The sequence below is a fragment of the Tamandua tetradactyla genome, chromosome 21 (assembly GCF_023851605.1).
Source record: "Tamandua tetradactyla isolate mTamTet1 chromosome 21, mTamTet1.pri, whole genome shotgun sequence".
NCBI classification, from domain to species: Eukaryota; Metazoa; Chordata; class Mammalia; order Pilosa; family Myrmecophagidae; genus Tamandua; species Tamandua tetradactyla.
This window is the reverse complement of record NC_135347.1, coordinates 60,141,509-60,394,804: the sequence shown is the minus strand read 5'-3', so window position 1 is coordinate 60,394,804 and position 253,296 is coordinate 60,141,509. Positions and strand designations below refer to the sequence as shown.

At 44.1% G+C, this 253,296-nt stretch overlaps 1 protein-coding gene and 4 long non-coding RNA genes across 10 annotated transcripts; 3 read left to right on the top strand and 2 right to left on the bottom strand.

The window, feature by feature from the left end:
• The first annotated feature begins 116,141 nt into the window (after positions 1–116,141).
• Positions 116,142–117,994, top strand: LOC143665726 (uncharacterized). Its single transcript, XR_013167208.1, has 3 exons — positions 116,142–116,202; positions 116,456–116,599; positions 116,927–117,994. It is a non-coding gene; the product is annotated as an uncharacterized LOC143665726 (long non-coding RNA).
• A 1,462-nt stretch (positions 117,995–119,456) lies between these two features.
• On the top strand, positions 119,457–131,082 carry LOC143665728 (uncharacterized). The gene is made up of 3 exons (XR_013167210.1): positions 119,457–120,620; positions 129,668–129,956; positions 131,021–131,082. It is a non-coding gene; the product is annotated as an uncharacterized LOC143665728 (long non-coding RNA).
• ZNF366 (zinc finger protein 366) lies at positions 127,946–222,023 on the bottom strand. 2 transcript variants are annotated; one of them, XM_077139498.1, is made up of 7 exons: positions 221,590–222,023; positions 204,342–204,576; positions 197,205–197,382; positions 195,571–196,815; positions 147,839–149,184; positions 143,974–144,165; positions 136,756–137,076 (listed from the first exon to the last, which is right to left on the bottom strand). In XM_077139498.1, exons 5-7 carry the CDS (start codon positions 149,168–149,170, stop codon positions 136,792–136,794), a joined length of 1,809 nt encoding a protein of 602 aa, XP_076995613.1. In that variant the 5' UTR covers positions 149,171–149,184; positions 195,571–196,815; positions 197,205–197,382; positions 204,342–204,576; positions 221,590–222,023; the 3' UTR covers positions 136,756–136,791. The 2 variants fall into 2 exon arrangements, with proteins under 2 accessions (XP_076995614.1, XP_076995613.1); XM_077139499.1 differs by lacking the exons at positions 195,571–196,815; positions 197,205–197,382; positions 204,342–204,576; positions 221,590–222,023 and adding exons at positions 127,946–133,832; positions 174,700–175,494 and having other exon boundaries at positions 136,902–137,076.
• A 294-nt stretch (positions 222,024–222,317) lies between these two features.
• On the top strand, positions 222,318–243,704 carry LOC143665725 (uncharacterized). 5 transcript variants are annotated; one of them, XR_013167206.1, is made up of 4 exons: positions 222,318–223,114; positions 223,560–223,675; positions 224,728–224,860; positions 242,922–243,704. It is a non-coding gene; the product is annotated as an uncharacterized LOC143665725 (long non-coding RNA). The 5 variants fall into 5 exon arrangements; XR_013167207.1 differs by lacking the exon at positions 224,728–224,860 and having other exon boundaries at positions 223,563–223,675; XR_013167205.1 differs by lacking the exon at positions 224,728–224,860.
• On the bottom strand, positions 223,326–243,613 carry LOC143665727 (uncharacterized). The gene is made up of 3 exons (XR_013167209.1): positions 243,488–243,613; positions 224,685–224,806; positions 223,326–223,731 (listed from the first exon to the last, which is right to left on the bottom strand). It is a non-coding gene; the product is annotated as an uncharacterized LOC143665727 (long non-coding RNA).
• Positions 243,705–253,296: the final 9,592 nt, after the last annotated feature.

Below are 253,296 nucleotides of genomic sequence, written 5' to 3'. Positions count from 1 at the left end.
CTAAAGAAAAGGTGGTGCTACCGAGCTGTCTTGTGCGCCCAGCTGCGATCAGTGACTTCTGAAGTACTTTGAGGTCACCTCGTCTTACAGACGACAAACTGAATTCCCGAGGTTGCCCTGTAACTACACTGGCTTTCTTTTAGCTTCAAGAAGACTGTGATTCTATGCTATATACCTTTATAATGTGTGGAAGTTCATCATGCCTCAAACTGTCCTATCATTCTTTCATTCCTCCATTTAACAGATATTTATTGAGCATCGTATGTGTGCCGGACATGGGGTAAGTTGGCCTTGGAAATGTAGCAGTGAGCAAAGACGTGGTCCAGCTGGGGAGGTCAGTTTAGAAAAGTAATCACATATATAAATATGTAAATAAACGTTAAGTCGCAACAGCAGTGAATGCTGTGAAGGAGGGGCACTGGACCTGGAAAGAAAGGGAAGATTCCTCAGTTGAACTGAAAGGTGAAGGATGAGTGGAACATAACTAGGTAAAAGGAAAGGAGGGAGGAGCATTCCAGGTTGACAGAATGACTTGTGCAAAGAAGTCAGGGAAGGAGAGGGGTCAGCTTAAGATCAAATATGAGTTGATGGCAAGGCTTGGTGCTGGTGAGGGACTGGGAGGACATGCCAGAGGGAGGGAGAGCAGGAGGGCAGAGACGGGCCAGGTTGCCCAGGAGTCCCTGGTAAGGATACTTTGGTCTTCATCCCAGAGCCATGGAGGCCATGGAAGGGCCACCCAGGGAATCGAGGGCAAAAGGCATGTTATGATCTGATTTGAATGTCCAAGAAAATCAGTGTGGCTGCTCCAGGTGGGCATGCATAAGATGGAGACACACATGCAGGTCTAAATGAGAGATGAGATTGCTTGGCTTCAGGAGGTAGAAGAAAGCGAAGGGTGTCAAGAGAAGTGTGCTAGTTTGCTAGCTGCCAGAGTGCACTATACCAGAAATGAAATGGCTTTTAAAAAGGGTAATTTAATGAGTTGCTACAGTTCTAAGGCCGAGGAAATGTCCCAATTGAAACAAGCCTATAGAAATGTCCAATCAAAGGCATCCAGGGAAAGATAGCTTGGTTCAGGAAGGCTGATGAAGTTCAGGGTCTCTCTCAAGTGAGAAGGCACGTGTCGAACACAGTCAGGGATTCTCTCTCATCTGAAAGGACACATCGTGAACACGGCGTCATCTGCTAGCTTCTCCTGGATTCCTGTTTCATGAAACTTCCCAGGAGGCGTTTTCCTTTATCTCCAAAGTTCACTGCTGGCTGGTGGGCTCTGCTCATGACTTTGTCATTCTCTGCTCTCTCAGAATCTCTCTCATTCTCCAAAATGTTCCCCTTTATAGGATTCCAGTAAACCAATCAAGACCCACTCACATGGGTGGAGACACGCCTCCACCTAATCCATTTTAACAACCACTCTTGATCACTCAAGATCAAGTCAAGATCACATCAAGATGTGACGCCCTGAGTCACATCTCCAGGGAAATGGTCTAATTACAGATTCAAACACACAGTACTGAATAGGGATTAGAAGAAATGGCTGCCTTTACAAAATAGGGTTAGGATTAAAATATGGCTTTTCTAGCGTACATACATCCTTTCAAACCAGCACAAGAGGTATGAGAGGTAAAACCACAGGACTTGGTTATGGGTTGGAATGGGGAGTGAGGAAGTGGTGGGGAAGGATCTCAGTGCACGTAACTGACTGAACGCTGATATCCTCCAAAACGGAATAACGAGGAAGAGGAAGTTTGAGGGCAAAATCCTGAATTTGGTTTTCTAATATGGAGTTTGCAGGGCCTTTGAAACATCCAAGAGATGATGCCAGGTGAGCCATCACACTTGAGTGGAGTGTAGAGGAAAGTTCTCGTCTTGTCACCCATGGGGCGTGTGTGAGAGCACCTCAGAGGGCCTAGCCTGAGACTGAAGAGACCCTACAACTGGGCCTTGGAGGGCAAACCTTTGAGGGCAGGGCGTGGCTCAGTCACTCGGCCTGAATGACTGAGTCTGAGCAAGAGCAGTGTTTGTGAAATTCATATGGGAAGTGTGTTGAACGGGAAGCACATGGAGATAAGGGGAGACAGCCCTTTCCGCAAATGTCTAGGAAGTGGAAGAGAGCTTAAGGAGAAGTTGGGGTTGAAAAATAGAGGATTTTACTTGTTTGTTTAATGCTAGGGGTTGAGAACAATGTGGGAAAGATCCGTTTGAGGAGGAGATACCTCATTGATAGATCTTTGCTGGGAAATCTGGAGGGGACAACCTGAGGCATAATCAATGCAGTTATTAGTAAAGAGAGACCCAACCCCCTTTTGTAGCAGGAGGGATACAGGTAGGTGTGTGTATTTGGTAGCAGGAAGAAGAGGGCATTCCTGGAATTTCGGCTTCTCTTTCTTTGAAAAGTAAGATAGTTGCTGAAAATGAGAGGAGAAGAGGTGTGGTCAGAGGTTTGAGAAGAGTGAAAAGGAAATGCCAGAGAAAAGCAGTAGGACCGCCTGTAGCATGGAGAGGCTGCCAAGATGAGAATTTCTAACACTCAGTGTGCATTGTCACGCTCTCTTGGGGTTAGAACATTTATTGAGGCTGGTTCCCTGTGCTCAGTGTCTAGCCTGGTAGATGCACATGCATCAGAAGCTGAGGGCAGGAAAGCATCAGTATATACGTCAGTTAGTTAGATCCACTCAACCCAACTTGGTTATTTGCTAAGTATCCGATAATCAAAATGACTTTTTTTCCCTTTAATTTTTAGCTAAAAGATATCTACTTACAGATAATGTTGTGAAATTAAAAAAAAATTCAGCATAAGAAGATGGTTATTGCATATAATCTCCTTGGCACCAAGGTAATAGCATCTGTTTCATTAATTCTTTCATTGTTCTGTCTTTCAGGTTCCCTCTGTGTTTATCCTATGCAGTCTTTCCCTCAGTGATCGTATGTCTCGTGGAAAAAAATTGGCACCATTTTTTCTGAGTTTCCCAATCTAACCTTATTCATTTTTCATCCCACTCCATTAACTGCAGAGTCTACAGCTTCACTCTTTTTCCCTCCCCCAAGATCTCAGGGAAAAATACTAAAATTTAATGCCATATAACCAATCCTCTCTAGGTGCCGTTGGCTTTACTTGGGGTGTTGACAGAAATGCAAAACTTCTGACCCCAGATGATTCTTGTGCACAATAAAGTTTGAGAAGAACTGCTCCATTTGTCTGGCTTTCAAATTTTTTTAGTGGAACCTTCAGAAAAAATGTTTTTACATTGCAATCCTAGTCCACACATATATATCTATATAAATGAAATAAAATAAACCAAGATAGTTGTCATGGTCAGGTTCATGTGTCAACTTGGCCAAACAAGTTACCTGTTTGTCTGGTTGGGCAAGTGCTGGCCTGTCTGTTGCAATGAGGACATTTCGTAGAATTAGGTCATGATCATGTCAGCTGCATCCACAGCTGATTCCATTTGTAATCAGCCAAGGGGAGTATCTTCTGCAATGAATGATGCTTAATCTAATAATGGGAAGCCTTTTAAGGAGGATTCAGAAGAGACAGGTGCTTTTTCCTGCTTTGGCGGGTGAACCTCTCCTGTGGAGTTCGTCCAGACCCTCCATCGGAGTCGTCGGCTTCACAGCCTGCCCTGCGGATTTTGGACTCTTCATTCCCAGGGTCATGTGAGACACTTTTATACATTTTATATTTGTGAGTGTTCTCTCTTGATTCTGTTTTCCTAGAGAACCCTAATACAATAGTACTATGTATGATGATGCATTTTAATATTTTCTATTCTGTGCTGGAAAAACCAATAGAAGCAGACAGATTTCTTTACAACAAGGACAAACTTGATTGACATGAAGTCTGGGATTTGCTTTGAAAAGTCCACTAGAGTTGGAGAGGGTAGAGGAAAGAAAATGAGCCATATATTGACAATTGTTGAGGCTGGGTGATGGGCATATGGGGATTCTTTATACTGTTCTTTCTATTTGGGATGTGTTTGAAAACTTTTATTATGAAAAACTAAAAAAAAAAAAGAAAAAAACACCATGACCCAACGACCCATTTCCTTCTAGCATCTGAGAAATCGTGTCACAGTGATATCTTCCCTCCGGCACATTGAGTTTTTCTAGCACTTTAAACTCCTTTATAAACACAGCCAAGTCTCTCCTCTCTTTTAAGAACTCTTTTCTTGGTTCCTATGGATGTTCTCACTGTAGGCCCCCCTTCCTTCCTCTCACTGAGATGCCTCTGAGCACTGACCAACCCTGCTGCCTCCGTTCCCTCAGCCTCCACCCTTCCAGAAATCAGTCTTTCCCCGCCACTCCACTCATCTTTCTGTTATGTAATACTGCCCATAGGACAGGAAAAAAAGCTTTAGATATAGGGAGAATATATTCCTCTCAAAATTCAGTAAAATCAACCTAGATTTCACTTCAGTCTTCTCTTTTTACCCCAGGTCTTCCAGTATCTGTGAGGTTTGCAGTTGGGCTTCTGTGCCGCTGTCTCGTTATTTCCAGTTGTCACAGTCTGGGTGAAGGTTGTGTGCGTGCTCTGAACGGCAGTCGTTATCTGTCAGTGCCAATCCATTCCACTGCCAGACCGATCTTTACAAAATCCTGTCAAAATGTTGTCATGGTAAGAGCCTGCAGTGGGGGTGTGAGGGTGGTCCAGTGGTAATTTCTCCCCTGCCATGCGGGAGGCCCAGGTTTGATTCCCAGCCCATGCACTTCACAAAACAAACAAACAAATGAAAACCAAACCAAAGAAGAAAAAGTCAACAAATGGCGCTGTAATAAGGGGATGCTCACGTGAAAAGAGAATGAAGTGTGACCCCTGCCATACAGCATACGAAAGGAAAGAAGAGCCCACAGTGGCCCTCTGTTGAATACCACATCATGAACCGACTCACTCCCTGGCCTTCTAACTCTTGGTAAATGGCCCTCCCCTGCCCAGAGTCCAGTATGCTTTCCTGGTGATCTAGTTCTGATTCTCTCCTCACCACCCTTCACACTTGCCAAGTTCCCACTGCTCATGTTGATTCCCACATCTGCAATGCCCTCTCCTCTCCTCATTGTCCAGCCATGTTCTGTCCCCTTCCTTGCTGCTGCTCCCTCCACAGCCACCGAGCCTTGCCTGTCCCTCCCACTCTGTCTTCTCCTCTCCCACCATGTCTGTAGTCCACCGCATGCCACCTGCTCCATCGCTGTTTTCTAGTAGTTCCCTATAAATACCTCATCTTCCCAAATACACTCTAGCTCTTTGGGGTGAGGCCATACCATATCCCTTTCTGTGCCTTTCACATAGAATTCCTTGGAATATGACTATATGATAAGCATGTTAAAACACGAATTAAGGTTGTTAAAGTTTTGAACTCTTAAGGCTTATTAAGAAAGAGGAAAGGAGACAAAATGTCCCATCACCCCTTTGAAATCTTTCAGTTTGGAAATTATTTAGAAATATTTAATAGAATGTATCCTCTTAAATCTCACCGATGACAGAAGGACTGAGGATGGAGCAGTGTTGTGGCTTAGTGACACTGTGCTAGGCCCTGTGTAAACTGGACGCGATCCCATGAGGTGGAGTCGATGTCCTCACTTCACACAGTGTGGGATCTCACAGACGGTAAGACTCCAGTGGAGCATGCAGGTGGCAGAGCCTGGAATTTCAGCCGAAGCCTGTCCAGCTGTAACACTCCTAACCATTACGTGGTTCTGCAAACATGGATTGGACGCTCCACAGCATTATCTCAAACCTAGCAGACCTTTTTTTTTTTACTTTTTATTGTATAACATAACATATATACAAAGCAAAGAAGAAAAAAAGCAATAGTTTTCAAAGCACTCGTCAGCAGGAAGTTAGCAGGCCTTCTTTTAAATCAAGAGCTGTGTGTGTCTCAGCCACCAGGTGCTGTGTTTTCAGTGTATACTGGGCAACCCCTTTCAGCAGCATTCTTTCAAAGCTCTGAGCCTTGAAACAATCCGTGTGGCCTCTTCTTGGCAGCTTCTCAGGCTGACGACAGCTACCTCCTGGGAAGAGGTGCATGGTTTCTGCCCTACACTTCTAGCAAGGATGCAGGTCCCTCCTGAAGGCCAGAAGCTGTGTTTCCTTCCAGTGTTTGTCCCCACAGCTGATTGTACACACAGAAAGTCTCTGCAGAAGACAAGTGTCAAGGATGGACTGCAGACACCTTGAAATGATTGTTTTGCTAAAAATGGAAGGTTTGCAGCTGTCTAGAGGACTGTTTTCTGCCCCCTGTGCATTATTCAGTGACGCAGTAGAAAGCCATTTTATGCTTTGCAACACCTGGGTAAAGAGAGGTGAAGAGGAACGAAAGAGGTAAATCTGAATCAAATGAAAGAAAAGAAAAGTATTCCTGAATCTTGTGAGTCAAACATTCACATTTTCCTTGCAGTTTTCCTGCCTGGTGTTCTGCCATTCGATGGCATGGGTATCTGGGTTATGTTTCCCTTTTTCTTTGTCTTTCTCATGAGTTACCTGTAAGCCTCTGGGACAGTAGTTCTCAAACTTTAATAGGCATGTTCATTTGTCCCTTTCCCTGGAGGGTCTGTTTAGAAAGAGTTGAGTGGTGTCTGAACTGTGTCCTGGTGGCAGGTGCCTGGTCCATGGGGGTGGACCGGTTGACATTCGCTGCCTGCCGTCACGGCCCTTTCAGAGCACGCGTCCCCTTCTCTCAGACTAGCCTCCTCACAGGCCCTGTCAGCCGGGTGATTGACACCATACTCTGCTTCCTTCCAGAAAACGATTTTCAAAACTTGGAAGAGAAATTGAGCCGGAATGGGCTCATCTTGAAGGAAGAGTTGAAAACTTTGCTTTATTTGTTTCCCAAAATGATGTGAACTGGCTAAAAATGTAATTTACAGGTGAGACATTTCCCTAGAATTCTGCCAGCCTTTATCTCTTCTGACTCTATTCCTTTTCCTGAGCAATCTCATCCACTCAGATTTCACTTATCACCTGTACACTGCTGGCTTCCAAATCTCATGTCCAGATGCCCGGTGAGTTTCAGACAGATTAATGAAATTGAGAATGAATTTGTTCCGTCATCCAGCAAACACTTCTTGGGTGTCTACAATGTGCTAAGTGCGGTTTTAGGAAACCGATAAATCATGCTCAAAGAAATCCCCAGCCAATCCACCGTCTCTGCTTGCATGTCCCCTAGGCCTGCAGAGGGAGCATGCACAGATGTGTTCTCTTCCCGTTTCCTGTCTCACTGGCGGTCACTCGGGACGGATCGCTGAGAGCCTTTCGCCCGGTGGCTGAGTCACACCTCAACATTTCTCGTCCCCCTCCTCCAGTTTTATGCCTGTTCCACCTCTCTGACCCGTTATCAGCGTTTCCCGTGTCGGGAAGCAGGCACATGTAACTTCCTTCTGTTAGGAAACCCAGCAAAGGCTTAGCTTGCCAGGGAGAGGTTACGGTGACAACAGACTTGATTTCTGAAATTAAGTGCATGCTGCTTTTCTCCAGTCCTTAGACATATGTTTGTATACGTGAACCTGCATTTATATTGAGCACTTACACAGAGAGAAATATAAAATATTCATATATAAGTAACTGGGAGGATATATATATCAGAAGTTAACTGTGTTTTTATGTAGGAATTATAGATTATATTTTTTGGTTTGTTAAATGTATACTTTTCTGATTTCCCAAACTTGTGTACTGTGGGCATTATTAATGTGATAACACAAAAAATTAATGTTATTTTTAAAGTAAAGGAAAATAATGCACAGTTCATAAATATTTGAAAAATACTAACAGTAGAGGAAAGTATTGTCACAAACCCTCTGTTCCAGTTGCCTGTTGCTGCCTGACAGACCACACCCAAACATCATGGCTTAAAGCAATGACTGTCATTTCTCAAAATTTTGTGGGTCAGGAATTCAGACGCATGTCAGCTGACAGTTCCTTAGTGGCTTACCTGAGGTCATTCGGGCATCCGCAGCCGGCTGAGAAGGGTTGAGAGCCTCCACTGACCTTCCGATGCCTGGTGCTCCCCCATCGGTTTTCTCCGCGTGGAGACTCACCTTTCTCAGTCTCACCTGAGCGCACGAGCCACAGCCAGAGAGGAGGCTGCCGGGCCCGGAATTAGCTGGCAGAGCACAGCTCTACTCCTGCGCCTTCCAGTTCAGGCACAGTCAAGGGCAGGGCCCCGAGTCTCTGCCTCCGGGTGACGGCGCCGCTTGTCCAGGAGGAAGGGACCCGTGCTGACCGCCTGTCGGGCCGCTCCCACTTACAGGCGGTGGCTGCTGGTGCTGCCTTGACGCAGTGCTTCACAGTTTTTCTCTATGCAAATATTTCTGTGTTTTGATAATATTTGTTTTACATGCTTGTAATTATTGCTAAATATGTAATGATATTTCCTGGCTTTCTAAATTAGGATTATAGCCTAAAAATATTTCTTCTCTAATCAAATACTTAGGAATCATTTTTTAAATGAGTATATACTTTCTCATTGTAGGTTAGGTAATTAATCATGCCCCTATTGTCAAGCCTCTAAATTATTTCCAATTTTTCACCAGTATAACTAATGCCATGATGAGCATATTCAGGTCTGAAGCTCATTCTTTATTTTCTTTTCAGAACTGGAGGGTAAAGGTGGCCAATACCAACTGCCAGATTATTTTCCAAAAGGGCTATGTTTATTTACGGTCACACTGTCAGCTAATCTAATTCTGTTATTTTAGTTTCCCAAAGTTGCATCATTTGAGATCCTTTCCTTTCTTCCTTTCATCCATCTCTACCACCCAAAGTTTTCCACTCTTTATAACAAAAAAGGTTAGAAATTCTGAACCCTCTTTCTACTCTTAATTTATCATGAACATTCAAAGTATGACTCATAATCCCCTATTGATGCTAATTACTCACTACTCTGCTGCCATCCTTTCCCACTCCTTGGGGACAGCTACTGGTCTACCCAACCTGTCCATCTCCTGAATAGGCAGCCTGGCTGGAAAGGAAGTTTACCAAGCCAAAATATAAGCTGCTTAATGAGCAAAAACCAGGAGAAACTTAATCCCGCCATTTTCTTGACCAAATACTGATAATTGGTTTATAGGGGGATTTTCACCCTTTTACTTGAATGAATCTTGTCAGAAAGGTCATATGTTAGCTCAGTGTCATTCTAGCACTTTTATTAATGTAAATGGCATTTAAAGTATGAAATGATACTTATTTTGCTTTTAATTTTGCTTGATTTTTAATTTTAATTTCCCTTAAATTTTATAAGAGCTAACACATATTGAAGACTTGCTGTGTGCCAGCACATCATTTAATTTAGTCCTTCCCAAAACTTTCAGAGTTGGGTGCTCTTCTTGTCTCCATTTTATAGGTGGGAAAACTGAGGTACACAAGTTTTGCTCAAGGTACACAGTGACTAGAAGAGATGGGGTTTGAACCCAGTCCATTTGGAGTCAGAGTCTAAATCCGTAGCCGCACTGCCCTCTGCTACCTTTTAGTAGTGAAGCAATGCACATTATCTGTGATTCCTGTAATTACATTGTGAACTTAATATATATCTTAAAAAGAATACTTCATCATTCTATTGACAATGTAGTTGTGTAGAGTAGGCTAGCTGTAGGTGCTCAGTGATTTCAACTGAAAGTAAAAAGTATTCTGTTTTTTAGAATAAGGCTTTTTACCATGGTATTTAAGATTCATTCACATAATGAGTGAATCTTCCTAAAACTGATTTATATGTAATCATGAAGTGCTTCTTGTGTCACCAGAAGAATGTCTTCTTGGTTTCTAAAGCAGAAAGACTTGGTTATTGAAAGTAAATTTCCTCTAGTGATTTACATTTCTACAATTCTGTCAAACTAATCTACTTGTAAAAATCTCAAACTCCATATAAGCCAACACTTTGACTTTGCAATTAGCCTTTACCCAAAACTTAAAATTATACAACTGCATTTAAGCTGTTTAGCTAAGTGATTGTAGCACTATTATGCCATTTCCTTAGCTTAGAAAAAAACTAAGCTAAGCAGACATTGCTGTAAATTACACGATGCATGCCGGTTGTCTGCCATCCTACCTGGGGAGGGAGCCAGCTGGGAGGACAAGGCATCAGCCCACTGCTTCCCACTGTTTCCCTCAGCGCCATTCTGATCCCCTTTAGACACCAGACCCCAGCTATTTCCCTACCCTATGTCCACACCCAGTCTTCTCTTAAATGCCTGCTGCACTCTGTGTTCGGAGGTTCTCCTTTTCTCTTCAGATCTGCTCTTCTTCCTGTTGAGATTGAGTCCTTCACTCCTTGTCATGTCCCCAGCACCTAAGCAGAGTGCCCATCATGGCATGTGTCTGTGCTTCTCTCTGCCTCCTGCTTTTGCTTCATTGAGTCGTTTTCACTATCAGGTATCACGCAGAGAACAGGAGTGTCACTTTGGGGGAGTGCAAGTTTGGGCCACTTTTCATGAGGCTCTGTTGAGTTGGATCTTGAAGAATCTGCGCGGGAGCTCGTCACAGACCAGGTAGGTCATTTACTGTTTGCTGATTGCTTTCCCTGCTGGGGTGATTTCCTTGCGCTAAGGGTGGGGTTTTTTTGGGTGATGATATGAAAGGCATCTCTCCCATACGAATTATTCCTGAATTAGTATTTCCGAGAAAGGACACTGGGCTGAATGAATCAGCTCTTCCTTGCATTTTAAAAGCTTCCTTAGGGTAATTCCTATGAAGAGTGCATATAGGAATCTGTTACATCAGTTCTGCAGGTTATAGTACAGCCCCTGGTTGTGGGTCGACCTGATTGGTGCTGACGTCCTCTGTTTAGGAGCTTTTTTTTTTTTGTAACTTTTTTAAATTAAAAAAATTTTAATTGTATGATAAAACATATATACAAAGCGAAGAAATAAAAAAGCAATAGTTTTCAAAGCACTCTTTTACACATAGTTACAGGACAGATCCCGAAGTTTGTCATGTCATCAGCTCAGATGTTTCCTTCTAGCTGCTTCAGAACATAGGAGGCTAAAAGGAATAAATATTTTTTTCTCATAACCATCAACTTTTTCTTTTCTTTTTTGTGTAAACTAACACATATACAAAAAAAAAACAATAAATTTCAAGGCACAGCACCAAATTAGTTGTAGAACAGATTGCAGAGTTTCACATGGGTTACAATTCCACAATTTTAGGTTTTTACTTCTAGCTGCTCTTAGATACTGGAGACTAAAATAAATACCAATTTAAAGATTCAGCATTCATATTCATTTGTTAAACCCTATCCTCTCCATATAACTCCACCATCAACTTTGATCTTTCCACCCCTGTCTTTTTTGGTATTTGGGCTATGGCCATTCTAACTTTTTCATGTCAGAAGGGTCTGTCACTAATACAGGGTAGGGAGATGAACTAGCTGATGTTCTGGAGAGGCTGGGCCCTCTAGGTTTCAGGACTTATCTGGTCCAGGAACCCATCTGGAGGTTGTAGGTTTCTGGAAAGTTACTGTAGTGCATGGAACCCTTGTGGAACCTTATATATTGCCCTAGGTGTTCTCTAGGATTGGCTGGAATGGTCCTGGTTGTGGTTTGGCAGGTTATGATAGGTCGCAAGGTCTGCCTGAAGCTTGCATAAGAGCAACCTCTAGAGTAGCCTCTCAACTCTGTTTGAACTCTCTCTGCCACTGATACTTTATTAGTTATACTTCTTTTCCCGCTTTTGGTCAGGATGGAATTGTTGATCCCACAGTGCCAGGGCCGGATCCATCCCTGGGAGTCCTCTCCCACGTCACCAGGGAGACTTTCACCCCTGGATGTCATGTCCCATGTAGTGGAGAGGGCAAAGATTTCACTTGCAGAGTTGAGCTTTCAGAGAGTGAGGTCATATCTGAGCAATAATAGATGTTTAGGAGCTTTTAGTGGGCAATAGTTTAATACCAGCTGCCATTTTACAACTGCTTCTTCTATCCTTCACCTGTTTTTGTGTCTTTTCATCTGGTTGACGCTGTTACTTTTTTTTTTTTTTTTTTTTTGCATGGGTGGGCACCAGGAATTGAACCCGAGTCTCCGGCATGGCAGGTGAGAACTCTGCCACTGAGCCACCGTTGCCTGCCCTGAAGCTATTACATTTGTAAAATGTTTTTCAGTTTTCAAAATATGTTCATATATTCTGATTTCCTTTTCACAAAAACAAAAATAACAGTGATTATAAGTAGCATTTATTGAACTTATTTCTGTGTCCTCAACATTGGGCTTAAACATGTGACGTATTTCATTATATTTGTTTTTCACAAAATGCCTGGTGAGTTATCTACATTTTACAGATGGGGAAACTGGAACTTAGAGATACTATAAACTCATCCAAAGGCAGAAACATTTGGTAAGTTTTGGAGTCAGGACTGACCACCCTGTATATTTTATTATTTTTTAGGAACCTCTGTAACTAAACTAAGCTGTCCTTATAAAGTGGAGTACATGGTGAAACTAAACTGTAAGCTTACCCCTCTTTAAGGATGCTCATGTATTAGAAAGGTGAACACAATACATATACATTTGCATTTTTATATATGTATTAAAAATCTGGAAGTATTTATACCAAACTGCTAGCAATCTTTAAAGGAATAGAATGATAGGAAATGCTATACATTTTTGTATTATTTGACTGTAATAAGCATATACTAATTTTGTAATCAAAAGATAGAAGCTAAAGTTTTATTTTTAACAGCCTGTGTATGAAAAGTCATGTAAAAATACTTTTCCTGGAGTAGTAGAACAAACTGCAGTGGAGTCATGGGCTGAATTCTGCTTCTGCCTGGTTACTCTCCTACTCAGAACCAGAACCCTTGAAAATGTGGCTGGTCTCAGTGTAACCCATAATGGATTCCAAATACCTTCTATGAAAAGACAATGTAAAGTTATCTCATTAGTAATTTTTTGTCTCAATAACATATGAAATTATAATAGTTTGGATATAGTGGGTGTCCTGGTTTGAAAGGATGTATATACCCTAGAAAAGCCATGTTTTGATCCTAATTCCATTTTCCAAAGGCAGCCACTTCTTCTAATCCCTTTTCAGTACTGTATGCTTGAAACTGCAATAATATCATCTCCCTGGAGATGCGATTTAATCAAGAGTGGTTAAACTGGATTAGGTGGAAACATGTCTACACCCATTTGGGTGGGTCTTGATTAGTTTATAGGATTACTGAAATCCTATAAAAAAGGAAACATTTTGGAGAATGAAGGAGCTTCAGAGAGAGAAGAATGACATAGCCACGAGAAGCAGAGAGTCCACCAGCTAGCAACCTTTGGAGATGAAGAAGGAAAATGCCTCCCAGGAAGCTTCATGAAACAGGAAGCCAGGAAAGAAAGCTAGCAGATGATGCCACGTTCACCATGTGCCCTTCCAGATAAGAGAGGAACCCTGACTGTGTTTATCATGTACCTTTCCACCCTAGAGAGAAACTGTGACTGTGTTCGCCATGTGCCCTTCCACTTGAGAGAGAAACTCTGAACCTCATCAGCCTTCTTGAACCAAGGTATCTTTTCCTGGATTCCTTAGATTGGACATTTCTATAGACTTGTTTTAATTGGGACATTTTCTTGGCCTCAGAACTGTAAACTAGCAACTGATTAAATTCCCCCTTTTAAAAGCTATTCTATTTCTGGTATATTGCATTCTGGTAGCTAGCAAACCAAAACAGTGGGTTAGATAAAATATATGATTAAAACAAATTTCATCTTTTTTAAAAGCTTTTTAAATATGGTTACTGGAAATTTTGGAATTACATATGTGGCTCACATTCCTGGTTCACAGGATCTTTCTCTTGGCGAGTTCTGCACTGGTAGCTTCTGTCACAATTAAAATGAAATGCAGACCCTTCACCATGACCTGTGTCGCCATGTGTGCTAGGTCGTCTCCAGCCCCTCACCCCTTGCTTACTGCACTCTAGGCCGCCTCTGGGCCATGCCAGGCTTTCGCCCAGCCTCAGCCCTTTGCATCTCTTATGCCCTCAGGCGGGAATGCTCTGGCCTTCCTCATTCAGGTCTCGTCTGCTCAGAGACCCTTCCCTGACCACCTGCCATCTATCTTCTCTCTACCTTTAGCCTGCTTCCTTGTTCTTCAGAACCCTTTTTGATACCTGAAGTTCTATTTTTATTTCTTTAGTTTGCTGTATTCACTGGCTCATTGTCTCTCTCCAGCACAAGAATATAAGCCCCACTAAATCATAAACCCTGCAGAGTTAAGGACAGGGTGAATGGCTTGTCCGTTATTTCTTTATTCTCAGTGCCTAGAACTCAGTTAACATAGTGGGGTCTTAAAAAAGAACAAATTGAGCAAGACATTTAATGGCATATTTGAATATCATGTGTCATGCTCTCGTGGCATAAGAAATGCTGAGAAAAAGTTGAGTACTATTTTCGAAAACTGAGTAACCAACTCTGTATCATCCTTTTGACCGAAGAGAGTCACAGTCACGTGAGACCCTCTGTCTTAGTCTTCAAACGAGCTTGCAGCTGCCATTTCATATTAAGCTATTGGAACCCAGGTTTCATGACTAGTCCTGCCAGGATGAATTGACTTATCTCTTTTCCCCTAGGCATGGAAGAGCCATATTTTATGAAAACGCTCCCCACTACATTTCTGACCCCTCATCATCCCCTTTCCCAAAAGCATGACTGCCAAAAGAGTTGACAGCATTTAAATTTTTTGTGAAAAATAAACCCTTGGTGTATCAAAGATTTATTAGGCATTCTAGAGACCACATTAGTAAAGGGTACATAAAAATAAATCCTGGATAGATAAGATGCCGTTTAAGAACAAGTGCTACCTTAATAGTTTTAACTTTTAGCCAAACTATTGTTTTCCTTCCTTAGCATTTGTGAGGCTTCTTTTCAGACTCCACATCATTCAGTATTTTGATGGGTATATAATTTATCAATATGAAAGTAAGTACTATAATTCATGTTTGCTGAAAAATTATTTTGTCTTTGTTGGGGTAGCTATTAGAAATTTTTAAAAGGACCATGCAAAAATGATCCTTATGTCCCTGATGAGGGGGCTGAATTATGGAGACTTCATTCCTTAAGTCTGGGAACATTGCATTGCCTGTCATACATTCAACTAAACATCCTAGATTTTACTTATGCTGAAATTGTAGTAGGTTTTAAAATATTAGTTCTTCCTGAATAGTCTGATTATTTATTTTGAATTTTTGAAATTTGGTGAATTGTGCTAGATGGCTTTGAGAAATGGCTTTTATTGTGTTGAAATATACTTTTTTTAGATAGCATTGAACAGATAAGAGCCTGGGTCAAAAGTAGAGAACTCTGAATTCACCTAATGCATTTAATACTGCTGGCCCATTCCTAACTTTTGGCAGGTGCATCGAAAGTATTGAGGGAGATGAAAAACCAAGATATGAAATTCAGCAAAGATACCTGTGTCCTTGCTTTTGCAATTTGCTGCCAACTGGTTAGAATATCTCCCCCTTAAGTTTCAGAGCATTTTGAGTAGTAGTTTTGAGAAAGGGTTTCTTTTTCTGCAAATAAAATTCAGTTTCTCTGACAGTCTGTTTTCCATCTAGTGCAAACTTTAGATTTTAAAAATATTCATTTTTAGAAAACTCAGGGTAGCCACATCAGCAGTTTTATCATGGGAAAAGCAATTTTATTATTGTTCACTCTTCTCTGCAAATTATAGAGGTAGTGAGAGCAAGAGAGTATGCTGGCTTCAAGGTGTGGTTTAGAATTGTCTCGCTCCTGTGTCCTTGCTGGATTCTGCTAGACCAGTCTTCCCTGTTGCTTTCATCCCATGGAAATCTTCTGTTCTTCAGTGGCAAACTCAGAGGCTTTTCCTCCTCTGTGAAGTTTTCCGTGATCGCCTAAGCTGGAAGTGTTTTCTCTCTCCTCAGGTATCTCTTGAGTGTGCTGTGTTAGTATGGCAAATGCCACGCTGATAACACTGCCTGGTGTTGGATATTTCCATCTGCACTGCCAGTGCCGGAGCCTGAGGGGCCCACCCTGCCTCCTGTGTGGTAAGTCTTTGATGAATCCTTGTTACATGGAAATGAACTCTTTAAAGACAGGGTTCTTTAAACCGTGACCTGTGACTCCTTATTTCGTTAATGTGCCAGGATTGCTTCTTGTGCATGGAACCTATGTGCAAGAATAGAAAGTATTCTTTTGTTTTTCATTTGTGTTTTTGCAAGCTTATAAAGACAAACAGAACATTCTTAGATATGGGCTTTACTTTATTATTTAATATGCTAGCAGGCAGGCTTTTTACACTTTTGCATTATGGTACAAAGAGACCTTTGTGCTTGTTGGTGAAAACTGTCCCAAATCAGAGTACTGATAAAGAGCATTTAGATAAAACTAATTTAGATTTTAAAGAATCTAATATTTAGCTAATATGTAGATAGCCTGATCTTTTGCAAATAGTTTCTATCTAGAACTTAATCTTTTAAGAGGTTCAGGACAGGCTCTGGGAAGTTTTTGCAAAAGGAAGTCTGAAATACTGAGCACTATTAATCATTTAAACTTAGAGGTTCCTGCCATTCATTGAGCCATCCTGTCTCCTCACAGACTAGCCCTGAGTCTTTTACAGTCTGTGCGACATCAGGAACAGAAGCCCTCATCAAAGGAGACGTTCTCTCTAGGAGAGCATCCTGTTCTGCTGTCCATTAGCTCTGATCAGGTAAGGATGTGAGGTGTGCATGAATGAACTGGGAATGCACAAGGCTTTACTACTTTTATTTCTTACTCTTATTTTTTTTCCCTCTGACTGTATCTTAAAGAGCCTATGTATATCCATACTTAAGCCGCCAAAGAATGTTTTCGTTTAACTTGAGGACCTAGTCTGCATTCCTGCTTAGAGGGGACACGATTCTGTGGAGAATCAAGGAGGGAAGCTGCACTGGGAGAGAAAGTTCTCAAGTAACTAAAATACAAATTGCAAATGATCAGTTTACCATTTAATTTTCTCAGAGAGCAATTTAATTTGAAAGCTCGCCAAAACGGAGTCCCCCCTAAGATGCCTGAGGACTCCTGGATCAGCCTGTTGTAGAAGTGGGGTCCCCTGCATCCTAGAGGTAGAACCAGATACTGTGATTTGGAGAGACATTAGCCTGCCCTCTCCCTGGGCAGACAAGGTGGCTGAGGCGTGGAGATGACACAGGGTTTCCCTGAGACCATGTGTCAGGTAAGGGCACTCAGAGCTGGAGCAGGAGCTCCCCCTCTCCTGGAGATAAGTCCTGTTCCAAAGCTTAAGGAAATGTGAAATATTTTATGTATTTATTACATAGTGAAACAAAATTTTTTGGTAGCAAAGATAATAACCAAGTCAGATATTTATCTTGCTAGTAAAATGTGGCCAGAGAACTCTTGTCTATAATTAGAAATCAAAACATTGGGGCAATCCACTCCATTTCATGTACTACTGGGCAAGGTCACTGAAGGACAAAGGCTCAGAGAGGACGCATGCCTCCCAGGCTCTAACTGCTCTTCGTTTGCTCCCTCCCCATGGCCATGACCATTTCTTTTACTTTCTAAGGATGTTTCTCTGGCCGCAGAATTGTTTTGGCCAAGAAAAGCAAAAAGAGGTTTTATTCTCTGGATCTGAGCTGAGGGGAGGGAATCGGAGTCTCTTTTTAGGAATATATTCCTGTTTCTTTTGTAGCTCTTGTAGTTTTCCTTTATAAGTGTTTAAACTCTGCTGCTTGGTCCTGATACATCATTATTGTTACGTCATAATTATGTTATCATAGTGGAATGCTCACGTTAGCATTACTAAGTCCCTTTCTTGCTATATAATGCTTTCCCCCTGAATTCCACCTTGTCTGATATCCACATTGCCACCCCTGTTTTTGTTTGTTGTAAACAAAGGATTTAGGTTTTGCATTTCAGGTTGAACCTCTCACCTTTACAAGCTGTGTTCTGTGCGCTCTTTCTGGGGTATGCAGCCGTACCTCCTCTTCCTTCTCTCTGCTACACCTCTCGTTCTCCCACCTCTGATGTGGTTTGAGGGGTCTGCTATCTCCTAGTCATGACAAAGTTGGGGTTTGTATTTTTGCTTCTCGTTCTTTTTTTTTTTTTTCTTTTTCTGATTCCAGTAAGAGAAAGGGAAATGCCAACTTTATGTCTACCTTAAAAACTGGACTCAGGTTAATAAAGCATTCAATCATATGCAACTAGATGAAACATCTTATGGAATAACATTTTGTATTATATATATTTTTTCTTTTGTGGATTTAAAAACCCTGGAGCCCTGTGAACAGGGATACCCTGACTTCTTTTAAATCTCTTTATAATAGCCCAATAATGTTTGCATGACTTGGAGTACGCCTCTTTTTTCCTTCCTTCCAGAACCAAGTTGCAAAAGCTATACCCATTTTTCTCAAATTATGAGGCTAGAAAGCAAAACCTGCATGAATTTAAATGTAAGTAACTTCTTTTTTTAATTTTTTATTAATTAAAAAAAATTACAAGAAGCACAAACATTCCCAACACATACACTCAGCAGTTCACAATATCATCACATAGTTGCATATTCATCATCATGATCATTTCCCACACATTTCCCACATCAATTCAGAAAAAGACATAAAAAGACAACATAAAAATAAAACAAAAACAGAAAAAAAAATTTTACATACCATACCCCTTACCCCTCGCTTTCATTGATCGCTAGCATTTCAAACTAAATTTATTTTAACATTTGTTCCCCCTATTATTTATTTTTATTCCATATATTCTACTCATCTGTTGACAAGGTAGATAAAAGGAGCATCAGACACAAGGTTTTCACAATCACACAGTCAGATCATGGAAACTATATCATTATACAATCATCAAGAAACATGGCTACTGGAACACAGCTGTACATTTTCAGGCAGTTCCCTCCAGCCTCTCCATTACATCTTGAATAACAAGATGATATCTACTTGATGCATAAGAATAACCTTCAGGATAACCTCTCGTTTGGAATCTCTCAGCCATTGACACTTTGTCTCATTTCCCTCTTCCCCCTTTTGGTCGAGAAGGTTTTCTCAATCCCTTGATGCTGAGTTTCAGCTCATTCTAGGGTTTTTCTCAATCCCTTGATGCTGAGTCTCCGCTCATTCCAAGATCTCTGTCCCACGTTGCCAGGAAGGTCCACACCCCTGGGAGTCATGTCCCATGTAGAGAGGGGTAGGGTGGTGAGACTGCTCGTTGTGTTGGCTGGAGAGAGGGGCCACATCTGAGCAACAAAAGAGGGGGTGACTCTTAGGCCTAAATTTTAAGTAGACTTGATCTATCCTTTGCAGGGTTAAGTTTCATATGAACAAACCCCAAGACTGGGGGCTCTGCCTATAGCTTTGGTTGTCCACACTGCTTGTGAGAATATCAAGAATTCAACTTGGGGAAGTTGAATTTCTCCCCATTCTCACCACTCCCCGAAGGGGGCTTTGCAGATACTCACTGATCGAATCACTCTGGGATTCATCGGGGCATCACTCTGGACAAACCAACAAAATCTCATGTCCGACCTGAGATTCCAAGTACTTATGGCATTCAATCAAACTATCTACATAAGTTATATTAGGAAATGCACTAGTCAAAATATTAATTTTGTAACAAATAAACATTTTTTGCTTTAGTCTCACACAGAAGGTGACATTTTAAAATATTAATTACCATCTATTTTCAGCACCCTGCAATAATGACATTCCTTTGTTCTTCCTCATGCAAAAACATTTTTTAAATTGTACCTTATACATTTCACTGTTATTATACACTCTAGGCATTTCTAGATTATACCATCTCAATCTTTAATATCTATCTTTCTGATTTCAATATGTCCCCAGCCCTCCTCCCTCTATCATTCTCACATGCAGCTTCATTCAGTGTTTTAACATAATTATATTACAGTTAGGTAGTATTGTGCTGTCCATTTCTGAATTTTTGTATCCAGTTCTGTTGCACAGTCTGTATCTCTTCAGCTCCAATTACCCAATATCTTATCCTATTTCTATCTCCTGATGGTCTCTGTTATGAACAAAATATTCCAAGTTTATTCACTAATGTCAGTTCATATCAATAAGACCATACAGTATTTGTCCTTTAGTTTTTGGCTAGTCTCAATCAGCATAATGTTCTTAAGGTCCATCCATGTTGTTACATACTTCATAAGTTTATTCTGTCTTAAAGCTGCATAATATTCCATTGTATGTATATACCACAGTTTGTTTAGCCACTCTTCTGTTGATGGACATTTTGGCTGTTTCCATCTCCTTGCAATTGTAAATAATGCTGCTATAAACAATGGTGTGCAAATGTTCGTTTGTGTCTTTGCCCTTATGTCCTCAGAGTAGATACCTAGCAATGGTATTGCTGGGTCATATGGCAATTCTATATTCAGCTTTTTGAGGAACCGCCAAACTGCCTTCCACAGCAGTTGTACCATTTGACATTCCCACCAACAGTGGATAAGTGTGCCTCTTTCTCCACATCCTCTCCAGCACTTGTCATTTTCTGTTTTGTTGATAATGGCCATTCTGGTGGGTATGAGATGATATCTCATTGTGGTTTTGATTTGCATTTCTCTAATGGCCAGGGACATTGAGCATCTCTTCATGTGCCTTTTGGCCATTTGTATTTCCTCTTCTGAGAAGTGTCTGTTCAAGTCTTTTTCCCATTTTGTAGTTGGATTGGCTGTCTTTTTGTTGTTGAGTTGAACAATCTCTTTATAAATTCTGGATACTAGACCTTTATCTGATATGTCGTTTCCAAATATTGTCTCCCATTGTGTAAGCTGTCTTTTTACTTTCTTGATGAATTTCTTTGATGCACAAAAGTGTTTAATTTTGAGGAGTTCCCATTTATTTCTTTCTTTCTTCAGTGCTCTTGCTTTAGGTGTAAGGTCTATAAAACCGCCTCCAATTATAAGATTTATAAGATATTTCCCTACATTTTCCTCTAACTGTTTTATGGTCTTACCTGATGTTTAGATCTTTGATCCATTTTGAGTTAACTGTTGTATAGGGTGTGAGATACAGGTCCTCTTTCATTCTTTTGCATATGGATATCCAGTTCTCTAGGCACCATTTATTGAAGAGACTGTTCTGTCCCAGGTGAGTTGGCTTGACTGCCTTATCAAAGATCAAATGTCCATAGATGAGAGGGTCTATGTCTGAACACTCTATTATTCCATTGGTCAATATATCTATCTTTATGCCAGTACCATGCTGTTTTGACCACTGTGGCTTCATAATATGCCTTAAAGTCAGGCAGCATGAGACCTCCAGCTTCGTTTTTTTTCCTCAAGATACTTTTAGCAATTCGGGGCACCCTGCCCTTCCAGATAAATTTGCTTATTGGTTTTTCAATTTCTGAAAAGTAAGTTGTTGGGATTTTGATTGGTATTGCATTGAATCTGTAAATCAATTTAGGTAGAATTGACATCTTAACTATATTTAGTCTTCCAATCCATGAACACGGTATGCCCTTCCATCTATTTAGGTCTTCTGTGATTTCTTTTAACAGTTTCTTGTAGTTTTCTTTGTATAGGTCTTTTGTCTCTCTAGTTAAATTTATTCCTAAATATTTTATTCTTTCAGTTGCAATTGTAAATGGAATTTGTTTCTTGATTTCCCCCTCAGATTGTTCATTACTAGTGTATAGAAACACTACAGATTTTTGAATGTTAATCTTGTACCCTGCCACTTTGCTGTACTCATTTATTAGCTCTAGTAGTTTTGCTGTGGATTTTCAGGGTTTTTGACATATAATATCATATCATCTGCAAACAGTGATAGTTGTACTTCTTCATTTCCAATTTTGATGCCTTGTATTTCTTTTTCTTGTCTAATTGCTCTGGCTAGAACTTCCAACACAATGTTGAATAACAGTGGTGATAGTGGACATCCTTGTCTTGTTCCTGATCTTAGGGGGAAAGTTTTCAGTTTTTCCCCATTGAGGACGATATTAGTTGTGGGTTTTTCATATATTCCCTTTATCATTTTAAGGAAATTCCCTTGTATTCCTATCCTTTGAAGTGTTTTCAACAGGAAAGGATGTTGAATTTTGTCAAATGCTTTCTCTGCATCAATTGAGATGATCATGTGATTTTTCTGCTTTGATTTGTTGATATGGTGTATTACATTAATTGATTTTCTTATGTTGAATCATCCTTGCATACCTGGGATGAATCCTACTTGGTCATGATGTATAATTCTTTTAATGTGTTGCTGGATTCGATTTGCTAGAATTTTATTGAGGATTTTTGCATCTATATTCATTAGAGAGATTGGTCTGTAGTTTTCTTTTTTTGTAATATCTTTGCCTGGTTTTGGTATGAGGGTGATGTTGGCTTCATAGAATGAATTAGGTAGCTTTCCCTCTACTTCAATTTTTTTGAAGAGTTTGAGGAGAGTTGGTACTAATTCTTTCTGGAATGTTTGGTAGAATTCACATGTGAAGCCATCTGGTCCTGGACTTCTCTCTTTGGGAAGCTTTTTAATGACTGATTCAGTTTCTTTACTTGTGATTGGTTTGTTGAGGTCATGTATTTCTTCTTGAGTCAAAGTTGGTTGTTCATGCCTTTCTAGGAAGTTGTCCATTTCATCTACATTGTTGTATTTATTTGCATAAAGTTGTTCATAGTATCCTGTTATTACCTCCTTTATTTCTGTGGGGTCAGTGATTATGTCTCCTATTCCATTTCTGATCTTATTTATTTGCATCCTCTCTCTTCTTCTTTTTGTCAATCTTGATAAGGGCCCATCAATCTTATTGATTTTCTCATAGAACCAACTTCTGGTTTTATTGATTTTCTCAATTGTTTTCATGTTCTCAATTTCATTTATTTCTGCTCTAATCTTTGTTATTTCTTTCCTTTTGCTTGCTTTGGGGTTAGTTTGCTGTTCTTTCTCCAGTTCTTCCAAGTGGACAGTTAATTCCTGTATTTTTGCCCTTTCTTCTTTTTTGCTATAGGCATTTAGGGCAATAAATTTCCCTTTTAGCACTGCCTTTGCTGCATCCCATAAGTTTTGATATGTTGTGTTTTCATTTTCATTTGCCTCGAGATATTTACTGATTTCTCTTGTAATTTTCCTTGACCCACTGGTTGTTTAAGAGTGTGTTGTTGAGCCTCCACATATTTGTGAATTTTCTGGTGCTTTGCCTATTATTGATTTCCAACTTCATTCCCTTATGATCTGAGAAAGTGTTTTGTATGATTTCAATCTTTTTAAATTTATTGAGACTTGCTTTGTGACCCAGCATATGGTGTATCTTTGAGAATGATCCATGAGCACTTGAGAAAAAGGTGTATCCTGCTGTTGTGGGATGTAATGTCCTATAAATGTCTGTTAAGTCTAGCTCATTTATAGTAATATTCAGATTCTCTATTTCTTTATTGATCCTCTGTCTAGATGTTCTGTCCATTGATGAGAGTGGGGAATTGAAGTCTCCAACTATTATGGTATATGTGTCTATTTCCCTTTTCTGTGTTTGCAGTGTATTCCTCACGTATTTTGGGGCATTCTGGTTCGGTGCATAAATATTTATGATTGTTATGTCTTCTTGTTTAATTGTTCCTTTTATTAGTATATAGTGTCCTTCTTTGTCTCTTTTAACTGTTTTACATTTGAAGTCTAATTTGTTGGGTATTAGTATAGCCACTCCTGCTCTTTTCTGGTTGTTATTTGCATGAAATATCTTTTCCCAACCTTTCACTTTCAACCTATGTTTATCTTTGGGTCTAAGATGTGTTTCCTGTAGACAGCATATAGAAGGATCCTGTCTTTTAATCCATTCTGCCAGTCTATGTCTTTTGATTGGGGAGTTCAATTCATTAACATTTAATGTTATTATTGTTTGGGTAGTACTTTCCTCTACCATTTTGCCTTTTGTATTTTGTATGTCATATCTAATTTTCCTTCTTTCTACACTCTTCTCCACACCTCTCTCTTCTGTCTTTTTGTATCTGTCTCTAGTGCTCCCTTTAGTATTTCTTGCAGAGCTGGTCTCTTGGTCACAAATTCTCTCAGTGATTTTTTGTCTGAGAATGTTTTAATTTCTCCCTCATTTTTGAAGGACAATTTTGCTGGGTATAGGAGTCTTGGTTGGCAGTTTTTTTCTTTTAGTAATTTAAATATGTCATCCCACTGTCTTCTCGCCTTCATGGTTTCTGCTGAGAAATCTACACATAGTCTTATTGTGTTTCCCTTCTATGTGATGGATTGCTTTTCTATTGCTGCTTTCAAGATCCTCTCTTTCTCTTTAACCTCTGACATTCTGACTAGTAAGTGTCTTTGAGAATGTCTATTTGGATCTATTCTCTTTGGGGTACGCTGCACTTCTTGGATCTGTAATTTAAGGTCTTTCATAAGAGTTGGGAAATTTTCAGTGATAATTTCTTCCATTAGTTTTTCTCCTCCTTTTACCTTCTCTTCTCCTTCTGGGACACCCATAACACGTATATTTGTGCGCTTCATATTATCATTCGATTCCCTGAGTCCCTGCTCATATTTTTCCATTTTTTTCCCTATAGTTTCTGTATCTTGTCTGATTTCATATGTTCCATCCTCCAGTTCACTAATCCTAACCTCTGTCTCTTGAAATCTACCATTGTAGGTTTCCATTGTTTTTTTCATCTCTTCTACTGCATCTTTCATCCCTGTAAGTTCCATGATTTGTTTTTTCAGACTTTCCATTTCTTCTTTTTGTTCGTTCCTTGCCTTCTTCATATCCTCCCTCAATTCATTGATTTGGTTTTTGATGAGGTTTTCCATGTCTGTTCGTATATTCTGAATTAGTTGTTTCAGCTCTTGTTTGAACTATTGGTTTGTTCCTTTGACTGGGCCATATCTTCAATTTTCCTGTTGTGATTTGTTATTTTTTGCTGGCGTCTAGACATTTAATTACCTTAATATGTTTATTCTGGTGATTGCTTTCACTTCTCTTACCTAGGGTTTTCTTGCTAGATGAATTTGTTTTCTATCTGTTCTTTGACCTTCAGTTCAGCTTTTTCTGGACCTCTAGCTTAGGTTTTGTTTAACAGAGGATAATTTTTCAGTTCTTGTTTTCTTGTTTCTTGCCCTGCTTGTAATGTGCCTTTTCCCTCCCCACCCTTAGGAGGGTCTGCATAGGTATTATAGACTCAAGCCGGGTTTTCCCAGACTAAACTGGCCTCCTATCAGAGGGAAGGAGTCACCTGCGTCAGTTTTCCCTGAGGGTGAGACCCAGCAGGTTAAAAGACTTTCCTGTGAAGTCTCTGGGCTCTGTTTTTCTTATCCTGCCTGGTACGTGGCACATGTGCCTGCGGGTCGCACCAGGAAAAGATGTTGCAGCACTTTTAACTTTGGAAGACTCTCCCTTCTGGGGGTGTGGTGGAGATGGAGGAGAAGCTGTAGGCTGGTTTTAATGGCTTCAGATTGCCAAGCCCTGGGGTCTGAATTCCTTGAGGGAGGGATTCCACCTGAGTTGGGCTTCACCTCTCCCCTGGGGAAGGCACAGGTGGGAGACAGCCCTGAAAGCAGCCTGTTTCTGCCTATGCCTGGGGCAGTTGCAGCCTGAGAAGTCCCACTGCTGAATCCAGAGGCAGCCAAGTCTCCGTAGAGACACAGCCACTAAAGCCTCCGTTTCCTCACCTTTCCTCTTTTTCCATGAGCCCAATGAGCGACCTCTGCCTTGACCAGGTTTAGAGTCTCTTTCCTTTCCCTCTGGGAAACCGCCTGTGGGGGAGGGGTGCCAGCCGCCGCGGCTTGGGGAACTCACGGTTTTGGGGAGGCTCGCAGCCGGTCCACCTGGTCCTGACTGGGGTACGTTGTGTGTCCGGTCACTGACGTGGCTCTGGGAGCTGTTCGGTACTCTTTCTGGTTATTTAGTAGTTGTTCTGGAAGATGAACTAAAATGCGCACATTGCTAAGCCGCCATCTTGGCCCCTCTGTAAGTAACTTCTTTATACTTTAAGGGTTAGAATGTAATAAAATGATTTCTAGTTTTTTTGACGGTGCTCAAGGACTTGGTATCCCCAGGTCTGCAGTCATTTCTAGTGAACACTCATTCTTCGAGCTCCTCTATGTGAAAGCTACAGTTTAGGCCCTAGGAGAGAGGGCAATCCAGCCCATGCTTCCAGGAGTTTATAAATTTGTAGGAAGCATAGATATGTTCAGATATAAGACATGACTAAATATGTGTTAAAATAGAGATACAGAATGCTGTAGGTTAGAGACAGTAAAGAGATTGGAGATGGGCTCTCCTTGGGAGAAGCCTGCATGCTGATTGTGTCCTCTCACAGTACCTAATTCGTGGGGTCATCAGGTCCATGAGCGATGGCTGACACGTGGTGTGCTCTCACTCTATGTTAACTGATTTATTCTTATTACCTTGCCAGTCTGCCATGGCTCAGCTTCCCCATTGGCTGAGGGTTTTTTGGGACCACTTGGATCATTTGTTTGGGGTCTTGTTGGGTGGGTCAGCAGAGGGAGGCATCCACAGTCAAGCTATGCAAGACCTTAGCTGCGAAACTAAAAGGAAAGGAAAGGAAACAAAACATTTCCCACAGATTCACAGGAGTCACTCAAATATTAAAATAAAGTTCAAAGCATATCCTGTAACCACTCCGTGTTTTTAAGCAGTGAGTCACATAATCCTTCCAGGACCAATGAGAAAGAGATTATCTTATTTAGAAACTTCACGGGCCCCACTTCCTCAGCCTCTAATGGAGCCTGTCTGAGTACTGAACACTGTGAACTGTATGGAGTTGAAAAAGAAAAGACTAACTTTCAAAAGCTTATAGAGTCTCCGAAAACATACAAGGGGTTGAGATGAAGACACTGCTTTCAGAAAAGCAGGAATGTGTAAGCAAGTGCCTGCTGTGAATCAGGCTAGCAGATCACAGCCGATCGGTATTCCGAGGTTGGGAAGCGAAGGGAGAGCCAGGGCGGGCAGCGCTAGTGAACTGGGGAGACCTGGTGGAGGAAATCATTTCTGAGCAACGTTCTGGGGCTATGAGGCCGGTGGCATGGAGGTGGCAGGGCATCCTTATTGAGCATGCTTTTTAAAAGAATGCCGACTGCTGTTCTTCATCGTCTCTTATCAGCTCTGTGTCTTTAGGTGAGTTAATTAACCTCTTTGGACCCCAAGTTCCTTTTGTATGAAAAGAATAATTGCTGTCCTTTTGTTGTGAGAGCTGGAAGAAGTAATACATATGAAGTAGTTAGCACAATGCTGGTATATAGTTAGTGTTCAGTAAATGTTTGCTAATACTAAAAGTAATTGTATGAAATGAGGTATGTTAATAAAAAGGAAAATTCATTTGTAACAAACCCTAGAATTCAATGACTAAGGATTGGGCATAACTCCAAGCTCCTGAAAAGTAATAGGAATACTTAAAGACAATGTTTATTTTCAGTTCTGCCCATAGTGGTTAGGTTATCTTCAAATGTCACCCCAAACCTGTGCCCAAATGACAGTGAGGGAAAAAAATTGTGAACCTAGAGATTTTCAAGACACAGCTAGCCTTTCTGGTAAACTTTGGAGGGCAAAGTCAGGCAAAAAGTCTGAAATAAGAATACCTTATTTTTGACTTTATGTTTACTTTTCACAATCCTTTTACATGAGGAAGAGATGAGCCTGGGGAGACAATGATACAGAGCCTAAAACAAACAAACAAACAGAGATCAGTTTGGAGGGGAAGATTCTAAACTTTTTTATATACTCATAGTGAATTTCCCGGATCTCTTCCAGAAGGAGATTTGTAGTTTGCAAAGGGGTGTGAGCCTGGAGGAGTATCAGAGCTGTCAGTTAAGAACTCCTCTGGTATGGAAATGTTAGCAGTCAGTGGGGGGGGGGGGGGTGAGTAAGGGGTATGGTATGTATGAGTTTTTTTTTTTTAATTTTTTTATTAATCAAAAAAAAGAAAAGAAATTAACACAACATTTAGAAATCATTCCATTCTACAAATGCACTCAGTAATTCTTAGTATCATCACATAGATGTATGATCATCATTTCTTAGTACATTTGCATCGATTTAGGAAAAGAACTAGCAAAAGAGCAGAAAAAGATATAGAATGTTAATATAGAGAAGAGAATTAAAATAATAATACTAATAATATATATATATATATAAAGGAAAAAGAAAAAAAACAAAAACAAAAGATACAAACACACAAACAAACAAACAAAAAACCATATTTCAGGTGTAGCTTCATTCAGTGTTCCAACCTAGTTACATTACACTTAGGTATTATTGTGCTGTCCATTTTTGAGTTTTTGTATCTAGTCCTGTTGCACAGTCTGTATCCCTTCAGCTCCAATTACCCATTATCTTACCCTGTTTCTAACTCCTGCTGGTCTCTGTTACCAATGATATATTCCAAGCTGATTCTTGAATGTCGGTTCACATCAGTGGGACCTTACAGTATTTGTCCTTTAGTTTTGGGCTAGACTCACTCAGCATAATGTTCTCTAGGTCCATCCATGTTATTACATGCTTCATAAGTTTAGTCTGTCTTAAAGCTGCATAATATTCCATCGTAGGTATACGGCACAGTTGGTTTAGCCACTCGTCTGTTGATGAACATTTTGGCTGTTTCCATCTCTTTGCAATTGTAGATAATGCTGCTATAAACACTGGTGTGCAAATGTCCGTCTATGTCTTTGCCCTTAAGTCCTTTGAGTAGATACCTAGCAGTGGTATTGCTGGGTCGTAATCCATTCTGCCATTCTATGTCTTTTGATTGGGAAATTCAGTCCATTAACTTTTAGTATTATTACTGTTTGGATAATATTTTCCTCTACCATTTTGGCTTTTGTATTATATATATCATATCTGATTTTCCTTCTTTCTACACTTTACTCCATACCTCTCTCTTCTGTCTTTTCGTATCTGACTCTAGTGCTCCCTTTAGTATTTCTTGCAGAGCTGGTCTCTTGGTCACAAATTCTCTCAGTGACTTTTTGTCTATAAATGTTTTAATTTCTCCTTCATTTTTGAAGGACAATTTTGCTGGATATAGGAGTCTTGGTTGGCAGTTTTTCTCTTTTAGTAATTTAAATATATCATCCCACTGTCTTCTAGCTTCCATAGTTTCTGCTGAGAAATCTACACATAGTCTTATTGGGTTTCCCTTGTATGTGACAGATTGTTTTTCTCTTGCTGCTTTCAAGATCCTCTCTTTCTCTTTGACCTCTGACATTCTAACTAGTAAGTGTCTTGGAGAACGCCTATTTGGGTCTATTCTCTTTGGGGTGCACTGCACTTCTTGGATCTGCAAATTTAGGTCTTTCATAAGAGTTGGGAAATTTTCAGTGATAATTTCTTCCATTAGTTTTTCTCCTCCTTTTCCCTTCTCTTCTCCTTCTGGGACACCCACAACACGTATATTTGTGCGCTTCATATTGTCATTCAGTTCCCTGATCCCCTGCTCAAGTTTTTCCATTCTTTTCCCTATAGTTTCTGTTTCTTTTTGGAATTCAGATGTTCCATCCTCCAGTTCACTAATTGTAGCTTCTGTCTCTTTAGATCTACCATTGTAGGTATCCATTGTTTTTTCCATTTTTTCTTCTCTGTCCTTCACTCCCATAAGTTCTGTGATTTGTTTTTTCAGATTTTCTATTTCTTCTTTTTGTTCAGCCCATGTCTTCTTCATGTCCTCTCTCAATTTATTGATTTGGTTTTTGAAGAGTTTTTCCATTTCTGTTCGTATATTCAGCATTAGTTGTCTCAGCTCCTGTATCTCATTTGAACTATTGGTTTGTTCCTTTGACTGGGCCATATCTTCAATTTTCCGAGCGTCATCCATTATTTTCTGCTGGTGTCTGGGCATTTGATCAGATTTCCCTGGGTGTGGGACCCAGCTGGTTGAAAGCTTTTTCTGTGAAATCTCTGGGCTCTGTTTTTCTTTTCCTGCCCAGTAGGTGGCGCTCGTGGCGCTCGTCTGTCTGCACGGCAGTCGGCCCGGGAAACCACGCGTGGAGGCGGGGGTCGCTGGCCACCGCGGCTTGGGGGAGTGCCGGTCCTAATTGCCCAGCTGGCCCAAAACGCCAAGCGTGACGGGAGGGCCCCGCTATCCAACGTTCCCAGTCAGACCGGGGAGCCACGTGCGTGGAGGGGACCCCAGTCGCCAGCCGCCCCAGCTAGGAAAACGCGTGCCCCTCGGGTATCTCACCGCAGAAGATTCTCCCTGCCCGTTCAGCTGTTCCAGAATGGGGTACGCTGTCTTTTTGGTCTCTGTCGTGACTCCGGGAGCTGTTTCGTATTGTTTCTATTTCTTTAGTTGCTTTTCTGGAGGAGGAACTAAGACCCGCGCGTCTTACTAAGCCGCCATCTTCTCTGGAAGTCCGAGTTTTTTTTCTTTTTATTTCTATTTCTGAATTGATGCAAATGTTCTAAGAAATGATCATGGTGATGATATTGTGAGTTTTTTTATTATATACCAAGAATGGAATGATTCTATGGTAGGAATGTTCGTGTTTATATGTAGTTATGTTTAAAAAAAATAAAAAATAAAAAGAAAGCACTCATCTGTATAAAGCCTGTGATGGACCTCATAAGCTGTTGAATGCCACAAAGAAAGGAAGTCGGAGGACCTGGGAATGGGTTTGCAAGGTGTTAATGGTGAGGGAGATGAAGCATCAGAAAAGCAGACAGGGACGAAACAGCCCCAGACCTGGATCTCCAGGAGAGCTGGTGTCCAGCGGCCGTGATCTGCTGCAGATCACCCACTGTGTAGGGCTCACAGGGTTGGGGGTGGGAGGGAGTGGGGTGGGGCTGAGACCAGGTGGGCTATGGGAGTACGCAGGAGCTACAGGCCAGAGCAGATGGGTCAGCCTGCAAGGCTCATAGGCTAAAGCAGGTCTGGTAGGCCAGTCCCGACAAAGGTTCAGAGTCCAGAACTTCAGGTCATCGGAACCAGCAAGATCAGTAAACCAACCAGAGTGGTCATCTTGGTATTGCAGCAGACGCCATGTACCTTTTGTCTTCTCTGCTTCCTTCTAAAGAAGGAACAGCTCTCAATATCCAAATATATAACAACTGCTTCCAAGAGAGAGGGTAGCCTGCAGATGCACTAGTTTCATGAGTGGACAAGAGTAGAATTGCTAGGATTAGCAGAGATTCTTCCATTAATGCTAGAGCTGTTCCAATGGTTCATAGCATTAGGTAGGAAAGAAAAACGTGAGAGTGAAGAGAGATGTTTTATGTGGATAATTAGTACCTTTTCCCATAGGATCTGGTTTACTATTTTCCCAGCAAATAGCTGCTACATTGCATTCATTTACCAGATGATCTTATTGAGACACATGTACTTAGACTCAGCTCTTTCAGTCTAAATTTAAACACATCGATCTTGAAAAAGCTATAGCCCCTCTTTAGCAATGCTGCTCAATATCAGAATATTAATTTCCACTTTCATGTATGTCTGGAAGTAGCAAAGACTGAAGTTTCCACTGATTCTATTTGGATTCTAACCATTACTGTAGAATTCTGGCTTATCTCCAAAGGGGGACCCATTTTGGAATTAAATTTACCTTCCTCTTTCAAGGAAATTGTTAATTGTATCTTTTAGTTTTTTGCTACTTTTATCATTTGTTGGTTATACAGGTAACTATTTTAACGCTTTTTTTCTCTTGCTCACAGAGGTCACCCTGAAGTTCTAGCTGGGCTAGAAGTCTGCTGGGCTGTACAGGTAGGAAAGGAGACAGGGACTCATTTGTTAAAACTCCCTTTTTGGCAGTACCTCCCACCCATATGTAGAAGGTAGGAGTTGCATTCAGTTGGGAGCAAATGCAAAAAGGAAAAAAAAGCCTATACAAATTAGAGGGCTTATTTTTTCTCCATGTAAAAAACCAGGTCCATCCAGATCTGATGTGGCATTCCAGGATACCACTAGGGACCCAGCCCTCTTCTGTTATTCCACCCTGTAAAGCTGAGCATGTGACTTCCTTCCGCCATATCTCTGCTTTAGCAAGAAACAAGCAGAGTAGGGGAGGACAAGAAGTTGGTCCCTTTCAAGGATGCTTTCCCGAGTACCTTGCCCAGTAACTTGTACTTGCATATAATTGGCTAGAACTTAGTACCATGACACATAACCAGTTTTAAAGGTCCTGGGTTTGTAGTTATTGAGTTCTGCATGTGGCCGCGTTAATTAAGCTAATGAGTTCTCTTATCAAAAAAGAAGGGGAAAATGGATACTGATTAGGAAATTAGCCAGTGTCTAATGATCCCGAACTATCTGATCGTTCCCTTTTCCCTGGTGCACAATCACCCGGTAAAAGGCCGTTGGTCTCCTTGGGCAGGGCTGGGAGGAAGGTTAGCAGTGTAAATTTTGGGCGGCGTAACAGGGTCCTCCCCGAGGACACCCAGCCCCTGATGGTCAGGATCCGTCACCCCAGACAGAGCAGTGATCTCCTTTCTGTTGATTCAGTGGCACGAGAAGAGTGGCCAGGTGGCAGATTTAACTCCCAGTTCAATGGAATCATGTATCTCCTGGCAGGAGCACTCCTCCTTTGGATCTAAGACCTGTGGACCAGCAGAGCTTAAGGTTGCAGGGACAGGAAACAGATATTTTCCTGGTGGATCTGTAGGGGTGATGGTGAGTGGTGCCGTCCCCATTTCCACCCCTTGGTTCCTGTACCCGTGGTTCCTGGCTGTGGGAGAAACAGCACCATACAGTGGACGCTGATTTAGAGCATGCACAGCCCCCTGGAGGACGCTGTCCCAGGCCTGCAAGATATTGCCACCTAGTTGGCACCGTAATTGAGTCTCCCAAAGGCCATTCCACCGTTCTGTCAGCCCAGCTGCCTCTGGATGATGGGGAGCATGGTAAGACAGGCACCCCTTTCCTTCCAGACCTGTAGCTAGACCAAAGTCTCAGCAGACCCTGAAAGGTGAGGTACTACGAAGTGTCACCCATGAGGAGGTCTGCTGTACTCCAACAGAACTGCACGAGTTTTCCGATCTATACAGACAGAAACCAGGGGGAAATGTGTGGAAATGGATATGAGGGTGTGAGATAACGGTGGAAGGAATATAAAGTTGGATCAAGCTGAATTTATCGCAGTGGGCCCACTAAGCAGAGATTCTGCATTCAGTGCTTAGCTTGAGAGGTTAGAAAGGGCATCGCAGTTTGTCTGGATGGTTGACTAAAACATGGATTAAAAGGTGGCCGACATGACCGGAGGCTGAAATGCCGGAACTGCCCTGGTGTAATGTAGATTGATCTTGAAGGAAAGGGGTGGTGGGGGTGGGTCATGAAAAGAAGTAGAGTGCTTGTCAAGCCAAGTACCTCAGGGCATTCCATTGCAGTTTCATCTGAGGAAACAGGATTAATCAATCCAGATAGAGGTGTGAGTACATCAGACTCCAAAATCCACGTTCCTTCCATTTTCCCTGCTTCCTCTTATTTAGTTCATAAGCAAATTTTGAAGTTGTGGTCTTTTGATTAACTGTTGGAAAGCAGATTTTGGCTGCTGGTCACACATTTGAAGCATTCATTGAATTCATGCACACACGTGTTTGGGAAAGAGTGTCAAGGATAGGCACTGATAAGCGCGGGCTAACCCGCAGGACACATTTCTCAACATTGAAACCACTGCCTCGGTCTTGTTTTCGCTTGTTCCTTCTTTTTGTTCAGATTATTATCCTTCTCCACTCGATATGTTGGAAACCCTGATGGACATACTAAAGGATACTGCAGAAGGGAATTTATCAAGCTTTGTGAAAAGAAGTGGTAAGTATGCAAATGCTGCAGAAATCATTTAAAAATGAAAGGGAACTCTTACAAATGTCCAGTTAGCTCACCTTCAAGAGATTGTCAAGTACAGAAACTTCTCTATTATTCTTGTTTAAGACATTCACATGTTGATGCGAAGGTATTCTTTCTTCCAACATTAAATATTTTCTGTAAATGAAAAAAATCATCTGTAAAAGAGCTTTTTGTTTTCATTTTACCTTGTTCTTTTTCCCCACACTGTTTTTATGAGTCCCAACTCTCTTTTCTTCGTGGCAGTTTTATATCTTTTCTCTTTCTCCTCAAACCTCTAACACCGTCTCTCCCTACTCCTTACTCTCACCAAGTTTCACCAGGAAAATAGAGCTGCTACCACACCAACACTTCCTTTGTTCCATCCCTCACCCTCAGACGCCCCTCCTGAAACCACTGTGACGGGGCAGGCACCTCTCTGAAGCCAGCTCTCCTGCAGCACGCCAGATCCCACTCAGGTCATCTACAAGTTGTCACGTTCTCTTTTGTGCGTCCTCAGCATCCCTCCCCCGCAGACCATTCCCATCACCAAACAGGAACAATGAAAAGAGATGCTAGACCTATCACATACTAAATTATATTAAAGCATCAGTAACTAAAAATAAATTTTAGCTCATCACTATGCTTGCTGATCCTACAGAAGAGAACTAGGGTAAGTAGATAGACAAATGGAAAAAGATAAAAGGTTATGTTTTTAGTACTGTAAGTCAGAATAAATTTGAATGGATGAGTTATTTAAATTTAGTAAATGAAACCACATAGGTATTAGATATAAACATTAACGAATTCCTTTATATCTTGGAAGTGGAGAAACTTCTATCTATGAGTCAAAATCCACATCAGTAAAATAAAATATTGATTAATTTAACTACATAAAAATTAAAAATAATTTGGTTTTTTTTTGCATTACAAAAAACATCATAAGCAAAGTTAAAAGGTGATGACAAATTGGAAATAAATATTTGCAACTTTTGTCATATATATACAAAGGGCTAACTAACCCTACTATATAAAGAACTCTTTTTAAAAATGGGGAAGGATCAACAACCCTAAAGAAAAATGGGTGAAAGTTGGAAGCAGAGTTCACCAAGAAAAGTACTGTGAATGGCACTTAAAAACGATTCCTTATGAGCAGGTGAGGTTGAAGAAAGAAGTCCTACTTCTCTCACTATGCCTTGTTTGTAGATTTGCTCTCAGCCATGTGAATGCTTTGCAAAATTATAAAATAGCTTAAATAAAGGTGAGAAAAATGAAATTCCTAAAAATTTAAAGTAAAATGAAATAAATGAGTCCATGTCACATTGATGGTTTAACCACACAAAAAGTAATTGTTGCAAGTCATTCAAAATATAATTATTTGTACATCTCTAGCAAAATATAGCCTAAGGAAAAAAGAAGCTGTAAAGAAATCTCAAATTACTGACAGTGATGGAGTTCTTAATGATATTAGTATTGTTATATTGACTAATGAAGTGATCTGTTAGTTCTTTTTCTTTTTCTCCCTTCTTTCTCGTGCCTTTTCTGGAACTGGTCCAGGCTGTTGTCTGAGACGCAGGATTGGCCTGGAGGACAGGTGGCTGCTTGGTTCTCCTCTGCTACACTGCTGCTTTCCCAGCCTTGACCCATCTCCTTACTTCCACCAGAAGACTCCGTCCTGCTAATAAAAGGAATTTGTCAGGAAACTGACTAACTCTAGAATATGGTTAAATTTAAAGATTTTTACTCTTTAACATCTTTGTGTGGGTTGTGATGCACCGATACCCTTTTGGAGGAATTTTAGGTAAACGGGGGAACTAGAAGTATAAACATTTTTACTTTAAAGTACACAGTGTGCGTGTGTGCTTGTGCATGTGTGTGCTTCAACTACACATCTTCAATTGTATGATGGTATTGGTGTTAGTCAGTCATTTCTTTGACCTATCCTATCAGTATGTCATCCATTTATATGACTGAAGCATCCAAACAAACCCTACATTGAAAGGTAGTGATTTCTTTTTATCTGAATTTTCCCTCCAAAGCGCATAAGGCTGATTTTCCTTAAAAAACTCACTCTGTAGTTCAGTGTATTTTCCCCTGGTTATTGTGAGACCACTCAAGTAATAGCTCCATAAAAAATGAATTGATTCAGACAACTCCAGTAGCTTTTGAGCTAATCTAAATGTATGTCTGTGAGATTGCGTGTGGAGTCTTTTGTTGTAAAATGCAGTTTTTAAATGCTCTAAATAGTGGAATGTATAGTATAGTGTTTATACCAACAGTTATACAAAATATGTGTGTGAAGATAATATGATGTGTCATAGGTGCTGTTATAGCACCAGAGGAGCACTGAAAAGAATTTTCCATAATAGTTTTACTGAAACTTCAGTTATTTCTTCTTTTTTTTTTTTTCAAACTACAAGCAAGTGAGGTACAGTTTCTTTCCTGCTTAAATTGTAGAATGGCTCTAGTCATTCCATTCTGTAGTAATATAAGAAAAATGATGCAATATATGCAATTAGATCAGTTCATCTCCAGCTTGGCATGTTTGCTTTGCTTCTTTTGGAAAAGTTTGCTGCACACTAGGTCATTTCACCTTGAACATGAGGATTAAACAAACTGTTCTTTTTGAGAAGATTAAGAAGTACCTAAGCTTCTTGTCTAAAGGTTCAGTGGGGAGCCCTTGTTTGAAAGAAGATATACAGGTAGCAAAGAGGTTGATGATATATTTAGGTGATCAAAGCGTTTGTTAGGAAGGTTGAGCTCAGTTAAATTTCATCAAGAAATGTTATGTTAGATCCTTAATAAGGATTGAACTAAGTAAAATCTTGATTTTGTTCACCTTTTAATTTTGATATCATTCATTTTTGTGGAAATAAATATATCCATCCTGCACTAGATCTCTCCTCTTCCATACCCCAGACTTGTATATCTAACAGTCTTTTTTTAAAAAATATTTTTATTGAGATGTCTTCCACACCAAAGTCCATCCAGTGTATGCAATCAGTGGCTCACAATATCATCACTTAGTAGTATTCATCACCGTGATCATTTTTAGAACATTTGTATCACTCCAGAAAAATAAAAAAACAGAAAACCCATACACCCCATACCCTTTTCTCTATGTCATTGACCACTAGAATTGCAACCTACCCAATTTTTTTTTTACTCCTTATCCCACCCCCCCTACTATTTATTTATTTTTTTCCTTATGTTTTTACTCCTTTGTCCATACCCTGGAGAGAGGTTTTGCTATCCACAGGGTTTTCACAATCACACAGTCACATTGTAAAAGCTGTATAGTTAATACAGTCCTCTTCAAGAATCAAGGCTACTGGCAGTGTCATCTTCAACGCTATGTTCAGCAGGAGAATGGCCACAATGTCTACAGAGATTGAGCTGCCCGATGTGGAACCCGCCACCTTCCTGGCCCTGCTCAAACCTATTGTTGGTTGGGACTCTTTGATTAGGTTGTTCCCATGGAGATGAGACCCCCACCCATTCAAGATGGGTCTTAATCTGGAGTCCTTTAAGAGGAGATATTTTGGAGAAAACATAGATGCTTGGTGACAGAAAATGCCCTGGGAGATGCTAAACTAAGAGATGAAATCCAGAGTTTGCCTGAGAGAAGATGAATGAGGACCTACCATCACTTAAAGGAGGAAAATGTCCCAGGAGAAACCAGAAGGCCCTCTCACAGGAGCTAAGAGAGACATTTTGAAACCTACCCAGGAGAGAAGGGCCAGCAGAGGTCACCACATGCCTTCCCATGCAACAGAGAAACCCTGGACATGATCAGCCCATCTTGAGTGAAAGTATGCTCTCGTTGTTGCCTTAATTTGGACATTTTCATTGCCTTAGAACTGTTAAGTTTGTAACCTAATAAATCCCCTTTGTAAAAACAATTCATTTATGGTATAATATATTCTGGCAGCTTTAGCAAACCAAAACAGATTTTGGTACCAGAGAAGTGGAGTGCTACAATTTGCAAATATAATACCAGAAGTGCTAGAACTGCTTTATAAATGGAAAAGGGGAAGATTCTGGAAGAATTGTGAGATGCTTGATAGAGAAGGCCTAGATTGTTTCAAAGAGACTGTTGACAGAAATGTAGACTCTAAAGATATCTCCGACGAAGCTTTAGGCAGAAATGAGGAATGTGCCTTTGCCAATTGGAAGGAAAGTGATCCTTGTTTCAAAGCGGAAAATTGAGTCCTGATGCTGGATGGAAGGTAGAATTTGAAAGCAATAAGCTGGGATTTCTAACTGAGGGAATTTCCAAACTAAATGTGAAAAATTCAGCCTGGCTTCTTTCAGCTTATAATAAAATGTGGCAGAAAAGAACTGAATTTACAGGTACAAAGAAACCAGAAATTGATGGTCTGGAAAACTCTGGGCTTCCAGAAATTGAGACCCCAGAGAACTGTGCCCCATGTGAGGATTTAACCAAACATAGAACCAGTCAACCATTTCAGAAAAAGCTGGATTGGAGGTGGAGTTAGCCAGGAAGGAATTGTGGAAAGTCCTTCTGTCTGTTGATTTCGACCCCTATATGCTACATGCCAAGCCAGCAATTTTTTTTGCATGATCTGTATGGATAGAACCACTGCCAGTTTGGACTAAAATGGACAGAAAAGGAACATATTGAAGGAAAAGTGATTTCAAGGAAATGGAAGCTAAGGTCTGGAGCCAGGAAATCTCGGGCCAGGGGAGTGGACCCATGATTCATGGGAGAGGGTGAGTTTGCCCTGAAGGCAGAGGGCAGATGGAAGAGCATTGCTTCTTCAGGCCTCTGAGAGGGTACAGAGCACCCTCCCCAGAGACTGGGGGAGCCTGAATGCCACCCCACTGTTCTGAAGAGGTTGAGTGTATCCCCCAGAGACAGCAGAGTCCAGGAACCACCTGGATACTTGAGGAGGGTGGGGCCAAGAACAAGGTGGTCTGCCAGTGCTCCCCACTGATGTGGCTCTCACCCCAGTGTTTGGAGAGGGCAGGGCCACTGTGTAAGCCCTTGGAGAAGGTGGGACTGCTGTTCTCTCAGGCCCCAAGGATAAAATGTCATTCTCTAATTGGCTGTCAGCCTGTGAAATACAATGGCGCTGCCCCTCAGGCTTTCGGAACTGTTTGGGTCCAGTGACCCCTATTTTCCTTCCAATTTCTCCCTATGGAAATGAAAATATTTATCCTATGACTGTCCCTCCTTTGTATATGGGAAGTAGATAACTTGTTCTAAGGTTCACAGGTCCACAACCAGAGGAGAATTTTGCCTTAGGAGAGACTATGCTTATAGCTGACTTTGATGAGATTTTGTACTTTCTGACTTTGTATTGTATTTGTATTGTTACTGAAAGGTTTAAGGCTTTTGTGATATTGTGATGGAATGAATGTATTTTGTATGGAAAGAAGATGTCTTTTGGGAAAGAACCAGGTGAAGTGTGCTGTTTCAAAACTGTATGTATCCCAGAAAAGCCATGTTCTTCTAACCCATGCTTGTGGGTGCAGACTGACTACTGGGAGGGACCTGTGGTTAGGTTGTTTCCATGCACATCTGTTCAAGGTGGATCTTCATCTGCTTACTGGAGTCCTGTAAGAGGGGCTATTTCAGAGGAAACATAGATGCCTGGAGGCAGAAAATGCCCTGGGAGATGTTAAGCTAAGAGATGAAACCCAGAGTTTGCCCTGGAGAAGCTGAGAGAGGACCCACCATTGCTTGAAGGAGGAAAGCTCCGCAGGAGAGGCTGGAAGAAGCCCAAGGAGCTGAGAGAGCCATTTTGAAATCAGCCCAGGAGAGAAAGGACAGCAGACCTCACCACGTGCCTCCCATGTGTCAGAGAAAATCTGCATTGGTCTTTTTGAGTGAAGGTGTCCTCTTGTTAATGCCTTAATTTGGACATTTTCATTGCCTCAGAACTGTACATTTGTAACGTAATAAATCTCCTTTGTAAAAGTCAAAAAAACAAGGCTACCGAAATACAGTTCTATGGTTTCAGGTACTTCCTTCTAGCCACTCCAATACACTATAAACTAAAAAAGGATATCTGTATAATGCGTAAGAATAACCTCCAGTTTAACCTCTTGACAGTTTGAAATCTCTCAGCCACTGACACTTTGTCTCATTTCTGTCTTCCCCTTTTTGGTCAAGAAGCTTTCTCAAGTCCATATTGCTGGGTCCTGGTTCATCCCGGGAGTCCTGTCCCACGTTGCCAGGGAGATTTACCCCCTGGGAGTCATGTCCCACATAGGACACCTGTAGAGTTGGCTTAGAGAGAGAAGCCACATCTGAGCAACAAAAGAGGTTCTCGGGGGTGACTGCTAGGCATAACTATGTAGGCTCAGCCTCTCTTTTGCAGGAGTAAACTTCATAGGGGCAAACACCACGAGCAAGGGCTCCATCTATTGAATTGGTTGTCCCCACTGCTTGTGAGAATATCAGGAATTTCCCAGATGGGGAAGTTTAATATTTTATTCTTTCTCCCCAGTCCCGTAAGGGGACTTTACAAATATTTTTCATTCTCTGCCCAAATTACTCTGGGATGTATCGGGGCATCACATAACCTATACAAACCAACGAGATCTCACTCCCTATTCAAGATTCCATGTAACTATGGTGTTTGAATAAACTGACCATCCAAGTTAAATGAGATAATATGCTACCAAAAATATGAATTTTGCACCAAATAAACATCTGTTCCTTTGGTCTCACAGAGGAGTTGAAGTTTTAAAATATGGACCATATCATCCTTTACCCTCTATTCTGATTTACCTTAGTCCTGTCCAGATCAGCTTCATCCGCACATCTAGTTGAAGTCTGATCCTTTTTCAGTCTTTTTAACTGTTGCTGTGTGAGATAACGCTAACTTACATGACATTAGTGCTCAAACTCTGAGTCTCAGGTACCATAAAACACCCGAAGTTCCAGGGAAATACCAATTGAATAACCTTGTTGACATACCCACTCAGATGCTGCACAGGTGTCTCAGCCAGTCTGAAAGAGAACTCTCGATTGTCCCTTTCTTTGGGGCCCACCTTCCTCATTTCAGTAAATGACACCCCAGCTCCGAGCTGCTGAGCCCAAATTGGGACACTAACTGCCTCTTCCCTCCTTCACTCCTTCAACAATAAATCCCTTACGTTTAACCCCTAACTACACCTTTCATACATCTGCTTCTCTGTCTTTACTCTGTATTTCCCCAGTCAGACTTCCGTCACCTCTCATCTGGGCTATGACGGGGCCTGCTGATTAGTCTCTGCATTCTGCACCTACCATTCATTCTCAGCTTCTTAAACCTAATTCAGATCATGTCCCACTTGAGGCCCCCCAACGGTTTTAGATAAATTCCAAAACCTTACCACAGGCTACAAAGTCCTTTATAATTTGACTCTACCTTCTATTCTAATCATTAATACATTTGATTTCACTGGTATTTGACACCCATTTCCTTGTAGTTTTCATTGTATATTATGCATGATTTGAATCTGTCTTTTATAAAATACAAGGTGTGTTTTTCAGGTACCAATTATGAATCTGAGTGTAGCTTCTGTGTGCCCTAGTACCCTGTTTTTCACCACTTGGAGTCTACACTATACATTTTTGTGTATGTATCTCTGCTTCTTGAAGGTCAGAAAGAACAAGGAAGGAATCACACGGAAATATAATGATCTGCTCTTGCTTTTTCCCAGTTGGCTACAGTGAGGAAAAAGTGAAGGATTTCCCTGACCTTCTGGCTGGATTTGATGAGGTCTGAGGAACACTGCACCTGTGGTCAGGTGCGCGCGGACACTTTGGGTGTGCTGCTCTGCCCCGCCCCCAGCGGCAGGAGTCCAGGTGGCACTATTGGAAAAGAGGGCAGCCAACCACTGGACCGCCGGCCACTCAGCCGGTGCCTGTTGGCGGAGTGACCCGTGGGGCCGAGGTGGAGGGGCTGCTGTCAGCGCGTCATCGGCTTCCTGAGAAGTCGGGCGTTCCACTTGAGTGGACACTGTGCTAGCGCTTGGTCCCTGCTCTAAATTCCTGACCCAGGGGTGCTGGCACTCTGCTCTGAGAAGTCCGTGTGGTGTGCCCCTGCGAAGACTCCAGGTCCAAGCAGCAGCAGCTCGTCTTCTGAGGAAGGAGGCCGTGTGGTCTGCCGAGGCCTCCTGGAGGAACGCGGCGCTGTCCGGTTCCAGTTCTCGTGCTGAGCAGAACTCGCAGCACTGCAGGGTGAGTTTCACTTTCACTGAGCGTGGCTGCTCCTGACTGATTTTCAAGGGAATGGTTGCCTAAATCCTGCCTTTGCTGAGTTCAGAGGACTGAAATCCTGTTCTACCGCTTTGGGGAAACAGCCCAGGATTTTCTCACTGTTTCTGCCGTTATTTGTCTCGGTGACCCTAAAGTAGATGTCCAAGCCTCATTTTTCCGTCTGCAGAGTGATGGTGCCTCCGTACATCTGCGTGTTGAGTTGAGATTTCCGTTTAGTGTTCAGTAGGGTCAGGTTTTCTCAAAATTATGAGAAATAAAACCCCTAAGAAGGCTTCTTGGGTTTGTGTTTGTTTTGTTTTCTCAGCAATACAAATAAAATCCACATTTATTTTTTAGAATTGGTAAGTAAACCAAATTTAAGTGATTTCTGCTTTCTTCATGGGCAAACCATGTCCTTTTCAAAATAGTTGCCAATAAAAACCACATAATGCTTTCTGTATTATCTATTTTTCTATTTGGGCCATAAATGTTTGGTCCTGTACTCCATCTCATTTTTTAATGGTTTCTCATCTTTCTTTGGATATCTTAATTTTCATAAAAAGATGCTTCTTGAGAGCAGGGCAATGCTTTCTGTCACTGATCTATCACTTGATAGTTTGAAGCTCAGCATCTGGTAAGTTGCTACGTTGTTTCACGAGTGTGCCCAAGAAAAGTGCCCAGTGACTCCACCCCAGGTGTGCTTTCTCTTTCTGAAGGCCCAGTGTTGATCAGAGCCTTTGCAGCTCTCTGCTTAGTGCTTCAGACTCTTTTTTTAGTACTATTTCCAGAACAAATACTATTATTTAAACTTTGTTATTCTGAGGCAAGAACTCTTCCTAGAATCTGAAATTTTAGATTAGGAGGAATCTTCTTAGTCTCCTGATTTAACCCCCTTAGCTTTCAAGTTGAGGAAATGACTTGTCCAAGTTGATACAACTAATTTGAGGTGGAATTGATAACATTCAGATTCTTAATCTGGTACCATTACCACTGGAACATTATGTCTCTTGAGGGGGGGATAAAAGAGACTCTACAGCAATCCTTTACTAAAGGCTCCTACCACCTGCAGGATGGTCATGGGCCAATGACCTGGCTGTTTGAGCCTCGCTTTCTTCACTATTAAGGAAGGAGACTGGAAGTACCCAACTCAGGACTGGCGAGAGGATGGAATGAGATTGTAAATGTAAAGCAGCCAGAACGGTGCATGGGACACCGTAGGTGCGATGGGAGCTCTGACTGCCTTCGTTGTCAGCAGCATCTGCAATGTTGGACCTGTTGAGGAGTCATGTAAACAGATGGGTTCTTCCTCTAGCTTAGAATGAGTGGAATAGTTCGTTTGCTTGTAGTCGTAGTTGCCAGGGCTTCTGTCACCAAGTACCAGACTAGTTGACTTAAGGAATAGGATTTATAGTCTCACATTTTGGAGGCTAGAAGTCCCACAAATCCGGGTGTGGGCAGGGTCGGCTTTCTCTGAAGTTGGAAGCGTTCCATGGGTGGCTTGCTGGCAGTCCCTGACTCCGTCTGCCCCCATCACCTGGCCGTCGCTGCCTGTCTGCACCCACTGTACCCACACTTCCTCTAATAGGACTCCAGTCCCTGACTCTGTCTGCCCTCATCACATGGCCGTGGGACTCCAGTCAGATTGGGTTAAGGCCCATCCGATTCAGTGTGGACTCGCCTTAACTAATAACACATTTAAGGTCTTAATTACAAATGCGTTCACATCCACAGGACATTGAACATGTCTTTGTGTGGACATGGGTCAATTCATAATCCCTGTACTCTGAAGCATTATAACGTCCCGTTTAAACCAACTCTGTGCCTTCATAGAACCTTAGTTGATTCTGTGTGTGCCTGGTGTTTGTCAGGAAAAACAAAAATTGAATTCTCTTTCAAAGTTTTAGGGAATAATAAGGCAAGTCTCCTGTGCCCTGAATTTATCCTTTCTCATCTCCAGCATTCACAGAGAGCATTCAAATGGCTATTACACCCTACATGCCTGTGGCTTTGGTTGTTGGCTTACACTTATTCATTAGTAAAATAAAAATACAGATTGCACAAGCAGTAAATAGCAGTGACCCTCGCAAGCCCTGCTGTCCTGAGTGGTTGGTGCAGCGATCCTCTGCCAGGTGGGGACGTTGGACCCTTTGCCCTGTCCTCACAAGGCTCACTGCAAAGCAGTTCAGTACAAAGACAGCCTATGCACAGAGGAGACAGCCTCTCCACAGGGTGAGCGAGCACTCTGGAGGCTGAAATGTCATTAAGGAAAAGTGCCCCGTATAGACTATGGTGGGCTTTTTTAATTCTTTAAAATTTGGTACTGTCTTTGAAAATTAATATTTCTTTGAAATCTTTATATATCCTGTTAATGAAAATATTTGCTTACCTGAATATCTCATTCTCCAAGTCTGTTTTGTACTTTTGTACATTCCCACTTAGTGTAAATGTCCATTCCCCAGAATCTAAAAATTGGGCTAGTGAGTACCATAAAGTTATGAGAAAGAGACAGAGAGAGTTCCTTATTTAGGTGACACCAAATATGGTGATCTGGTTATCCTCTGCTATGTAAAAAAAAAAAAAGCACTCCAAGATTAGTGGCTTAAAACAATAATCATTTCACTATTATTTCTTATTTTCTTAAGAATTGACTTAGCCAGGCAGTTCTTGACTCGGGACCTCGTGCCTGTCATAGTCCATTGAAGGCTGGGATCGGATTCATCTCAAAGGCTTCCTCAGTTAATACGTTTGGCAAAACTAAGACAGAGCTGGGGCTGCAGCATGTACAGGTAGCCGCCCCGTGTGGCACGGGCTCACGCACAGCGCGGTGCGGCCCCATACCGGGGGCGAGGAGAGTGCGGTGCGGCCCCAGGAGCGAGTGCCCCGGAGAGCGCGGTGCGGCCCCATACCGGTGGCGAGTGCCCCGGAGAGCGCGGTGCGGCCCCATACCGGTGGCGAGTGCCCCGGAGAGTGAGGTGCGGCCCCATACCGGTGGCGAGTGCCCCGGAGAGTGAGGTGTGGCCCTGGGGGCGAGTGCCCCGGAGAGCGGGGTGCGGCCCCATACCCGGGGCGAGCGCCCCGGAGAGCCAGGCAGAAGCTGTTGCCACCTTTTATGACTTGGTCTTAGAAGCCACATGGCGTCACCTTAGCCACAGTCACAGGCCCACCCAGATTCAAGGGGAGGGGTCATATGCGCCCTCGGTTTTCAGTGGTAGGAATGTATGGGAGAATTTATGGACATGTTTTAAACTTCCACTTACGGTTTTCTGCAGCAAGCTCCTTGAACTTTTCTCCTTTCCCATTGCTACTTCTCAAACTTAGACCACTATAATTACTCATCCGTCTTTCAGCCATCTGCTATACTGTGGCCAGAGTGAAGTTTCCGATACGTAAGTTTTCGTTTCCTGCTGAAAGCTTCCTGAGGGCTCCTCGCTTTGCTCTAGATAGAGCCTAAGACCCTAGCATCGTTTAGGAGCCCTTCATGTGTGGTCCAGGGGCTCCCTCCAGCCATCCACACTGTTGTCTCTTCCACACCCTTCCTGGTTGGCTGGGAAACTCCACTTGCTGTACGTCGCATCTTAGACGTTTTCTCATCTGGAAAGCTTTCCAGATTCACCTGCCCTCTCATGTCCAGGTTAGGTGGACCACCTGTGTTCCCTGCACCACACTTATCAGAGCGCTTACACCACTGTTATTGCCTGTTCTGTATTTGTAACTAGATTTCAGGTGTTGTTACAGGTTGAATTGTGTTGCCCCAAAATATACGTTGAATTTTTAATTCCTGCTAGCTTGAACATGACCTTGCTTGGAAATAGTCTGGTAGGTGGAAGTAGTTAAGATGAGATTGTCCTGGAGTAGGGGCCCCTAATCCAGTATGACTCCCCTTAGAAGGAGGGGAGAAGAGACACACAGACAGGAGAGGTGCCTCATGACAGCTGAGGCAGAGACTGAAGGGCTGCAGCTGCAAGCCAAGGAATGCCAAGGATTGCTGGCAAATGCCAGAAGCTAAAAAGGCAGAAAAGTGTTCTTCCCCACAGGTTTCAGAAGGGAAGGTGACCCTGCCACCAGCTTGACGTTGAATTTCGATGTCCAGAACTGTGAGAAAAAATGTCTGTTGTTGTGAGCCACCAAGTTTGTGTATTTTGTTTCACCAGCCCTAGGGAACTAAGACAGGTAGCACATGTGCCTTCTCCATTATTTGCTGGGTGCCCAGAAGACAGTGAGTGCTCATGTAACGCGCTGAGGGGTGGGTCTGAATTATGCAATGACGTGGCGGCCGCCCTGACCCCTATGGACGGCTTTTGCTGTCCAGCACTACATTTACCCAGTCCTGAGCACTCCACTGTTGGAAGTGACCCCTAGCTTCCCAGTCCTGAGCACTCCACTGTTGGAAGTGACCCCTAGCTTTTGCTCACTCATTAGACATTGTTTCCCCTCCCATCTAAAATGCCCTTATTTTTTCTCCACACATCCTGACCTGCTTATTTTTCAGCGTCCAACTCATGTATTGCCTGATCCAACTTACATGGATTCTCCATTCATTCATTCACCAAATTTATATTGAGCCTCTCCAAAGGATAAGACACTGTGACAGGCTCCAGAAATGCCACAGGGAAAAGACAATTATGGACCCTTTTCCTAAACAGAACATTTTTACCTTGCATTTTGACCCCAAGGACCTCTTGGTCTAGTCATTTGCTCCTCACTTCTGTAAATAGTATTCATTACAGAGTGATCAAAACTCTATCCAAGAACAGTCTTGGTATTGAAATAGACAACACTTGATAATTTTTGCTGACAGTTTTGTTGAGGATGTCCCAAGAAATAAGTGCAGATATTTAAACAATTCATAATAAATGTTACCGGGAAACTAGTGGGGAGATAAAAATTTACCTCCTACAATCCAAATAGGCAAAATTGTAGACTTCTCTATTTCTTTGCAAGTGAAGTCAAGTTTCTTATGAAGTCTCTAGTTATATTGAGAACCCGAAAGAGGGGATCAAGGCGAGACTCGATCTTCTTAAAAGATATTTCAATCTTTGATTTATTTTAGGTAAATGTTCGATATTTCTGGATATCTTCCTCCTAGCCAAGATGACAGCCAAATATAAGGGTGGGGTTCTCAAACTCTAGCAGCATCACCTGGAGAGCTTGTTGAAACACAGATGGCTGGGCTGCACCCTCACAGTTTTTAATTCAGTAGATCTCAGGTGGGGTCTAAGAATTTGCATTTTTAATAAATCCTTAATAGCTGCTACTGCTGCTGCTAGTCTGAGTACTGCACCTTAAGAACCACTGGTGCAAGAGTAAGCCTGTGTGCATGTCCGGCTTCAGCTTCAGGTCTGTTCTGTGGTCCTCTGGTCTCTGCTGTGAGGAGGAGTGAGGGTGAACAGTCTGGTCTTGTCCTGCATTCCTGCAAGCATCTGCTGAGGTGGGGTCATCCCAACAGGCCTTTTAGGGGGTCCTGTGGGCACCCACTGCTGAAGTCTGTGGCATCTGTTTACCTCTGCTCACCAGTACCTTCGCTCTGCTGTTGCCTCACCCTGGCCCGTTCTACTGAATTCACTGAATCAGAAGTCCCAGGGCATCGTGGTTTAAAGATAACGGAAAATATATCCATTTGTTGTTTTCACATATGTATCACAAGAAGAAATCCGTGCAAACTAAGGCAACAAGAGGCTAAAACTGCACAGGGCTTGACTTAAATAACCCAAGATTCAAGTTTACTATATAAAATTGCTGTTTACAAATTTAACTTGGGCAAGTTGAACTCAGCGGACAACAGCCAATAAAAAAATCACAATGTCAGAAGCTATGCTTAATAAGATTCAAAACGCATTAAAAATGTGTGTTGAATGCTATTGTGAGCCAATGATTGTACACCATGTATGGAAGGTATGTGTGTGAAGATTTTTCAATACAAATTTTTTTTAAATGTGTGTTGAATCAAATCTTCATTGTAAAATTGATCCCAAAGAAGTTAATTTCAGTAAAGTAAAAATGAAATATTTTCAAAAATGAAGTAGTTTGACTTTCACATAGAAAACAGAGCAAAGAGTTAAATTGGCTTGAATAGCATTAGCTTAAAAATATCTTCTCAATAAAAATGACTGATGGTGTAATTCTGATTAAAATTTTTTTAAAATTCATTAATATGGAATCAAAACAAGGGGATAAACAAATCCCAGTACTCTCGTGGGGCTTCTGATCTACATGAGAAATAAACATTATGTGAGTAACTAGGCACATGACCACATAATTACAATTGGTATAAGTGCTAAAATGTAATAGTCCAGGGTGAGGTGAGGGCACATAGCAGCAAGAGGACCTTTTCTGGTCTTTGGTAGCACCTTCTGGGTGTCTCTCTTTTTGACACTGAAAGTACACTGGTCTTGAGTTGTCACTAAACTTCCACTTCTTAAATATAGCTAGCCTCTCCTGAAGGACAAAGTACCTTACATTTCTTTTATAGTACCCAGTGTACCTGTATAATACTATACATAAAATAGGCTCTTACAATTGTGAAAGAGTGAATTGATTAATACGTGTAGTCTGTTATGATACGCTGTAGGTATTTCACAACTTGCTCATTAACTGGTTGCTCTTTCTATCCCAGTTTTACATATGGAAGCGTCAAGACCAAGAATGGAACGCTTGGACTGCCAAGCCCTGGAGCCTGGGTGGACTAATGCATTAACATATGGACCAGAACCCCCCTTTCTTCCAGTTCTGCGTCCATGGGTCCCCCCCGCCCCCCGCCACCTCCAGTATTTCCAGGTACTCAGCTAATCTGGGAAGCAAATTGGGAGGAGTAGGTGGTAGGTACAAAGGTTCCACACTGCTAATGAAAAAGGATCAAAATGCTGCTGAACTGCTCACCCTACCCACTTGTCTGCCTCGCTCAGCTCACCCTTCTCCCAAGGGCAGCAGCCTCCAAGGACTTGGAGGCGACCTTGCACAGAGATTAACAGTGGGACTGGAGAAAGGAGGCCTAGAAGGAAAGAAAAGAACTGACACTCCTAGCTGCTAATTACTGCCCTGCCAATGACACACCAAGGTGGCTGCTCAGGGTAGGAGAGGAAGGCCACGTGGATGGGCTCTGGGCTAACGGGAACAAGAGCTTCTGGTCTACCTGCAAGGAACGTGTGAGCTGCAGGTCTGTCTCGGAGGCGCCTGCCTGGGCTCCAGTGCAGCACAAAGCTCTCCTGTTTCCTAATTCCTTTCTCTTGCTCAAGTCAAGCCAAACTGCTCACCCAGAAGAGCCCGGAGTCACCTGGCACTTAATCCTTGAAATCTCTAGCATTCCCAGACAGCAAGATCGTCCTGTCAGTGATGAGAGACGTCACAACCGAAGGCAGGGACTGCCCTGCAGCGCTATTGAGTTTGAATCCACAAATGCAAGTCTCATTCCTAGCAGCTAAGCCACAGAACCTTGTGGGGTTTCCCACTCTACCCCAGGGTGACACATTATGTAGCTATTAAGGTTCAGAGAATTAAGACAACCTTCAGTCTCACGGCTGGGAATTACAGGATTAATGACAGAATTTGAAGAGTTGTAGCAGGTGCCAAGATGGACATGTGTCCGTCCAAAAATGGTTCAACACAAATGCTACCCGCTGAGAAGTCAGGAGAGGACTAACTCAGCATGCGGCTTTGGGACCAAAGGTTTGTCTCTATGAAACCACAGAGAGCAGAAGAAATTGCATTTCCAAGTTAGATTAGCATAATCATTTCTTCAATGCATTGGAATTCAGGTGATAGAACAATTGACAACAACCATAAAGGAGCTTTTAATGCTAGGGGGTTCATAAAATAAAAGAAGTTAAAAAAAGCTAGCGAATAACAAGACACCATCTGGCAGGGCCTGTGCAGAGCCCTGTACATGCGGGGTCTCATTTCAGCCCCAGGAAAACCCCACGAGGTGCCATGACCTCAATTTACAGATGAAGAATTTTGGAGCTCAGAGAAGTTACTTAGAGGATAAAACACTAGCAAGTGGGAAAGAAAAGTGTTTGAGCCCAGGCAATCTGACGCCAGATGTTGAGTTTTAACTCCTTCTCTGTGTGTGTGTGTGTTTGCACACAAGGGCATGCGTGTGGCACCTGCAGGGGAAGCAGTTCATAGTATCTATTTAGGAAAACAAAGGGACCCCTGAGCCAAAAACAAGGTTTTGAATATAAAATATAAAATTAAATGTGCATTTTTAGTGACCCTGGTGGAGCTTGTGCTTTGCCCTGTCGCGAGCACACCGCTGCAGAACCTCAAGGAAACGGCAGAGGGCGACCAGAGTCACTACTCTTAGAAGGTTCTGGTTTCCCGTGGCATCTTTCATTCCTGGAATTGAGGGAACAGAGGTCCACAGGCTAGAGGAAGATAGTCATCGCTAGACTCCAGGGAAATGTCGAATATCGCCTGCACTCAGACTGAGAATCATCCAGTGCTGAAAGGATGTTTTTAGAAGAGAGAGAAAACAGTGAGCTTACGTCTTTGCAGAAATTATGCTAACGCAAGTGTGTCTGTGTACACACAGATATTTCATGGAAAAGCATCCAACTCAGTTACTTGTGAAAGAAAGGGGTGATCATTTGCCTCACTTGGAAAGGATTGCCTCATAAATTAAGAAGGAAAAAAGCCACAAATAAGGCCTATTTGTCTTATTCCCTAAAATCACATTGGCAGTGAGAGAAGTGAAGAATTAGTCTTTTTGTTATTTGATTTTCTCTCTACCCTATTCACATTCATCAAGGGACGTCCAGCCTGTCTCTTCTTCAGTACCAGGAAGTGCCAACCCTTGGAACGTCCACTGATTTAAGAGAGGGACAATTTGGTATCCCGTGTCACTGTCCATTCCTAGGAACAGGCCGAAGATGAAGTTCCCAGTATCACAAGCCTTCACTATATATATGAAACTCCATAGGGTAGGAATTGGAGTGGAATTGGGGTTCTACTGGGAAACATCCCTGATAGAGCCGAGCCAGGAAGCAGGAAAGTGGCAGAGGCCTTTGGTAGTGGAGACAACTTCCTTATGGATCTAACCCTTGGAAACCACCAGACATACCCAGATGAGTCCCTGTTACTGACTATCCTACAATAGTTGGTGGGTAAAGAGAAGAAACAAACTGTTAATTACTCTAAATCTGGCCCACTGCATTGGTATGACACAGGGGTAAAAGTACTGAAAGAAAGGCTTGGGGGAAATCCTACAGTAGGTGCCATTCTCCACGTATTTTCTAGGATTTACCTCTCTTACAAGATGAAAAACAAACATCTGGTTCATGGCCATTTGGTCAAACTCCTCTGTGGGTTTGGAGTGGACTGGCCAGAGCCAAGTGCCACTTTCTGTGCTGTGTTAGCAGGTTCTCACCCATCTGGATGTCAGCTTGGAGGGAGAGCCGTTCTTGGAGGGTACTCTGCTGCACTGCATGGAGAAAGGGAGGTCAGCGGGATCTACTAACACCTGCCCTGCAGGAAAGGAACCGGTGGCATGAAGCACTCTCTTCAGCTCTGTCCTGACAAGGTGGAGAGCCGAGCTGGCAGCACTAGGGTGCCCAGTGAAGCTGTCGGCATGGGGGCAGCTCTGGACCCCTCCACCCCTGGCATCCCATAGCCTTTCATCCCCGTGGAGAATCAGAATTTGAGCTCAGTATACCAAGGGTCTGGCCCCGGAGTAAAAATCTTTTATTTATATGGACTGTTCGGGTATTTTTTTAAATCTCTTTTTCTCCAAACTACCCCAATTGCACACTTCATCCTGCACGTGCAGACCTGATGCGTGAGTTATTTAACGCCACTGAAATCCGTATGAGTGTGCAGAACCCTTGACTGCCTGCAGGGGGAGATACAAAGGTCACCCTCACACCCCGCGCTCTCCAGCCGTCAGCTTCTTGTCTCGATTTTAAAGGTTCTGAAACAAAAGCCCCCTTGTCTTTGAGTTGACACCTCATCAAGCAGGCCTGGCCAGACTGAGTTGGGTGCAATTTTGCCTTCTGTTCACATTTCAATAAGCTAATGTCTTGAGATTTTCCTGCCTGAATTCTACTTCCCCTTTCTTCTTTCTCTGTTCTTCTATTTTGTTTCTTCCCCATCATTTTGTCAATGCTTCTCCCTTTGAAAAAAGCATTTGAGGTCCCTTTTTCGGGTTCGTTGGTGAGGAGGTTTGGCTTCCTGTGTCCTCACTCTTTCACTCACTGACTCAGAGTGGAGAATGTTTTACTGGAACTTAGGAGAAACTATAGGTTTACTTTCAGTCCTGTCTTCCCTCTAGCATAGTACTCTGGGTTTCCTCTTATTTCAGTGGAAAAGATATGAATAGACCAAGTTGTAAAAAGCAAGCACCAACCCGCAAAACACTTTTACTCACTGGATGCTCTTAGTTGATGTCCTATAGTAGGGAAATAAGGCCATCTAGAGCTTCCCATTTGTTCCCTGCACATAGCTCATATGCCCAGCGTCTTGTGCCTTTGACATACCCTCAAAGTAAGCCATGGCTGAGATTAATCCAACTAAAGCTATCTTTTATTGCAGCCCAAGGTGAATTTCAACTTTCTCAGTTATTCAACAGAGAGTATTTAGCAAGCATTCATTTTACCTGGAAACCAGAGAGGACAGGCAAAAAAATAACAAAATGTGTTTGCCAGTTAAACATTTCCAGGTCCGATATTCAGATACCTCCTAACAACTGTTGACATCGAAGTAGGTTTAAAGCCCAACTCTTTCTCTCACCCTTTACTTGTAGATGTTTATTACCATAATATTCATATTATCATCCCATCACTTTCATCTTTATTGTTTTCAGTTGAGGCAACCAAATTGCATTTATCTGTAGCAACCAGGAGAGGAATTTTCAGTTTTAAGTTGATCCCATTCTCTCATTCTTGGAATCAGTAAATGAGTAGAAGGTGTTTGTTTAATCAAACTGTTGGCAAAGAAGTAAAAGATCATGTACATGTGAGATCAGGGAAGACTGTCCAGCTGATTAAGACAGCAGTGGGAAAGGAATTAACCGCAATGCTCATTGTGACTCAATGGACAACAATTTTAGGTAAAGTCCTCACTGTTTGGAAACCGCTGCTGTATCCCTGGTGTCAAGACCTTAAAAGTACAATAGAAATGGAAAGGATGTTGGTCTGTGATGAGTGTGTTTAGAGTTATTATGGAAGTCCCTAGAGTCACCTCTTTTCATTGGTATTCAATGATGAGGATGATGTCTTTCAGCTCTTCCCCTATCATACACCCAATCCAAAATAACGGAAAGGAAGACCAGCCAACAAGCGGTAAGCTATGGCTGGATTTGTGCCACTCACATCTGATAGATTATGTTAAGTTGCTAAAGAAATTTACTCTCTGACTGTAACAGTGTAGCAGCAAAGCTCAAATCTCTGTTTCACATTCCCCACTGTTACTAGGCAGTGGAAGTTCAGATGTTTGAGAAATTTATCCTGTCTGCAAATGTGTAACAGTGCTTTCCCGGCAACCTGTAGTTTAACAAAGAATGGGAAATGAAAAACATCATTTTTTGCCACAGGTTCCTTTTATAAAAGTTTCCTTAGCTTACCTAGGCTACGTAGTCCCTGCCCCATTTCCCTCATCTATACTGCATTACACCAAAAAGAAGAAAAGGAAGTGCCGGTCCTTCTGCTGAAAGCTCTCAGGAGTTGGCCAAGATATTCCAGGAGAAATAGGGGGAAGGGGGCACCCTAAGATTAGACACCCTGCCATTTGTCCTAAATCCCTGAACTGGGACACCAGAAATCACTGCCTTAAGGACAATTATTTGCATACCAATGTATCAAAGTCCTAGAAAGTCTCAACAATACAATTTTATCTGCGATTTTTTATGGACCCTCAGCAGCACTTAAGACCAAGGAACTTGATTTCAGTCACATTATACTCCAACTGAGGGCTTTGGCCTGGGGAGGACTGCAGGCTGAAATCCAAGACTACTTCCTGTGGGATTGGGCACCTTTCACTAATTCACCATAGGAGTAGGGGTTGTAAAAAGTCACCCTGAGCCCTTCTACTTGATGATAAACACTCACAACATGTCCTCTGTCAAAGCCCTCCAATGGCATCCCATCACACAGCACGGCCTGGCCCCTCGACTGGGCCATCCACAGCTCTCACCACTCTTCCTTCACTTACATGGTTCCGGCCGTTCAGCTCCTCTTTCTGTTCCTCCAAGACCCCAGCTCACTCCTGTTCGGGACCTTTGCATTTGCTGCTTCCTCTAGCTTGCTTCTTCCCTTCATCCAAGCAACTGATCAAATGTCATTTCAGACAGTCCTTCCCTGGCCACCCCGTCTCTCCCTCTCCCCTCCTCTCTATCCAGTATCCTGATCACCCGTCTCTCCCTCTCCCCTCCTCTCTATCCAGTATCCTGACCACCCGTCTCTCCCTCTCCCCTCCTCCCTATCCAGTATCCTGACCACCCCGTCTCTCCCTCTCCCCTCCTCTCTATCCAGTATCCTGCCTTAAAAAAAATCCTTCTTACAAGTTGAATTTTTTATTTGTTTATTGCTTGTCTTCTCTTTACAATAGGGATTGGCAAACTATATCCTAAGGGCCAAATTACACTTGCCTCATGGTTTTGTTGTAATACAGCTATGCGCGCTTGAATCATCTTTGCTGATTTCACGCTATAACTGTGTAGTTAAGTGGTTGCAATACAAACGGTATGGCCTGCAAAGCCAAAAATATTTACTGTCCGGGCTTTTACAGAAAACCTTTGCCAACCCCCCTTCTAGAATGCAAGCCCTAAGAGGGCGGGGACTTTGTCTCTTATGTTCACTCCTGTATTTCCAGTACTCAGAATATTGCCTGGTAGGAACTCATTAAACATTTATTAAATGGTTGAACATATAGATGAATGAATAATCTACCCACCTGTATCTGAAAAATGTTTTTATTAAGTCAACAAATATACATTGTTCACCATCTTGTGTCAGATGATGGGCTGTGTGCTGAGGATGCTACAGTGAGTAGAACCAAAAAAATTCAAATAAGGATGAAAAATTCTCAAAGTAAAGGGCAGTGGGCAAGATGCTAGAGGCCCAGGGGTCCAGTGGTGGCAGCCACAGGTCTCTGCGGAAACAACAGGTTTGGGATGTGGGGGATTGAACAATTTTTTCGTGGGCTTGAATAATCATGCTTATTTTTGACTCTTACCATCTTTTTGCTGTCATTTGAAATCTGGCGGAAAATAATGATTCTTCACGAAAAGCCTACCCCTTCCTGCTGAGGTCTTTGGGCTGCGCACAAAACCCCGAAGTGCATGTTTTGAAGGGCTGCCACGACACGGAGCTCAGGGCCTGGCGGTGCCAGCATTTGGGCTGGCTAATGGGCAGTGTCTGTCCCGGCTGCTCTGTGCGTCACAGGATTTCTGCAGCGGTCCCGGCCTCGGCCGGCTCGGATGCAGTCACGGCCCCCGTTGTAACTGCCCGAAGCGTCCCCGGACATGCTGAGTGTCCTCTGAGGCGAAGGGCAAATCCAGCCCCTGGGCAAATCCAGCCCCTGTTGAGAATGCCCTTTGGAGTGTGTCAGTAAAATACACAGCAAGACCGGCAGGCGCGGTAAGTTAACAACTTGTGAATACTGGATGGAGGGGACTTTTGAAAGTGTCCCAACCTCAGCTTTCTCGGTATCTTTCGTTCTAGAACAAAAACAGCTTATTTGTGGTCATCTCCAGATGACCACCCAACGTGATCATGACAAGCAGCATCGAGTTTGAAGAACAAACCTTAGCCTTAGCTACTTCTCCGCTTGGCTGCCGAAGTGCTGCTTCTTCCCTGGACTCATGAAAAGAAAACATGATGCGAAGAAAATGCTAAGTTAGATAAGCACCCGGACAAGAGACGCTGCTCAGTAACAGGAGAGAATAGACTGCTGATGACACAACAGCAGGTGACTAAAGGTGCGATGCTGAGACAAAGAAGACAAACTCCAAAGGTTGTATGCTATCTGATTCCATTTCTAGGGCTTTCCAGAAAAGGCAGAACTATAGTGACAAGCAGATTAACAGTTAGGAGGGGTTGGGTTAGGGGCGGCATGGGAGAGTTTTGGGGTGAAGGGGCTGTGAAGCACCCCGATTGTGGTGATAGTTACATGGTCTGTACACACGTCAAAAGTCAGAAAAACGTACACGAGTAAGCGGGTTAATTTTACTCTATGTTAATTTAAAAAATAGTGCCTGAGAATATGATGGGCTTTTTACTTGACTTGCCTGTCTCCCTCTAACCATAGGACAGCATTTAAGGCCGTATTTTAGAAGACGCACTAGGCCTGGAGGCCGTGACCACTCACGGGAACTGGCCCAGGGAGAGGAGAAAGTGGATGTCCTGGACGCACATGGAGAGCTCGGCCTCCTGGCCTCAGTTCTCCTTTCACATTCCACAGAACAAACCAGTCTTCACTTCCCAGTCCAAAGCTGCCGGGCTCACCCCGGAGCCGCCTCCTCAAGCCAGACAGAGAAACTGTTCTCAGGACCCAGCGGAGTTCGGGGCAGACGGGACAGGGCACTGAGGTGTCGCCACGTCCGGCGGCGTGGCCGGCATTTTCGTGTGGGTGCAAAGGGTCCATGAGGGTGTGAAGGAGAAACTGCACGTGCTGTGGGGCCTTCCCAGTGCCAGGAAAGGTCACAATAGGCGTGACCTGGTTCTAAACACATCGATGTCTTGTGTGTGGTGTACGCAGATGGTGTCACTAGATTCACATTTCCGTGAAATAATTGATATTGCTGTGGAAGCTCTCACTGCCGTTAAGAACCCGGCTGGTCTGTGACGGCGAGGCCATGCCAGGGTAAGGTGAGGGGACAGTGGTGACCCCTCCCGAGAATTGCACCCTGCAAACGCCCACTGCAGGAAGAGCATTAGGCGCCGCTCCCGATTTGGTGGCGGGAGTCTGTGGGCCGTGTTTCCACATAGGTGCAAGGGCTGCTCCCAGGGGAAATAGTGCACATCTTTCCTTATGTGACAATAATAATATCGCCATTTAATTATAATCAATCACAAGAGTGTTACATGACCAGAAAAGAATGAGCTTGACTTCTCAGAGAATGAAATGTATGGCCACAGCGAGAATCATCAGGTTTCACTCATCTGACATCTGTGCTGAAAGAGCAGCACAGAACACACATGGTGACGCAATCTCTTTCCTTCTCTTTTGCGCCATCATCCACCTTTCTCAGCAATACAATGGCACAGGGACAGTTGAAACATCTCTTCATTCTTTCAAAGGCAGCCTGCTACACCAGGCAACCCAGGAGCTGTAAGGTTGTTTACCCCTCTGCTGGTGTAGACTGGAACATGGAGAACGGATGGCGCTCCCTGGGCCTGCACTCAGGGGCCGGCTGGGGGGAGGGAGGAAACACACTGTGAGGAACCAGCTGGTGACTTCAGATAATTTTGAAAACAGAGATTTGAAATTTTCATAGGCATTTGACATATTTTACCTTATTTGATCCTCACAACCACTTCTCCCTGTAATGTTGTATGGAAAAAAGCTTTTATCCCAATTTAACTGAAGGTAGAATGGAGATATACGTAAATTAAGAATTTTCCAGAAGTCACACAGGGGTGTGGAAAGACAGGATAAGACACTTGAGTCTCCTGATTCTAAGGCACATGGCTCTACTCGACAGGCCAGATGGTAAAGGGTCATCTGGTTTCCCCACACCCAGACTGACCAAAACCTGCAGGTGAAAAGGGTCGCGCTCTGCAGGACGCCGGTGGGACCCCCTCGCCCACACCTAAGTCCTACGGTGGTCGTGCGTTCACAGTTGAGAATGGGCCTGACCCTTTCTAAGACTCAACTTAAGCGTTACCCTCTCTAAGAGCGTGTCCCGACTCACTCCTATTCTTACGAGAACTGCTTACTCCCTCCGTTGAGCCCCACTTTACCTTAAATACAGCGCTCTCCCTGCGCCTCTAATTTTTTCACATGCCTTGCTGGCTTTCTCACTCACACAAGCCGACTGCTTCTCTAGACTGTAGGGCCCTGAGATCAGGGTCTGGGCTTCCCAGTGCCCTGCACAGGGCCCGTCTCACGGCAGGCACTCAGTGTGCATCTGCAGAATGAAAGCATGATCTGAAAAAGTGCAAATCCATAGCAAGCCAGGCATGGAAAAACCCTGGGAAAGTCATTTACCCTCTCTATGCCTCAATCTCCTCCTCTGTAAAGTGGGGATAATACGGGAAAAAAATCCCTGAGGATTTAATAATCCTTGATGTAATGTGCATGGGAAGGTCCCGTCTCACCATAAGCTTCTAATCCACGATCGCTGTTTGGCAGCAACTTCCCAGCGGCCCCGATGAGCCTTGTCTCCTGGTCTCCGTGCTCTTGGGCAGTTTCTTCCCACACTGAGTTGGGCGGATTTATGCTACCGATAGGACATCAGGAAAGTGATGGAGTGTGGCCTCCATGACTAGGTGATAAAATTACTGAGGCTTCCATCCTGCTCCCTCTTAGATCATTTGCTTTGGAGCAAGCGAGACGCTATATCACGAGGAAGCTCAGTAGGCCCCAAGGAGAAGTCTGCAGGGTGGGGAGATAATCTACCTGTCCACGGCCGCCGTCTGTTTTGGTGTCCTGGAGACTGACCCTCTAGCCCCAGCCAAGCTTTCAGATCTCTGCGACCCTGACAACATCCATTGCTATTTCTAAATATTTTATATAACTGGAATCAGAGAATATCTGTCCTTGTGTACCTTGCTTATTTCACTCAGCATAGTATTTTCAAGGTTCATGCACGTTGTCGCATGTATCAGAACTCCATCTATTGATGGACACTTAGATTGTTTCCACCTTTTGCTATTGTGACCAATACTGCCGTGAACACCGGTGTGCAAGTGCCCGTTTGAGTCTGTTTTCAGTTCCTTTGAGTATAAACCCAGGAGTGGAATTTTATTGTTGTTTTAGCTGCTAAGTTTTGGGGTCATGGGTTACAGAGCATTAAGTAATTAATACATCATTACGGTAAAAATGGTTGTATGAGTATTAACAAAGAGGAGATACTTCCCACATGGTCAATTCTTGTTCTTGACTGATCTCAGTTCAAGGAGCTTTTGGGAAGGAAAGCTAGTTTTGACTAGATTAGGAAGTCCTCTCCCCCAAAGCAGAGGCAGTAGCTGAGGTGGACGCTCTCAGCTCTAAAGGATCTTGAGATCCACCTCTGCGCTGAGGAAGGTGAGAAGGTCCCGTTGGCTCTGTTTGCCACGTTAGGCGAACTTTTGGAGAATATCACTAGACATGAGTCACATACCTAATGTGATTTAACTGTGTCAAGCCTGTAAATCATCTCTCAAAATAGCAGAGAATCTCTGACCCCACGAGCTCATCTTGGGCTCCTCTCTCCTCGCCCTTCCCCAGCAGCGAGTGCACAACCCAGACCAGCTCATCTTGGGCTCCTCTCTCCTCATTCTCCCCCAGCAGCGAGAACACTGCCCAGACCAAGCCTTGTGTTTCCCTTCCTTGCTTACTTGGAGCACTCCTTTCTTCTGAGGTGGCCATAGGCCTAACATGGCCTCCATTGTCTTTCCAGCACCCTCAGCGCATAGCTGGTGCCATCATCCTGGCTCCTGAGCTGGCTGCTGCTGCACCCTGTGCCCCAGCAAGGCACGCCGGCCCCCAGGAACCACCTGAACATGGGTCTGTCTTGGGTCGCTATCCTTTGCCCACAGCTGTTTCAGAGCCTGGGAACCTGCCCCAGGGCGCACCTGATGCCACCTGCCTGAGACGGAAGCACCACCACTGGGGGAGCAGGACAGCCAGCCCAGAGAGCTTGGGCACCTCAGGAATGCTAACGGTCTCCGCTCAGGGCAGGGCAAGGCGAGCCTCTGGCCCTGCTGTATCGCCGGCTGTTTAGCTCCTATGCTGGGGACAAAGTCTGCCGGGAGGCTCGATGGGGACAGCCAAGGCTCCCTGGTGTTGGAGACTTTCTGGGAGGGAGACAACTCCGGTGCGTCCTCGGCAACTACTTCTAGTTGATGAGCAGGGAGAAGAGCCACCCAGGCACCTATGGCCAACCGCTTGTCAGGCAAGAGCTATGCTAGTTCGTCAGGGAAAGCTGGAGTAAAGAGTGTAACATGTGGGGGATAAACAGATGATGCAACCTTAAAAAACCCACAAAACTCGGGGATTTGAGAATCCCAGAGTTCCCATGGTTTTTTTTCCAGGGAGCTTGCTCAGCCTGCCCTGGCTCTCAGAATCCCCACATGAGACACACTCTGAATTTGAGCTAGATGCCTCACGGGGCTGTGCACAAAGGTTGCGTGGCCAACTAAATTCTGTTGGATGTGCCCAATTTTCCACAACTCCAATCTAAAATTTGAATAGCTCTTATGTTCACCCAACCTAGTTGTTGATGGGGCACAAAAGAAAACAGGTGGTCCTACCTGCCAGGCCACTCTAAGGCGCTGTTTTGAGGACCACCCAACACCTTCAACATTCACACAGTCTCTGAGAGCACGGCCTCGGCGGTGGTGGGTCATTGTAACATCTCACAGCCTGTGCTGTAGGGCCTGGAGAAGGCAGGGAGTTGGTTTTCGCCTTCAGCAGAAAAATCGCCATGGAAAGAGTGGGCCTTTGGAGTTGTTAAATGGAATTTGAAATTTTCAACAACTGCTCACTTCCATTTCAATGCAGCTATTACTATTACAGTATATCATTTCCCTGCCACTACACTTTTAAGAAAAACGAATTCACAGTATTTACACTTAGTGTCTAACACATTGAGGGCAGCCCATTAAGGATTTTACTTTCATTTATCAGTATTTCATTGGGTGGGGATCAGCAGTTTCAATTTTGCACAGAGTACTTTTTTCTCTAGTTGTAGGTTTGTTTTGTTACTTCAGGAATGCCAAGGAAGAGAGGCTTCAAATTTAGCCTAGAGCAAAAGGGAAGACTGTCAACCTGTCGCTGTTTTTATCCACTGGTTTCCAGCTATATCACTACTCACCCCCTTGGGGTGCAGGCGTTAAACTCTCTCCCCTCTGGTTTTCTCACCAATAAAACTGACAAACTAATTCACTTCCAAACTGGATACTTCATTTCTGGTGGCAGGAAGATGTGTCTCAAGGCCAACAGTGTGTTATTGGCATGCCTGAATTATTAAACACCCTCACAAGCTGCAAAATGCAGGAGAGAAAATAAAATTGGTCAATTTTCACTCTTCCTGAGACAAATCCAAAATTACCTTAACCAAATTGCCTGCAGTTTCTTACAAGTAGTTTCATGATAATTTTACTATGGAAAAGAAAAAGGAGAAGTAGAAGGTAAAGTCCTAGAACTTCTCCTTTATTTAATAGCCCATCTCTTCTCACACTTGGAGTGACAGGAACAGAGAACAAGGATGGAAATGGTGTGATTGATCCACATACAAAATCTCACCAGCGGTTAAGGCTTTCAGGGGAAATTCCGACCACAGCTGCAGCTTCCCAGGGTCACTACCCTTCAGAGCGGTTCTGTTTTTAAAAATCAAATAAGACGCAACATTTGGAAACATCAAATAGGACATGGTATAAGACATTACCGGCATTTCTCTCCATCAATAGTGATGGTTTTACAGCAGAACTCAGTTACTGTAGAAAGGACTGACCATTCCCAGCTTGATACTGTCACAGAGAAGAGGAAGTGACGGACTAAAAAAGGATGACCGCTTAAGCAGATGCAGTCGACTGGGCAACATTCCCCAGATTACAGGCCCACCAGAGCCGTGCATGCCTGAAACTTCTCTAGTGTCTTCCTGCTCTGGTCTCCTGGCACCTGTCTCTGGACTAACCCTTCTAATCTGCACAGCTGCCTTGGCCACGGCTGGCCTCAGCGACTCCTTAGGGCCTCCGAAAACATCAGTGACCCTGTAGCTTAGACTCTGTATTGCTCAAGGATCTGGGTGCCCCCTGACACTCAGTCTCTCTCTTTTCATGACAGGGATCTGCCACTCCAGTTGACAGTCCCTGTCCACTTCCTGTCAGTCACCTCTGGACCCTTCCCCGGACAGGCTCTCTGTCCTCCTCACCTGCTGTATCCTCCTTCCCATCACCAACTCCAAGGTACATATGAAGCGTGCGACCTGGAATTTGCTAGATCTGGGTGGAAATCTAGCACAACTACCTTCTCCCTTGTGTATTGCTGGGCCTCACCATCCCCATCTCTAAAATGGGAGTGTCCACACCAGGCTCATGGTGGATGCTCAGAACAGTCAATTATTGCATCAAACCCAACTACCATACACCTTGCCAGCTCCTAAATTAGTTCATTTCTATACGACAGGGCTTTACCAATGAGAACAAGGTTTAGGTACCATACTGAAAGACCTATAATCATGACAACTGTCTTCAAGGAATGTAGAGAGCACAAGACCTTTTCAGAACAAAACTCAGAGACCATGGCTCTCTGCCAGTGGTCAACTCTGCCAGTGACAGGCTGAAATTTCAGCCTCAAGGGAGTAGAACCCAATACAAGTACTAGGAAAAGAGCCAGTGAGTCTATAGACAGGAAATTATAACATTGCCATGACTCGCCATTGGATAGTCAGAGGAGTTCCTGAATACCTTATTTTTACAAGACCCAAGAAATTAACAAAAGACACCATGAGCTGCATCAACTCCATGATACTCGAAGCTTAAGTTTCAAAGACGCTGAGGATGTATTGGGCATGTTTCTTGTGCCCTCTTTAAAGGGATGGCCCCTCCCACAGGCCCTCAGACTGGTGCAGGGCGGCGCCTGACTGAAGCAGCCAACCCCACCGGCTGGACATCGGTGCAGAAGATGAGCTGAGCAAACCAGGGCCCCAGGCTTTCAGGAGCCAGAGCCAGGGCACGCGGTCAGAAGGCGCCTGTAGAAGAAAAGGGAAGAGCTTTGAGGAGGACCTGGGGGGAGTCAGGACCACAGCGAGCAAAAGCCAGGAGCAAATCAGAGGCAAGAAAGCACAAAAATTCCTAATCAGCCGAATCAACCATTTAGCAAGGAGAAGAGAACTGAGCAGAAGCAGCAGGAGGAGGCAGAAGCCAAGAGCAAGTAATGGGACGAGTCGTGGGTCCCGTACCCAGGTCCCTAGAGCTATCTCTGTTGCTACAATAACTGCCCCCTTCCCTTGTCTCCTTAAAGTTTTCCTTAAAAACAGTATTCCTTACAACCAAACAGTATTTGTTAAAAACAAACAACAAAAAAATTAGCTTAAATGGTAGGAAAACAGTGAAATATTATGTTAGTAGCACTAGTAGACAAATAAAATGCATCTGCTCTGAATACGCATAACATTACGTAAGCTGCAAACTCAGTAGGACCGCAAATTATTTATTTTCAGTAAGACACACGGTGCAGCATTAGAGCACCTTCAAGGACAAACTAGCATCTTCTCCGAGCACTGCCAGGACCTCTTCTTACCTCCCTTCTCAGAACGTCAGAGTCACCACAGTATGACACTCCCAAATGCTTCCCCTGCCTGGAGGACTGAGGGCGGCCATGGCGAGCCACAGCCTGGCTGGGCAGAGCCAGACCTTCCGGCCACCGAAGACGTGCCTCAGACCAGCCCTGGACCTGGAGCGGGTCACTCCTCCTCTTTGAGACTCAGTTTCCTTCTGGTGACAGATGATTGCTAAACTGACCTTCAGGATTAATAACCCATGAATCTTTATTAATTAATTAATTTATTTTTTGTTAGGGACAGAAGGAGGGAAGAAAAAGAGAAACAGAGAAGGATAGGGAAAGAGAGAAAGAAAAAGAGAGGAGAGGAGAAGGGAGAGAAGGGGAGAGGGTTATGTGGGCAGGAGAGCACCGCATCCCCCAGTCCCCCCAAATCCTCATCCAGATGATACCAGAGGCAGATGTTGGAGGAAGTGGTGCTACTGCTGTCCCAGCACAGAGCTGACCACTTGGCACAGCGTCCAGAACCACTCATTCGGCTCGCCTGAGTCTTGACATTGTCGTCTTTACCAGAGTCGCAATATCGAGATCTACCGTACCTGTCCTTCTGTGTGTGTTTAGTTCACTAAGGCTCGTGCCCTCAAGAGTCCCACATTGTCATGTGCTTCAGGACCTCATTTTGTCTTATTGCTGCATAATAGTCCATCATATGGATATGCCACATTCTGTTTATCCGCATAAGACTCTTAAGCAAATCTCTCCTTCCAATTGGATTAAAGAAGAGGCCACCCGGAAGGGAGAGCCTGATCTTGGAGTCGAGAAGCTGCATTTCAGTCCATCACTCGCTGCAGTGTAGCCTCGGGCAGCTCCCTCAACCCTTCCAGGTCTTGCCCAGAGAACAAGGGAGTTGGTTTTCTCTCATCTAATGGACACTGTCACTCCAAATTCCATGGTTCTAAAACCTCTGAAGACCCCCATCTGTGATTCCAATAGCTCTTAACATCTGTATTTAAAATTCCTTACACTTTTTTCTTTCCCACCTGAAACGCGATGAACAAGAGTTTCCTAGGAGAGCTTACCTCTTCCAGCCTAAGTACAAAGAATGCTGTGGGCAAATCTGGTGTGGGTTTCAGCCCAACTCTAGTTGAAACAGATGTGAACTGTTCAGAATTCCCAGCGGCACGAGATCAGGATTGTCAATGGAGAAATGTGCTGTCCAAATAGGATGGCAGGCCACATTCAGAAGAAAATGTGCCCCCTCCCCCCAAAAATCACAAATCCATAAACAGGAAATGAAGGTGTGATGTCCATGGGGACACCTTAAAAGGACTGAACTGATTGTAAATTAGGAGTTCGAGGTCTATGGACTGAGGCAGCACAGATCAATAGAAAAAGGTCAAGAACATGTATGGCTAATTATGGAAGAAAGTTTGTACCCTGCAATTTCAGTCTAAACTCAAAGGCACAAGGACTCCAAGATACAGAAAGCTCTGTTTCGTTTTTGTTTGGTGGGGTGGGGTGGGGGGTGACACATGGTCTGGGAATGGAACCCGGGTCTCCTGCATGGCAGGCGGGCATTCTACCACGGACCCACCGTGCGCCCCAGAAGGCTAAGTCTTAATTTCCTAGGCTGCTCAGAGAAAAAACATGAAATGGGTCCGGTTAAACAATGGGAATTATTCACTCACGATTTTGAGGCCAGGAAAATGTCCAAATCAAGGCATCCGCGAGGTGCTGCTTTCTTCTGGAAGACTGGCAGCCAGCCCCCCTCAGCGCCTCAGCCCCATGGCAGGCATGTGGCGGCACCTGCTCCTCTCACCCTCCTCAACTAGCCTCCATGCTTTTCAGCCTCTTCCTTCTATGGCTTTCTCTCTCTGTTTGAATTTCATTCTCTTATAAAGGACGATAAACAGGGTGAAGGCCCATCCTGAATGAGGTGGGTCACAGCTTAACTGAAGGAGCCTCATCAAAATGCCCTATTTCAGAGGGTTCACACCCACAGGAATGGATTAAATTTAAGAACATGTTTTTCTGGGGTACATACAGTTCCAAGCCACCACACTCCACCCTCTGGACCCCCAAAAGACATGTTCTTTCTACATGAAAAGTGCTCCATTCCATCACAATCTCAAGTCATGTCAGTAACGACTCACATTGTTTCAGTAACAGCACTGAGTGCAAAGTCTCATTAAAACTGGTTATGGGTGTGGTCTGTTCGGGGCACAATTCCCCTCCCTCTGTGGAGTTGTAAAACCTAGAGAGCAAGCTGTCTGCTTCTAATTGCAATGGAGGGACAGCATAGGCTAAACATTTCCATTCCTACAGGTAGAAATTTGAAGGAAAACAGGGGTCATAGGTACAAAACAATTTCGAAACCCTGTATGGCATACTCCATTAGACTTCAAGGTCTGAGAATCATCTATGGAATAATGTTTTATCCTCCAGTCCTGTGCTGGTTTTAAACTGTCATGTATCCCAGAAAAGCCATATTCTTTTACTCCAGTTGTGTTTAGGCAGACCTATTGTTGAATGGGGCCTTTTCATTAGGTTATAGCCATGACGATGTGACCCCACCCATTCAAGGGGAGTCTTATTGGCTTACTGGAGTCCTTTAAGAGGGATATATTTTGGACAAAACATAGACACTTGGGGACAGAAAACACCCCAGGAGATGCTAAGAGTTGCAATCCAGAGTTTGCCCCAGAGAAGCTAAGAGAGGACCCTGGAATTAGAAGCTGAAAGCAACGAACTGGGAGCAAGGACCAGTAGATGCCAGCCACATGCCTTCCCAGCTGACAGAAATGTTCCAGATGCCAGCAGCCTTTCTTTAGAGTCCAGGTATCATCTTGTTGATGCCTTAATTTGGCTATTTTCATAGTCTCAGAACTGCAAATTTGTAACTTAATAAACCTCCTTTGTAAAAGCCTATCCATTTCTGGTATATTGCATTCCAGCAGCTTTAGTAAATTGAAACAAGGCCTGATACAGTGCTACCCCACCCCTTCCTAGCACTTTTGCAGCCACTGTGCTCTCCCTGAAAACTGGGGTGGAAGGCTCACCCTCTCCAATGCTGGGGCAGACTCACCCTTCCAACAGACATACATGGGGTGGGCCATCTCTCTTGGCCTGAGAAGGGGTCTTAGGCTCAGATCTCAACATCCATGATTCTGCCCTTGAAGTGACATTTCCTTCAATCTGTCCCTTTTCTGTCCCTTTAGTTCAGGTTGGCAGTGGCTCTGTCTATACAGATCTTGCAAAAAAAAAAAAAAAACGTTGTCAGTTTTTCATGTAGCGCACAGGGATCCAAACCATCAGACGGTAGAATTTCCCACAGACCCTTCCTGGGTAACTGCACTGCCTGACGTGCGCTGAAGTGGCTGCCTGCACTCGTGCAGTTAAACCCTCAGATGGAGCACTGTTCTCTGGGGCAGGGGTTTCTAGAAGGTCAGCATTTTCCAAACCATCAATTTTCAGTTTCTCTGTGTCCAGGAGTTCAGCTCTCAGCTTACCCTTTTTCTCTCACATTTTACTATAAGCTGCAAGGAAGAAATAGGATGCACTATCCATATTTAGCTTGACAATCTCTTCAGCTAAATATGCAAACTCATCACTCTCAAATTCTGCCTTCCGTCTAATATCAGAACTCAAATTTTTTTGGTATGATGTATGGTGGTGTTCATATTTCATTCTTTTCCTATGTGAGTATCCTGTTATTGTTTTTGTTTGTTTTTCTTTCTTTCTTTCTTTCTTTCTTTTTTTTTTGCTTGTTTGTTTGTTTTTGGGAAGTGCATGGGCCAGGAATCAAACCCCAGTCTTCCACATGGCAGGTGATAATTCTACCATTGAACTACCCTTGCATCCTGCCCCCCCCAGAAATCAATTTGCCAAGTACTCTGCCACCTTTAAATAAGGATCACATTTCCTTCAGTTTCCAATAACACATTCATCATTTTCTTCTAAGCCTCATATGTTAAAGTGCCTTTAGCATCCATATTTCTACCAAAAGTTTCTTCAAAATAATATAAGCTTTTTCTATCAAGCACCTCACAGTTCTTTCACCCTCCACCTATTACCCAATTCCAAACTCAGGGTATCTCTAAGTATGGTCCTGCTCTGTGATTAAAGTCAGTGGGAGTCTGTAATAGCCCAAACCAGGCCTGGCTCATCCCACCAGGCAGAGAACCACAGCCAGCTGAGGTACTTGCTGAGAGTAAGGGCAGTGGGGACGGGTAATGGAAGAAGGTAGTTATAAATATGAGCTGCAACCATATGGCTAGTTACAGAAATGAGGACAATAATGATTAGGAATATTTCTTCCTTGTTGTATTATGAGTATGTTTGTCTACATACATTAAAGTAAATACCTTTGAATTCTTCCTTATCTTATCCCCTTGCCATAAGATATAAGTATTTAAGTTATAGGATATCAACTTTAAAAGTGAACATTGCCCAAGTACTTGCACCCTATTCTTGGGAGAGTTAGTACATTTCCAGTTGTACACATGACAGTTGAGTATTGTTAGGCAAATAAGTGACTGTTACTGTTTTTATTTAGAGATTAAGCATGGATTAAAGTGATGCGTGCAGCTGCAATTGACAAGGGGCAGACTGTGATGGTTGCGTTTACAGGTCAACCTGGCCAGGTTGTGGTGCCCAATGGTTCGTTCAAGCCCAGTTGTTTGGCCAGATGGCTCCTGTGGGGATATTTCATGGACTTATATCATCAGTAAATTGATTGGATCTGTGGTTGATTAAATTTACAATCAACCGAAGGATTGCCTTCAACAATGAGAGATATCTAATCCAATTAGTTGAAGACCTTAAAATTGATCATTTCAGCAGCCAGAAGAGAGAATTTCCATCTCTACTTCAGCCAGCCAGCTTCTCCTGGGGAATCATCAAAAATGTTCAGCAAGGTTCCCAGCCTGTGGCCTGCGTTATGGAATTTGGACTTGCCTGTCCCCACAGTCACGTGAGACAGTTCCCATAAAAACATAACATTTATAGATAACTCCCGTTGGTTCTGGTCCCCAGAGAACCCTTTCTAACACAGGCACTGACTTTCATTGTTTCTCCACACAACAAATGTTTCAGTGAAATATAGGCACGAAATTCTACAGTTATATTTTTATTGGCCTGGAGAGACAACTGGACTAAAGTAATCAGGCACAAGAGGGATGGTGATTCACAGAAGAAATACCTGTAGGCCACAAATATCAATATGGAAAGATGCTCACTCTCAAAAATAACTAAAGTGAAATTTTAAAAGAAAGTTTTTGCCCATCAAATCAGTAACAAATAAATAGCATCCAGTATTGATAGGGTATAAGTGAATAGGCAGTTCTGTGCACAGGAGGTAGTGCAACATTTTAAATGTGCTTTCCACTGACCTAGCAATATCTGCCCTAGAAAGGCATCCTTCAGCTATCCTTTCATGTGTATTTATTTACTAATGCTCATTTGCTATTAATAGCAAACATTGGAAACGACCCACATCAATAGTGGATTGGTTAAGACGATTTGGTACATCCAAATAATAGAACATAATATAGCTGTTTTTAAAAGCAGGAGCTATATCTAAATATTGATGTGGGAAGAGATCCATGTGGAAAAAAAGCAAGTATTGGAAGAGAATACATAGCATGATCTAAATGTCTTTCAAAGGTGCGTAAGTGTGCACACACGCACACACGCACACCCTCTGAAAGGTGTCTGTCTGCCTGTACCCCCTGGCCTCTCCAGGCCCACCTACTGTCAGGATGAATCTACAACCTCTCCAATGTGTCCTGCATTCTCTATCTCCAACCTTGGTCACATGTTGTCCCTTTGCCTGGAGCCCCAGCGCCTGCTCATGGCCTGACAATTTCCACCTCGATCTTAGATCAGCGCCCAAATATGCCAAAGCCCACCACCCTGCTAACGTGGGCTTTTCTGAGGCTGAGACGACAGAACATTCTCTTTTTCTGTATTACACATTCCCATATTGCTTGAAGTTTTAATAATAAAAAGTTTTCTACTATTTTGCAGCTGGGTAAAAAAAGAACACCGTGACTATGGAGAATAGAACTGAAAAATAAAGTGGCCAAATTTTACTTCCTGTCTTTGATGGCAACCGGTGGTGCCTCCTGGTTCCGTTCCTCCAGTCCAGCTAGATGCCGCACATCTGTGGGCTAGAAATCTCCAAGTAAAGCCTCCAAGAGAAATCTAGAGTAAGGGAGTAACAGAGAAGAAAGGGGGAGCTGCTTCACTGCTGCTGAAAGCCAGTGCTTACTCCCGAATTTCAGGTGGGAAGACCTAAATGTCTTCAGTCTGTCCTCTGGAATAAAAGCTGACGCTTTGGTTCGACACCCAGCCTCTCAGAGAACCTAAAGGGAGAAATAATTTCAGTAGGAGCTTAAATAGTGGGTGTTTGAAAACCCAGAAAGTATCACGTTTTAATTTAGCTTGCATTATCAATCCCTCCCCTGGCCAGACAAAATAAAATTCAAATAAGGCCCTTTTGTTCATTATGAAATAAAGCAAACCAGCAAAACCCCATCACATAATTAACTGATTTTATACAAATCAAGGAAATACAGTGTATTTGAAAAGCCTTGGGTATCAGAACAGCTGTGCTACAGTTCCATGCGGGGCTTGTGTTGGTGCCCCCACCCCAACGTGGAGGCTGGTCCTCCACGTCACCTGCGGGCCCCCCCGCCACCGCCACGGCCCGTCCAGTGATGCTCCAGGTGCTGCCAATCCTGTCCCAGTTCCTTTCAGGTCCAGCACTCAGGCCAGTACCTGCCCTCACCTGACCACTGCCAGTCACCCAACCTTCCTGTTGCCGGCTGTCCATCCTCCGCATGGCAGCTGGACCAATCTGTTAAAATGCAAAATGTGATCATGTCTTTTTTCTGCTTTAATCCTTTTGGTGCTGACCCAGAGTACATAAGAGAAAGTCCAAACTCCAGCCAAGTCTAATATGAGGCATAAAGCAGTTTCTTACTAGGCCTTGCCTCAGTTAGAGCAACAGTTCTCAGCCCTGAGGTTTTGGGTGGCTGATGTTTGTTTTTCAGTGCTGGTGCTTATGTACCATCTCTGAGTAATTGGATCAGAATTGCCAGGAGTGGAGTCTCTGCATCAGTATTTTTCAGAAGCTCCCCAAGTCGTTGATTCTAGTGTAACTTCTGTGGTGGCCTAATTTTAGGCTAACTTTGAAATGCAATTTTCCTTTGGGAATTACAATCCTACCTGCAGCTCTGAGATGACTCTCAGTGCCAACAGCTTCTGTCTAGTTTGAGCTAGTGTTCATTCCACCATCAATAAGCTGTGGACCTGCAATTAAGATGATTGCAGTGCTCTCCCTCCTTGAGCCTCAGTTTCCACTCCTGTTAAAAGGGCTAAAACACTCAACTCACAGGGTCGTTGTGATGATTCGGTGCCTCTAAAGGGCTTATCCCAGCATGCTTGGTGCAGATAGATGAGAGCCAGTAGATTGTTGCTATAGCAATGCCTAACATTTATGTAGCCTCTTACCAACAGTCTCTTGCTTATTACTCATTCGATTCTCAGAACAACCCCAAGACTTAAGTAAGGCAGATCTTAAGTGGTTTTCCCAAGGCCACAAGACTAGGAAGAAATGGTGGGTGGGGCTGGAACCCAGGATTCCTGGCACCCGATGGATCCGCTCCATCCTGCCAGCTCTCAATCCTTCCCTGCCATTCATCTTTCTGTAGTTCCTCTGGAAGGCTTTTTCCAATCATTTCTTCATTTTACAGTCCTCAAGAAGTGGGAGCTTTCTCTTCACAGGCCAAGGAATTGACACGGTCCCAGCCAGATTCCAGCTGAGAGCTGTGGAGGAAGCCTGGGCATCAGGGCAGGAAAGAGGAGGGACAACTTGCATGTTACTCCACTTGAAAGGGAGCTTCCGGCAGGACAATTCTACAAGTCAAGGACTTACTTACTTAATCAACTTGGACATTGGGTTTGAGGCCCAAGACTTCCTAAGATGTTAGGGGAGAAATAGTCTCCACTAGGCGCACTGAGTTCCTATAGACGGTGAATCTTCCCCAAAAGCACCGCCGCACCCATAGCGGTCATTCCACGCCCTCCTCCCTTAGCCCTAAGCAGCCACTCCCAGTCTCTGTGGATTTACAGAGTCTGGACATTTCATACAAGTAGAATCATACAGTATGTGGCTTCTTGTGTCTGGCTTCTTTCACTCAGCATAAGGTTTTCAAGGTTCATCCGTGTTGTAGCATGAACCCATACGTCATTCCTTTTATACATTCCCATATACATATGCGCCACGTTTTATTTATCCACTCATCTGTTGATAGACATTTGGATTTTCCCACTTTTTCTCTATTTTGAATAATGCTGCTACGGACATTCATGTAAGAGCTTTTGTGAGGACGTGTTTTAATTTCTCTTCGGTGTTCACCTAGGGGTGTGATTGATGGGTCACTTGGAAACTCTATGGTTAACCTTTTGGGGAACTTACCCAAGCTCCTTCCAAAGTGGCTCCAGCATTTCACATTCCCATCAGCAGTACATAAGGGTCCCAACGTCTCCAAAGATCTTTTAAGTGTTGCTGAATTTAGAGAAATTCATAGTCCAGATTTCTAATCATTTTTCCATGAAAGTAGGAAAAACTATGACTTAATTTTGAATTTCTTCTCCCCCGACTTGTATGAACCAGATTCGTATTGGTCAAATTTGTTGTATCATTTTCTTTCTCAGGGTCCCCTGCATCTTGCTTCTAGGAACAGGAAGTTTATTGAATTTGTTAAGAGGGGCTATAAACTGACTTCCTACGATAAAGAACTTGGCTCCATGATCTTCCGGAGTATGAAAAAATTAAAGCACAGCTTTCAAACTTTTAGAAGAATCAGAAAAGTATCTGGGGAATTGGCTAAAAATACAGATTTCAAAGGCAAGGGATTCTGATTCACTGGGTTGGACAGAAAATAGGAACCTGTGGTTTGAAATCCCAGATGAGATGCCCAACCGTGCTTCGGAGGGCACCGATGAGGGGTAAGAGGGTGTGAGAGGCCAAGAGAAGGCAGGTCAGGAGGCCACGTGTGGATGCGATATGGGGTCCGTGTTTATCTGACGGTGGTTTCCTAACTCAGGTCAGGTTTCTGTTCTCAGGATTTGCCTTTCTAAAAGACTCATTTCATCGTGTGCCCTGGTCCAGGAAGATGAAGCTGGTTTCCAACTCCAGCCCGGGACCCTTTAGAAGAAATGTAAATATTTTATCTGCCCTGCTGTAAATAATGCATCTAATTATTTATAAAACTTTTATATTTAATAACTGCCGTGCAGCAATTTGGATTTGGAACTTAACCTGCTTACGAAATCCAAGTCCGAGTTTCTACAAGGAAAAGACCATTTCATATAAACACTGAGTCTCTCTCACTTTTCCAAGCATTTCTACATGCTGATTGTTCAAACACAATCCCGGGTAAGGAATTATACTCTATGTACTCTGTTTATCCCAGACTCTCTCATTTAGCCTATTTTTTCTTACCTTCAGGCAAAACTGGAAAATGATTCCAAACAGTATAAATTTATTGTGTATTTTTTAACTTTATAGAGCCAACTCTCTTAGGTGACTGTGCCTTAGTTTCTGCCTTATTACAACAGCATTTTAATACGTTTTTATGGTGACTTTCTCCTGTTGCTGTTGCTCACTGGCCTACACTAGCCGGGTTGGAATGCCATCCCTGGGGGGAGTAAGCTGGGCCACCCTGCTCAGGTGACTTAACCTCTCCAGGCCTCTAGTTCTCTGGTTAATCCTATCATTTAAGATAAGCGTGCAGTAGCTGAGGAAAACAACAGGGTGCCCAGGGAATGCTGCTTCTCCACCTTTCCCCTCTCTCCACGGTGCATCACGAGCTGTAGTGTAACCTCTGTATCATATTTGTGTAGTTGAACATTTTGTAGTGCGGTGCTGCTATTTATTTCCCCGCAGGTCTGCACCCTTCAATAATAGTCCAAAAGGCGAAGCTCATGGCCCTCCCTCTCCATGCTCTGGGGCAGCTCTCCTGGCGCGGGGAGGCCGAGGCAGCCTCGTCTTCTCGCTCTCCCCCGTGACCGGGGCGCACACGTGTGAGGTGCCTGCAAGGGTGCAGGTACGAGCCGTGTGACTGTGGGGGGCAAGGACCCTCCCCGGCCTCCTGTGACCCTGGTCCCCATCTGATTTTGCTCTCAAGTCCTGTGTTTTCCCAAGCGGGGAGCAGGTCCCCGGCAGCTGTGCTGGGCAGGCCACAGAGGCAAAGGAAGAAGCTATTAGAACTTCTATAGATCTGGATGGAAAAAACCTCATCCTTTAAGTTTTTTTTGTTTTGTTGTGTACTCTATAATGTACACAATGTGTTGGTTTTATAAAGAAAGAAATATACGTCGATTGAGGGTGAGAATGAAAAAAGAAGAAGAGGAAAAGCTGCCGTTTCCAAGGGGCACAGCCCGCATGGAAAGCTGCTGGTGGCGGGCGTCGGTCCCACAGCGGTCACAGCCGGCCACAGCTTCTCTTCGTCCAGGCGGAGGGGTTGACTTCTTCAGTGTCCCAGCAGAGGCCTCGCCAAGGCCACAGAGACCGACCGGCACAGACCAGAACGCTGGCTCTTTAGTGAAAATGGAAAAGATACCCTAGATGGAGGTGGGTATCAGAGGGTGACCGGATGGGTAAGGAATTAAATCCGGGGAAGTGGGCTCCCCAGAGTCCGTGGTTAGGACTCGGACAGGCCCTCTGCTCTTTCCCCATGGGTGGAGCTTGCGGGCGGAGGCATGGCCAGCTTCTCTCTCCTGCACACGCATCTTCTATGTTCTAATCAAACTTCTCCTGGCCGTCCGTCTTTCCCCACACAGCCCAGGACACACTGGCGAAGATTCTGCCCACTCGAGGACAGCTGCATTCTAGACCTGCGCCTTCAGTGCCCCGTGCCCGGCGGCCTGAGGTGCCCCGTCTCTCAGGTCTCCTTCCCACGCCGTGGTTTACCCCGGCTGCCCGGGGGTACCCCTTCCACTATGCCCCTCGGAAGGTCTCTTCACCGTCACTCACACTGCCCCTCTCCCAGGCCCCAAGGAGATAAAATGGCTTCTCTACTCAGTGGAAAATTTTGAAAAAATAAACTGAATGTTCGAAGATCGGCTCCTTTTTCCTTTCTGTGGCAGATTTGCTCCCAGAACGAGATTCCCCCTGCCTACACCAGAGGAAAGCTGTGCATGTGGGGCTGTCCAGACACACCCATGGCCACTTCATTGGGGCCCAGCCTTAGGGAGACCCCTGCCCATGGATAGAAGTCTTGTCTCCACTCTAGCTTTATCAGAGCCAGACCTGACAGGGGCGCCTGTCTGTCTTTCTTGTTTTATTATTCAAATGTTTCAAAAGTGGAGCAGGCGATGCGTGAGCTTATCAATCAGGCCTTATTAACACGCTGTGGCTGTTGGATGGATGCTCACCAAGGCCAGTCCCAAGTCTCCCGACGCTGGGGGATGAATCATCCCAGTCTGCAGGGGTGGCGGGTTCCCTGGGACCTTAGACTTTCGGTGCAAAAGCTAGGACAGTGTCAGACAAGCAAGCCTGGGTGGGCAACCTACCGGGTACACGCGACCTCCTTTGTTGGTCAAGACACATGACTGAGGCCCGGCTGATGGACTCTGTGGAGGCCGTCCCAAACGCCCTCCTTGACCCCCGTATCCTTCCTCACCTGCCGGAACATGAAAGACTCCAAGGTGCTAGAGCCACGCAGCGGAGGAAGCCAGTGTAGCCGCATCGATGCGGCAGTGTAGCCGCATGTGGGGGCAAGCTGCTGCGTTAGACGGGATGAGAGCCGCAAACAAAGCTTTAATTGTGATGAGCAGCTGAGATTTTGAGATTGTTTCAGCAGGGAGGGGAGGGAGGAGGGAGGAGGAGGAGGGAGGGGGTTGGGAGAGGGAGGAGGGAGGAGGAGGGAGGGGGTTGGAGGAGGGAGGAAGGAGGAGGAGGGGAGGGGGAGGAGGGTGGAGGAGTAGGGAGGGAGTTGGGGGAGGAGGGAGGAGGAGGAGGAGGAGGAGGGAGAGGGTTGGAAGAGGGAGGAGGAGGGAGGAGGGAGGGGGTTGGAGGAGGGAGGAGGAGGGAGGAGGAGGAGGGAGGGGGTTGGAGGAGGGAGGAGGGAAGAGGAGGAGGAGGAGGGAGGGGGTTGGAGGAGGGAGGAGGGAGGAGGAGGAGAGAGGGGGTTGGGGGAGGGAGGAGGGAGGAGGAGGAGGGAGGAGGAGGAGGAGGGACGGGGTTGGAGGAGGGAGGAGGAGGGAGGAGGAGGATTGTTCCAAGGGCAGCAGGAAGCCACCAGAGGGTTTGTACACAGGTGAGCCTGGACCCGATTTGCGTGTGAAAATGATCGATCTGCCGTGTGCGTGCGTGTGCTTGGATGCGTGTGGGCGTGTGTGCAGCAGGACAGACTTAACCTGGCAGACTCACTGTCCAAGGGCTGCAGTCCCCGAGGGGGAGAGACGGGGCCTGTCCTCGGGCAGGGAGTGAATCTCATCCAACGGTGGATCTGGTCTGAATTAGATGAGGAAGAGGAAATCTCGGCACCTCCATTTTACCTCTGACTTTATCCCCGTTTCCTCTCTCTAGCCCTGAAATCTTTGGCTCGGAAGGATTTTGGGGAAGAAGCCAATCTTGTCAGGAAATTGGAATGTTTGCGGTGGAGGGAAGTCAGAAGACTTGAAGGGGTCTGCCACTTGAAGACAGAAACAAAAGCTGGGTCAGCTCACGTCTTAGAGGACAAAGTCAACAAATAATTGATTAATTTTTTGTGTGTGTGAAAAGGGGCCAAAGGAGAAAACTTATGTGCGATCATTTATTTTAAAAGATCTTAAACATACCAACAAATCATTAATCTAAACTATGGAAGGTCCTTCCCCCATATTACTCAAAATCAGTGTTGTTTAATTATTGAAGAAATGCTTGTAAAAATTTCAAATATACAAAATCATAGGAGAGAAACTAAAGTGCCCTTCCTCCTTTCTAACACCTCATGCCCCACCCAAAACAACCACTGCTAGTGTGACCTGCATTCCCCGGACTTTCCCTAATCACAGGCGTGATAGGGAATCAGACTCGTACGTGATATAGAGCATACAGCCAGCGTATAACACATGGCATACATTTTTAAATGTGGATTTTACTACACATATTAATCTGGAAGTTGCTTTCTTCATCTCTAAACATTGTCCCACGTCAGGACATCAGTAACCACCTTATGCCTTTTCATGAACGCAGCATCACCCTTTGAATGGACTTATTTATTTACCATATCTTGTCAGTGATTATTTAGAAAGTCACTTTCAAATATAGAAACTTCTTATGTAGGAATCTGCCATGACAGGAGATCGATCTGCACACCCTTAAACCCGCCGTGGGCAGGAGCTGAGACCTGGGCTTCCGGAGTCCGGGGCCTGTGATGTGAGACTCATCCAGGTCGCCCACCCCTGGGCCGTCTGCCAGGCCCTCGGCCCTGTGTCTCTCCTTGTGACTCAGCGAATGCCACGGTCCCTGGGGATCAGAAGGAGCCAGGAGGGGAAGAAGCCTTAGTGGAGAAAATAATGCAAGGAAAGGAAGCAGGAAAGTGACACATGGGCAAGGGAAGAGGGAAGGACAGACAGCAGCGGGACGGCTCCTTGGCCTTTCCTGGGCACTCAGCAGAGACCAGGGAGGCCACAGGGGGGTGGGGAGCTGTATGGAGAGCCTGAGTACAGGAGAGGCCAGAGCCATTTTTTTCAAAGGATAATTTGCTGCCAGTATGTACATTAAAAGAACCTAGAAAGTGGTCACAGAGGAAGGACATTGTGGAGCCTTGATTAAGTGCTGGCAGGTAATTCAGAGACCAGTGCCGTGATCCATATCAGAATAAAGAAGCATGATGTAAGCGCTGGGAGAGGAGTGATTTCTCGCGTAGTTATTTGGGCTTCGTAGCATGCCAGTGATGAAGGCTAGAGAAATGAAGCAGGTTGCCCCCATGCAAAATCGCAAAGTGGCCCAACCTTGTCAGGTCACAGACTTTCCCAGCGTCACCTTCCCCCTACCTTGGAGGGACCCTTCTACCTGCTCCCCACTCTCTAATACCCTGAGTCACAAGAGCAGAGCCCACGCTTCTATATTGTAGGGATTTAGGGGCAGCAAGGCAGTTAGAAGGAGGCACTATTTTTCACTTGGAGTATGCCATAAATCAAGAGAAATACCAAAGATTTTGAAAAAATGCTCAGTTGTCCACCTCAAGCCTCATTTCTTCCATTTCATACATGGTGGCTTTGGGGAGGAGAAGCAGCTAGGTTTTCCCTAGGCTGCTACACTGCCTCGTGTTCTCTCTGCCTTCCTCTCGTCGGTGCCTTCTCTCGGGACAGGGGACCACGAGCTCGGCTAAGGCACCTGTGGGCACCAGGTCTCACTGGCAGCGACAGAGCCACCTGCCTTGTGTCAAGGAACAAAGCCTGGGGACCGGTCTCTGGGGGATGCGTGCAAGCTGATGAAATGAGTATTTGGAAAGAAAAATTGCTCTTCCCGTTCTCCTGAGGTTTTTCTGCCCCACCCCCCCACCCCTCCGCCTGACCCTGAGCCCAGATCAAATAAAAGTCAAGGAGGGGAAAAGTGTGTTATTAGCCAAATAAAAAGTCCTTTATAGATTTGTGAGTATGTAATGTAAAGGTGTGTAAGTGAAGATATTGTCATCGTGAGCAAAGACACTGTCATAAATCTCATCAGTCCCCTTCCCATGATTAAAGCATGATAAGGACATAGGAGCTCTGGAAAATAAGTCCTCAGGGGCACAAAACAAAGCCTGCCCTCAGGGACTTGGTAAAAAATATTAAAATTGAAGTTTCAGAGGTGGCATGAAGATCCAGAGAGGGTGGCAAACCGAGATGCAAAACTGGTTAAATGGTCCCTAGAAACTGGTTTATTCTTTAAGGATTTGTGAAGAGGATTTGAGGAAAGAGTTGTAGGAATGCTGTAAACTTCATTCCCCCCTCCTCCCCCAAGGAAGTAACGTTAGCCAGGGTTCCACTGTGGGAAACACCCCCCGCCCCCGCGAGGCGCTTTAATCAGAGAGAGATGCAAAAACAGAAATTTGTGCTTAGAAAATGTTAGAAGAAATGGAGGCGTGGATTTCAAGCTGGGCCTACAGAAATGACCCTCGGATCAGGGCCATGGACCCCAGCAGAGCGGCTACTTTGCCACCATCCAGAGGCCACCACCAGAACGGTTGGTGCCAAGGTCGGCTACCACAGCTGCTATCCAGGGGTAAAGACCTTTGTCGCCACTGATGCAGCTGCCTCCTAACGTCCATGAAGATAACGTTTGGACACCAGATCACCGACGCAGAAAAATACTACCGCCACCTCCATGAGTTTCATGCAGTAGGAAAAGCCCTCCGTCAGCTCCATTGTGCCTTCCAAGTCTTGTTCAATTGACAGAAACTACTTTCCACCCAGAACTCCAGCTACAAAGCAATCTGAAAATGGTCATTTTCAATCACTGCGGTGTGGGAAGGTACATGAAAAAGATTGAAATCTGTGCTGAGGACCCATTCACTCAATCTGTTTTTGGGGAGGAACAGGGGTGAGGGGTGATTCCCTGTCCCTTCAGGCCAGGAGAGACAGGCTTCAGGGTCAACACTAAGAAAACTAGAAATGTGTCCTCTGCATTTAGGGAGAACCTAAAAGTGAGAGATGCTGACTGTAGAAACCAGGAAAGTTTTGGAGCTGCATTATGCTTGCCCTATTCTCCAAGAGTCTGAGATTCAGAAGGTAGAAAGCAAAATGAAGTAGGAGTGTCTCCAGTGAACACAATGGTCCTCACTCGAGAGAGACCCGGTGAGGAATTGACTCATGTCTATTCAAGCGGATTGTCTCAAGGGGAGATAGGCCTTCCCAGGAAGTGGCTGAAGGAAAGCCATGGAATTCTCTGGGAGTCAGGAAAGAATTTTATAGCGTGGAGTGGGAGGAGAGTGCAGCTAACATGTCAGTACAGCCTCCCAGGGTTTCACAAGCATTCTCCCTGAGAGGGGTCACACGTACGGCTCCACCAGGCCTGCGGAGTGGGCTCCCACCAGGTTCACCCAAGTACAGTTGGTCCTGCTTCCTCTGTCCCCATGCTTCTCAGGTCAGAAACCACAAGTGCAAGAGGGGAAAGTAGAGTAGGTTCAAGGTGAAGAAGGTGAGAAGCCAAGTGAGCCCCCTCCTCATCTGCTTGCAGCTGGCAAGCTAGAGAGAAGATCAGGTCTCAACTTTAAAGCAGGCTTAGAATTTCAGTGATTATATAGAACTGGGCATTCTACTTACTGTCTTGAGATCATAATTTGTTACTCTGTATTCTTAGAGAGTTACCAGATATGTCATGAAATGGTCTGAGATTTCTTCTAGGGACCAGAGAAATGCTAGCCCTAGAGAGAGGTTTCACATGGGGCAGAGGATAAGCTGCTTGATGATTACATCCTAAGAATTGTTCTTTTTCAACGTATTGATTACAAATTAACCTCTAAAATCAAGATACCATGCTTCCTAGTAGAGTTACCTAAATATCCTTAAAAAGATGGAATCACTCCAGGCCCCTTAGAAATGGCTGTACCTGATTGTGCCAGTCAGAATGGGATTGGCCAACCATGTAAACAAGGACAGAGGTGAGTATGAGAGCAGACTGAAGTTGGAGACGGCTCCAAACCCGGCACGGACAATGGGACTCCTGGCCCCCAGCCAGAAGCCTTCCCTTTCTATGGCTAATTGATCTGATGGGTTCAGACACTTCTTAGGATTAATTAACTGCCCTTGTGATTTGATCCTCGCTTTGGTACAATGTTTCCAGGTGTTAACAAGGCTATAGGGAGACAGAGAGAGTGGAGAGAGGGAGAGACATTGTTTCCGCCCTGTTATAAAAGCTCACTCAGCTTCACAGTTGTGTTTCTCCTTGAAAGCTAACACAAGGACACAGTGGACACACTGTTAATTCCAATTATAACCGGGCTTCCTCCGGTGAACGGTGGGTTGGAGGAGGAGGCACTATTTTGCTAATACAATTCTTCTGGACAACCTGCAATTCATGATAAATTCATGGTCTACATTCCAGTTTGTGTCCGTCCGTTCTTACAAGTTTTGTTAATGTGAGTCTACCCCTGAAGAGGAGTCTACTCTCAGCAGCTCTCAATTATCAGTCCATTAATTAATTGATTAATTGATCTATCAGATTTCTAGTGTAAGATTGATCTTGTAGTCCAAGTAATTATCAAGGTAAACACTTTATGTGAGTCTCTTGGCGATTGGTTGGCTGCCCTTCTGGAGACATGCGTTATCAGACGCCTTTCCATTTCAAATGCACCGGTGGCCTGTACAGACATGGCAGAATTCAAGTGATGGGCACCAAGGGAGCCCGTGCAGATCACAGCATTTCACGTGCAGTTGTTTAATGAACCGCAGACTGATTTCCTTCATTGCTCATGGCTATTTCGTTGTTGCATAAAATGTTTGCTGAGCAGAGGGGTCAAACAAGTTCCTGCCCCACCACATTACAGTGCGTTTGGTGGGTGATGGGTAGACTGCCTCAGTGTGCAGCTCAGGGTCCAGGTATGATCTGTGGGGAAATAACCAGTGCATAAAAATTCTGTCAAGGACATGCAATTTCATGTCATTTCGTTCCTGTTACTTTACAGCCCGAACAGGGTGATTCTGTCTATCAGCCATTTCTACTCTGGTTTCTCCAGCCACTTGGTCCCCTTTCCCAGGTGGGACAGTTCTCAGTTACTAAAATAGCACTGTCATACCCCTTTTCCACATGAAGAAGTTAGAATGGTCATTGCCCAAATATCCCTAAAGACTGGGAGAAGCTCAAATCAGATGGAGAAGCTGTAACAGAGAAGACAGGATTTAACAATGAGTATGACTGCTGAATTGTCACATTGATATTTCCTTTTAGTTTCCAATGTATTAGAACTGTTAGAAGGAAATAACTGAAACTGTGGAACTGTAACCCTTACCATACTTTGAAATTTACTCTATAACTACTTGTTAAAATATACTTTGAAATTTACTACCTGTCTGTATATATGTTATATTTCACAGTAAAAAAATGTTTTTAAAAAGCAGCACTGTCACTTAGGTCTAAAACAGGCCGCATGATATTTGAATGAGAAGGCAGATGGCAAATATTCTACCTTCTTCTACCAATATGACACCAGCAGTGATTTCTTTGTGGGAAAAGGACACATCTGGTAACAAAAGACCCAGGTTTTGATGAAAAAAAGTTTACCTTGAAAAAGGCAAAATATGGGGTCTCTTTTTGCTACTTATTTGTCTTTAAATCTTTTAATTGCCTGCACAAAATGAAACCATGCTTTCAGAGTTAACAGGTTAACATTTCAACAGTGCTGTTTATTTGATGTCAGATTTTGAAGTTGACTAACCTTATCAAAATTTGGTGTGCTGCTAACATAAATCAACATATACTTTTTTAGATTTCATGTTGCCCAGTTGCCAGACAAGTATAAATGTTGCCATGGGACAGTGTCATGTATTTGGACTCTCTTATGCTAGGATTTTATCAGAAATAAATAAAGGGATAGCAACCTAAAGTGTGTTCATACATTCAAAGCTGAATAAGGCCAAAGATAAAAACTTAGCAGAGTTGAAATTTAAAAAAACTTTAACTGAATTTTTAAGCTTTATTGAAGTTTAATTTACATATGATGAAATTCACTCATTGTTAGTATATATTTTTACCCAGTTGGGAGCACTGTCACTACATCATCACTACAACTGTTTTAGAACTTTTCTGGTGCCCATTTGCAGTATATCTCCACCTCCATCCACAGCCCGAGGCAATCACTAATCTAATTTCTGGCATCATGTTTGGATGTTATGAATAATGCTGTTATGAATGTAATACTGTACACAATTCTTTGTGTAGATATATCATTTCATTTCACATGAAGGCAGCTTCAGAGCGGAGGTGCTGGGTTGTATGGTAAGTTTATGTTTAATTTTAAGAGCTACAAAACCATTTCCCAGAGTGGCTGTACCATTTCACGTTCCCACTAACCGTGTGTGAGTTCCAGTTTCTCTGCAGGGCTCCTCTGCAGCTGGAATCTCCTTTAAGTGGCAACCCAGAGAAGGAGGCGGTGTGGGACGTGAGGCTGTGAGCGGGCAGCGCTCCGACCGCAAGCTTGGACAGAATGATTCCATCTGGAAAGGCCTGGAGAGCTGCAAATGCCATGTGGGAATTATGACTGAGAGACAGAGCACTTGAAGGCTGGACCTGCAGCTGAATGTGGAGTACCGTGACCCACAGGGAAGCAGATGGGCACTGGAAAGAGTCTTTCCAGAGAACAGCCCTTTCCTGCCGGTTCTGGACCTTCAGATCTTCCCAGCAGCGTGAGCTCCCAGCAGCCTTTCTCACAGTCTATGCAACAGCCATGACTAGGTTTTAAAATATATTCCTCAATACTTGAATATTTTTAATAAAAATGTAACTTCTGAGATAACTTAGCCATCCATGCCTGCTGGCTATTTGGCTTGTCCTTCTGTCTTCTCTCCCCCTTCGCATCCTGGGAGACCTGGCATGCGCCTCCACCCAGGATCCGGCAGAGGCTGCGCCCTGGTGCTCCGTGCTGGGACAGGCGTCTGGGGAAACTGGTCAGCCTCAGGAGGACTTAGGACAGGGGTGTGTGCATGTGTGCATGTGTGAGTGCGTCCTGTGGGACAGCACTGGGCTCACTCGGAGGCCAAACTGGTGAGGGGAAGAAGGTAGAGAGCAGGTGGCTGAGCCTTCATTTCCAGGCAATGGGAATGCAAAAAACATGGCAAAAAGTCCAAACAATAGCAAGTTTAAAGTACCTAGATAAAGTAAAAGCAACCCATTATTCCACAGCCTGAGTGCATGTTTTAGAGTTTGTCCTTTCAGACTTTGTCACCCACCACTCGCTTCTCTCCCATTTATTGGAGTGTGTTTAATTACAACAGAAATATATGCTTACTTTGAAAAATTTTTGATGATATCAAATTATATAGGGGATATACGGAGAGCCAGGTTGCTTTGTTTGTTTGTTTTTTGACTTAGAAGTTTCTAGAGAGACATCTAGAAGATGAACCTAAATAGGTTTATCTCCTAATAATAATAGATAAACCTAAATAGGTTTATCTCCTAATAATCAAAACTTTCTATACTCGATCTTCTTCACATGATGCTCGCAGGACTTGGTCATACTCGGACAGCTTGAAAACACATTGACTGAATGCTGACTTTGAACAATGTTCCCTCCCCCAGTTTTGCTGACTCTATCTCTGTTCCTTTCTCTTTTTCAATGTGCAACTATTTAGTTACAGAGATCTCGTTACCATGAACTTAGAGGAATTTAGAAAGCATTGGATAGAAATGCTTTTCCTTTCTGAACAATTTAAAGATGTTTTGGGATAATAGAAATATTTTTCATTACAAAAGTAATGTAACCAAGAAACCAGAAGTTAAGGGAAGATTTTGATTATTGAAGCATTATACAGATATTCCTTTTTGCTTTCTGGTACATTGGAGTAGATAGAGGAAAATTCCTGAAATCTCTAACTTGTAATCCAGCTGCCTTGGTCTCTGATAATGATTGTACAGCCCTTACCATCTGCCCCTATGATTGTCAAAACCTCGTGACTAACCTTCATCTGTAGCCAATTTTCCAACTTTAGAGTCTTGTGGTCACTAAAGACAGCCCCTAATGTTTATTAATAAGGGTCTTGGGTTGCCTCAGAAATAACAAATCCAAAGTAATCTTGATAACTGAGACGGGAATCTAACCAAGATGGGCCTGACATGTGCAGTAGCTTAGACTCTAACCTACAAATCACCTGGAACTCATTCCACCATCTTCTCACACGCGTGCTGTGACGAAGCGTGGAATCAATCTGTGCATGCTCAATGCTGAGACCACCTCTAATCACGTCACCTGGGGCCACTGTGCTCCTCATCCTAAACCTACCCACCTTTTCTCTAATAAAACTGTCCGAATTACTGGAGTTGGGGAGACAGAGTTTGGGCCGCTAGACCATCTGCTCTCCTACTACATGCCAAGTAATAAACTCTTTCTCCTTTTGAAACCCGGGGTCTTGGGAATTGGTTTTTGAGTGCATCAGACAAAAGAATCCGTGCCCTTTGTGTGGTAACAGTCATACCTTGTGGTTATAAAAACTTTAAGCAGTAGATAAATAATAAGTTGTCAAGAGGCCCATTCCCCTCTCACCCTCCTCCTAACCTCCAAATCACACTCTTTTGGGCTAAACATTGCTTAACAGTTTCGTTTCAATGGAACTTGAATAGAATTAACTAAACAGGACATATTTTTCGCAGGTGTTTCAAGATAAACAAAGAAAGCTGGGGAAAGAGAATTAGCCTGTGAATTGGCAGGAATGGACAAGACCCACACAAAACAGATTCAAGGTTAGAAAGGAGGCAACGAGCAAAGCGGGTAGCAAAAACAATTAGAGAAAAGGTTAAAAAAAATTCTGAGAAAAACGCATACCCTTAGAGAGGAATTCAGTTTGTTGGGGGGAAATTAAGAAGAGATTCAGTATTACTAAGTTTTAAGAATTGAAACTTCCAGAGAGAAGTAGAGATACAATGTGGCTCTCACCCCACAGCAACGGCTCCTTAAAGGAAACTCATTAAAGGAAACCCGAAGGGTTTGCGCAGGATGGTGCCAAATGCCTCCCAGGGCAGGTGTGCAAGCGAAGGAGGGGTCGGTGACATTCGATGGCTGGGTGTTCAAAGCCCTTGGTCGTAGCCCATTTAGAGCATAGACAGAGGAGTGGCGGGATGGAGGACAAACTGTTGATAAACTCTCGAACAGACAATAAAAAGCATGCTATGCGTAGAGGGACTTTAATAATGCCAGTGGCATATTACTTGTTTTTAATAGCCGAGGGTGTGGCTAAGAACATTAAAAACAGTGGTCAAGTAGTGCATGTGTGAAAAATTTTCTGTTTTTGTTTGTGGCAACGACCACTTGCAGAAACTTTCAACAATTCGTAACCAGACTTCTTAGAATTTCCTTCAAAGATAGCCACTGTATTTTTGGAAGTCCCTGGGTTGGGATTAAAGCACTTAAGACATTTTGCATGAGAAAATATTTGAAAATAAGATTCTACACAAGCTTTCACAGGACTAATTATGGGCTCGAGCCCATTTAGGAAAGAGAGAAAGATTCTCATTAGGGGGAAGTGGGATGAAAAATGAGGAACAAAACATTAAGAAAGTAGTAGAGATATCTATGTTCTGTTACTTTGTGTTACTGGTTTCAAAGTGTGGTGTGAGAAAAAATTAATAAATGATGATTGAATAGGAAGTGGTAAAGTGAAGAAAAATGAATTATCCAAAATACAGTCAAGCTATTTCGGCTATTATTGTTGTTAGGCATGAATTATTGGTTGAACTAGGTTTTTTTTTTTAAATATATGGATATGAAGTTAAAAGAGGAGCTTTCCGAGAAGACATAAAGTTGTTTTGTTATTGATTTATTTAACAATTTTTTTGTGTGTGAAATATAAAATATACACAGAAAAGCGGCTAATTTCAAAGTGTATTTTACATGTAGTTATAGAGCATATTTCAAAGTTGCATATGGGTTACAGTTCCACAATTTCAGGCATATCCTTCTAGCTGCTCTAAAACACTGGGAACTAAAAAGAAACATCAATATAATGATTCAGTAGTTTTACTCATTTATTAAATCCTCTCTTCTCTATTACAACTCCTCCTTGTCCTTTGATCTGTCTCCCAATCTGTAGGGATATTTGGGCAATGACTATTCTAACTTTTTCCATGTTGAAAAGGGGTGTCAACATTATGAGGTGGGGTGCAAATGGTTGATGCTCTTGGTGAGACTGGGTCTCAGGGTTTATCTGTCCTAGGAAACATTTGGAGGTTTCAGATTTCTCAAAAACAAACTTAGTGAGAAAATTGTTATAGATTCTCAGATAGAGCCCTGGGTTCTTTTTTTTTTTTTATCGTGAAATATAACATACATGTATGAAAAAGCAATAAATTTCAAAGTACATGGTAACAAGTTTATAGACCAGATTTCAGAGTTTGGTATGGGTTACAGTTCCACAATTTTAGGTTTTTCCTTCTAGCTGCTCCAAGACCTGGAGACTAAAAGAAATATTGATATAATGATTCAGCCATCATACTCATTTGTTAAATCCTTTCTTCTCGTTGTAACTCTTCCTTCTCCTTTGATCCTACTCCTGGGGTATTTGGGTTATGGCATTCTAACTTCTTCATGTTGGAAAGGGCTGTCCATAATATGGGATGGGGGGTGGAACTAGCTGATGTTCTGGAGAGGCTGGCCCTTCTGGGTTTCAGGACTTATCTGGCCTAGGAACCATGTGAAGGTTGTAGGTTTCTGGAAAGTAATCACAGTGCATGAAACCTTTGTAGAATCTCAGATAGAGCCCTAGGTGTTCTTTAGGGTTTGTAGGAATGGTTTTGGTTGGGGTTTGCCAAACCATATAAATAACAACGTTTTGCTGAAGCTTGCATAGGAGTTGTTTCCAGAATAGCCTCTTGACTCAATTTGAACGCTCTCAGCCACTGATACCTTATTTTCTTACAATTCTTCTCCCCCTTTTGGTCAGGAGGGCATTGTCGATCCCATGGTGTCATGGCCAGGTTCATCCTTTGGCGTCATCTCCCACGTTGCCAGGGAGACTTTCACCCCTGCATGTCATGTCCCATGCAAGAGGGACAGTAATGACTTTATTTGCAGAGTTAAGAGCTCTGGGAATTCTTTAGGGTTTCCAGAAGTCCTGTTGGTTGGGGCTTGGCATACCGGGCAATGAGCAATATTTAGTTGAAACTTCTATAAGAGTAACCTCCAGAGTAGCCTCTCGACTCTATTTAATATCTCTTCGCCACTGATACCTTATTTTGCACAACTATTTTTCCCCTTTTGGACAGGATGGTACTGTTGATTCCATGGTGCCAGGACCAGGCTCATAGCTGGGAGTCATCTCCCATGTTGCCAGAGAGAAGTTACACCCCTGGACGTCATGTCTCACATAGTGGGGAGGGCAATGATTTTCCTTGCAGAGTTGGGCTTACAGAGAGGCCACATCTGAGCAACGAAAGAGGTCCCCTGGAAGTAACTCTTAGTCATAACTTAGGTAAGCTTAGTTTCTCCATTACAGAAATAAGTTTCATAAGAGCAAGCCTCAAAATCAAGGGTTTGGTTTATTAACTTGGGAATCCCCACTGTTTGAGAGAGTTTCAGGGATTCCCCCAGTGGAAAAGTTCCATATATTTTTCTCTAGACCCTCAAGGGATTTTGCCAATGCTTTTTAATTATCTGCCCAACATACCTTGCAATGTATCCAGATATTACATTAAGCTATACCCAATTGCAAGACCTTGGTCCCAATTCTAGGCTCCATGTGTTTAATGTTGTTTTACTAAACTTGCCAGACAGTTTAAGTAAGATTTTGTACTACAGGAAATTTAGGTTTGGGACAAAATACACCTCTCTTCTTTGGTCTCATACAGTAAGTGAAGTTCTAAAATACAGACAATGTCATCCTTTGCCCTGTATTCTGATTTACCTTAGTCCCAACCAGATCGGCTTCATTCTTACCTCTAATTGAAGACATATCTCTTTTTTGGCTTCTTTAATAGTTGTTGTATATAGCAATGCTGACTTTCAGAGCTGCAGAATTCCAACTCTGAGTCTTAGGTGTCACACAGGTAGGTACCCAAGTTCCAGGAAGATACCAGGTTATACACATATAGCACAGCATCTCAGAATTTAGAAAAACACTTAAATCTCAGGAATAAATAAGATTACTGTAAGAGCTTGCAATCTAGGCCCCAATTTTTTTTACACACATTTTCTATAACAGACCATACAGTATTTGTCCTTTTGTTTCTGGCTTATTTTGCTCAACATAAAGTCCTCCTGGTTCATTCACCTTGTCGTATGCATCACGACTTCATCCCTTTGTGCGACCACACACTGCTCCATCACAGGCACATGCCACAGTTCCTCCTCAGCTTCCCAGCCAATGCACCCCTCTGCCATCATTGGCATTACAAATAACGTCGCCACAAACATCAGTGTGCAAATGTCTATTAGAGTCCCTGCTTTCAGTTCTTTCTAATATATTCCCACTAACGGGATTGCCCAGTCCCCCTGTTAGCCACGGCAGCCCTTTGTGGCTCCACTACGTCTGCCCCCCTCTGCCACCCCCAGCATTGAGGAGTCGTGGTATCTTCACTTTGTTGTTCAATCATCACTACTCTCAATTTTAGTCAATTTTTATTGCTGCAAAGACCAGAAGTTGGGATTTGAACACATATGTCTTCTACAGGGCAGATGGAAACCAGTAAGCAGTAGAAGGAGTACTTAATGCATAAAGTGGCAAAACTTGATGTTTCCACTTCCATTCCTGAGTAGATTTGTACTTAGACTATCAAAGTGGCGAAGTTTAATTAAACCAATCTTTGCAAACCACTTATTAGCTGCAAGTTAAAAAAAAAAAAACCTGATTGCGTTTCTTTCTGTTGAGTATTGAGAACCCTTGTTTGGTTATAACTCTTTTGATTGTAAGGAGCTACGTGGTCACATGCTAGTGCGGGGACCACACACCAAACCCCAAGAGAATCTGGTCTAGGCTATGGGAAGGGTGAAACCCAAGGCAGCTTGGGGCTTTGACTACATTTTATTCAAATTGTACTGAAACCCATAAAGCAGGCCCCTTCCTGGCCTCTTTTCTTGGATTTCCTGACTGAATTCTGGTGGCTAGTGTAACTCACCTGGCTAAAAAGCATCACACCTTCAGGTAGGAAGCTGAAGGTGAGTGGCTGTGTTCGTATTTGGAGACAAGGTACACGTTGGCCATACAATGACTTAACTGGTTGGTTTTCCTATTGAAAACTTTCATTCCTACCTGAAGAAACTGACAATTGGGTCTTCAGCTAGACTTCAGAAATTGGTTTTAATGTTTCTGATTCAATTTCATCACGATCTGTGAACACCACAAATTAGCCATGTCTACATTGTTAAAACAGTCTGCTTTATGGTTCTGGTTCCTACAAAATTCCATCATTACCCACTTCAATATAGGCTCATGTTTACCTGATAAAGGAGGGTGAAAAAGTACTTGGAACCCTGAAGTATTTCACAATCTGGGATAGGCAACCCTATTTAAGGTCCTTTCCATTAGCACAGGCTCTTACTTCTAAGGTCTCGGTGCCATATTGTCATTGGGTCTTATTGTGAGCTCTTGGGAACCAAAATTAAGAAATATCATGTTTCTATCTCCATTTGGAAATAGAAAAAGATAAACTTCCTTTCTTTGCTGAGAACATGGGGTTTCCCTCCCAAAGTTCATGGGGAAAATTTGGGCTTACATGATTTTGCTGCCACAACTATACATCTCAGAATGTCCTTATTTCTGAGAACCCTATTTCCGGTTGTTGAACTCTGTACCAACTCTGGGATTAATTTCTCCCTTGGATAGTTTATCTGCTGTTGCCCATAATTATTTCTCTCTGAAGCATCCTGTTCTTAGAATAAATAAGTACAAGATATTTCCATAGAGACAAGAGAGACATTCCTTATACACATGCTTAAGAAGAGTTTCCAAGAAGCAAATAAGGTTCTGGGATTGGGAGTTCAGTCGTAATTAAAATGGCCACTTGAACAAGTGAGTCTCTATAGAAGGTAACTGCAAGGAATTTTGTATTTATGAAAGAAAGCCATGTGGATGTCCACTAAATACTTTGTTTTGCTTCATTTCAACAAAAAAGCTCTTGGTTTCTGGAACAATATTTTGGATTAGACAGTAGCTGTAAGGAGGTAGCTTGTAAGTAAATTATTTCCTTTTGCAATATAAATAACACAACTGGTGGTGTGTTGGCTGTTGGCCATGACCACTTGTAAAAGTCCAAGCCAAGATTTGTCCTTTTCTGGGGTAAGATTTTTCCAGAACCACATTTAGGAGCAACTGCATCCTTCCCTTGTTAAGGCTCAGACTGAGGAAGGAGGAATGGAAAAGGGGGGAGATTGTCCATCAGCAGGCTCACTGATATTCCATTCCAGAGAGCCAACTGGCACTTGGTCAGCCATTTGGAGTTGAAAGGCCACAGGACACCTGGGTCAGGTGCATCCTTTCTTAAATTAAGAGCACAGGAGCCACATACATAGCCAATGTCCAATGGGCACTGACCACTGAACCTTCCAATTTCCCATGCAAATCACCCATCAGGCATCAGATGGTGCCAAGAATTGTCCTCTAGGCAAAAATATCTGCCTCACTTTCCTGTTTCTGATGCCGAAAATATCACCATTAAAGATTTTTATCTTTGTATTGAGCAAACTGGTCTCTGAAGGCAGAGGTTTGGGCCATAGCTGTGCTATTGTGGCAAGTCACTCAACCAACCTCTCTCACCCCAGTTTCCTCATCTACAAAATCTGATTAATAATGGCTTCTTCCAGTGTTGTCGTGAGAATGAAATGAAATATTAGGTGCTTTCAAACTTTCACGTATATGAAAATTATCTTGAGTGTTTGTTAAAAATAGAGATTCTCAGGATTCTTTCAGAAGATATTGTATATGAAGTTACTTTTTAAATGTGAGTCATACAACTGTGAGTAATTGCTGTTGTCACCTTCAGCATTCCTGGGTGGGTTAACAGTTTGACCAGCACCTCTGTCTCCTGATGTGTAAACGGAGCTAAAAGGCTGGTGACTTTTACACTAGCCTTTCATTTACTTTTACCTCTCAGGAAAGAGCATGGGGTTAAATAAACTGACAGCCATTGAATATCTAATTTAGTCTAGACCCATGACACAATTTATATTATTTAATGACACGAGGTGGGCATTACAAGTGAGGAAATTGAGGCTGAGAGAAGTTAAGACTTCCACTCAGCATCACTCAGCTAACAGAGATGGTACGTGTCTCTGTACCGGTCTCCAAACCCCAAGTTCTCCTGATGCCACTAGAAATTAATTCATTAATTAGTTATGGATTGTTTTTAAGGCACCGTAAGCTGAGAGGACAGTTTTGGAAGGAGAGAAAGTTTATAAAAAAGTGATTCTCAAATTGTGGTTTCTAGACTCGCAGCACATCAGCTGGGAGCCTGTTAGAAATGCTTATTCTCACACTGGAAGCTCAGAAGGCGGGTCTGTAACACGGGGCTCTGACCAGCCTGCCAGGTGGGCTGATGCCTGCCAGCGGTGGGCGCTGGGGTGTCGCCACGCAGCACGAGTATGAGCGCATGCCTGGGCATGCGCGTGCCTGGATGTGTGTGCCTGGGTGCGTGCTGGGTGTGTGTGTGTGTGTGTGCGCACCTGGGTGTGTGCCTGGGTGCGTGTGCCTGGGTGTGTGCTGGTATGTGTATGCCTGAGTGCGTGTGTGCCGGGTGCGTGTGCCTGGGTGTGTGTGCTGAGTGTGTGTATGCTGGAGGTGCGTGTGCTGGGTCCGGCGGCCTGGGTGTGTGTGTGCCTGGTATGTGTATGCCTGAGTGCGTGTGTGCCTGGTGCGTGTGCCTGGGTATGTGTGTGCCTGAGTGCGTGTGTGCTGGGTGCATGTGCCTGGGTGTGTGTGCCTGGGTATGTGTATGCTGGGTGCGTGTGTGCCTGGGTGCGTGTGCCTGAGTGCGTGTATGCCTGGAGTGCGTGTGCCTGGGTGTGTGCACGCCTGGGTGTGTGTGTGCTGGGTATGTGCTGCCTGAGTGCGTGTGTGCCTGGGTGCGTGTGCCTGGGTGTGTGTGCCTGGGTATGTGTATGCCTGAGTGTGTGTGCCTGGGTATGTGTATGCCTGGGTGCGTGTGTGCCTGGGTGCATGTGGATGTGTGTGCCTGTATGTGTATGCCTGGGATGCGTGTGCCTGGGTGCGTGTGTGCCTGGGTATGTTATACCTGGTGCCGTGTGCCAGGGTGCGTGTGCCTGGGTGTGTGTATGCCTGAGTGCGTGTGTGCCTGGGTGCATGTGCCTGGGTGTGTGTGCCTGGGATGATGTATGCCTGGGTGCGTGTGTGCCTGGGTGCGTGTGCCTGAGTGTGTGTGCCTGGTATGTGTAGCCTGGTGAGTGCGTGTGCCTGGGTATGTGTGCGCCTGGGTGTGTGTGTGCCTGTGTGTGTGTGTGCCTGGGTGCGTGTGTGCCTGGGTATGTGTGTGCCTGGGTATGTGTATACCTGGGTGCGCGTGTGCCAGGGTGCGTGTGCCTGGGTGTGTGTGCCTGGGTATGTGTATGCCTGGGTGTGTGTGTGCCTGGGTGTGTGCGCGCCTGGGTGTGTGTGTGCCTGGTGTGTGCCTGGGTGTATGCCTGGGTGCGTGTGTGCCTGGTGTGCGTGTGTGCCTGGGTATGTGTATACCTGGGTGCGCGTTTGCCAGGGTGCGTGTGCCTGGGTGTGTGTGTCTGGGTATGTGTATGCCTGGGTGCATGTGTGCCTGGGTGCGTGTGCCTGGGTGTGCGTGTGTGCCTGGGTGCGTGTGTGCCTGGGTGCATGTGCCTGGATGTGTGTGTGTATGCCTGGGTGCGTGTGCCTGTGTGCGTGTGTGCCTGGGTGTGTGTGTGTGCCTGTGTGCGTGCCTGTGTGTGTGTGTGCCTGGGTGCGTGTGCCTGTGTGTGTGTGTGCCTGGGTGCGCGTGCCTGTGTGTGTGTGTATGCCTGGGTGTGTGTGCCTGGGTATGTGTATGCCTGGGTGCGTGTGTGCCTGTGTGTGTGTGCCTGTGTGTGTGTGCCTGTGTGTGTGTGTGTGCCTGGGTGCGCGTGCCTGGGCATGCATGTGCCTGGGCGTGTGTTTGGGGGTGTATCTGTGTTGGGGTCCCGCATGGCGGGGGTGAAGGGCAGCATGCAGGGGCACCGTGAGGTGGGGCGGCCCAGGGTGGAGGGGAGGGGCCGGCAGCAAACCCCCCACTGTCAGCTGGCCCTGCTTGGCTCAGCCTCAGCACGTGGCGCACAGCCCGGCCGGAGGCAGCAGCGCTGGGACAGGCCCTTTGGCCCGCGAAGGGGCTGCTGGACCTTGGGGCTCGCCTGTCATTAACTCTACGTCGGCCGAGGGTGAGTCAGGGCAAGTTCACCAAGGACACTTCAACCGGACATCAGAACACCTCGCGAGTGGGATCAGGAAACGTGCTCTAAAAGGCAGTCCCCTCTTCTTTTAGCTTTTGCCTTCCCTCCCCCCACTCCCTCCCCCAGGAAACGATATCTCGTTGGAACTATTGCCCCTTTCCACTGAAGAATTTTCCCCTCAAAACGTTTAAGATGCCCTATTACTTGAAATGTCCTTTATTCATAGACAACCAGGAAGAAATGAACCAAGCTTTGATTGATTGTCATATATGTGTCTTGATTTCAGAACTTATTTTAGAAAGTAATTTTGTGTGAATAAAATTGCTTTGAATCAGTTAAAAAAAAAAGATGAGAAAACAACAGCAGAACACGTGAGAGCGGACATCAATGAGAGGCAGCAAGAGGCTTCAAGAGCGTTAGAAAATACACACCGTGAAGAACGGAGTGACTCCAGTGAGACTTCGGAACTGATCAGCCGTGTTTTGTGCCTGTGCACGGGCATGCAGGCGCAGTTTTCCATGTTGCTTCCCAGCCTGAGGACACGCCCGGCTCAAGCACCCACCCGGCGCCCACGGCGCTCTCGGGCGAGGGGCATGTGAGGGAGCCCCCACCCAGCACTCCCAGGGGCAGGGGAGGCAGCACGTAGAGCAGTATTCACAGCACAGCGTGCTCTGTGGAGAGAAGTTCACCAAACGTTTCCCAAGGGTGCCAGAGAATGGTTAGGTTGGCCAACGCTGCGTGTGGAACACGTGCCAGGAGCTGCGCTTCATGTTTTTTTAACACTTATTTAGTCTCGCAACAATTTCCTGAGGGAGTGACCACTAGCCCATCTCACTGATGTGGAAACTAAGGACCGGAGAGGTTAAGTGCCTGGTTAAACATCTGCTGCTAAGGTTTTTTTCTTCATTCAATTCAGAGGAGAACATCTGAATTTTGTGGCACTTAATCATCATTCTTAAGCACTAACTTTGTAGTTACAATTAATGTTTGATGATGTGACAACAAAACTAGTTTCTGTGGAGAAGGAATAAAGTGTGGAGGCACCTGAAGGAAATAGCTTTGATTTTAAGGGTGGCCACATCACCTGGGAAGAAGAGATTGGGAGAAAAAGAGAATTGAGTTGATACAGATTTAAGTGATTTTCAACGCTGATAACCTGTTCCATGTAGGGTGTAGTGATATTGTACCTAAATTAACTTTTCTCTCCCCATACACAGCACTCGTCCTTTCCTCTGGAGACACCTCTGTTTCGAGGTTAGCTGAAAACTGCCCCCATAGCCGGTTCACTCTCCAGCATCTCATGTGGTCACGAGGGGAGCCGGGCACAAGAACGGATGGCACAGCACGACCCTCGCTACCAGGAGGGGAAGCACCGGAGCCAGGACGTACTGACTCGACTCACGCAGAGAGAAGCTCAGGTCACTGGTCCTCCAGGCCCCAGAGAGGGCGTCACAGCGGCTCACAAACACACAGGGTGGAGAAGGGTCTGCACGTTCCGTGGCACGGAAGGCGTTTGAGAAGTGGGGTGGCCTGGAATGGAGTGGGGGACTGCGAAGAGGAGACAGGGTACTCGGTATCCTCGGAGAAGGTTCAAGAGATGTCCTCAGAGCAGAGACGGAGGCTGAGGATAGCAAACAGGCCAGTTTGTGCAGCCGACAGGTCAGTCTGGGGAGGGAGTTGGGAGCGCAGGGGTTCCTGGGGCAGTTGCCCTTCTCTGAGGCTGGTGGCTGTCCAGGTGGACTGCCCCTAACGGACATGGCTGAGTCACAAACCGCCTCCTTTCTCATCCGTCACCGCTTGGTCCGGGAACCCCCTTGTCCAGGGGCCCCTCCCCCGCATAGGGCCAGTCAGATATTGTCTCTGAGGAATTGGGGATTTTGTACCAAGACGTGCAGAGACCAGAAGCCCAAGCTGAGAGTGAGGGCAGGGCCTGCAGCCATCCTGCCCCCAGGCCTAAAGGCTCCCACCTTCCTGGGACTCTGTGTGCTCACCTATTATTTATTCACTTACCTACTTACGCTAAGCTATCCAGGGTTAGTTTCTGTCATTTGGAACCAGAAGACACTCAGCTAGGGCAGTCAGAAAGCTGGCGAGCACCTCCTCAGGTTTCAATGCATCTCTCCAACCCTGGTTGAAGGAAACCAACGTCTTCTAAATAAGATGAACAGGTCAATTAGCTGGAAATTAAGGCCCTATTGGAGTTGTAGACTACCTGAGATTGGAAACCAAGAAAAGTCACCTTTCTCCCTCTCTATCTGCATGTATGGATACAAATAAATGTGCTTATATATGTATCTGTGCATATATAGTGTACATATGTCTGTGTATACGTGCGTTATAGACGTACATGTAACGGCTTGGAGCCCAGAAAGGCACGCTTTTCTCCAGAACCCATTCCTGCAGGCGTGAGCCCTGGCACACGGGACATTGCGCTGTGGTTCCTTCAGTGACGGGTGGCCCCGCTGAGTCAGGGTGAGTCTGAGTCCTGTTGCTGAAGGTCTCCGCGGGGACAGCAGGAGGCAGGGAGTGGCCGGAGGCTGGGCACCCACAGGCGGGAAGAGAAGGAAGTCGCCACACGCATTTTACATTTCACAAAAGCCAAGGACCGAGGGGCCCCGGCGGCCCCGCCTGGAACACCTGCATCTTTGGGAGAAAGCATCGCCTTGTGACACCTGATGAGGACATTTGCTGTCCTCGAAATGTAAGCCAATAAATTCTTGTCTAAGCCAACACATTGCCCAGTATTTGCTTTAGGTGCCAGGAAACTGAAACAATATATCTCTCTCTCAAAATAAATATGTATACATATTTCTTTGATGATGTTGTAGATATTCTGGGTATACCATTTGATAGCTTCATTTTTAATCTTCACAATGTATTGATAAAAATAAAAAATTGTTCTGATATTATATTATATTTGATGATTATGTAGCATTCCATCATGCAGATATATAATAATTTTAACTGACCTCTGTTTTAATACATTTCAGTTCAGATATTTAAAACCTAAAACACGAAGGCAGATGGTTCCAGATGGCATTACGTACCGTAAAGGAAAAGCATGGTACTGGGAAAAGGGGAGTCTGCTCTTGAGCCGGCGGGCAGCAGAGGGGAAGGCAGGCGGCCGAAGCTCTCTGTGCATCTTAACACGAGGATGTAGGTGCTGACATTAGCTCCATGTTCCAGGCGGAGAAACTGAGGCACAGGCATGCCATGGCAGCTGCCTAAAGGCATGTTGTGGTTTGTTGTGGTGAAGCTGAGATGTGAAGGCCATTCCTGTGTCCTCCCCGCTGCCCCAGCTCCTCCCTGCCAGCTGACCTGGGGGCAGGCGCACCCCTAAGTCATGTGAGGCCCCCAGGGCCGCGCTTCTCAAATGGACATGCTGGAACCCACTGTTGTGGGTCAGGGGAATTCAAAGCCAAAACATAAACGTCTATTTGGAGCATCAATTTAATTTAAGCCTTTGGAGAAAAGCAGTATTTTCTATTAAAGCAGGCTCTAATGTATTATGGAAGAGAATGAAAAACTGATATGAATTTTTAAGGTAAAAACAGAAGACTTCAGGGAAATCATACACTTGCAGCAGAGACTGTCAGCTGAACCCACTCCCGAATCTGGAGGAAGCCTGTTTACTTTTCTGCACCTTAGGGACACTTCCCGGGAAAGTTCGATTTGAGCAGTATCACAGGACTGCAGAGTGCCTCATGCACTTTGTTTATTAAGTGGGGGCTTAATAAAATGCTGGGAACTGAGTGGAATTATATATTAATTTTATGCAAAGAGAGTATCACAATCACAAGAGTTTCTGTTTTATTTCTGAATGTCGGTGCTTTTCTAGACTTGGCATTTGCTCTTCTGAATCTGTAGAGTAACATCACTTTAAAAATATACATTAAAAATATGTGTCATGATACAGTTCAAGGATCGAGTCAGGAAATACCACATATTCTGTCTCAGATCCTCTTGTTAGTGATCCGGCTTGCTGGGTGCAAGCTCTCCAGATGATCCTTTCTTCTCAGTTTCATATCCCCGAGCCTGGCTCACTGTTGTGCTTTGTAGGTTCTCAATCTCTCTCTCTCTCTCTCATTAACCACACTGGCACGACCAGCTTCACATAAACTCAGAAATAAGATTGGGACTAGTAGGAACAGTACAATAAAATTACTGCCCCGGTAGTGTCCTGAGAAATGCAGGAGACTTGTCATTTTCCTGGGGGAGGGGCTGGCAGCATCCCTATATCCACACAGAATTCAAATAAGGCAATCCATGAACACATCCAAGATTCCATCCAAACGTCTCGCCTTAAATAAATAAAAGCCTATAGGATCCTGCAAAAAGGAGCAGCAGCACATGGTTGCTTACATGCATTGCAGACAGTGCTCCCTTAGGCACGGAATCACGCCCAGGTAGGTCAGTAACAGAGATTGCCTTTAGTTCCCGCCCCTGGACTCCTGATTCCTGGTTTACTTTAGGTGATAACAGAGAGGCCCTGTGGTTGCTTTGAGGGGTATGAAGTATTTTGTGACTTTGTCAAGTCTTTGGAATAATTCCCAGATGCTTGTTTTCTAAGAAAGTGAGAACATAGCCTGCCAACAACACCTGCTGTCGGTGAGTCCAGGTTGCCAGCTGTGAAGGAGTCAGGGGAAGGAAGCTTTCTAGCATTAGGTCTAATCCAGGTATTTCCAAGGTAGACAGGGTTCCCCAGTTGTCCTAGGGGAGTAAAGATGGGCAAAGGGACCTGGACTCAAGACAGGGGTTGCACACGTGTGGCTTCCCAAAAGTGAGCATCGAGGAGCAACGGCCACTGACCCAGATGCCTCAGCTAGCCTTGTCCGGTTGTCTGAGGACTAAGCTCAGCTTCCTTAAATGTCTGCTTGGCTGCTCAGGAGCACCTGTAACTTCCTTCCAGCTAAACCGCAGGATCGATCGGTGCCTCGGCTGGGGCCCCCACCCACAGGTGGGAAGGCTGGGGCCGTTCCAAGCTAGCAGCTGCTGTTCCATGCCTCTCTTTGCCATGCCAGCATCTCTCTAGTTGATTGAGATTCCTGTGGAGAGGGGATTCAGTTCATTTGCCTGCTCTACATACCTTTATCTAATCACTATTAACTTCATCTCACTACTTGAAGGTTGCAAAAATTAGGAAATGTAAGGAGAATTTTTGCCAAAAAAAAAAAAAGGCCTCAGCTAAGAAAGTCCTTCATTCCACAAATATTTATTGGCCACTTATTCTGTCCCAGGTTTTGTTTTAGGGGCTAGAGGTACAACAGCAAATCAAACAAATTCCTGCACTCATGGGGCCTGCAATCTAGTAGGAGAGACGGACAATAAGCAAACACATACCTAGTGTGTTAGATGGTGATACGTACTATGGGTGAACTAAAGCAGGGTAAGGACAGGTAAAAGGGGATGGAGGTAGGACGGGAGTGTGATATTTTAAGTAGAGTGGTCAGGGTAGGCGTCTCCGATTGGTGACACTTGAGCAAAAACCAGAAGAAAGTAAGAGCAAATTGTAAACCATGCGGACACCTGGGAAAGAACATTCCAGGTGGGGGAAAAGCAAGTTCAAAGGCCCGTAGGTCCAGAGCGAATGGTGGCATGTTCACAGAGTAGCCAGGGGGACAGGGTAGCAGGACACACCGAACATGAGAGGGCCTTGCAAAACGTCCACCCAGAAATAGGTGCTATGGCTTGGATTCCGACAGTGGGAGAGGGAGTTGAAACATGGCAACTTGGTGATTTTTAATTTTTTTAAATGTATTTTTATTGAGATATCTTCACACCTCACACAATCCATCTAAAGTATATAATCAGTGGCTCACAATCTCATTACATAGCTGTGTATTCATCACTGTAATCATTTTTAGAACATTTGCATGACTCCAGAAAACAAAATTAAAAGAAAAAAGAAAACCCCAAACGTCCCATGCCCTTTACCCTTCCCTCTTACTGACCACTGGTATTGCACTCTACCCAACTTTAATACTTACAATCGAGGTAGGTTAACTAAGACCATACGTGTGTCTATCAGTGGAACAAAACAAAACACCCAGAAGTTGATCCACACAAACTTGGGCAACTGATTTTATTTTCAATATGACTATACAATCATTTTCAAATATCAGGCCTACTGGGTCAACAACTTCAGTTACTTCTTTCTGGTTATTCTAAGACACTAGACCTTAAAAAGAAATATCTAGGGTGCATGGGTAGTTCGGTGGTAGAATGCTCGCTTTTCATGCAGGAGACCTGAGTTCGATTCCCGGACCATGCACCCCCCCCCCCCAAAATATATCTGTACAATGTGTCAATAGTCACAGTTATTTGTTAAATCCTAATTTCTCAGTTACAACTCCTTCCTCTCATTTAATCTTTCTCTCAATCTTCAGGGACATTTGGGCCATGGTGATTTTAACTTCTTCATGCTGAAAAGGAGTGTTAACTTTCTAGAGTAGAGGAGTGAATCTGGTTTGTGGTTCTTGGAGAGACTGGGACCTCTGGGTTTCAGGACTCATCTGGCCTAGGATTAATGTGGAGGCCTTAAGTTTCTGAGAAAATAAACTTACTAAGAAAAACTGTTATAGAGACTTAGAGAGAGCCCAGAACACTCCCTAGGGTTTTCAGGAACACTGTTGGTTGGGGCATGGCATACTGTGGTAGTTTGAAATATCTGGCTAAAGCTTGCAAAAGAGTGACTTCCAGAATGGCCTCTTGACTCTGCTTGAACTCTCTTAGCCACTAAACTTTGTTTCGTGCCATTTCTTTCCCCCCTTTTAGTCAAGAAAGCTTTCTCAATCCCATGATGCCAGGGCTAGGCTCGCCCTTGGGAGTGATGCCCCACATGGCCAGGGAGATTTATAACCCTGGGAGTCATGTCCTATATATGAGGGAGGGCAATGAGTTTATTTGCAGAGTTGGCTTAGAGAGAAAGGTCACATCTGAGCAACAAAAGAGGCTCTCTGGGAGTACATGCAGGTCTAGCTTTGTCACTGCATAATTACATGCAGGTCTAGCTTTGTCACTGCAGAAATAAGTTGCAAAAGGGCAAGCCTCAAGAGTGAGGGCTTGGCTTATTAAATTGGGAGTCCCTAATGCCTGAGAGAATTATCAGCATTTCCCCAAGTGGGGAGTTAAAATAGTTCCACATTTTTCCCCAACTTCATGATGTTTTGAAGGTAAAGCTTTCAAGATTTGCTAATGAATGTGAGAAATGTAGATGATGGAGAGATTTGGGGATATCCTAGTTTGAGGTGCCTTACAGATATTCAAGAGGAAATATGGGTAAGGCAATTGACTATGTACGTCTGGAATTTGGGGGAGACACAAATTTGGGGATTGTAGGTTTATAAAAATCCCTGAGGCTTGATGAAGTTAAGAAAGTGAGAATGGATAGAGAAGAGGATGTAGGGCTGAGACCCTGTTATTCAACATGAAGAGGTAAGGCAGAGGAGACTGTGAAGGAGCTGTGAGTGGAGACAGAAGAAGAAAAAAAAAAGAGAGAAATGTCCAGAAGCCAGGTGAGGAACGGATTAAGAGGAAGCTGTGGCCAGTTGAGTCCTATGCTGAGGAACGAGTAAGATGAGGTCAGAGGTGAGGCAATGAAGAGGTGATGGTGATGGTGACAGTGGCACTTTGGATGGAATGGTAAGGAGACAGCTCAAGAGAAAAGGGGAGGGAAGGATGGAGATAGCAGGAAAAGTTTTGCTATAAATGGAGCAGAGAAATGGGGCAGAAGCAGGAAAAGACATGGAACCAAGGAAGGGTTTCTTCATGATGAGAAGTAGTAGTAATTGTTCTTTTACCCAGTGTTCATTTATTTATTTGTTGCACAAAGAAGACATGTTTGTTGTAGCCATATTAGGAAATACAAGTAAGAGAAAAAGGAAGAGGAATTGATTTTAAATATTCTTGGTCATGCCATGAAGATACATAACCTCTGTAAACATTTTGGTGTGAAACTTTCTGGACTTTTTCCCATGCTGTGTGAATCATTTAGTAATCTACTTTTTAAATGCAATTTTATTGAGATATATCCATATACCATGTAGTCATTTAAAGTAAACATCATCAGCACAGTACCAGCATATATTTGTGCACTCATCATCACAATTGATTTTTGAACATTTTCATCACTCCATAAGCAATAAAAATAGAAGCAAAAATAGAAAAGAACACCCAAACATCCCATGCTGTTATTCCCCCTGAGATTTATTTATTATTGTCTTAATTTCCTTACTCATCTGTCTATACATTGGATAAAAGTAACGTCAGTCACAAGGTCTTCAAAACCACACAATCGTACCATAAAAGCGCTATAGTTATACCGTCATCTCCAAGAATCAAGGCTACTGAGTTGACTCCCAGGGATGAATCCAGACCTGGCACCGTGGGATCAACAATTCCATCCTGACCAAAAGGGGCAAAGAAGTGTAATGAATAAAGTATCAGTGGCAGAGAGAGTTCAAACAGAGTCGAGAAGCTACTCTGGATGTTGCTCTTACACAAACCTTGCAACTTGTCATAACCTGCAAACGCCCAACCTGGACCATTCCAGCCAATCCTAGAGAACATCTAGGGCAATATATAAGATTCCACAAGGGTTCCAGACACTAGAGTAACTTTTCAGAAACCTACAACCTCCAGATGGGTCCCTGGACCAGATAAGTCCTGAAACCTAGCCCAGCTTCTCCAGATCATCAGCTAGTTCCGTCTCCCTACCCTATGTTAGTGACAGCCCCTTCCAAAATGAAAAAATTAGAATGGCCATAGCCCAAACACCCCTAAAGAGAGGGGCTGAAATATCAAAGGTGATGGTGGAGTTATACAGAGAAGGTTGGATTTAACAAATGAATATGAATGCTGAATCATTAAATCGATATCTCTTCTAGTTTCCAGTATCTTAGAGCAGCTGGAAGTAAAACCTTAAAGTTGTTGAATTGTAATTCATGGAAAACTCTGAAATATGCTCTACAACTAATTGTGGTGCTGTGCTTTGAAATGTATTACTGTTTTGTGTATGTGTTATTTTCCACACACAAGAAACTCGATGGTGGGGATAAAAGAATGTTTAAGTCTTTTAGCCTCTTATATTCTGGAGCAGCTAGAAGGAAAAAACTGAGAGGATGGTATGGCAGCTCATGACAAACTCTGGGATCTGTCCCGTAACCACTTGTTGAGGGGTCCTTTGGGAACGATTGCTTTTTTATTTCTTTGCTTTGTACATGTGATATATTATACAATAAGAAAGCTATTTTTTAAAAAAAGAATCAAGGCTACAGGAAAACAGTTCAACGGTTTCAGGCACTTCCTTCTAACTTCTCCAATACACCAAAAACTGAAAAGGGATATCTCTACACTGCATAAGAATAACCTCCAGAACGACCTCTCTACTCTTTTTGAAATCTCTCAGCCACTGAAACTTTATTTTATTTCATTTCTCATCTCCCTTTCAGTCAAGAAGGGTTTCTCACCTCCACGATGTCAGGGCCAGGCTGTCCCCAGGTGCTTACTCCCTAAAGGCTAAGGGCCTTTAATTTTCCTAACCTTTATTTGTGGGAAAAGGGTCTATAATCATTTTTGTTTCTTTTGAAACATCAAGAGTAAAGAAGATAAAAAAAACAACCAAAAGGCAACAATTATTTTAATAATTCACCCTAATTCATATTAATTCATTCCAGTCTCAAAATCAGGTCACATCTGGATTCCAAAGTTGAAATAGGGGTGAGCCAAAAGAAATCAGCGGTTGAGGGGACACTTCTGCTGTTCGAAATGGATTCGCAGGGGGAAAAGACGGGGCTGTGTTTCCTATCTTAGAATATGGAGCTCAGGAAACAGCTCCTCATGAAGTCAGGCCACAGTCCACCTGGGCAGTCAGTTGCCTTCTTCAGGGGTTGATGCCCACTTAATACCGACTGCTTTAGTCTACCTTTTCAGCACATGGTATTGGCTTTGGGACAGCTAAGGCTCTCAAATATTTTTCATGCAGACTGTTCCTAAACCCATCTTTCTTCCATTTTATGAATATGTAATTACTTCTGTTTACCTTGACACAGGACTTTTTGGTTATTCATGTAGCTTTCATCTGGTTTGTTTGTACATTGTTCTAATCAATGGAAAATTATTTTCTTTTTGAAAGTCTTTTTTATTAGTTTTTTCTTATTATGAAAATAATACTTGCCCATTACAAAAAAAGTCATAAATATAGATAAACAAAAGAAACACATTAAAGCCTTTATTATGCCACCCACCAAGAGTTAATCATTGTGACTACTTTGGCATATATATTTACGGAATCTTAATAAACATCTTTACAAATTATTTGTCTATATATTTCTATATATAAATGACCCATAGAGATCATTTCTAGACTTGTTCTTATTTCCAATAAATTAACTATTCTTAATAGCTCTGAGTCAGCCACAAAGTGGCTTCTGTGTTTTTGTATGAGTTGTTGAGAAAATATTGAATAAGGAGTCAACAGAATCTTGTGGCAGAGTCCAAGAAACCCATTCTCCAGAAAGCTACTAACTCATCACTCGACATTCTTTGGGTAGCATTTTCACCCAGTTAGAAACCCACAATTTGAATTCTTAGCCATTTCCACCCTGTTCTGATGGTGAGCATGGAGCCTTCACTGTTTAGGTGGGACAGTCTCTGTGCCGCCCATCAGTGCTCCATATTAAGTGACTGTTTGCAAATTCCAAGCCTCCGTATTGCACTACTGTGCTTCCTTTCAGAAATAAAGTCCTTTGTCCATCATCAGTTTTCAGGTACCTTTTCCAATCTTTGTGATTTTCCAAACTTACCAGCAGCAATTCTGCAATTACTTTGTTTAGTTCTCTCAGCACCTTGGGAGAGAATTCTTCCAGGTTTAAAGAACTGAAGTCTTTTATAGAAGCTTCCTGTTCTCCTACTGTCTTGAGCCCATCTCAGACTTCAATAACTTTTTAACCATATTTGTTCCACACTTTAAGGTTTGAAGATCTTTCGGCTTCATGGAGAAGATGGAAGCAAAATAAGACATGTGAAGTTCTACTCCCTCCCTTCATTCGTTAGCCATAGGATGTCAGCCTCAGAACACAATCCTGGCCATTTTTGCTCTGGTCATAGCTAATAAAAGACCATTTTGATGCCTCTAGAATTTTCATAAGCTTTGATTCATTTTATTCTGGGCTTCAGCCTTACAGCTATGATTTCTGCTCTTCAGTGCTAGCTCTCTATTTACCCTTGCCACTGTACTGCCTTCTCATCTGGTGTGCCTGTGATGGTTTACAGATAGCTTTCACTGAAGTGGCCCATTAGTTTCTTGTTGATCTCTTACACCTACATGATTTTTTAATCATATTTTCAGATTTTTGGGGGGAGGGGGGTAGAGTTTTAGACCACTTCCTCTTTCATAGCCTGTATCCATATCAACATATCTATCTCTTCTTTGAAATTTCTAAATCTCAGGTAGACGTCTGGTTATGCCGTCTTCAATCAGGGCTGACACAGTAAGGCTTTATGTTGGTAGTGGCAGAGGCAGACTATGGCTGTGGGACGTACTGCCAGGAAGCTCACAGACTGATCAGAAGGTTCAGAACAAGGCTCCATAACAGACAGAAACAGTTTAGCTCAAGGGTCGTCTCCGCAAGAATCGCTCTGTCCTGGAGTCAATCTACTTAACACCAAAGTCCTATGAGAAAGAGCAAACCCAGTCGGTCTCGCTAAGGCCAGATGCCTGCCCCGTGACTAGAGGTCAGCAGGGGTGGTGGCTTACAGGCGCACTGTGCCAGCACGTGGACGGGGAGGGGTCACATCCTAGCGCTAACTGGCCTGCCGCCATCTGTAGTGGGGTGAACGCTTGATGCTAACAACAGGTGCCTACTGTTGGCACTGCCTCCCAGGGTCAGGGTCCATCTTCTGCTCAGAATTAAATACAGACCCGTCTGCCTTCTGAGTAAAAATTTGTTAACAGGGAACTTTAGGAATTTATGAGATGCTCTGCTTTTAGCAGAATGAGTCTTCCTGCAGGTATCTGAATAGTGGAAGTCCCTGACCCACCAGTAATCTCTGTCGGTTTTAACAATACCTCTGAGAGTCTATTTGCTCTGTGGCCCCAAATCCTTTGCATTTACATCATATTAAAATCTCAAGTTACTTTAGCAATCTTACATATATATATACATATATTATTAACAGAGTCATAGGTTTATAGAAAAATCATGCATAAAATGCAGAGTTCCCATATACCCCTTATTATTAACTTCTTGCATTAGGCTGGTATATTTATTACAATTCAGGAAAGAACATTTTTATAATTGAACTATTAAATGTAGTCCATTATTTACAATAGGTTCACTGTTGGGTTTTATAGTCTTATGTTTTAAAATTTTTATTCTAGTAATATATATACAACCTAAAATTTCCTCTTTTAATCACATTCACATATATAATTCAGTTTACAACATTGTGGTGTCATCACAATCATCCATTACCAAAAACTTTTCCATCAAGCCAAATAGAAACTCTACAATTTAAGTGTTAACTCCCCATTCCCTACCCCAACCAGCCTGGTAACCATATTCTATTTTCTGACTCTACGAATTCGCTTATTCTAAACATTTCACATCGGTGAGATCACACAATATTTGTCCTTTTGTGTCTGGCTTATCTCACCCAACGGGAGGCCTTCAAGGCTCATCCATGTTGCATGTATCAGAACTTCATTCCTTTTTATGCCTGAATGACATTCCTCTGTGCGCATAGACTACGTTTTGTTTATCCACTCACCTGTTGATAGACACTCGGGTTTCTCCCACCTTTTGGCTGCTCTAAGCATCACTGCGCAAGTATCTGTTGGTGTCTGCTTTCAACACTTTGGGGCATATACCTAAAAGTGGGATTGCCACATCATACAGTAATTCTATACTTAACTTTTTGAGAAATTTCCAAACTGTTTTCCACAATGACTGTAGCGTTTTACATTTCCACCAATAATGAATGAGTGTTCCTATTTCCCCATATCCTCTCCAAAACTTGTAATTTGCCATTTTTTAATAGTAGCCATTGTCTAGTGGGTATAAAATGATATCTCATGACTTTGATTTGCCTTTCTCTAGTGGTTAATGATGTTGAGCCTCTTTTCACATGCTTTTTTGACCATTTGTATATCTTTTTTGGAGAAATGTCTATTCATGTCTTGTGCCCATTTTTAAAATTGGGTCGTTTATCTTTTGGTTGTTGAGTTGTAGGATTTCTTTATATATTCTGGATATTAAACACTTATCAGATATGTGGTTTCCAAATATTTTCTCACATTGAGTAAGTTGTTTTCTACTTTCTTGATAAAGTCCTTTGATGCCCAAAAGTTTTAAATATTGATGCTATTGCACTTATCTATCTTTTTTCCTGTTTTTGCTAAAGTGGTTGGAATGCAATATACCAGAAATGGAATGGCTTTTTTGTGAAAAAATAACTTATATATAAAAAAGCAATAAATTTCAAAGCACATCACAACAATTAGTTGTAGAGCAGATTTCAGAGTTTGGTAGGTGTTATAATCCCAAAATTTCAGGTTTTTGCTTTTAGCTGCTCTAAGACACTAGAGGCTGAAAGAAATATGATTCAGCCATCATGCTCATTTGTTAAACCTACCTTCTCTGTGTAACTCCACCATCGCCTTTGATCTTTCTTCCACTCTTTAGGGGTATTTGGATTTGCCCATTCTGACTTTCTCATGTTGGAAGGGGCTGATGATAATATGAGATAGAGGGGTGGAACTAGCTGATGTTCTGGAAGGGCTGGCCCCTCTGCACTTCAGAACATATCTGGTCCAGGAAACCATCTGGAAGCTGTAAGTTTCTGGGAAGCTACCCTAGTGCATAGAATCTTTGTAGAATCTTATATAACACCCTAGGTGTTCTTTAAGACTGGTAGGAATGGTTTTGGTTGGGGTTTGGCAAGTTATGATAGGTAGCAATGTCTAACTGAAGCTTGCGTAAGAGTGACCTCCAGAGTAGCTTCTCGACTCTATTTGAACTCTCCTATTTGCTACACTTCTTTCCCTGCTTTTGGTCAGGATGGCGTTGTTGATCCTATTGTGCAGAATGGCTTTTAAAAAGGGAAATGTATTAAGTTGCAAATATGCAGTTCTAAGGTTGTGAAAATGTCCAAACTAAGGCATCCTTATTCCTGAAAGGCCGATGGGTCCAAATCACCTCTGTCCGCTGGAAAGGCACATGGTTATGTCTGTTAGCCTTCTCAGCTCATTTCATAAGCTTTCCCCAGGGTGGGGAGGGGTTACCTTCTGCATCTCCAAAGACCTCGGGCTTTGTGGGCTCTGTCCGCACTAAATGTTTTCCAAAATGCTTCTGTCTTAAAGGACTCCACTAAGAAGCCCCACCTTGAGTGGGCAGAGACACATCTCCGTAGAAGCCATCTAATCAAAAGGTACCACCCACAACTGGATGGTTCCATCTCCATAGAGACAATAAAAAAGATCACACCTAGCAATACTGAGTGAGGATTAAAGAATGTGGCTTTTCTGGGGTACAAGATAATCTCAAACCGGCACATTTCTTTCATTGCTTGTGTGTAGGGTATAAAGTCTAAGAAAACTTTGCCTGGCAAGGTCCTAATGATGCTCCTTATGTTTTCTTCTAGGAGTTTGATCGTTTTGTTTCTTATATTTAGGTCTTTGATCCATTTTGAGTTAAATTTTGTACATGGTGTGAGGTAGGGGTTCACCTTCATTCTCTTGCAAATGAACATCCAGTTTTCTCAGCACCTTTATTGAAGAGACTATTCTTCCCCAATAGTCTCACTTGGTACCCTTGTCAGAAATCAGTTGGCCATAGGTGTGAGGGTTGACTTCTGAATTCTCAATTCAATTGGATTTGTCTTGTATGTCTGTCTCACGCTATTATGATTACTGTGCATTTGTAATGTTTTAAGATCAAGATGTGTGAGAGTTCCAACTTTGTTGTTCTTTTTCAGTATGGACTCGGTTATTTGGGATTCCATACCCTTCCACATAATCTTATGCCTGGCCTTTCCATTTCTGCAAAGATGCTTTAGAATTTTATTGAGTCTGTAAATCACTTTGGGTAGAATTGGCATTTTAAAAAATATCTTTATTGATATATCTTCACACATATACAGTACATCCAAAGTATACAACCAGTGACTCACAATATCACCATATAGTTGTGCATTCATCATTTTTAGAATATTTGCATTACTCCAGAAAAAGAAACAAAAAGAAAAACTCATGCATCCATACCCCTTATGCCACCCTCTCATTGACCACTAGTATTTCAATCTACCCAATATTTTTTACTGCTTATCCCTCCCCTATTATTTATTCATTTTTTCTTATTTTTTTTATTTATTCATTTTACTCATCTGTCCATATCCTGGATAAAAGGAGCATTAGACACAGGTTTTCACAGTTACATAGTCACATTGTAAAAGCTATATAGTTATACAATCATCTTCAAGTATCAAGGCTACTGGAATACTATCCTACAATTTCGGATACATCCCTCTAGCTACTCCAATATGCCATAAACTGAAAAGAGTTATCTATATAATTCATAAGAATAATCTCCAGGATAACCCCTTAACTCTGAAATCTCTCAAACATGGAAACTTTTTGTCTTATTTCTTTCTTCCCTCTTTTGGTTAAGAAGGTGTGTCAGTTTGAAAGGATGATGTACTCTAGGAAAGCCAGGTTTTAATCCTGGTCTACCTGGTGGAGGAGTTGTTTCTTTTAATCCTTGTTCAGCACTGTAGGTTGGAAACTTGATTAGATTATGTTCACCGAGATGTGACACACCCAATTGTGGGTATTAGCCTTTGATTAGAGGGAGATGTGACTCCACCCATTCCAGGCAGATCTTGATTAGTTTACCAGAGTCCTTTGAAAGTGGGAACATTTTGGAGAGAGCCGCGAGAACTGCAGAGCCCACGCAGCCAGGGACCTTTGGAGATGAAGAAGGTAAACACCCCTCGGGGAACTTCATGAAACAAGAAGCCTTGAGAAAAAGCTAGCAGATGTTACAATATTTGCCATGTGCCTTTCCAGCCGAGAGAGAAACCCTGAAAGTCATCAGCCTATCAGCCTTCTTGAACCAAGGTATCTTTTCCTGAATGCCTCAGATTGGACATTTCTATAGCCTTACTTTAATTTGGACATTTTCACAGTCTAGAATTGTAAACTAGCAACTTAATAAATTCCGCCTCTTAAAAGCCACTCTGTTTCTGGTGTATTGCATTCTGGCAGCTTGCAAACTTGAACAGAAGACTTACTCATTCCCAAGATGCTTGGTCTTGGCTCATCCCTGGGAGTCCTGTCCCACTTTGCCAGGGAGATTTATACCTGGGAGTTATGTCCTACCTAGCAAGGAGGGCAGTGAGTTCACCTGCTGAGTTGGCTTAGAGAGAGAGGCCATATCCGAGCAACAAAAGGGGGTGACTCTTAGGCATAATTATAAGTAGGTTTAGCTTCTCTTTTGGAGAATTTAACCCATTCTTTTAGAGAATTTAATCCATTTCCATTTAGAATTATTACTGGTAATACAGGAATTTCTTCTGCCATTTTGCTATTTGTTCCTTGTAAGTTTTAAATCTTTTTGTCACTTAATTCTTCCATTAGTGCCTATTTTGGCATTTATTTATTTTTGTATTGTACCATTTTAAGTCTCTTCTCATTTCTTTCTGAAATGTATATTTTTCATGTATTTTCTTTGTGGTTATGATGGGGTTAAAATTTAAAATCCTTAATCTAGAACAGTCACATTTAATTTGATATTAACTTATTTTCAATATCATAAGCATACACTGTTCTTCTGCCCCTTCACCCCTGACTTTTTTGTACTTATTACAAGTGATATCTTTATACATTGTATGTCCCAAACCATCCATTTATCATTACTTTTTATTCATTTGCATTTTAACACTTGTAAGAACTAAGAAGCAGAGTTACATAACAAAAAATATAATATGCTGGTACTGTTGTTTAAAATTACCCATATGGATACCTTCACCAGAGGTCTTTATTTCTTTATATACCGTTTTCCTCAACTGTTTCATGTTCTTTCCTTTCAGTCTCAGGAACTCTCTTTAGTGTTGCTTTTATGGCAGGTCTAGAGGTGACGAACTCCCTCAGGTTTTGTTTATCTGGGAATGTCTTAATGTCACTCTCATTTTTGAAAGAAAGTCTTGCCAGTGTACAATTCCTGGTTGGGAATTGTTTTCTTTTGGCACATTAAATATTTCATACCACTGCCTTTTCTCTTCCATGACTTCTGATGTGAATCTAGTTGGGATTCCCTTCTACATAACTCATTTCTTTTCTCTTGTAGCTTTCAGAACTTTCTCCTTGTTCTTGGCATTGGACAATTTGATTACTATGTGTCTGGGTATGGTTCTCTTTGAGTTTCTCCTCTGTGGGGTTCATTGGGATGCCTGAATGTACATACTCATGTATTTCATTAAGTTTGGGAAGTTTTCTGCCATTATTTCTTTGAATATCCCTTCTACCCCTTTCTCTGTTTCTTCTTCTTGGCGTCCCAAAGTGCATGCATTAGTACACTTGTTGGTAGATGACAGTTCTCTTAAGCTCTGTTTATTCTTTTTTTTTCCTGTTTCTAATTCATTTCATTTGTCTTGTGTTTGAGATCACTGATTCTTTCTTCTGCCACCTCCAATCTGCTGTTGAAATTATGGAGGAAATTTGTTGGTTATTGTGTTCTTCAACTCCAGCTTCTCTGAAGAGATTCCTGTGTTGTTCATTCCTTAGATGTTTTCCTCATATTTTTTAGTTCTTTCTCTGTGTTTTTTTTCAACATTGTTTTAAAGTCTCTGTCTAGTAAGTCTAAAGTCTAGTCCTCTTCATTGATGGTTTCTGGCTTTTTATCTTGTTCCCTTGGCTGGACCATCATTTCCTGCTTCTTTATTTGTCTTATAATCTTTTGTTGCACATTATAAATTTTAATATTTTAAATATTTAGAGTTAACTCTGGGATTTAGTCCCTGAGCTGTCTATTCCTTAAGTTTTTATCCAAATGATAATATGACAGAGATTTTCTTAAGTGTCAAGAGCTAATCAAGACAAACAAACCAAAACAAAAAGCACCTTTCATTGTCTTTGCCAGTTGGCTCTGCTTTGGCTGGTGACCTATTTCAGAGCTTTGCCTTCCAATCAAGAAGTTTAGCCTGAAACAAATAGAAGTGCAGGGTCCTTTCTGTCTTACCCAAGCCTGCATGGAGATGAAGCTATGGAGTGTGCTTCTTTTCCTGGGCACATACTTCCTAGAGGCCTTAGGAGTTCCCTGTTTCCAGCTTACAGGAGTGAGAGTGAATGTCACCTTTGCTCCTTTTGAAATACAGTCACCCCCCTCCCACTCAAGTCCTGGAAGCTTTCTCGAGTGATTTAATACAGCTAGTCCTTTGTCCCAGGCTGCTTCAGCATAATTGTTTCTTACTGTGCTAGCTGTCTGTGAGCTGCTTCTTTGCTCTTATGGCAAACTGTTTGTAGGTGAACCTGTGACACACTCGGTCTCTCAGACTTCCACTCTCAGGACTGACATAGGCGTGCACACACCCCTCTGTGCACACACGGCCCCTCTGCTCCTTCTGGAACAGGCCAGAGATCCCCAGTGGAAGCACATGCTGACTTCAACCTGCATTGTGGAGTGGTCAGGGAGGGGCCAGCAAGGACTCCAGGAGTTTCTCCTATGGCTTTTGAAGCTGTGTTTTCTTGATTCCACACCTGCTTCATTAACACAGCCCTTTAACTATTTTCCTTAGTGTTGAAATATTTATGATTTCTCTGCTGCCTTTGTCCAAGGTGGGTTGGAATAAGAGCGCTGGTTCCAGTGATCTAAAGTAACTGTTCAAAGGTAGAGATCTGTTATCAGAACCCCCACCCCCCAGAGACTGGAGGACTAGGTTGTAGGGCCCTGCCTGGCACCAGCTGTGCCAGGGGCCAGAGCTCTCATCCCCACAACTGCTGGCCATGAGCTAAGGGGCAGGGTAGCTGTGGCTGAGAGGGGGACACCCACCAGTCTCATAATTTACCAGCCTCTTCTTTCTGCTCTTCTCAGTGTACTGCACAGTATCTCTCTAGACTCCAGAGATTCAAAGTGGTTGATTCAGATAGTTCCTGCCAGTTCAGTTTCAGTGGAGGGACTGATGCCTGGAGCTTACTATGCTTAGTATAAACTAGCCTAGTAAACTTAGTATAAACTAGCATTTACTATGCTATGTACAAACTAGCAATCATATTTTAGAGTTTGGTATATAGACACTGGAAATTATAAATATTGTTTCTGAAACTTTCCCATTATTTCCTCCTGAAATTATTAATTACCCCCTCAGTAACACTGATAATACCTCCTGTAAGACCATGTACCATCTTGAACTCTTGTTGTATCTTTCTTCCATACCTGGCATCCTTCAAAATGTTTGATTTTCTATTTTTTCTCTTCCTATCATTGCAGGACTGTGGTTTCTCCTTCTGTCCCCCCTGGGGAATCACCAACTCCACAAAACTCATCTTCGGCCTGGAAAATCAGTGGGCATACAGATACTGGAGGAGTAAGGAAAGTTGTTAGAACCACTGATTCAAAGACAAATAGTTAAGAGTGCTGAAAGTGGGTGGAAGGCTGAGATGAAGGGAGTAACATGATAATAGAAAAGAATAAAACTCCTTGATAAGCTTTCCTGCTGATGAGTTTTCTCATCATAGCCCAGAGATCTCCTCTCTCTAACACGTCAGAATGGCAGTTAAATTGGAGGTGATTTTTTGAGTCTTCTGATCTGCAGACACTGAAAGTGAAGCATCCCACAAATTGTCCTAAATGTCACACGCATCACCCACAGGGAGGCTTGGGCTTTGTTAGAGAAGTTGGTTACTCCTGAGAGACCACAGCTGCCAGGATGAAGAGAGAGGCCCATTAGGATTCCATTATTGGAATCTGCTGTTGGGATGCCCTTTTAGTTTCAGAGACACATTTTCATGGAAATTTGAAACTTACCTGTGACTCACTTTTCCTTTCCACTGTATTTAATGAAGTCACTTATCTGGTAATGGCCAAGCAAGCAGCCACGGTGTGGCTTCAGGCTCTGACACCTCCAGCCAAGGTCGTCATCTGGGGCACTTAGATGTAAGGCAGCTAAGAGTGAAACATCATCTAAGAGAGTGCAAGGGGTTGAAGTGGAGGAACAACATCCAGGGTCCAGGGATATCAGAATCATAGAAAGAGAGAGTAGAAAAGGCAGGAAGGAGGATGGAATTTTTTATTTTTTGCCATGAATGGGGCTGGAGACTGGGCTCTTTATGTGGGCGGCTCTGGGCCAAGGTTGGGCAGTGTGGGCTCAGGCAGTGGGCAGGCTGAGCGAGAGCCGTATGTCCTAAGAGAACTTCATCCTCTTCACCAAGCAGCAGAAGTGAAAACCAAGAGGTTTTCTCCTAGAATTGCAGCCAGAAGCTGCTCCCCGTGGTCAGCAGCCATTAAAGAGTCAAAGTCTGGTTGTCCCACAGGGCATCCCAGCCAGCAGCTGCCGCTGGGGGTCTAGAGAGGACGGGCTTTGGGCTGATGTGGGAAGAAGCAGTGAAGGGTCAACTGGAGCTAGAGCTGTTGAGATTGTGCATTTCTTCGATGAGGATGAGGCAGGTGGCTGTGAAGTGGCCAGAGCCCTCCACCCACCTCCCGGCATTGCTGCCCTTCACAATGAATTTGCTCTACTGGGGAAGGACGTTTGTGTAGAGTCATGGGGGATGACGCACAGAGATGCTGCTTCACTACAGCAACGGAATGTGGACAAATTAATTCAAATGAATATGATTCAGATGCCCAGACTACATGTCCATTTTCCTCCATGTAAAGAGGTGAAGATTGATGAGGGAAAAAGATATAAAAGGAATGAGATTATTTAACCTTATCAAAGAAAAGTGTGAGAAGGAGTTAATCAGTAAGTATAAAAGGAATATTGGGCAAATAATGATGAGCATGTGCTTTGTAGGGTAGACGTTCTGAAAGAAGAAAGATGGCAGCAGGAGACTGATCTGGGTGGTAGAATTTCTTCCTCTGGGGAATTCTGGAGCAGAAGAGATGCTCCTTTTCTAACACGGCTTCCCAGCAGCCTCTGACACAGCGGGGCTCCCTTGCACCATCGTCTCCCAGACATCCTGAGCTTTCATAGTCAGCGCAGCCCAGCACCCTCCCTGCCCTCTCCGCTGACTATGGAGGACCCGGTTTCCAGGTTTACCAGATTCGGGCTGGTGTCTCAGCTCTGCCACTTGGCAGTCATGTGACCTTATTCATCATGTGAACATCTACTTTTTTTAAAAAAGTGAGATCAGAGAGCAGGGCTGTTTTGAAGGGCCAGGACAGGGAGCTGAGGCCTTAGTGAAGATCCAGCAATGGGCATCGTGTCTTCTGGAAACAACGCACACAAACTCACCAGTTCGTATGGGTAGGGGAGGGTGGGTAATTAGGTTCGATTCTCCAGTACCAAGCCAAGAAGTCTGTGAGGAGTCCGTGAAGTTTTCCCTCTGAAACGGTTTGAACATCCTATAGAAAGTAGGCCTCAAACTATCCCCATCCTTCCTTTTGGGGCAAAGCTGGTGATACTTTGTCACATAATGATTTAGGCAACACGGCATAGGATGAATTGCAACTTGGAGAGGCAAGAACAGCAGTTAGAAAACTACCCCGATGAGAAGAAGCAGGTTCTAACACAGACTGGGAAGGACTAGCAGTAGGAATGCAAAGAAAGGGGCCCATGCGAGAGAGATAGGGGCCAGGCGGAGGCCAGAGAAAGAGAGATGTGGAGAGTAGGAGCGATGGATCCGATGTTGTGATGGAAATGTAGGAAGGTAGAAATACACAGCAAGTAGCTAGAAATTCCAAAGGGAAGTCAAAGCTAGGGGGGACAAGAGGTAAACAAGAGGGGAGGACCAGAGACTGAGCTTTAACAGTTCCTTGGAGGTAGGTACCTAATCTTGTTAACCACTGAATCTCTAGTGCCATCAGCATGCTGAACTAGCAGGGGCTGTAAGTACCTGCAGAACAGCTATCGAATCAGCAGGGTGTGGGAGGAGAGGACAGAAGGGCCAAAGCCGCAGTAGGAACGAGGACAGTGCCCCGGAAGGGAGTCGGAGGGAAGTTTGGCGGCTGCTGGGGTGACAGCAGCGTACAGCAGGGCTGTTTATCTCACATATTTGGGCATCTAGTATGTGCTAGCCATTTTGAACTGAAGCAGTGTTTTGATGCATGTGGATAATGTCTAGAAGTTTATTATAGTTACAACATGGTACAAAGGGAGGAAAAGGGAGGTGGGTAAAGCCACAAAATCATTTGAGGCTAAATTAAAAAGAAGCTTAAATGCCATAACAGATTTGAGCTTTATCCTGAAGGCCAATGTTGAAGGCCACTTACTTTTTCTCCTTAGACTTTCAAATGAGTAATTATCCATTTACTGTCATTGGCACTGCAGGGGAGTACTAAAGATCTAGGGGTCTGTGACCTCAGGACCTAAACATCGGTCACACCCTCCCAGTCTCAGCACACATAAGAACGATAGCATGCTGGAGGAGAGGCAGAATCCATCTTCCAGGATTTACAAAATTCAAGGCAACTTCCATCTTACTCTCTCTCGGGTCGCTTGTCCTGAGGGAGCCAGCCGCCAGGTCACGGGACTTGGCAGCATTATGGGCAGGTCCATGCAGCATGGAACTGAGGCCCCTGTCCACACCCAGCATCGACCTGCCCTCATGAGAGTGGACCTTCTTGGGAGTGGGTCCGTGGGCGGGTCAGACCCTCAGGGGACTGCAGCTCCTGCCAGGTCTGTGACCTCATAAAAGACCATGAGCCGTAGCAACCCAGCTGAGCCTCCTGAATTTCTGACCTGTAGGTTGATGATGCTTATTGCTGTTTTAGGCTGCAGAGTTTTGGGGGTGATTCCTTACCCAGCAGTCACTGATGCAAAACAGGGGGAAAGAAGGGAAGGAGGCAGACGTGGGGCGAGGAGAAGTTGAGCCCTGAAAGAATCTCAATGAAGCCCTCGGCTGACCCTACGAGAATTTTGGAATTGTGATAACTATTTAGAGTCATATAGATTCTTTTGTTTAACCTGTAGTAATTTTAGTTTCTTGTCTATTAGAGATCATTCCATATCAGTACATATATAACTTCATCATTCTTTTCCACGGCTGCATATTGTTCCATTGTGTGGAGGGAGGAGTCATAACTTATTTAGACAATCCCCTACCGATGAACACTTCCCTACTTCCGGACATGATTCAAGGTACGTATGTGTGTAAACATTTTGTATGTAGGTGCACATGAAAGCATACAACAAATCTCTAGAATTGGAATCGCTGAAACCTCGGCATCGAAATGGTTGTTCAGCTCTGATCTCTAGGAATTGCCTGGCTCTTTATGCAGTTGGCCTACACCTGGTTCTCCCCTAATTAGGGGAAGCTTTCTCTACTATTAACTGCCTGGAGACCCCATGTAATCATCAAACAAGGAACATTTTATGTAGCCTCAGAGAAAATGTTTGAAAACTTCATGGGTGATATGAAGACGCTGAAAGAAAACTATCTCAAATCTTTCACTGTGTCCTTCTCAGACTTTCAGGTCACAAAATAGTTGTCAAAACACTGCAAGAGAGTCCTAAGACAGAGGAGACTTGTCTCTAGGCTTCAGGAGCTGGAAGTCAAGTCTATGTACCAGTTGGCCCACAAGAGCTGAATTCAGGCAGCTGGGCCTGCTTCACCGACAGCCCAGCTACCCGGGAGAAACTGCCCTGCTATCACCGACAGCCCAGCCACCTGGGAGAAACTGCCCTGCTGTCACCGACAGCCCAGCTACCCGGGAGAAACTGCCCTGCTTCACCGACAGCCCAGCTACCCGGGAGAAACTGCCCTGCTGTCACTGACAGCCCAGCTACCTGGGAGAAACTGCCCTGCTGTCACCGACAGCCCAGCTACCCGGGAGAAACTGCCCTGCTGTCACCGACAGCCCAGCTACCCGGGAGAAACTGCCCTGCTTCACCGACAGCCCAGCTACCCGGGAGAAACTGCCCTGCTGTCACTGACAGCCCAGCTACCTGGGAGAAACTGCCCTGCTGTCACCGACAGCCCAGCTACCCGGGAGAAACTGCCCTGCTTCACCGACAGCCCAGCTACCTGGGAGAAACTGCCCTGCTATCACTAACAGCCCAGCTACCCGGGAGAAACTGCCCTGCTATCACTGAGAATATGAACACGTTCTTTCGTGTTCTCTCTCTTTTCTCATTTTCCATGATTAAGTGAAGTTACATCATTAGGAACAGAAGGCATTAACTTGGGCTTCCCGTTCTGTTCATGTAATTCTTTCATTCTTAAATCTATGTGGCTGTTTGTATTTGTATGGGAAAAATGTGCATAGGTGTTTCTATATATTTAGTTTATCAGTGCCTTTTAAACTATTTTGACCATGATCAATAGTAAGAAAAAGACTGCAATCCATCCATCTATCCATCTATCATCCGTCCATCCATCCATCCATCCACCATCCATCTATCCATCCATCCACCATCCATCCATCCATCCATCCATCCATCCATCATCCATCCATCCATTATCCATCCATCCATCCACCATCTATCTATCCAACCACCTATCCATCCATCCACCCATCCGTCTGCCATCCATCCATTCATCCATCCATCCATCCATCTATCCATCCATCTATCCACCATCCATCCATCCATCCACCTATCCGTCATCCACCCATCCATCCATCCATCCATCTATCCATCCATCCATTTATCCATCCATCTATCCATCCATCCATCTATCCATCCATCTATCCACCATCCATCCATCCATCTATCCATCCATCTGCCATCCTCCCATTCATCCATCCATCCATCTATCCATCCATCCATCCATCCATCCATCCATCCATCTATTCACCATCTATCCATCCATCCATCTATCCACCATCCATTCATGCATCTATCCACCATCCATCCATCCATCATCCATCCATCCATCTATCCATCCATCCATCCATCCATCCATCCATCCATCCATCCATCCATATACATCTTTTAAAAATGTATCACCAGAACCACTTAGCCTTATTACACATAATGCTCTCCGATATTTTCTAGTTTATTCTCTTCCATTTTGTAAAAAGTCTCAACTCCTTTGATTTCATGACCCACTAATAGGTTCGGACCCATAGTTTTAGAAGCTCCACTGTCTGTGACACACCACAGACCTAGGGTAAAATTTAGGTGTTTGCCTTCTGTAATGAAAAACTTAAAAACCTATACTTTCTGCATAATTGTACTTCATTTAGAAGTTAAGTTATCTCTGCTAAATGTACTGGAGGCAGCAGAAACCTGAGACTTTCTCAGAAGTCATTAATGGGCTGTCATTTAGTGCTGGAGATGGGAATATCATAAATGCATCCGGCTGTGTCGTTCTGCCTGATTGTCACAGTTGGAGAGGTCCTTTCCCTCCAGATGCCTTTCCCGTAGCTCTCAGGAAGAAAGCAGATGCTGGCCCAGCCTGCTGAGAGGATGCCTCTGCAGCTGCCGGGTTACACTAGCCAGGAGAAGCGCAGCGTCTCTATCCCCTGTGAAGGGCTCTGTCTTATGGGGAAGCCGAGGGAGTGAAATAAAACGGGAAGGCAAGAAAAGCGGCGTGGGTGTGGGAGGAATTCTCGCTAACTTTATGCCATCACCTCCAAAGCAGTATCGATGTTCTCACATTTGTGTTCAGGTCAGCCCAGGAGGGTGGGGAGAGAAATGGACAGTTTGTAAGTCAGGCCCTGCTCTAGGCACATTCCCATGTGCTCACTCTAGTAACAGGAGCTAACACGTATTGCATGCTTAATTTGCTTCAGGCATTTAAAGCATTATGCCACTTAAATCTCACAATTCTGTGAGGTACATACTATCTAAGTCTCAATTTTGCAACTGGGAAAACGGAGGTTTAGAGAGGGAGGACAGCTTCCCAAGGTTACAGAGTTGGTGTCAGATAGAGTCAGGGCCAGAGCCTGTGCTTGTCACCACTACACTGCATTATCTCTATTTTGAAAATAGGGAACCTGGCTCAGAAAGGTTAGGTAGTTTGCCCAAGGTTACAGAGCCAGAAGGTGGCAGAGCCAGGGTTCGTGTGGTGTCTCGTGACCCCAGAGCCCGTGCTCTTTTCATAGAGCCCCTCAGCTTCACTCCATTCTAGGCCCCTGGCAACCTGGAATAATTTAAAGGGAAATACGGTTCTTTGACAAATCCAAGGTTGAATGCAGTTGGGTGGAAAGATCCCAGACTCTATTGAGGAAGAGATACCCTAGTGTTGATGCTTCCATGAACTTACTGGGGGTAGAAAGCAAGGGGATTGGGGCTCAGATAAATCATTTTACATCTTCAGGCAAATAATAATGCTCTTGGGTATTTCTAAGTATCCTAAGGATCAAATATAAAGGTGGGAGGGTTTTGAAGAGTTTTAGGTTCAATATAAATGTAAATTTTACTTCTTAAAGGATGTACAATATGACAGGCCAAAAGAAATGCTACACTTCATTGCTTAGATAAATAAAAATAAACTGCTGCTCAGGGCAGGACATGCATTACTTGGTTCTAAGATGACTTAACACTCAAGTTCTCCTCCACTCGTACCTTGTAAACTTCAGAGAAGCAATTCCTAGAGCCAGGGAAGACATTTAAAATTTGGGGGAGAAAGGGAGGTGTCTAGACCAGCAACCTCTACTAATACCACTGAGGCAATTTAAGAAATAATTTTAATAATTGTTAATATTACATTTAGTTGATTTGCATGAGCAGAATTCTAGAATCACTGCCTCAACAGGAACTTAATTGTTCTGCTGATCATTTGGGAACTTTATATCTTAAGCATTGTTCTCATACAAGACCTTTCTAGAGAATAGGCTATTGATAATGGCCTGTGTGTTAGTTAGAGTCAGTTGTCAACTTGGCCAGGTGAGCATACCTAGTTCTGTTGCTGCGGACACAAGCCAATGGTACGTGAACCTCATCTGTTGCTAATTACATCTGCAGTCGGCTAGGAGGCGTGTCTGCTGCAATGAGTGACGTTTGACTTAATTGGCTAGTGCTTAAATGAGAGAACGCAAAGTAGCACAGCCTAGCAGTTCAGCATTCCTCATCTCAGCACTAGCAGCTCAGCCCAGGCCTTTGGAGAGGCAGAAAGAAGTCACCCTGGGGAAAGTTGTTGGAACCCAGGGGCCTGGAGAGAAGACCAGCAGAGACCATCCTGTGCCTTCCACGTAAGAAAGAACCTCAGTGGAAGGTAGGCTGCCTTTCCTCTGAAGAACTAACAAAATAAATCCCCTTTTATTAAAAGCCAATCCATCTCTGGTATGTTGCATTCTGGCAGCTAGCAAACTAGAACAGCCTGTTTCTGGACGGTGACTACGCCTGTCATGCTTTTCCTAGCTCCAGCCCCTCCTTAGCACAGAGCCTGTCACCCAGCAAGCACAGAATAAATATTCACTGCATGGTAACTGAGGTAGTGATCTTTTACTGATTTCAAGTGGGAAAATAAAGTTTGGCAAATACCACAGACACATTCTCAACTTCGAACGTAAGTGACAAGGCTTTGGTGAATGGGTGCTGTTTCGTATTCCTAGTGACAGAGTATAGGGTTCGACCGCTAAATGACTCATATTTGTACTAGGTTAGTCATGCTGGTTTTTCTCTCTAAATAAACAAACAAAAGCCCCCACAGAAGGGTTTTTTTTTTTGATGTGGTAGTGTTTGCTTTCTGTGTGTGTGGGTGTGAAGGTTCTGCAGTTTACTATTTGCCAGCTTGGAAAAGAGGTAGGCGATTCCCAGCAACTTGAATCCTAGTCAGATGCAAGTTCTCCTGCTTCCGTGTGTGCATGTCCCACCTCCCACCCCGAAGAAGACGCAGTGCTTGTCTACTATTTGCAGACAAGTCCTAGGGAAAAACAAAGCCCCAATTTGGTGCACATCTTTTACAAGAGCCAACCAAGGAACTGCCAGCTTGCTATACCTATTAGGTTACTTTGCAATGTAGGGTCAAGGGTCACAAAAGAAGATGAAGTGGCAAAACAGAAAAAAATATTCTAAGTGGAATAAAGGCTTCAATTCAAAACCCAAGCAGGATAGCAGGTACGAAACAGCAGTAAAACCACAGGCATAAAACCCACATGAATCACTGTGGCAGGAGTTTTTATTCACAAGGAAACATGTCTAGTCCATCTTAAACATTTTTGGTGGGTGAAAAATTCCTGATATTACAGAAGTAAACTGAAGTGCATTAATAGCCAACTTTTAATTTCCATGATAATCAAAAACAAAATGCATTCATAAGGAAATAATCAGAGTAAAACTTATAAAACTAAAAATGGATCTTAGCATTAACAGCTGAATGGATAAAAGAACCGAGATGCCGTAATGAAAAAATCATGAGTGGATGGTAGCATATGTAGAAACTGATAATTCATGAGTGATTTAAAACTTGGAATTGTTGGCTGTTCAGAAACTATGCAGATGGATCTTGGGGTCAGTGAACAGCAGAAATTGGAACATGGATGAATCTGCCTTCTTCTCGCTGCTTCTCATGCCACCAGTCTCCAAGAAAAGCCTGATTTTGGTTAGATAGTGAGCTAGGCTAACGCTGGCTGCAGACCAGTCACGGCGTCCAGACTACCAGCTGACCATTCCACTGGACTTGCCAGTTTGATCTGTGCTTCAGATATCCGATGGGTCTCATTGATTTTAGCACTGTGAGGCCCAGTTATGCAGCCAATTAAGTTGTCTAGACTGGTGAGTTCATGAGAAGTGATCTGAGCAGGTGTACTCAAACCCCATCCTCCTTTCACCTTGGAAAACTGAACTCAGTGACGATGAACTGGGGGTCGCCGTGCATCACAGGGAAAACGAGACTGCTGCATTGCCACTGACACAAGCTGGTCAAATCTGGCTGTAGAATGGTATATTGTTATTTAAAAAAAACATTCTAACTTGGTTTGTTTTTTAAAAAACAGATTATTGAGATATAATCCACATACCATTTACCCACTGAATCATACAATTCAAAGACCTTTAGTGTATTCACAGTATTGTATAAATATCATCATCATCAATTTAGAACACTTCATCACCCACAAAAAAAATCCTAGACATACTAACAGTTAGTTTCCATTTCTCTAGGCAGCCACTGACCTATTTTCTCTCCTTGCATTGGCCTATTCTGGACACGTAAGTGGAATGGTACAATATGCGGGCCTTTTTGTAACTGGCTTATTTTACTTAGAATACTGTTTTCAAGTTCATCCATGTTGTCACATATATCAATGCTTCATCTTTGCTTATTGCCAAAAAACATTTCATTTTATGGATTTATTGCATTTTACTTATCCATTCATCCATTAATGGACATTTGACATTTGGGTTGTTTCTACTTTTTGGCTGTTATGAATAACGCTGCTAGGAACATTCACGTACAACTTTTTGTGCAGATATACACTGTCACTTCTCTTCCATATACAGCTAGGACTGGAACTGCTGAGTCATATGCTTAGCTTTCAGGGAAGTTCCAGACTGTTCACCACACCAGCTGTTCCTTTTGACATTTGTACAGCACTATATGAAAGTTCTAATGTTTGCACATCCTCACAACACTTGTTACTATCTTTTTTATTATAGTGGTTCTAGTGGGTATTAGTTGGTATCTCATTAGAGTTTTCATTCACATTCCCTAATGGCTGGTAATGTGCATCTTTTCTTGTACTTATTGGCCATTTGTGTAAGTTCCTTAGAAAAATGAATATTCAGATCCTTTGCCCTTTTTTTGTTGTTGTATGTTATATGACAGGGTCACATTTCATTATTTTTCCATATGAGTATCCTATTATTGTAGCATGATTTATTGAATTTTTATTTGTTTGTTTTGCTTGCTTGTTTGTTTTTTGGGGAAGTGCATGGACTGGGACTCGAACCAGGTCTTCTGTATGGCAGTCGAGAATTCTACCACTGAACCCTCCTCACCCCCTGCTTTGCTCTTTTGAAGCTGGGTTCTCTTGTGTTGCTTGTGCTTTGGGCGTCATATCTAAGAAATCACTGCCAAATCCAACATTGTGAAGACTTAGTCCTATCCACCCTTTTAAGAGTTTTATAGTTTTAACTCTTATGTTTAAGTCTTTGATCCATTTTGAGTTAATTTTTCAATTAACCCCTGTGTGAGTCAGGGGTCCATCTTCATCCCTTTGCATGCGGATATTAGTTGTGCCAGCACCGTTTGTTGAAAAGACTATTCTCTCCCCATTGAGTTGTCTTGGCACTCTTGTCAGAAAGAAGTTGACTATAGGTGAATAGGTTTATTTTTGGACTTTTAATTCTATTCCATTGATCTGTATTCTTATTTCAGTACCACATTTTCATACTTACTGTTGTTTTGTAATAAGTTTTAAAATCAGGAAATGTGAGTTCTCCAACTGTTCTTTCTTACGACGGCCTTGCCCACCCTGGGTTCCTGGCATTTCCATGTGAATTGTAGGATCTGCATGTCAGTCTGCAAGGGTTAGTTAGTCTGCAAGTCTGGGAGTTTGTTAGGAATTGCATTGAAGCTAATCAATTTGGGATGTATTGCCATCTTAACAATAGTCAATGCTCTGATTCACAAAGATAGGATGTTTTTTCCATTTATTTAGGTCTCCTTTAATTTCTTTTGACAATGTTTTGTACTTTTCAGAGTATATTTTATATTTTTGTTACGTTTATTTCTAAGTATTTTATTATTTTTTGATGTTATTGTAAATAGTTGTTTTAATTACATTTTTTTTCCATTAATGCTGTACAGAAATACAAGTGATTTTGTTTATGTTGAGCTTGTATCCTGCAACCCTGCTAAGGTTGCATTCAAACCTGCTAAGCTCATTCATTCACTTTAATAGTTTCTTTGCTGGACTTTTTAGGATTCTATCTACATAACAGCATGTCATTTGTGAACAGAGGTCATTTTACTTTTCCTTTCTAACCTGGATATCTTCTGTGTCAGTTTCTTGTTTTTTCGTCCTGGCCAAGACGCCCAGTACAATGTTGAATACAAGTGGTGAGAATGGACGTCCGCCTCTTTTTCCTGCTCTTAGGAGTAAAATATTTAGTCCTTCACCATTAAGTATGATGTTAGCTGTTGGTTCCTTATATGCAGTATATTTATAATTTTTTATCTCCTTATTGTTGTTCTTTATTCTCTGAGTCGTTTTCCTCATATCTCCCTTATTTTTTAAACATGGTTTCCTTTAGTTCTTTGAGCACACTTACAATTGCTGCCTTGAGGTCCTCATGTAGTAAATCCCACATGTGGGCGCCTACAGACACTTTCTACCTCCTGCATCCCAGCATGTAGGACACACGTTCCTGGTTCTTTGCATATTGCATATGTTTTTTTTTTTGTCTAAAACTGGACATTATAGAAATATATTATAGCAACTCTCTATATTGATGCTTACCGCTGGAGCTTGTTGTTTGTTTGCTTGTTTATCTATTTAGTGACTTGGCTGAGCTATTTGTATGAAATTGATGTCCCAGCTTAATTTTTTCCTTTTTTGTGTTTTTTTGTTTGTTTTTTATCTTGTTTTTTTTTGTTTTTCCTTTTTTTTTATTATTTAATGTAAGCCTATCTTCTTAGGCGAAAGATAAACATGTGCTGATTGGTCGGATATTGCGCGTAAATCCTCTAGGCCAATAAAGATTTTGCTCTTCAATATTGGATCAGTATAGTCCTGGAACCTCTGTCATGGATCAAGGAATTCGTTACTTTGCCTGCATCTATCCAGGGACCAGTGTCCAGAAGTTTTCTCTGCTGGCCCGTGAGAGGGCAGCCTGCACGTGGCCCTCTGGAACACCAGGGGTGAATGTGATTTTAGCAGGGCGCTCGCTGTTCCTTTCCCTGAACTTCTGCTCCGCTTCTGAGTGGTCCACCTGCATCAGGAACACTCCAAGATGATGGCCTCCACTGATTGCTGGACGCTTGCTAGGTGTCCGTTCTGTGAACACAAATTGCTCTTCAGTCTATGCAGATGAAGCTGAGTATCTTAGCCAGGGCCAAAACTTGAGACTTGCTCCAGTCTCTGTTTTCCCACATAGAACGTCTGCACTGCGGAGATGGGCCTGGGGGAAGATAGGGACTTGATTTAAATTGGCTGCGCCCACCCCCCCCAGGTCCTCCCTACAGAGTGGGAACTGTGTGCTTGGGAGAAGGGCATTCGCCCAGCTGCTGCCATGTCCCCAGTAAAGGTCTTCCATGCCACAGGCCCAGGGGACATGCAATCCGCTGATGGTCACCAGCTGCTGGACTACTCTTCCACTCCAGGATGCTGGGTAGACTGGAGATGCCATTGGAACAGTTTTCCACTGTATGGAACTGGGAATGGCAATGCAGCTGGATTGTTTTGTCCTTCTATTGGTTTTACTATAGATTTTCTTGAAGAAAGACTTCTTAATTTGTTGTAAGCCCTTTGGTCAATCTCCATTTCCACTCTCCAGAAATGGTGAATGATTACCTTTGCTAATTTTTACCCGTGCAATAGATGCCTCCCTGGAGGGGATTTTCCTGAGCGCCTCACACTACTCTTCTGGAACCCACCCCCTTTCCCTGCACAGTTTTAATCAGCCATCGTGGAATGATGCATATTTTTGAGTAGCCGATTATATACAGTCTCCTTGAGATTCTTTTCCTGGTAGGCTCATGAGTTAATCTTGTGCAGATTTTCTAGTATCCCAAGGAGAAGCAGAGGTAGTGGTTGACTTCAGTCTCTCGCGTGTCTGGAGACTTGTTGGGGATGTTGCAGTGTTGGCCAAGCCCTTTGGTTCTGAGGGCTGACAGCCTGAATAAAGCAAAGCCTTTGAGAACAGGAACCTAAGATCAAAAGTAAAATGCCCCTGCAGGAAGGGAAGGGATTAACAGTGTGCAGCATACTGAACTTTTGGAAATACGGAACCTTTGAAATCCACAAAATAACCCGTGTCTTCAGAAAGGAGCTTAGAGTGCCTGCTTAGGGGGCTGGGCTCTGACAGCAGCGGGCAGCTGCGTGGCTGTGCTCGATGGGTGCTAACGGGATGGCCCTCGGGTGCTGACATTGTGACTATCTGTTTCTAAAGCTCCCTATCACCTTGCTTTGATTCTTCTCTTCCTCGCAATAAAGACTTTGCCGTTGCTGGGGATTTCATATTTCTCTTAATTTCAATTGGTTTTTAAGGAGTTGACTCAATGCTGGACATATGCTTGCAAAACCACAGCTGAGGATTTTAAATATTATTTTGACTTGTATAACTTGACATTCTAAGTGAAGCTGTTTTTGTTTTTTTTTTTTTTGCTAGACTTGGTACAGGTTGGAAGGGGAGCTGCCCTTCAACAATGATAAAATGACACAGCTATTGTCTCTGCAAGTTCAGAATGATTAATAGATTGGACCTCATCCAGCCCTCATCTGACACAAAGCTGGAGACCAGTCTCATGATTGCTACCTTCTGGAAGAAGACACAAAGTGACTCACCAGCAGACATGTATGAATAATTGTTTCATGGATGTGGAAACAAGTATCCGTGAAATCCTCTTAGGTGTCTCTTACTGCAGTTAGGTTTCTTCCTTCCAAAGACCATTTGCTCATTAAGACCCATCAGTGAAAAGACTTGCAGTGCATATTTCAAAGGTCAGTTTAAAATGCTTATCCAGGCCGGACGCCAGGACCGTTCCCATCCCTCTGTCCCCACGCCGCTGTCATCTCCCATGTGTCCTTCCCACGCGCTCGGCCTCGCAGCCTCCCTGCCCAAGCATGTCAGCAGCAAAGACTTGGGGCTGGTCTCCGCGCTCTGCCAAGTTCAGAGAGGCACTGACGTCTCTGCGCCACCTGGCGAAGGCCGGGCAGGAGGTGACAGGCAGGAGGCGTCGGACATGAGGGGCTGCCATCTCTGATTCAGGGGCGGTGACTCCATCGCTTTCTTGCACATAAAAACTGTATTCACTCCCCGTTTCCCACCGCAAGTCGTTCGGGAACAGCATGACAACGCGGCAGATACACAAGGACGTTTCCCACGTCGCATGCCAAATGCAGCCACCCTCTCTGGGGAACCTCAGAGAAACTTTTTGGCTTCCACTTCCCCTCCATTTGTTTGAAGGATCAAGAGAGCACAGTTCCATTTTCAACAAAAATTAAAGGGGAAAATCATGAAAAGAGCCAGCCTTCCCTTTTTTTTCCCTTACTATATTGTTGTGTCCAGGGAAGCGGAAACGGTGAGCGCCACTGATACTGAGCCCCCAGGGGCCCCAGAAGGCCCCGCCCAGCCCTTGGTGGGCGTTTTACCCTCACTCGGAGAACCAGTTTGCAATGGGATTAGAAGTTACTCTTGGCTCAGCTCTGCGGTGAAAAAAAGAAAAAAAAAAGGAAAGAAACATCATAGCACTTCAGGGAACCGGGCTGTAGTCACACCTGGGTTTTCATAGGCAAGAGAGGTTTTAGCTTGAAAGCTTTAGAGATTTGGGGAAAGGAAATGAGAAAAATCATTAGCCGTGTTGCTGCCAGACTCTGTGCCGGCTGAGAACGTGTGCTCTTTAAGGACAGGGAAAATTCCTGCCACGTTTTGGTTGTTTTTGTTTCTTCACAAGGTGCTACTGGTTGTGTCATAGGCCAACTGACTTTGTGACTTGAAATATAACAACATTTCATTTATTGTGCATTATTGCAAATTAGGGTGTATATTAGATAAATTTTCTTAAAAAAAAGAGGAATGTCACCCTTTGAAAACTGAGATTGAAAAATGGAAATGGGGCGGGCCACGGTGGCTCAGCAGGTAAGAGTGCTTGCCTGCCATGCCTGAGGACTCGGGCTCGTCTCCCGGTGCCTGCCCATGTAAAAAAAAAAAGAAAAATGGAAATGTATTTGGAATGCGTTTAGTTAATGAAATAGTGAAAACAATACTCTTCTTTAACTATACCAGTCCATTATCATGAACACATGTTATTTTACCAGGTGGGTCAGAGAGAGATGTGTCTGTGGGACCAGGGAGATGAGAGAACACTGCAGCTGCACCCTATGATCTTGAAGTTGCAGACTCTTTCCATAGGTGCTTCTGATTTTCTAACTCTCTGGTCATTTTTATTCACTTTTTTACTTTCCCATTTCTTTCTGTCTGAGAAGTTTCATTGCCTTCTTCAGTCCTGCACAAGTTATGACCCAGGATGAAACTGGGAGAAATCAGATGGATATAATTCTGTAGCTATTGCTTGGTAAATATGGTCTCTTGTCAACCAAGTAAATAGGGTGTGTTTTGTGGCTTCCATAAAAATCTAATTCATTCCTTCTGTCATAATGTGAGGAAATGGACTTTATATCAAAAGGTTTTTTATTTTGTACTTAAAAATTTGCATCTATCTTATTACTAAAATTTGTCTTGAGTAGAACAAGTCAACTGGACTTCCAAAGCGGGTTTTGAATCATCCATTTCTAATCTTTTCACTGCTACCTCCTTAGTCCTGGCCAACATTACCACTCATGGAATACAACAACTGCTTCTTCATGGTCTTCTGGCAACCTCCTGGTTTCCTTCAAGTGCATTCTCCACCTCACCTCTCCTAGTGCATTCTGCCATACCGTCTTCTCTCCTTGGCCGTGCTTCCTCATACTACAGGACATTTGCATGTGCTGTCTTTTTCCCTTTGCCTAGAATATTTTCCCCCGATGGATAACTTCCAGGTCTCAACTTAAAAGTCTGTTCCTCCGAGAGACAATTCTTGACCAATATAGCTAAAGTAGGACTTTTCTTTTAGAGGTATGTGCACACACACGTGGGAGTAAGCACACAGTGTGAGCATCTTTACAACACGTTAACAAATATGCATCCACCCTGGAAGAGACATTAAATAACCAGGATGATAAAGTGACCCAATCATTGACTTCAGCCAGCCTCTCTCAGCCACCAGTCCAGCACTGGCGCATCGCACGTGAACTAAGAGGCCGTGTGGTGGAGAAGGAGGCTGCACGTAGGCCCCACCTTCTGAGCTGCACTTACCAGGCTGAACTAGCAACTGCCCCTGCTAAATAGCCAGCATTGCAGCAATAGGGACCAATACCGAGCTTCCAATAAGGCATAGCTTGTCAATACAAAACCAGGGCCATTTGGTGGGGTATTGATTACATCAAGCTCCTTTCTTACTGGAAGAGCCTGCAGTTCATTCTCACAGGAATGAGTGCATATTCTGGTTCTGGCTTGCTTTTTCCATCTGCAGAAAGCCAGTCTGCATCACTGGTTTTGCTCTGCCAGCTCTGAATACCCAATAACATCGCATCGAGCCATGGGGCTCACTTACAGCAAACGAGTGCAGAGGTGGGGCCCACTGATCCCAGCACACAGACAACCCCACGTTGCACCTTCCCAGAATGAGTTTTCCAAAGAGGAAAGAGGATGAAGAGGGTGTCACCTGCCTGCAGAAGGGCTTAGGTTCATTCATTATTTCTGAAACCCTGAGGGAAGAGAAGCCAACGCCTGCAAGCCTCCCGACCTCCTGGGACTGAGGACCCAGCCAATGGGTGTCATCCTGGCAGAGGGCATGAGCACAGGGGTGAGATGCTAAAATGACCGCTTCTTTATAGAATTCCAGGTATTTGCAAATAATTAAGCTGGCTTTTTCAACATGTCTTTATTTGCTTAAATTAACAAAATGTAGGCTACAGGCTATTTCAGGTAAACTGCTTTTTCACTGAAGCAGCAAGCAATATTCACAACTCGGGGTGCTACACATTTGGAGTTGTAGTTTTTAAATAGCAAGCCAGAATTCTGTACAAAATCAACATTTGGTATAATGTTGTAAAAATATGCAAAAGATTTTAAACATTAGCTCTGTTACATTTTGTTTCAGCAAAGCAGATAAAGATCAGAATTCAAAATGCGATGTTAATAGTTCACTAAATTCCTTTAGGGCTTAATAAATACAGTATGCAGGTTGCGCTTTTATGCACCTACTCCTATACAAGTATACCAGTCACCCTCGGGGGGTTACGAAAGGTCAGCTCCAGTGTCATGGCCACCGGTGAGTCAATTTGTTAAGAGAGAGAATGAAAGAGGAATTGAAAGGCAACAAGAAGCTTAATTACCGTCTTGAATAAAAAGGATAAAAGAAAAACATGCCAGTTGGCTGGCGAGTAAGTTGGTTCCAAGCGACTGCGTTCGAAAGCCTGGAGAACATCTGGCAATGACCATTTTTAGGCTGTCGCGACGTGATGGATGCCACGCCACCCTGGCCCGACGTGCTGGTCATCTTTGATGGCTTCACCTCTTACTTCTCTGAGGATGGGCTGACGCCCTCCCCTGCAGGTCTGTATTCTGGCTCGTCAGCCCGTTAGGCAAGGCTGGCCAGTCCATTCTTTAGCTCTGCACTCATGCACAATTCATCATTCGAAGCTTGGTATTTTTGAGAGTTAAGGTGACACTATCAACCATATAGTTAAGGCTTCTTGTCCCGGGTACAGCAGGATGTTGGTTATTCCAAAACATACAAAACCAACGTGTGAGCCGTGTTTCTCAGATCAGTGCTATTTTCACCACCAAGTAACATCTAATTGAGTCTCTCATATCCAGAGTCAAGATCGGAAAACAGACCCTGGAATACACTGCATAACAAATTGCTGTTATTATTTACCTTAGACCTTTGTTTTCTCCCTCCAGATGAAATTTTACTTAGGATTATAACATATCAAGCAGATTAACTTTGGGCCGAGAGTTTCTCCTTCTCCAGCAGTTCTGGAGGGACCTGTGAGGAACTTCTAAAACCCTCCCTTCCAGACCACAGTCTCCCCATCTCAACATGAACTAGTTCGTCAAACATTCCCACACGCATTTTTTGTTTGGAAGGGACTGAGTCTGTTACTCTAGGTCTCTTGGCTCCTGTTCTAGCTGGGCATGCCCAGAACAAGCTGGACCTCTGCAGGCTCTGGTCAGGCACGGCCCAGGCACGGTCCTCAATTCACGGCTGCAGGACAAAGGGGCTTATAGCAGGACTCACAGAGCTGGACGTCTCACAGACCAGCCTTCGGGGTGGTTTCATCAGAGGCAGCTCTATTAGTAAATAATGGAAGGAAAGTTGTCCCTCTGAAGACTTGGAACAGGTTTTCAGACAAGAGTTGTGTTTGTTACAGCAAAGACTCTTAGTACTCTTTCCCCATACTCTTCGCCGGCGGTCTCATCTCAGGAGGTTGGCCCCAGCGGAAACCCAAGCAGTGGCGCTCACAGGTGATGCTGAAGGGCAGAAGGAATGCAAGGTGGGAGAAGAAATGCATCAGGGACTGACAACACACACGGCTGGACGGCGAGGACTAGGTGACAGGCAAGCATCTTAGCCAACAGAAAGAGCCAGGGTCCAGCAGCCGGAGACGGAACAGGCCTTCCAAAGAAACGCACTACCAACTCTCGGAGGAGAGAAGCAAAATGATAAACAGTACCTAGGTCTGCAAATGAGAGCTGAAACTGCCAACCAAGAGGCAGTGTTTACCTAAATGAAGACACAGTGCCAGAAGGGTCACTGCTTATGGTTGCATGGCTTCAGGCAGCTTCAGCGCCTGAGGAAGGCCCACCTGCTGGGCCCAACAGACACGGTAATGGCACTGCCACCCCCTGGAATCACAGCTCAAGGTCTGGGAGGAAGGAATTCGTCAGCACAGGCCAGTTTTGCATTTCAAAGGGAAGTGACCATGAACAGAATGGGCATTATCAACTAGTCGGAGAAGTGTGTGTCTGCACAGAGTGTGTGTGTGTGCACGCGTGCATGCGTGCGTGTGTGTGTGCGTGCAGGTCCTAAGTCAGCAATGCTGTCATGAACTCTTCTGTTCCTTTCCTAAAGGGACAGGAACATTCACAGAGTCCCTGGAAGGGGTCCCGGAGACCACCAAAATGGGCCATGTTCTAGCCCAGCGATCCTCCTCAACCCCTGGCAATTTGGCGGCTACTGATGCTGCGGCTCCAGTCTAGACCAATTAAATCAGACTCCGTGGGGGTGAGTCCAGGCATTGTTTTTTTTTTTTAAAGCTCCCCAGATGATTCTAATATGCAACCAGGATTGAGAACACAGCCCAGTGTCTCACTTATTCATCATCTGCTGATTATTCGAGCGCCCCAGATAAGCCAGAGCTCGTACTTCAGGGAGAATCCTCTTTGAGCCCTAGCTCTGAAATCCATTGTTCCCGTGAGGGCACCTCTTCCTGCAGCTGCTTTATGGGGTCTTTATGCAGCTTCAGTGGTCTCCAGGTCTCCAGGGAGCTCTGCCTGAGTCACGAGGGGCTGGTGGGAAGCAACAGGACTGCAGAGCACTTTCGGGTGGTCTGAGCATGTGTCCCAAATGCCCCATCTGATGATGCCATGGAGCAGAGCAAGGCGGACACCGGCAGAAACTAAACATTGCTGGTTTCTCCTTAGCTGAAATCACCCATGTCCTCTTGTAGCAATTACCCAAGCACACCTGCTTTCAATAACTCACCCTTCTTTGTCATTTCTGGTATTTTTGATTATTAAAATCAAGGCTATTTTTATATATACGACTACTAATGTATTCCTCTATTAGGAAAAAATACAGCTACCATGAATTTAACAACTAACTGTCACTAAATAGTGAGTGATAAAGTAACATCAAGCACCATATTTTTGCAAGTAGGAAGAAATTTACCACGTATTGCATGTTAGCCGAAGGGAACTAGAATCCTGAGAGCACCTCAGAGTCAGCTTACAGTGAGATACCCTGATGTGTATGTACAGTCTCTGTCACCCTGGAGTGAGGAGAGAGAACGCTGCAGCTCCAGAGCAGAGCCGGCAGGTGTGTGACCCGTGCTGACGGCGCAGGGAGTGGCCTGTGGGCGTGTGGCCCATGTGGCCCGTGGCCAGGCCCTGCCCGCTCGCCTGCGTGGGTCACCAGGGTGTCTGCATCAGCCGCCTGCCCCCGGCAAGGCACAGTTGAGGGAGAAGGCTGTGCTTGAACTGCCTGGTTCTCATTTTCCAGACGTCACCTTAAAACCGTCCACTCAGATACCTAAAAGCACAGCTTGCTTCTCCACTTTCCTCTCCAGCAATTCCTTTAAACCCTCGTCCCTGTGCCTGAAGTATAAGTAATCGGGGAAGGCGGGACCTAGAGGGGTGCTGTGCAGCGCAGTCCGGCGCGGGGGCTCCTCCGGGCAGGCAGGGCCCCTGTCGCGGCCACCCCCTGCGCCCGCACTGTCTCTGCTCGCCTCCTCTGGCTCTTCTTTCAGCCCTTCCTCCTCCTCCTCCTCCTCCTTCTCCTCGTGGGGCTCCCCCACCTCATCTGAGGCCGGCTCGGGTTTGCCAGACAGATCCTGGGGGGCGCGGGCCGGGCTGCGCGGCTGGACCTCGCCAGTGGCCTGGAATGCCAGCCCCCTGCTCCGCGGCTTCTGCGACAGGTCGAAGGGCTCGTCCTGCTCCAGACTCCTCAGGACGCCGGTCGTGGGAGCCAGGGCAGCTCTTCCCCGGCCCAAACCTATGGGGGCAAAGGGAGAATCATGTGGAAAAGCACAAGCAGGGGTCCCCGGGTGGCTCCCAGGGTCGTTCTTATGTTTTGATTTTCCTTTTTAAAAATAAACAATTTGTACTGCAGGGAGCTGGGCCTCGTGGCAGAGGCGCCCAAAGAACGGCAACCTCTTCAAGGGAGTGTGGCAGCACGCACGAGTTAGTTTAAAATATGCATGCTCTTAGCAACTACACTTCCGAGCATTTAACCTGTGCAAACAGGCAGGTGCTCAGGACGGATGCATGAGCACGCGCAGCAGCCCACGTCTATTACAGTGAAAGTGAAAACATCCCATGCGTTTCACCACAGAGGTTAGGTCACTGAAGAGCGGCGCACTCAGCGCACTACGGCGAGGGGAGCTCGGCTCTACCGACGATTACAAAGCCTACTTGCCACGTATTGTAAGTGAAATACACATACATTCATAAGGTAGATTCAGTTTTATCAGCCCATCACCTATTTACTTGTATCCACCATGTACCATCCATCTCTATCAGGTAAGTCTGCAGGGACGCGTGCCCAAACCTCAACAATGGCTAACTTGAAGGAGACTTCTACAGCGAGAGTGAAGGAGGCCCCATTGTGACCGTGTCCCCTGGGGGCAGACAAAGTAGACAAGTCACCAAGCCCCCGTGTTCGCCCACACGTGGCCCTGTTGTCGGGCTCAGGACCCCAGAGGCTCTGACCCGTCATCTTGGTGGAGAGGCCCTGCAGAGACGGGCCAGCCAGAGGCGTGCTAGCCGCTCATCTGAGCAATTCTTAAGGCCTCCGACCCGGGGTAAGGCAGCTGTCAGAGCCCGAGGACACGGCCCAGCAGGTGGAACCACTGAAGGGAGAGCTCAGGGGACGAGGGGCCAGGGGTCTGGCCACCCCCTACTGCACCACAGGAGGACCAGCTTTGGGGTGCACAAAAGAAGGGTGGGGGGCCCTGATGGGCAACTCCACTTACTTATGGCAGTGTCAGGAAACGAAGCTGCCTCTATCTTTATCTTGTCAGTGGCACATGGGGAGGGGGTGGCACTTTTTACTCTGGGTCATGAATTTTGAGCCATTTCAAAGTCTAGAGTGAAAAAATGCTAATACCCTTGGTAGCTGAAAACATTAAAGTTGTTGAAAGTCTGTTAAATGTTTTCAGAGCAATCCACTGACATGTAGCGATGCTCTTTATATTCCCGGTGGAATACCAGAGCTGTTATGTGCCTTGTAAGGTTCGAGCACAGTGCTGGCCAAGAAGTCAGGTGACCAGGCTACGCTCACATGTCTTCTGCTCTGGTCGCCTCTTCTGGAAAACTCCAAGCCTAACTTGAGAAGTGGTACAGGCAACTAGAGATACAAAGAATAGTCCAGGAGAGAAAACATCTCAGAAAAAAAAGGCTTTTTTTTTTTAAACCAGATTTTTTTCAAGACTTTTGCACAAGCTCCTTTTTCTGGGGTGGCCGTGGTTCTCTGCCACCCAGGAGACACCTAATTCAGTGGGTATCGTGGAAAATCTGAAAGCTCCAATTGTTTTGTTTCATGGTATATGTGCTTGCATTTATCTTGTTCGTTAATACATGCATCTATTTTTGCACCTCTTCTATGAGGGGGTAGAAGTAGCTGCAAACAAAGACGTCAACCTCTGCTTCTAGGGAGCACTGGCTCAGATTCAGAAATTCCTGAATTAGAATCCTGCTTCTGCCTCCAGACTTGTTGTTCGACCTTGAACAATTTATACAACTCTGGCCCTTGCTTTCCTTTTACATAAAAGGAGAATAACAGAGCCTGTTTCTTGAAATTTTATGGTTGAGTAATAACGTTTCTAAAGCGTCTTTCCTTGTGCTGGTACACAGTAACGATTAATAAATAGTAGCCAGTTATTACTTTGTAAATTACACATGCAACCTTGGTGTCTCCCTGCTATGTGGACAGACGTGGCCTCCCTCCACTCTTACCTGCACGGCCTGGAGCTCGCACCTCAAGCCGCAGTGCACCTGGCGCCTGCTCTTGGAGGGACGGTCGATTAGGTGACCAGGAGAGGCCCTGCTGCCTGCCGTGGGTCTGGGCCGCAGACCCCTCACCACTAAGGGCTTGAGGCGGAGAAGGGAAGGGGAGTTGGGTGCTTCCCCTTCGCTGGGTTCGGGCTCAGGAGCTTACTCAGTTGGGACATCAGCCCCTGCTGACCATCCCTACCCAAGCAGGAAAAACTGTCCTTGGGCAGACGTCTCAGCCAGCAGAGGACACTCCCGCGGACAGCCCACAGACCGTGTTTTCCAGAACGAAACAAGCGCCCGCCCATACGACAAAGGCTTTCGCATCGGAAGTCTGTGTTCGAGTCCTGACTGCCGCTGTCCAGCTGGGCAACTCGGAGCCATACAGCTACAGCTCTTGAAGCTCAGCCTCCCCTGTGTAAAGCAGGGACAACCCCTAAGTCCCTACAGCCTGGAGCTACCGTGGAAGGTTCTGGGGGACAAGGCAGCCGATGCGGAGTCCAGAGCAGGGAAAGCTGAGCAGCGCCTGCCGGCCTCCCATCATGGGCCAGCGCACTCCCTAACGCGTCCGCCTCCCAGCTTCAGACGCTGGTGTCCCACTCCTACGGCCACCCACGCCTGCTCCTACGACCGCCCACGCCCGCTCCTACACCCACCCACGCCTGCTCCCACGACCGCCCACGCCCGCTCCCACGTCCACCCACGCCTGCTCCTACAGCCACCCACGACCGCCCACGCCCGCTCCCACGGCCGCCCACGCCCGCTCCTACAGCCACCCATGCCCGCTCCCACGCCCGCCCACGCCTGCTCCTATGTCCGCCCACGCCTGCTCCTACGACCGCCCACGCCTGTTCCCACGTCCACCCACGCCTGCTCCCACGTCCACCCACGCCTGCTCCCACGTCCACCCACGCCCGCTCCCACGGCCGCCCACGCCTGCTCCCTTCTCTCCGCCTACAGAGTCACGGTCCCTCCTGGCAGGAAGGGTCACCCCAAGGAGAGGCGCTATTAGACATCAACACCCCCCGACCCGGACCTGGCAGCCGTGGGGGCGTCCTGGCGGTGCGGGCGCCGTGGGCGTGCAGGCCGCGCTCCGTCACGCCGTGCTTGACCTTCGTGTGGCGCGTCAGATTGCCCTTCAGGGTGAACTTGCTGGGGCAGTGCAGGCATTTGAAAGGCTTGCTGTCCGCGTGCAGGTGCATGTGGCCCAGCAGGTTGTGCATGCGGTTGAACTCCTTCCCGCACAGCTGTGGGGACAGCGAGGAGGACAGGTCACCGCCTGCGGCCAGAGGAGGACACAGGCCACCTGCCCGTGGGGCCCCGCCAAGGTGAAACCAGCTCAGCCCGGGGGCCCCCACTGCGCCTGCCTTACTTTGCACCTGGGCTTTCCAACCCCCTGGGGCATGGGCTGTCCCCGTGGGCATCGGGGCCGCGCTGGGGTCTGCCCAGTCCCCGGCAGGGAGGGCGGATACGAGAGTTTTGTTCCCGGGCTAGGGATCTTTTCTTAAATCGAGGTAAAATAGTGGCATTTTTCAAGCTTCTTCTGAGAGGAGAAGCTGACCTGCGCAGGAAAGCTGACCTGAGAGGCCCCGGGCAGAGGGCGCGTCGCTGTGACGCTGAGGACGGTTCTCCCGCGCTGACGCTGCTGGCCCCGAGTGTGGAGGGCGTCCCTGAGCCTGCCCGGGACCCTCTCCCGGCATTCTCACGTGGACCTGGGACCCGAGCCCTCATCATCCCATTCTACAGACAAACAAACGGAGGGACCAAGGCCCACAGCCAGAGCCGCCTGGAGGGGTCTGCAATGGAGAAGGCGCCTTAGCCTAACCAGGAACTGTGGGAGCCCAGTTCCGACACGGACGTGGGCACTGGGGTGTGCGGACACGCGAATCTGCCTGAACTATGCAGGGCACTCGCAGCCCTGGGGTCAGGACCCACCGCTTGTGGGGCTCTGGGGTCAGCCCAGCCCGTGCCCCAGTGTCCGTCCCACACGCCACTCACCAAGGCTCTTGCCTCCCCTCCTCAGCCCCCTGGCTGCCTTCCACGGTCCTTTGCCACAGCCCAGTGTCCCCTTTCTGGGCCGACCTAGTACTGATCTTTCTGGGACATTTTGGCAGTTCGTGGGACACCAGGACATTAAAATGATGTTGTCCCTGACCTCATGGGGGTCAGCTATGATTACCTGATGTGTAATTGGTAAAGGAGACTGGTTTTGTGCTGTTAGAATTTAATTTGGTTTACAGACCAGAGTCACCCTTCTTGGCCACCGTGGAGAGCCTTCTCGGGGCTCTGGGTGGAGAAGTGTCCACCCTGAAAGGCGTTCCAGGTGGCCGCCAACGCCAACCTCCCTCCCTTTTCTTTATACCCAAACTCAGCATCTAATGCAGGACCACACACGTTAACATGGAAGGAATAGTTAGGCATTAGTTAAGTGAATAAAAGAAACAAACAAACAAACAAACAAACAAAATCACTGTCCCATGCAAAAATTCCCCAAAGCAGCCGTGGCCGCCTGTCCTCCCTCCCCACTAGACCCACACACACTGTCCTGCAAACCGAAATCCCAAGCCGGTGAATGCGGGGCCTGCGGCATCTGGGGACCGCTCACGGCTCTGCAGCAGCTTTCACTTCAGCCTCAGACCCTTCCACAAAGCCCTCGGGCCCTTCTCCGGAACCCCTGGCCTGTCTCTCTTTCTCACAAGGCTGTCATCACATGACACACCCAAGTGCACATGAGGCTCAGAGACCTCTCAGCCTGCTAGTGAAGAGGGATCAGAGAAAGAGGGCGGAGCATGTGGCCAATTAACAGGTGTGGCTTGGGGGGGGACTGAGGGGTGACCACCCCTGCCACGGGGGAGGGAACCAGGCTGCAGGAGGATGCGTGGTGGAGGAGCGACCCAGCTCCAACATCCTCCCCTGGGAAAAGCAGCTAAGTCAGGATCCCCCTTGGTGTGCGGTGGGAAGCCTAGAGCTTGCTCAAATCAGGAGTTGCTCAATCCTCTCCTGCCACCGCGGACTGGGGAAGCCGCCCAGGTGGGGAGCTCTGATCTCACCTTGCATGTGGCCATCACCACCGTCCACCCCTGCCTGGGCCCTGACTTGGTCTGGTGAACAGCATTAGTCCGCCTTTGATAGTAAACCTCAGCTTCTCCCCTATATTCTCTTTTTAAGAGGAAAATGAACATCAAAATGTAATAAAAATTTAGAACAAATGTTTTGAACTGCTCGTTTAAAAGTGGGGTGCGTGGACCGTGATGGTCCATGGGGGCATAGCAGAGAGGCGAAGGTGACAACCGAGGGCAGAGAACCTGCGAACCTCTGTTTTTCCTTCTGTGAAATGTTGACAATAATCCAGCTTCCTGGGAAGGCTGTTCTGAGGAGCACACGGGAGAATTCACGTGAAGGGTTTGGCAAATACTGAGAGCTCAATGAATACCAGCTCTTCTTCCTGTCACTATCATCTACATAGTGAAATCTTTCACATCCCAGAAATAGACACATCTTTGAACATGAGGGTGCTGTCCTTTGAAACCAAATTATCGGGAGGAAATACAAAAAGAAGGGCCAGGTGAGGAATCTTTGGAACAAACATCTGCCAGGTTCCTCGTGGCACAGTGAAGGCAGGTAATTGTGCCCGGCCCAGCTCTGAGAAATGAGGACACTAAACAAGACGTGCTCTAGACTGTGCACTTTGGGGAAGTCCCCTCCCTGCTCCCCAATCCTCAGCCTCCCTCCAAACACCCGCAGACAGCCTGTTCCTTCCAGGCCCCTCTGTTCCCTTGGCACCCCTGGAGCTCCAGCCTGGCCCCCTGCGGCCCCTCCCCACCCCCACCCCCTCCGGGGCTCCCCATGCGCCGCTGCGGGCAGAGATAGGGTGACGGCCAGCCGTGGCCGCGCAGCCGGGGGCAGGTTGAGGAGAACGGGTGCCCTGCCCACTGCGGCCTGACCCCAGCTTCAGACATAGGTGCCCCAGGAAGCTGTGTCTTCCTCTTCCAAGAAAAAAGGCGAAAGGGCTGCAGCCCAGCCCAGGAGAGTGGTCTCTGCTAAACTGCCCTTCCTGTACATTCTTCTCTCTTGCTCTCTTTTTTTTCTTTAATAAGAAGGGTGTTCCTTTCCTCAAAGGGAGAGAGAGAGAGGGAGGGAGGGAGAGAGAGACTGTAAACTGTCCAAAAGGACCGTGAGAAAACAGGAAGCTTTGAGAAGTACAAGAGAAAGCAAGATGAAATCTCTTTGCAGGCGGGTCCCCGGGGACATGAGGCATTGTTGAGCAGGCGTCCACGCAGCTGTATCCTTCCTTCTGCTCAGGAGGACTCTGCTGCCTGAACGCTGCTATCTGGTCACCACCTTAACCCCCTCCGTGCCGGCCTCAAAGCCCAACCCCCAAGTTCCCGGCCCCACACAGCCCCCGCCCGTTCCCTGGCTGCACAGAGCATCCAGGAGCGTCAGGGGGAGACAGGGCCAGTCCGGAGGGTCGGAGCGGGCGGGGCCCACAGGGGGCTGTCATCCCTCCCCACGATTCTGCCCTCAGGACCTCAGCCCTGCACCAAACAAGGCTGCAGATGACCTGGTGATTCATAACTTAGGCAGCTCTGCTTCACCCATCTCAGAGGGGAATTTGTCCCGGAAATTCTGGATGGCTGCTCTTCCTGGACAGGTTTCCCAAAGACGGCAGCTGGGCCTCTGCTATCATGGAGTGAGGCCGCTGCAAGGACTGTGTCCAGGCCAGCCTCTGCGTGCTCACGCAGAATTTGGGAAGCATATTTCTGAAACACGGCTTAAGTCTTCAGACTCTGGTCTCTGGAAAAACTCCAGTTGGCTCCAAGAAGTCCAAAAACGGAGCCAATGGTGGAAGAGCCCAAAGGGGCAGTATTTTTTTTTTTCATTAAAAAAAATAGCCACATAGAATTGAAAACTTTCCCCTCCTCTAATTTTCCATCCTATTGTTAGTGCCTAATCCCACCGTGAGTGAACTTTGCTGCTTGTGGCGGACAGCTGTTTCCACTGAGCACAGGGGAGAACGGGTGGTGCTGCCGCAGGAGGGGCCATGCATGTCCGGAGGGATCTCCAAGGGAGAGGGTCCACTGACATGGAGAAGGCTTTAGTATATTTTAGTAAAAGAATCTTCCTTTTGCAAGTTTGTGGGCAAAGCGGACAGAGCAGCTCTTCAAGTGTGGCTGGGACAAGACTCACCTCTCTTTTTTCGCAGGTTCTCTGCCCTCGGTTGTAAAGGGACTAAGTCTTCCCTGTTACCACGATAAAGCTGGGGGTTAGCTGTCTGAGGTTTAGATGTCTCCAGCAATGCTGTGCCGCCAGCCAGCCAGCCATTTATCTCAAAACGCTACCAACTGCCTAGCAACCAGCAAATGGCCTTTCTTTTCTCTTGACGTTCATCCCCGCCCCCGCCACCCCCTACCCAGGGCCAGATTCCCAAGTGCCCAATATGTGGAAGGGTCAGCAGCATCCACAGGCCCCATGTGGAGATAGTTCTGGAGACAGTAACAGACGCCAGGAGCCTCTGTAACACGGTGTCTAAACCAGGGGTTACATAATGTCTAAACTAAGACATGCCTGAAATGTTGTTGAAATGAGAAAGGTTGATGGCATGAGAACCATCCCAGCGGGTGATGCGGTGTTGGGGGCCAAGGACAGGGGGCCAGAGAGGGAACAGCTGGCACCTCCCCCGAGAGACTGTGGGTTCTGGGTCAGGGTGACTGACTCCAGTTCTTACTTGTGGAAGGTCTTAGAATGCAGCAGGGCCAGCTGAGCTCGACAGCGGTGCCCTTTAATGCCCAGCTGTCTCTGTGCTAGCGACAGCTGCACGGCCTTCCTGACCTTTGGTGAGGACTCCTGGCAGGCGTGCCCGGCCCACTTCCCGCCACAGAACATGAACTGTGCGTCGTTCCAAAGCTGGCGCTCCAATACCTAAACTGCCTTCTTATGGGGTCTGTTTGGAGCCTAACTGCCCCTCAAGGAAGAGGTAAACTGAGTCTAGGAACTGTGAAGCTGGCCATCACTCTCTGACCGTGTGGGGCAGTGCCGCTGGGGGTGGAAGAAGCCCTGAAACATCACCGGGGCTGACTCTCCGCCTCGTCCTGCCCAAGCTCACTGTGTGGTGTCATTTCTGTCCTCTGGTGCGAGGGAGAACCCTCTCGGTCCTCTGGGGTCACTGATCCCCAAGGCCTCCACGCGCCCCTCAGGCTCTTGCACATGGAGAAGCAGAGTGGCCTGGTGCCCCACTGCCACCTCCAACCTGCCAAGCCCCTGTCCTGCACATGGCTCTGCTCCTGGACATGCCTATGGCCTGCAGAAGCTTTCTGCCTGGTGACCACGACTGCTGGGCCAGAATTGTTGAGGTGGAGCTGGGAGATGGTTGGACTGGGCATGTGTGGATTTTAGGGGACAGTCAGCTACATCGCAGGCTCCTAAGTATTTTGACAGCATTATTTATTTATTTTTTTGCCAGTTGATAAGATTGAAAACTACAAGACCAAGAGTAAACTCAACACAAGGAATGAAGAATGGTGAAGAAACCCTGATTGCACTTCCATTGTTGGAAGCAGCAACCCTGGCAGGAGGGACCAGCTCTGTTAAATGTGAGGAGCTTGAGGGGCTGGGAAGGGAATCAAAAGAGAGACAGGAGGTGCTCTAAGGAGCCCACTGGCCCAGGCAGCCATGGCCAGCTCCGTGGGGGTCTGACCTGCGCTAGGCTGAGCGCCTTGCTGCCACCATCTTGGAATTTCCAGTGATGTTGGAACAAGGGGCCTTGCAATTTCATTTTGCACTGGACTCTGCAGAGCACACAGCCGGCCCCGCCTGCAGTCTCCTCTGCCTTCAACTTGATGACTCTAGATGAACACAAACTGACTTTCAAACCACCGGGAACTTGAAGGAAAGGAGGGGAAACACAAGTCAGCCGCAGGAAAAGGGCTGAAGGGAGAAGCCTCCCTCCCCCACTCCGGAAAGTGCCCGCCTGGGTCGAGGGAAGCTCTGGCTCCTGACCCTCTCGCCCTGTCCCAGGAGAGGCCAGCACAGGAAAGACGGCAGCTTCCCAGGGGGTTCCTCTGAGTGGGAGGCCAAGCCGCAGAAGGATGAAGATCTGGAGCAGCCTCCGGCAGTGGCGAACCCCACTTTAGAACTGTGATCAATAGGGAATATTATCTGGACCCCGTCACACACTCAGTAATAGAGAAGAGGGAAATTTCCATCTCAGACAGAGGATTCTCACAATATCCGGACTCAGGCATTTCCTTCTTCTCCCTCAGCCAGGAGGACACTTGCTTGGACATTCTTTGAATTAAACTGTCCAATTCTGAGCAAGATTCCTTCCAATTTTAGAAGTGGAGAAGGGAAACGGTGTGGGGGAAGCCCCAGCCTTGGGAAGCATGAGCATTTCTGAGTAAAATCAGTTGGTGCCTTGGGCTTTACAAATCTCCACTTCATACTGATCTCATCTGATGAAATAAGAATCCCAACAAGTCAGTCTGACATAGCTTCTAGCAAAGCTGCTCCATCCCTATGCTGCACGGCACTACGGAATACAGTTTTTAAAAACTGGCCACACTCCTGATTGTACCTCAGCCCAAGCAAGCATTCTCAGGTTATCTGAGGGGCTCAGAACCCCCTCATCCTCTTTGGGAGCCTTTCTCCAATTACGCTGCTCACCCAAAGGCTAAGGAAGAGAGAGGGAAGGAGGGGAAGGAAGAAGCAGTGGCCCTAGAAGCTTCTGCAGCCCCTTTCCACATCCGCTTGACTGGAAGGTGTGGGGCTACCCGACTTCTCTCTGGAAGCGCTCCACATCGCCCTCACCGTTTAACAACCTCATGCCCCAAAATGCCTTCCACCCTTCCAATTTTCGCCCTGCCTATCTTCACCCCAGAAGCAGAAGTTTCTCCTTCTCTCTCTGGTCCACTGACCTTGCGTACTGGCACAAAAGTGAGGTAACAGGGCAGACTTCTGGGGGACCCAGCCAGGGGCCGGTGGGAGCACAGATGTGGTGGGAGGAGGGCGGAGCGGCCGCGGCACGTGGGGTCGGCTGTGGACTTACGCTGGGCCCCAGTGGCTCCCCTGATGAAAAGGACCCTCCTCGGTGGGCACTGACGCAAGCCCCCGAGTCCCCCTGCCCCGCACGCGTCCAGGGCACGGCTCACCTTGCACTTGAAGGGCTTCACGTCCGAGTGGACGATCATGTGCGCCTTGAGAGTCTGCTTCTGCACAAAGCTCTTGTAGCACAGGTGGCACTGGTGGGCGCGGATGTTGGTGTGGATCAGCACGTGTCTCTTCATGTTGGCCAGCAGGGTGAACTCCCGCCCGCAGATCCCACACTTGTGTTCCTTCACGCCCTGGGGGTGGGCAAGAGTCACAGGAAGGGTGGTTAGCGGCTGAAACGCTTCGTCATGAGGAGGGGCCCCTTTCTCACATGGCCAAACAAATCCACAGCGAGGCTGGCACCAAGTTCAAAAGGTGGGGCGACCTTAGCCCTGTTAATTTGCTATTTTCTTAAAGAGTTGATTGACATAATTTTTTTTCCCTGAAGGCCATAAGCAGGTAAACCATTAGAGGAAAAGGAAGTCTTCGTTCTGTGGCCGCTGGGGTTAGCTCCGCGGGGAGGATTAACCGATTTTGGTAAGAACCCTGTGAACTGATATCCACAAGCCCCTCATCAAGCTTTCAGGACAATGGAAAAATAAAACCCTTTCCACTGAAGTTATCATCGCCCGTATGAAAACCAGTGTTCTCGTGAGTTCTCATTGGCGGACCTGAGAGCCTCAGAAGAACAACTCAGACCCACACTCCAGTAAGTTACGGTCTGAGCATCCCAGTCTCGAGTCGCCCCTGGGCTGCGGTGCGCTCTGCCCCGCTGGTTTCTGTCCCCTAGAGCAGGGCATGCTCTCTGAGTTGAAAAACAGGACAGAAGGAGGCTTGTTTCCTTGCTGCCCGCGGAGAAGTGCTTGAATATTTAAATGACAGTGATGCCCTCATGGAGAGCATTTCGCATTTCGGTGGATGCAAAGCTCAAGTAGAGCATTAGCTAATCCTGACTAACCAGGCTTCCACGAAGGGGCCTTTGCAACAGATCCTGACCCAGAGTGACTTCTGGGAAGAGAACTCAGGAGAAGCACAACATCAAAACGAATGGTGACTGGATTAGGGCAGGTGACAGCTAACAACTATACATTAGAAAGCCTCGTATCCTAGTGCCCTAAGAAGGTGGGCTGTCTCTCTGAACCTACATCTCCCTTACTCTAATTTACAGTGTGGTGAGAAAGCACCATCCTTGGTTTGGGTGGGTCCCATGACTCTAAAGGGGGGGTTCAGGTCTCTGCCCAGCAATTTCCTGCTATAGCAGACCCTTAGATAAGCCACGTGGACTTTCCCCGTGTGGGTTTCTTTTTCTCCAGACGAAGGGGTGGAAGGTGAGGGCACAGGAGTTTTAACACTCTCTCGTCCAAATGATTATGGCTGAGTATGGATCTGTTTTAATGAAGAGCTAAGAAGTCAACCCCCCTTTTAAACAAATCTTAATGGTCCCCTAAAAAGATGAATTTTTGAAATGCACTGCATAATCAAAATGTGAATTTAAAATAATGAAATGAGTGGAAGACATTTTCTTTATGGCTTTCAGGATTTACTTCCCCATCTTTCTTCTCTCATGAGTTTCTCTGGAATTGGCCAGGATCCAGGTCTTGAGACCAAGAAGTATCTGCTAATTGCTGTTTTGGGGATTCTCTAGAGAGAATCCAGTCTGCAAAGTAAACTTCACATGTGGTTGCCTAGAACACCCGCGAATGCAAGCCTGGACCCAACTTCTGGAGAACAAAAGAGGCTCCTCCGTCTCTGGCAGGATCAGTCAAATCACAGAAAAGGAGCCTGTGGGGGTCGTCGGGGGAGGGGGTTGAGGGAGAAACAGGGAAGTCTTTGTCGTAGGGCTCGCTGGCACCCGGGAGTCCCTTGTGGTCCCCCACGCCTCCGCACCCCTCTCTGCAGACTGGGGGGTGATGATGACAGCTGCGCTCAAAGGTGAAGAGCACCAAATGCGACGCGCAGCACCTGGCATACAGCAAGTGCTAAATAAATACTTGCTCTCATCACCTGCCAACACCTCTAATTAAAATGCATTTTGTTTCCTAATTCAAATGACGCTTATTTTGATGCTAGGTTGTATCTCCCATTTTTACTTCACTTTCTACTATCTTACAGAACTTTTGTATGTTTAAAATGTGTCTTTGAATTCCTTTTCAACATATGTGGGAGCTAATAAGGTAACAACCCTCCTTGTGGCTGAATCTCAGTCTAGTTTCTTTATTGACAGTTCCTGGAGCTGGCAGGGCCACTCCCCTCTGCAGGGACCCGCAGGTGCCTTCTGAGGACACAGGGGAGGAACTGTGGGGCAGAACCCACAAGCAGCCACACATTTCATCTCTGCCGCAGTGCCAGACCCTGCCCTGTGTTTTGTCTTAGCCTAACAAATGAAGCCCATTATAGCAGAGCAGAAACCTTATCTTGGCAGGGCAAAGTCCTCCGCTGACCTTTCAGAATTAAAGAATGTTTTAGAAACTCTTGCTTGCTAGATGTCTCTCCTGCCAAGAAAACCACTTGAGGTCAAAGGTATGAGGCTAGAGGCCAGTGGAGCAGAATTGCCCTCTTGGAAGCTCAAAGCAGCTCCAAGACAACTTAGCTGGGGTAGGATTTCCAGGGCACCGCCTGGGCCTTGTTTGGGTTCAGCCTTAAAACCCAAACCAGGTGGAACTTAAGACCCTTGGGCCTCTATTTTTCCTTCAAGAGCTGAGCCGAAGGAAGAGCAAACCAAACAGAAAAGGATGCCTTCTTATGCCTCTTACCAGATGCACCACAGGTGGGGCTCACCTGGACAAGCCCAGGCCCTGCTGAGCTCTGCTGGGGCCACCAGCACGGGAGGCACAGGAGAGCCTCCCCACAGGGAGGGAAAACAGACCAAAACTAGCCAGTGGCTGAGCAGAAAAGGACAGAGATTCTCCGGAAGAAGTCTCCGCATGGTGCATCTCAGGCACAGAGGCTATGCTGCATCTGAGGGCACACCTTCTCCCAGCAAGGAGATTCCCTTCATGGTAGCACCCTGGGCGAACTTTCCAGAAACAGAAGTCAGGGACTCAACGGGGCTGGGAGCAAAAGCTCAATAACCACACATTCCCCTCATCCCTCCTCAACCTCGGCCCCAGAGGGTCTGAATGATTTATTTCTGGGCCACAGACCACTGGCTAACTCAGACACTGCGAGGCGCTGTGGGGACAGGACTTCAGGATCATTCTCCTCTTGAAGGGGACACAGAGAAGCCCCTTGCCCAGGGCACCCAGCTCCCGGGGTCAGGGGGGTGGGGATGGGGAACCCCTTCTCCAGGGCACCCGGCTCCCTGGGTCGGGGGGTGGGGACAGGGGAGCCCCTCGCCAAGGGCACCAGGCTCCCCAGGTCAGGGGGTGGGGACGGGGGAGCCCCTCGCCCAGGGCACCCGGTTCCCCTGATCAGGGGGTGGGGACAGGGGAGTCCCTCGCCCAGGGCATCCGGTTCCTCAGATCAGGGGGTGGGGTCAGGGGAGTCCCTCACCCAGGGCACCCGGCTCCCCGGGTCAGGGGGTGGGGACAGGGGAGCCCCTCGCCCAGGGCACCCGGCTCCCCGGGTCAGGGGGTGGGGACAGGGCAGCCCCTCGCCAAGGGCACCTGGTTCCCCAGGTCAGGGGGTGGGGACAGGGGAGCCCCTTGCCAAGGGCACCCGGTTCCCCAGGTCAGGGGGTGGGGACGGGAGCCCCTCACCCAGGGCACGCAGCTCCCCGGATCAGGGGGTGAGGACAGGGGAGCCCCTTCTCCATGGCACCCGGCTCCCCGGGTCAGGGGGTGGGGTGGGGACAGGGGAGGCCCTCGCCAAGGGCACCAGGCTTCTGGGGTGGGAAGTGGGGAGCAGCTCAGGTCTCCTGCCCTCCCGTTTCCCGGGGCCCAGCTAGCCCCCACCCGGGTGCGCGGGGTGCGCCGGGCGGGCGCGCACCTTGTGGGTGAGCGCGTGCTGCTTGAGGTGATGAGGCTGCACGAACTCCATGCCGCACTCGGAGCAGATATGGGGCCGGATGTCCTTGTGCTTCATCACGTGGTTGTGCAGCTGGCTGGGGTACTGGAAGGCCTTGTCGCAGTCGGAGCAGCGGTACTGAATGGGGCCCCGGTGCGCCGTGAGGTGCCTCTTGAGCTGGGCCAGGGTGGGGAAGTCGAGGCCGCACTCCACGCAGATGTTGTCGCGCGCGCCCGCGTGCTTGGCCTCGTGGGCCCTGAGCTCGCTGGGGTAGGCGAAGCCGCGGCCGCACACGCGGCAGCTGTGCGGCTTCACCTGGCTGTGCTGCATCATGTGGCGCTTGAGGTGGCTGGTCTGCGTGAAGGCCTTGTGGCACACCTGGCACTTGTGCGGCCGCGTGCCCTGGTGCGTCAGCATGTGCGTGTGCAGGTGGCTGAGCTGCTTGAAGAGCTTCCCGCAGCGCGCGCACGCGTGGGGCTTGATGCCGCTGTGCCCCAGGATGTGCGTCACCAGGTTGTACTTGGACGTGTAGGACTTGTCGCAGGTCGGGCACTGCCAGCGCTTCTGCGCGCCGCCCACGTCCACGCAGTAGCTGTCGTCGATGCGGACGTTCACGTCCACCCTCTCCACCTTGGGCGCGGCCTCCCCGCCCTCCGCGGGCTCGGCCTGGAGGGGCGGCAGCGGCTCGGGGGCGTGCGCGCGCGGGCAGGGGTGCGGGCCGAAGGGGAACGCGGAGGCGCGCGGCAGGAGGAAGGGCAGCAGGAGGCCCGGGGGCACCTTGGGGCAGCAGGGGCAGGGCGCGGGCAGCAGCGCTGGGGCTGCGGGCCGGGGCCACGCGGCACTGGGGGGGCCGGGCGCGGGCCGGGCGGGCGGGGCCCCCGCGGGCTCCAGGGCGCGGTAGAGCTGGAAGCCCACGCGGCACAGGTCGATCACTTGAGGGTCGGGCTCGGGGCGCGGGGGCTGCGCGAAGGGCGGCGGGAAGCTCGGGGCGCTGCGCGCCTTGCCCGGGTCCGAGCGGAGGCCCAGCGGGGCCTGGCGTGCCGCGGGGTTGTAGGGCATCTTGGTGGGCAAGCTCTTCCGCCTCCGAGACCCCCCTCCTTCAAAGACGCCGGAAAAGCCGTCCAGGGCTTCCGAAGGAGGTTCATAGCGAAACGGGGAGAAAGGCCCCCGGAGAGCTTCCGGGAAGGCATATCTCTGGGGAGTCTTCCCTGGGGAAGCCACTGGCTGCAGGCAGTGGGGAAAGGAGGGCGTCCTCTTCACACCCAGACTGAAACGCACGTCTTCATCTTTGATCATCTTCATCTCCTTCTGCATCCTTGGCAAGTTTCCTTAAAAAAAAGAGAAAGGAAAATTGTTTATATATGTATATGGACCTATTAAACTTCACCATCAGGGAATCCCCTGACACTGTGTCAAACTTTAGAGACACACAAATCAATAGGCCATGCCCTCCATCCTGAGACTTACTCTTGTGAAGCTGTGTAGGTTGCGGAGAAGCTTAACCTACGTATAGGTGTGCCTAAGAGTTATCCCTGGAGGACCTCTGTTGTTGCTCAGATGTGGCCTCAGTATCTCTAAGCCCAACTCCGCAAGTGAAATCATTGCCCTCCCCCCCACATGGGACATGACATCCAGGGGTGAAAGTCTCCCTGATGACGTGGGACAGGACTCCCAGAGATGAATCCAGACCTGGCACGGTGGGATCAACAATTCCATCCTGACCAAAAGGGGGGAAAGGAAGTGTAATTAATAAAGTTTCAGTGGCAGAGAGAGCTCAGATAGAGTCGAGAGGCTACTCTGGAGGTTGCTCTTACACAAGTTTCAGTTAGACTTTGCTACCTGTCATAACCTGCCAACCTCCAACCAGGACTATTCCAGCCAATCCTAGAGAACCCCTAGGGCAATATATAAGATTCCAAAACGCTTCCATGCACTAGAGTAACTTCCTAGAAACCTACAACCTCCAGATGGGATCCTAGTCCAGGTACGTCCTGAAACCTAGCCCAGCCTCTCCAGAACATCAGCTAATTCCATCTCCCTACCCCATATTAATGACAGACCCTTCCAACATGAAAAATTTAGAATTGCCATAACCCAAACACCACTAAAGAGAGGGATGCAAAGATCAAAGGTGATGGTGGAGTTATACAGAGAAGGTAGGGTTTAACAAATTAATATGAATGCTGAATCATTAATTTGGTATCTCTTTTAGTCTCCATCATCTTAGAGTAGCTAGAAGTAAAAACCTAAAATTGTGGAATTGTAACCCATGTCAAACTCTGAAATCTGTTCTCCAATGAATTGTGATGCTGTGCTTTGAAATTTATTGCTTTTGTATATGTTATTTTTCACAAAAAAAGAAAGAAAAAAACTCAATGGTGATAATAAAAAAGTATTTAAACCCTCTAGCCTCCTCTATTCTGGAGCAGCATGAAGGAAAAATCTGAGCGGATCATATGGTAGCCCATGACAAACTCTGGGATCTGTCCTGCCACTACTTGTGAAGAGTGCTCTGAAATGCTTTATTTCTTTGCTTTGTATGTATGTTATATTACACAATAAAAAAGTTAAAAAAAAATGCCTTTCTCTTCAGGGTTTTCTAGATTGGCTGAGTACTAACTTTGGAAGAGTAACACCTGCTAAGCACAAATCCACCATTTATCTTGGGGCTGTTCAAAATATCAATTCACACTTCCAGCTTCTAATGAGGAAAGCACTGGCTGCCCAGCATGGGACCAGCATGCTGAACAAATTTATAAATCCTCATAAACACAGAGCTACGTCCCCACTGTGGGAGGGTGGGGGTGGGAGCAGGTTTGGTTGGGAAGAAACCTGAGAATGCGTCTGGTGGTCGTGTCCACCTCAGAGGATGACACCGAGGCCCAGAGAGATGGCGCGGCATGCTCAAGCCACACGGCTGCTGAGTGGAGGGGTGAGAGCTGGGACACCTTCTGCGGTGGCCTTGCAGCCCGACACACCACGCCTCCCTAATGCTGATCCCACCGCCTCCCTAATGCTGACCCCACCGCCTCCCTAATGCTGACCCCACCGCCTCCCTAATGCTGACCCCACCACTTCCTTAATGCTGACCCCACCTCCTCCCTAATGCTGACCCCACCGCCTCCCTAATGCTGACCCCACCGCCTCCCTAATGCTGACCCCACCGCCTCCCCTAATGCTGACCCCACCGCCTCCCTAATGCTGACCCCACCGCCTCCCTAATGCTGACCCCACCGCCTCCCATAATGCTGACCCCACCGCCTCCCTAATGCTGACCCACCGCCTCCTTAATGCTGACCCCACCGCCTCCCCTAATGCTGACCCCACCGCCTCCCTAATGGTGACCCCACCGCCTCCCTAATGCTGACCCCACCGCCTCCCTAATGCTGACCCCACCGCCTCCCATAATGCTGACCCCACCGCCTCCCTAATGGTGACCCCACCGCCTCCCTAATGCTGACCCCACCGCCTCCCTAATGCTGACCCCACCGCCTCCCATAATGCTGACCCCACCGCCTCCCCTAATGCTGACCCCACTGCCTCCCTAATGCTGACCCTACCGCCTCCCTAATGCAGATGTAAACGTGTCTTTTATGGGCGAAGCTTCTGTAATGGAACTGATGTCCATGGCCACTCCCTTACTCAGCCGCAGCTCTAGGAGGGCGGGGGTATTGAAGGCCACATAGAAGAGAGTGCAAGGCCTAACTCAAATCTAGTATTTTCTGAGTGGGGTGGGCTGTCGAGGTGCATTGAGTGGAAAAGATCGGAATGGTTAAGGAAAGCATCTCGGGCAACCCAATTAGAAAGTCATCCTGGCAATGTATGCGTTCTAATCCTCAACCCAAAGCAACTTCAGGAGAAAAATTCCAAGATTGTGAATTCCTAAAACTGCTCTCTATTCTCTCCCTTCACGCAGGTCGTAGTAAAGTGCAGCCTTTGGGTGATTCCTGTAGCGCCTGCCCTTTCCTCGCCCTTGCTGAGTTAAGGCTGTGCCCTGGTCACTACATCAGGAGTGCCTAGGAGAGAGTGTGGCCTCAGATTCTAAGCCAGGGTTCAGGTTTCCTTCCAGTTTTGGGTCTTCCTCACACAGACACTAGTGAAATGAACCAAGTGGCTCCACATCTCCAGCGAAGCTCTCTTTCTACCTAAATCCTCTGAGCTTGAACGGGAGATGTCCCCTCTGCTCACAGAGGCTCCCATGGGCCTGGCCTGGTGCAATGTCCAGCCCGGGGCCGCTAGAGACAGCACTGGTTTAGGGGCGTGGACTAACTCAGGCTCCGGGCACTGGGGCCAGCTACAAGCTGGGCAGGCAGGCAGAGGCTCTCAAGGGCCAGGGGGCCGACAGCTTCAGGTGTGTCCTTATGAGCGGCTTGAGAACTACAGCACATTTAAAGCAAAAATGGCCTTTTCTGTGGAAATAAACGAAGTGTCCATCAACAGATGAGTGGATAAAGAAATTGTGGTATGTGCACACAATGGAATATTATTCAGCCATAAAAAGGAATGCCATTCTGATATATGTGACAATGTCGATGAACCTTGAGGACCTCGTGTTGAGTAAATAAATATTTGGACACAAAGGTCCAAATATTGCATGATTCCACTTACATGAAATATTTAGAGTAAACAAATTCATATCGACAGAAAGTAGACTAGAGGTTACCAGGAGCTGGTAGGAAATAGGGGTTTACCATTTGATGGGTGAAAAGTTTCTGTTTTGGATAATGAAAGAGTTTCCATAATGGATGGTGGTGATGGTAGCATAACATTGTAAATGAAATTCGCATCACTAAATTACACATTTTTAAATGGTTAAAATGGCTAATTTTATGTTATATGTATAAATGTCACTTTAATAAAAAGGGGGGGGGCCTCTCTGTATTTGATTATCAAGTCCAACCACAGACAATCCAATTGAGGGAACAAATATATGTGCTTATTCAGTGAATGTCAGGGCATTATTTAGAGCTGTTATGTGACGTCAGAGAGCTAAGAACTAACATCGATATTTGCTTAGTTCTTCTGTGAGTGGGAAGACAACCTGGACTTGACTTTCCATGGGGTTGGGGCTTAGTCAGGAGTGAGAACTCATATCCAGCAAACAGGCGGTCAGCACTTTGTCCCATCTTTCTACTGCTTCCTTCTAAAATTTGTCCTGAAGTGATAGGTCTTCTCCTGCCTCATGGACCAGCCACTTGTGGGAAGTGGAAGTGATCAGAGTAGCAGGAGAATGAAATAATCTAGATTTATGCGGCCTGGAGGAGTGTGGGCACCAAGGCGAGCAGAGCAGAGCAGAGCAGAGCTGCGGCTGTCAGAGAGAAAGGACAGGTGCACGGGTGGGAAAGCAGGGGCTGGATTTCATGGTTACTACGTTGCCTCTGTTTGCAGATTCAGCAGGTCCTGATTCCTTGATTAACACAGCCAGAGGGGGTGTGGTCTCACTCCAAGAATTTGTCGCATCTATTAAAATAATTGGCTTTCAGGCAAGGCTAAATGCGACCTGTTGAAATAGGGAAAGAAAATGGCAGATCCTTTCTTTAGAATTTCATTTTGGCCACAGTTAGTTTTATGACCCCTTTGAAATTAAGTTCCTATTTGCAAAAAACAGCTGCTCAAACTGGAGAAAGCCATTCCAGCTCCAAGTGCCTGTGGCACACCTGCAACAGAGCCCATGCAAATGCAAACTGTTTTGTTCTGACCTGGTTAAAGGATGATTCCTAATTCACATTAGAGAGTTTGGTATGAGGACTCATTAAAAAGAGGTGTTGGAACACGGGCAGAACTTACTGAAATTCTTGTGTACTTTATCGTGAAGAAGGTACTTGAAAATGCATCGACTAATGAGATCCCTCTGCCACGTGCTGCAGCTTTTTCTGGGAAGCTGCCTACTTGGATAGGGATGTCACCGCTAATTTCGAAACCGAAGGTGCTTTAGATTGTGCACAGTATCATTGTCTTCAATAGTTTTGGTTTTGGTTGTGACATAATCTAATTACTGATTCGTTTTAATATATAATAATGCTACTTTCAACGCTATGTTTATTTTTAGTGTTTGCGTTTTTATTTTATCACCATTGACCTCGCAAAGCAATATTGATGGACAGAGATGATACACATTTTAACATAAACAACAGAATTATGCTCCCCAAACGACAACGTTGTAGAGACTGCACATCTGTCTATTTTATTCTCCTCTAGTTTAAATTCATAATTAATTAATTTTCCCCAGTTTATGATTTGCATCTGTGATAATTCTCCCACCTCTGAAGTACTCGCCTGCCTGCTCTAGAAAAAAGAAATCAGTAACCCAGGAGGTTTGAAAAACACTGGGGTTCAGCCGTGGACGTTCTTCCTGACCGTTAAAACAGAAATCCTTCTCTCCATGGAGTTTAAGGGGCGCTGCCAAGCCCTGCGGAGGACGAGGAGAACCAGATCTGCTTTCCCCTTGGCTTTCTTGAGACATAAATCAGACTCGTCTCTTAGCAAGAGGCTCTAGGAGGGTAAAAAGAAATACTGGAGATGGGGGGAGGAGTGTTAAAGGGAAGAGCTGGGAAAGGATGCTTTTCCTTGGGAGATCATTTATCTTGATATCAAACAAGTCAAAAGTCTGGGTGGCCTCAGCACAACTATTTATAGGCCCCAGAAAACCTCAGTTGTGCGCTCCCCACATGCTCCCCTCCTCCCTCCTCTATTTCTAAAAATAGGTCTGCAGGGATGGAGGACAGCTGTGGGAGTCCTGTGCAAGAGAGGTTTGGGGCAGCGAGGTGGTGGGAAGGAGAGCTGCAGGGCAGAGCCTCTCAAGAAGATAGGCAGGTGGTAAGGTGAGACAGTTCCTTGCCACGATGTTCAGGAAAAATATGCAAAAAGAAAGACCTGAAATTTAAAATGTAGATAGCCTATGGCATAGTGGCAAGACCATTGGCTTGGAACCGAAAATCCGGGTTTGAGCTCTGACTGTGCGCCAGCAGCTGTGGGAGGTTGAGCAAGTTCATTTTTATGTTTAATTTTCCCATCCACTGAAGTGATGGGGTGGGGGGTGGTTAGGATAACCCATGAGGCTGCTGGAAGCTTCAACAGCATGGACGTGTGGACATGGACTTGCGAGTGTGGCACCATCGAGGGCTGAGAAAGAGGGGGCAGGAGTGAAAGGCTCCTATTTGGATCGGTGGATCGAGACCAGTTGGCATTGTCAGGCTGGAGTTCTTGGTCACCACTTACTGGCACCTGGGCTTCTGCTTTTCAAGTTCAAAATGAAGACTTTAGCCATTAATCCCAAATTGGTCTTATCACAGCAGTGAATGTGAATCAAACTCAAAGGGACTGATGGGTATGGCCAGAAGGATTGGTTGTTTTCATTTTTCTTATTTGAGAATATTCAAATAATATTATTTATTATAATAAATATGGTTCTCTTCCCTGTAATTGAGCTGTCTGCCAGCTTATATTAATAATTGAAGATTTGGGTAAGTGGAGACTTTGGTGGGTGGTCTTCGTGAGATATTTCAGCCACTCTATGGGAAACTGAAGAATTGCCCTATGCTGGTAACAGAGGTTACCTTCCTAGAAACAGGAACACTTGTCTGTCGGACCCAAGGTCTCAGACCCAGCAACAGTGCTGGATCTGCACTGACAAACTGGCTCTTTGCTTTCCTGCTGGACAGAGAGAGCAGGGACTGGGTCTGCTTTATTTTCTCCAGTATCTCTGGTGCCCAGCGTGACCCTTGGTACAAAGTAAATGTTCAGTTAACTGCTGTGGGGACCTGAGAATGAATGGATGTTCTTGTTTTAAAAAGTCTTCATATGGAACTTCGAAATTAATCATTTAATATTACGTTATTTTAGACTTTGAGCTACCAGGTGACGTTTGGGGACCTCTCTGATAAGATCAGCAGCCACTAATACATTCCCCAGGCAGTTGTTGTAGAGTGAACGCAATACACATGCTCGGTGTCTGCTGTTGTTCTCCTCCTCAGTTTCTGAGGCCACCGTTCCCCGACATCACCTTCAGATTGCATTGACACCTTGAATCCTAGCTGCACCAAGACTACCAAGCCATCTTCAAAGTGCCACAAGGTTCTGCACAACAGTCAGAAAGCAGACACCTGAAAAGTCTAAAGGGTAGAAGAGGGAAGAAACAAAGACCCCTGGATTGAGACTGTGAAATGTAGACTGAGAATGAGTGGTCACCCTGCATTCTTCCGCCCACAAGGACATTTTTGGAGAAGTTAGTAGGTGTCAGTACTTTGTACCAATGAAGGGGAGAAGGTTTAGAATACTCATAAATCTTCAGCGCTATGGTCAGAGAACGTTTTAAGGTTCTTGGCTTTCTCCAATGTATATTCAATCACCAAACTCAATAGACTATAAACCAGGAAGCGAATAGTTTACGGGAGAAAACGCTGAGTTGATCTGTATTAGAGGAATTTGGAACAGCAAGGCATCCAAGAAAGTTAGTTATGAGGAAATGGGGAAGGAATAGATTTTAAAACAAAACCAAAAAAACCACTTTGACCCCTAAGGCCAATTAGAAACGAAGGTCTAACCAAGATGAAACCATGAAAAATGAAGTGTGGGAATTAAAAAACGCTTCTAATACTGCCCTTTCATTGGGAATTCACCTCCTACACCAAGAAATAAATATTCCCCAGATAAAATTACTGGTATTTTGTGGTTCTCATTCGAACTGAAGGTCATTCCAGTAAATGCTGTTCAAAGAGCCACAGTGAGTCAGCACTCCAGGGACAGGTCTATTTATCTCTTCTCTGTGACACTGATTCCTGTTCATGCTGAAATTCATGAAAAAAATACTCAGTCTCACATGAAAAACAGAAAGCATTCTTTATTCTTTGAAGCTTTCCAATGTTTCAGTGGGAAATGTTACATTTCAGTACTGGCTTCCCTTTAAATTCGGGAGAGGGCCGGCCACCTTCCTTCCACGGCCTGCACTGGTGCTTATTCCAAGAGATGGGAACAGGGAAGAGCTGAGAGTGGAAGAAAAGTGTGAGAATAAGCAGAGGTGAGAGAGGCAAAAGGGTGGAAGTTTCGAGGGATTAGAGGCAGGCAGAGTAGGATATACATGGCCTGGCCATTTTCTCTCTCTGTTCACAAAAGCAATCTTGTTATAAGGTTCCTCTGTAACAGGATTCTGCTGGGTTACCTGGTTCTTTCTGAATTCGTATTAACAGCCAGAAACTCTGAGTCTTCAAATTAAAAGTCCTAAAGATTCAGCACAATTGTCTTACTCTTATGTGTGCTGTACTGATAGGGACTCGGCAAGTAACAACTCGTTCCTGCGTTCCCGGGGTCAGCAGGAATGGAAGGGACCCTGCAGGCATCTGGCAGCGAGGGCGACGTGTTCTCAAAGGGTGCTCTCAGCAGTGCCTTCTCACTCCCTAGGCCGATGGAAGACCCAAGAAGGGGTGACCAGATGCCTGGCTGTAGCTATACCCCATCCATCAGGGTCCTCCTGGAATGTACTTGAATTCATAAACCCAGATTTCCCTCCATTTCCTTATAAAAGTAATTGGTCTGTTCACGGTGTGGACTGAGCCCTCTAGGTAGTCAGAAAATGCTACCTGGTGATGAGAACTGTTCACATGTGAAATAGGCCACTGAACACACGTTTTAATTTTAATACCCAAGCACCCTTAGGACATAGCATTAAGTCATGTGTAGTCTTGTACCTTTAAATTGTTCGTGATGTGTGCGAAAATACACCATTTTTCTTTATTAAAAAAAACACTCTTAATTTTAAAATAACAGATTCAACCACCAACTTGCCTAAGTTAAAATGGATGCAGGTTTAGTGTTAAGTTTTTCTTTGAAGCACGTCTTACCATGGTTTAGTTTCTGGAAAGCAAGACTGAATGTAATTGCTTGGGTGCTGGAACAGCTGCTGCTGTGTCGGGGCAGCTCTGTCCTTGGGGCCCATTTAAAGGAAGGAGATGAATCAGAGCTGGGCCTTAGGAGCTCTCCTCCCTCTCTCAGAGTTCATGTCTTTCTGGTGGATGGAGCTCCAACTAGAATGCTAGAATTTTTCTCCAACTTCCTTTGGCGGAAATGCCCTTTGATATATGTTGACTGTTTTATATCCATAGATAAAGTAAACGTGGCAAACCCTCTCCTAGATAACCAAATACACACACACGTGTTAGAAAGCTTCATTCTGCTAATGTCTGGGAATGACAGCACATTCATGCTGGTGGCTCCCAGAGTTGGTAGCTATTGCTAGAAGAGATGACCTTCTGCAAGCACAAGTAGTGAGAATCGACACCTAACAGATGAAGTCAGCCATCTGTGGAAGGAATCTATTTTAGAAGTGTAATTCTGGGGGTAGCACCAGGGAATATTTTGGTGGGGAGTGACGGAAATATCCATTTTGACTGTGCTAGTGGCTTTGCAACTTTGTCAAAACTCACAGAACTCAAAGAGTAAATTTTTACTGTATATAAATTAAAAATAAGTTGAAAACTATAAAAGAAGCATACAAAAACTGCTATTCTGCACATCATTATAAAAAGTGCAGCTGAGGATATTCGGGAAATATCCAACAACAGACAAAGTGAACAAACTCCATCTTCTTAATCTAATCAATCCAATCGAATAATATGCATGTGGTATATAAAGAGTTTACTAAAGGTTATAAGAATTTGTTGAAATTAATTCCTGCTTTATCCAAAGGGGAGACTAAATGTGGCAGATGCCAGCTTTTGTGTGTGTATATACTCTATTTCAGCAGGAATATCACAGGGCAGGAATGGTGCATTAAGTTATTTTTCAAGGTTTTCAAACTCATTGGCCCTGATTGCATGCTCAGAAAACAATTTTCTACAATTGCTCCAACATTCTTTGAAATACAAAGTAGCCTACCATCAGTAGATAAAACCATTCTCATCATTAGAAACTATACTCCTACCTCTTGTAAATCGGTTGGTTGTGTGACACTCAGGTCCACACACCACTCTGTGGATCATTGCCCTAAGCCTGATTAACTGAGTGCACTTCCAAAATGGAGCTAGGTGATGAATTTCCAAACCTGCATTCCAAATCCTGAGGAGCGGTGGCCCCACCAAGCACTGCTGTCCTATGATGTCTACCAGGGCAGCCAGCTGCCTTCCTTCTTTGATACCCCTCATTGGATGCACACAGTGCCCAGGATTCTGCAGTGCCGGAGGTAGTGAGAACCCCATTGAGTGGAGGATTTCTGGGTAATGCAGGGATGCAACCTTCCTTTCCCCAGAGCTGAAAGTGTGTCCCTCTCTTCTCTGAATTTTATCATGTTTGTTGGATGTTCCACTGAAGGGGAGTGGTCTTGGGTTTCTATTTGATTTTCTATGTGAGAGGGTGTCTTATTTCTGATTTAATCTTGCTATAGTCAGAAACCTGCCTAGTACTTTATGTATTACTGGAATCCAATAATTACTTAGGAACTTATTTGACAAATATCATGTTCTATCTTTTGCTCCCTGATTACAGGGAGAATTTTGGTGTCACCTGAAGAAAGGAATAACTGGTTGACTTGGCCCGTCCTACTTCATCCCAAACCAACCTCACATAAATAAACTGTCCAGAACATCTCCAGTGAGCAAAGTGGTTTCGTGGTGACTGAGGTTAAGCCCCTCTGAAGGCATGCCCCTGCTTCATCCTGGCGGGATCCTGGCCAGTGCATGCCATATTCCTTTGACTTAAAGGTGGGATGTCTTGTTTCACTGAAATAACGTGAATGAATTCAGGAAGGCTTTGGAAACACCCAAAATGACAGGGTTAAAATGCCACCGTGTCTCTGCGGGAGTGTGTTACCACAAAGTAAAGGGACACTCTTCAGGCTTCAACCTGTTCTTCAGGACAGGACGGTCCGCAACAATTCCTCTCCTTCACTCTACAACGCGGCCTTCCCATGTAAGTGCCCATTACCCAGGGGAAATGCCCATCCTAGGGTGCAGAGGGACGTGTGGCCCCTTCCTTCTTATTTTATGTGGGTGGAATTCCTGCTTTGGTTTTGCCTTCTGGTGCGTGCTCACTCTTCTTTCTGAGTACTCTGTTCCTCCTCACTGCCTTAGCTGCTTTAGTTCAGGGTCTTTTCAGGCACCTGTTTCATATTGGTCCTCATTATCGATTCTGTTCATTAAAGGCATTTTTAGAAAATATTTGTACTTATCTGCACATGCACATATAGGCTATCTTGGGAAGAAAACACATGAATCTGGCCATACTGGCTGTCTCTGGGGAGCACATCTACATAGCTGGGGAAGTACACTGTGAACAATGCAGCTATGCAAACACTTGCATTAAAAAAATAAAACTTCATATTGGCTTTCAAACAGCAAACATCCAGATTAAATTAGGCTTTGGAGCCTTGAAGAATTCCCTTGAAATATTCCCTCTGCCTCCTAGAGTTTTCTGACCATGCTGTCCAAAGTCTGTTGATGCCCCTGATAGACACTGCTCTGCTTTATACTTCGGGCAGCAGTTTGGCCTGGACTTATGTCCCCAGGGAAGTGAGCATGAATGGCACCAAAGGCTCAGCCTGCAAGGTGCCTCCCCAGAGTATTCATTCAGCAAAGTGCTTCACCCATGCTGGGTGCCAGGAAGGCCATGTGTAATATGCCAAACACACTAGCTTCAAGGAACTCACCATCTGGAGGAAGAAACTGATAATACGCATGGAGCAAAATGTTACAGGAGCTGCATTAGAGGAATCTCAGACTGGTAGGTAGATTTGCTAAAAATGAGAGTACAAGAAGCAACACTATCATTTTTGACTAACAAACTATTTCAAGATATTCTCTTTTTTTGTATCTTTAAAGCTTCAGTTAGAACAATATGAAAGGGTGAAGAAATATCTGTGGTTGTGAGGGAAGGAAGAAAAACCTCCCCACCCCATAACCAATGCTCCAGCCTTCACTATCAGTGTCTTCTGCAGAAAAAAGGGAGACTTGTATGAGTTGCAAAGTGGGGTGCCCTTTGATTAACCACATTCAGAAAGCCCAGATTTGTATTTAAAACAAAATAATGTTTGACTTTAGAAGTTCAGATTAAAATGAGCCTGCTGTGAACATTCATGGAATTATAGAACCATGCACTGCAAATGTGACTAATTCAATCTCCCCATTCTACCCGTCCTGGGTTTCTCCTTGGATTCTCCAATGCTGGGCTACAGAGGATGAGGCTTTGGCAAGGCCAGGTCCCTCTCCAGGATGCTAAGGTAGTGAGTTGCTTAAGAGCTTCTTTCAGACTAAGGTACAAGTTTGATCCCGTGTATGCCACTGTAGGATCATAAAATGTCAAAGCACAAAGCACGTCCCAACCTTCAGGCCGAAAGTTCCCCTCTACCCACTGCCACAGCCTGGGCCCACACGTTTGATTGGCTTCCTCATTGGGATGGCAATGGGTGCTTCCCCCACAATGCAGTTATCTCCTTTAAGGTCACGGGCCCTTTACTAAATCTTCCTGCCTCTTCACCGCAAGGACTGGTAGTTAATAACATCTTTAAGTGGTGAACTTTCAAAGTGCACTAATTTTCTAGTCTTCAGAGACTTTTATTCTGTTTTTTTATAATAATGAGTAGATAAAACTACCCCCCAAAGTCTGTGAGCCTCCTCCTTTTTGATTCTTCCCCTTCTACTCTCCTCATGACAAGTAGGTGGAGGACATTCTCACGTTTACGGCCAGTTATCAAAAGGGACATCATTTGCTTTCAGATCTAGTTCACTTTGCTTTTTAAGGATACCTATTCTAGAGGTCACTCTAATGACCTGCTGTGCATTGTTTAGAGAATGTCCCTGGAAAGCAAAGCTCACATTCCCAGGAAGAAAGCACAGTCATATTAGAATCCTCTCATTTGGAACCTAACTCATCCCTTTTTCTATGCCCCAGGTGCTTTATATCTTAAAATGCTGTATTTCAGGATTTGTAATGGCCTTAAACTGTCTTTGATTTTGGGATTTTTCTTTATTAAGTCTCTCCTTTCTCATAAGTTCTATCTTATCCACCCCAAAAGTTAACTTCATGGATAGACCAAAACAACAACACAGGACAAGGAAATTTGTGTGACAACACTCCCCCGCCCTTGGCCATACATTGCTGGGCAGCTGTCACAAAATCTCATCCATTGTGCCCTGGAAATGACCATTATTAGCTTCTCTCTTTCCCATTCCCATATCTAGGACCCTTGTCCAAGTGTCCTTCACTTCACCCCTGAATTATTTACAACAGTTTCTACCCCACCCTCCCTGACCTTTCTTCTCATTCCTTCTGAATCCTTTGCACACTCATGACAAGTCCATCTTCCAGACATTCATCGCTTTTTCTCAAACAACTCTGTGGAACCTACCACACTAATGTGTACAGATTGGTGCAGAGATTGTGAATGTCTGCTCCAGTGTCCATTTTCCCCCATTCTTCTTTAAGAAAAGAACCAGAATCCTTTTTTCCTTCGGGTGATAATGTGCCCAGCCTTCCCAGATGTTCATTCAGTTAGGGGCACCCTGTGACACAGTTCTGGCCAGCAAGATAAAAACAGAAGACTGCTAGGGACTTCTGGGGGAGCTTTCACATTCCTAGTGCAGAAACCAGGCCTTTCTCCTTTCCTGTTTTTCCTTCTGCCTGGAATGTGGATCTGAGACTGGCCTTGGCAGCCATATTGGAATCATGCAGCAAAGAGCTTCATGACAGAGTCTCCCACTTAGTGTGGTATGGAGATGGAAAGAGTCAATGCCGAACATCTATACACACTTGGTGCTGACCTTTTTATTATTTGAGAAAAATGGATCCTTTAGTTCATTATGCAGAGTTCTATGGCTTGTCGCTAAACACACTCCCCAACTGAGACAGCCAGCAGAGTAAATATAACCCCTCTCCTTGACTTTCACAACCTTTGAAACCAGGTCCAAATCTATTCCTCTTCTCTCTAAAATCCTCTCAACCCAGGTAAGACCAGGCTTTCTCTATTCTCTACGTGGGTCAATCTAATTCCTACCTCTCTGTCTTTGCTTAGACTTGCCCAGCATTCAGGACTCTTTCCATTGAGCCATTCCTTTCTTCCAGGATGAACTTAGGTTCAGCTTCTTCCTAGATGCCTTTTCTCTTACTTACTCTTATGCCCCATTCTCTCTTCCTTCTTTGAAATCCTGTTGCTTCACCCCTAGTGAGCCTGATCTAAATACAGCTTCCCTATACTGTACTCTGGTTATTTCATGGCTAGGTTTTGTTTTCCCAACCAAAGTATAAGCTCCCTGTGACCGGAATTCATACTCTTTTGTCTTCCATTGCACCTTACATTCTACTGATCACCAAGAAGTCCTCGATATATACAAAACCATATTGCTTCATTGTAGTTCTTTTACTATGCGTTGCTATATCTGCTTCTTTGAAACAGATATGTCTGTGGCTTTAAGAGCACAAGTGAATTCAGGTTGTATCTCTACCTGGGGAATTAATACTACCATTGGTTGCCAGTTCAGAATCAGTGTGAATTAATTTGCCATTTGGAGAAGTTTACAGCAGCAAACATTATCACTGTAGGCTGTTGCTGCGAGTATTACCTTCATTTTTGCACATTTGTTGGTACAGGAAATCAACCTCCAATTCTTTTTTTTTTTTTTTGCCTTTTTTATGGCATAGGCCAGGGATCGAGCACGGGTCTCCCACATGGCAGGCGAGCATTCTACCACCTAACCACTCATGCACCCCCAAGTTCCAATTCTTACATCTGGGTTTTAGGCGTCAAGAGGATGTGAAATCAAGACTCATTCTGGCACCTGCTTCCCCCATCTCAGAAGCACCATAAAGGACAGTTAAAAGGATCACTTTGGACAAGGGACCACCAGTCAGCCCTCAGGCTCCTGTGCTGAGCTGGGGGGGGGGAGGGCTGGGGTCAAATCAACACTGGAGTCTCCCCAGAGAGCTGTGTTCATCCTCTGAACCCCAAGAGAAAATGAGAGGGAGAGGGAAAAGGCTCTGCAGTTTCGTGTCGTTCCTGAGGAACATCAACTGCCACAATCAAAGAGGGCGTCGAGTGGGGGTGGGGTATTCTCATTCAGAAATGTGGCTTATTGTGGCTTTCACAATTTTCTAGGTTATTTTTTTATTAGATATCACCAGATTTTATTCACTCTTTTTCTCTCTCCCAGACATATGCCTGCACACACACGCACACACATGCACACACTAGCCATGTAAAGCGATCCTTTATCTGACTTACCATATTTTTTCTGTGTGTGTATTTTACATTAATAAAATCAGGTTTCACTTCAAAGATATGGGCCACCTAAAACCTCCCCTGAACTTCTTTCTCGGTCCTGAATCCTCCACCTCTTAACCACAGAGCCCACTTGGGATTCGAAGTCCATCTTGTCGAATAGCAGTCCTTGGTCTAGGAATTGCAATGGCTTCTCTATATGGTGTTTTAACTCTATTTTAAAGTCAATTGGCAAAATAGCAATAATAATAAAGGAAAATAATTGATTCTCTTGGATTTTTCCCTCCAGACGACAGGATTTGGGCCGAACAACTTTAGAGCCAGTTTATAAATGCCTGTGTGATGCTTCTGACACATGCTGAGGAGAATCAATACTACTTGGAGAGGACTCCGTGGGGAAGTCCTGAGGACAAAGGACAGAGTTTCCGTCTTTTGCTCTGACATGAACCGAGCTTGTGAGTGGTGGCCCTGATGCCCGCAGGCCTCCGTGCATTCCCCACTGCTGCTCTCAGGGCTCAGGAGTGACCACTACGCTTCCATCACAGACCGATGCCCATGGACTCCTTGCCATAGCCAGCAAGGCCCATGAGGGTGGGGAGAAGGGAGTCTCCTGTGTGGGATACAAGGGACTTGCCACCTAGTTGGGGAATCTTGCAAGGGAGCAAAAGGTCACAGATTCCCTTAATCTTTCTGAGTCTTGGTTTCCCATTTATGAAACAAGACAATAATGCTATCTCGAGGGTGGCCACAGGGCTAAATGAGGCATTGCGTGGACCTCACAGAGTGCCTGCCATAGGTTTAACTCAGCCTGCTGTGAGTTCTATCACTGTTACGTGTCAGCAGATCATGTGTGGTGAATGATGCCAGCAGTGGGGGTCACTGCAGAAGGGGTGGCCAGGGAAGTCTTCACTAATGGAGAAGACACTGGGCAACAGAAATTTAAGGCCACAGGATTGTTTAAGATTTTCTCTATTTACTATTTATTTAATGGGAGGTCAAAGAGGAAGAGGGAAGGAGCCTTCTGGAACTGAATCATGAAGGGCAAGGCTGCCCTTTTAGGTGGCTTCCTGGTACACGGTTGACCTGGGCTGGCCCATTCCACCTGGGCTCCCATGGCCACCAGTCTGCAGAAGCTGGACTCGGGGAACACAGGGACAACCAACTGGCCTGAACAAGCTGCAGACATCTAGCCCACCTCCAGCTCCCAGCAGTCACAGAGTCTGCCACAAACAAAGGAGCAGAACGTGACTCTAAAATCGTGATATCCTGACCACTCTATTTAAAATTGTGAATTCCCCCAATTTCTCAGCTCTCTCTTTTACAATCCCTCGTTTTATTTTCCTGGTAGAAAGATCATAAAATATCTTGGCCATTCATTTGTTTATTATCAGTCTTGCTCCATTGGAGTGTAAACCCCATGAGACCAGGTATGTGCTGGTGTAGCCACATAGGCGTGTATCTGGCATGCAGTAAGTTCGCATTAGACTCACTTGGGAGATTTTACACATACACGGCCCCCCTCTGAGAAAAATGCAAGGCCTTGGCTCCTCCCCAGAGGTCAGCTCCATTAGGCTCCCTGGGGGTGGAGCCCAGCATAGGTGCATTTTAAGACTCTGCGGGTGATTCTTTTGTGCACCCAAAGTTGAGACCTACTGTGCGGAGGTGTTAAGCAAGCCTGTGTGGAATGTCAGTGCCAGAACCCATGAAGGAAGGGAGGTGTAGGGCTCAAAGGGTGGTGCAGGAGGGATTCCGATGGAAGAAGCCCAGCGACCTTCAGTCATTCCTCTCTGTCCACCACCCACCGAGGCCACCAGCATTGCCACGTGGGGGTAAAGAGAAGACTTTTGTCTATGTCAAGGCCAACTTGATGAAACACGTCCACATGGCAATGGCCCTTTTGGGGATCTGGTGGAATCAGAAATCTACTTTACTGAGCAGTGATCCTTAGTCTGGGAATTGCGATGACTTCTTTATGTTTTAGTCTCAGTTAATCTCAGATCCACAAAAGAGCCTGAGCAGGTCATGCTGTACCCTGGTTGTAGTGGGGTCCCAAGCCCCCTATTTGTGTGCATACGAGTCTGGGGCTGGAGAACCCTCCCTGTAGCTTCCCTCTGCGGCTGCCACCCAAGCCCCAGGCCTGCCCAGCCACTGGTAAGGATGGCTTTTCTAGCCTGAAGAGAGACAATGAGGAAGAGGGCAGGAGAAGGCCTTCTCTCTGCATGACTATGATACTTCTGAAAGGTTGGGCTGTGGGATTTTTTTTTTTTCACTTCTCTCTTGGAAATCACCTCATGGCTGATTGGGCTTTAAGACAAGACTTCTTCTTTACACTGAGAAGCATTTCACACCATATTTGCCAAGGAAGCAAAGTGGGGCTGCTGATTTGTCAATTGCTTTAATGATTTTCCAGGACATTTGTCAGAGACTGGTTTGCTTTTTGTAAAAAAAAAAAAAAATGCTTCTTACAACAAACAAGTAAATGCAAAATCTTCCCTTGTGCTTTGATTGATGGTTAACACTTTTTTGGAATATCTAACTCATATTTTTAGAAAAAAGCAGCTGGTACTCTTGACATTTAATTCTAACAAAATGTCTCATTTAATTCCCCCTCTCCCAAAGAGTGTACACAGACTATTGGAAAATATTCAATTGCATTGATCTAAATGTCCACAGTAAGTGTGGAGGAAAGGTCAGGAATGCTTTTAATATCCTGAAGCTGAGCTCATGCCATTAAATTGGCTGATTTTAAGAAAACCATGACTGTGACAGAGAAAGATGACTATTTAGCTGGTATGGATATCCTTGGGAGTGGGAGACATTTAAAATTGGGATTGAACAAACGTTTTTGTTCTTGGGTCAGGGTGGGTGTTTTACCCAGAGATTTTCTATAAGCCAATGATAGTCATAATAATAACAGCTGTCATTTACAGAGGACTCACCATAGGCAAAGCCTTTGTATTAATTTAGCTCACTTAATCACTACTATTATTAAAACCTATTTTATAGATAAGAAATTTGAGGCATAGTATGTATAAGTACTCAACTAAGGTCACATAGCCTGGCAGTAGCATCTCTTAGGCAGGAGTTGGCAAACTTTTACTTTATGACTACAGTAATACTTTTGGCTATGTGAGACATAAAGTCTCTTGCAACTACTCCATTTCGCTGTTGTAATGAAAGCAGCCAATGGGGTGGCTGTGTTCCAATAAAACTTTATTTACAAAAACAGGCGACAAGCTGGATTTGGCCTGCCTGCTGTAGTTTGCTGATTCCTGCACTTAGCCATGACGCTAATCTCTCTCTTGAGGCCTGTTGCTGCAATTCTTTAATTTCAACAACCCTTGAACCTAGGTTCTTTTACATTTACATATGTGCTATTGCAAATGCTGTCAAGCCCAATTCCACAATGGTCTGCTTGGTAAGTCACTGAGGGTGTTTTTACGAACCCACTTCCTATTGGCCAGCAGCACTTGGAATGTTTTGACAGCAAAGGGCGTTGGGATGGGTGGGATGGTAAAACCACACGGGGACCCCGCAGTGGAAGCTTTCAGGAGTGTGGGAGCTGGCTCAGAAGAAGGGGTGCTGTCACACAGCTCTGTGCCAGGTCCGCAGGAGCTCTCCACGCTCTCCCACTTCCTCAGAGTGTCTTCACATGCCTCGCCTTCCACACAGGCATCAAACCGGCTTTTAGGAACATCCAACAACTAGGAGCTAAAATAACTGAAGGAGATGGAACCCCCACATCAGCTCTGCCAAGGACTGTCGTTCCTATTTTCTGATAAGAATTACAAGCTCAGAGGGCAAGTTACTTCGCCTGAGAGCAGACAGCAAGTAAGTGGCGAAGCTGGTATCTCACCGCAGATACGCCCGATGCCTTCGCTGCACGTCACCTGTTACACTGCCCTGCCCTTCTGTACTGGACTGTGCACCTCACCAGAAACTGGGGAGCTGGGCTCCCAGTATTGCCTCATAACTCAATCACCAAGTGAGTTTGGCAGTCTGTTATATTTGAGATTCTATTTATTTCTACTCCAAAAAAAGTGACTAAGAATTGTTGGGTACCCTACTTACTTTACATGGTTGCTGTAAAATCAAACAAGGTAGAACAAGTAAAAGATCTTTGCAAAGGATGGACACACTCTGCAAGTGTACAACGGCCGTGTCTGTCAAGGAACTGGTCACAGTGTCAGTGCTTCCACCTCCCCACCACACTGCTGGTTACCAAAGGCTCCCCTGTCCCCAGGGACCCCGGCCACAGAGCCATTCAGACTGCCCAAGGCTGCGGAGAAGTAGGCCCCAGAATCCCTTGAAATCAGGCCAAATGTCAGGAACGAAAAGGTTACAGAATAGTCATCGTAGTTTCTGGTCACATTAATGACTCCTAAACACACACATCCTAATTTTTACCACCATCACCCTATGCAGAGCCTTCCTTTCAAGAGACTTTCCCTCTACTTCTGATCCTGTAGTTTCAAAAGGGCTCTTCCTCTTGGAAGAGTGTGCTCCCTTCTTCCTTCCAGCCTACACTCTGCCCGATAGTTTCAGCCACATGGCAGGGAGCACTGCACCCCACTGAGTTCAAAGTTCCCAACTCCAGCTCCCTGGTGGCGTGGGCTTTAGTTTGTCTTTGCTTTACATCTGGGACCTTTTAAACCCTTTGGGCTAAAAGCTAGAAACTAGAAAAGACGGATAGCTTGATTACATAAGAAAAATTTTTTCCTGTATGTCAAAAATCACATAAAATTAAAAAAGAAATGGTGAACTGGAAAAATATTTGCAAGCTGTGAGAAAGAATTAGTACTACTTATAAATTAAGAGCTTCTAAAAATCAATTGGGAAAATAACTACTTGAAGTGGACAACAGGGCAAACAGCATCAAAAGGTAATTCATAAAAACTATACAAGCAATGAATTAAAAAAGAAACTGGCTTGTTTCAAGTAGCATCAGGCACCCAGTTCTCATGGAAGCATCCATAATGAGAGTGTGTAGGCTACACCGAGGGGCCACAGTGGTCATGTGTGGGCTGTGTGTATGCGTGTGCCCAGGCATGTCCGTGTAAACCTTCCGTATACAAATATGCACCTGCCTGAGGCAGCTAGAGAATCAGACAAGGCTTGAACTGAATTTCAGATATAAAATTTATGAAAACATGTACAAACATGTAGCTCTCAGCTCAGAGTCTAAACAAAGGGTGAAATAAACAGATCTACTTAGGGGGGAAAGATGAAGCCATCCCACAAACTGCAAAATTGATTTGCAACAATATCTTGGAATGCGTATACCAGGCCTGAAACTAATCTGAGGCAGAGGCCGCTAGGAGAAAAATCCATTCATGGAACTAAATCATCCTAACGAACATGATATTTCATGAGTTCATACTAAAACCAAAGTGTGAAAAATATCACCCAAATCAATGTAAAAGAATGCAGCAAGTACTAAATCTAAATTGGATAAGAATTGTGTATAGCAGATTGATGAGGTGGTGAGGGAAAGGACTAAGTACTTAAAAATACTAAGAGCTTCAGGACCACAAGACACATTCTAGAAGATTCTTGATAAAGAATATTTCCCTCGGAAGACTTGGTAAAAGAGTTCTTTGAAGTGCTTTCCCATAACCTAGTTTCTCTTCATTGAAGCTTTTTTACTTTGAGTGGTTGGAAATGACTTGACTCTGGTTGGTATCTCTGTCTCTCTCACTCTCTCTCAGGAACAGGCTGATTCGGTTACCTCATGAATCTTCTCTGGCCTTCTTATTAAAGAGGGTGCATTTGGTAGCATCATCATTTGGTGACACTGCTGGTCCCCCTGCAACCATTCAGATTTCCCAAGGCTGGTGAAAAACTGGCCATTTCAAGTTTTCATCCTCACTTGTGCTGAGAGAAGAAATGGTGGGGTTAACTTAAAATGGAACCAACCCAAATTAGTGAATAAAAGAGTAAATAAAATAACAAAACACCCTTTTACTGAGGGTCTCACCTGGTAAGAGGCAACCCATGTGGATCCATTCAATAATAAAATATGAGCAAATCCATCCCGGAGTTTGCAGAATTGCCTTTAAGTATTAAAACCTTTGGGTTTTCAAAGTAAACAGCTATTCTGTAAGATTCCATGGGAAATTCAGTGTGCACGGAGAATGTTCCCGCCTTAGAACTTCTTGGGGACAATCAAGCAAGCCACACTTTAAGAACATCCCTTGGTATAAGCTATCCCAGAAGAAATGAGTCCTGTGTCCACTGTGTGGACTTCATGTGAGATATTCAGGGAAGGATGAGTAACACATGTGGACCCCTAAAACCGACGGGTAGCTCAGCTCTCCGGGTGCCATGCGGGCAAACGACAGGCTTGATGGAAAGCCAACTCAGCATCTCAGTCTACAGAAGGAGCAAGAAGAAAGTCCTAGAACCAGATGAGATTACCTGGCTATTGGTTCAAGGTATAAATAAAGAAAATGTGAGAATTAGAAGAAGGGAACAATTCCATGTGACATTTTTAATGACCTTTAAATAATGGATGCTCGTCACTATTGTAAAATTTAATACTGAAAGGTTTAAAGGAGAGAATTAAAATAATAATCTCACCACCAAGAGTAATTGTGTTAATATTTTGGTTTATTTCCTTCATGTCTTTTACTGTGCAGGAATATATGTTTTCTTTTACAGCATCACTATTTACTATATATTTCTATGTAATATACAAATAGCACTGCAATAGACAATCTTGTACAAAAATCTTTGAGTCCCTAATTATTTCATTAGATTAGATTCTCTAGAAATAGAATTACTGAGTCAAAGGTTATGAATTTTTCAAGTCTTAATATGTATGTTAAATTGTTTGCCAGAAAAATCAACCTAATTTACACTTAAATTACTTGTTTCTTTAAATGTGTCTTTCTACCATCTCTGATTCTTTTCATTTTTCCTCCTGACATTACTTAATCAAGCACCTAGACTTTACCCAACACTTAATAAAAAATTTTTAAAGCACCGCATTTATTGAGGGAATTATTTCATGATTTTGTGGTAAGTTATACCGAGATAACTTTTTCAAAACAACTTCTTATGCATTCTCGCATTCGGTCCTCAAGAACCCTATAAATGAGCAGCTGGTTCGGGCACAGAGAAGGGTTTTGGATATCATCCAGTTCCAGTTGTATGCATGTTTCCGTCCAACAGAGGTACAAGGACGATACAAGGATTTAAAAATTCTAGAATCCAAGTTTCTGGCATCTCAGTTCATGCATCACCTCCCCATTGCATCACCTTGCAAAGTTCTGTGTTCCCAAAGTTCTTGCAAAGCTTTGTATTGTTCCTAATTTCCTCCTTCCCCTTTACTGTCTTATCAAACAGCGAGATCTTTCCCTCTGTTCCAGGGGCATGCAACTAGCTGAAAATCTGGACTCAGATTCATAAACAGAGACCAAGAGACCTCAGAATGAGCATTTTATCCTCCACATGGATGATGGCCTAGCAAAGGACACCTCAAGGGGGTGTGCACAATAATAAGCCAATGGAGACAGTCAGATCCCAACTCGGGGTGAACTTGAGAAACCGAAGGGAGTTTAGTTAGAACAAATATAGGGCTCTAGGCTCAACGTATTTCCCTACCAGACTGCTCCCACCAAGGGGATCACTAAATGTTGGAGGTTGCTGAGGTGGCTGTGAAATCATTTTCCCTGGAATAATTCTCACCTGTTCATCTGACTTAGCAAAAGTCAGTCTAACCAGTCATGGCAGTCCTCAAAGAAAACCATCCAGGCACCTTTGACCCCAAAGATCTGGTCATTCTCTCAGGCTGCAGACCATAATCTGGTTCGTGCACATGGCATCTTGATATTTTGCTTAGGAGTTAAAACAGCACTGTGCCGACGTTTGACATTTAATCCATGCTCTACCCTGGCCTTCAGGTTGATTGCTGCTTTGCTTTCCCCAGGGGTCATTTCTTTTATTTGGTAACATCCCAGTAGCATTCCATTTTTTTTTGTGGGTAGTTTTGAATTCTCAGAAATCACTTCTTAAAATGCCTGACATTTAAGACAATTTGGCAATGTATTACTATCGTGGTAGCCAAGTATCACATGTGTAGAAAGCAGCACATTTAACACGCAGAGTGTGCCAACCTTTCCTTAAAATTAGCATTATGCCGTATGTTGGTGCCCCAAACTCAATACTCCTTTAGCCGATGAAAATGCGAAAAGGAAACATTCTCAGGCTGAGTTCTGTTCACTTTCTTTGTAGACAATGTTTTAAAAAGTCATTAACAAATAGTCTTCCTTGGGGAGTTAAAAAGAGTGCCTGCTCCTTAATTTGTGGTTAAACATCAAGCATCCATCGAAGGCGGAGAGAGCACTGTTCGCTGGGCAAGTGTGCCCGCAGGCATCGCTCCTGCAAGAAGGCCCCACATTCTCCACGCCTGGGGCCACCCACTGGAGTTGAGTCCGGCCTCCTCATCTCAGTGACGGGACGGGTTGGAAACCTCTCACTGAACTCAGAGAACACCACGCCAGGAGTTTTGACAACGCCCAGGCAACCTGGGATGACAGGTGGCGTCAACTGACACCCCCTCCTCCTCCAAGGGCCAGTCCTCCCGGGCTTCGAGGTCACACTCCCTCTGAGCTCCTTCTTCTGCCTCCACCTACCCCCACAGCGTGTCGCCCCTGTAACGTGAGGGAGACGTGGCGCTCTTCACGCCTGTGGCCAAGCATCTGCGCCTTTTCCCACCCAAGCACTAGAGAGTAGAATTCCCGGTCTGCAAAGTGTGGCTCACTCAGCGGCCCACTGCCACGCCCCCATGCCCTCAGGTGACAGCTGAGGCTCGCCCCGGTCACAGGGACCCAGGCCTTCTCGCACAAGTATTCATTCCTAAACCGGCACCAAAGGGGAGGATGACAGGCAAAGTCATGATACCACCAAAGGAAATTAAACTATGATGGTGGAGTCGTACAGGGAAGACGGGGCTTAACAAATGAACATGATGCTGAATCACTAAACTAGGATCTCTTTTAGTCTCCAGTATCTTAGAGCAGCTGGATGTAAAAATCCCAAAATTGTGGTACTGTGATCCACGTAAGACTCTGAAATCTGTTCTACAACTAATTGTGGTGCTGTGTTTTGAAATTTATGGCTTTTTTGCATATATGTTATTTTTTACAAAAAAAGAAGGAAAAAAGTCAATTGTAATGATAAAAAAATATTTATGCCTTCTAGCCTCCTATATTCTGGAGCAGCTAGAAGGAAAAACGTGAGAGGATGGTATGGTGGCCCAGGACAAACTCTGGGATCTGTCCTGTAACCACTTGTTGCAGAGTGCTCTGAAAACTATTGCTTTTTTCTTTCTTTGCTTTGTATATATATGTTATACTATACAATAAAAAAGTAAAAATATATACTTTCTATTACGGAAAAATTTAAACTATAGAAAAGTAGAGATAATAATATAATGAACCATATATCACACCCAGTTTCAACTCAGAGCCGATCTTGGTCCCATCTATACCTCACTCATCATCTACCTGGCTATTAGGATTAGTTTGAAGCAAATGCACAACATCATATATTATTTCATCTGTAAATATTTCAGCACATATCTATTAAGCATAAAGGCTTTTCTTAAAACATAGCCACAATACTATTTTATACCTAAAATATCAATGTCTCCTTAATCACTAAATATCCAATCAGTAATGACCAAATATTCCATTTTAAAATTTCAGAGGCTCTTGTACACTTTAGATGATTACATAGTATGTGAATATATACTATATAGCAATAAACAATAAAAATAAAATTTTAAAAATTGCAAGGCTCTATGTAAGGTATTACTTATTTTCTAAATTACCAGAGAAGGACTTGTATTTCCAGTGTTTGGTGCATGTAATTAGGTTCCATGTGTTTTGCTGGTTGCAAGCTACGCCATCCAACTCACTGGTCAGTAGCCACACGTGGCTTTTGAGCACATGAAATGTTGTGGGTCTGAATTGAGATGTGCTGTACATGTAAAACGTACACAGATGACAAAGTATTAGAGCAAAAGAAGAGGATAAAATATCTCAATAATTATTCTATTCATTACTTGTTGAAATGATATCATTTTTGATCTTTTGGGTTAAATAAAATAGATTATTCAAAATAATTTTGCCTGTTTCTTTTTATTTTTTTTTATACGGCTACCAGAATATATATAACACTACATTTGTGTCTTGCTTTATATTATGTTTCTTTTGGATAGCAGTGGTTTAGAGATTGTATTTTAGATGCAGGATTCCTGCATCTAAAATATAGGCTCTGGGGTGGAAGAGGGCTGGGGAACCATCTACCCCACCTTTTGCTTTCAGTTAAGGCTGGACACTAAACCATCTCACAGTAAATCTTTATTAAAGATTTGTTAGAAAATAAGTTTTCTAACTTCCCCTGTTGTATTGGTCTAATATTATTAGGCGAGTTCTGGAAGTAGAAGAGTCTTGTATTCAGCTGTACAATCACTTTCTAAAAAGCACTAGAAATTATTCTTGAATTCTCCCTCTCCTGTTGATCAACCCTCCTGGCCAATCCAAAACCAAGTTCTACTTTCTCAACACCTCTCAGATCTCTGCGTTATCCTCATCGCGATCCACAACAGACTCCCTGGTGCAAGCAGCCCCCACCTCACCTGAACTGCTGCAGCTGCCTTGTCGGGGTCTCCCGTGCCACTCTCCTCCATTCCTGCAACCTAGTCTCCGGGCTGCAGCCATGGGGATCTTCTCAGCAGGCAAACGTGCCCCATGTCCCTCCCTCGCTTGCAGACCTCCCCACTGCAGTGATCGTGCCCCACTGATCACAGGTGAAGTTCAAAATCTGTATATAGTCGACAAGCCCCATAAGATCTGACCGCCATCCACTTCTCCAACTGCATCTTGCCCAGCTTCCACAAGCTCTGTGCATTTTACTCATTTTGGTCTTTTCTCAGTTCCTCAAACATACTATGTTGTCATCCTTCAGCAACCTTGTACCTGCCATCCCAGTTGCCTGGAACAGTAGCCCACTCGCCCCCACCCTTTGTGTGGCTGAATACGTGGTCAGACCCCAGCACCGGCATCTCTTCCTCGGGACCTCCAGGCCCGGGCACACGGGCCGTCTGGACACTCACAGTGCAGATTAGAAAGGACATGGCACGTGGCTCCGTGTGGCGATCACCTGGTGCCCCATCCCTCAGTAGACCATCTAGTCCAGGACGGGAGGGGCCTGTTCATCACAATAACAGGAAGGAACAAAGGAAGAAAGAAAGGCAAATGGTTTGTACCAACAAGAGTCTTGCCAGCTTCAGCCATGTCTCTTCATTTCCCCCTCCTGAGTGGAGAGGGGGCACCCTTATCACCGTCCTTCAGAGTTCGCTGGTGGCCCTGGGCAATGACCGGAGTATCCCAGCACACGGACTAGCAAATGCTGTAGACTCTGTTCTCAAGGTCTCTCCAGAATCCAGCCACTTCTCCCCACCTTTCCGTCCCCACCCTGTCCAAGCACAGCAGCCTCCTCCCTGGGTTAACTCTTAACTTCTATTTCTACCTTTAGTCTCCTCAACACAAGAGTCAAAACGGTCTTCTTAAAATGTAAGTCAGAGCTTGTCACTTCCCTGCTCAAAATCCTCCCGCAGCCTTCCCAAGTCCACACCGGCCTGTGACCAGGCTCTGCCAGACCCAGGCCCTGCTCCGCCTCTGGCCTTGTGCCCTACACCCCCTGCCTTGCTGCGTCTGCCCAGCTCCACTGACCTCGCACATGCCAAGCCGGCTCAGGGCCTGCGCACCCACTGCTCTTTCTGCCCAGACAGATGTTCCCACCTGGACAGCTGTGCCCGCATATGCCACATGGCTCTCTCCTTCGCTGACCTCACGGATGTGCTCAACGTCACATTGTCAGTGAAGCCAGCCAATATGAAATTACATGCCTGTCCTCACCTCCACCCCAGCACTCTCTGTTCTCCTCTTTTTAATTCTCTCCATACTTTTACATACTATATAATTGACTTATTTATATTACTCATTGTCCATTTCCCTCTATAAGAATGAGAACTCCATGATATATCCCCAGCGTCTAAAACAACACCTGGCATGAGGTTGTTGCCTTAGAAGGTTTGTTGAATGAAAAAGACTGGGCACCTAGAAATACACAGGCTTGAACCCAGCCACCCAGCTTCAGCATGCAGATTTCGCCTGCCCTGTCAGCGGGGCAGACTGGCCTCCACCTCGGGCTTAGCTCAGGCCTGGAGTCCCTAAGCCAAGATCAGACGCCCAATTCCCCGGCTCAGTTCTCATAACTGTCTGTTAAGGTGCAAGGAAACGCCGGAGTCCGGAGTGCTCCATTTCATAGCACCTAAAATGTTCCTCCCAGCCCCTCCCTGGCCCCTGCACTGCCACCCCCAGCACACACCAACACCTCAGTCTGCCCTCTCCCCGTGCAAGGCCACAACCCAGGCTATTTCTAACACCGAGGTCCAGGACAGGAGCTGGCACAGGGCATTGCCCCATGCACAGGAAAAGACCGGAGGCTTCTGAGCAATTCTCGGGCCCTGTTTTTCCAGTCCAGTAAATGATGCCTCCTTCAGTTCTGGGGTTTCTCCCCGAGTCCAGCCCTGGTGGAGTCCTTATCTGTTATTGCCTGGGCTCGTTCCTTTATTCTTTTCTTCTCCATTTTAAGTGATCCAACAACTGGGTCCCTTCTGTAACGAACCTCTGACAACCATTTCTACCAGGTAGTGACTACCAGCTAAGGCACATACAGTGCTAATGGGGAGCTCCCTTCTTAAGTAGGTATTTTATTCAACAATACTTAGTTTTTAAGTTGCACCCTCTGCCTTCAAAGAGTTTTGCAAACTTTATACTCTCCTAGGCTGAGTTTATGCTTCTGGCTTACTACAAGCAAGGTTAAAAATTTACCATAGGCTATAGCTATACCACCCACAAGGAACTTTTTTAATGGATAAGGAAAGTAGAACAAACAAAAAGTGTAGCTCTTTAACAACTGAGCTAATTAGTAAATTAGTATCCAGCTCTCTCGGTGCTTTTTTGAGGCCACACTTGGTGTCCTCCAATGGCCATGCTGGCTCTCCCCCCTCCTGATACCATCTTACATTCCTCCTCCTCCTCTTCTCCACGGCCCCCTCTGCTCCTTCTCTTTCCTGCCTTTATCTTCTCCTGGTTTTGGGGTATTCTAGCTGCCAAGCGGTCCCCAGCGCACCCCCATCCTGACAGTAACCCTAACCTCTCCGGCAGGGACCCACTTTCAAGTGGTGAAGATACTGTTGTCAATAGAGAACATCAACAACAATGCTCATTGTTAATTTCCTTGACCAAAGCTCCAGGGCAAATCTGAAATTTGACCCTGTGACAGACCACTTAGGAGTTTGTCTCCAGATTCTTCTATCTCACCAGGGTTACTGGGAATAGAAGAGTCTGAGAAGAGCTGACAGAGCATGGCACTTCTGCGCTCAAGGGAGATGAAACGTGAAGACTGATATTTAATGGCTGGTGGAATCACTCCTGCTATCTTATCGTTCCCTTCAGTAGCAGCTATTTTTCCCTGGAGACTGTCTTGGCAGGAAGTGACAGGCATTTAAGGTGTCATGTCTCTTGACTCTTTGGCCATCTATGAGGCAGCGGCCTTAGAAACAAGGGCATGATGTGGCCCTTCGTTCGTTATTCAGTAAATAAAAGCAATAAGCAAGAAAAACTATGGCACATGAGAAAAGAGATTAAAAACAAAAATCTGGCTTGAGTTCAAAGCAAAAACTACTGTTACATGATGATTTCCCAATGAATATGCTAGAGCCCTTTCAAAAATGGGTAAATTTTTAGAATTTTGGTTTCATTTTAGCTTGTCCACCTCCTGTGCCTGTGCATACCCCACTTCAGCCCCAAGAGTACTTTAGCTGAGGGAAGGGAGAACAGCATGCATGTAACATGTTTGCATAACGCACTCACTACAGGAGAGCAAAGTGCTCAGGAGATGGACTCATACATCCTGGGTTTTAATACCAGTTCTACCACTTACTGACTTCCCTAAGCCTCAGTTTCACCAACTATCAGACAAGGCTAATCAGATTTCTAGTTCTACATCTAGGCATGTGGTAGGGTTTTCTTTCCCACCACCTTTGTAGGTAGGCAGGTCATGTGACTTGCTTTGGTCAATGGAAGTGACATGTCATTTCCTTGTGGAATCTATAAAACTAGAGCATGATTCCATATAACTTTCTTTCCTTCTGCATAGCAACCCTAAATACTGCCGATGACAGCTGTCTATCAGCCTGGTACCTAATGTGAAGATGACATGGGTTAAAGTCACAGTTGATCCATGTAATGGCCAAATAATGGGAGGGAGACATAAATCCTTGTTATCCTTTTTTTTCCAAGCCATGGTGATTTGGAGGTTGTTTGTTATTGACACATGAGCTAGTCTATCCTGACTAATATACTACTTCATGGATTCGGAGAAAGATTAAAATGAGGTGGATAATAGGAAATGCGTATAACACAAAGCAAAGTGTTCAGTAAATGCTAGTTCTTTCTTCCACTACTAAGTTTCTCTGTTTCATGATCTTTTCCAGGCCTTCCTTACCAGCCTTGAGCTATGATACCCTTCAGAGAGTTGTTTTCAATTTGAGAAGAATGAAAATGAACTTGTTTTAAGACTTAAAGTATTTCCTAATATTCTTTAAGAAAATACAAGAGCCCTGAGTGGAACAAAGTTGGAAATTCCCGTAATGGGAAGCAAACCTTTTTCTGAAATTTACAAAAGGGAAAGAGTTAAGGGTCTTCTCAAGGGAATCAGCCAGAAAGTAAAACCAGTGAACTCTGAAAATTTCCAACCACCGAGAGTGCTGCCCACTGCGGCCCCATGAAGCTGTCACTGCGCTGGAATCAGGGTCCAGCCTCCGCATGCATGGGGGATATGGTTCTGCCTCTCCTCTAACAGGTGCACAATCCATCCCAGAGGATGCTGGAGTCCTTCATCTACTTGGCACCAGTTTCCTGAAATTTTCTCCAGAATCAAAATTCTGATCCCAAGCTTTACCTTTTCCTGGCTGGTTCCGCAAGGGGTCTTTTCAACTGGCTTCAGGTTATAGCTTCCTGGTCTGAGAGGGGAAGCCGACAGGGCCACCACTGCTGCGTTGGCTAAATCTCATAGTTTTAATCACCTACGAACTTAATCTATTAGGCTATTGCCTTAATGCCTTTTTAGAGCATTTAAAATCACTTCGGCGGAAAAATGTTCCTACCTAAAATTACTCTAAAAAATCATGTCTCTGAGCTTTATTTGAGTGTAAAGCACAATCGGTCAATTCAGAAAGCATTCGTTAGATTTGTGAGTTTCCAAGTTGTTGAAAACTTGGGAAAGAGAGGAAGGAAAGAGGACTGGAATATATAGGAGATATAGCTGAGTAAGTTCTCCGTCACTGAAGGTGGTTCCAGAAAGCAGAGGCAAACAGGGCAGCCCTCTTTCAGAACCTCCAGTGGGAGAGAAGCCATGTAGAAAGATGGAAACGCTAACAAAGGAGAACTTCCACTCAAAAGACATGTAGGGGGCGGGCCGCGGTGGCTCAGCGGGCAAAGTGCTTGCCTGCTATGCCGGAGGACCTCGGTTCGATTCCCGGCCCCAGCCCATGTAACAAAAACGGAGAAACAAAATACAATAAAACAAGAAAATGTTTAAAAGATGTTTCCCTTTCTTCCTCCCTTCCTTCCTTCTATCCTTCCTTCCTTCTCTCTGTCTTTCCTTTAAAAAAAAAAAAAAAAAAAAAAAAAGACATGTAGGAAGCGTCTGTGAAGGGAGAGACACTATACGAGGCATGGAGGGACAATGGCCCTTCTCAAGGGGAGTGGACACTATTGATAATTTTGTGTGGGCTTCTTTGTTTATGACATGCCAGTCTATCGTGTGCAATGCAGAACTTTAAAACCCCTGTCCCTTCACCCACTAGATACAAATAGTGCCCTTAGAGAATGTGGTAAACAAAAAGCCCCTCCCTGTTTCCAAACACTTCTACGTGAGACTGGACTACCCCCAATTGTGAACTACTGGGGTTGAACAGGAGAGTTGCTGAAGGTGTTGTGATAGGTGGGAGTTCTCAGACGAGCTTAAAGGACTCAAATAGAGCAGGAGGAGCCAAAGGCCAGCAGGACCAAGCTTTCCTTCCTCTCCATGAAATGGCACTTGCTGTCTACACCTTGCCCAACCTATGGACTGGGAAGTCCAAAGGAGTCAGGACCAGGTCTGATGTGCTGTAGAGCTCTCAGCAGACACTGAAATTAGCTGAATGACTTAGGGAGTGAATGGAATTATTTGAAAAACGGGGAGGAAGCCAAAGAGATGATGTTGATTAAAAAGAGCCCTCAGACTTCCCTTGATGGTAAACTAGTTGTCATAGTAGAGCTGAGCCAGTGCCCCATGGAAGAGACTTGGTTGCCTAAAGGTGCATCACATCTGCCTTCATGTTGCATGGCCATCTTGGAGGTCAGGCACATACTTCTGGCAACTCGAAGTCCTCTTCCTCATTTTCAGCTTGCATGTGATTATTTCAAGGAAGAGGAATGACAATAAAAAAAGAGAAACTAACATTTTTGGGTACCTGGTATCACCAGGCAAAGTACTAAGCATGCTAAGAGGATCATAAACTTGGGAGTCAGGCAGCCCAGGGTTTGGATTCTAGGTCTTCCACTTACCAACTGTAGAAAGTTACTTAATCTTTCAGCCTCAGTTTTCTCATATGCAAAATGGGGATAATAATACTCAGCTTGCAGGGTTATTGTTGAGTTTTCATAAAATATGAAATATGAAGTACCTGGGATAAAATGGCCAGTAACTAGTAACTATACTAGTACTTAGTTTTCCTAAACTGGGACAAAGATATTATTTTCATTATCCTACAGAGCAAGGAGGAAGGCCTAAGACAAGGTTAGGCTAAAGATCTAGAAAAATAATAAGGCAGGTCAATAATTTTTGTTCACAGTTCCTGTGTTTCTATGCCAGGCCCCTCACTGGGCCTCTTGAGGAGAGCTCCAGCAGTCGCCTCCGAGAGCCCAGCTCTGATCTGCACTGGCCAAACCCAGGGGGAGGTGGAGTTGGGGGTTCTGGATCAAACCTGGCGGACCAGGAAAGCTAGAGGGTGTGCAGTGCAGTGGGACCTGCTGGCTGAGGAGACACAAAACCATACCTACTGACATGGCTAAAATGGCCTCATGTTAAGATGGAGGTGTTTGAGGGGTCTGCAGACTTCTAAATACTTAAAAGAGCTGACACTTGGAAGGACTGGCTCTGTTTTGTGTGATCCAGTGGACTGAAGCAAGGTCGCTGGATAGAGGTGACAGGGAAGCATATTCACCTTCATTCAGCATACACATTAATTTACTGGAATTAACTGAATTAACGTTAATTTACTGGAATCTCCTAGAAGGCCTGCACTGGGTCTTACTCACTTTGCTGTCACAGAACAGGTCCAGTCCAGCTCACATGGGCCGAGGAGCAGAAGCTGCGATGATTATTACTGCCTGGTTTTGGAAAAAGCAGCCGATTCTGAAAAGTGGAGTATCTTTTCATTGGCTCATTTTCTGGAGAACTTTGGCTTGTTTGCTGTTCTATTTTGTTTATGTTTTTGTTTTTTTTCAATAAAAACTGTGTCAGCCAGCACAGAAAGTCAGGGCAGACTCATCTTTCAAAGTCTAACAGTAGGTTCTCTTCCCTCACTTAGCGGACACTGACCCTCCCCCCAGACACCTGTCCCCCCAGGCTGAAAGATGGCTTATGTAATTCAGCTAAAGAACAACCCATGGGATGATCTGGAATCAAAATTTTAAGCTATGAAAGGTCATTCCAAGCCTGCTATGAAAGCTCATTCCAACTTCCTTTGACCCTTTTATAACTATGGTCCTCAGCATTTTGGTTTGTGGCAGGAAAGCACAGCTTCTCTCCTCCTTTTTCAACGATCTAATAGTCTTGTTTCTTTTTATGAATTTTAAGGAGGAATAAAGCCTTTAATTCATGTCAGTAGTAAGTCAACCCCCTTCTGCCTGATCCCTTAAATGCATATCTCGATGCATCTGATGCAGGATGCTGACAGGCTCGTCCAGTCTGCTGGGCCGGCCATACAGAAACATCATCACCCTCCCTGAAGTGAATTCACACAAGCATTGTATCTGCAGAAAAGCAGACACCCTGCCTGCCTTTGATGGTGGACTGTGACAAAGGAAATGCAGATGAGCCATCACATATCTAAAATGTCCCTTTATTCCCATTTCCTATTTTAATTAATTCATTCCCAAAAATTGTCTACAAAAGCCCCTACCTGAAACAGTGACTAGTGGTGCCTCATAATCACAATATGAGCCAAGTGTTGACTGTGTGAAATACATATGCTAAAAACATCAACGCATTCATGCAAGTGACCATCACAGCACCCTGCGAGGTAGGCTCTACTCTTTCCCTGTTTTGTCAAGGAGAAAACCAGAAAACAGACAGGGTAGGCAAATTTCCCAAGATCACACAGTCAATGAAGGAATTAGGAGTTCTGTTGGAAAAATCTGTTATATGAAGGAGGAATTTAACAATAATGATGAATATTTCAGACACTTCAGAGATTTCTATCAAATATACAAACTTATTACAGGTAGCAATTTAAAAATAGAAAAACTCATTGCTACCAGAAGATGTAGGTTAGTCAAGACACTCCTGAAATTGATTAGTGTACCCCAGTTTTGGGCCGCTGAGTGATTCAGAGCCTTTTCAAGATGAGAACCCTGTTGTAACTTTTAAAAATGAACACCTTTTAGGAAATCACACTGTTAATAAAAAATACAAAACTACGAAGAGCTACCATGAATTCAGTAACATCTTTAAATTAAGTTATATTTTATGAATTGCTATAATATAACCAGATTTGGAAAACAGAGGTACATTTACCTCTAAAACATTATTTAGTCATCTACAAACATTAAGCGGCTGACATCTAAACACACAGAATGTCTGCAAAAATTCCACAGACCCCTAAGGTCCACAGAACCGTGTGACTTCAGCCCAAGTGCTTGTCCTTTCTGAGCCTCAGTTTGGGGGATAATAAAAGGATTTCAGTGAGAATCAATATGAGACCACAAGAATTTAGAGGGTTTGCCACAGGGAGTACAAAAATAGCTTAAAGCACAGTCCCTGACAAATATAGCACCAGTGTAGTCAGGGGGAACAGACACACATGAAAGGATTCGTAAGCAGAGCAAACCAGCAAACTCAACTGAACTTTCTAGAATCTGGTTCTAGAAGGTGATGGAATGATGTTTAAAGCAAAAAGATTATGCGAAAGGGGTTCTCAGTCATCTTACAGCACGCAGGGGAAATTTGATCCACTTAAAAGCTATCCGAGACCCTTTTCTTTCTGCGTTTTTTTGGCGGTGGAGAGGCTGCGGTGTGTGGCTTAGAGGCCTGAACTTTCAGGTGCCTGCAGAAAACTGCCTGGGCTCAGACATGCCCCAGCTGGGAAATGGCGTTTTCCCAGGCTGGGAAATGGCGCTGAGCACACTGTGCAATGAAAGGTAGCTGGCTTGGCTTGGTTTGGTTTGAAGCTGCTGCTCATATTTATTGAGCGACTACCACAGAGAGGAGGTTGTACAATGGTCATAATATTCATATTAATGATACTTTGATCTGAATGTAATCTAAGGCATATTTACCTGGCAAATTGAAACTCTCCATGTACTGAACTAGCTGAACCCCCTTGCATAGTGACACCATTTCACAGTTTCACACTCTGCAGTTCTCCCGATTTTAGGATACAATTAACTCCAGGAGATGGAATCCTGGAAAAAGAAGCTCCCCTCAGTGACACTGGCCTGGGCGTAGCAGAGTTTACTCCAGCCCCTTCCTGTCGGTTGTTGGGTTGAGAAACAAACAGCTCTTCGCCTCCCAGGTCCCCAGATGATTGTGTGGGTGAGTTTGCAGCTTGATCACTTAGGTGCCCCCGTCCCTCCCCCCTAGGAAGGCCACAGGCCCTGCCCACGGGGGGCTCCGATGAATAATTAAAGAAGAATGACATGTTCTGACTGTTGCTATGAGGCAGGCATTGCGCTAAGCACTTTACATGAACTATCACTGGGAATGCCCACCCACCCTAAGGGGCTGCTTTTCCCGCGCCCCAGGTGAAGGTGAGCCATGGGGGCCACACAGCTGGCAAGAGCAGGCTTAGGGTTTGGTCTCAATCAGATGCCCGTAGGAATGGTGGGACCTGCCTGCTGCCTTGTCCCGTTCTTCCCCTGGCTCTCTGGCCCTCCTCTCACCCTGTTGGCACCCATAGTTCACATGTTGCCAAGACGGTGGGGACCCAATAAATGGAGAGGTAGAGAGTGAGACCAGGCTTCACACGTGGCAGGTGGTGACACACAGGCAGGGAAAGGGCAAGAGGAGCACAGGCAGAACGACTTCATCCTTAAAGGAACCCTCAGAGCATGCAATGAAAGCCAGAGGGGTCCTTCGAGACCTTCCAATCTCACCCTCCCCTTACAGGTTTGGAAACAGCCAGCTGCCCTGAGTGGACATGGCTGGTCTAGAATTTGAAACTCCCCTCTCTCTCTGTTCTTATTAATCACCACTCGACTGGGTACAAATGGACATATACTGAAGACGGTTCCCTTCCGGTTCCATCCCTCAGCATCCTGCTTCCCTGCCCAGAGGTAGCTTTTATTAGCAGGTCTAATCTACCCTTCTAGACACTCCACGCATACCATAAACACACTTTTTTAAAAATGGAAATGATCGCATTCTTTACACAGGCGGTGCCTTACTTCTTTCACCTATGTGGGTTGACAATTGTTCCATGACCAGAATTTACAGAGCTGCCTCATTCATTTTTGCTTAAACAGCATTATTGAAGTACGATTTACATATTATAAAATTCACACATTTTTAAGTGTGCAGCATGGTTGAGTTTTAGAAAATGTAGACAGTTGTGCAACCAATTTTGGGAAACTACCATTATCCCCAAGAACTCCACAGTGCTCGTTCGCAGTCAGTTCTCGCTCTCACCCCTCGTCCCAGCTAGCAGCAAGCTCTCTGCCTTGACAGTTGAGTGCCTTTTAAAATTCCACATAAGCGAAATCATTCAATATACGGACACTTGCGTCTGGCTTCTTTAATTTAGCATGATGCTTTTGAGATTCAGTCACCCTGGTGCAGGTACTCACAGCTCTTTCTATTGCCCAGTAGCTTTCCAGTACATCTTGCTTATCCACTAGCCAATTGATGGGCCTTCGGATTGTTTCCAGTTTGGGACTATAATGAATAATTCTGCTGTGAACATCTGTGTCCAAGCCATCATGTAGACATATTACTTCATTTTTCTTGGGTAGTTACCCAGAAGTAGGGTTGCTGGGCTATATTGTACATGTCTATTGTGTTTAAGAAACTGCCACTCTGTTTTTCTGAAGTGGCGGTCCCCTTAGGCTCACCCATCAGCGATGTGTGAGAATGGCTTCTCCACATCCTCACACACCCTTGATATTTTCAGTCATTTTGGTTTCAGGCATTCTAATGGGTGCGTAGTGGTATCTTACCATGGTTTTAATTGGTCTTTTCCTAATTTAATGGTATTTTGTACCTTTTCATGTGCTCATTTGCCATTTGTACATCCTCTCTGGTTAAGTGCTGATTCAAATCCTTTACCTCTTCTTTAATTGAATTGTCTTTTAATTACTGAGTTGTAAGCGTTCTTTCTTATGTTCTGCAAACAAGGCTATCAGATGCATGTTTTGGAAATAACTTCTAGTTTGTAGCTTATGTTTGCATTTTTATAATAATGTCCCTTTGAAGCATTAAATTTTAATGAAGTCCAGTTTGTCAGTTATGCCTAACCCAAGATTACAAAGAATTTCTCCTCAGATTTTCTTCTAAAAATTTATATTCTACTTCTTACAGATTTTTGGTCTACTCCAAGTTAATTTATGCAGATGAAGTAAGGTAAGGGCCTGAGTTCCTTATTTTTCTCTCTGACTTTTGCATATAGACATCCAATTGTTCTAGAACCAGTCCTTGGAAAGACTAGCCTTTACCTCATTGTATTACCCTGGCATTTTGTCAAAATCAAATTGGTCATATATGCAAGCATTCTATTTCTGGATTCTGTTTTGTCCTTTCATTTTTAAGGGCTGCATAATATTCCATTGTATAGATGTATTGTACATAATTTAATTGGTCTTTTATAGATCTGTGCTATTTCCAATAATTTATTTTCTGTTCCAAATAATGCTGTGGCACATATATTGTAGCTGTGTCTTTTTGCCTGTTCTAAGTATATTTATTTTTGTAGGATAAATTCTAAGATGAGTCTGTCTTATACTTTGATACATACTGACAAACTGACCTCTATAGAAGTTTTATTAATTTGCAATTACATTGGCAATATATGAGAACACCCTCCAGATCCCCTGAAATGAGCATCCTATCAAATGTTTTCATCTGTGCTGCTTGAATGTAAAAAAGTGGCACCTCATAGTTTTCAATTGCATTTTCTTGTGAATGAGGATATCTTCAACTTCTTACATGTTTAAAAGCCAGCTATATTTCATTTTCTGTAAAATGTCTGTTTCATTTTATTTGCTCATTTTTAAAAATCATATTATGCTCTTTGTAATTTATACTGAAAATGTCTTCCCCAGTTTTTGTTTGTCTTTTAACCCTGTTTATCGAGTTTGGTCCTGTAGAAGCTTTTTATTTTATTGTTATGAAATTTATCAGAAATTTAAGGCTTCTGGGTTTCTGTGAAACTTAGATCTTCAAAATTTCCATTTTTTCTAGTATTTTTGCATTTTTATTTTTAACATTTTGAATCTTTGAGCTGTTTGGAATTTATTTTAATGTAATAAATGAAGTAAGGATACAAGTTTATTTTTTCCCAAATAGCTACCCAGTTGGCCTAACATCATTAACTGCATCATCCAACTTTCCCCTCCGGAATGCAGCGCTATTTTACCATAGATTAACTTCCCCTATGCATCTGAGTTCCTCAGGCTGCCACTTATATGTATGCTGGTATCACTCTCAAACCTCCCTTCTCTGACCTCACATCTAGTCTTCTCTCCTGCATTACTTATAATCTCAAAATGACACACATGCATGAATGAAGCACTTGATGAACTGCTTGCAATGACCCCTAAATGCTGTGTCACTTCCCCCAGTGTCTTAGGCTTAGCAAAATTCAAACTCTTTTAATATCTCTAAGAAAAACATACTTAGGAAAGTAAATCTGTTTGGAGGCATAGGGGACTCAGAATCAGATACTGAGCCAAATAAATCCTTTAGAACTAATCTACAGTTCCTTCTATAAGAGCCAATGGTTTTGAGTAGCTATATGTGTGTTTAGACACCAGTGTGCAAGGCACATATGATATTTACATAAAGGAGAGCTCTTTATTAAGTAAATAAATTCCCCATTCCTGAAATACTCACATTGGTTGGAGAGCAAAGAAATTTGATACTTTATGGCCTACCCTCTGGGATGGAAGTTGTTCACCGTTCAATGTCCTCCCCTACTGCACACTCGGAACACGGAATGCTGAGATTCTGCTCCTGAGGCTGAGAAGCAACACAAAAGAACGTGAACCATGCTTAACAGTGGGGTGTGTTTGAGCATGAAGAGGTTGCAAAGACACACCAAATGGGGCTGATATCTTCAAAATGATGCATCATTGGGCTGCACCTTCTTTTCCAAATATTAGGCTCTCTGCTTCTTCTCCCTGTTCAGATTTGGGGCCCAGGCGTTCACCAGGAGACATGAACTCTCCATCACCGGGGGATGTGTGTTCTGGCAGCTGACCAGGTCAGGAGACAGGTAGTTGCTCAGCCACCTGACTGAGGCTGCTGGGACAACTCGGGGCCATGTCGGAGAGACACGACTGGATGTCTCCTGTGTATCGAGACAGCCAATGCCCAGAACATTTTCCCTCTCCCAACTATTCAGGAAAGCCAAGTAGAAAGCAGGATTCTGAATTTCCTAAAAAGAACCTGGCAGAACTTTCTGCATGTTCCTCTTGCCACCCTAAGAATTCAAGTTTTAGTAGTTCTGGGACCCCAACCTGATAATATTTCAGTACAGTGCTTCCTAGAGCCTTAAAAGTGCTAAATATATACTCTTTTTTCATTTAAAAGATAAGGCTGGAAGACCACTCTTTGACCCCCCCCCCCTTCTTTTTAATTGAAGAAGGCCCCCTGGGGGTGGAGGTGGGGTGGGGAGAGGGGGGATTCCACAGTGCTGTGGGAGGAAAAACACTGGAAATGAAAAGCAGCCAGCAAGAAACAATGGTGGCATGTTGCAGTAGGTGTTCTAATACCCAGCATTGGAAATGTGAGTTTCTGTCCCCCTGCAGCTCCCGCTGAGCAGGCCAGGGGCCTAAATGCAGGCAGGCCCACCAGCTCCTCCAGGCAGAGGCCCTGTTTTGTGCAGGCTGAAGCAAACCAGAGGCAATTCCGGCCTGCTCCCTCGCTCTCTTCCCGTCATGTTTCCTTTCTCCACCCTCCAACAATAGTCCCCTCTTGATTTCTGTTCCAAGGGAGAACGGTGAGTCCCCAGTACAAAGGAAACTCCAAGGATTCTTTCCGCAGAGCTTTTTAGTTGGGAAGAGTGAGGTGTACGTGTTGGCAATCCCTCCTCGGTTATGATGCTGGAGAATGGGGGGCCTCCCCTCTCCCTGAGGAAGACACAGGCAGGTCGCCTGGTTTCTTGTCCCTCCTCTTAAGCATTCGAAGAAAAAACTCCAGGTAACTACCTCTTCTTTCTGGTAAGGCTCTGTGATGCCTCCTCTAGCATTTCAAATCTCTTTTCAAGCTGCTGAAAAAGCTGAGGAACTTTTGGGTGCAATGAACCCAACATACCTTGGGAAACTTCCTTACACTAACCCAGTAGATTGTGAAATAAGTAGGGTTTTGGGCCCCACCCCAGACCCAAGATTATCTGTCAAGGGGGCAAGGAATCTGCCCCAGGTGATTCTGATGACTGATGCTGGGGACACGTGGCAAACAATGCCCAGCCCATTCCTCTCTGAGATGGTAGGATTCCGTGGCGCTTGGTTAACCGGTTGGGCAGACCCACAGAAATCATGTCTGATGTTGCTCCAAGCTGAATGGAACCAAGACTTTCCAATAATACCACTTTCTAATAGGGAATGTGGTTGTCTTAGACAAGGTCAAAGTTAACATGGCTTTGTAACTCCTTGGAACAGGGTCCCACATGCAGAGTCCAAACCAGAAGGCAATGGAGCTCAAAGTTGAATGTGCTCCTGAATTATCCTGGGCTCTTGTTAAATACTGATTCAGGTCTGGGAGCCTGAGAGTCTGCATTTCTAACAAACTCTAGATCTTTGGATCATACTTTGAGAAGTCCTGCCTTAAGAGATCAATAAATAAATAAATACACTCATGGGCAGGCCACAGTGGCTCAGCAGGTAAGAATGCTTGCCTGCCATGCCCGAGGACCCGGGTTCGATTCCTGGTGCCTGCCCACGTAAAATAAATAAATAAATACAGTCAGTTGTTAGAGATATCACTTTCTCTTTAATGAGAACATGGAAACAAGCAAAATAAATTTAGTGACCTTGAGCATGTCATTACTCTCTCTACTTTATCTGTTAAAAAAGGTATTTTCCTTCTCTCCTACCTAAAATGGGGAGAATAGAACACCTGCTCCTTAGAGTGGGAAGGTGAGACAATGTACATGCAGTTCTTAATAGGCCCCAAACCTGGTAATGACCCCATAATGACCATTGGTGTGACAGTGCTGGGATTATAGCATTCTCCCATAGTATAACTGGTCATCATGGAATAAAGTGAAATTGGGGCCCTAACATATGGAAGGAAAATAGGAGACTGGATCAGAATTGCTTTTCTGGGTCCCTGGCACTTGACACTAAAGAGAAAGTGTTTTCAATATGACTAGAGAGGGGTTGTCAGTTTGTATTACAAATAATAAAACCTTAGAGCCCAATGTTAAACAATAAATGCCATCCAAACTTTGAGCTTGTTATTAAGCACTTACATTGACCTCCTTAAATCTGCCAAATAAATGTAAAACTGCCTCAATCCAGTATTTGTTCATTTTGGCTGTTTCTGCTGCCTAATTAAATAAAGGAAAGGGGGTTGTGCTTAACAAGGATATCACATTTCCCTCCCTGAGTTCACCCCAGGGTGTTTGTGTAAACTCAGCCCAAGTGGTATCCCTTTAGCTTGGATTTATAGCACTAACTATAAAGTAAAACCAAAACCAAAACAAAACGGGAGAGCTCTGAGCATTTCCTACAAAGTGGAATCCTGGCTCACAGATCTTTTACTCAAGAAAGCAAATGACCACTCGCTTTTTTGCCAAAAACCCTTTGCTAACCCGTCATCTGCCCAGAAAACAAACGAAAATAAAATGCAACCAACAGCCTTTTCTGTAGTATCTGATAAATGCTGAGACCCCTGAGCAAATAGGTGAGGGTCCTTGCCAAGGCGGTGCTTTAACAGACCCGGAGCAGCCCCGGCGCTGGCGGTGGCCCAGCGTTTCAGTTGGTGCAAGGAGCAGCTCTGTCAAACTGGCAGACTGACCTTGCAGAGCCCCCCAGAAGTCTGACACATGTTTCTAAGTTTAAACTACTTTATTTGGCATTATATAAGGACAGCATAGTTCACTCTGAAGCCAACTTACTCATTACTAAATCTACTCAACAAATATTTCTTGTGAGCCTAGTGTATGCTGGATGCCAGTCAGAGCACACTCTGGGCGTACAGCAGTGAACAAAACAAAGTCGCCGCCCTATGGCACTTACTTTCTAGTGAGCTTATATATAACATATAATTCCTGATGACAAAACGTTCTTGTTCTTCTATCTAAACAACATTTAAAAAATGTATCTGGTTCTTGGATAGTCAAAAAATCACAGCCATCATTAGGCTGCTTCTGAGTGTGCATATCAAAATACCTTCTCTCCCTGTGTTTCAGCCAGATGGAGACGTGCCAATCACTGCTCTATTTCATTAGGCATATAAACATATAAGAAAAGAAGTGGAGTGATTTAAGTATAAAGAGCAGGAAAATCAGAACAACTTTTTCTCTAAGTTTTGTGTTTTTCTTACAGAGCATATTTAACATGATATGAAAGTGCTGGTTTTTAAAATAGCATTGACAGCACAGGCCACAGTGGCTCAGTGGCAGAGTTCTCGCCTGCCATGCCAGGGACCTGGGTTCAATTCCCTGTGCCTGCCCATGCAAAAGGAAAAAAACCCAGTAAAATAGCACTGACAATCATTTTTCTTTTCATGTCACTATTACCTTAGGGACAAGATTTAATGTCTAAAACAGGCTCAGCACAGCACACATTGTAAAAAGAAAACTCTGAAATCAAATCCACGAGTATTTAAAATAAATGAATAGAAAATTTAATGTCTATGCTTTTCCTGATTAAAGAAAGAACACATGCTCACTATAAGGGACAAGTAATAAAGAAATGCATTTATGTACCTTATAGTGAGCTTACATTCCTTCTTTAATAAAGAAAAAACTAGACATTAAAAGACAGAATTGCAATATGTAAAGATCTAAGTAATCAATATTTTAATAGTTTATATGTGGTTTCAAAACATTGATGGGTCTTATTTGACTGCCTGATAGCTTAGCACATTCCTTAGTCCATAACACTAATGGCATCTGGAATAACAATCGACATATGCAGAACTACTTTCTAAAGAGAACGTCGATGCTGACAGGAATTCCACTGAGAAGCTCGGGTCTTGGATGGCGCACCTGCGGTGAGAGCCAGCGCAGTGGGGGAAGACACAGCAACCGGCCTCCATCCGCCCCAGAGGGCCCGAGAAGGCGAGCAGCAGGAGCTCCCAGGCCACCAAGCACGGCGGGCAGGGGGAGCGTGCACAAGCCCCTGGGAGTCCTGTTACCCACCCACAGGCCACCTGAAGGACCCCCAACGTGCTCCAACCCCATCACTCCAGAGACAGGAAAACGGAGGTCCAAGGAGGAGAGAAAACCGACGAGCCACACACCAGCCAGGCCGAGCTCCCAACTCCCCCCCCACCCCCACCCCTGGCTTAACTTTCACTACTCCAGGCCAGGTAAGGAGGCACCTGTTGCACTTCAGGGCAGAACGAGTCAGCACACGCATGTTCTCCTTAGGTCAGGTGTTCGGCCAAGTTTCAATAAAAAATCAGAGCTTCTTAATCTAGCAAAAGAGCCTCAAAGATTTTGATGGTTGATTTTTTGTTGCTGCTACTGTCGTGTGACTTGCTTTTGGAAAGCAGAGAGAAGTTTGGCTAAGATCTAAACTAAAGTATAATCATAACTTGAGAAATGAACCAGCATGGAGGTTTGAAAGCTGAGAGTGAGAAGAAAAAACAGAAGTTGGACCAACCACACAGCTGTATACACACACACGCACGCGTGCACACACACAATGTGGTGATGATGGATGGGGCTCTACAGTCACTGCTGACCTGGTCCAGGAGAGAGGAGGACGGGCTCTCCAGGTGCCCTGGCGGGGGGGGGGGGGGGGGGGGGGGGGGGGGCGCATCGCTGCACGGCCTTGTCTCTCTCGCTGAGTCATGAATAGCCCCGATGAGCTCCACAAAACCTCTCCAGCCCCCATGGCCAGGGAAAAGGTCACCAAAGACACAGAGCTTGAGAGTTTGGGGAAGTGGGTGAAAGGGGAGAGTGAAACATCTAAAAAAAACTGTAACTGCAGCGCCCTTGCACATTCCTCTAAGTTGAACATTTTTACCCCCAGGCCATCTTTCCCTCGCACTGAGTCTACTGGGCACAGTCGTTTTAATCAGACTGAATCTGCATGTCTGCTATTAGCAGAAGTGAGCATCAGTACATTAAACTCTATCCCCCTTAATTTCACAAGCATTTGGGACTCAGAATATCTTCACTCAACTCTAGAGCTGAATAATAATTTTTGTCCTGATAGAATCTTGGCATAGCAATGACCAAGGAGAGTCACACAAATTACAGAAAACAGTCTACTGTCTACATTCAAAAAATACACTGATGTGTTATTATATGAGTACTCTGATGTGTTATTATATGAGTCTATTAAGAAATTACAGCTGAATCTATCGACTCTGCTACTCACCTAGTATTGTGCCAACTGTTTGGCGTAAATAATCGTATTTAATTCTTACAATAACTCTACTATGTTGATGCAGATTTACATTTGGAGAAACTGAGGCTTTACAGAGATTGAGCGCCCTGCAGCCAAGAAGTGACTACACTGGAATTCAAACCCAAATTTGTCCAACAACAAAGCCTCTTTTGTGATGCTCTATCTGCTCTAATTTCATTCACATGCCAGTATTCAACCTACAAGATGCGTATCTTAACATGATTTGAAATTCTTATCATTAATTGGTAGTTTAGTTATATGTTCAGTTTGTGCAGAAATTAATTAATGTGTGTGTCAAATTCTTGACCATTCATTCCAACCCGGAGTTCCCCTAATGATATCACAAAAGAGCCTCTGATGACCCCAAAGAAGAATCACCCACTGGAAGTTTCCACAACTGCCAGCTCACTCCTTGGAGTTCAGAAAGGACAGATTGAGATATCAACTAGACTAAACTAGCCAACAGCTTCTTTCTTCATTTCCCAGCATCCAACAAATATTCTCAAGGCAATGACTTCATAACTTAAATGGAAATATTGAGTGCATATTTTTTCCTTTTAAAGAAAGTGAATAATATATCTCAACCTCCTTAATCTTATACCACAGTGAAGATACATGCTAGAAGTGGGGCTTCCGAATGATTGCCATATCTACCTTTTGTCTAACTCTCGCTCATCTTTAGCCAATGTGACTCTGCTGTCATTTTGTCGATATTGTGTTGTATCTGATGCTGTTTGTCAATTGCCAAAACTTAAAGACATTCTGCAATGTTGTTTTAATTCGGCACAAAATTAAATACATTATCAAGGAGAAATGAAACTGAAAGAAGCAGGTCAAGATAGCAGCCCCATTGTGATTCTCCTGCTGAGAGAAGATACGCAATGCCCACACTGATCAGTGCTGGCTGCCTTTGACCTGAATATCTAAGAAAAGGAATGTCTAGGGTGGGTGGAATAGGATTGGAAACCATCTTCAACTGTTATTAGAATAATTTTGCATCTCCGAGCAGGCAAATGCTTGTCACAACTTTTTTATGCTGCTCATTTTATGGTGCTCCTAAGCAAAGTCTCTTGGAAAAAGAAAGAAAAAGAAATCTATCAGCACAAAAGGTACATAACAGTCCAGTTCTATCAGTTTTTCATCCTGTTAACATGGTGGCTCCGTTTAGTAAAAAGATTAATTACCTGATCGTGCTTAATGCATGGTCCGGCCGAATTATTTTATTAATGAAAGACTAGCTGTATTTGTCACATTCTCCATACCCCAGGTAGCTTTAACCAGTAACGCCCTAGAAACAAATATTTAAAAAAAGGATGTGCCTCTGCCTTTCACCTACTTGATACCTCTCTGAATTAAATTATTACGATTAGTAAATCTTTTAGCATGACCTTGCTGACCTATTTTTGACATGATCTTGGCTCTCCCATGGCTGACCCTGATGAGTTCTTGGTAAAACATTATCAGCTTTGATGAATTTAATTGAAGTAAGTATGATTTTTAAAAAATCAGTCATGTGTGTAAGCTTGATTAGCTTGTTGGGATTTATCTTAGAAAACCAGGCCCCGGGTGAATGCTTTTCAGTTGTGTCCACAGCTTAGTTTTTTCTCTCTTCTTGACATGAGCCATCAATCTCAATCCTCCTATTCTGGCCACATGTCGCTTTCCAAAACTAAAGCTCTGTGCCTCCAAATCGCTGCCTTCTTTTGTGTGGCAGACGACATCTCACAATGTCAGTGGATAATAAAGTTACACTCAGCCCACATGTGGAAATTAAACACGTAACTCCCCCTACCACACACATATAATTCAAAGTGACGATCCCATCTTTTTTCCCTCCTACTTCAGTGGATGCAGAATTACAGTCACAAATAAACATTCCTATTTTGGGGGGTGCTGGATGGAAAGAAAAGAGCAAGAGAATGGCATCTCAGTTCAGACAACATGTAGCAAAAAACCCAGAGCAAACCACAATTCTTAGCAGACACCCTGAGAAGTCAGGTTCCCAGGACACAGCCCTGAGAGGAGTGAATCTTCTAGTGACACACATCACACACTTCAGTGCCTCTGGTTAACCCAACCATGTTATCTGTGCCGAAATTCAGATTTAACACAGTGTCCTTCTTTTCCCCAATGCCATTCTATTTCCAGTTCTCCCAGACTCAGCTCTGAAAAGCATCAGTATTTTCTCTCTCTCTTTCTCTCAAAAAAAAAAAAAAAAAAAAAGTACAACCTTAAATTCTGGGCCATCCATCCGTCATGCCCCTGGATTAAGGGCTGCACCCAGCAGGGTATTATCTGTTGGAGGTGCCCACGGCGGCGTCCACCCCAGGGCGATGGAAATGGAAGGAGAAGCGGTCGCATGGGTCACTTACCAGCTCCTGAGGTCTGAATGGCTGCAGCAGCCCAACGCTTTACCTGATCCCTTGCTCTCTCTGTCTCTCTCCCTCTCTCTCTCCCTCTTTCTCTCCTGTACAGATTGCAGGGAACTTAAAGAACTCGCAGGGACAGTGTTTCAGATGACTTAAGAAAGAGAACAGGAACAATACTTCGTTCTCTTTTTCTCAGATGAGTACCTTCGGGAAGAAGGAAGGAAGGGAGGGGAGAGGGAGGAAGTCAACAACCCTTTGCTTTCCTGAAAAAAAATAAGGAAACAGAAGATAGACATCTCAGTTTCTCTCAAACAAAATGTTGGAAGGGGCAAAGAAAAAGATCTTTGAAAAAAAAGGAATTCCTCAAGTATGCTGTGTGCTCTGGGAGCTTTAAAGAGTTGAAAACGCCTTAGTGGCCTGGCCTGTCCAAACAAATGGCGTTGCAGGAGGGCAGGCGCTCCCGAGTTTGCAGCCGCTGGTATCTGGTTTGCAGAACTAACATGGCCAGAAAGGAACAAATCATGTCATCTCAGCTCTGAGCAAGGGAAGGTTTGGTCTGTTGTGCTAACGAGGCAACCTGCCCCCTGGAAGACCGGGTGGCACGGTTGGCCTGTCACTTCTGGCTTTCCCAGGCCCTCTGAAACTGCTGCAGTTCCTCAGTCTGCCTTTAGATCCTCAGTTCTTCAGGACCAAAGATGGGCTACATACACTGATCGCTGAGCTTTTTGCAAGAGAACCACATTCAGCTTCCATCTTTCCTGGTGGATGCAAGAGAAAAAAACAAAAACAGAAAACTTATCACATTGCAGTCGGGATGGCTATCTCAGATCTGCTGTTTATATTGTTCCATCCTTTCTATTTCTAAGGATTCTTTATCTTAATCAAGAATTTAGGCTTAGATTTAGTTACCTCTGGAAAAACTGGCAAGTGATTCCTAATTTGTTCTCAAAATCCATTGAAGAGGCATAGACCTTAGATAAAGCAATCATGGGTTTTGAAAAGGGGTAGGGAGGCTGAGTAGAAGGAGCTGAGGGAAAGGGGAGGGGGAGAGGGTGAGGGGAGGGATGTTCTTCGCCCAGTCTGAACACCTGGGAGCTACATGCAGGTGTGAGTTCTGCTTAGGGTGAGCCGCACTTAGGAATAAGCTTCGTTTAAAATTCTCTTCTTAGGTTCTTGTGTCTTGTGCACACCACTCTTCTGGTGAAGGCTGTTTTCACCATGAACAGGAAAACCAGCAGTTACATGGACCTTTGTGGCAGAAAAGAAAAACCAGGAGTAAGTTACTTCCTTTATTTCACCAAATCACGAAAAAATGGGGTAAAAAGTTACATCTGATCACAAGGAGCCATGAACGTGAGTTCAGGGTGAGGCTGATTCGGTTTCAGTCTCTATGTGAGGCAGTTATCGGGTCCTATGGGCTATAAGATAACTCCTCGATGCCATCAGTTGTCTGCCTCCATTGATTAACTCTATCCACTTATTATTTATCAAGTACGCAGGTGTGTCTATCAGAGAGGACACAAAGACATTGTTCAGTAGGTTTAAAGGTGCCAAAGTGGAGTCTTTTTCTTGGCTTTCGCCGTGGCACCAATACCAGCTCAGCACACGGCACTGGAGTTAGAGTGGGGGTCACTCACCCCATCTCCAGAAGACTGACGCCCAGTCTTCTTGCGAGATTCCTGGGAAGGCGGCGAGATTCCTGGGAAGGCGGCGAGATTCCTGATGGCTGCCCACAGGCACACCGAGAACGTCACCGCCTGCCGAGTCCCGCTCTACTGCTCTCTGCTCTCTGGGCCCTTCCCCTAGAGTCTGCCTCTGCAGAAACGAGAAGCAACGTTAAAATAACATCTCAGAGAGCAAGGAAAGACGATGAGGGAATGTCGTGGGGAAGGGGCAGCAACTGGCTCTTTTTTAAGGGTCAGTAATATTGGGGGTGTGGGAACCTGAGCAGTCGTGAGGTTCAAAAGCATGCTAGACATTTAGAATTAAAAAGTGGAAGTGAGGGGGGTGAGATCAGGGTGAGTGAGGTGAAAGAGGGAGTGGGGGGTGGGTTTCTGTGGCAGCCATCCACAGAGAAATGAGGGGGCTTCAGGAGCAAGCGAGCTACAGCTGCGAAGTCCTTGCAGGAATGAAACTGTCTCTGGTCAGACTCCATCCCAGCCACATGTAGCCCTTTTCATAGCTGTATTCCTCTTTGTGGCCTCAGGGCCAGGCCAGGCTGAGCCCCAGGAGTCCAGCCGGAATCCAAAGGATTTCCCTTCTAAGTCTGTAGCATGTGGGGACGGTCACGTTGAGGCCTGTTGTTTCTCCGAAGCAGCCCCCACCCAGAGACAGCCCGGGTGGCGTGGCCGAGCTGGCCCTGCCTGCTTGGAGTTGAGCTGCGTCCACGTGGGAACTGGTGGCACCCACAGAGCAAGCCAGAGCTCCTGAACCCTGCATGAGCCAAGTTATTTCATTCTTCTAACTCCGCTTGCGAGATTCCTGGGAAGGCTTCTTCCTCATCCCCTGAGCTGCCAATCACACGAGAAATCATCCTCTCATACTTGAAAACATCATCCATGGGGCATTCAGAAGCTGGAATCCTAAGTCCCTCCCATCAGCTCTCCCAGGGACAGGTTTCTAATTAAGTCACACAAGCTGGCACGTGTCCTCTCCAGCTATCCCATAGTTTTTTTGAATCCTGACTGAAAGTGAAGGGAATGGGTATTTTTATCACAGACAACTGAGGAAAAGCATGGATAGAAATGGAATCAGCCCTGGCTGGTCACCCCTTAGGTAAGATCCAAATTGTGTGGCATATTACAGAGATCATTTGAGTAGGGGACAAGGGTCTGCAAGTGGATAGAGTGACAAGGGAAAAACCAAGGTGTGAAATTCGATGAAGCCAAGGCCATGACCCAGCACTCAGGAGCAGCACCCCAGAAATATGAGCTTGACTCAAAATGGCCTCCCATCTCAAAGGCATCCTTATTTGTAGTTCTCCAGCTTCCAGTTATCCAGAACTCTGGGTCAGTGAGCTTCCAGAAAATGAACACACCTGAGTAACCAGCACCCAGCTCGAGCAACAGACCATAAGGCGCAAACGCGCACGGGTGCCACTAATCTGACTTCTGACATGACAGAGGTGTATTATCTGTTTTGAACTTATATTTTGAAATGGCATTGATTTGTGCCTTTTTTGTTGTTGTTTCTTAGCTCTTTGCCTTATAGTTATATTTCTGAGCGTCATCCCCATTGTTGAGTGTAGTTGTGGTTCATTCACGCTCATTGATGGATAGTGTTCCGTTACGTGAATACACCACAATTTACCACTATTCTACTGAAAATGGATGTTGGGTGGTTTCTAGTTTGGAGCCAAACTAGTTTGGGCTGCTAGAAGTAGTCCTGACAGGTTAGATTCTTCTTTAAAAGCCTGGTGTGTAGGACTGACCCTCTTCCCAGGAAGATTGTCCACTCCAGCGATTCACAACCTTTTTGTTTGATTTCTTTTGGCATCCACTTTTCCCATATGGGATGCATGGCATAGGTGCTTTTTCCTTTTTAATTCAAATGAACTTGGTTTGAGGAATAGTGATCCCTTGGAGGTACTGGCATAGATCCCGAGGAGTTTCAAAGTGGGTTGGAAGCCCTGTTCTCATTTCCTGCAGCAACCTGGAGACACTGGTTCCTGTTGCTGTAGCTCTGAGTCAGCTTCATGGTTCCCCATCTTCCGGCTCTCCCCCATCCTCTGGATTTCTCAGGGACGTGCTCTTTCATTACATAAATGTGCAGAAAGGATGGCCAAGTCTTGGGCCTGAAACTGCTTTGAAATTTCCTTTGTTTCTTTGATGTATTCCTTTCATCTCATCAAGACCTAATTTCCTTCAAATCCCAACTCTCAAAAATGAAGAATATTCCTTTCTTCCTTTTAAGTTTTTTAAAGCATAAACAGATGATATGAAGGACTCATTTAAACACATTATTGAAAGTCTGCTTTCTGTGCCCAGTCTACTCCTTTGATAAGTGGGGATCATAAATCTATCTTATGTTGTATTTGGAGTAAGCAATTAGAATAGCTAATATTTCTCATATACTAAGTATGTGCCAAGCACTGTTCTAAAAACTTTACATGAATATCTTATTTAATCCTCACTACATACCTATGAAGTAAGCAGTATTACAATCTTCCTCTTTGCATAGATAAGGAAACTGAGGCATGGAAAAGTTACACCGCCTCCCCAACATCATGACTAAGTATTCAAAATCAGGGAACTCTGGCTTCAAGCCCATGATGGTTAAGTTTACATGCCAATTTAGCATCAATTTATGGTGTCCAGTTGCTTGATCAAGCAGTACTGACCTGCTGGTTACTGTGTAGTTATTTTGGGGAATTTAAATCATCAATTAGTTGATTGCATCTTGAGCTGATGACATCTACACCCAAGAGAGGAGTCTACCTTTTGCAATGAGAGAAGTCTGCTCCAGTCGTTTGAAGGCCTAAAAGGGAGAACTGATGTTTTCAGCAGTCAGAAAAAATTTCTACCTCTACTTCAGCCAGCCACCATCTCCCGGGGTCCTTGTAGAAACCTTCCTCCTGTCACTTCTGTTTTACCCAGAGAACCCTGACTAACACAGCAGTGAAAACTAAGTAAGTAGTTTTTAATCACTAAGCCAATTTGCCCTGCCCTCTAAATAAGACACTGCCTGTCACATAATAAAAACTCAGTGAATGGACCTAAAGTTGGGGAACATCATGATTTATAATACAAAAAGCAAACTGTACAAAACGGCGCTCTGTTCAGCAATCATATAAGCATATGTCTTATGGACCAGGAGGTCCCATGCTAGGTGTAAGTGATGTGTTTCTGGATCCTACTGCCTGGTGGAGGAGAGACACATTAAACAAATCACACCTGAATACCTAAACAATTACAGTGCGGTCTGTGCTCTGAAGAGGAAGTCTGGGAGTTAGCAGAGCATATAGCAGGGTACCAAATCTGGACAGGAAGGTCAGGAAAGGTTTTCCTGAGAAAACGGCATTTCAGCTGAGACATGAAGAATGAGTGGGCATGAGGCACGCACAGATGGGGAGGGGCAGCTCACAGAAGGGCGGGCCTGGTAGGACATTATTAAAGGAGTTTACATATGGGAGTTACACGATCAGATTTTCATTTTAAGAAGACTATTTTGGTCATTGTGCAAGGAGTGGGTTGTGGAGGGGCAAGAGTGGAAGCAGCTGAGAGGTGGCAGAGTCTAGACGAAAAATGATACACAGTAAGAGCTATCACAAGATGCAGGGCACATGTCTGTGCCTAGAGAGGCCATGGGATAACAAGGTTTGAGAGCTCCACTCGTAGGTTGTCTGGCCATCGAGTCTGTTGGAGAATGAATACTGGCACGCAAATAGCTGACTTACGAATGATCCATACTTTTGAACAGCTAAACATTCTAGTACGTCCCCACCCACAACCCCAATCTCCAAAGCTAGTACCTGCCTTTGCTTCACTCTCGTCCCCAGTCTACTTCCCCTCTGTCACTGTCCCAAAGCGTATCCCTATCCCTAAATTTCTCAACATACAGGCAACAGGGAAATTCCCCTTCCTCTAGCACATGGCCAGTACTGTTACCAAAAACACAATCCTCAGCTGGCCCAGGAGTGGTGAATTTGAAGAATGGAGTAGAACTCAGTGTCTTAATTACTAAGGTTGGGGAAAATAAACATTAGGCATTCCACACTAGAAATTCAGGCTAACATTTTCTAAGGAAACTCTGCTACGTGTGGTAGATGAGTAGTTTATTACTCAGTTTACAGCATATTAAGGATCTTAAGGACTGGCCAGGGGACTGACTTGCCCAGGAGCACGTGGTTCTCCAGGAACATGCATTCTGAGCTCTAAATAAATGACACAAACCAACAAGCATTTTTCAGTTGGGGAATGTCAGCAATGGTATGCAAAAGCTACCATGGCTTTATTATCAGGGTGGAGGTGAGCAGTCATTCTCTTTCAGCATTTATTTTCATAATTCAATAAAGCTCATCTTTTCAAAGGATGCAAGGATGATTGCAAAGGCTTTTTCATTTATTTACAAGCTCTCTCCAGGAGCCTAGGATTTTAGGTGTTTGTGGCATACAAGGGACAAGAAATAACTTTATTTTTATATGATAAATTAAATATTAACATGGTTCCCAACTTGATAAAGTTTACTAAAAGTTCAGGATCTTTATTTTTCATGGATACCATGCCCTTCCTTAGGCTGTGCTAGAACTCAGGACTTACACACTTACAGTCTGAGAAAAAACACACTGATAGTTGACCTATGGGTGGCTCATGACCCCTTCAAAGATGGCTGAACTTCCTCATGGCTCTGCTCCCTCAGTGCAAGTTCTGCCAAATCAGGAATGCCCACCAAATCTTCTGAGACCATAATGATTCATGCCCAGACCTCCACAATTACCCCATCATCTCTGCATCCCCATATAAGTCAAGTCCAACATTGATGCTGCTCTAAGGAAACCCACATTCTACTCAATTTCCCAATCTTTTGGAAGCCAATTCTTACCAGGGGTCAGGCTTCTCCCTTCTTCAATTCCACTGCCATTCCTTGAAGCCTCATTGGAGCCAGCCCAGTGGTAAGTTCAAGTACTTTAGTGAACCAAGCAGGTAAGTGCCCCATGTGTAATGCAACAGGGAGAGGTGGGGAGTATGGCTGAGTAAGAGCCTCTGTTGTGAATGGCTCGTGACCATATGAGCATGTATGATTAAAGTGACCAAATCTTCATACTTCAAAAAAATAAGATACAATTCTGAATTGTGATATAGAATCTTCTGATTTTAAAACTTTAGAATCTGAAACAAATTCGTTTTAAAAGTTATTAAGGAATAATTAATAATTTGTTGGATATGTAATGGTATGGCAGTTTTGCTTTTATTTATATATATATATATGAAGTATTTATAGATGAAATTATATTATAGCTGTGATTTGTTTTAAAATTTTCCATGGAAAAATTTAAATTGTATATGTAAAAGGACATTAGTGTGATGATTTGAAAATATGTCCACAAATTCTTTGATATTCTTGTCTTCAAGAGTTAGAGCCTAATTCCCCTTTCCTGAGTATGGGCTGGATTCAGTGATTTGTTTCTAACAAAGATGATAAGGCAGAGGTGATCATAAGTGTCATGGAAAATTGGGTCATAAAAAGCAAAGACACTTTCTCGGCATTCCCTCTTTCTTAAATCTCTTGTTTGGGGGAATTTGCCACCAGGTCTTGAAGAAAAGGCCTCCTGTCAACAGTCCTGTGAGTACGTCATCTTCAAAAGGCCTGCCCAGGACCGCAGTCTTGGAGTAATTCTCTGTGCCACAAAAGGTAACTAATTCATCCAGGAAGTGGGGGCTGATAGTAGCAACTTTGGGCATCAACCTTTCAAACCAACATCTAGGCAGAGATACTCACAGGTAGCTCTCAGACTTGAATTCTGAAACTCAAAAAGCTGCCAACTGTTGTGTCCACCTGTACGCCACCACCAACCAAGGTGGTGTACTTTAAAGTATTCAACATCTTCCTATCCTTTTGTCCTATGTAGAATATCGGGGGAAGAATTTAATAATGACTCCTAGGATGAATATAATCAACTGTGGGACTTCATTTTTGCTTGTTTTGTTTTTTAAATTTCTTTCCCATATTTGTCAGTGAGTGATGGTTGATGCTACCTGGGGCCAGTTCTCTTTTAAGGTGTTTTTTCTTGATAGATTTTCAATTGCGAGGGGTCAAAAGATGGGTGGCTAATTTGTTTTCTGTAGTGACAAAGTCCACACTTAAAATTGTAGGTGCTTACTCAGTACCTGTCAATGATTTGAAAGTTAAATATTGGAAGGAGGATATTTCCTTTAAAAGAAAAAAATTAACTGAACCCCGTCCCCACCACCAGCACCACCACTCCGAGTCTTCACTGGAGTCTGATACAGATGACAGAATGCATGAGAACCTGGACTTTACTGATTCGTTGCTGTATCTCTAACATCTGCGACAGTTACCTGGCATGTGGAAGTTGCATAATAGACATTTGTTTTTCAGTGAATGAATGAAACCAAAAGGGAGAGGCTCCTTTCAGAGGAGGAGGGGGCTGCTCCATCCACTGGCATTCTCCTGGCTCCTTTCCTTTCCCCATCTCACTCTCAAAATGTCATCATCACTGAGGCACCTCTAAGGCCGTCTAAGCCTCCTGGAGAAACACAGCTTTCAGTCCACGGGATGGGAATAATATCTGCTGAAGATATGAGCAGACCTGGTTTCGACCCACAGTCCTTTCACTTAAGTTGGCGTCATTGCTCTCCTCTGGTCCTGATTTCTTCTGCCAAATGAGATGAAAGCTTCCAGTCTAATGTCTGAGGCCTCACGGGTCTGTCCCAGGCTTTCCCTTCTCTGAGGCCCACCCTAAGGGAGACAAGTCACCACGCATGAGGCTCTTTGAAGCTGACAGACCGGAGGCCTCTGAGCGATGTGATCAGAGGTGCACAGCTTGGCAGATGACCTGATATGACTGATGTTCAAAGAAGCTGTCAGTGAATAGAAGGCAGCCTGCACAAAGGACCAGCCAAAAATAATGAGTGAGGTGAAAGAAAGAAACACAGCAAGGCAGGGCTCTGGGGTCACTTTTGTTTCCTCTGTTCTACCCCCTTCATCTCCTCCACCACCCAATCCTCAAACAATCCCCTCTTCCCTCTTCTAAAAGAAAAGTTAAAAGATTTCTTTTGGGAAAAGAGTAGTTTGCTTAGACTGCTGCTGTTTACCTTTGGAAGGACTGCCATTGGCGGTGAGTGCAAACACAGGAAAAGGCCTCTGGTTACAGGAAGAGCTGCAGACGGGCCCAGAAGAGTTGACATGGTGCTGCTCAGGTCGCTCCCTGCCACGCCGGTGCTCAGCCCTGGCACAGAGAACCAGGCCCTTTGCCTGGGCATCAGCCCACCAGCCTTCAGCTATTTCTTGTACTGGGCCTACTCTCCCCTTCCCGTGGGGGTTTCGCCCCTGCAGCATGAATAGAGGGAGGGGTGGAAGGGTGGGTGGACAAGGAAGGGGGAGAGAAAAGGAAAAGCGGCTTATATTACCTTATATCTGGTCTAGTACAGAAAATACAATTAGAAAGGGCAGAAACTTTGGGCTTATATGTTAGTGTATTTGTTTTCATTAAATAATCATTTTATTAAAATCATCCTCCATCAGTATGTTGAATAAAATGTCAGAAACAAAAAGACAAATATTATCATGCCTCACTCATATGGACAAACTGTAATATACAAACCCAGTGAACTGAAATCAAGATCATGGTTTATCAGGTTGGGGCCTATTGTAAAGCATCCTAGATTGTAAGCTCTTACAGCAGTCACATATATTCTGGAGTTGTAACTTGATATTTCTAAATTCTGAGATACTGGGCTATTTGCACATAGCTTGGTCATTCCTGAAAACTTCAGGTATTTATGAGACACCTGAGATTAAGAGGTAGAGCACTGAAGCTATGAAACTCAGCAGTACCCTGTTCAGCAACTGTTTAAAAAGCTGAAGAAGTGATCAGACTTTGTCTAGACATGTGAATGAATCTGATCTGGATAGGACTAAGGTAAATCCGAATACTGGGTAAAACATGGTAATGCCCATATTTTCAAACTTCAACCCTGTATGAAACCAAAGGGAGAGATGTTTATTTGCTACAAAATGTATATTTTGGGTAGTATATTATGCAATTTAACTTGTATGGTCAGTTTACTTGAACACCATAATTACGTGGTATCTTTAATAGGGAGTGAGATCTTGTGGTTTGTCCAGGTTAGTGTGATTTCCCAATATATCCCAGAGTAATTGGGGCAGACAATAAAAAGTATTTGCAAAGTCCCCTTGGAGGACTGGGGAAAAAGGATGAAATGTTCAACTTTCCCACCTAGGGGAATTCCTCATATTCTCTCAATCAGTGGGGACAAAGAATTCAGTAGGCTGAGCCCTCAATCTTGGGGTAAGCCCCTAAGAAGCTTATTCCTGCAAAGGAGAAGCCAAGCCTACTGATAATTATGCCTCAGAGTCACCCTCAGAGAACCTCTTTTGTTGCTCAGATGTGGCCTCTCTCTCTAAGCCAACCTGGCAGGTGAACTCACTGTCTTCCCCACCCCTACATGGGGCATGACTCCCAAGGGTAGAAATCTCCCTGGCAACGTGGGACCTGACTCCTGGGGATTCACCACGACCTGGCATCATGGGATTGAGTCCTTGTGGGAAGGACTCCATGGGATTGAGAGAGCCTTCTTGGCCAAAATGGTGAAGAGAGAAATGAGATAAAATAAAGTTCCAGTGGCTGAGAGATTTCAAACAGAGTTGAGAGGTTGTCCTGGAGGTTATTCTTATGCATTATAAAGATATCCCTTTTTAGTTTATGGTGTATTGGAGTGGCTGGAGGGAAGTGCCTGAAACTGTGGAGCTGTGTTTCAGTAGCCTTGATTCTTGAAGATGACTGTAAAACCATATAGTTTTTACAGTGTGACTATGTGATTCTGAAAACCTTGTGTCTGATACTCCTTTTATCCAGGGTATTGACAGATGAATAAAAAGAATAAGGATTAAAAATAAATAAATAATGGGGTAGATAAATGTAAAAGTTAGATAGAGTGAAATGCTGTTGGTCAATGAGAGGTAGGGGTAAGGGATAATGGATATGAGTTCTTTTTTTAATTTTTGTTTCTTTTTCTGGAGTGATGCAAATGTTCTAAAAATGATCAATTCACAACTGATGAATACACAACTGTGTGATGATATTGTGAGCCATTGATTGTACAATATGGATGGACTGTATGTGTGTGAAGATTTTGAAATAAAAATAATTTTATAAAATCATCCTCCATGAAGAGGTCATGTTTGCCAAAGCAGGGCCATTACCCTGCCCCAAAAAATCCATTTCTTTTCAGCTAACTCCAGAACTCTGTGATTTATTTTTGAAAGGGAAGAGGAAGATTCTGTCTTCTTACTTTTCAAAGCATTTACTCATGAAACCTACCTACCCTGAGAAGTGGTACGCTAAATTGTGGGGAAAAGGAGGGAAATAGTATGGAGGAAACAAATGATGTTAAATCATTGAAATCTTCTGGGCCTCCCCCATTTCCCCCAAATTTCTTTCCTCTAATTCCACTTCCAAAATTCCCCTGGCTCCAAGAAGCACTCGACTTTCTGGTTGGGTCATTCTCACATTTACCGTAAGGATTTCACTTCTCTTTCTCACAAACATTTTAGATATTTCTGTCAAAATCTTTCTTTCTGAGCACTCACAGCACCCTGTCTCCTCCAGAGGGCCTTCCCCAAACAAAATGGGAATAAAGCATTGCTATTCCTTCCTCCATCCACCCACTCCCACCTTATCTGACGCTCAGTGCGGAGATGCTTCTCACATGCAGAATTTTCTTATGGCACAAAAAGCAGTAAATTCACCTCTACCAAGAAATTTTTCCCAATTTTCTTTAAGAACAACTCACTAAACTCTGACTACAATATTCTACTGGGTTCATAATTGCATGTAACTCAAGATTCTTTGCGTTCTAGTAATATTTTTCTCCAGCAGTAGACTCGGCTGTACCTACACATATGTGTTTACCTTTATTCAGCTTGGAATTTGCTCTCCTTACTGAATCTGTACATTGATGCCTTTCTCCAAATTATGGAATTTTCCATCTGTTCTTTCTTCAAATATTTTTCTGCCTCATTTCTTCTTCTCTTCTCCTCAGTAACTCCAATTACATCTCACAGACCTTTTGATACTGTCCCACAAGTCCCTGAGATTCTGCTCATTTAAAAAAACCTCCTTCTCTCTGTTCTCCATATTAGATAACTTCTATTGAAATAGTTTAAGTACACTAATTTTTCTATCTCCACTTTACAGTTAAGGCCATCCAGTGAATTTTTATTTTAGATACTGCAATTTATTTTCAGTTCTAGAATTTCCATTTGATTCTTTTTTCTATAGGTTCTATTTTATATTTTTACTGAAGTTTCCAATCTTTTCATTTATTGAGAGTGTATTTCCTTTATATTCTTCAACATAGCTATAAAAGCCAATTTTTTAATCTTTCCTGCTAATTTTATCATCTAGATCACCTCCAGTTTGACCTCTTGACTACCTTTTTCTCTTGAGACTGAGCCATATTTTTCCATTTCTTTATATAATGAGTAATTTTGGATTGTCTGCTGGCCATTATGAATGATATATTTTAGAGAATCTGTATTCTGTTATGCTTTTCTGAGGAATTTTTTTTCTAGACAAGCAGTTAACTAAGCTGAATTCAAACTGCACACTCTGTCTGCCCTGCGGTAGGGAAGCTTATAGCCAAAAACAAGACTTTCAGCCTTAGCTAGGATACCTGAAGTCCACTCACGCACATGAGATTCAGGATTTAGAAAGAGTCTAAAGGCAGGAGTTGGTCTCCCTCTCTGACTCCTTTATATGATTTCTTCTTCACTTTCAAGAAGTTGTGATTGCCCTGAACTCTGTCCACTGGTTTCTACATTGAGTAAGAGTCACTCTGTGTGACAATGGGTACAACCTGCCCTCGGGAAAAAGCCATAAAAGCATAAAGTTGACATAGCATTCTCTTCTTCATGTGTAGACTCCCTTCTGTTATCTACCTTTCTTCATTCATCTTCTAGTACCTCCAGATCATTTTTTTTTTGCTTTTCTTTTCATATTTTGCCTAAAGTTTTTAATCATATGCAGGAGATTTGGTCTGCTAGGAACTCATTAGGCCATGATACGAAATGGAACTCCTATCCTTTGGGTTCTTGAATAAATCACTATTCAAATGTTTTCTAAGATCCTGCCAGTTCTTCTCTTTAGCAAATAGTTTTTTGCCTCAGTTTCTACTCCACCCTCAAATTTTGTGGCTTAAAACAATAACTATGTCAATTTTCCTTGGTTCTGTGGCCAGCAGTCTGGGCTGGGATCACCTAGGCAGGTCTTCTGCTGCCCTTGCCTGAAGGTGCACACGTGGCTGCAGTCATTCAGGGGCTTGACGAGGACCATATGGCCTGAGAGGCACCCCCCCATTTGCAATGCACACAGGCAGTTGGGTGGTCTCTCTCTGCATGTGTTGTTTTACATTTTCAAAGAGGCTAGCCCAGGCTCCTTTGTATGGGTATCTCAGAGATCCAAGAGGGAGAGAACAGAAAACTACAAAGCCTGTGCCTAAAACATATACAGCATCACTTTGACCATATTCCATTGATCAAAGCAGGTCATAAAGTCAGACCAGATTTAATGGAATGGAGAGTAGACTCCATCTTTCAATGAGAACAGAAGAAAAGCTACATTGCAAAGGTATGCGCATATGGGGATAGGAGGAATTTGTAGCCATTTCCTATAAGCCATTACACTATTATAACAAGATTACAGTGTAATAATAATGGGTAACAGTCTTATTCAAATGTAACACACATTCAACTTTATCACCACACTCATCTGTGAAACATCTATATGAAAAAGGGCAGGATACTTTTCTTATTCCTATTTCATTATAGAGAAACTGAGGAATTGAGCGACCATGATAAATAGAGCCAACATACAGATATACATATTATGAAGAATGTACAGTGGTAGAAGATGGAGGAAGAAAGAAAAGCATGGGAGGGAGTTAGGAGTGCAGGATGAAGGAGAATTTGTCATTTTAAACAAGATGGTTAAGGAAGACCTCATAGAATAGCTAAGAATCTGAAAGAGGCGAGGGAAGGGCAGAGACTTTAGTCAGAAGGAATAGTAAGTACCCTTAGTAAAAATTGATATTATGTTTGTTATATGGAGTCCAGGGAACCGCCAAGCCTTGAACCTGATTTGAAATTGTTCCAGATTGGTAGCATCTCAGATGTCTGACAGCAGCAAGTGAAAATCCTGTTTGGAAAAAAGATACTATCATTCTAAGGCTCAACTTAGTCTTACAAATAATTAAAAAATACAATGCCAAATAAACTATCAAAAATCACCAGGCATACATGGAAACCAAACACATCAAGCAAGAACCAGCAGAAAGACTGACAACCAAAGAGGTCCACAAATACAGGAGATAATGTCTGCTGGAATTATTAGTCACCAAACTACAAACTTATATATAAACTTCTGTTTGAAGGAGAAGGAAGAAAGTATGAGTCAAAGAAAATATTTTAAGATATAATAGCTGAAATTATTTGGTACTAATGAAAGATATCCATCCACAGATTCGAGAATCCCAATAGATTCTACACAGTATACATTTAAAGAAAGAACTCCTAGATATATACAGCAAAACTACAGGAAACCAAAGTCTATACATTAAAAACAGTCACAGGGTGTAAGGGTGGTTCAGTGGTAGAATTCTCACCTGCCATACTGGAGACCCAGGTTTGATTCCCAGTTCATGTACTTCCCCCCCAAAAAACAACAAACAAGCAAAACAAAGAATAAAACAACAAAACAAACAAAAAATGAACAAATGCTGCAACAATAATGGGATACTCACATGAAAAATAATGAAATGTAACCCTACCACACAGCATACAAAAAAAAAAAAAAACAGCTACAGGGAAAAGGACATACCACATTCAAGGAGGTGAAGTCAAATTGACAGTTACTTTTTAAAAATCAATAAATCAGTAACAGAAATCAGAGGATACTGAAATGATATTGTCAACATGCTGAAAGAAAATAACTTCCCACCTAGAATTTTATTCCCAGCAAAAAATGTATAAATCAGTAATAAAGATTAATAGAGATGTTTAAGAGACAAAAAAAAATGAATTTGGGAAATTCTAAAAAATGTACTTCAGGAAAAAGTAAAATGATCCAGATAAAAAGTTTGAGATACAAGAAAAAAATGAAGAGCAAGTATATATATATATATATACCAAGAGGAATTTTTAAATTATGTAGAATTCTAAATTGTGACAATAATAGCAAATAAATTGTGATGCAGGTTCATGGCATTAAAGTATCCTAATATTTTGAATTATACAGGACAAGGAGAAAATAGGTATTTACATTAGATTTTGAGAAATGAACAATACAAGATATAATTTTTAGGCTAGGCACTAGAAGAACAGAGAGTCAGTATAGATATTCCAAAATAGCAAAGGCGGAAAAATGATGACAAAATCTTAGTCAATCCAAAAGATGTCAGGAAATAAGAAAAACAGAATCACAGAAGTAGGACATATAGAAATCCTGAAATAAGATGCTGGATTAAACCCCCAATATATCAATAACTACATTAAATGTAAATGGACCAACCTTACCACCACTGCTTAATAAATGCACATTAGAGGGCTAAGGGGAATATTAGAGAAGGGACTGAGCTGAAGGTAGAATGCCTTAGTTCTAGTCTTGGTTTAGTCATCAAATAGCCATAGAATTCTGAGCAATTCTCCAGACTTCAGTTCACCCAGGAAGTGAGGGTATTAGATTGGATAATGTGTAAGCTTCACTCAGCCCTTATAAACGTAGAGACTACTCTCAATGGCCTCCATTCATATAGCTCAGATCTTAAAATAGCCTCTTCTTGCTAACGCTTGTCCCATTCACAGCAGGACAGGACGCCCTCTGCTGAGATAAAATTGAATTCTCTTAATCCCCTGGTAGATATTGAACAAGATATCTGAGGTGGCATATGGAAATGGTATATATTAGAGATAATGTGGGGGTGGGGGGTGGTTTAAAGGTAGCAAAAATACTCCTATAAATGACTGTTCATAATGATGCCAAAATCCCAAACATTGATTTACTTGAGTTAGCAAGTGAAAAACCGAGTAGTCCAATTCATTGGTCCTTGAAGGGCATACAGAACTTTCAGAGATTTTTAACATCCACCACCCAGTCCTCCATAAGAAATTTGGATTTACCAACATTTAGTATACCAAATGACACTGGTGCTATCCCTGTCACATGTGAAATGAGCACGTCACAGACAGAGTCTGAGTTACCCTGAGGGAAAAGTGGGAATTCCACACTGCAGAGTGGCTGACCACTACACCATCCCTGACTTACAGAGCATCATGACAAAACACAGTGTATGCATTGCAAATTAACAATTTGGAAAATTGGCTTAAAAAGATCCTCATGAGAAGAAAATTACAAATTGAAAAGAATATTAATCATGCAAGCTCAAGGAAACAACAACGTGGCAGAGCTGATATTTCTCCTATTCTTTCAACCATATTACAAACTAAAAACAATGATAATCTAACCAGATGTGCAAAAAAGCCTGTCAAAAATATTGGAATGTTATCAAGAAGTCTCCTCGAAATCAGTTATGGTGTGGTCCATCCAGGGCAAAATTCCTCTCTGGATCTGAGAAACCTAGAAAACAAGTTATCTACTTCCAAAATGCAATAATAGGACAGGCATCTGATAAACATTCCATTCCAGAAGGCAGAAATTGGGACGAAAACAGAGATCACAAGCAAGTCCAAAACCAGCAGGGCCACCTCCATCGATTTCAAGGTCTGAAAGTAATCCGCGGTCAGGGTTTAGTCCTTGGGCCCATGCGAGCATAGCTCACCCTCTCCAGGGGCTGGGCAGTAGCCATGTGCTCCTTGAAAGCAGGGCCTAGCCCCCACCCTCAACGGGAACTGGAGATGTGGCCACGCTCTGCCTGGAAACTGGGTGCAGACAGCCCTCTCTCCAAGAATTGGAGTGGTGGCTGCACTCTCCCCAACATCAGGGAGTGGGCCCATCCCTGCCCCAAGCACCGGGGCAGAAATCTCACCCTACCCAAAGACTTGGGTGGAGGCTCCTCTCTCTTGACCTGAGATCTCTTTGGTCCAGACCTCTGCTTCCATGGTTCTGCCCCAATGCCATTTTTCCTTCATTTCATCTGTTTCTGACCCTTTCAATCCAAGCTGGCAGTGCTGCTGTCACTTCATGGAAAATTCTCAAAATCCTTGTTGGTTTTACATTTGGTTCAAGGGGGTCCAAACCAACTGGCAGAAGTTCTTCCATAGATCCTTCTTGGATAACTGCATTTCCAAATCTGACTTCCCCTGAGATAGGTGACTGGATCCATGAGTCATCGTCTAGTCTTCTTAGCAATGAGCGCTTCAACTAAACCTTCATACAGAGCTCCGTTCTCTGGGAATGCACCTTCCTGGAGCTCAGTTAGGGCCCTGAAAGAGCTGCTTCTGGCCCAAGTCTTGGACAACGCTATTTGGATAAGCTGAGAAATTTCCGAGTTGCTTTTTCCTTTGTGCTTAATAGTTCAGTTCCCAGTTTATCTCTTTCCTCTTCCATTTTACTATAAGCAGCAAGGAGAAATGAGGTTGCATCTTCCACACTTAGCATGAAAATCTCCTTAGCTATATATCCAAGTTCATCACTACAAGCTCAGCCTTATTTCTGAGCCCTCAGCAGAAATGCCTTTAATGTCCATTTCTTTACCAACAGTCTCTTCAGAGTAATCGAGGCTTTTTCTGCAACCACCTCAAAATTCTTCCAGCCTCTACCCATTACTCAATTCCAAAGCTGCTTCCACATTTTCAGGTATTTGTCACAGCAGCACCTCACACTTAGTACCAAAAACCGTCTTAGTTTGCTGGATTGCTATGGCAAACACCACACAGTGGGTTGGCTTAACAACAGGAAGTTATTGGCTCCTGAGGTTAGAATTCCAAAGTCAAGGCTTTGGCAAGGAAATGCTTACTCCCCAAGGTCAATACCATCTGTAATAATCCTTGGCCTGCCTCAACATCACATGGTGATCTCTCACTCCTTGTATCTGCTCTTCTGCTTTCTGCTGAGTCCCAGCTTCAGGCTCCTCTTTGTGGCTTTCTCTGAGCCTCCAGTAATATGGCTTAAGAACCACACCTTAAATTAAAAAATAACATCTTCAAAAGTTCCAATTTAAAATGGGTTCACACACAAGAATGCAGATTAAGATTAAGAACATGTCTTTTGAGGGGGCACATAAATTTAATCTACCACTAAGGCTATTTTGAAATATGGATTTATACCCACTGTCATTAATAAAAACCTCAATAATTTCAGCTAACATTAGAAGGGAGTCATTGTAATTAACAGGACACTTTATAATACATTACACCTTTTTTCCATCCTTTTAAAATTTATTTTTTGTATATTTTATAATGAACTAATGTGGTAGATTGTGTGTATAATTAGTAAGCAAATAGATCAACAGAGAAATAGACAATTTAGGGCTGTATGCTCCAATTTTTAATTGATGGATATATTAGTTTCCCAGGGCTACTGCAACACAGTATCACAAACCAGCTAGCTTAAAACAAAACAATTTTACTCTCTCACGGATCTGTAGGCAAGAAGTACGAAATCAAGGTGTCAAAAGGGCCATGTTCCCTAGTAACACAAAGAAACATGTGATTCATACTCAAGAGAAAAGGCAATTGATGGAGACCAACTGTTGAAATTAGCAGACAAGAATTTTAAAGCAGCTATTAAACTCCGTTCAAGACTTTAAAAAATACATCTTCCCACAAGGAGAAACAACTAACTTTAGTCTTGTATGTAATAAAGGACTATATTAATATAAGATGCAATATAGAATCTATATGTGATAGCCATACAGATTATATTTAGATATCAATATATCTATATGTGATAGCTATATAGATTCTATTTAGACATCAATATAGACATATAGTATAGGTACAGATAGAGATATGGCCTGGGAAGATTTTGAAGATGATCAAAGGATACAAAAATTTAAAGGAACTTCACAATTTTCTATTAAATCCTATCTAACACTCGAAAAATCTTATTCTAAGCAAGGCAGGACAGTTTGACTTAGCTGAGATGTGTCCATTTTGAAGGAGACATCAAAATTTAAAACCGCTCAACTGCAGTACAAAAAAGAAACTTTTGGTACTGATCAAGTGTTTTCAAAAGACAGCCCTGAGCCACCTCATATTGTTCACCTCATTCATCTGAAAAGTATTTAAGGCTTAAATATAAGAATTAATTTGTAAAAACTTCTAGAATAAAACATAAAACAACCTTAGGGTAAGCAGAAACTTCTTAGATAGGATGCAAAAAACAAACTACAAAAGAAGAATTTGGTAAGTGAGACTTCATTAAATTAAAATTTGATAAATCAGACTCCATCAAAATTTATGTCCTTCAGAAAACAGAAAAGAAAAGACAAGTTATAGACTGAGAAAATATTCATGGTACATATATTTGACAAAGAACTAGAATATATAAGACCTCTTATAACTCAATAATAAGAAGACAAGTAATCAATTAAAAGTGAGCAGAATATTTGCTCTACAATCTTCTTTACAATCTTCACTTTACAAAAGAAGACATACAAGTGGCAAATAAGTATATGAAAAGACGCTCAAAATCATTAATCATCAGGGAAATACAAATTAAAACCACAATGAGATACAACTACATACCCAGTAGAATGGCTAAAAGAAAGATGACTGAAAAGTAATGGTTCAGGATATGAGAAGAAATTGAAACTCTTATACCTTGCTGGTGGGTACTTTTTGTTATAGTGTAAATTATATCCCAATAAAGCTTTTTATTAAAGGGAGAAGGGACTTCTGGGATGATGATGGAATTGGATAGGCTGAGTTTACTCCTGCTTTGTGGAACAACAGAAGTGACAGAAAAATGACTGGGACTGCAATTAAAGGGTACGAATGATAGAGAAGGTCTTCTACGTTACACAGGGAGGTACTGGGCAAAAAAGTGGATAAATTGAAATGGAGAGAACAGAGTGAGTGAGCTTAGGTATAACCCCACTGGGGCAAACAGAAGTAGGTGGGGAAGTGCAGGTCCAAAGGAGAAGATGTCCCTCCATTCCAGCCAACCTCTGCAGCTACCCTGGGAGATCTTCCTACGCAGGTCCAAAGCCAGGAGCTCCTGCAGGGAACACAGAAGTATGCCCAGCCACCTCCTGTGTGCCAGGACCAGCTGCCAGGCATTTCCAGGCTAGCTGTGGGTACGTGCAGCTGAAATACCCAGCCCCACAGCCCAAGGTGATCTTAAGCAGGAGACTGGAGGCCATCAGACCCATCAGTCCCATAAGTGGACTCTTCTGAGTTGCACACTGCTCACTTCACCCCCACCCCCACCCCCAGCCCGGGGTTAGTGGCTCTCAGCACGCACTGAGATCAGAAGCCTTGGCTATAACTTTATTGAGTCGCTATCTTCCTCAACTGGCTACCAAAGTCAGGGAGAGGCAGGCCTGAGGGGAAGAGGTAGCTCAAGAGAGCAATCTGTTAGGAAACCTCAACTATAATTGTATCCCCTCCGTGAGATCTGAGCTTTGGTTTGGTGGGGAATTATAGACAAACCAAGTGCAAAAGGGGACCTTCAATGCAAACCTAGGCAAATACAAAACCTTAGACACGTGAAGGAAACCAACTTGCAAAACACCTTATCAAGATGATTAAATGCCCCAAATGCAACCGAAAATTACAAGGCACATGAAGATTCAGGCAGATATGGCTCAGTCAAACAACCAAGTTAAAACACTAGAGGGGACATGGAATTTGGAACAACTAATCAAGGATATTCATAAGGACATAAAGTATATCAAGACACTGGAAGAGCATAAAGCAGAATTTGAAAGAATACATTAAAAAATAGCAAATCTCACAGAGATCAAAGATATTGTAGAGCAAATTTAAAATACACTAAAGACACACTACAGCAGACCTGAAGAGGCAGAAGAAAGAATAAGTGAGCTAAAAGACAGAATAATTGAACTCAAGCACACAAAAGAACAAATGGCAAGAAAGATGAAAAAAAATGGAACAGCATTTCAGGGAAATGATTGACAACCTGAAAAGCACAAATGTAAGAATCACTGTGTCCTGGAAGGAGAAGAGAAGAGTAAAGGACTAGGAAGGATAGTTGAACAGATAATGGGGGAAATATTCCCAAATATTATAAAAAAATATATATGAAATCAAAGAAGCCCAATGAACCCCAAATAGAATAAATTCAAGTAGGCCTACTCCAAGAAACATACTAATTACGTTGTAAAATGTTTGAAGAGCAGCAGAAAGTCCTAAAAGAGCGAGAGAAAAACTGTTTGTGTCCTTGCCTTCAGTTTCTCTGAATATTGGACAGTGTCAGGAAAGTTAAAAGGCAGACTGCACAATGGGAGACAATGTATGGAAATCATATATCAGATAAGAGTTAAATACTCTGGATCATATGGCAATTCTATACTTAGCTTCCTGAGGAACTTACAAACTGCCTTCCAGAATGGTTGTACCATTTTACATTCCCACCAACAGTGCATAAGTGTGCCACTTTCTCTACAACCTCTCCAGCATTTGTCATTTTCTGTTTATATATATATATATAATGGCCATTCTAGTGGACGACAGATGATTTTGATTTGCAGTTCCCTAACAGCCAGTGAAGTTGAACATCTTTCATATGCCTTTTAGCCATTTGTATTTCCTCTTCTGAGGATTGCCTCTTCATAACTTTTGCCCATTTTTAATTTGATTGTTTGCCTTTTTGTTGTTGAGTTGAAGAATCTCTCTAAATATTCTGAATATAACCTTTTATCTAATATGTGGTTTCCAAATATTGTCTCCATTGCGTAGGCTATCTTTTTACTTTCCAGACAAAGTTCTTTGAAACACAAAAGTGTTTAATTTTGAGGAGTTCCCATTTATCTATTTCTTCTTTCAGTGCTCATGCTTTGGGGGTAAGGTCTAGCCAACCACTTTCTGTTATAAGATTTATAAGATATTTCCCTATATTTTCTTCTACAAGTTTTATAGTCTTAGTGCTAATGTTTAAGTCTTTCATCCATTTTGAGTTAATTTTTGTACAGAGTGTAAGATATGGATCCTCTTTCATTCTTATGCCTATGCATATTCAGTTCTCCAAGCACCATTTATTGAAGAGGCTGTGCTGTCCCAGGTGGATTGTCTTGACTACTTTATCAAAGATCAACTGTCCATAGATAAGAGGGTCTATTCTGAACAATCAATTAGATTGCGTTGGTCAGTATGTCTATCTTTATACCAGTACTATGCTGTTTTGACCACTGCAGCTTTGTAATATACTTTAAGTCAAGTAGTGTGAGACCTCCCATTTTATTTCTCTTTCTCAAGATATTTTTAACTATTCGGGACCCCCTGCCCTTCCAAGTAAATTTGGTTATTGGTTTTTCTATTTCTACAAAGTAAACTGTTGGATTTTTAATTGGTATTGCATTGAATCTATAAATCAATTCAGAAAGAATAAGTTCAGAGGTGCCAGTTCCATTCCCCTAACTTATATTGTTGACACCCCTTTCAACATGAAAAATTTTAAACAGGTATAGCCCAAATATCCCTAAAGATTGGGAGAAGCAAAGGAGAAGGAGGAGTTACAACAGAGAAGTTAGAATGTAACAAATGAGTGTGACTACTGAATCATTATATTGATATTTCTGTTTAGTCTCCAGCATCTTGGAGCAGCTAGAAAACCTAAAATTGTGGAACTGTAACCCATACCAAACTTTGAAATACGCTCTACAACTACTTGTTAAAACTGTACTTTTAAATCCATTGCCTTTTTGCATGTATATCCTATCTCACAAAAAATGTTTTAAAAAGTAAATCAGGTAAAGTAAAAAATGAAGTAAGAATGACAGAACGTTGATAACTGTTGAAGCAGGTTGACGGCATATAGAGGTTTGCTATACTATTTTGTTTACTATGTTTATCTTTGAAATCTTCACAATAAAAAGTTTAGAGATTAAAAAAAAGTAGGGTGTTGAACCAATGAAGTTTCAAACAATGGCTAATTAACAAGTAAAGCAAAACAAACAAGAACAAAAAAGAAAACCCCGAAGATTACAAAGGTGTAATGAACTAATTGCTATTATTTATAAAAGCACTATGCTAAGTCCTTGATATATATTTCCTCATACATTATGGCAAAGAGCCTTTGAGGTAGGTATAAATATTATTGCAATTTCAGTTAGGCAAACTGAAGCTTGGAAAGATTATGTGGTGATGCTTAGACAGGTTGACTGTGGCCCCTAAGCTCTTAAGCATTAAGCCAAAAAAACTCAAACTGCCACCTTGTAGGACTTCTGTCAGGTTGGTCACAAAACTGAGTGAACCCAATGCCCAGGAATATATACTAAACTCCTTTGAGTCTAGGTCCAATATTATACACAGCGTTGTAAGTAGCAGGAAGATCTTTATGTAACTGAAGTCATTTTAAAAGGCTTGGGCTCAGGTGGTGCGATGTGGCTCAGTGGCAGAATTCTTGCCTGCGATGCTGGAGACCCAGGTTCGTTTTCCAGAGCCTGCCCATGCCAAGAAAAAAAAAAAAGAAATTGAAGAAGACCTAAATAAATGGAAGGATATTTAAAAAATAAAGAGGCTTAGGCTCAAGCTGTGGTTCCACAATATACCAGCCTCATATCTGGGTGCAATTCTCTTACCCTTGTTTTTCTCAAGGGAAGGGAGATATGAAGTGGAGATCTAATCCCTACTTTTTCTACCTCGAAGGTCGAACGTGAAGATGAAATAAACACTGCAGTGGAAACCATGAACTAGTCATCCCTAACACTAGTACACTTGTTTGAAGAAGTAAGAAAGCCACAGTGGAGGTGCCCCACTACATGAGATTTCCTTATACGGATTCTCATTGACGCTGAAAGGTTCTGAAGGTACTTGTATCCACTTTCTTAATTGTAGGAGTGAAGGAATCGGCTTGTATGTATTGATACTTACTGGACTATGGGGATTACAAGGAGTTACTTCACTTCCTGCCTTCAAGGAGCTTACAGGCTAGCTGAAGAGGGGGGAAAACACAGCTAGGATACACATGAAATCATTAGAGTGCAATTTAAAGCTGTATTGAGATTAGAAAAATCATTAGGAAGTGTATCCTGGGGATAAGGAAATCCCCTGGAACAAAAACTATCTTTTAGAGAAATCTGAAGAAAAGACTGAAGAGAAACAGAACTTGATGAAGTTTCAGAAACAAGACTACAAAAGCTAATATTTAAAATATAAGCTTTTGACATGGTCTGCAAGGCAATACAATCACTTAACTCTAAAATATACAAGCATGTACACTTGTGGTGGAAGCGAAACTGGGATTTATCTGTTGAGGCAGGAACAGTGACACCCTGGTCTCCCATTCTTTAATTTCAGCTTTCCTGGAAACGCAGCTTCATGTGAAAGTTACCATGTCCTCAGCAGACAAGGCTGCAGCTTCTCTGCAAGGACATATTATGCAATTATCTTCAGCAAGTCTTGTTTTGAGTTCTGCAGACAAATTTTATAACCATGCAGGTAGGTTTGAAAAGTACTTAGCTTACATTTTTTTATTCCTCTTTTCCACCCAAGCACCCAGAAGGATAGAGATGAAATAAACACCTAATATTTTTCCTTAAACCTGGATTGATATGAAGAATAACTACAGACATGCATTTAAGGCTGGGGCTTAACATCAGTGGGTAAAGTAAAACACGTACAAGGAATAGCTTGCAGGAAAGGGGTAGGTAGTTGGGAAGGGGTCTTTTATTTGCGGCTCTATTATAGTATTTGAAATCCTGGAAATTCTCAAAGCATCTTTTAAAGCCAATAGAAAAAAATGTTTTTAATTATTTGAAATATTGAATTTATAACCCCAGTATAAGTCCATACAGTGCAAATATGGCTCATGTCACATATAGATAATGTAACACTCATCAACATGTATGATTTTCCTTTGTTTTTCATCTTTTGGGTAGAGATCTATTTATATATTTGTCTTGGTTTGGGCTCCCCCACAAACAGAATTAAAGGCAAATATTGGAGTGTAAACAGCTTTTTTTTGGAAAGGAAAGGGAACACTGGTAAGGGAGGAGGGAAGTGAGATAAGAAAGAAAAACAGGGAAAATGATAGAGGGTGCACCATCAAGCCAGCTACTACGGTGATGATTGGAGTCTTAAGTCCACTGGGGAAACTCTGGGGCCCAGGATAAAGCACATGCCTCAGCGTTACCCTCCCTGAGGGGTATAAGAAGCTACTCCCAGGAGATCTCCTTCCTTGTTACATCCACCCTGCTGAGCTCCACCCAGCTGGAGCAGAACTGGTTTCAAGAATCAAGAGAAAAATCCTCTGGCCAAAAACGCAGGTGCTGGCACCTGGAGGCCAGGACGCCTGTGCTCAGAAGTAATGAGAATGAGATTTGGGTGTGGCACCAATTGCATCTGCTACAATATTTGTGAAAGAGCAAACATTTTTAACCATCCTTTCCCCCGTCTAACCATTTTATCTCTGAACTCAGAGCCACTCGTTAAGGGACTCTGAGAGCTCCGACACTCTTCCCAGGTCTGCCCCTTCCATAGCAGATTTCAGTCACCTCCTGGTAAGAGGAGGAAGGCATATTTGCCTTATCGAATCCGAGCCCAGACAGGGGACAGACACCCCACCAGCTACTTGCGCCAAGACAACAGAAAGAACCCTGGACTGTGTCACCCCGTGCAGAGCTCGGCCCCTCAGCTTTGCCACCCTCCGCCCACGCAGCCCCCCACGCCGCGGGAAAGACCTCCCAGCAGTGCTGCTCCTTCAGACAAGCACCATCCCGGAGCAGCCTCCCCGCATCCCAGCCAAGACACAAAGACACAAAAGCCAGAAGCGGCTCCCGAACTGGATAAAACCAAGTTCTGTAAAGCAGATCCCATCAACACAGGCAAACGGATCGCAGCAGTGAGAGCGACCGCAGCTGAACGCTGCTTCCTCTCGGTCCCTGGACAAAACACTGACAAGCACTTCCCACCAACTTCTCAAGTGCGTGAACACGAGGAAGGAGGAAGATAAAGTTCTGCACGTGGTAGATGTCTCTCAAGAGACATCTGGAGTGATATTTTAGTATAAGACGAGCAAAATCCACCTAGTTTAGAATAAAAAATAATCCTTATCAAGGAGGGGAAAAGGGATCCTATCAACTGACACGTATCAGTTCATCTAATCACAGACCACCAAAGCCAGAGCCTGCCCACCTAGACGTTTTAGGGCATCGTTTTTGTATTTCAAGAAGAAAAACTGACCTCCAAATGTGCACAATGGACTTGGGAAAACGATATTATTTAGACGACACTGCCTTTTTTTCAAACTTCAGAAAATGCTTTGCATTCTAAGCTCAAGTCCGAAAGAAGAAGAGTGGTTGACGAGGCACAGACTCGTGCAGGAACGGGAAGGGGACACGCGGAGGTGCTCCAGAGGGGCAAGCACAGGGGCCGGCCCCCAGGGCGGAGGGCAAAGGGGCAGGTGAGAGGTTCTGAGCATCAGAACGCAGGGCAGAGACCGTGAGGGGCTGAAACGCAGACTTCTGAGGAGGGGCGCCGCAGGCGCTGGAGAGGTGCGCAGGAGGAAGCAGGGTCTTCCAAGGGTGGAAGTCGGAAAACTGGACGCAGGGCCCTGCCAGGGAGAAGCGCCCACGCGCCCGCAAAGCTCACAGGAACAGAAAGTCTGCAGGCAGCGCAGGGACAGCAAACCGGAACCGGAAGGAGCTGTGCTGCTTCCGCTTCCGCCTTCGTCCAGCGCCCCCTACGGGAGTCCGCGTGGAGCGGCCGCGCAGCACAGGGTGGACGGGCGGGTCCGCGGCGGGCAAAGGGCACCAGACCCAGAGGCGCCCCAGCTCCTCCTGGCGGCCGCTCGGCGCCTGCTGAGTAAAAGCAGATCGACCCGGAGCGCTTTTCCAGGTTCGAGGCCGGGGTTTTACCAAGCAAGCCCTGAAGCGGGTGAGTGCGCTGACGCTCGGCGTGGGGGGACCCTGGAGGAAAGGCTGCGTTTAAGAAGAACCGAGGAAAGAAAAGAAAGAGTGCAGCAGAAAGGGGGGCTCACAGTAGTTTCTTAACCACGTTCCCACAGAACGTTCCAGTGTCCTCGCTGCCAGCGTTGGGGTCGAACCCCGCCCTCCAGGCACGTCCATTCCCTGCCCCGCAGGACACGTCCAGCCCCTGCCCTCCTGTGGGCAAGTCCATTCCCCGCCCCGCAGGACACGTCCAGCCCCTGCCCTCCTGTGGGCAAGTCCATTCCCTGCCCCGCAGGACACGTCCAGCCCCCGCCCCTCCTGTGGGCGTGGGTCTGCTCGTAATGAGAGTTTGAGCTCTTATTCTTTCTTGAGGCACACAGTGGTGTGAACAGGATCTTCAGAGACCTGATTTAAACGAGACCAGAGTGAAGCAGCCTAATCCGCAGGGAGGAACTGGACACAGAAGTAGAAACCAGAAGTAGGTGAAAGGAGAGAGACGGATTGCCGTGGAGGGGGGACCGGACGCTCCGACCCCGTGAGCCTGCGAGGAAGCTCTGGCAGCGCCTTGAGGTCGGGCTTCCAGCTCCCAAACCGTGAAACGATGAATACTTGTCACAGCAGCACGGACAGGAGGACACCGGGTCAGACACAAGTCAGTGGGTCGGGTCACCTGCCGAAGGTGGAGTTTCTCCCCAAACCTCAGCCAGCCCAGCCTTTGTCTCACCTTCCCAGCTGCACACCGCAGAACCCATTGCCCTCCGTTCCTGAAAACGCACCCAGCTGTTCCGGCTGAATTCCCCAGTAGGACCTCGTGCCAGGTCTGTCTGTCTGCACTCAGGTGAAGTTGATTTACTCCTTAACGCAGTATCTTCCTCATGCCAGTCACAAACAAAACGTGTTCTAATTGTTTCAGGTCTCTGGGTCTAGTTTCTCTCTAATCAGTGAGCTCCTCAGAGAGAGAAGGGTCAGTTTATTCTTTTGGATTAGCCACACCCCTAGCACAGTACCACAAACGAAGCTAATTAAATTTAGTAAATGAAAATGAGGGCAGAGATGCAGTTTTAGTAAAGCCACATAGTATAGTGGCTTTAGAGCATGTGTTATTATCCTGGCTGTTTCTACAGCTTCTACATATCTTCAAGTTTCCTCACTTTTAAAAAAGGGAATGAATATCTCTTCAGAGGTTTATGGTCAGGAAAAAATAGACAAAATGCCTAGCACATCGTAGGAGCTAAGATATATTTGTTTTCTTCTCTTTCCTAGTAGAGAGCAGCATATTTCGTATTCTAACAGAAAGCTGACACGTAGGTCACGTTGCAACCTTGAGTCCAGGATAAACGTGATACACTCTGTGCCTTGGGTTGTCAGCATTCACACAGGTACTCCTGTTTGCCTTCTGCCACTTCTCCCACACAGAACCCTGTCTCCGTGTGACCTGTTGTGAAAGTGAGAAATACCGACTCGAATGAATCCTCCATGTTTAGACACATCCACCTCATACCAGGGTTTCTGGTGCAAATATGGGAAGGGTCTGTTTCTGATTGAACAGAACGAGAATGCCCCTCCCAGCTGAGGGTGAGTGGAAAGGATGAGGAAGGAAGAGGGTTAAGTAGATCCTGCAAAAATTCAGATTTAACACCATGCTCTTCCTTAGCCCCAACGTAATTCTATTTTCAGTTTTGCCAGAGCCAGCTCTGTAAATCTGTTTGGCTTCATCTTATCTTAGCTCTCTGGAACTGGCCACCATGTCCTTTGTCTGCCTTGAGATAGGAACACCAGGCCATTCTCACTACTACGAGAATCCAGCATTTATGTGGACATTGTGGCAGCAAGATAAAAATCAACCTTGTATTAATGCCTTTATTTCACCGCATTTTGAGAAATGAGATGAGACTGTAAGTAACTCCTTGCAAGAAGGGGCTTCTAAAGTAAGTCAAAAATAAGGAACATTCTGATTCAGTCTCTAGGTAAGCTTTGTTTTGGATTACTGTAGTCATAAAGATCGTGACTTTATCTTAATACTTCTTTGACACATTTGGCAAATTTCTCAAGGAGGTATATGTAAGCAGGAGAGGAGACCTGGTGATAGTGTTACTCACCAGGCTGGTGGGCTTTCTGAGAGTCAAGATAGCACCTTATGCTTTGCATTTACCATGGAACCAACACACAGGTACCCTCTTAGTATTATGGCACGGGCAACCCACTCATTAACTCTCTCTGTGCACATCTATAACACATATTCGCGGGTGTGTGTGTCTATCAGAGAGGACACAAAGACATTGTTCAGTAGGTTTAAAGGTGCCAAAGTGGAGTCTTTTTCTTGGCTTTCGCCGTGGCACCAATACCAGCTCAGCACACGGCACTGGAGTTAGAGTGGGGGTCACTCACCCCGTCTCCAGAAGACTGACACCCAGACGATGGCCGCCCACAGGCACACCGAGAACGTCACCGCCTGCCGAGTCCCGCTCTACTGCTCTCTGCTCTCTGGGCCCTTCCCCTAGAGTCTGCCTCTGCAGAAACGAGAAGCAACGTTAAAATAACATCTCAGAGAGCAAGGGAAGACGGTGAGGGAATGTCGTGGGGAAGGGGCAGCAACTGGCTCTTTTTTAAGGGTCAGTAATATTGGGGGTGCGGGAACCTTTGAGCAGTCGTGAGGTTCAAAAGCATGCTAGACATTTAGAATTAAAAAGTGGAAGTGAGGGGGGTGAGGTCAGGGTGAGTGAGGTGAAAGAGGGAGTGGGGGTGGGTTTCTGTGGCAGCCATCCACAGAGAAATGAGGGGGCTTCAGGAGCAAGTGAGCTACAGCTGCGAAGTCCTTGAAGGAATGAAACTGTCTCTGGTCAGACTCCATCCCAGCCACATGTAGCCCTTTTCATAGCTGTATTCCTCTTTGCGGCCTCAGGGCCAGGCCAGGCTGAGCCCCAGGAGTCCAGCCGGAATCCAAAGGATTTCCCTTCTAAGTCTGTAGCATGTGGAGACGGTCACGTTGAGGTCTGTTGTTTCTCCGAAGCAGCCCCCACCCAGAGACAGCCCGGGTGGCGTGGCCGAGCTGGCCCTGCCTGCTTGGAGTTGAGCTGCGTCCACGTGGGAGCCAAGCTATTTCACACTAACCCTGCCTGCCTTCCTGGGAAGGCTTCTCCCTCATCCTCTGTGCTGCCAATTACATGAAAAATAATCCTCTGAGTCTTGGGAAGCCATCCAGTGGGGTGTCTAGAAGCTGGAATTGTAAGTCCCTCCCATCAGCTCTCTCAGGGAGAGGCTTCTAATTAGGTCACCCAAACTGGCACGCTTCCTGTCCAGCTATCCCATGGTTTATTTCGATCCTGACTGAAAGTGAAGGAATGGGTATTTGTACTGCAGATAACTGAGGAAAGCCTGAGTAGAAATTGTGTAGAAATGGAGTATGCCCTTGCCTCTGACACAGCAGGAAAGTCAGAAATTTTATGCCACTTCATCTTTGAATAAGAGCCAAGGATCTGAAACCTTAAAATGTTGTGGGAGAAGGAAGGGGGAGCCACGGCTTGCAACTGATGGGGTAGAAGCCATAAAAGAAGATGCCCTCCCCCAGTCACCACATTCAATATTGCTCCCCACTCAGGAGGCATCATGAATCTCAGAAACTCCCAGTTACCTGGAGCAGCAGCCAGGAGAACCAGTTTTTTTTTTTTTTTTTATTAATTAAAAAAATTAACTAACACAACATTTAGGAATCATTCCATTCTACATATACAATCAGTAATTCTTAATATCATCACATAGATGCATATTCATCATTTCTTAGTACATTTGCATCGATTTAGAAAAATAGAAAGACAACAGAAAAAGAAATAAAACGATAATAGAAAAAAATAAAAAATAAAAGAAAACTATACCTCAGATGCAGCTTCATTCAGTGTTTTAACATAATTACTTTACAATTAGGTAGTATTGTGCTATCCATTTCTGAGTTTTTGTATCCAGTCTTGTTGCACAGTCTGTATCCCTTCAGCTCCAATTACCCATTATCTTACCCTATTTCTATCTCCTGATGGTCTCTGTTACCAATGACATATTCCAAGTTTATTCTCTAATGTCGGTTCACATCAGTGGGACCATACAGTATTTGTCCTTTAGTTTTTGGCTAGTCTCACTCAGCATAATGTTCTCTAGGTCCATCCATGTTATTACATGCTTCATAAGTTTATTCTGTCTTAAAGCTGCATAATATTCCATTGTATGTATATACCACAGTTTGTTTAGCCACTCGTCTGTTGATGGACATTTTGGCTGTTTCCATCTCTTTGCAATTGTAAATAATGCTGCTATAAACATTGGTGCAAATGTCCGTTTGTGTCTTTGCCCTTAAGTCCTCTGAGTAGATACCTAGCAATGGTATTGCTGGGTCATATGGCAATTCTATATTCAGCTTTTTGAGGAACCGCCAAACTGCCTTCCACAGCGGTTGCACCATTTGACATTCCCACCAACAGTGGATAAGTGTGCCTCTTTCTCCACATCCTCTCCAGCACTTGTCATTTTCTGTTTTGTTGATAATGGCCATTCTGGTGGGTGTGAGATGATATCTCATTGTGGTTTTGATTTGCATTTCTCTAATGGCCAGGGACATTGAGCATCTCTTCATGTGCCTTTTGACCATTTATATTTCCTCTTCTGAGAAGTGTCTGTTCAAGTCTTTTTCCCATTTTGTAATTGGATTGGCTGTCTTTTGTTGTTGAGTTGAACAATCTTTTTATAAATTCTGGATACTAGACTTTTATCTGATATGTCGTTTCCAAATATTGTCTCCCATTGTGTAGGCTTTCTTTCTACTTTCTTGATGAAGTTCTTTGATGTACAAAAGTGTTTAATTTTGAGGAGCTCCCATTTATTTATTTATTTCTTCAGTGCTCTTGCTTTAGGTTTAAGGTCCGTAAAACCACCTCCAATTGTAAGATTCATAAGATATCTCCCTACATTTTCCTCTAACTGTTTTATGGTCTTAGACCTAATGTTTAGGTCTTTGGTCCATTTTGAGTTAACTTTTGTATAGGGTGTGAGATACGGGTCTTCTTTCATTCTTTTGCATATGGCTATCCAGTTCTCTAGGCACCATTTATTGAAGAGACTGTTCTGTCCCAGGTGAGTTGGCTTGACTGCCTTATCAAAGATCAAATGTCCATAGATGAGAGGGTCTATATCTGAGCACTCTATTCGATTCCATTGGTCGATATATCTATCTTTATGCCAGCACCATGCTGTTTTGACCACTGTGGCTTCATAATATGCCTTAAAGTCCGGCAGTGTGAGACCTCCAGCTTCGTTTTTTTTTCTCAGGATACTTTTAGCAATTCAGGACACCCTGCCCTTCCAGATAAATTTGCTTATTGGTTTTTCTATTTCTGAAAAATAAGTTGTTGGGATTTTGATTGGTATTGTGTTGAATCTGTAAATAAATTTAGGTAGAATTGACATCTTAACTATATTTAGTCTTCCAATCCATGAACACGGTATGCCCTTCCATCTATTTAGGTCTTCTGTGATTACTTTTAACAGTTTTTTGTAGTTTTCTTTGTATAGGTCTTTTGTCTCTAGTTAAATTTATTCCTAAATATTTTATTCTTTTAGTTGCAATTGTAAATGGAATTCGTTTCTTGATTTCCCCCTCAGCTTGTTCATTGCTAGTGTATAGAAACACTACAGATTTTTGAATGTTGATCTTGTAACCTGCTACTTTGCTGTACTCAGTTATTAGCTCTACTAGTTTTGCTGTGGATTTTTCAGGGTTTTCAACGTATAGTATCATATCATCTGCAAACAGTGATAGTTTTACTTCTTCCTTTCCAATTTTGATGCCTTGTATTTCTTTTTCTTGTCTAATTGCTCTGGCTAGAACCTCCAACATGATGTTGAATAACAGTGGTGATAATGGACATCCTTGTCTTGTTCCTGATCTTATTAGCTGTGGGTTTTTCATATATTACCTCTATCATTTTAAGGAGGTTTCCTTGTATTCCTATCCTTTGAAGTGTTTTCAACAGGAAAGGATGTTGAATCTTGTCAAATGCCTTCTCTGCATCAATTGAGATGATCATGTGATTTTTCTGCTTTGATTTGTTGATATGGTGTATTACATTAATTGATTTTCTCATGTTGAACCATCCTTGCATACCTGGGATGAATCCTACTTGGTCATGATGTATAATTCTTTTAATGTGTTGCTGGATTCGATTTGCTAGAATTTTGTTGAAGATTTTTGCATCTATATTCATTAGAGAGATTGGTCTGTAGGTTTTTTTTTTTTGTAATATCTTTGCCTGGTTTGGGTATGAGGGTGATGTTGGCTTCATAGAATGAATTAGGTAGCGTTCCCTCTACTTCAATTTTTTGAAGAGTTTGAGCAGGGTTGGTACTAATTCTTTCTGGAATGTTTGGTAGAACTCACATGTGAAGCCTTCTGGTCCTGGACTTTTCTTTTTGGGAAGTTTTTGAATGACTAATTCAATTTCTTTACTTGTGATTGGTTTGTTGAGGTCATCTATTTCTTCTTGAGTCAAAGTTGGTTGTTCATGCCTTTCTAGGAAGTTGTCCATTTCATCTACATTGTTGTATTTATTAGCATAAAGTTGTTCATAGTATCCTGTTATTACCTCCTTTATTTCTGTGAGGTCAGTGGTTATGTCTCCTCTTTCATTTCTGATCTTATTTATTTGCGTCCTCTCTCTTCTTCTTTTTGTCAGTCTTGCTAAGGGCCCATCAATCTTGTTGATTTTCTCATAGAACCAACTTCTGGTCTTATTGATATTCTCTATTCTTTTCATGTTCTCAATTTCATTTATTTCTGCTCCAATCTTTGTTATTTCTTTCCTTTTACTTGCTTTGGGGTTAGTTTGCTGTTCTTTATCCAGTTCTTCCAAGTGGACAGTTAATTCCTATATTTTTGCCCTTTCTTCTTTTTTGCTATAGGCATTTAGGGCAATAAATTTCCCTTTTAGCACTGCCTTTGCTGCATCCCATAAGTTTTGATATGTTGTGTTTTCATTTTCATTTGCCTCGAGATATTTACTGATTTCTCTTGTAATTTTCCTTGACCCACTGGTTGTTTAAGAGTGTGTTGTTGAGCCTCCACGTATTTATGAATTTTCTGGCACTCTGCCTATTATTGATTTCCAACTTCATTCCTTTATGATCTGAGAAAGTGTTGTGTATGATTTCAATCTTTTTAAATTTATTGAGACTTGCTTTGTGACCCAGCATATGGTCTATCTTTGAGAATGATCCATAAGCACTTGAGAAAAAGGTGTATCCTGCTGTTGTGGGATGTAATGTCCTATAAATGTCTGTTAAGTCTAGCTCATTTATTGTAATATTCAAATTCTCTGTTTCTTTATTGATCCTCTGTCTAGATGTTCTGTCCATTGATGAGAGTGGGGAATTGAAGTCTCCAACTATTATGGTAGATGTGTCTATTTCCCTTTTCAGTATTTGTAGTGTATTCCTCACGTATTTTGGGGCGTTCTGGTTCGATGCGTAAATATTTATGATTGTTCTGTCTTCTTGTTAATTGTTCCTTTTATTAGTAGATAGTATCCTTCTTTGTCTCTTTTAACTGTTTTACATTTGAAGTCTAATTTGTTGGATATTAGTATAGCTACTCCTCTTTTCTGGTTGTTGTTTGCATGAAATATCTTTTCCCAACCTTTCACTTTCAACCTATGTTTGTCTTTGGGTCTAAGATGTGTTTCCTGTAGACAGCATATAGAAGGATCCTGTTTTTTAATCCATTCTTCCAGTCTGTGTCTTTTGATTGGGGAATTTAGTCCATTAACATTTAGTGTTATTACTATTTGGGTAATACTTTCCTCTACCACTTTGCCTTTTGTATTATATATATCATATCTAATTTTCCTTCTTTCTACATTCTTCTCCACACCTCTCTCTTCTGTCTTTTCGTATCTGACTCTAGTGCTCCCTTTAGTATTTCTTGCAGAGCTGGTCTCTTGGTCACAAATTCTCTCAGTGACTTTTTGTCTGAATATGTTTTAATTTCTCCCTCATTTTTGAAGGACCGTTTTGCTGGATATAGAAGTCTTGGTTGGCAGTTTTTCTCTTTTAATAATTTAAATATATCATCCTGCTCTCTTCTTGCCTCCATGGTTTCTGCTGAGAAATCTACACATAGTCTTATTGGGTTTCCTTTGTATGTGATGGATTGTTTTTCTCTTGCTGCTTTCAAGATCCTCTCTTTCTCTTTGACCTCTGACATTCTAACTAGTAAGTGTCTTGGAGAATGCCTATTTGGATCTATTCTCTTTGGGGTGCGCTGCAGTTCTTGGATCTGTAATTTTAGGTCTTTCATAAGAGTTGGGAAATTTTCAGTGATAATTCCTTCCATTAGTTTTTCTCCTCCTTTTCCCTTCTCTTCTGCTTCTGGGACACCCACAACACGTATATTTGTGCGCTTCATATTGTCCTTGAGTTCCCTGATACCCTGTTCAAGTTTTTCCATTCTTTTCCTGATAGTTTCTGTTTCTTTTTGGATTTCAGATGTTCCATCTTCCAGTTCACTAATTCTAACCTCTGTCTCTTGAAATCTACCATTGTAGGTTTCCATTGTTTTCTTCATCTCTTCTACTGTATCTTTCATTCCCATAAGTTCTGTGATTTGTTTTTTCAGACTTGGCATTTCTTCTTTTTTTTCTTCCCTTGCCTTCTTCATGTCCTCCCTCAATTTATTGATTTGGTTTTTGAAGAGGTTTTCCTTTTCTGTTTGTATATTCAGAATTAGTTGTCTCAGCTCCTGTATCTCATTTGAACTATTGGTTTGTTCCTTTGACTGGGCCATATCTTCAATTTTCCTGGTGTGATTTATTATTTTTTGCTGGCGTCTGGACATTTAATCAGATTTCCCTGAGTGTGAGACCCAGCAGGTTGAAAGACTTTCCTGTGAAGTGTCTGGGCTCTGTTTTTTTTTTATCCTGCCCAGTATGTGGCGCTTGTCTGTCTGCGGGTCCCACCAGCAAAACATGTTGTGGCTCCTTTATTAATACCACTATTGGTGTTTGGTTGGACCCAGTCCCTGACACTGTTGGAAACTCCCTCCTCTTCGTCCGGGCATCTGCCTGTGGGGGAGGGGCGCTGGCTGCCACGGCTTGGGGAACTCGCTGATCTGAGACTCGCGGCCGGTCTGGGAAGCCGCCTGCGAGGGAGGAGCACCGGCCGCCGGCCGCCGCGGCTTGGGGAACTCACCTCTCCAAGACTCTCAGCCGGTCCGGGAAGGAGGGAGGGAGGGGTGCCGGCCGCGAGCCGCCGCGGCCCGGGGAAGCGCGCACCGCTCAGGGAGCTCACTGCATCGGCGACTCGCAGCCGGTCCAGCCAGTCCAGACTGGGGTACGCTGTGTGTCCAGTCCCTACCGTGGCCCCGGGAGCTGTTCTGCACTGTTTATGGTCACCTAGTAGTTGCTCTGGAGGAGGAACTAAGATGCGTGTACCTTACTAAGTCGCCATCTTGGCCCCGTCTTTCGGCATTAGGCCACTGGTTTTTGTTTCCATTTTCGTTTTATAAATTAATTGAAGCATCACACATATACATTAAAAAGCACAGATTATCAAATGTTCAGCACTATCAAAAGTGTTGATGAAACAACCAAGCCATGGCTCAGCTTCCAGAACTAGCCACAACCCCCCAGCACCCCGGGCCAGTCCCTTCTGGCCACTGCTCTTCAGGCCTGACCACGACCCTGACCTCCACCCATGATCATTCATCTTACCTGCTTTAGACGTATGTGCAAAATTGAACATGTGTGTATTCCCTCTTAGGTCTTTCATGTTTTACACTCAACATTAGGCTTGTGAGATTCATCCATGTCACAGTTTGTTCATTCTTATTCTTGCTGTTATAAAACATTCCGATGCATAAACCTACACATTTGTAAGAGCATTTTCCTGAAGGTGGACACAGGCTGGTCTGGTTTGGGGCCCTGCAGAGAGCCGCTGTGAACACGGCTGAACATCCCAGACCATATTTTTATGTCTGATGCAGGACTTCCCCATGCATGCTCCGAGTCTCCTCGCCAGGAAGATGGTTGTGATTTTGGACTTGTGATATTCTGTCTTTGTTTCATGAGGGCATCTACTTCCTCCCCAAATAGTGCATGGCATAGATTTTTTATATTCAGATTAATCTGGTTGGAGGACATGGCAGTGCTTTTAGAGATACTGGCAGAGTGTCTCGGGAGCCTGAAACGTGGAGCTGGAAATCACAGTTCTTTTCACTTCTTGAAGAAAGTGAAGATTCTGCTTCCTATTTCTCTGAGTCATCCTTCACTGACATATTTTTTATTGAGGTTTACTTAGCGTACAACAAATTTTATGTGACAACGTGAGTTTTGACACCTGTTTATATCTGTGTAACCACTACCCAAGTCAAGACACTGAATATTTTCAACACCTCAGAGAGCTCTACCAACAGTTCACTGGGCACCTAGGGTCTGCCCTCAAGGAACAGCTATAAAAATGTGGATCTCACATCACCCAGTGTGGTTCTCTTGTTCCTAGGATCAAGTCCCCTCCAGTTTCCCCTCATTTTTGGATGCATTCCAGCACTTTCAAACAATTGTTTCCTTTAGAATTTTGCCTGGGCTTTATATGCATACTACTCTGCATTCCTGGAAGCTGGAAGTCAAGTCAGCCAATCTTACTCTTGAGAAACTCTCATTTTAGTATGCTTTTCTTTAGGTTAATCAGAAGCTGTCTCTCTATAGTTTCTCCCCATTAACCCTAATTCTGTCCTCCAGATGTGCTGAGACTTTTCTTCTGCCCTCCTTATGAAGTCCTTCAATTGCATGAAAATTCATCAATGTTTTACTCAGGCCTAAGTGCCTGTAGCATCTCATCCAGCACCCTGCACAAAGCAAGTGTTTAATCGAATTGAAATGTTTGAGAACAGCCCCATCCACAAGTCCCTCCATCTTCATCTTCTCCAAGCCAAATACCACAGCTCCCTTCATCACTTCTTACAGCAATGGCCCTCAAACATGCTTCGCTCTAGGACCCCAGTGTGCTGGCTTGAAAAGATGTGTATACCCTAGAGAAGCCATGTTTTAATCCTAATCCCATTTTGTAAAGGCAGCCACTTCTTCTAATCCCTATTCAGTGCTGGATGTTTGAAACTGTAATGAGATCATCTCCCTGGAGATGTGATTTAATCAAGAGTGGTTGTTAAACTGGATTAGGTGGAGGCGTGTCTCCACCCATTTGGGTGGGTCTTGACTAGTTTACTGGAATCCTATAAAGAGGAAATATTTTGGAGGAAGAAGGAGATTCTGAGAGAGCAGAGCAGAACAACATAGCCACGAGAAGCAAAGTCCACCAGCCAGCGACCTTTGGAGATGAAGAAGGAGCATGCCTCCTGGGGAGCTTCATGAAACGGGAAGCCAGGAGAGAAAGCTAGCAGATGATGCCTTGCTCGACATGTGCCCTTCCAGATGAGAGAAGAACCCTGACCATGTTCATCATTTGCCTTTCCAGATGAGAGAGAAACCCTGACTGTGTTCACCATGTGCCCTTCCACTTGAGAGAGAAACCCTGAATTTCATGAGCCTCTTGAACCAAAGTCTTTCTCCCTGGATGCCTTAGATTGGACATTTCTATAGACTTGTTTTAATTGGGACATTTTCTCAGCCTTAGAACTGTAAACTAGCAACTTATTAAATTCCCCCTTTTAAAAGCCATTCTGTTTCTGGTATATTGCATTCCGGCAGCTAGCAAACTGGAACACCCAGGATAAAATAATTTTGGAAAACTCTCCTACCCATTCACACATTTTTAAGCTGGCATCTAAAATTTTCATCATTAGTTTAAGTAAATGCAAAGAGTGAGATTTATGCCATATTTTAAATACTTTAGTGTTTTAAATATTTTTTAAAGCTTTGGAACTGCATGCTTAGCTCATATAATTTATAGAATTTCCACCATAGTACACATTTGGAAAAACTGTTCTCATTTTCAAATGAGAAGAGTTCAAATTAATCAGTGAAAATCAAACTTACTTTCATTGAGAAATGATTTTCTATTATTTTTTATCATTTCATATAAGCATGTTAATATACGCACTGTATCAAACATATCACTTCTAAATTCTAATTCTAAGCTATATGGCTGGTTAGATGGTGGGATGGAGCACGAATCCTGGCCAAGACTTTTTTACCTGAATGTACCAAAGGAAGTCACACATTCAGTATTTCCTTCCAAAGCTTTCTTTGCTTCTATGTGCCTCCCTTCAGAAGAGATGCATTCTTGAAGTGTGCCTTTATTAGGTGTCCAGAAGTGGGGCATAGCAGTCCACAGTGAGCTCCAGGATGAGGGAAGTGTATATTCATCTTATTTTCTAAAGTGAGGGAAGGGAAAGGGGAAATGGGAACGCCAGTTTGCTCCATGTGTTCTTTTTAAAATATCATGGAGGAGAAAATGATTAGTATTTCTAAAAGGTTGGGTCGGGGGTGTGGCCAAGATGGCTGCTTAACAATGTGCGCGTTTTAGTTCATCCTCCAGAACAGCTACTAGATAACCAGAAACAGTACAGAACAGCTCCTGGAGCCTTGTCAGTGACCGGACACACAGCGTATCCCAGTCTGGACCAGCTGCGAGCCTCCCCAGAACCGTGAGTTCTCCAAGCAGTGGCGGCCAGCGCCCCTCCCCCACAGGCTGCTTCCCAAAGGGGAAAGGAAAGAGACTTTAACAGCAGCAGGGGCTGAGTCCAAACAAACACCAATTTGGCATTAATTAACAAATTCTGACTACTAAAAATATGCCCCCAGCTCAGGTGAACCTGGTCAAAGCAGAGGTTGCTCACTGGGCTAATGGAAAAAGAAAAAAGAAGAAACAGGTTTTTGTGGCTGTGTTTCTACAAAGGCTTGATTGCCTCTGGATTCAGTGGCAGGACTTCACAGGCTGCAATTGCCTCAGGCAGAGGCAGAAACAACCTCCTTTCAGGGCTTGTCTCAAGCCTGTGCCTTCCCCAGGGGAGAGGAAAAGCCCAACTCAGATAGAATTCCTCCCTCAAGGAATTCAGACCCCAGGGCTTGGTAATTTGAAGCCATTAAAACCAGCCTACAACCTCTCCTCTGTCTCCACCAAACCCCCAGCAGGGAGAGTCTGCCAAAGTTAAAGGTGCCGCACGTCTTATGCTGGTGGGACCCGCAAGCAGACAATCACCACATACTGGGCAGAATAAGAAAAACAGAGCCCAGAGACTTCACAGGAAAGTCTTTTAAACTGCTGGGTCTCACCCTCAGGGAAAACTGACGCAGATGACTCCTTCCCTTTGATAGGAGGCCGGTTTAGTCTGGGAAAACCCAGCTGGGTTCTATAATACCTACGTAGACCCTCGGGGGGGGGGGGGGGGGGTGGAATGCACAATGCCAACAGGGCAAGAAACAAGAACCGAAAAAATTCTCTGTTAAACAAAACCTAAGCTAGAGGTCCAGAAAAAGTTGCACTGAATGTCAAAGAACAGATAGACAACAAATTCATCTGGCAAGAAAGCCCTAGGTAAGAGAAGTGAAAGCAATCTCCAGAATAAACTAATTAAGGTAATTAAATGTCTAGACACCAGCAAAAAATAACAAATCACACCAGGAAAATTGAAGATATGGCCCAGTCAAAGGAACACACCAACAGTTCAAATGAGATACAAGAGTTGAAACAATTCAGAATATACAAACAGACATGGAAAACCTCATCAAAAACCAAATCAGTGAATTGAGGGAGGATATGAAGAAGGCAAGGAATGAACAAAAAGAAGAAATGGAAAGTCTGAAAAAACAAATCACAGAACTTATGGGATTGAAAAGCACAGTAGAAGAGATGAAAAAAGCAATGGAAACCTACAATGATAGATTTTGAGAGGCAAAGGATAGGATTAGTGAACTGGAGGATGGAATATCTGAAATCCAACAAGAAACAGAAACTATAGGGAAAAAATGGAAAAATATAAACAAGGACTCAGGGAACTGAATGATAATATGAAGCGCACAAATATACATGTTCTGGGTGTCCCAGAAGGAGAAGAGAAGGGAAAAGGATGAGAAAAACTAATGGAGGAAATTATCACTGAAAATTTCCCAACTCTTAGGAAAAACTTAAAATTACAGATCCAGGAAGTGCAGCGTACCCCAAAGAGAATAGATCCAAATAGATGTACTCCAAAACACTTACTAATCAGAATGACAGAGGTCTAAGAGAAAGAAAGGATCTTGAAAGCAGCAAGAGAAAAGCAATCCATCACATACAAGGGAAACCCAATAATACTATGCATAGATTTTTCAACAGAAACCATGGAGACGAGAAGACAGTGGGATGATATATTTAAATTACTAAAAGAGAAAATACTGGCAACCAAGAATTCTATATCCAGCAAAATTATCCTTCAAAAATGAGGGAGAAATTAAAACATTTTCTGACAAAAAACCACTGAGAGAATTTGTGACCAAGAGACCAGCTTTGCAAGAAATACTAAAGGGAGCACTACAGACAGATATGAAAACACAAAAGAAAGGTGTGGAGAAGAGTGTAGAAAGAAGGAAAATTAGATATGTCATATAAAATCCAAAAGGCAAAATGGTAGAAGAAAATACTAACCGTACAGTAATACCACTAAATGTTAATGGATTGAACTCCCCAATCAAAAGACATAGACTGGCAGAATGCATTAAAAGACATGTCCCATCTATATGCTGTCTACAGGAAACACATCTTAGACCCAAAGACAAACATAGGTTGAAAGTGAAAGGTTGGGAAAAGATATTTCATGCAAACAACAACCAGGAAAGAGCAGGAGTAGCTATACTAATATCCAACATATTAGACTTCAAATGTAAAACAGTTAAAAGAGACAAAGAAGGATACTATCTACTAATAAAAGGAACAATTCAGCATGAAGACATAACAGTCATAAATACTTATGCATAGAACCAGAACGCTCCAAAATACATGCAGCACACACTGAAAACACTGAAAAGAGAAATAGACACATCCACCATAGTAGTTGAAGACTTCAGTTCCCCACTCTTATCAATGAAGAGAACATCTAGACAGAGGGTCAATGAAGAAACAGAGAATTTGAATATTACAATAAATGAGCTAGACTTAACACACATTTATAAGGCATTACACCCCACAACAGCAGGATACACCTTTTTCTCAAGTGCTCATAGATCATTCTCAATAATAGACCATATACTGGGTCACAAAGCAAGTCTCAACAAATTTAAAAAGATTGAAATCATACACAACACCTTCTCAGATCATAAAGGAATGAAGTTGGAAATCAATAATAGGCAGAGTGCCAGAAAATTCATAAATACGTGGAGGCTCAACAACACACTCTTAAACAACCAGTGGGTCAATTAAGAAATTACAAGAGAAATCAGTAAGTATCTCGAGGCAAATGAAAATGAAAACACAACATATCAAAACTTATGGGATGCAGCAAAGGCAGTGCTAAGAGGGAAATTTATTGCCCTAAATGCCTATATCAAAAAAGAAGAAAGGGCAAAAATTCAGGAATTAACTGTCCACTTGGAAGAACAAGAGAAAGAACAGCAAACTAACCCCAAAACAAGCAAAAGGAAAGAAATAATGAAGATAGGAGATGAAATTGAGAACATGAAAACAATCGAGAAAACCAACAAAACCAGAAGTTGGTTCTATGAGAAAATCAATAAGATTGATGGACCCTTAGCAAGATCGACAAAAAGAAGAAGAGAGAAGATGCAAATAAATAAAAATCAGAAATGGAATAGGAGATATAACCACTGACCCCACAGAAATAAAGGAGGTAATAACAGGATACTATGAACAACTTTATGCTTATAAATACAACAATGTAGATGAAATGGATAACTTCCTAGAAAGTCATGAACAACCAACTTTGACTTGAGAAAAAGTAGATGACCTCAACAAAGCAATCACAAGTAAAGAAATTCAATCAGTCATTAAGAAGCTTCCCAAAAAGAAAAGTCCAGGATCAGATGGGTTCACATGTGAGTTCTACCAAACATTCCAGAAAGAATTAGTACCAGCCCTGCTCAAACTCTTCAAAAAAACTGAAGTGGAGGGAAAGCTACCTAATTCATTCTATGAAGCCAACATCACCCTCATACCAAAACCAGGCAAAGATATTACAAAAAAAAGAAAACTACAGATCAATCTCTCTAATGAATATAGGTGCAAAAATCCTCAACAAAATTCTAGCAAATCGAATCCAGCAACACATTAAAAGCATTATACGGCATGACCAAGTAGGATTCATCCCAGGTGTGCAAGGATGGTTCAGCATAAGAAAATCAGTTGATGTAATACACCATGTCAACAAATCAAAGCAGAAAAATCACATGATCATCTCGATTGATGCAGAGAAGGCATTTGACAAGATTCAACATCCTTTCCTGTTGAAAACACTTCAAAGGATAGGAATAGAAGGGAACTTCCTTAAAATGATAAAGGGAATATATGAAAAACCCACAGCTAATATCATCCTCAATGGGGAAAAATTGAAAACTTTCCCCCTAAGATCAGGAACAAGACAAGGATGTCCACTATCACCACTGTTATTCAACATTGTGTTGGAAGTTCTAGCCAGAGCAATTAGACAAGAAAAAGAAATACAAGGCATCAGAATTGGAAAAGAAGAAGTAGAACTCTCCTTATTTGCAGGTGATATGATACTATATGTTGAAAACCCTGAAAAATTCACAGCAAAACTACTAGAGCTAATAAACGAGTACAACAAAGTGGCAGGTTACAAGATCAACACTCAAAAATCTGTAGTGTTTCTATACACTAGTAATGAACATCTGAGGGAGAAATCAAGAAATGAATTCCATTTACAATTGCAACCAAAAGAATAAAATACTTAAGAATAAATTTAACTAGAGACAAAAGACCTATACAAAGAAAACTACAATAAATTGTTTAAAAAAATCACAGAGGACCTAAATAGATGGAAGGGCATACCATGTTCATGGATTGGAAGACTAAATATAGTTAAGATGTCAGTTCTACCTAAATTGATTTACAGATTCATTGCAATACCAATCAAAATCCCAAAAACTTACTTTTCAGAAATAGAAAAACCAGTAAGCAAATTTATCTGGATGGGCAGGGTGCCCCGAATTGCTAAAAGTATCCTGAGGGAAAAAAGCGAAGCTTGAGGTCTCACGCTGCTTGACTTTAAGGCATATTATGAAGCTACTGTTGTCAAAATAGCATGGTACTGACATAAAGATAGATATATTGACCAATGGAATTGAATAGAGTGTTCAGATATAGACCCTCTCATCTATGGACATTTGATCTTTGATAAGGCAGTCAAGCCAACTCACTTGGGACAGAACAGTCTCTTCAATAAATGGTGCCTAGAGATCTGGGTATCCATATGCAAAAGAATGAAAGAGTATCCATATCTCACACCCTATACAAAAGTTAACTCAAAGTGGATCAAAGACCTAAACATTTGGTCTAAGACCATAAAACAGTTAGAGGAAAATGTAGGGAAATAGCTTATAAATCTTATAATTGGAGGTGGTTTTATAGACCTGCCACCCAAAGCAAGAGCCCTGAAGAAAGAAAGAAAGAAATGGTAACTCCTCAAAATGAAACACTTTTGTGCATCAAAGAACTTCATCAAGAAAGTAAAAAGACAACCTATACAATGGGAGACAATATTTGGAAATGACATATAAGATAAAATGTCTAGTATCCAGAATTTATAAAGAGATTATTCAACTCAACAACAAAAAGACAGCCAATCCAATCACAAAATGGGAAAAAGACTTGAACAGACACTTCTCAGAAGAGGAAATACAAATGGCCAAAAGGCACATGAAGAGATGCTCAAGGTCCCTGGCCATTAGAGAAATGCAAATCAAAACCACAATGAGATATCATCTCACACCCACCAGAATGGCCATTATCAACAAAACAGAAAATGACAAGTGCTGGAGAGGATATGGAGAAATAGGTACACTTACTTATTCACTGTTGGTGGGAATGTCTAATGGTGTAACCACTGTGGAAGGCAGTTTGGCGGTTCTTCAAAAAGCTGAATATAAAATTGCCATTTAACCCGGCAATACCATTGCTAGGTATCTACTCAAAGGACATAAGGGAAAAGACGCAAACGGACACTTGCACACCAATGTTTATAGCAGCATTATTTACAATTGCAAAGAGATGGAAACAGCCAAAATGTCTATCAAGAGGCGAGTGGCTAAACAAACTGTGATATATACATACGATGGAACATTATGCAGCTTGAAGACAGAATAAAGTTGTGAAGTATGTAACAACATGGATGGACCTTGAGAACATTATGCTGAGTGAGACTAGCCAAAAACAAACGGACAAATACTGTATGGTCTCACTGATAATGAAGTGACATTGGTGAATAAACTTGGAATATTTCATTGGTAACAGAGACCATCTGGAGATTGAAATAGTGTAAGATTGGGTAATTGAGCTGAAGGGATACAGACTGTGCAATGGGACTGAATACAAAAACTCAGAAATCGACAGCACAATACTACCTAACTGTAATACAATTATGTTAAAACACTGAATGGAGCTGCATGTGAAAATGATAGAGGGAGGAGGGCTGGGGGGCATAAATGAAATCAGAAAGAAAGATAAATGTTAAAGATTGAGTTGGTATAATCTAGGAATGTCTAGAGTGTATAATAATAGTGACTAAATGTACAAATTTTAAAAATGTTTTTGCATGAAGAAGAACAAAGGAATGTCATTACTGCAGGGTGATAAAATAGATGATAATTAGTATTTTTAAATGTCACCTTATGTGTGAGACTAAAGCAAAAAATGTTTAATTGTTACAAAATTTATATTTTGACTAGTGCATTTCCTAATATAACTTACGTAGATAGTTTGATTGAACACCATAAGTACTTGGAATCTCAGGTAGGAAGTGAGATTTTATTGGTTTGTCCAGAGTGATGCACCGATGAATCCCAGAGTGATTCGATCAGTGAGTGGAAAAGTATTTGCAAAGCCCCCTTCAGGGAATGGTGAGGACGGGGAGAAATTCAACTTCCCCAAGTTGAATTCTTGATATTATCACAAGCAGTGTGGACAACCAAAGCTATAGGCTGAGCCCCCAGTCTTGGGGTTTGTTCAAAGAAACTTAACCCCACAAAGGATAGGTCAAGTCTACTTAAAATCTAGGCCTAAGACTCACCCCCAAGAGAGCCTCTTTTGTTGTTCAGATGCGGCCCCTCTCTCCCGCCAACACAACAAGCAATCTCACCACCCTCCCCCTGTCTACATGGGACATGACTCCCAGGGGTGTGGACCTTCCTGGCAACGTGGGATAGAAATCCTGGAATGAATTGAGCCTCAGCATCAAGGGATTGAGAAAAACCCTAGAATGAGCTGAAACTCAGCATCAAGGGATTGAGAAAGCCTTCTCGACCAAAAGGGGAAAGAGTGAAATGAGACAAAGTGTCAATGGCTTAGAGATTCAAAACAGAGTCGAGGGGTTATCCTGGAGGTTATTTTTATGCATTAAGTAACTATCACCTTGTTATTCAGGATGTAATGGAGAGGCTGGAGGGAACTGCCTGAAAATGTAGAGCTGTGCTCCAGTAGCCATGTTTCTTGATGATGATTGTATAATGATACAGCTTTCACAGTGTGGCTGTGTGATTGTGAAAACTTTGTGTCTGATGCTCCTTTTATCTACCTTGTCAACAAACGAGTAGAACATGTGGAATAAAAATAAATAATAGGGGGAACAAATGTTAAAATAAATTTAATTTGAAATGCTAGTGATCAATGAAAGTGAGGGTTAAGGGGTATGGTATGTATAATCGTTTCTGTTTTCATTTTATTTCTTTTTTTATTGTCTTTTTATTTCTTTTTTTGAATTGATGCAAATATTCTAAGAAATAATGAATATGCAACTAAGTGATGATATTGTGAATTACTGATTATATATGTTAATGTTTTATTTTGTTAATTTTTTTTTAATTAATAAATTTTTAAAAAAAGTTTGGGCCATCTTATTTTCTCCTGCTATTAGGCCAAGCTTTGACACTTAATTCCATATTTATGGGAGATGTAAAAGACTTTGTGGGGATCCAGAAACTAGACAGAGGGTAGTTTTTCCAATCTGTCGCAAGAAAATGGATAGTAAGAGATCACCTGACCAGGATATTTGTTTGCATGGCATTTGAAAAGTCTAAAATTCTCCCTCTGAAATAGTGTTCTATTTTGCTTATTTATACCTTCCTCTAGGTTTCCTGGACAGTATTAGAATCAGGTCTATCACCAGTTCTTAATCATCTAACTACCTATTTTATTTATTGCCAGAGGCCAGTTTTTAGATTGTTTTGACTTTTTTCCTGAAAGTTAGCACAACAAACGTCTTGGCTCATTTGCCCACCTTCCCTCCCACCCCCCACCCCCTGCCTCCAGCTCAACTGGTTTGAGATCATGGAATGCAAACTAATTTTAAAATAAACAAGGGACTTGAAAGGCAGGGTTTTGCTGCCAAAAAATATAAGTAAATAAAAATAACATAATGCATTAAGAGCCAACTGCTAACTCTGGCATCTGTTTCTCCTCATTCTCCAGAACAGCTGCAAACATGAAAATACTCCCACAGGCCTCCGGGACAGAGCAACGGTTCATTCTAGGAAAATCCAAATCTTGGAGTTACAGAAGACGCCAAGCAACTGGTTCTCTTCTCAAACAACAGTGAATGCCAAGGAGAGCAGGCCTCTGGACGCTGTAAAAGCCAACCAGCAAGAACATCAAAACCCAGAGCTCCAGGAGAAGTGGAGAAAAAAACAGAAAGAGAAAAAAAAAGTGATAAGTAACAAGTGGCAGAAAAGAGAAGCCTAGAAATAGATGTCTCAGAGGTAAAAAGACCTAAGAGAATGGAGAAGACAACAAGGTAAAAGTTGCCACTACCCACAGAGAAGAACAGACTGTAGACCTTTGGAGCAAATGCACCTGACCTCTGAGGTCCTAATCCAGTATTAACGTCAAGGGGCCTTTTCTAGTTAGGCCCTTTTGGCTTCAAGGAACAGAGCGCCACTCATAACCCCAGAAAAAAAGAAAGTTATCAAAAGGAAACACTGAATTGGATTATAACTTAGAACTGAAAGCTATCGGGAACTAAGGCAATCTGCTAGTACCTGGCACTTGTGGAGGCCACAGGATCCCTCAGTGACTCTGCTTCTCTGACATGCAGGCTACTTTGTCTGCCCTCAGTCCGCTCTCTTCATCTACATCATCACAGTTACTGCCTGCCCCCAGCTTCACTTACCTACAGGCCGTAGGATTTTCTAGCCCCATTGTTTATGTCACAAATATTTTATTTTGGCTCCTGTTAAAAATCTCTAATTCCTTCCATGTTTGTCTTAAATTTCTGAGCATCCTATTTATCTAACTCAACTTTTTAAGTCAGATAACAGATCAGAAGTCACTGACCAAACTGTGGCTGGTTCCCTTTGGGAAATATGTCCACTCTGACCCAATCAATTGTAACTCAGGTTGGGAGAGTCACGTGGTTCCAAACATGGCTGCCCTGGGCCTGCCTGTCGGCAGAGGGTGTGCTTAGCAGGCATTAGAAATACATCTAGTGAGACCCCCACACATCTAGGAATGGTTAGGTCCAGTTCAGTGTGCTCTGTTTTTAATAAAAGAAGGGAAATCTGACATCACTTTTAATGAACCTTTTGCCTCTTAAAGGATTAGTTTTTGATGATCTAAAGAGCTCACTTATTTTGAATACCATATAATGAGGGGTTACTAGATTTTCTTTCTCAGATGATAGAGTTTTAAATAGTTTTTCTTAAATCTTGGGAGTTAAAATGACCATTGTAATGTTTTGTTCAGCCATCTTTCTACTGAATGCAGGTAACTTTTCCAACCTAAATGGTTGAGAGTGCTCTACTGATGCCCCTGAATCCTATTAACCCACTGCTTCTCACAACAGCAAACATGAGCCACATCTTTCCTGACCTTTCATGGGATGGAGTTTTGACACCAAGTCCAAGTACTGACTTTAAAGATTCTCACATCTACACTGGTCCCTGGGCAAAATGGTAAAAACGGATGATGCGTCACCTCCACAAGAGTAGATCCTGTTGGCCAACTCTAAAAGCCAATGGAAGCATGTTGAAATCAATCACTGGCCGTTTTCTAACTGGGGTGCCTCTCTGTCCTCCCTCTGCCAAGTCAAGTCCCACCTTGTCCATGAAATTCCGGGTATAACAGTGGTTGAAAGAACAAGGACAGGAGAGAGTGGGAGATAGCTTGGATGACTAGGCAAGGTCCCTGTGTCCAGCAACAAGGTGGGATCATAGGAAGGAGGCAGTCAGCATCAGTAGGGCCTCAGCCAGTAGGTGGGGTTGTCCACATAACAGCGTCAGCAGCAGGACCAGTCTAAGAAGTACCAAGGAGGGAGGAAAGGCAATCTCAGTTCCAGAACACCACAGCTGGTGGGCAGGGCAGAGATGAAGATAGTGGTGTGGGATCCACCATCAGAGAGGGACGTAAGGAGAAGGAGGGGATGAATGCATCTTCAGAAGTTAAAAGAATAGAAGGGCAGAAAATCAAGATTTCAATGGATCTCTCTCTCCTCTGAACTCTTGGCAGTTCCTAGAGGACAGTAACCAGCTAGTTAGCCTTTGCTTATTTTTACCTTGTCTCCTAATCGAGTTGGGGTTTCTTTGATTGCAAGGACCAGAAACCCACCCAAACAAACTCAAGTTTAAAAAGATGTTAACTATAAGAATACATAGAGGTCTCGCAGGGATTCAGAAAATATTGAACAACAGATAAGATTCAGGAAGAAAGAAACCAAGGAAACTTGGGGACCAGCCACTATTCATCTCTATTTGCTGCCTTATGGCTTCCTTACTTCTCTGTGTAATAGCTCTTTTCTCTCTTTTGTGACCTGTTCCGTCTATATTTCCACTCACTCAAACTCTCAGCGGCCAGATAATGGCTGCCCAAGCTTGACTTCACAATCTTTCACTCAAGCACCCACCAACAATTTGTTGAGTTTCTCTGCTTCCCAAGTATAAATTCTTTGCTATAGGAATGTAAATGAGTTGACTTTTCTTTTCCAGAAAGTCTGTAAGGAACGGGCAGTTTTTTGAGGGTCAAGAGTCTACCTCAAGTGGTCTATGGAAATGGGCAACCCCCCCAGTTCTGAACAGTGACTTAGGGCCATAGACTTCTTCGGGCGTGTAGTAGCACATATCTCTAGGACATATTCCCAATAGGTTGTGAGACTCTGGAGAGCTTTGATGGCAACATATGGATTACTTCCGTAGCACAAAGCTCTCTTCATCAGTGGCCACTAAGCTGCCTCTCCATATTTACTTATGCTCTCCACTTGCTCCAGAAAGCTTACTGCCTGATACCCATGACACAGAGAAGTCTCTCCATCTACTCCCTTCCTTATCAGCTGAGCTGAGATCTTATTAAATACCAGTCATATTTGTTCCCATACTTGTTTATGCCAGTTGGACATTTATTATAATTATGTAATTTAAGTAATTAATAGGTAAACTCAAAACATATGAAGTGTTCCTTGTTCTACGGTCTTTCTCCTCTCCCACCTTCTTACCTGTCTTCAAAAATCAAAACTGATTTCACAGCTCACCTGAGGTTGGGAATGGAGGCAGAGGAAATCAAAGCCCTAATGCTCTATTAAAATATGAGGAATGGATACTGCATCTCCCATCCCGTTCTAGCGGTGAAAGACAGCCCGCCTCTTCATAGAGCTATGCAAACCTGTGGACCTAAAGTAGGCGCTGCCCTGGGCGGAGGCCCCAGATTTCCCACTTCCTGCCTGGCAGGTTTCTACTGAAAGGTCCTCCTGGCCTACCAGGCCACCCTATTTTAAGAACAGAACCTACCACTCTGTGACCCCTTTACTCTGCTCTGTTGTGTTTAATCACCTTCTAACATGAAGAAGTCACTTCTTTATTGTGCGCTCTTTTATTTTCTCTTTCTCCGTTAGAATGTAAGTTCTTGGGAAGGGGAGGGTATTTGTTCTGTCCATTAGAACAACACCTGTCACATTTTGGACACTCAGTGCTAAGGTTTATTGAGTGAATGGGTGAAAACCAGAACAAAAAGGTTTATATTAATCCTGGAACAGTTCTGCAGCCCTTAGCCAGGGTCCCAAACGGCAAACCAATCAGAACCTACATAATTAACTCTGACTCTATTTTTCAAGCACATCAGAACACCTGGAGGGTGGAAGGGCGGTTCCAGTCCTCCTTCTCTGAAGGAGCTGCTCAGGGAGGTCCCTCTCACCTTCTGGAATAGAGGTTTTGTGTTCCCTGCCTGTCTCTTCCTGCCTTATCCTCTTTGGACAGCTCTGCTCCTGGGTTTTCTATTGTGCGCCTGTTCTTTGGACACCTCGTACCCTGTGGATGAGCGCACTGAAGAAGGACTGAACCCGTCTTTCCCCCTGCAGCGCCCATAGCAGTGAGTGGGACGGTGGGCAGGGAGCACGCAGGGCGAAACCAGGATTTGAAAGCCGCCCCTTCGGCTCAAGGTCCTGTTCTCAGAAGGCCTGCCGGAGCCCGAGTGAGGTGGGCAGAGCCAGGCCAGGAGCCAGGCAGGGGAGAGGGGAGAGGAGGTGGCCAGAGGGGGGAGGGGGAGGGAGGGAGAGAGGAGGGGGAAGGAGAGGGAGAGGGAAGAGGGGGAGGGAGAGGAGGGAGGAGCAATGTATCAAGGGGGGAGCACAGTCAGAGAAGCAGGCTCAGAGGCAGTGATGTAAGGGAGCCTCCCCAGGTGACATCGCCACAGGCTCCCCAGAGACCTGCCTGAAGCAGCAGCTGGCACGAGCCCACAGCTTCCCCACCAGCCTAGGCCTCGCAACTGGGGCTTCTGCCCCTCTTGCCTCTGAGAGCTGGGCTTCCTGGGACCACATCTTCGTTGTGGCACAGCGTTCCAAATCAAAGTCCTGCACAACTTCATCATCCCTGCTGTCAGTCCTGCAGCTCTGGCCCGGGGAGAACCTCTCTCTCCAGCCCATTTTGCTCCATCTTGTTTGATCAACAGGGAACATGGTCATCGGCCTGTTTTGTTTTTTTAATAAACATTTTTTTATGGTGAAGAAAGTGAAAAATTTCAAAGTAGGGTTTAGCACGTAGTTATACAACAAATTTCAAAGTATAATATGAGTTACAGTTCAACAATTTAATACACTAGAAACTGAAAAGATATATCTATATGATTTAGTAGTCAAAATAATTTAAATCGTAACTTCTCAGTTACAACTCCTCCATCTCATTTGACCGTTTTCTCAATCTTCAGGGATATTTGGGCAATGACCCTTCTAACTTCTTCATGCATACAAGGGGTGTCAACGTTATGGGGTAGGGGAATGCAGCTGGCTGATATTGGAGTGATTGGTACCTCTGGGTTTCAAGGCTTATCTCTAGGAATGATCTGGAGGTTTTAAGTTTCTGTAAAATTAATAAGTAAATCTTTTATAGAGTCTTAGATAGAGCTCTGGGTATACTTTAAGGTTTTCAGAAATACGGTTGGTTGGGGCTTGGGGTACTGTGGCAATTCACAATATCTAGTCAAAGCTTGCATAAAAGTAGCCTCCAGAATGACCTCTTGACTCTATTTGAAATCTCTTAGTCATTGATACCTTATTTTGTTTCATTTCTTTTCTCCCATTCTGTCAGGAAGGCATGACAGTCCCACAGTGGTAGGACCAGGCTCATCCCTGGGAGTCATGTCCCACGTAGGGGGAGGGTAATGAGTTTATTTTTGGCTTAGAGAGAGAAAGAGGCGCCACATCTGAGCAGCAACAGAGGTTCTCTGAGGATGGTTCTTAGGCTTAGCTTACCATTACAAAAATAAGTGTCATAAGGGGCAACCCTCAATATCACGAGCTTGGCTTATTAAATTGGGAGGCCCTAATGCTTGAGAGAATATCAGAAATTTCCCAAATGGGGAAGCTTAATAGTTCCTTATTTATTCTCCAGTCCCTCAAGGGAATTTACAAATACTTTTTCATTTTCTGCCCCAAATACTTTGGAATGTATCAGGGTATTGCATTAAGCTATACAGAATAACAACATCTCATTCCCTATTCCAGGCTCCATGTAGTTAGGTTTGTTTACATAAACTACATCAACCTATTTTTAAGGTTGATTCTACCCTTGGGTGAAATTCAACTTTTTGACCTCAGTGAAGCACCAGCTTTCCATGGCAACTTCACGCTCTCACAAAAAGAAGTTAGTACCTTGTCCCTCCTGTTTTTAAAGCCAACGCTATCTTTAACCTACCTGATAAATGTTCATTTCTTGTTTGGGTCAAGTTCATGTTACCAGCTGAGCCACCACCTGGCTCGTCTTTGAATGCCCAAATGCTGCCCAGGCCCAGACCTGAGGTTCCCAGCCCTGTCGGCACATCAGACTCAAGAGGCCTGGTGGGGAGGCCTTGCAGATTCTGATTTAATGGGTCTTGAGTGAGCCCAAGTGTAGGCATTTTTTTTTAATAATTTTTTTATTTTATTTTTTTAAATACCAAAAAACACCAAACAAACACAAACATTCCTATTTTGATCATTCCATTCCACATATATAATCAGTAATTCACAATATCATCACATAGTTGCATATTCATCAACATGATCATTTCTTGGAACATTTGCATCTATTCAGAAAAAGAAAAAAAATGAAAACAGAAAAAAAAATTTATACGTATCATACCCCTTACCCCTCCCTTTCATTGATTTTCACTATCATTTCAAACTAAATTTATTTTAACATTGTTCCCCCATTATTTATTTTTATTCCATATTTCTACTCATCTGTTGACAAGGTAGGTAAAAGGAGCATCAGACACAAGGTTTTCACAATCACATAGTCACATTGTGAAAGCTATATCATTATACAATCATCTTCAAGAAACATGGCTACTGGAGCACAGCTCCACAGTTCAGGAAGTTCCTTCCAGCCTCTCCACTACAACTTGACTAACAAGGTTGTATCTATTTAATGTGTAAGAATAACCTCCAGGATAACCTCTGGACTCTGTTTGGAATCTCTCAGCCATTGACGCTTTGTCTCATTTCACTCTTCCCCATTTTGGTTGAGAAGGTTTTCTCAATCCCTTGATGCTGACTCTCAGCTCATTCCAGGATTTCTGTCCCACGTTGCCAGAAAGGTCCACACCCCTGGAAGTCATGTCCCATGTAGATGGGGGAGGGTGGTGAGATTGCTTGCTGTGTTGGCTGTAGAAAGAGGCCACACCTGAGCAACAAAAGAGGCTCTCTTGGGGGTGACTCTTAGGCCTAATTTTAAGTAGGCTTGACCGATCCTTTGAGGGGTCAAGTTTCAGATGAACAAACCCCAAGTCTGGGGGCTCAGCCTATAGCTTTGATTGTCCGCACTGCTTGTGAGAATATCAAGAATTCACCAAGTGTAGGCATTTTTAATAGCTCCCCAGGTTATTTTATCAAGGTTTTACATATAACACAAAAAGCTTTAAGCAAGGATTCAAGATTAAAAGTATAATATCAAAGAAGAGTGGAAGAGAATAATATATTCTCAATCTTTAATAAGCATCTGCAAATATTAACTTTTGGATTGACAACTTTTCAAGTAGGGGCTAAGAATTAGCCTATGGGGGCCATTGCAACTTCTGGATTTGAAAGCTATATGAATTCCTCTTAAATTGTTGCCTACCTATTAAAATTGAATTCAAACGGAAAATGGGGAGGTGGTATTTTTAAAGAATGTGACAATGCCTGGTTGTTTGGTCTGAGATAAGTAAGGAATGGCAGAGTCTAAATTCTGATAATTTCAAATATTTGATTCATTCAATAACATGAATCATCTGATGACAAAGTGATGAGGTGAAAAAAAAAATGCTGACAGCTGTGAGAATGCCAGCATGTTTATTACTCCTCCTTGACTTGGCACAGCTCTTTATTAATTTCCCCATCTATTCACCATTCTGGATTGTTAATCATACTGATAAGAAAGGAGGAGAAGGAGGGAACTAATAGTCTTCAGTGATGGAATTGGTAAAACGTGATGGACAATGGAAAGCTGTGGAAGTATTTCAACACAACTCACATTATGCACCAGAGTCCCCAACCCTGTGAGCTGGTGGTGAGGATGACGAAGGGAACAACTCATGCTCTACTGCTACTGCCACTGTCAGAAAACCATGGTGAGGCTTTTCCCATTTGGTGCCCTGCCAGGCAGAAACGTAGGGGCTAAGGAACAGAGGGCCCCCACCAGCTGGACGTTTGTCATGCTGTTTAAGCCCACAGACATCTGAGTGCCTGTCATGTGCTTGGGAATCATCAACATTATGAGGCACCACAGAAGCTGAGAATATCAGAAACTCATTTTGCCTCCCACCCTTGCAATTAGGGCAATGGCTATTGCTACCTGACCTAGGCTCCTCCAATCACAGACACCACCAGCCTTAGAATCAGAACTGAGTGATCAGAAGTGCCCTGTGATGACAGCTATTTCTTAGGAGATGCAGCAATCCTAGCAGATGAGCCCAGCATCAGTGCTGTCTGGGAAGGTGCAGGCTGCCGCATCTGGGCCCCAGTGCTGACGATCACCAGACCAGTTCTGCACTGTTGCAGCTGGCTTTCAGACCTCTTAAATATTTGATGAGCTATCCAATATCTTTTTAATATATTTTTCTTTTCTCTTTAAATTACCCGAGATTATTGCTACAGTCCTCTGATTGTTGCTCCACCTACCTCAATCTTTGTCCATGTAGAGTTCATTCTTAGTGGTGGAGCTAAAATGTTCCTGTGAAGACTTCAGTCATGGCAGAACATTCTCAGCTTGATACCCTCCAATGGCATTCATCCCAGAATAAAAGCCAAACATTTTTACAGTGGCCTACAAGGCCCCACATGGTCCCGTCCCACCATTCCCTCTCTGATGCGTCACCTACTACCAATTTACTCACTCAGTCTGTAGCAGCCACTCAAGCATCCTTGCCTCAGAGGTGTTCACTTGCTGAAATTCTACATGGAAAGTTATTTGTCTAGAAATGCACATGACCAACTCTAAGCCTTGGCTGAAATATTCTCTTCTCAGGAAAAGCTTCCATGCCAACATTATTTAAAATTGCATCCCATCATTCCCTGGCATTCCTTATCCCATTTCTGTAGAACTTATCACCATCTAGCATACCTTATACTTGACTTATTTTTCTGTTTTGTTGTTTGTCTCCCCCACCTCCCACTAAATTGAAAGCTCTGAGAGGGCAGAGATCTTTTTTTTTTTATTCACTGAATAGTGAGTACCTGGCACATGGTAGTTCCTTAATAAACATTTGTTGGATGAATGAGTAGGATTTCAATGATCAGTGATTGGGGGAAGTGTAAATTTACCTGACAAAGGGAAGGTAGCACAAACGGAAAGGTAAATTTCCATATACGTAAGTAGGGCTCAGCTGATGACAAGGGTTCTTGCTGGAGGTCAGTTGGGAGAAAGTCAAAATTTTGAACACTGAGGGCTGCTCAAAGACAGCGTCCAAGGACACTTTGTTTGCTTTTGCTCTTTAAGAAGTAGGCTGATCTCCATCAGTCATCTGCTCAGGGCAAAGAAGGAAGCCAGCAATCAATATTGGTCATCAGAAATTCTCATCATGGAAGAACTGTACAAACCCATTTGAAGAAAGGTCAGCAGTTTAATTATGTTACTAGTAATAGTACCTACATTTATGGAGTGCTTACTAAATGCCAGGCACTTTTTAAAGGCTTTACATGGATTATCTCACTTAACGCTTACCACAAAATAGATAATATTTTTCCCCTTCTACAAATAAGAAAATGAGAGGCTAAACAATTTGCCAATGATTACATACCAAGAAAGCTTTCATTTGGTCATCTGCTTCTATTTCAAGATGAGATGAGAAAGGACATTTGAGATTGAAAACAACCACACAGAATTACAGATACCAAGTCTGGTGTTGTGGAACAGGCAAATTAGGTTTGAATATCATTCTGCAGCTCACTGCTTAGATTCCCTTTCTTGTAAAATGTAAAACCATATGCTGCTTGTAGAGTTATCGAGATTAAATACAAGCACACATGGAAGCACCTAATATAATGTCTGGCCCAGGGAAGGCATTCTTAAGAGAAATGGTGTTATTATTACTGGCATCACCATCATCATTATTGAAGGAATTCAAGGTCCCATCTCTTGCCTCCATACTGGGAATGCCAACATCTGGGCTTCTCAAAGTGTTTAGAATTAAAACTTCCACCCTTAGAGATTCTGACTTCACAGATATGATGGGGCTTAGAACTCTCATTCTTGATGGAAATTGACAATTCTTTTCTAAAAGCTCCAGAAGAAGAAACAACCTCCACCTCTACCTTTCCAGTGTGTGCTATCTGAAGTCTTTGTGTAAGACTGAGGCCTCCAAGGAGTGACCAGGAGCTCAGGTTTTGAACTTCCAGGCTGTTTAGCCAGCACATGGGCCTCTCCATGCCCCACTGTCTTTTTCTGTAAAATTGGGGTGCCAATCATTTCTACCTTATAGAGAGGAAGCCAGCCTTCCAGCAAACATGTAAAACACTCAGAAAATGCCTGGCAATTATTGGAATCCATTTCCCATTCTTTGGTATCCTTTTGATGAAAGGATGTTTTTTAAAGGAGATTTTTTTAACCCCAAATTTTGCAAACAACTCTCACTGCTTTGAAGGAAGAAATCAAACTGGTTGATGTTCATCACTGAAGGAGACAGCCCACGGAACCCAATTCCACTGGATCCTGTGCTGAAGGTCAGACCTCCTGAGGGCTCCGGACTCACTTTGAGGGTCCTTGGCCAATGTCCCATTCACTTGAACTTGGGAAGTTTTTCTCTAAAGCATAACTAAATCCTACAAATTAGAATAAGAGCTCCAGATATTCCAGTGCGTAGAGAAGAGCACAAGCCTTCACCTCGCCAGCCACTCTGAGGGATGCATCAATTC

Bases quoted from the DNA above. Each gene is read 5' to 3' on its own strand.
- ZNF366 (XM_077139499.1), bottom strand. From the start codon at position 174,781: ATGGCTGCAGCCCGGAGACTAGGTTGCAGGAATGGAGGAGAGTGGCAC. The intron at 144,166-147,838 runs GTGCGCGCCCGC...GCCCACCCCCAG, and splicing joins AGCACGCGCTCACCCACAAG to GGCGTGAAGGAACACAAGTG. The intron at 137,077-143,973 runs GTGAGCCGTGCC...CTGTCCCCACAG, and splicing joins TGAAGCCCTTCAAGTGCAAG to CTGTGCGGGAAGGAGTTCAA.